Source organism: Panthera onca, chromosome B2 (assembly GCF_046562875.1).
Source record: "Panthera onca isolate mPanOnc1 chromosome B2, mPanOnc1 haplotype 2, whole genome shotgun sequence".
In the NCBI taxonomy this organism is placed as follows: Eukaryota; Metazoa; Chordata; class Mammalia; order Carnivora; family Felidae; genus Panthera; species Panthera onca.
This window is the reverse complement of record NC_138343.1, coordinates 39,103,402-39,387,882: the sequence shown is the minus strand read 5'-3', so window position 1 is coordinate 39,387,882 and position 284,481 is coordinate 39,103,402. Positions and strand designations below refer to the sequence as shown.

The 284,481-nt window shown below is 45.3% G+C and overlaps 9 protein-coding genes and 4 long non-coding RNA genes across 44 annotated transcripts; 8 read left to right on the top strand and 5 right to left on the bottom strand.

The window, feature by feature from the left end:
* The first annotated feature begins 13,617 nt into the window (after nt 1–13,617).
* On the top strand, nt 13,618–17,402 carry LOC132667057 (uncharacterized). Its single transcript, XR_009604963.3, has 3 exons — nt 13,618–14,079; nt 15,521–15,620; nt 16,267–17,402. It is a non-coding gene; the product is annotated as an uncharacterized LOC132667057 (long non-coding RNA).
* A 30,844-nt stretch (nt 17,403–48,246) lies between these two features.
* LOC132667052 (trem-like transcript 2 protein) lies at nt 48,247–95,675 on the top strand. Of its 5 annotated transcripts, none has more exons than XR_013555618.2 (9): nt 48,247–48,366; nt 51,641–51,994; nt 53,596–53,806; nt 65,548–65,663; nt 77,267–77,368; nt 86,489–86,809; nt 90,719–91,102; nt 92,153–92,259; nt 92,564–92,674. XR_013555618.2 is itself a non-coding variant. In XM_078446886.2 (9 exons), the coding sequence occupies exons 1-9, from the start codon at nt 48,318–48,320 to the stop codon at nt 92,656–92,658; spliced, it is 1,773 nt and encodes a 590-aa protein (XP_078303012.2). In that variant the 5' UTR covers nt 48,247–48,317; the 3' UTR covers nt 92,659–95,675. The 5 variants fall into 5 exon arrangements, 4 of the variants coding, with proteins under 4 accessions (XP_078303012.2, XP_078303013.2, XP_060471457.1 ...); XM_078446886.2 differs by having other exon boundaries at nt 90,719–91,136; nt 92,564–95,675; XM_078446887.2 differs by lacking the exon at nt 92,153–92,259 and having other exon boundaries at nt 90,719–91,136; nt 92,564–95,675.
* LOC132667056 (uncharacterized) lies at nt 55,293–57,576 on the bottom strand. Its single transcript, XR_009604962.3, has 2 exons — nt 57,495–57,576; nt 55,293–55,383 (listed from the first exon to the last, which is right to left on the bottom strand). It is a non-coding gene; the product is annotated as an uncharacterized LOC132667056 (long non-coding RNA).
* LOC132667055 (uncharacterized) lies at nt 76,479–85,190 on the bottom strand. Of its 2 annotated transcripts, none has more exons than XR_009604960.3 (4): nt 84,947–85,190; nt 82,093–82,242; nt 77,152–77,224; nt 76,479–76,646 (listed from the first exon to the last, which is right to left on the bottom strand). It is a non-coding gene; the product is annotated as an uncharacterized LOC132667055 (long non-coding RNA). The 2 variants fall into 2 exon arrangements; XR_009604959.3 differs by having other exon boundaries at nt 77,168–77,224.
* A 120-nt stretch (nt 95,676–95,795) lies between the features above and the next one.
* Nucleotides 95,796–105,360, top strand: LOC132667053 (uncharacterized). Of its 3 annotated transcripts, none has more exons than XM_060615467.3 (6): nt 95,796–96,503; nt 96,697–97,029; nt 98,624–98,699; nt 99,995–100,113; nt 102,071–102,168; nt 103,051–105,360. In XM_060615467.3, the coding sequence occupies exons 1-6, from the start codon at nt 96,443–96,445 to the stop codon at nt 103,297–103,299; spliced, it is 936 nt and encodes a 311-aa protein (XP_060471450.1). In that variant the 5' UTR covers nt 95,796–96,442; the 3' UTR covers nt 103,300–105,360. The 3 variants fall into 3 exon arrangements, with proteins under 3 accessions (XP_060471450.1, XP_060471449.1, XP_060471451.1); XM_060615466.3 differs by having other exon boundaries at nt 102,071–102,177; XM_060615468.3 differs by lacking the exons at nt 98,624–98,699; nt 99,995–100,113 and having other exon boundaries at nt 102,071–102,177.
* A 9,573-nt stretch (nt 105,361–114,933) lies between these two features.
* Nucleotides 114,934–119,657, top strand: TREM2 (triggering receptor expressed on myeloid cells 2). Of its 2 annotated transcripts, XM_060615454.3 has the most exons (5): nt 114,934–115,115; nt 116,540–116,890; nt 118,285–118,375; nt 119,078–119,271; nt 119,368–119,470. In XM_060615454.3, exons 1-5 carry the CDS (start codon nt 115,076–115,078, stop codon nt 119,382–119,384), a joined length of 693 nt encoding a protein of 230 aa, XP_060471437.3. In that variant the 5' UTR covers nt 114,934–115,075; the 3' UTR covers nt 119,385–119,470. The 2 variants fall into 2 exon arrangements, with proteins under 2 accessions (XP_060471437.3, XP_060471438.3); XM_060615455.3 differs by lacking the exon at nt 119,078–119,271 and having other exon boundaries at nt 119,368–119,657.
* A 3,600-nt stretch (nt 119,658–123,257) lies between these two features.
* Nucleotides 123,258–128,675, top strand: TREML1 (triggering receptor expressed on myeloid cells like 1). The gene is made up of 6 exons (XM_060615452.3): nt 123,258–123,779; nt 123,979–124,308; nt 126,586–126,700; nt 127,116–127,201; nt 127,683–127,735; nt 128,093–128,675. The coding sequence occupies exons 1-6, from the start codon at nt 123,737–123,739 to the stop codon at nt 128,405–128,407; spliced, it is 942 nt and encodes a 313-aa protein (XP_060471435.1). The 5' UTR covers nt 123,258–123,736; the 3' UTR covers nt 128,408–128,675.
* An 8,865-nt stretch (nt 128,676–137,540) lies between these two features.
* On the bottom strand, nt 137,541–194,409 carry LOC132667045 (adenylate cyclase type 10-like). 13 transcript variants are annotated; one of them, XM_060615429.2, is made up of 32 exons: nt 193,791–194,400; nt 192,896–193,000; nt 189,556–189,594; nt 188,642–188,785; nt 171,772–171,977; nt 171,427–171,517; nt 171,248–171,336; nt 170,453–170,644; nt 169,652–169,773; nt 165,277–165,353; nt 164,988–165,177; nt 164,434–164,489; nt 163,283–163,436; nt 162,935–163,124; nt 161,677–161,763; nt 159,954–160,225; nt 159,300–159,433; nt 158,558–158,683; nt 156,033–156,305; nt 154,883–155,212; nt 149,659–149,722; nt 148,233–148,452; nt 147,749–147,874; nt 144,293–144,465; nt 143,237–143,393; nt 141,068–141,272; nt 140,882–140,978; nt 140,003–140,121; nt 139,626–139,743; nt 139,011–139,209; nt 138,283–138,496; nt 137,541–137,770 (listed from the first exon to the last, which is right to left on the bottom strand). In XM_060615429.2, exons 1-32 carry the CDS (start codon nt 194,167–194,169, stop codon nt 137,703–137,705), a joined length of 5,016 nt encoding a protein of 1,671 aa, XP_060471412.2. In that variant the 5' UTR covers nt 194,170–194,400; the 3' UTR covers nt 137,541–137,702. The 13 variants fall into 13 exon arrangements, 10 of the variants coding, with proteins under 10 accessions (XP_060471412.2, XP_060471416.2, XP_060471417.2 ...); XM_060615433.3 differs by lacking the exon at nt 193,791–194,400 and adding an exon at nt 193,620–193,780; XM_060615434.3 differs by lacking the exon at nt 193,791–194,400 and adding an exon at nt 193,638–193,780.
* Nucleotides 194,410–195,142: 733 nt separating this feature from the next.
* Nucleotides 195,143–228,878, bottom strand: NFYA (nuclear transcription factor Y subunit alpha). 9 transcript variants are annotated; one of them, XM_060615448.2, is made up of 10 exons: nt 228,726–228,878; nt 222,381–222,513; nt 220,738–220,824; nt 217,767–217,913; nt 204,914–205,045; nt 204,622–204,727; nt 203,104–203,252; nt 201,864–202,037; nt 200,778–200,879; nt 195,143–197,759 (listed from the first exon to the last, which is right to left on the bottom strand). In XM_060615448.2, exons 2-10 carry the CDS (start codon nt 222,453–222,455, stop codon nt 197,706–197,708), a joined length of 1,026 nt encoding a protein of 341 aa, XP_060471431.1. In that variant the 5' UTR covers nt 222,456–222,513; nt 228,726–228,878; the 3' UTR covers nt 195,143–197,705. The 9 variants fall into 9 exon arrangements, with proteins under 9 accessions (XP_060471431.1, XP_060471429.1, XP_060471430.1 ...); XM_060615446.2 differs by having other exon boundaries at nt 203,104–203,270; nt 220,741–220,824; nt 228,726–228,876; XM_060615447.2 differs by having other exon boundaries at nt 203,104–203,270; nt 220,741–220,821; nt 228,726–228,876.
* A 181-nt stretch (nt 228,879–229,059) lies between these two features.
* On the top strand, nt 229,060–235,037 carry OARD1 (O-acyl-ADP-ribose deacylase 1). 4 transcript variants are annotated; one of them, XM_060615457.3, is made up of 6 exons: nt 229,060–229,350; nt 230,129–230,208; nt 230,735–230,879; nt 231,809–231,867; nt 232,894–233,006; nt 234,376–235,037. In XM_060615457.3, exons 2-6 carry the CDS (start codon nt 230,170–230,172, stop codon nt 234,476–234,478), a joined length of 459 nt encoding a protein of 152 aa, XP_060471440.1. In that variant the 5' UTR covers nt 229,060–229,350; nt 230,129–230,169; the 3' UTR covers nt 234,479–235,037. The 4 variants fall into 4 exon arrangements, with proteins under 4 accessions (XP_060471440.1, XP_060471439.1, XP_060471443.1 ...); XM_060615456.2 differs by lacking the exon at nt 229,060–229,350 and adding an exon at nt 229,357–229,498; XM_060615458.2 differs by lacking the exon at nt 229,060–229,350 and adding an exon at nt 229,601–230,036.
* Nucleotides 235,038–237,387: 2,350 nt separating this feature from the next.
* On the bottom strand, nt 237,388–248,890 carry APOBEC2 (apolipoprotein B mRNA editing enzyme catalytic subunit 2). Its single transcript, XM_060615453.3, has 3 exons — nt 248,565–248,890; nt 240,293–240,857; nt 237,388–237,641 (listed from the first exon to the last, which is right to left on the bottom strand). Exons 1-2 carry the CDS (start codon nt 248,729–248,731, stop codon nt 240,314–240,316), a joined length of 711 nt encoding a protein of 236 aa, XP_060471436.1. The 5' UTR covers nt 248,732–248,890; the 3' UTR covers nt 237,388–237,641; nt 240,293–240,313.
* A 4,732-nt stretch (nt 248,891–253,622) lies between these two features.
* On the top strand, nt 253,623–257,455 carry LOC132667044 (uncharacterized). Its single transcript, XR_009604954.2, has 3 exons — nt 253,623–253,956; nt 254,284–254,439; nt 255,934–257,455. It is a non-coding gene; the product is annotated as an uncharacterized LOC132667044 (long non-coding RNA).
* A 1,185-nt stretch (nt 257,456–258,640) lies between these two features.
* Nucleotides 258,641–274,147, top strand: UNC5CL (unc-5 family C-terminal like). Its single transcript, XM_060615423.3, has 10 exons — nt 258,641–259,008; nt 263,082–263,140; nt 266,781–267,226; nt 267,749–268,049; nt 268,776–269,038; nt 269,669–269,770; nt 270,024–270,091; nt 270,925–271,025; nt 271,173–271,286; nt 272,404–274,147. Exons 1-10 carry the CDS (start codon nt 258,886–258,888, stop codon nt 272,606–272,608), a joined length of 1,782 nt encoding a protein of 593 aa, XP_060471406.3. The 5' UTR covers nt 258,641–258,885; the 3' UTR covers nt 272,609–274,147.
* Nucleotides 274,148–284,481: the final 10,334 nt, after the last annotated feature.

Sequence of the window (284,481 nt, the reverse complement as noted above, 5' to 3'; positions counted from 1 at the left end):
AGACTGATACAGCTTGCAGTCATGCAGCCTATATTCAGAGAAGGGTGTTTAGCAGGATGGGGAAGGCAGAAAAGAGAGAAGAAATTAACATACAAGTAAACAAATAATAATAAAGTCATAGTTAAGAGTAAGCACTATGCCAAAAATCATAATACAGTCAATACTGAATTAAACATTTAAAATAAATAATAATCTATTATGACAACAGGAACTATTTCAGACATAGAAAAATTTGATAGAATTTGCCAGTGAGAGCCTCTGGGCCTCTAGCTCCAAGAGAGGCTGAGGAATTAGTTATTTAGCAAGACAAAATGCCACAAATCTTTAAGACACACTATGAAATTTAAACTCTTTAAGGAAATAGACAACACGTCCCAACTTATTTTATAAGGCCAGAATTACGCCGATAAGAGAAAGGAATTAGAGGATGGGGAAATGGCCGACCAATATCTCTCATGATCACGCATATCCTAAGCAAAATATTAGCATACTACATTCGACAATATGTACAAAAGATAACAGACCTGGATCAGAGGGGATTTTTCCTATGCAGCGGCCTGGTGGAGTCCTGTGGCTGGGTGAGGCCAGTGACAGCCGGTGGTGACAGTGCTGGCCCCCGGAGCCCGGACCAGAGGGGACCTCACACCCTAGCAGATGGCAGTATGAGGAGGGAAAAAGAGGAAGAAAAGAGGAGAAAGCCTGACCTGGTACGAAGCTAACCACACCAAAAGACAGGCCCTTATTCTCTCTGCCCCAGACCTGTCTTAACAGTTTCACTGACAAGAAAGTTGTGTGCTTGCTCAGATCAAAGTAAGGGCAGGCTCATTTCTTTAAATGACTGCTCAGAGTGCCTCACACACATGTTTTAAGACCATTCTCATGATGGGGCACCTGGGTGGCTCAGTAGGTTAAGCGTCCGACTTCAGCTCAGGTCATGATCTCACGGTTCGTGAGTTCGAGGCTTGAACTCACAGAGTCAGGCTCTGTGCTGACAGCTCAGACCCTGGAGCCTGCTTCCGATTCTGTGTCTCCTTCTCTCTCTGTCCCTTCTCCGCTCGTGCTCTTGTCTCTCTCAAAAATAAATAAAACCTTAAACAAAATAAAAACAAACCGTTATCATGGTCAAGATGGAAAAAAAATGGAAAAATTCTATAATTAAGAAAAACCCCTCAAAGAACTTGCGTTTTCCTCTATTGTACGATATTGTAAAACTTGGATAAATATCACATTTGAATCAATGGTGCTAGAGTTTCATATCTGTCCCAAGTTTGTGTCAAACTGGAAAGTTATAAGGGCTTTCAAATATATGATATCCTTTGTCACCAAACCCAGCAGACCTTTTTCAGTGTCTGGAATCCTTGCCTCCTCCTTCTACCTACAAGATAACAAGAGCCACCCACCAGACTCCCACCATGCAGGGTCTTACCTGCAAGTCCTGTACCTGGCCCTGGAGGACACAGAATTAAAGCTGAGCTTTCGGAAGTATGGGAGGATTGATCAGCCTGACCGTGTGTGTGTGTGTGTGTGTGTGTGTGTGTGTGTGTGTGTGTTTGGGGGGCTGGGAGTGGTGGGAGGGGTTGGGAAACAAGAAACTCAGACCCGCTCAACTCAGACATTTGGCCCTGAACATTCTTCTGGACTGCTAGAAACCTCTGTAGGGACCCCAGACCAGAGGGGCCCCAGGCAGGAAAACCCAGGAAAAAGCACCCAGGGAAAGGCTTTAGAAGTTTACCAGAGCTATTGACCTCATGGACTTGATGGGACAGAAGGTGCAATTTTCTTGTTTTATAGCCAGGGAAACTGAGTCCCTGTAGAGAGACAGGGCCTAAGGGTGCGGTGACGAGAGAATCACAGAGCAGGGGGCTAAGACTCTCCAGGAGTCTCCTGGCTCAAGCCTTTTTTATTTTTGCCATTTGTCTGATAACAGCAAGCACATACAATGTAGTATTTGGCATCTTGACAGGCCGTGCACCTGCAGGGTATTCCATACTGGGTCTTGAGTACGTCTGGCACCAGACAAAACATTCTTATCCCAGGCCTGGTGCCCGTATGATGTCCTTCTGGAGAGAACGAGCAGTCTGGCGGCCTTCTGTCCTGGGAATGAAAGTGCTTTCAGTTCCTTGCTGCTCCGTCCCTTCCCTTCAGGACATTCTTATGGTGCCTCCGGCTTCTTGTTCTCCAACGTCTCCTTTTTGTTTGTATACAATGACTGTAGCAGGACATTGTATAACCTGAGCTGTCAGTTGGTCCGTTGACAAGCTCGTTGTCCCCGGCACCAGACTGCACATGCATGGATAAATACACTGCCTATTAATACAAACAGACTAGCAATAGAGACTAAAAATCTTAATATGCTCTACAGGGTTTAATTTTCTCAATCCATCTGATATACTTTCTAAGATCCAAGAATTGGATAACATGTCCAGATTTGTTTTGAAAGTCTCATATATCTCTGCTTGCAGATGTTGAGTGTCCCTGGACACATTAGATTGCCCGAGCAAGTGCCTCGTAACATCATTCCATGGAAATTCAGTGTTATTAAGTGGTAATGGGGTTACACATATTGATGTAATGTCCCAATCACATTTTAATGATTTTTGTGTCTGTAGGCTCACTAATTGATCCCCCAGCAATATCACAGCCTGTTGTAGGCCTGCAATCTCACTGGACAGTCTACTGTCAATATCCCACTGTGTCTTCCAAAATCGGCGTGATTTCTCATGCCATTGTTGTGCAATCGTAACTGTCTGCACAGATTGGTGCAACGAGACAGCCTCAGTAGCTGTGGCGGCAGTCACAGCAATAATGTTTATAATAGCTGCAACAAGCATTCCAGCAAGCCATCGGGATCGATGAAGAGCCGTAGAGCGTGGTCCATCAGATGCATTTCTGGAGAATGTTGCCGTGGTCGAGACATGTGAACCGGCAGACACAGGCCAGTTTGTACTGTAAGTAAATATAAGCTGTCGGATGACATATTGAAGGGTATAGAATTGTTAAGACAGGTGTATAATGAGCAATTAATATAAGTTATAAGGGACTCAGAATCATTCCAAACTATCTGTCCTGTCAGTAGGGTGAATGGCAAACGGACACAAGCCTATATGTACTGGGTACTATGGACCATGAAGGGCAAAGTAGAAATATTGCTGGAGCTGTTGTTATAATATGTGTCCTTCCAGGAATGTAAAGGGTGGAGGGCAGCAGTTAATTTCCATATATGCTTTTGTAATGGTCCTTGTTGTAAATGAGGACTGGGCGCAGAAAATCCCCCACCGTGCCAAACGATTGAGTCATTGGCAGTGGTGCTGACAGTATGATTATGAATACACCATCGTAGATTTTGTAACGAATTTTTAAGGCAGCTGAGCCCATAGGGCTCCAATCAATGACTGGGATCCCATCCATCCCATTCTGACAATGTACGAGTAGCACAAGATGGAAGCATTGGAGGAGTGTCATTAATTGTAAGATTGGAGCCAATGAGAGAATGGGCTGATAGCAAGAAAATATGTTTGTGGTGGGTCCCATTTTTAATAATAGATAGCCATACTTGAGGCTTACTTTTGAGGCAGTGTTTCCCATAACCAAAACATATAGGAGGACCTTCAATCCCTATAGGAAAATTATCCATAACAGTACCTTCTTCGTTTGGTCTATGTGGTCCTCTGCTGTCAAATGGCCCAGATGTCCATTCAATGTCATTTGTATATATTGGCATGGAGGAGTCATACCAATTTACACCCTGACTGAGAGGTGGATGAGGGATATAAGCCCAGTAAGCATAGTTAGCAGCACTTACCGTAGTAGTGATGGCCGCGAGTGATGACTTGCGGGCTGCGAGTCTGCATCAATATTTTTTCAGAATCATGCGTCAGCCTCTTAACTTGTCCCCAAGTAGGAGGTTGAGCAGTCCTAGTGCACCTTGGGAGAGGGCGTGGTGCATTGGGCACATCCAATTCTGGATGGACATTCTGCGAAACTCTTCGACTGGTGGGGTCATGTCGAACTGAGGTTGCTTGGATTGGCTCATGCCTGGGTTTCAAGCCATGACTGGGTAACCGCTGGTAGCCTTGATTTGTAGAGACATAAGCACACCCTCTGCCCCACACAACAACCTGTCCCTTTTCTCAATGTCCCTTCTCATCTTTCCAATATACCGGCTGATGAACAAGGGTGACACTTTGCCTGTGGCAGTGTACTTCAGCAGCACAACATGTATGGGGTCCTCATATGTCCAAGAAATTTAAAGTATATAAGGCACGATGTAATTGTTCCTGTGGTGTAGGTCTAAGCCCTTCTTCTTCTCCCCCTTTTTGTTTAATTAACACGTTTCTAAGCACCTGATGAGTCAGTTCTATGATCCCTTGACCTTGAAAGTTATAGGGCCAACTAATCTTTGACAAAGCAGGAAAGAACATCCAATGGAAAAAAGTCTCTTTAACAAATGGTGCTGGGAGAACTGGACAACAATATGCAGAAGGTTGAAACTAGACCACTTTCTCACACCATTCACAAAAATAAATTCAAAATGGATAAAGGACCTGAATGTGAGACAGGAAACCATCAAAACCCTAGAGGAGAAAGCAGGAAAAGACCTCTCTGACCTCAGCCGTAGCAATCTTTTACTCGACACATCCCCAAAGGCAAGGGAATTAAAAGCAAAAATGAATTACTGGGACCTTATGAAGATAAAAAGCTTCTGCACAGCCAAGGAAACAACCAACAAAACTAAAAGACAACCAATGGAATGGGCAAAGATATTTGCAAATGACATATCGGACAAAGGGCTAGTATCCAAAATCTATAAAGAACTCACCAAACTCTGCACCCGAAAAACAAATAACCCAGTGAAGAAATGGGCAGAAAACATGAATAGACACTTCTCTAAAGAAGACATCCGGATGGCCAACAGGCACATGAAAAGATGTTCAACGTCGCTCCTTATCAGGGAAATACAAATCAAAACCACACTCAGATATCACCTCACACCAGTCAGAGTGGCCAAAATGAACAAATCAAGAGACAATAGATGCTGGAGAGGATGTGGAGAAACGGGAACCCTCTTGCACTGTTGGTGGGAATGCAAATTGGTGCAGCCGCTCTGGAAAGCAGTGTGGAGGTTCCTCAGAAAATTAAAAATAGACCTACCCTATGACCCAGCAATAGCACCGCTAGGAATTTACCCAAGGGATACAGGAGTACTGATGCATAGGGGCACTTGTACCCCAATGTTTATAGCAGCACTCTCAACAATAGCCAAATTATGGAAAGAGCCTAAATGTCCATCAACTGATGAATGGATAAAGAAATTGTGGTTTATATGCACAATGGAATACTATGTGGCAATGAGAAAGAATGAAATATGGCCTTTTGTAGCAACGTGGATGGAACTGGAGAGTATGATGCTAAGTGAAATAAGCCATACAGAGAAAGACAGATACCATATGGTTTCACTCTTATGTGGATCCTGAGAAACTTAACAGAAACCCATGGGGGAGGGGAAGGAAAAAAAAAAAAAGAGGTTAGAGTGGGAGAGAGCCAAAGCATAAGAGACTGTTAAAAACTGAGAACAAACTGAGGGTTGATGGGGGGTGGGAGGGAGGGGAGGGTGGGTGATGGGTATTGAGGAGGGCACCTTTTGGGATGAGCACTGGGTGCTGTATGGAAACCAATTTGACAATATATTTCATATATTGAAAAAAAAATAAAAAGAAAATCCAGGAAAAAAAAAAAGAAGGTTATAGGGATTGCCAGTAAGATGAGTAATTTGTTGGGCTGCAAAGAAGCGGGGTACCTTATGAGATATATACACAGGGCCATTATCAGTTTTAATGCGTTGTGGGATACCTAGAATTGCAAAGGTTTTAAGGAAATGAGCAATAACGTGTATAACCTTTTCTCTGGTACCTGTTGTGGCCCACATATATCTGGAGAAGGTATCCACAGTAACATGCACTTAAGAGAGCTTACCAAATGCAGGAATATGGGTAACATCAGATTGCCAAAGTTCATTTGCCTGTAGTCCACAAGGATTCAGTCTGGAGGTGTATGGAGCCACAGTGAGGGGCTCGCAAGAAGGACACTAACGATGTCTTTTGACTGAGCATGTGTTACAGCGTGTCTATGGGCAAGTCCTCGAGCATTAGTATGGTGAAGCATACGCTCCTGTTGTGTCATCTGTAAGGTGCCTTGTAATAAGTCATCCGCAATGGAATTTTCAAAGGCTAATGGGCCAGGAAGGTTAGAATGACTGCAAATATAAGTGATACATAAAGGGTGTTGCCTATGTCATATTAATTCTTGTAAATGCAAAAACAGATGATGTGATTCATTTCGTGGAACAACATGTGCAGTTTCAATATTTAGGACTGTGAGCCACACATATTGTGAATCTGTCACAACATTGAGGGAGGCAGGTACAAGATGCAACGATTCTATAACAGCTGCTAATTCAGCCTTTTGGGTAGATGTATAGGGTGTCTGCCAGGCCTTAGAGATAGGACTGTGTATAGAAGCTCTACCATGACCATTTCCATCTGTAAAATATGTGTCAGCCTCTGCTCAAGGCCGGTCTCGAATTATCTTTGGCCAAATCCACGATGTAACCTTGAGAAATGACAAAATTTTGTCCCTTGGATAGTGACTGTCTAATTTCCCTATGTAATCGGATAAAGCTATTTGCCATTGTATATTAGTTTGGTAAGCCATATCAATTTGTTGATACGATAAGGGAATAACTATAGAGGAAGGATCACCACCATTAATCACACGTAATTGGGATTGGCCTCTCCAAATTATATTCCCAATTTTATCCAGCTATATGGTAAGAATTTTAGTGTCCTTATTTGGTAAAAACCGCCATTCGATGATTCCCCCATCCTGCCATAAGACTGCAGTTGGAGAATGTGGAGCAAGAAAAATCAATAATTGAAGAGGAACATTAAGTCGAATACAGTGAGCTGTATATGATTTTCAATCCATTATAATTCAGCTTCTGCCTCTGTGAGGCCCCTAGGGCTGTTAAGGTTGGGATCACTGGCTAATGTTAGGAAAAGATGATAAGGTATAAGTCGAGATTCCCAAAGCAGGTCGCAACCAATTTGTATTTCCTAGTAACGTCTGGAAAGCATTTAAAGTTTTCAAAGTATCTCGGCAAATCTGTACTTTTTGGGGAATGGTGGTTGCCTTATGAATTTTTGCACCAAGATAAAGGAAGGGATCTTGGGGTTGCACCTTTTCCTCTGCTATTATTAGGCCATATTTGGGTAACAATAATCTAGCAGCCTGATAAAGATCTACCTGTGTAGGCATTTCTGCGGCAAAAAGAATATCATCCATGTAATGGATAATCAACACCTGTGGAAACCAAATGTGTAATTGTGAAAGCGGCGGATTAACAAGATCCTGACACATAGTAGGGCTATTAAGCATACCTTGCGGAAGTACTTTCCATTGATGGCGTTTCACAGGAGCCATATGATTGTATGAAGGTATAGAAAAAGCAAATTTTTCCTATCATCTGGCTGTGGTAGAACTGTGAAAAAACAATCTTCTAAATCTACTATAATTAATGACCAGTTCTGAGGAATCATAGTAGGAGATGGGAGCCCAGGTTGCAAAGATCCCATAGGTTGTATGATCTCGTTTACCTTCCTTAAGTCAGTCAACATTCTCCATTTCCCAGATTTTTTCTTTATCACAAACACAGGAGAATTCTGTGGACTGGTCGACATTTCTCTATGGCCTGCATCCAATTGTTCTTGCACTAATTGCTCTAAAGCCTCTAATTTCTCTTTTGGAAAAGGCCACTGTACCACCCACATGGGGGTGGTTGTTAACCATTTTAATGGTGAGACATAACGTAGTTCAGGAACAATGGCCTTTACTCTAAATTTGAATTCTGTACAGGATATCCCAGCCCTATATAAGGAGACTGCATTTCGGCAATAATTGGCTCCATATGCCCATTTTCTTGTTGTCCAAGCCCTTTTAATGGATTATAATTCATTTTGGACATAATATTGGTTGCAGCAGGAGAAACATAAGGTGTAGTAATATATGCTCCCCATTGACTTAATAGGTCTCTTCCCCACAGATTAGAAGCTATTTCAGTAACATAAGGCTGGATAGTAGCAGCCTGGCCTTCAGGCCCTTTACATAGAAAATTTTCAACACTGTTGGATATCAATAGCTTTTCCTATACCCATAAAGACTGTGGATACAGGTTGAAGTTGCCAATTCTTAGGCCAAAACTCAAACATCAGCTCCTGAATCTAGCAGGCCAGTAAGTGATTTTCCGTTAATTTGTAAGCTCATCTCAGGCCTTCTGTCCTTTAGAAATGTTTGCCAAGATACCTGTTTGCCGGGAGATCCAAACCCTCCCTGCTGTTCTATGGGCATGGAATTTAAAGCAATGTAAGGCAAAAACAATAGTTGAGTAATGCGATCTCCTGCCATGACACAATAAGGAACAGAAGTACTAATCATTACTAAAATTTCATCCTTAAAACCAGCATCTATAATTCCTAAGTGGACATGAACTCCCTTGGACGTAAGACTACTTCGTCCAATAAGAAGGCCAAGGAACCCTGAAGGAAGAGGGCCATAAATCCCAGTTTTAACCTTGTAAGTTCCCATGGAAGGTTCAAGGACCAGAGAATCTGGGGCTGGGATATCTAATGCAGCGCTCCCTCCTGTGGCCTGGAGGAGGTCATGGATTTGCCTGATAAGTCCCGATGCTCACAGGATAACAATGTGGAATCTGATTCCCCACATTGTTTACATTTGGGCCCTAGGTGGGGGTGGGGGGGCGTTATCCTGTTTCCCGACCCAGACTGGCTGGGGACCTCCATTCTTATGGAATTTAGATCTACATTGATTTGCAAAATGATAGCCTTTATTGCAGGGGCAGGGGGCTTGGGGAGGGGGCGCATAACCCAGGAGGTTTAGTATTTTGTTCTGGTGGCCAAGGTGGATCACCGGAATTGTTAAGACTAGGCTGTTGACAATCCCTTTTGTAATGTCCCAATTTGCCACAGCGAAAACACTTGGACTGTTTGTAAGGTCCAGTGCCTTGAATAGCCGCTGCCAGTAGCCCCATTTTATAGACCTCTGAGCTGGTATCTTGACAGGCCTTTAAATCATCAGTTAAATCACCTCCTTGAGCCTTCACTGGGTGTAAAGCTTGTTGGCATTCCTTATTAGCATTATCAAAAGCCAGCAGCTGTTAAGAGATCAGGTAAACCCGTCTGATAACATCCTTTAGTCCAGGGATGAAATCTACATAGGGCTCCTTAGGACTCTGTTTAACTTGAACAAAAAAAGGATGTAGCTTGTCCCAGGGTAGCTATTTTCTCCCAGGCACCAAGGAAGCACAATCTAACTTGTATCACGGCCTGATCATCGTACTGAAGCTGAACCTGTATGCCAAAACCATTGTCCAGCCTGGCAAGTTGTTCCCGGGTAATGGGCACAGGAGCATTGATGGTGGCATCACGCCGGGCCTGTGTCTGTGCTTCTTCATCCCACCAAGTTCTAAATTGCAAAAATTCAGAAGCACGTAGGACAGTGCAACCTAGGACCTCCCAGTCCCGTGGAAAGAGTCGCTTTGAATTCGCTAAACCAGACACCAATCCCAACGTATAAGGGGAATTAACACCGAATTGTGTGCAAGCCTGTTTTAAATCCTAGATTACCTTAAAACTTAAAGGAACCTGATCAAATTGTTGCCCTCTGTGCGGATATTGATTAGGAGGAATTTGGGTAATGTTAACGGGATAAACTGCAGGCATACTAGCCATTAATTCAGTGTCCCCCGCAGCCTTAGCTTGTTGAAGCATCTGCATCATGGGGGAAACAGGAACTGTGATGCTCCAAGCAGAGGTATCAACAAATGGGTTTTCTGAATAAGCAGAACATTTAGTTTCCTCAAAAGGATTGACCTGCTCAGGACCGTGGGGCAGTGCGGGAGGCAGGGGTGCGGAAGCTTGAGCTGCAGCTATCTCTGGGCCATTAACCCGGGACCCCCGAAAGTTTCTGTCCCTCTGGTGGTGGGCCTAGGGGCTGGGCTCCCAGTCCTCATTATCCACAAGCTCATGATCACTTTCAGCCAGTGAGGGGTTGCGAGGACCAACGCCCCCATCTTCCTCCGATTCTGACTGCAAGGGCTGTAAAGTCAGGGAAATTAAATTACATAAAGACCATACGGGAAGAGAGAGAGGGATGGCTTCTCCTTGTTGATAAGTGCAGTGCAAAGCACAGAAAACCAAATTCCATTGTTTCTGATTCAGAGCATTTTTGCCAGAGGGCGTAAACCAATAACAATGATTCTTTACCAAATAAAACAAATCCTCAAACGCAGAACGGTTCATTCTTACCCTTGAGCTCTTTAATAAAGTCTGCAAGAGCTGAATATATGAGTCCTAACTAGGTGAGGTAGAATTCCCCATATTTACCCTGCAGAAATCCCGAAGGATGAGCTTCCCCGCTCCAAAGTTCCCTTCGGTTCCCGTGGCACTTCTTCAGCCGTGTGGCAAACGGCCACCTTCAGGTCCCTGTTCTGGAGCCAGCTGTAGAGAGACAGGGCCTGAAGGTGTGGTGAGGTGAGAATTGCAAAGCAGGGGGCTAAGACTCTTCCAGGAGCCAAAGCCTGGGTCCCCTGGCTCAAGCCTCTTTTATTTTTTGCAAATTGTTTGATAACAGCAAGCACATACAACATAGTATTTGGCATCTTGACAGGCCGTGCACCTGCAGGGTATTCCATACTGGGTCATGAGTACATCTGGCACCAGACAAAACATTCTTATCCCAGGCCTGGTGCCCGTATGATGTCCTTCTGGAGAGAACGAGCAGTCCGGCGGCCTTCTGTCCTGGGAATGAAAGTGCTTTCAGTTCTTTGCTGCTCCGTCCCTTCCCTTCAGGACATTCTTATGGTGCCTCTGGCTTCTTGTTCTCGACAAGTCCCTGTGTCCCTGCAGCCATGCTGGGAGGGAGGACTAGGCAGGCGGAGTTGCCTTTCCTTACCTCTCCTGGGACTATTGTGGTTCTCCCAGTTTCTTCTCATGTCCTGAATCTTGGGTTTGGAGGAAGAAGGCAGGTTCTCCCTAGATGGTCAACAGAGTGGGATTCCAGAGGTAACCGGGGCCACCCAAGGCTATTTCCTCTACCAGGGCCACCGACAGCACCATTCACTGACAGCGAACCCTAGTCCCACACTTCCTGGCCACCTCCCAGAGCCCAGTTCCCACACAGCCCTGTGGCCCAGGCTCCTCCCGGGAGAGAGAGAGCTGCACCTCTGAAGAGGTGACCTTTCCAGAATTGGGGGCCAGAGATTGATTTGGGGTCCTGTCTCTGCTGTTTTCATCCCTGGGGATCCCACTGCGCTCCGGCCGGGCCAGGTCTGAAGGCCCAGATGCTGTGCACTGTCTGCACCCTCGGGGAATCTAAGACCCCCGACTGAGACACTGGTGCGGAGCCCCCAGCTCAGAGAAATGGTGACGCCACCCTCCAAGTGCTCCCTGTCTGCTGCGAAGGGGGGATCTCCTTGTCTCACAGCAAAGAGCAGGTTAGAAGGGCTGAGGGCCACGGGGAAGGCAGTGTAAGAGGAAGGTGACCTTGGGACAGTGCAGGGAGGGGGAAAGGGAAGACTCTAGAATGTCATATGTGGTAATGGCCCTCTCCAGCCAGCAGGGGGCAGGGCAGCCCATCTGTCTCCGCCAAGCTCTCTCCTGACTTCGGTGGCGCTGCAGGATAGCCCAACTCCTAATGTGCTCCCTGTCTTGGGGTGGGGGGGGGGTGAGGGGAGGAGGGGGAAGTGAGGGGGGCCAGGGTAGGTGGCCCTGGCTGCAGAAGGAGCTCTGCGATGCCAATTCACCAGGGAACCTTAAGGAAATCACCAAGATTCCTCGGGACTCAATTTCCCTATGGTGAAATGGGGTAGCGACTGCTTCCCAAGGATTTTGTGGAAATTAAATTAGATCCCTGGTTCCCAGACTTGTCTACACACTGAGGTCACGCGGGCAGCCTCACCAACACTGATGCCTGGGCGCATCCCCACTGGGCTAGGTTCCTTGGTCTGGTGGTGGCTTGGACCTTGAGAGTTTTTTCAGGAGCCCCCGGTGATTCTAAGGTGCAGACAAGTTTGGGAACTCCAGAGTTAAATACTCTCGTGACCAGGCTTTGGAAACTCGACGTCGCAAATCTGTTTTTGCTCTTTTTCCTCAAGTCCCTTTTCCCCTTGCTTTGATTCCATAAAACTGAAATCCCATCCCCTCTCTCCTTGTACCTGCTGGGTAACGCCTCAGAATGGAAAACGCAGATTTCCCTCACGATCTGGACTCCCACTACTCAGACATTCCCTCCTAGCACCTGTGCAAAGTTTGTCCAAAGGGCACTGATTAAAAACTCGGATCTGACAAGCCTCCTGCACCAAGGGAGACAGGGTGCTGTGAGTCCAGGAGGGAGTCGGAGGTCCGCCGCCCGGTGTCTCGACTGTTGTCCCCCTGGGATCACGGTCAGAGGTGGATGGTTCAGGTGCCTGGGGGCGTACCCAGCCCAGGTCCAACTTATATAAAATCTTAGTAGCTCTAGCTGATTGCTTCACGCTTATTTCCACCACAGCAGTCACTGTTTATGACAGTGTAGAAGGGAAATGTGCTTTGTATCCAATATCATGTGGAGTCCGGTGATCTTCCTACAAACCTGCTCACCAAAGAGACCACTAAACGCGACATCATGTGGGATTTGGCATATGGGCGTTTAATACGGTGCCATAGTTGTTGGAGCTGACCTTTAGGGTGTGTGAGAAGGGTGCGTGATAGTCGGGGGAGTTGCCTTGGGGTTGGACTGCCTGGGGACCTCTTCCTATGGCTCCTATTTGTCACGATGGATCTCAGGGGCTGTGAAGAGTCTACCTGTAGGTGTGCCTGGGTCGTTTCAACCATGCCCTGCAGGCCAGGCAGGGCCTCTCTGCTCTCCCTGGAGACCACAGTTACTTAAGGGCTGGTTCGGCCTCTAATAGTCCCTACCTGCCTTCGGCCAGTTCTTCCCTGGCTTGTGGGAGGTGGGTGGATAAAGTCAGGTGTTTCAAAGGATGAAGGGAAAGGAACAGAGATTGTAAGAAGTGGGATGGTCTCTTATTTACCTAGCTTCCCCTGTAAGTGCTAGGTGGGGTGTGGGGTGGGCAGGGGGAGCCAGCAACAGCCACAGTGTCTGGGCCATCCGGCTGAGCTGAGCGAGGCTGAAGCAGGGATCCCCCCTCCCTCAGCGGCTGGAGGTTCCCCCACGAGGCCCCCACCTTCTCACTGCCCACAGAACCCACCCTGCAGGCCTCATACTTACCCAATCAAGACCTTTCCTTTCTCAATCTTGTATTCAATATGCTGGGACATCTGGGCACGGTCAGACCTGGCTCCTGGGTCTCTCCATCCCGTAGCCACCATGCACACCCCTTCTTCCATACACCCTAGCACAGGGAGAGGGTGGTATGACCTGGGAGGCCCTACACCTGCGGCTCGTCCTGCTGCTGCTGGCCTCAGGTAAGGGACAGGGGGAGGAGGTGGCTCCAGGGGGACAGGGTGAGGGAGGGAGGGAGGGAGGGAGGGAGGAAGGAAGGGAGGTTGGTGAGGAGAGGTGTGCAGTGGACTGTGGGATGGCGGGACAGGGTGGCAGTGTGGTGCTGGGGCTGGAGGGCCATCTGGGCTCTTGCTCTGAGTGTGGCTGTGTCCCATTCCCTAGCCTCACCTGAGGACTTGTTTCCTAGTCTCCTGGGTGCAGAGCCAGAAGGATGAGACCAGGTACTCTCTGTGAAATGCCCATCCGCCCCCCTGCTAGGTGAGCATCAGAACAAAACCTGGTCGAAACCCGGTTATTGCTTGAAGTTAGTCACCAGCACCAGTCCCCAGGTAATGGCCCAAAGCCCTCCACATTTCATCTGGGACAACTCTGCTGCTGGCTTCTTCCGTGTCATCGTAACAGAGATCACGAAGAAAAGTTCAGGAGCGTACTGGTGTGGAATAGACAGAAGTCCTATGAAAAGCATCACTATCCTCAAAAACATCAGCCTGGTGGTGACTTCAAGTGAGCTTTTTGCAGAGAGGGGAGGGGCCTGCCTGGGGTGTCTGGTGGGGGAAATGAAACCGTTCACCTCCTTCCCTCACTTCCTTCCCCAGATCCCACCAGCTCCCTCCTCCCTTCCATACTGACTACGGGCAGTTAAGTCCCTAGTCCCCATATTCAGGCCATTGCCTCCATCCTTGGGTGTCCTGTCTCAGCAGGTATAAGATAATTTGGGTCCCACTGGGCACAGAGCCCTTGTCCACACAATGGCTCAGACCCAACCTCAGCCACCGACCCCCAGAACTGGCCACCCTGTATAGGCACGGGGTGTCTGTGTGGGGTCCTGTGGCCTAGGTCTCTCCCAGGCCAGACACGCTGGTTGCTCAGGACCTTGGTTCAGACCAGAAGTGTCTTGAGACTCTGATGGTGAAAGGGCCATACCTTTGGGACAAGTGGCTTGTGCCTTTTCCACAGGAGGGCTCCTGACTCTCCCTGCTCTTGGGGGTTTGGGGACCCAGTATTAGGCTTCTCTCTCAGCCCAGGCCTCCCCTAGCCCCTGCTTGTCTCTTTCTACTAGCTCTGGGAAGCTCCCTAGCTTGGACCCCAGTCAGCCCTGGCCTGAGGGACCCTGGGGGCTGGATCTGGCCCCTCCCCCTCTTCCTCTCAGGCTTTGGGGGCTGACCCCTCTCCCTCTGGGGACTCTAGGCTGCTGCTGCCTTCTCTGTGGTCATCAATCACACTTACTTTTCTAGTGACAACCATTTCAACCTTCATCAATGGCTCTGAGGACTGGTAGATCTGGGGTCCCACCTGAAGGGAGGGGGCTGGGAAGCTGGTGACTCGTACGGGCTCTGATTCAGGAGACCAGGGGGACCTAGACATCTGAAAGGGGTCCCAAGGTCTCAGGTCTCACCCCAAGGGTGAAGGAATGACTCTAAACTTCCCCCATGATGGAGCAGAAATAGCTACATATCAGAATGCAACATTTTCCATTAGTGCTGATTCACAGGCAAGAAGAATGAGGCCTGTCCAGAGTTACTCAGCTACTTCAGGCCCAAAGCAGAACTAAGATCCAGGCCTTCTGTCTCCTGGTCCAGTGCTCCTTTGGGGCTTAGAGATTCTCCATGGGCACCTCTGGGTGCCGGTTATAGTTGTGGGCGCTTTCTCCCTCTGCTTTTCCTTCGGGACCAATGGCCTTCTCCCTGTTCATTGGAGATGTGGCATGCCCTGATAGCATCACCCAGAGAAATGAGAACTTTGATCATTGCTTACTTCCTGGCTAACCTCTCCCTGCACCCAAGGTTCCTGCGTTCTCAGGATTCTGTTCCAGGCAGTCCCTGTGGCTCACCCCAGTGAGCTGGGGGTGGGTCTGGCCCATAAACAGGCTCCAGCCCCATGCTGAGTTCAGGGGCTGCTCTCCCCAGCCTGGATCCTCCCCTCCTCCTTCTCCCTTCTCCCACAGCCTGCCTAACAGCACTTTCGTGGTGCTGTTGTGTGGACTCCTTGTGACCAAGATCATGGCTTTGACAGCCCTCCTCCTGTTTCTGACCTACAGAGCCCAGGTGAGTGGGGCCAGTGGGGCAGGGGGAAGCTTGTCTCCTGGGAGAGAGGTGCTGTAGGACAGAAGTAGCCAGGAGTCACACAGGTGGCATTGTTATCAATTGTAACATATCAATTTAAATGTTTCTTTCAAATGTTTCTTTCACCTCGTCTGTCTCTGTGAACTCATTTGGTTGTTATAAGCCACCGTCTTCTCTGACATTCAAACTCATGCCCTTGGGGTCATGTCTACCCACAGCAGCTGGGTTGCCCAGTTTTGAGGCTGGTCTCAGGCATCCTCCCCTAACCATGCTGATGTACCAGACACACGCACATGCGCGCGCGCACACACACACACACACACACACACACACACACACACACAGGTATTCATCACCTCCATCAGAGACAAGACCTACACACCCCGAAGTCCCTTCTAAGGGTCATCCTAACCCTTGAGCCCTTAGCTCATGCTCTAGAACTCCCACCCCAGGACTTTGTATCATTCTGTCCTGAAGGGAAAAGCGTGGGCAGGGAGAAGAAGATGAGGGCCTGGTGACAAGGGGAGACTTCAGGAATGGACAGGGGATGGGGCCGGAAGCAGGACAGATGAAGGAGGCACGGAATAGACGGTGAGTGTGTTTCTGAACCCCCTTCCCTGCTTCTCAGGTCTCCGCCGGCATTGTGGGAGTAGCAGAAGTGGCTGCCCCTGGCCCCACCAAGACCCCAGGGCCCTTGAGCACTCCCCACTGAGCCTACAGTCCCCCCACCTCCTCCTGATCCTCCATGACCACTGAGACCTGGGGCCTCCAAGAAAAGTCCATTCCTGTGTTTCCGGAAGATACCTCCCAGCACCTGAATCTACCACTGTGGCGGCACCTCTCACCCCAGAGCTGAGGACCCCCCCATTGCCTTCTCCAACACCATGTCCACAAAGCAAGAACCCACCACCTGTGAGACTCTTCCTGGGCATCCAGGCTGCCCCTCTCCCACCCAGTGGACCAAACCCAACTGGTAGGCACCCTCCCCCTAACTCGTGCCTCTCCCTCCTCTCCTGGGTTACCTGTTTCTCTGCCAGCTCATGGTTCAGCTGGTCTCCCGGTCACCAATGCCCACTGCAGTCAGCTTCGGTTCCTGTTCTTCCCGATATGGGAAATATCCTTCGTTCATACCACATACAAATGTAATATTTGCTATTTCCAAAAATGACGCAAAATTTAAAAGTATACAACCATGAATGAAAAGTGTTTCCATCCTATATGTCAGATGAAAGGGTCAATAGCTTTCGTGCCCGAACATCTTCTCTCTCTTAAATAAATAAGAATCAGGCAAATGTTTCCATTTTAAAAGGGCTAAGGCTACGAACACATCATTCATTACAGAATAAGGAACGAATGAATGATATGTATGAACATGTGTCCAAAATGGCTGATAATCAAAGAAATGAGAAATGAAGCAAGACCCCATGCTTTGCCTGTTAGTTCAAAGAAGATTAAAATAAATATAATCATATTCCAGGCTGGAGATGTGTAGGGAAAAGGGAAGGACATAATTGATAGCGTCTTCCTGGAGGGGCAGTATGGCAATGAATTAAAAGGCAGAACGAGTAATTTATTCATCCATTCCACTGTTCATGGATATTTGGGTTCTTTCGCATTTGGGGCTGTTGTGAATAAAGCTGCTATGAACAATAAAAAAAAAGAGGCACCTGGTTGTGAAGAAACAGTTTTAAACACTTTTCTAAGTAATTTGACATGTGTCATGATTGCTGTTGTTTAAAAAGCAAAATAATGGTATGTCCCCTAGATGTCAGTTTTAAAAAGTATGCCAACTATACTTGAGTAAAAAAAGTAAATAAAAAAATGAAAAGGCAAATAATTGTACAAGACTTGAAGATCCAAAGCAGTCTCACACTGTACCCCTGTGTGCCCAGGTCCCATTCCTCTGAAGGAACATCTCTTATCTGTTTATTCTGATATTTACGTCTCTGCTTGTGGAAGATAAGAAACAAATCTTAAACTGTTATTTGCTCATTTTCCAGGTTTTGATATTATCTACTAATTTATTTATTTTGAGAGAGAGAGAGCATGCATTGGAAGGGGCAGAGAGAGGAGAGAGAATCCCAAGCAGGCTCTGCACGGTCAGCGCAGAGCCCAACGCGGGGCTCGACCCCATGAACGGTGAGGTCATGACCTGAGCTGAAGTCGGACACTTAACCAACTGCGCTATCCAGGCGCCCTTTCAGTATAATTTTTGATTATACCCCAACTTGCCTTATTTTCATTTATTTTATTTTCTGCATATTCACCATGGATTAATTTCTAAACTCTCTACCAAAAGTGTAAAATTCATTTTGGAGTTTCAAACACATGAAGTCATCCATTGGATCATTCCCTTGAGACACCCCAGAACTGCCAGGCATCTTCCTGCTGTGCTGGTTTCCCTGTAAGCCCGATGCACAACCTTCTGTGATTTCTCCTCGCCATCTTCTTGGGCATGCCCTTGGCTTCCACTTGGTGTTGGACGTGCTCTCTCCTGAATTTCCTTTCTCTTTCTGAGTTTATCCTTTTTATTGGAACGTTCCTTCCAACATCTTCCCTTACTTTTGAGAAGCCTGATGCCATTTATATTTCCAATCCACTGATGATGAGTTTTGTTTTTTTTCTCTTGCTCTTGGGCTTTTACGATTGTCCCCCCTCCCCCATTCTCCTCCAGTGCTCTGAAATTCCATGCTGATGTGTATTGATGTGGATTTTTTTTTTTTTTTTTGCCATTTATTGTGCTGAGTGCCCAGTGGGCCTCTTCAGTCTGGAAAATCATATCCTTAATTCTGAGGTGTATTTTCTTTAATTCTTTTATAATCTTTCTTCCATTTTCTGTTTTTTTCTCTTTCTATGAAATTTCTATTACACAAACGTTAGGCTTTATGGACATATCCTCCAAGTCTCTCATTTTTTCCTTTTCCTTTTCATTGTTTTTGTTTACGATTTTATTGAGGTTGACATTTTTAATTACTATCTTACATACAGTGAAACAAACAGATCTGAAATGTATAATTTGATGAGCTTTGGCAAATGCACAGAACCTGCTCCCATATCAATATATAGAACAGATTTGCTGCCAGAGGCAACCACATTACTCTGATTTCTTCCACATGATTATTACCTTTGTCTCTTCTAGAACTTCTTAGAAGCACAATAATAGAGTACATGATCTTTTGTGTGGCATTTGCATTCACCACAGTGTTTCTGAGTTTCGTCTCTGTTGCTACATGCGTTCATTTCTTTATGTTCCTAAGTCATATTCCACCATATGAATATACCTCATTTGTTTATCCCTTTAGCTGTTGACATTTGAGTGATGTGGCTAAAATGAAATCATGTTTCTGTGATCATTCTCAAATAAGTCTTTGTATGGGCATACATTGTAACAGTTTCCCAGGGCTGCCAGAATGAAATGCCACAGACCGGATGGCTTACATGACAGAAATTAATTTTCTCGCAGTTCTGGAAGCTAGGAGTCTGAGGTCAAGGTATGAACAGGACTGGTGTCTTGAGGACTCTCTCCTTGGCTTGTAGATGACAGTCTTCTCCCTGTGTCTTCACGTGGTTATTCCTCTGTACTTATCTGTGTCCTCCTCTCTTCTCATAAAGACACCAATTTTGTTAAATTTTGGTCCACCCTAATCTACTGACCTCATCTTGGCTTAACTCTTTAAATACCCTAACTCCAAATACAGTCACACTCTGAAGTACAAGGGGTTAGAACTTAAACATATGAATCTGGAGGTATTCAGTTTAGCTTATCACATGCATTTTCTCCCCTTTGGTTAAATACCATGGAGATGGAATTGCTGGGTTGTAGAGTAAGAGTATGTTTAACTTTATGAGAACGCTGCTAGGAGAATTTCCAAGTTATTGTACTATTTTCATACTCTCTCATCCCCCAACCAAACAATATATGAGAGTTTCTGGTTCCTTTACATCCTTGTCAACTTTTGGTATTGACAGTGTTTTTAATTTTGGCTATTCTGGTAGATGCATAGAGAAATCTCACTGTAGTTTCTCTTTGCGTTTCCCTGATAAGTAATGATGATGAACATTTTTCCTGTGCTTACTAGCCACTATCATATCCTCTCTTAGGAAGTCCCTGTTCCAGCTTTTGCCCATTTTTCATTGGATCTTTTTCTTTCTAGTATTGGGTTCTAGGAATCCTTTAGATATTCTGGATATAAATCTTTTTTCCAATCTTTGAATTGCACATATTTTTTCTTGGCCTGTGACTGGCCTATTCATTTTCTTAATAGTGTCTCTGGAGGAACAAACAATTTTAATTTTGATAAAGTCCAATTTCTTTCTTTAATGTTTTCTAAGTCCTAAGAATCTTTGGCCACCCCAAATGTTATAGCAGCATTTTAAAATGTTTTTCTTCTAGAAGCTTTAGAGCTTTAGCTTTTATGTTTACATCTAAAATCAACATCTAGTTAGTTTTTGTGTGTTGACGTTCATTTATTTTCATTTGGATATCCAGTTGTTTCAGATTTTCCTCCTCCATTGAGTTGCTTTGATGCCTTTATAAAGATCAGTTAAACACACAAAATCGATCTGTGTCTGAAATCTCAATTCTTTTCCATAGATATATTTATCTTTTAGCTAATACGACACTCTTTTAATTACTATTGCTTTATAGTAAGTCTTAAAATCAGCTAGTGCAAGTCCTCCAAGTTCTTTTTCCACCACTTCTTGCTGGTTTTTCTAAGCCCTTTGCTTTTCCATAACATTTTAGAATCATCTTATCAATTTCTACAAGAAAATTCTTTATGGGGCATTATGTTGAACTTCTAGAACAATGGGCACCTTAACAGTGTTGAGTCTTCCAATCCGTGAATATAGGATGTCTCTTCATTTATTTGGTTTCTTGGGTTGGTGGTTCATATTTCTCATATTTTCTCTGTTAATTTTCACCTCTTTTTGCTTTATTCTTCCCCAAACATTTTGCCAGTGTTATCTTCCAATTATTCTATTGAATTATCTTATTGTCATTGTATGTTTAACTGCAAAAGGTACTATTTTTATTCTCAGAAGAGCCTCTTTGTCTAGTATTCTGTCCTGGTTTCATGGATGTCTTCTCTTTTCTTTCTAAAGATATGATGTATAAGGCTTTCAAATTGCTTAATTCAGGTCCCTGCATTATTTATTTTCCTCATGTTCCTTTATATATGTTAAAGTCTTTGTGCTATATATTAGAGGCTTTCTTAAGATGTATTGTTACACATATTCATTATTATTTATATTTTGATGTATATTTGTAAATTTTTAAAGATGAAAAGTTAGAGAAGAAAGACTGCAGCATAAAAGTGATAGGGAATTTGCATGTGTGGGTTGCTGAATGTTGCTGCAGAGTTTCTCAGCTTTGGCACTATTGACATTTTGGGACAGATAATTCTTTGCTCTGGAGGCTGTCCTATGCTTTGTAGATGTTTAGGAGCACCCCTGGCTTCTACCCACTAGATGCAAGTAGCACCCACCCCCTCAGTTACGACAACCAAACTTGGCTAAACATAGACAAATTTCCCATTGGAAGGCAAAATCACCCCCAGTGGGAACCACTGATCTAGATTAATCAGGCTAAACTGCTTTTCTTTTTGAAGGACACCCCACTCTCAGTATCTGTAGTACTTTTCTCATGAACTGGCCATTCCCCTTTAAAAATGAATCCCTGTAACATTCCTACGTGGGGTGGGGAGAGTGTGTGAGCCTAGCTGCCAATATTCTTGAATCACAGTTGCTCCTTTGGTTAAGTCATCATGATATAAAATACAGATATTCGTTGACTTACGGTGGGATTATGCTCCCATAAACACATTGTAAGTAAAAAATGAATTTAATACACCTAATCTACAGCATATCATAGCTTAGCTTAGCCTATCTTAAAAGTGCTCAGAAGACTAACATTAGCTTATACTTGGACAAAATCACCTAAGATGTTGTAAAAGAAATTTGAAGTGAAGCAAACAAACTGCATGTATTGATCAAAAGGAAAAATCAACTTAAAGAGATCTGTATCTTATGGTTAGGATAGGCTCCTTCATGCTGGAGCAAAAAAAACAACCGCTAACTTTTAGTGGCTTCCCAATGCCAAAGATTATTTCTCTCCTGTGCAATGTCTCCTGAAGGTCTAGGCACACGATCAAGGTATTATCCTCCAAGGTTAGCTCTGTGTTCCAGGCTGCTTCAATCGTACCATCCCGCCAAGTCAACAAGTGCTTCAACAGCAGGGGAAAACTGCCAGAAAGATCAGCAATTCTGCACTCTCATCTGGAAGTGCATTTCATCTACATTTCTTTGAGTAAAACAAGCAATATTGCCTTGTCCAATTCCACGGAGGCTGAGAAATATGATCCTCCCAAGTGTCTAGAAATAAAAGTAAACAGAATACTGCTGAATATTAGTAGTGCCAACCATATTCTTCTAGGAATATCTAGCAAAAATTTTTTTCTATGATAACTAAGAAAAATCTATGAGCATTAACGTGGGGAGGGGAAGAAAGGGTTACTTCTAAAGGACTTAATAGCAATCTTGGTTTCAGAGTTTTCTGCCGCTGCACTAAATGCTAGAAGACAACAAATTATCCTTTCTTGAGAAGAGGGGAAAATATTGTGAGCCAGTAATTTTATGCCTCATTAAATTGTCCTAATTTTATAAAGACAACCCAAAGAGTTTTCATATGAAAGAACCTAGGGTAACTTTCTTTGAAAGCATAGATTGGAGACTTGCTTCTGTTTACTGAGGTAAAAAGAAAAAAATGAGATGAAAGATGAGGCAGCTGTAGTTAAAAATACGGAATAAATCAGAAGGCAGTCAGACTATAAAGACAAGCTTACATAGCTGCTGTAATTCTGTGTTAAAGATAAACACAACTTACACTCGTAATCGTTACTGGTGAATGGAAACATAATTGAGTTTTGTATTTCTATTTTATATTTGTTGACTTGATACTTTCTCTTATTATTTTGGATGATTTATTGTGTATGTTTTTGGAATTTCTACGTAGATAATCATATCACCTGCAAACAATGTTGAGTTTTAACACCTGCTTCTGATCCCTATGCCTTCTGTTTTTCTTGTCTTAAGTCATTGTCTTGGCTTTTCAGCACAAAGATGGCTGGAGGAAAGGAGAATGAGGATGCTTGTCTGGTCCCTGAATTGAAAGGAATAATCTCACATTTCAGGAAGTACTCCCACTTCCATTCCTCTGTGAATTTCAACCACAAGTTATTTTGAAATGTGGTTTTAATTTTTCAAATATCTACTTTCAGCCATATTTTTGTTACTTATTTTTAATCTAATTTCATCATGGTTGCAAAATGGGGGCAATATTCTGGGGGTGTGCTGTGCCCAGATTCCCTTGTGGGTAGAGGAGGTTATTTTACTGAGGTTCTACCAGGGTGCTAGAGGTCCAAGTGTTCAGTGTGAATTCCAGGCAATCTCAAGAAAAAAATTTGTCTTTCTCTTCATGCACTTTTGTCCCATGCAGTAAGCCATTACTATTTCCTTTTCTGTATGACAATTTGTCTTAACTGGAATTTAAATAATTGCCTATTAAAATTTTTATTTTTTTATGTTATGATATAATTCAGCCCCCCAATTCTTGGCCACGTGTCTGAATCTCCTCTCAAGACATGTCAACTATTCTACTGATTCTCCTCTAAAAAATGTCATTCCATGGGGTGCCTGGGTGGCTCAGTTCTTTGAGCGTCCAACTTCGGCTAAGTCCATGATCTCATGTCTCATGAGTTTGAGCCCCATGTTGGGCTCTGTGCTGACAGCTCAGAGCCTGGAGCCTGCTTTGGATTCTGTGTCTCCCTCTCTCTTTGTCCTTCCCCTGCTCATACTGTCTCTCTCTGTCTCTCAAAAAACGAACAAATGTTTAAAAAAAACTTTAAAAATGTCATTCCTGCTTCTGTGGCCCCAGTGTGGACACCCTGCCCTCGGCACCTGGTGCACAGCCATCATTCAGGGTCTCTCTCCCTCATGACCCCGGGGGCTTCTCTTTTTCTTTCCTGTGCTATATTTTTTTGTTTCCAGTACCTCTGTTTATTTCTTTGTACTGGTGGGACACAGCTGTTGACAACGGAGAAAGAAGAAATGGAAAATACATTTTGAGACCATTTAGATCTAAAAATGTCCTTTTCCACCCTGACATTAGTAGTTTGACTGACCTAATATTTTGAGTTGGAAATCATTTGTCCTCAGAATTCTGAAGGCTTTGCTCTACTACCTTCTAGTTTCCACCATTGTTAAAAAGGCTGAGGCCATCATGAGAACTCTGACCAGTGATCTATCGTTTCCACTTTGCTATACTCGTCTTTGCTCCCAGCGCCCTCCAGTGCCACAGCGAGGAGACTCAGAGCAGGTCTACTTCCATCCGTTTGTTTCGCACAGCGGGTGGCCTTTGCAATCTAGAAATTTCCTGAGTTTGATGAGGGATGGTTTCCTCCTCTGTTTTCTCTGTTTGTCTTTCTAGAACTTTCATCTATCATCTATCTATCTATGTATCCTTTTTACATTTTTTATTAAAAAACACTAGTATAGATAACATACAGCGTCATATATAGTTTCAGGTGTACAACACAGTCTAGAACTTCTTTTATTCAAATAGTAGCCTTTTGGATGAGCTGTCTTCTTTTTTCTCTGCCATTTCTCTGCCTTTCTCATTCCCTCTCCCATTCCCACTCTCCTTCTCCCTTACTTCTACTTTCGGGGAGATTTCCTCAACTTACTATTCCAGTCCTTTCGTGGGTATTTTAATTCTTGCTGGCATCTTTATTTTTTAATTTCCAAGGGCTGTTCTGTGATATCACAACCTGTCAGTCTGGTAGTAAAACAAATATGTGCCCTTGTGGTTTTAATTTGCATTTCTTTGATCACTAAGGTATGTTGAACAATTTCACATTGGCTTTTTGTCTGTTTGTATTTCTTCTCCAGTGAATTCCTCACTGATGTCTTAGATCCCTCTTCCATTCATGTTTATATCTTTCTAGTTGATTTCAAAGACATTACATATTACATGTAACAATGCTTTGGATATTACATGTTCACATATAGACTTTTTTCTTAGTTTGTCCTTTTACTTTGTGTTGTAACTTTATTTTATGTTATAACTTCTTTTTAATGTTTATTTCTTGTTTAGAGATAGAGAGAGCACAAGAGGGGGAGGGGCAGAGAGAGAGAGGGAGACACAGAATCTGAAACAGGCTCCAGGCTCTGAGCTGTCAGTGCAGAGCCCCATGTGGGGCTCGAACTCACGAAATTGGAAGCTTAACCGGTTGAGCCACCCAGGTGCCCCTATGTCATAATTTTTTAAACGTTTATTTATTTATTTTGAGAGAGAAAATGCGAGAGCAAGCACGCATGAGTAGGGGAGGGGCGGGGAAAGAGAGAGAGAGAGAGAGAGAGAGGCTCCAAGATATCAGCATAGAGCCCAATGCAGGGATCAATCCCACGAACCATGAGATCATGACCTGAGCCGAAATCCAGAGTCAGACGCTTAACCGACTGAGCCATCCAGGTGCCCCTGTTATAACTTTTTCATACCATCAGATTTTCCAATCTTTCTTGTATGGTTTCTGCCATTGGGTCATGCTAAGAAAGTTCTATTACCAGATTCAGCACATGTTTCATGTAATTTTCTTCTAGAACTTTTCTAACTAGTGTCCTTCTAGGAAAAAAGAAAATAGTTAAAAACCAAGCCAATAACTGGGGCTACACTGTACTCCACCCTCTTTCTCTCATGGCCTATATCGAGTCCCTGAGGAAACCTTATTGTTTATCTGGTCACCTGCCACCACCTCTACCGGGCCATCATCATTTCTCACCTAGATTTTTGCAATAGCTTCCCAGCTGATTTCTCTGTTTCTACCCTTATTTCCCTACAGTGCATTGTCCCTACAATAGAAATAATCCTTTTAAACTGTTGATCAGCTCCAAACCATTCAATGGCTTCCCTTTTCAGAGTAAAAGACAAAATTCATAAAATGGCCCACAAGGTCCCCTGGGATCCAGCCCCTCCCTATCCATGACCCCTCTCCAAACACTCTTCCTTTCCAGTTTGGCTCAGACTACTCACCTCTTTGCTGTTTATTGAACACACTCCCATCCCCAGGTCTTTGTACTTTTCATCCCTCTGCCTGAATGCTCTTCCTCTAGAACAGTAGATGCCTTGTTCCTTCCTTTCTTTCTTTGCTTAGATGTCTCCCTATCAGTGAAGGCCTCTCTGTCCCCTGTATGAAATAGCAGCTTCCCACTTCCAGATGGCACCCTCTGATCAGTCAGGCCATGTTTGGGGAAGTGGAAGCATCTCGAATCATTTGGGATTATGGAAATTATACGGCACAGAACTTACACAATGGTGAGATCTGGGGAACAAGTCTGTGAGGTGAACTTGGCAGCTGGAGTTTGGCCTAACGTCACTGTGTGTCAGCAGTGCTGACAACTGAAAGAAAAGTTGGACTTGAAGGAAGGGAGAGTGAGGACAGTTGGAGACCCAGAAAGACGAAGTAGGGCCGGCCATTGCCTTTCACTGCCTTCCAACCTCAGCGGCGAGGGTGGCCTGCCAGAGGAGCTGTGGCTCCAGGCCCAGGACTCTGGAGGCTGAGTCACAGGAGCTATGGACCAGGAGCTGCCCCACATTGACCAGGTGAGTGTAGTAACACCAGTGTCAGTGTAGCCCCGACACCAGCCTTCAGGGCACCATGTCTGCCGTTTCACTTCTTCCAAATCTCATGCAGGTTGCTCTTGTGACAAACCCTAACCTGGATCCACAGAGGGAACCGAGTTTTGAGAACTGCAATTCCAGCTGATCGGAGTTAATAACAGTATAAAACCAGGACACCTTCCCTTTCCCCACTTTCTCTTTTTTCTCCCTAACACTTGTCAGCACATTATATTCCATTCCCCTCCACTGGAAAGTAAACTCTCTGAGGACAGGGACTTTGTTCATCTTGTTTATTCTGGTATCCCCAGCCCAAGAACAGTGCTTGACCTATAGCGGTAGGTAGTAAATATTTACTATTTCCGGATCTGGAATTTATTGAATAGTATGTACCAGACTCTGTTCTAAGTCCTTTCAAATTTTTTTTTTAATTTTTAGAAAATTTATTTGAGAGAGAGAGAGAGAGAGAACATGAGTAGAGGAGAGACAGGAGAGAGAGAGAAGGAGACACAGAATCTGAAGCAGGCTCCAGGCTCTGAGCTGTCAACACAGAGCCCAATGTGGGGCTCAAACTCACAAACCATGAGATCATGACCTGAGCCAAAGTCAGATGCCCAACCAACTGAGCCACCCAGGCACCCCTGCTCTCAGTCCTTTCAGAAGATTAATTCATATAATCCTTAGAAACACCAGTGAGGGAACCATCAACTGATGTTAAACATTTTGGAGATGAAAAATCAAACACTTATAGAGGTTTTGCAACTTAATTCAGATGGCTCATAAAAGGTGGACTGGTAGAACTATAAACCTAAATGGTGGGGCTCTAGAGGAATAAGGCTTTGTGATTTAAGTGCCATGAGAACTAAAATTCAGCAGAAGTGTATGGGACTCTATATGACTCTTCTCCCATTTCATTCATTTATTTCTAAGACAGACATATCATACAGAAAATGACTTTCTAATCTGGGAAAAGGGGCTAGAGCACTCACAAGGGTTGAGTTTGATAATTTGCATATGATATACTGAAAACTGGATAAACACTCAGTATAAGTAAGAAAATAGTAAAAACTAATGGAACAAAATTTACTTCAGAGCTACTCAAAGTTTTACCCAACAGAGGCAGGACCCAAGCATTTGCAAAAATCTTCAAAAGAGCTACACCCATAATACTGTGAAGGAAACCACTACTCCGTTTGATAAACATGTTTCTCAGGAACAGTTCTCAATAAGCAAATTGATCCTCAAGGGAGTAGGAGGTCAACTTTAAACTGCTCTGCTCTTGGGAACCTGTGGTGGGGGTGGAGGGCTTTTCTGGAAGTCATGTGACCCCAAGTTTTCACTATACCTTTCTTGGGACTGGAGGCACCTGGGGAAAGCAATGCCCAAGAATATTCAAACATGGCTTGGGACACTGACACTTCATCCTGTGAGGGTGGCCTGACCCTGTAGGACACTCACCAAACTGGAGGCCAAGCCTGGAAAATGGTGGTGGTCCTCTCAAGGGTTCATCTTCCCAGTGACCAGAGAGCATGGTACAGATCCCAGGAGAGCTCCTGATCACTGGTAGCTCCTCTGTCAGCTTTCCCTGTCCATCAGCCAGACTCCTAAGGGTTACCATCCTGACCCAAGACAAAAGGCATGTTCTCCCACAGCTCACATATATCCTGCTGTCATCTGGAATGTTTTCATTTCCTCAGTTTTACCAAAAAAACCCTCACACTCAACCCACTCCCCATGGGCTTCAAGCAATGTTATGTTCAAGGCTCTGAGAGTAAGGATATACAAACACCCTCACACATATACTACACACCCACTCATGTATGCACACACACACACACACACTTTACACAGATGCACACACATACTTATGGGCTAAACACAAACACATTCATGTGTACACATCCACATGACTTTTTCCAGGCACACATATCACTACTATATTCTGTGCTTTTCCTATGTTATATTCTCTTCTATTCCCATTTCTGCATGTGGGGTTGAATCACACAATGGGAAAAACACTCATGGCTGACCTTTGCATGTTGACATTACAAGGCCAGAATGGATGGGGCATTCTCCAAAATCTTTACAGCTTTCTACTCCTTTGTGGATCATATATTAATTTCTTAGAACAAAAGGTGATCAAGTTGAATAGTGGTTGAGTCACTTCACAGATAAAGCCATGCCAAAGAGATAGAAACTTCTTTTAGTAGCAGTGAGGCATTATGAGAACTTATTTACATTAAATGCCCTTAAAAAAATAAGACTTCTGGTATCCAGTCTGGCATATAAGGAGGGTGAAGTTGTCATTCTTCTTAACAGCAATCTTGAACAAACTAAAAAAATCAGCAATTCTTTGTAGATCTGTCAGAGAAGCGAGGTCCCAGAGTGAATGCTGTCCCCAAATCAGAGAGGCATACAGGTGGATACAAAATACAAAAAATCACAACTTACAGAGTAAAACCCCAAGGGCAGAAACCTTTGTTGGGACCAGTACTAGGGTAGGAAAATCTGAACAATCATTGATGAATTGCCGGAGGCAATTTGTGGACAAATCTGAGAGATAAAGGCTCCAGGGGGCCACTACTAGGGAGGTCTCACAATTTAGTGAGTTTTACTTTCAGGATCTATACCAGGTTCTTGCAGGGAATATTGGAGAAAAATTCCCTTGTGCTCTAGTAGGGGGAGGGAAAAAGGAATCATTTTGAAACATACCAGAGCATTCTGTTCTTCCTTGAGATCTATTCTCAAGAGAAACCATTTTACCAGAGCCTAAACTGCTGGGATTTTATCAGAGTCCAATTACGCTGAGGGAAGGAAAATACTCAACTCCAGTGTCAGGATGCTTTAGCCTTCTCAACTGTAGCTGCCTTTAGCTATCCTGTCCCCGCTAAGGAGGGGAGCAAAAACGGAGAACCAGGTGTGAAGTTCACAGTCTAAGGGCATGAGCTCACTAAAAGACTGAGTTCTAATCAGTCTTGCCCTCCTCCTACAATTTACCACCACATTACTAAAGCCCTCTTTACCGGGATACTTTTACTCAGTACATTATATCTATCTATCAGGAAAAAATTACAAGGCATACTAAAAGGCAAAAATGCACAGCTTGAGGAGACTGAGCAAGCACCAGAACCAGACTTACATATGGCAAGAATAGTGGAATTATCAGATCAGGAATTTTAAAAACTGTGATGAATATGCTAAGGGCTGTAATGAAAAAAGCAGAAAACATACGAGAACAGTGGGAAATATAAGGAGAGAAATGGACATCCTATGAAAAAATAAAAAAGAATTGCTAGAAGTAAAAAACATTGTAACAAAAATGAAGAATATTTTCAGGGCGCCTGGGTGGCTCAGTCGGTTGAGCGTCCGACTTCAGCTCAGGTCATGATCTCGTGGTCCGTGAGTTCAAGCCCCGCGTCGGGCTCTGTGCTGACAGCTCAGAGCCTGGAGCCTGTTTCAGATTCTGTGTCTCCCTCTGTCTCTGACCCTCCCCCGTTCATGCTCTCTCTCTGTCTCAAAAATAAATAAATGTTAAAAAAAAATGAAGAATATTTTCAATGGACTTCTTGGTAGACTGGACATGGTTGAGGAAAGAATATCTGAGTTTGAGGATATATCAAATAGAAACTTCCTAAACTGAAAAACAAAGAGAAAAAGGAAAGACTGAAGCAAACAAACAAAACCAGAGCCAATATCCAAGAACTGTGGGACAGCTACAAAATGTGTAATGTGTGTAAAAGAAATACCTGAAGAAGAAGAAAGAAATGAAAAATAGATTTGAAGCAAGCAGGACTACCCATACTAATTTCAGATAACGCAGGCTTCAGAGCAAGGAAAATCATTAGGGATAAAGAAGGAACTTATATTATGATAGAGGGGTCAATTCTCCAAGAAGACACAATAATCCTTACCATCTATGCACCTAACAACAGTGTCAAGTTACATGAGGCAAAAACTGATAGAACTGCAAGGAGAAATCGATACATCCACTATTATAGTTGGAGAATTCAACACCCCTCTATCAGAAATGGACAGATCCAGTATGGACATAGTTGAACTCAACAACACCATCTATCAACTGAATATAATTGACATCTATACACTACTTCATCCACCAACAGCAGATACACATCCTTCTCAAGCTTACACGAAACATTTACCAAGATAGACCACATTCTGGGCCATAAAACCTTACCCAATTAAAAGAATACATAAATTATACAATGTCTATTCTCAGACCACAGTAGAATTAAACTAGAAACCAATAACAGAAAGATAACTGGAAAATCCCAAAATACATGAGCTCAAACAACATACTTCTAAGTAACACATGGGTCAAAGAAGAAATCTCAAGATAATTAAAAAACTATTTTGAACTAAATGAAAACACAACTTATCAAAAGTTGTAGGATACAGTGAAAGCAGTGCTGATAGGGAAATTTATAGCATTTTTTATTTAAAATTTTTTTTTACATTTATTTATTTATTTTTGAGAGACAGAGAGAGACAGAGCACAAGTGGGGGAGGGGCAGAGAGAGAAGGAGACACAGAATCCGAAGCAAGCTCCAGGCTCTGAGCTGTCAGCACAGAGCCTGACGCGGGCTCGAACCCACAAACCGTGAGATCATGACCTGAGCTGAAGTCGGACGCTCAACCGACTGAGCCACCCAGGCACCCTAAGAAATTTATAGCATTAATTGCATATATTAAAAAAAAAGAAAGACCTAAAATCAATAATCTAGGTTCTACCTTAGGACGTTAGAAAAAGAAGAGCAAAGAAGCAAATTTTGTCTACGTAAGCAGATGAAAAGAAATAATAAGAACTAGAGCAGAAATGAACGAAATTGAAAAGAAATCAATAGAGAAAAGCAGCAAAACCAAAAGCTGATTCTTTGAAAAGATTAATAAAATTGACTAGCTTTTAGCCAGGCTTACTAAGAAAAAAAGAGAAAACACAAATCACTAATAGCAGATATGAATGATGGGAATCACTACAGATTTCATGGACATCAAAAAGATAATAAAAGAATGCTATGAACAATTCCATGCCTATAAATCTGATAACCTAGATGAAATGGATGAATTACTTAAAAGACCCAATCTGCCCACACTCACACAAGAAGAAATAGACAATATGGATAAGCCTATATCTATTACAGCAATCAAATCAATAATAACCTTCTAAAACAGAAAGCACCTGTTTAAACCATTTGTTTAAACCCCAAATGGGTTTAATGGTGAATTCTACCAAACTTTTAAGGATGAAATTATGCCAATTCTCTACAATCTCTTCTGGAAGACAGACTCGGAGACCCTACTTCCTACTCATTCTATGAGGTTAAAATTACTCTCATCCTCAAACCAGACAAAGAGATCACAAGAAAACTACAGACCAATATCTCTCATGAACATGAACATGAATGAAGATTTTACCTTCAATAAAATCTTACCAAATTATATTCAACAATATATGAAAATAATTCTATACCATAACCAAATAGATTTACTGCAGGAATATAAGGCTGGTTTCAACATTTTAAAATCATTTAATGTAATTTATTACATCAATAGGCTAAAGAAGAAAAATCACATTATCAGATCAATAAATGGAGAAAAAGCATTTGACAAAACTCAACACCCATTTATGAAAACTTTCAGCAAAGTAGGAATAGAAAGGAACTTCTTTAACTTGATTAAAAAAAACGTTAAAAACACTGGCTTTCATCATACTTAACAGTGAGGAGTGAATATTTTTCTCACTAATATTAGAAAAGGGCAAAGATGTCCCCTCCAACTACTGCTTTTCAAATCGTACTGGAAGTCTTTGTTTATGCAATAAGACAAAAAAAGGAAGCAAAAGGTATATAGATTGAGAGGGAAGAAAAAAACTATTTCCAGATGATATGATCATCTATGTAGAATATCTGAATCAATAACAACAATGAAATTCTCCTGGTACTAGTAAGCAGTTACAACAAGGTTGCAGGTTGTAAAGTTAACATACAAAAGTCAATTGCTTTTCTATGTATCAGTGATGAGTGAGTGGAATTTTAAACTAAAAATACAATACCATTTATATTATCACCACCAAAAACGGATACTTAGATATAATATAACAAAGTTATGTATACAATCCTTATGAGAAATACTACAAAACTCCGATTTAAAAAAAATCAAAGCAGAGCTAAATAAATGGAGAAATATTCCATGTCCGTGTATATATCAAGATTCAATATTGTCAAAATATCAGTTCTTTCCAGCTGGTCTATAGATAGATTCAATGCAGTCTGAATCAAAATCCCAGCAAGTTATTCTGCGGATATTGGCAAAATGATTCTAAAATTTATATGGAGAGGGAAAAGATTCAAAATAGCCGATACATATTGGAGAAGAAGAACAAAATTGGAGAACCGCCACTACCCAACATCAAGACTTGCTATAAAAGGCTACAGTAATGAAGACAGTGTGGTATTGGTGAAAGAACAGACAAGTAGGTCAATGGAGCAGAATAGAGAGTTCAGAAGTAAATCCAGGTGAATATAGTCAACTGATTTTTAACAAAGGAGCAAAGGCAATATAATGAAGGAAAGATACTCTTTTCATCAAATGGTGCTAGACAATCACATGGAAAAGATGAATTGAGAAACAGACATTACACCTTTCACAAAAATGAACTCAAAATGGATCATACACCTACATGTAAAACATAAAATTATAAAACTCTTAGAAGATAGCCTTGGGTATTATGATGACTTTTTAGGTACAATGTTAAAGACATGATCCATGAAAGAATAATTAATAAGCTGGACTTTATTAAAATTAAAAGCTTAGGGGCACCTGTCTGGCCCAGCCAATAGAGCATGAGACTCTTGATCTTGGGGCTGTGAGTTCAAGCCTCACACTGGATATAGAGCTGACTTAAAAAAAAAGAAACCTTATGCTCTGTGAAAGACACTGTCAAGAGAATGAAAAGACAAGTCACAAACTGTAAGAAAGTATCTGCAAAAGATATATCTGATAAAGAACTATCATATAAAACATACAAATAATTCTCAAAAACCAACAATAACAAATAACTCAAAAATGAGCAAACGACCTAGGGGCGCCTGGGTGGCACAGTTGGTTAAGCGTCCGACTTTGGCTCAGGTCATGATCTTGTGGTTTGTGGGTTCAAGCCCCGTGTTGGGCTCTGTGCTGACAGCTCAGGGCCTGGAGCCTGTTTCAGATTCTGTGTCTCCCTCTCTCTCTGCCCCTCCCCCACTCGTGCTCTGTCTCCCTGTATCAAAAATAAACACTGAAAAAATTTTTTTTAAAAAAATGAGTAAAAGACCTGATGGACATCTTCTCAAAGAATATGTACTGATGGCAAATAAACATACACAAAGATGTTGACATCATATGTCATTAAGGAAATGCAAATTAATAATATTAATAATTACTTAATATTTAATAATATTAAAATTAATAAAATTCACTACACATCTATTAGAATGGCTCAAATCCAAAACACTGCCAATACCAAATGCTGGAAGAAGGTGGAACAGGAACTCTCATTCATTGTTGGTGGGAATGCAAAATGGTACAGCCACTTTAGAAAACTGGTGGCTTCTTACAAAACTAAACATATGTTTACCATAGAATTTAGTAGTCATACTCCTTGGTATTTACCCAAAGGAGTTGAAAACGTATGTCCACACAAAAAGCTGCATATGAATGTTGATAGCAGTTTTATGTATAATTGCCAAAACTTGGAAGCAAACAAGGCATCCTTCAGTAGGTAAACGGATAAACTGTGGTACATCCAGACAATGAAATATTATTCAGCACTAAAAAGAAATGAGCTATGAAGCCATGAAAAGACACGTAGGAAAATACATATTGCTAAGTGAAAGACGCCAATGCGAAAATGCTACATACCGTGTGATTCCAACTACATAACGTTCTGGAAAAGGTAAAACTATGGGGACAGCAAAAAAGATCAGAGATTGCCAGGGGTTAGGTGGGGAAAGAGGGATCACAGAGATCCTTCACAGAGATCCCACAGAAGACAGTAAAACTATTCTGTGTGATACTGTAATAGTAGATACATGTCATTACACATTTGTCCAAATCTATAGAATATAAAACCCTAAGAGTGAACCCTAATGTAATGTATGGACTTTGGGTGGTACTGATGTATCAGTGGAGGTTCATTGATTGCAACAAATGTACCACTCTGGTGGGGGATGGTCATAATGGGGGACTCTGTGGGGTGGGCAAGAGGTATATGGGAATTCTCTGTGCCTTCTGCTCAATTTTGTTGTGAACCTAAAGATTAAAGGCTATTAAAAAAATTCATGCACATGGTGACAAAAATTTCCAAACAGTTTAGAAGTGTACAATGAAAAGTAAAGATCTTTCTTGTCCTTCCCTAAAACTTCTAGATTTCCTCCTCAAAGGAAACCTCTGTTAACTGATTTTTATGTACTCTTTCAGAAAATGGCATATCTTCCTAAGAGCATATACTCCTACCTTTTTTCACATTTTTTACACTAAACACACCACGCAATATAGTCCTGCATTTTTATTTTATTTATTTATTTATTTATTTATTTATTTATTTATTTATTATTGGGCCTCGATCTTGGAGATTGCTCTTTATCTACACGTGGCAGTTAGACTCATTCTTTCTATCAGCAGCAGGGCATTTTGTTGCAATTCCATCAAGCACTTCCCTAATGATTGTGCAAGTTTTAAAAGGCTCTTACCAACAGTGATGCAACAAACTTCTTTGCAATTTTGCGGCACGTCTATAGGCAGATTTCTAGCTGGGTTGGTGGGTATGTGCATTTCTTTCGATGTTGCCAGAATTGTTCTCTTCGGGGGTTACACCAGCTTGTACTTCTAACAACCAAAGGTGCACGAGGGTGCCCCCCCCCCTTGCTAATGCTAAATGGTATCACCTTTCCAGTTGTTTGCTAATCTAATAGGTCCAGATCATATTGTGGCGTTGTTTTGTTTTGCATCTTTTCAGTCGTAAGGAAGGGTGATCCTCTTTCTGATGTCGACAGACTGTTTACATTGCTTTTTTTCTGTGATCTGCTTGTTCATGTCCTTTGCACATCTTTCAGTAGGCTAGTAGCCTTTTTATTATTGACTTCTTTGAACCGTAGATAGTTTCAAATAACTAGGTAGAGATATGCTTCAGGAACATTGGTCTGAGAACTGTGAGCAGCCTGAATTGAAGCAGACAGAATGTGAAGCAAGACCAGCTTCTGGAGGCTCCAGTGGTGGCCTGGGGAGAGGTGACAAGGGAGTAGATGGGAGATGGGACCAGGGAAGTGGCAGGAGGAGGCAAGAGCATTAGGTTGAGATAGAATTGACTGGCCATGGCAGTCAATGAGGGAGAGAACAGGAACTGTAGGTGACTCCAGCAGTAGCTGTGGTGACTGGCAGATTTATGGAGCCAGAGATAATAGAGGGAAACCCTGCAGGAGGGGGTCCTCCAGCCTAAGGCGGAGGTCTGAGATTCCTTGGTCTGGGGGAGGAATGCATCACAGGTGCTAGAGGCACACAAGGTCTGGGACTTTGCCTTCATGGGAGCTGTGTGGCTTATTGGTCAGGGGCTGCCCAGTAGAAATGCATGGGAGGGGAGCGAGTATGCATCCTGAATGTCCAGGCTTGGCTGGAAATGCTCATGGATCCCGTGGTCCAGACTGAACTAGAGGCAGCGCCACTGATGTTCTCCTTTCATTTCTGCATGACCTGAAGAGAAAGGAGGAGGAAAAGTTCAGAATATGGAATGAATCCATTCCCTGACCTGGTCCCCTGAGCCCCACAAACCTGCCCTTCCTCACCAAGCCTGCACCTTTCCTCGGTCCCTGTCCCTATTTCCTGATTTTTCCTTCCCATTCTGCCTCTGTCCCCTTCTTTTGGCCCAGGGATCCAGGAGCAAAGATGAGAGGAAATCTATCTTTCTGTGACCAGCCCCTGCATCACCCTCCCAGTACTCTGGTCTGTGTTCTCAGGGCACTTGCCCATAGTCCAGAGATCCTCCCTAGAATGCCAGTCATGACCATGTCTAAGAGCATTCCTGACCTTTACCTCAGAGTTGGTCTGGTGGTGGGAGGTTCTGGAAAGCCCTGAGCAGCCAGCAGCCAGTGCTAAGAGTAGTAGGTGTCCCTTTGGCCTCTGATTATGACTTGCCTGGGCAACTGTCAAATATAAAGCGGACTAATTAGGAGCATGTAGAGAGGAATGCCCTGTGGATTTTAGGAGGATAGAAATGACTGATGACAGTTCAGATAGTGTCTCCAAGTCTAGGAAGACTAGCAGACAATAATTGCTATAGATAATTTTCAGATGCTCTACAGTCTCAAGAGAAAGAGAGGAGAGGACCTGGTCTGATTCTCACCATGGCCAGGATGTAAATTAGGGCTAGATAATTCCTCCAGACTCTGAACCATATGTCCCAGAAGTGTGGATTCCTCAGACCAACAGCACATCATAAAATACGTTGCACGCTGACATAAGGGCAAATTTTTATTTTATAAAAAATCACTTCCATAGTCTTTGATCATCATTTTCTGTAAAGAACAGGCATTTTGAAATGGTGACTGTTGCCTTAGATCATGAACATAAGAACCACATCTGGGGATGGCAGCACACTGAGCTGGAGGAAACACGAGGCCTGAAAAGTTTGGGGAGCACAATCCCCATCCATCTCTGAGACAGCATAGCTGTCTCATTACCTGAGATGGGAATAAATCTCTAAGTTGGGTTAAACACTGTTATTTGGAGGGTTTTTTTTTTTAAGTTTATTTATGTATTTTGAGAGAGAGAGAGAGAACACATGCACAGGGGAGGGGCAGAGAGAAAGTCCCAAGCAAGCTCTGCACTGTCAGCACAGAGTCCGACACAGGGCTTAATCTCACAAACTGAACCATAAGATCGAAATCAAGACTTGGACGCTTAACCGACTGAGCCACCCAGGTGCCCCGAGTTTCTCTATTCTTATAGCTGAACCCAATCTTAACAAAAACAGCTGTCACTCTTGAGAGTTTTGTTAGGTATACAATTTTAGTTTAAGTTATTTTTCCCAACATTTTGGTGATTTTATTCCATTGCCTTCTGGCTTGCATTATTGCAGCTGAGAAGTCTGCCATTTAATGTTCTTCATAAGTGGTGGCTGCTTCGTCTCTGTTCTGGGCTCTTTAATTTCTCAGCAATATGCTAAGATGTTGGTTTCTTTTTGTTTATGTTGCCTGGTTGATGATAGCCAGTGTCTGTGGCTTACCGACTTTTCATAGCTCTAGAAAATTGTCAGCCAGTACATCTTCACATATTGCCTTTCAAGTTGTTTATGCCTAGGATATGGAGAGCTCAAAGGGGTGGGTAAGAACAATTCAGCTAAGAATTGCTTCCCCTAGTGGTGACTTCAGCTTTATACCAGGCTGTGATCTGAGGGGATTTGTTTTGTTTTTGGATCTCTACCCCAACCTCTGCAAAAAAATCTGAGTTTGGAAATTTTTAACCTAATTTTTAAAACTTTATTCCTTTTGGGGTGCCTGGGTGCCTCAGTCCGTGAAGCGTCCAACTTTGGCTCAGGTCATGACCTCACGGTTCGTGGGTTCGTCCAACTTCGGCTCAGATGGGTTCGTGGGTTCGAGCCCTGTGTTGGGCTCTGTGCTGACGGCTCGGAGCCTGGAGCCTGCTTCGGATTCTGTGTCTCCTTCTCTGTCCCTCCCCCACTCGCATTCTGTCTCAAAAAAAAATTAAAAAAAAACCCTTTATTCCTTTAAAACAAGTGAGCTTGTGTTCCTTTTATTTGATAATAGTGTAGTTACTGTGGAATGAATGACATTTTTTTCCCCCACTAAAACTTACACGGCTGAGGGTTTCTGACATATTTTATAAAAAAAGTTTAAAGTTGCCATTGTCAGACTGGTAACTGTATAAATAACTAGTGTCCGTATAAATTGTTTCTTATCATCTATGTAAAATTAAGAATTGTGTAGCACAGTGCTATCATTCTACTTGGACCTTTTAGTAAAGTTTTAAAAACATAGTATTTCTATAATAATTCTTCATATAATTGAATTGTTAATAATAATTTAGTCATATTTTATGAACTTATTTAAAAAATTTTTTTAATGTTTATTTATTTTTGACAGAGAGAGAGACAGAGCATGAGCGGGGGAGGGGCAGAGGGAGAGGGAGACACAGAATCTGAATGCTGACAGCTCAGAGCCCGACGTGGGGCTCAAACTCACAAACCACGAGATCATGACCTGAGCTGAAGTCGGACACTTAACCGACTGAGCCACCCAGGCGCCTCCAATTATTAATAAAGTTTGGACTAATGCAATACTGGGAAAGTGAATACTTCTATCTAAAAATTTTTTAAGCTTATTTATTTATTTTGAGGGGTGGGAAAGGGCAGAGAGAGAGGGAGAGAGAATCCCAAGCAGGCTCCACACTTCCAGCACAGAGCTCAATGTGGGACTGAACCCACGAACTGTGAGATCATTACCTGAGCTGAAATCAAGAGTTGTATGCTCAACCAACTGAGCCACCCAGACACCCCTATCTAAATATTTTTAAGGAAACTAAAGTTCAAAATTAAAATGGATTGTGGTCAAAGAAAATAATACTAGTATATATTAGGGACTGAATCCAAATTAAAGATCTAATATATATTATATATGTAATGCACATATACAAAGACATATACGCATATGTACTTTTGACCAATGGAATAAAGAATAGAGAAGATTTTAATTTTTAAAATTATTATTATTTAATAACGTTTATTTATTTTGAAAGAGAGAGTGCACATACACATGAGTGGGGGAGGGGTAGAGAGAGAGAGGGAGAGAGAGAATCTGAAGCAGGTTCCATGCTCCATGCAGAGCCTGATGCAGGGTTTGATCTCAAGACTGTGAGATCATGACTTGAGCCGAAATCAAGAGTCAGACACTTAACCAACTGAGCCACCCAGGCACACCAAGAACTGAGAAAATTTTAGATAAAGCTTCCAAAACTTGTTCTTGTCTGTTTTTTCTCTTTCATTTATCATATGAAATTATCCCTAAAGTGATTAGATGCTCTCCCTAATCCATTCCTGAAGGTAGACTAGAAGTGTTTCTTTACAGTTTACTGGTACTGTGCGAAGGTCATACTAAAAGGGAATATACTCTGGACAAATACCATTGAAGTAAATGTCCAGATATTTGGGCCAAGAATTAGGAAGAATAACTACAGTCTTTGTACCATTCCCACAAGTTCTATACTTATGTATACTTGTCAAAATATAAACATGCTGCTTCTTCCTAAAATGCAAGATGGAAAAGTAAGGAAATAAATCTATAGTGGACATTATCCACAGTAGAGAGTTGGTGGATAGAAGCTTCTACAACCACTTTAGAGGAAAAGGAAATGTGGTGAATTCTGTGCTGACTCTTAAAGCCTCATTCCAACTGAGATGTGTGGTTTTTGCTCATAATTCATTGACCAAAGCAAATCACATGCCATACTTGCTTCAAAGGGCACAGGGCACTGCAATCCCACAATGTGCCAGGAAAGAAGAGAGACCAAGAATTTGTGAAGCATCCTAATGTTACCTTATGTTTGGCACAAGTATAATTCAAACATGGGATGGCAGGACAATATGTGACGTTTTAAGATTAAGAAAATGTTTTTTAAAAGCAAGAAAAAGAGATCATGAAAGACAGAAATCTAATTAATGTGATTTTATATCAAGATTCAATAGAAAATGACAGTCAAGTTCAAGTGGATTTGGATACATCTAAAAGTGCATTTCAGGATTATATATTCTATTTTCTGTTGGGTTTGGCTTGGTATTTGCCATTAATCTTTTTTTTTAATGTTTTATTTATTTTTGACAGAGAGAGAGAAAGAGAGAGAGAGACAGAGTGCAAGCAGGGGAAGGTCAGAGAGAGGAGACACAGAATCCGAAACAGGCTCCAGGTTCTGAGCTGTCAGCACAGAGCCCGACGCGGGACTCGAACTCACAGGCCACAAGATCATGTTCGATCCCATGGACCATGAGATCATGACCTGAGCCAAAATCCAGTCAGATGCTTAACCGACTGAGCCACCCAGGTGCCTCTATTCCTTTGTTTTCTTCGAAAGTTTTATAACTTTAGCTCTCACATTTACATCTTTGATTCATTTTGAGTTAAGTTTTGTATATGGTGTGAAGAAGGGGTTCAAATTTGCACTTTTGCAAACCAACTGAAAGACTACCCTTTCCCTATTGAATTGTCTTATCACTCTTGTTGAAAATCAACTGATCACAGATGTCTGGGCTTACTGCTACACCATCAATTCTAACCTATTGATTTATGTGTACATATTTATATACTTGCTGTCAATTTCTGCAAAAAGAAAGTTAGAATTTTGACAGGGATTTCATTTAATCTGTAGATAAATTGGGGGAATATTGTCATTTAAATTATGTGAAGTCTTCCAATCTATGAATAAGGATGTCTTTCCATTTATTCTGATGAAAATTTTTTTCAACAGTTTTGAAGTTTTCAGTGTACAAGTCTTGACTTTCTTTTGTTAAATTTATTCCTAAATATTTATACTCCTAGATGCTATCATAAAGGAATTGTTTTCTTAAGTTCAATTTCAGATTGTTCATTGCTAGTGTGTAGAAATACTAGTGAATTTTGTATAATGATCTTGTATCCTGCAGCTTTGCTGAAATTGTTTACTAGTGCTTCTTTCTTTCCTTTTTTTTCTTTTTTTTGATTCCTTGGAATTTTCTATGTAGAAGATCCAGTCATTTGTGAATAGATATAGTTTTACCTCATTTTTTTCTAATATGAATGTCTTTTATTTCATTTTCTTGCCTAATTGCCCTGGCTACAATCTCTAGTACAGTATTGGATAGAATTAGCAAGAGAAGCATCCTTGTCTTATTCCTGATCTTAAGAAGAAAGCTTTAGTCTTTCACCATTAAATATGGTATCTATCAGTCATGGGTTTTTCATAGATGCCCTTTAGTAACTTGAGGAAATATCCTTCTTTAAAAAATTTTTTTTAAGTTTATACATGTATTTTGAGAGAGAGAGAGAGAGAGAGAGAGAGAGAGAGAGAGAGAGAGAGAACATGCATCAGCAGAGGAGGGGCAGAGAGAGAATCTCAAGCAGGCTTTGTACTGTCATTTCAGAGCCCAATGTGGAGCTCAAACTCACGAACTGTGAGATCATGACTTAGCTGAAACCAAGAGTCAGACACTTAACTGACTGAGCCACCTAGGCACCCCTAGGAAATTCCTTTTTTATTCTAATTTATTGAGGGTTTCTTATTTTATCCTGAAAAGGTGCTCGATTTTATCAAATGCTTTTTCTTCATCTGTTAAGATGACCAAGTGGGTTTTTTTCTCCTTTATTCTATTACATGGTGTATTACATTAGCTGATTTTCGTATGTTAAACCAATCTTGCATTCCTGGAATACATTCTGCTTGGTCATGTTGTATAATTCTCTTTTATATGTTGTTGCATTCAATTTGGTTGTGTTTTGTTGAGGACTTTTATGTCTATATTTATAAGAGATATTGGTCTATAGTTTTCTTGTAACGTCTTTGTCTGGTTTTGGTATCAGGGTAGTACTGGCCTCATAGAATTAATTGAGAAGAGGGGTGCGTGGGTGGCTCAGTTGGTTAGGCATCCTACTTTGGCTCAGGTCATGATCTAATGGTTTTGGGTTTGAGTCCTGTGTCCGGCTATGTGCTGACAGCTCAGAGCCTGGAGCCTGCTTCAGATTCTGTGTCTCCCTCTCTCTCTGCCCATTCCCTGCTCATGCTCTGTCTCTCAAAAATAAAGAAATGTGGAAATGCATTTAAAAAAAAAAGATTAGTTGAGAAGTGTTCCCGCTTGTCTATATTTTGGAAGAGTTTGTGAAAGATTGGTGTTAACTCTTCTTTAAATCGTTGGTAGAATTCACCAGGGAAGTCATCTGGTCTTGGGATTTTCTTTACGGGAAGTTTAAAAATTATTAATCCTTTTTTTTTTTTTTTAAAGTATTCTGGCTCTTCCTCTGAAGTGGCTTAAAGCAAGATTGCATCAGGGGCACCTGGGTGGCTCAATCAGTTAAGTGTCTGACTCTTGGTTTTGGCTCAGGTCATGATCTCATGGTGTGTGAGTTTGAGCCCTTCATTGGGCTTCAAGCTAACAGTGTGGAGCCTGTTTGTGATTCTCTCTCTCCCTCTCTCTTTCTGCCCCTCTCTCGCTCATTCTCTCTGTCTCTCTCTCAAAATAAATAAATAAAAACCTGAAAAAATATTAAAAAATAAATAAAGCAGGATTGCATCAGTAATAATAATACTCATGAGAGACAACTAATAGTTTTTACTTGGTCCCAGACATTGGTTCCTAATATTGTTCTCCTCTTAAAGCCTTCTCAGCTTTTTGGAGGGTGGTTGACTCCATGTTTGGGAAGAGAGAACTCCAGATTGGCTTGTGCCACCTTGGTGTTGTCAAGTGAGGACGTATTTGACATCCTGTGTGGTGGTAAAAGGCACAAAAGCCAGCTTAAAGCATCCCCCCCCCCCACACACACAAGTGGTCAAACTGTCACTATGTGAGCATCAAAAATGAAATAGTTTATTAAGACAAATTGAGTCTCAAAAAGCTGAGTATCTTATTGTATTCAGGAAGAACTAGAATGGATTTTCTTTACAAAATAATGAGTGCTACCTAGAGGTTGATTTTTTTTCACCCAGAGTTAAAAAAATGTTCACATTTAATTGTATGTGTGTTTTCAGAGCGGGCAGAAGAGTTTTCACGTCCAAGGCTGTTCTCCGCTCAAAGTCACTGTCAGCAAGTCTCATGAAAGATTCCCATGCCATGACCCGGGGGAGGCTTGTTTGTTCATTGTGAGCAAGCTGGCTATTCAACAATCGTCTCCCAGATTAAATCTCTCGCTATTCTGGTCTGAGCTGAGATTCTGAAAGTAGACTTCTTTAGCTGCTGGTTCCCTGTTGTGCTCTGTCAGTAGAGAGGCTGGAGGGAGACTGGGGGACTGAAGGAGGGGGACAGGATGTTTGCATCCTACTCCTCTGAGTGTCGCACAGCAATGCATTTCATCAGGGCAAGGGCCGTGGTTCCAGTGGCCACAATTGGTCCCAGTGTGCAGATTTTTCCACTCCCAGTAAAAGACTCATTGAGCCTTAGAGACACCAGCACCAGATCTGAGAGATCTGTGTCCTAGACCCCGTGGAGCCCTCTTTTGAGCCAGAAAAGAAAATAAGCATCATTTCATTGTTTAAAAATGTCACACATACATTCCAGCTAGGTTAGAACAGATATGCACTTAACCAATCCATATGAAGAAAGAAACTGCTACCTTACCCCATCATGACGATTGGGACATATTGACTTTGGCCACTTGGTGAAGAAAAAAAAAAAAACAGAATAATATTTGTACAGGCTTTCATGATAGTGTTGAAAATAATGTTTGACAAGGAAATAGAAAAAGGCTCATGGTACCTTAAAAATAAACCTTCCTGGTGCTCTGGCTGCCAAAGGATTAAGTGTGAAAGCAAACTTTTGACTCAGCTTCAATGAAATGAAAAGAAACCCCAGGTCACAAGTCCCAAGATGATTAAATGAGAGAAGCCTTAAGAGATAGCAGCCTGATGGGAAAGCTAGTTTGAGAATTAAAAATTCTCCATGTTGGGGCGCCTGGGTGGCTCAGTTGATTGAACATCCGACTTTGGCTCAGGTCATGATCTCACAGTCCATGAGTTTGAGCCCAGTGTCAGGTTCTGTGCTGACAGCTCAGAGTCTGGAACCTGCTTCAGATTCTGTGTCTCCCTCTCTCTCTATCCCTCCCCTGCTCATGCTCTGTCTCTTTCTGTCTCTCAAAAATGAATAAATGTTAAAATTTTTTTTTTAATTGTTTAAAAAATACTTTGGGTCATCCAACCATTCAGAAAACTTGGGGATAGAGGGGTAGAGGATATTTACATTATGTGTACCTCAAATGCACAAAACGAACAGACAGGACAGGCAGAGAAAGATTTTATTCTCATTAAGTGCTCTTGGGTGCTACCTTCAGTTAGGATGGTGTAAAGGAGCAAACTGCTTCTTGTGATAGTCAGGGCTAGTTAGAAATCCTCCTCGGGCTGTTTACAGAGAGGTTCCCCCACGGAAAACAGACGAATGAGAACCAACAGGAAAGAAATAGAAAGCAAGTCCTAAAGAGTAACATATCAATAATTACCTTAAATTTATTTATTTATTTTTTTTGTTTTATTTATTTATTTTGAGAGAGACAGAGACAGCACCAGCGAGGGAGGGACAGAGAGAGGGAGAGAGAATTCCAAGCAGGCTCCACATTGTCAGAGCAGAGCCTGATGTGGGGCTCTAACTCATGAGCCGAGAGACCATGACCTGAGCTGGAACCAAGAGTCAGACGCTCAACAGACTGAGCCACCCAGGTACCCCAATTACCTTAAATTTAAACTGTTGAAATATGCCCATCAAAAGACAGAGATCGACAGAGTGGAGAGATCACAATTACCGGATACTGCTTATAAGAAACTCCCTTCAAAGTCAACAATCAAGTAAGTTGAAAGAAAAAGAATGGAAAAACTATACCATGCCAACATGAAGTTAAAAAAAATTTTTTTAACGTTTATTCATTTTTGAGAGACCCAGTGCGAGCAGGGAAGGTGCAGACAGAGAGGAAGACACAGAATCCGAAGCAGGCTCCGGGCTCTGAGCACAGAGCCCAACGTGGGGCTCGAACCCACGAACTGTGAGATCATGACCTCAGCCAAAGTTGGATGCCCAACCTACTGAGCCACCCAGGTGCCTCAACATGAAGTTTTTAAAAAGCAGGAGAGGCTATATTTATATCTGATTAAAGTAGACTTCAGAGAAAAGAGAATATCTACAGATAGATGCTGTATAATGATAAAAGCATCAATCCACCCAGAAGATTTAATGATCTGAAATGTACGCACAGCAAATAACAAAGCCTCAAAGTACACGAAGCAAAAACTAATACCACTGAAAAAAAATTCTCTCTTCATCTCGTAGGAAATTGACTCACAAAACAAAGTATGTAAAGACACAAAAAATTAGAAAGTGTTGTGTTATTTATTTAAGTGTGGAATTTGTTGTAAGAAAAGGGATTCGTTAAATGAACTGTACTAATCTGACTCAACCCTGTAAAAAATCACGTAGGCTCCTCTCTGAGTCAGAAAATTTCAAAACCTCCATCCACTTTTCCTCCTTGTGGTCAGAAGGAGTAAAACAAACAGTGGGTCTGGCAGATTTCAATCCAAGCACAGTCTGAAGACTGGATCCTGATATTATTTATAGAACAAGAAATAGAAGGAACTTTAGTAAAACCTTAAGTACAATAATCTTTGCAGGGTGTCATAATGTGATTTCAGTGTCTCTATTACTATGCATATTTTATAAATTGCTACATTAAGCAGTTTTAGTTTAAAAAGTCAAAGTTGGGGCACCTGGGTGGCTCAGTTGGTTAAGCCTCTGACTTCGGCTCAGATCATGGTCTCACAGATTGTGAGTTTGAGCCCCATGTCGGGCTCCATGCTGACAGCTCAGAGCCTGGAGCCTGCTTCAGATTCTGTGTCTCCCTCTCTCTCTGCCCTGCTTGCACTCTCTCTCTCTTTCTTTCTCTGTCTCTCTCAAAAATAAATAAACATTAAAAAAAAGTCAAAGTTAACCTTGGATTTTTTTCTTAATTTGCAGACATAACCGTACCTCTTAGTTGTTTTTATACTCGAATAGCAATCAGTGTGGGCATAAAATTCTAGTCCTAATGTTCTTTATACATCATCCCACTGCCTCTTAGCATTTGTTGCTTAGAAAAGAAGTCTGAGTCCTGTTCATTTCAGTTCTTTTGAAGGAATCAAGGTGTTTTCTCCCCTCTTTGTTTAGCCGCAGGAATCTTTTTGTTTTTCAAGTTTTTATTTAAATTCCAGTTAGTTCACATACAGTGTATTATTAGTTTCAGGTGTACAAGATAGGGATTCCACCCTTCGACACCACACCTGGTGCTCATCACAAGTGTATGCCTTACTCCCCATCACCCATTTAACCCACCCCCCTGCCCACCTCACGTCCAGCAGCACTCTGTTTTCTATAGTTGACAGTCTGTTTTCTGCCTCTCTCTTTCTCCCCCCGCTACGTTCATCCGTTTGGTTTCTTACATTCCATATATGAGTGAAATCATATGGCATTTGTCTTTCTCTGACTGACTTATTTTGCTTAGCATTATACTCTCTAGGTCCATCCATGGAGTTGCAAATGACAAGATTTCGTTCTTTTTGATTGCCAAGTAGTATTCCATCGCGTATGTATACACAATGCACATCTTTATCCATTCATTAGTCGATGGACATCTGGGCTCTTTCTATAGTTTGGCTATTGTCGATAGTGCTGCTAAATATTGGCGTGCATGTGCCCCCTCGAATTTGTATTTTTGTATCCTTTGGGTACAATACCCAAAGGTATTATTTGGGTAAGTACCTAGTAGATATGCAATTGCGGAGTCTTAGGGTAGTTCTATTTTTAACTTTCTGAGGAAGTTCCCTACTGTATTTCAGAGTTCCCAGAGTTCCATGTTGCAAAAAACCTTTTTATTGAAATTAAAAGTTTTCACCTGAAAGCTTCCTTGGTCTCCCTTCATGAATTTTTTCCTTGCCTTTGTTGGACTTTCAATCTCCAATTCCAGATTTCTTTTCAGATCTAGCAAGTGTTTTTTTTTTTTAATTGAGGTATCATCGACATATAACATTATATTAGTTTCAAGCATACAATATAATAATTCAATATTTGTATTATTGCAAAATGATCAGCATGGTAAGTCTAGTTAACATATGTCACCATACACAGTTACAGAATCTTTTGTGTGTGATGAGAATTTTCAGATCTCTTTTCTTAGCAACTTCTGAATATGCAATATGGCATCTTGAGTGTGGTTGCTATACTGTGCTGAAGGTATTTATATACATCCTCATTTATGACTCACTGTCCCATATTATAATTCAGGAGCACCTCTTATTTGTAGACAATTTATTGGATTTCTAGGACTCTCCCTGTAACGTATTTCTGAGCTCTTCAAAATGTCTATATTCATTTCACATTTGGGTGTATTTCTGAAGTGACTCTTTTCTGTTATTGATTGGATTTTCCACAACATGAAATTTGCCTTTTATTGTTTCTAGTATGACAACTGTTGAATTTTTCCTTCTTCCATCCCTGTCCTGTCCTATATCCTTGTTTCCGTTAAAAAAAAAAAAAATCTGAGTCTATTCTTGTTTAATAGCGGCCATGTCCTCTCCAATCATATCTGGGGTTTCCTACACTTATGTGAGCTCCGAGGCCACGTCTGTGACAGGGGGCTGAGGGCAAGTGCAGGGTGTGGGACAACTAGGAGGAGAGGGGGTGAGCCTCCAGTCAGAAAAAGCCAAGGGAATCAGGGTGGGGGTGAGTAAGGACAGGATATAGAAAAACATGTGCATTAGGTACACTATTGGGCACTTTTCACAGGGACCCCATTTCATCCTCATAATAGCACTAAAAGTGAGGCATTATTATCCCAAACCCACCCCTCCATGTACCTGGTGCACTTATCTACACTGAACTGGATGGAATGGAGACCCGGTCTCGAGAGAGCAAGGTGGCCCTCTAGTTCCCTGATAATAGTGACACATTACTTTTGCTTACAGCAAGTATTGTTCTCACTAAAATTTTGTGAGATTGGCTGAAAAGGTAATTGTCAATATCTCCCGAGAACAGGAAGCTGGGATTCAGAGAAGCCTGAGACTTGAGCCCTGTCTCTGGATTCCTGTGTTGTCCTTGACATTTGGAACCAAGGCAACCAGTGACGGAAACAGAGCATCAACCTCAGTACCTCCCAGTAATGGCTTCATATCCTGTTGTGCAACTTTCTGGAGCCTCTAGGTCAGAATGTCCCAGGCACCACCGTGGCTGTTGGGGTTGGTGCACATGAAGGATGAAGAAGGCTGGGCTCCGGGGGCTGCTGTGGATGGTCTTCATCTCAGGTAAGGTGAAGAACCCAGTAAGGCTTCTGCCCAGAACCTTGGGGATCCCACCACAGGAAAAGCTTCCCTTTTCTTTGGAAGCTCCAGGGGAAGTGGCCACCCAGGATAGAGTCAACCGGTAGACATGCCAGACTGGGTTTCTCTGCCCAAACTTAACAGAATCGGGAGAATATAGAGGGCCTGAGAACAGAAATAAAAGGGGTTGAATTAGGGAAACGGGCTATCTGTGTGTTTTGATGTTGTCAGAGATATGCAAAACCCTGGATGGGAAAATGATAGAGCAAACCTAAATTTGACATGATCCGAGATAATGTTTGAGTTTGAAACTTTTGTTTTTTATAGTCCCTCATGATGCTTTTGATGTTGACCATCTATTTTTTTTAAGTTTTATTTACTTTGAAAGAGAGAGAGAGAGAGACCATGAGCAGGGGAGGGGCAGAGACAGAGGGGGAGAGAGAGTCCCAAGCAGGCTCTGCACTGGCAGAGCTCATGGGGTTCAAGCCCATGAATCGCGAGATCATGACCCAAACTGAAACCAAGAGTTGGTCACTTAACTGACTGAGCCACCCAGGTGCCCCTGATGTTGACCATCTATTAACCCTAAAAGACATAATTAATTAAACAAATATTTCCCAGGGGCCACCTATGGGCTGGGAAATGTGCTATTGCTGAGGCATAGCAGAACAGAAGTGAAGAGAAGGGGCCTGGTGCCCATTTTCATGGGAGCTGTAACCACAGGTGGCTGCTGTCTACTGGTGTTGGAGGGTATTGTTGCCCTAACTTGGTGGGTTTGCCCCATCACCACACCCTCACTTCTCTTGTGGTACAGCTCATGCTTTCACTAAAGATGAAAGCATTTGGGACTTTAGTTGCCCTCCACCCCAATCCTTATGAATAAATTGGGATAAAACCAGAGAGAGGGAAAACGTCAACAGCAAGGAAAAGAAGGCTTTGCCTTGGAAAGATTATAAGGAAAGGGTGTTTTTCGGGAACCAACTACTTTGAGCAAGGTCACAGACACTCACCATGCAGAGCCTGCACACACACGGCATGCTGCATCTGCTCGGAGCTGGGGTGATAACTTAGATGGGCAGACAAGAGCTTGGTTCTCATTCCCTTGTGTCATATTCATGTTTCTCCAAAGGAGAACTGGGAGGAGATGGAGGGTTGACGCTTGTGTATTTGTGTGGGAGAAAACCAGCCCTGTATATGTCATTGTGTCCTATGGGGGTGGGTTGGGGGTGACTTAAAAACTCCATCTAGCTCCAGTATCCTAAAGAACAGAATTGCTAGGTACCTATTCAGGCATTGGCTGAGACTGCTCTCATCCCAACCAGACAGCTTCCTTGGCCAACCTATCTCCGAGGTTTGGACCTAAGTCTAGGGTCAGACTATTCAGGCTTGAATCCTGACTCTACCACTTTCTACTGTGGAACTTTGGGTGAATCACTTAATAACCTCTGGGTTATGAAATCACCTTTCTGTGCCTCAATTTTCTTATCTATGAAATAGGAATAATGACAGGTATCAACCTTATCTGTTTTGAAGCTTCAGTGATGAAGCCAGGGAGATGAAACAAGATAGTACTTTTAAACACTTAGCAATAAAAGGTATTTGTTCTTTGTTATTTGTTCTTTGTTACTAACATCAGGTATTCCTTTCTCACAGTGGTGTAAGACATGGTGCACACATAGCACTCCAGCACTGATTCCTTACTGTCTCCTCTCACAAAGGACAGGCAAATTTGTGCATAATCTCAGACTCCTGTAACTCCCACTCTCTTCGTCTGTTTGAGCTACTCTAACAAAATACCACAGATTGGGTGGCTTATAAGCAACAGGTACTTATTTCTCACAGTCTGAAGACTGGAAGTTCAAGATCATGCTACCTGTCTGGTTGGGTTTTGGTGACGGCCTTCTTCTGGGTGGTAGACTTTGGACTTCTCACTATGTCCTCACAGGGTGGAGGGGATGAGGGAGCTCTCTGGAGCCTCTTTGATAAGGGCACTAATCCCGTTCATGGGATTAATCATGACCTAATCATCTTCTAACACCATCACCTTGGGGGCTTGGATTTCAACATATGAATTTGGGGAGGTGGGAGACACACACATTCAGAGCATAGCATCCACCTTGTCCAGGCAGTTGGCAAATAATTTATCTATAACCTCTTACATTAATGTTACAGAGGGTGGACAGAGGAGGTGTGTATCTTCCTCAGAGCCCAGCACAGTGCCTGGCACACAGCAGGCTCTCAGCCACACATTGATGAATGAGTTAACCAGCCCCCTTGCCTGTCTCTTGGAGGAACATTTCTGACCAGAGTTCATGGGACTTTCCAGGGAGCTTGCTTTTGAGGTTTCCTTAGGAACTGCAGTCTGGTCCCAGAAGAATTGGCCTGGTTTCATTTTCAAAATCCCCAGGAGTCTCTGAGTTGAGACTTCTTAAGGTAAGGCGGAGGGCCCGCTGGAACTCTTGGCCCACGCTGGGATGAACATACAGGTGGGCTGTGATGATAGCCCAGGCGCTCCATCAAAGGGGCAGCTGTTGGCATTTTCCAATGGGCATTCTCAGAGCTATTGCCTGAGGATATGAGTGTGTGTGCGTGCGGTAGTATTAGTAAAAGCAGTAGTAGTTGTAGGTAGTGGTAGCCTGACCCACAGCGTGACCCAACATTACTGTCCAGCCCATTACTTGGTGTTCTAAAGAAGAAAGGAACCCAGGCTTGAGTGGATAAACCGTAGACCCCCAGTAAAGTTACAGAACCCTGTTGTGTCCAGCCGAAAACATAGATCTGCATCTTCCTACTTCCACTCAACTTGGCCCTCCTGTTGGCAAAGCTTCCTTAGACCAGACCAGAATTGATCTCTGTCCCCTACTTAGATGCAGTTCCCCTAGTTGTTTGGAGGAATCACTCTCGGCTAGTATCATGCCTTCATGTCCACTCATCACTGTGTATGCCCTTCTCTATGATCTTCCCTTCTGTCATACCCCTGTCGTGCATGGTCTTGGCACATGTCTCATGTTCCGTCTCCAATCAGGCATTTTTTTCCTCTCAAAACCAATCATTTATGAAAGTTTGCACAACACCATGCAGTCTATCTCTTGGAGTAAAAGAAAAATTACTCACAGTAAAAAGATCTGGAGTCTAATGTGGCTCGCAGGGAAGGTTGCATGTTCTCTGTAGGCCTTGAGGATCTTATCTGAAAAATGAGTAGTTGAACCCGAAAAAAAAGGATTCCTCACAGGGTCTAACTCTGCTTCCCTGCTTACAGAACTCCAAGCTGAAAATGAATCAACAGAAGAAAAATTTATAAAAGAGGGAGAGACCCTGAATGTAAATTGTCCCTTCTCCACCGAGAAGTACTCCTACAGCCAGAAAGCTTGGCAGAAGCTGATAGATGGAAGGAAGCCTGTGACGCTGGCCTTAACAAAGAGTACTTCAGGCGATCCTAGTCAAGTCCGGGAGGGCAGGTACTTCCTAGAAGACATCCCCAGTGAGGCCATCCTGCACGTCCAAATGACCAATCTTCAAGTGGAGGATTCAGGATTGTATCGGTGTGTGATCTACTACCTTTCCAAAGAGCCGGATGTCCTGTCCCCCCTTTTCCACCTGGTGGTGATCAAGGGTAAGTGACCTGGAGAGAGGTAAGAGGATGGGGAAAGCCAGGGCAGGTGGGGGTATGGGTGGTGGTGGTGGCACCAACAGGGTCGTGGCTTAGGATTTCTAGCATCTTGGTTTCTCCCAGAAGTTCCTCGTCTCTCATCTGAGGTCTCTGAAAGGCATTTGGTCCAATAGTAAGAAGGGCCTTCTATGTATGATTCCTCTTGGGGTAGCAGAGCTTTATTTGGGCTGCTATTGTAGGAAGTGGGGTACAGTGAAAGATGAGTGGTAGACTTGGATAACTTAGTCTCATTCCGTAGGTCCCCATGTGGAAGTAATTTCTTTGGAAAGCCTCTGTGATCTGCTATTTCCTTCCCAAGGGTGCATCTGATGGCCTTCCTGTGTGCTTCCAAAGCAGTGCTTCTCAAACTTTACTGTGTGCACAAACCACCTGGGGATTTTATTTCAAAAGAGTAGTCTCTGACACCATAGGTCTAGGGAAGGACCTAGATTGAGCATTTCTTTTTTTTTTAATTTTTTTAAATGTTTTTATTTATTTTTGAGGCAGAGAGAGACAGAGCATGAACGGGGGAGGGTCACAGAGAGAGGGAGACACAGAATCTGAAACAGGCTCCAGGCTCTGAGCTGTCAGCACAGAGCCTGATGCGGGGCTCGAACTCACGGACTGTGAGATCATGACCTGAGCCGAAGTTGGACACTCAACCGACCGAGCCACCCAGGCGCCCCTAGATTGAGCATTTCTGATCTGCTCACTGGTGATGCTGCCACTAAGGCTGCCTATGGCTCCCATTTTGGGTAGCAAAGCTCCAGAGCTCACCTTGGGTCCCCTCTCATAGGTGATGCAGTCTCACTGGATAGTAGTGGCCAGTTTACTTATCTGCCTCCCATGCTCATCTCTGAGCACCCTGAGAAAATGGCCTGTGCCTTTCTCAGCTCTGTATCCCTAGCAACTAATGTAGCGTCTGGCACACAGTAGGGCCTCGGTAGATGTTAACTGGAGAAATTAAGGAAGGAGAGGAAAGGGAGGAAGGTTCTAGGTCCTAACACCTGGGGAATCCTAAGCCTAAGGAATGCAAAGTTCATATGCAATCTATTAATAAAAGATAATTTGAAAAGCAATATGCTACAGGTTCTGGTGATTGCAAGGCAGAGAATGGTATAAGGTCAAGTAATTGGGGAATTATTCTTGAAGAAGGTGGCGGCAGATGGACTGGTGAAGGCAGACAAGTGCAATTGCAATGACAGGAGTAGCTTGACAGTTCCCTTTGTTCCCTCTCTCTCCCTCCTTACCCTGCTCCCTCCCTCCTCTCCTCTCCCTCTTTCTTTTCGTCTCTTTCTTCCTTCCTTCTTTCCTTTTTCCTGTCTCTGACCCACGCTGACCTCACACTAATTCTTTAATCTTAGCAAAAGCAAAACTTGCTTCATGAATGGCCATGTTCATTTCCCTCCTCAGTTTCATTTACCCTGCCATCTCTCCCTCCTTCCTTACGTCCTTCCTTCCTTCCATCCTTCCTTCGTTCCTTCTTTCCTTCCTTCCACCCACCCACTTCCTGACAATTCATTCATCAATTTATCCATCTGTTTATCCAATGTGCCTTCTTGCAGATCCTTTAAGCACCGCTGCCTCGGATAAGAATCATACCTGGAAACTGCAGATTTCCACCTTTCCTCCTACCACCACCAGAGCCCAGGGCACTCTCGTTGACAGACCCAGGACTGTGACCAAACTCCCGCCCAAATCAACTGCTGACCTCTCCTCTCCTGGCTTTGGAGTCAACATCACAAATGTGACAGATGTCACCAGCTATGTTTTCAGGTCTCTGGGCCCCTGGTTTGATTCCGAGTCCGTGTGCTTGAGAAGATGTGGAGAGTGATGGATGGGGGACAGGGGAGGGCAGGCACAGACCTGAGTCCCCTAAGTCTGGTGAAACTTCCTCGAGGAGGAAGCAAGTGGTGCTAGAGTGGGCCGGAGGCTGTTGGAGCGGCTGCCACTCTCCCCAGTTCACCTGTTTCCTTGCACACTAGAGGAGTAAGAAGAGGGAAAGGGTGTCTTTGCTCAATTCCCATGGGTCTCAGCCAACTCCATGGGCCTAATGGTGTAGTGGAGAAAGCACTCAGAGTGAGGGCCCCTGGATTCCAGTGCCAGCCAGATTGATTGGCTGTGTGACTTTGGGTGAGTCACAAACCCTCTCTGGCTTGTTTCCTTGTCTAATCAGAAGTAGGGAGGCTAGAAAATGTGGAGCTGGAAGCCAGAATCTAGCCCAACTGCTCTCAGCAGCTGCTATGTGTTAGGATTACCTGGAGTGTTTACTTTTGCTTTGATTTGTGTTTAATACCGATGCATGTGCCCTCCTGTAGGCCGATAGACCAGAATTTCTGGAGATGGGGCTGGTCTCAGTATTTTTATGAGACCTTCAGGAGATTTCTTAATATGCAGGCAAAGCTAAGAACCATTAGCTTTGTATGCATGCCCCTCTTTACAGTTTATTATTCAATGTAGATTTATCTTTGAATGTGTTTATCATTAAGTATTGAATTAACAGAGAAATATTCCCACTGATCTAACACGTCCGAACTCCACATTCTCTTTCTAGTCTTTCTTCATGTTCATACATATTTAACATGGCAGTAATTCTAATTACAAACTTGCCATTATTTTTCCATGCTAAAACTGTTCTTTGATGTTGCTAGACTTTGTTATCGTCATCTCAACAAATGCATCTTTTTCTATCAGTGGAAAAGCCAGAACTTATGTCGTCACTTGTCTGTCTATAGACACTGAGATTGTTTTTATTTTTTTAACATTTATTTATTTATTTATTTATTTATTTATTTATGTATTTATTTTTGAGAGATAGAAAGAGAGCGTGAGTGAGGGAGGAGCAGAGAGTGAGAGAGACACAGAATCTGAAGCAGGCTCCAGGCTCTGAGCTGTCAGCACAGAACCAGGCGTGGGACTTGAACTCACAAACTGCGAGATCATGACCTGAGCTGTAGTCGCATGCTCAACTGACTAAACCACCCAGGCACCCCATCTTTTTTTTTTTTTTTTGATGTTTATTTTTAAGAGAGAGAGACACAGTGTGAGCAGGTGAGGGGCAGAGAGAAAGAGACAGAGACAGAGTCCGAAGCAGGCTCCGGGCTCTGAGTGTCAGCACAGAGCCCAATGGGGGGCTCAAACTCACGGACCGTGAGATCGTGACCTGAGCCGAAGTCAGTCGCTTAACTGACTGAGCCACCCAGGTACCTCATCATTTTTGAAAGTATTGATAACTCTGAGATAAACATTTTTGCAGACATCCTTTTTCTTCTTTTAAATGATTTATTCAAAAGAAATTCCCTTCAGAGAATGTGAACGTTTATATCACTCTGTATCCATATTGCCAAATGGTCCTCCAAAGATTGGAAGCACTTTGTGTTGCGATCCACACTGTATAAGTGAAGCAGTTATCACTGTGGGGATCCTTTGCCTATAAGGATTTAGTATGTGGAAAATATTCCTGCTAAATTGGATGTGAACTGACACCTGCTTTCACCTCTCTCCTACCATGCACGAGGAGCTCCAGGAGGGTACAGGCACTGCCTTCCTCCCCACACCCCTAATGGTTGTTTTGCTGGTACCAGCCTAAGTGCTTGGTACACAGTAGGTGCTTATTAAACCTTTGGGGGCTAAATACACGATCTAGTGAGAATGAATATTTTTCTTTTCTTTTCTTTTTAAGTTTATTTATTTATTTTTGAGAGAGAGAGAGACAGAGAGAGAAAGCACTAGCAGGGGCGGGGTAGAGAGAGAGGGAGAGAGAGAATCCCAAGCAGGCTCCATGCTGTCAGCACAGAGCCCGATGAGGGGCTGGAACTCACAAACCTTGAGATCGTGACCTGAGCCCAGATCAAGAGTTGGATGCTTCACCAACTGAGCCACCCAACAGTTTTCTTTTTATATTAGTTTGATTTTCCAGCATGGAAATTGAGAGTGCATACTTTTTGCCCACTTTGTTACCAGAAGCTGCGTCTCTTCTATTAACTTTATTAACTAATGTGAACAATTCTATCAGTCAGGATCCAGCCAGGGAAGCAGGAGCCCTTGGACTGTTTGAAAAAAGAGATGATTTAGTACAGGAGGCTGTTTGCCCAGGTGATGGGAGAAGTGAGCTTCCAATCTGGGGCCAGATGGGGGAGCATCTCAGGGGAAGACACTGTCCCCCTGCCTTAGGGTGCGTTCCCCAGAAGCAGACAAAGAGAAAGGTCTTGTACAAATATAGGAAGCACAAAAAAAAGGGCAAAAAGAAGGAAGCCTAGCAAGGGTGTCATTACCACGCCCTGTCCCACAGTGGGGAACTCTGGGACTCAGTCCCGCAGGGGGTTTCTGGTGGAACCCATGGGCCTTGAGTACATCAGGGGTTGTAGGAGCTGAAGAATTTATACTCCTGAATTCCCAGTCTTCCCTCAGGCATGGCCCAGGGGCACACGAATTCCCAGGCACTGGGTGGGGGGGGGGGACAGTGGTCGGGCAGTCTGTGTGCAGCCTCAGAAAGGGGTGCGGTGGGCGCTGGCCTTCAAGAGTGGATGCCCTCCAGGCGCTCCGGGCATGAGAGTGTGATAAGGCTGGGAGGGTAGAGGAGACTTGAACACCCAGTTAGCCCAGCTGAGCAGCCGGCTGTGCCCGCTCCAAGTAGGGCGATATTGTAACCGCCAGCCACAGAGCCCCACAGAGCACCAGGGACTGAACCTGACCATTCTCTGGGAGGTGTAGCTCCAGGTGAAGGAGGAAGGCTCCCAGTCCCCTGGCAGCGTAAAGGGGCCTCTGCCTCTTTCCACGGCCATTCTCTCATTTCTCCCTTTGCCAGCAAGTTCGCGCATTCGATTTTAAGTTTTGTGTGGGCAGATGTGTTGATGTTTAAACGATTGCTTTGTTTTATTCCTTGATGTGCTCGATGCTATTTCCTTGATGCTATTTTTTTCCCCATTTTATTTAAATCTTTAGTCCCTCTTGGGGGGGGGGGGAGGGATGTATTTTGCTGTATGTTATAAATTGTATAAAAGATGACTTTTTCTTCATATTGCGATCCAGATGCCCCAAGATTAGTTCCTAAACAATCCTTGACTTCCTCCTGGGCTGCCAATTTCCTTAGATGTTAAATTTGTACATCACATTAGGTCCACAGCTGGGCTTCTGTTTGTTTCACTGCCGCCTATTTCTTTTGACCCTGTGCGTTATCATGCAGATTAGCTGTGCTGTAATCTGTTTCCATATCACTGTCTGTCTAGACAGGTCAAGTTTCCTCACTCATGGGCATCTCTTTCTTATGGTATCCACTAATGCTTTTCCAGGACTTTTATTTATGTATTTATTTTAATGTTTATTTTTATTTTTTGAGAGAGAGAGAGAGAGTGAGCGCGAGTGGGAGAGGGGCAGAGAGAGAGAGACAGAGAGGGAGACACAGAATTCGAATCAGGTTCCAGGCTCTGAGATGTCAGCACAGAGCCTGATGCGGGGCTCGAACTCACAAACCATGAGATCATGACCTGAGCTGAAGTTGCTTAATAGACTGAGGCACCCAGGCGCCCCTCCCAGGCCTTTTAGAATCATTATGCAAAAATCTGTAAAAAATCATGGTGGGATTTTGGTGAGGATTGGCTTATGTTTACAGATGGGGAAACAGAGGCCAGAGCAGTGAGGCCCTCCAAGGAACTAGGCTCTGCTGCTGAGACTAGAAACCAGGTTTCCTTTCTGGAACTTGGCTCTCTGCTGCATCTCAGTGAGGAAGAGGAGCCCAAGCTGGCAGCCCTCCCCTCCCCTCCCTCCATCCCACCCCAAGCCTCTTCTGCACGTGCCCTATGCTCTTTACTAGATATATTTTTAGTCAGCAGTTTTAGGCAATGGGACACACTAAAGGCACAGGGCTGGTCAGTATGGGGACAGGTGCTGGGAGGACCTAAGCAGCTAAGAGAAGGGGCGTGAAGGACTTTTGTAAACACTCAAGTGTGAGGCGTGCATCAGTGGTAGCAGCTTCATTGTCTCTTTTTCCCCCAGGGTCTCTGTGACCAGCATCATCATTATCGTGTTGTGTGGAGTCCTGAGCAAGAGCCTGGTCTTCACGGTCCTGTTGGCTGTGACAAAGAGGTCATTTGGACCCTAGGCCTGCGAACCCATGAGAGTAACCTCTGACCTCAATTTTGCCTGAGGAGGGGTGTGAGGAGGAAGGGAAGGAGGGACAGTGACAGGAGTTGAATCTGTGACACAGGTTTTCTCTAAGGCTCAGGTCCCACCTTCCCAGCTCGGTTAATTCACTAATAACCTTGGATGTGTGAGTTCGTCCCCTCAGAAGAGAAGATTCAATTGCAAACATGCCCATTCTACCAGCGGCTCCAGATTTGCCTTAAATAAAGACAGAGTCCAATGCTCTTCAGTGTCGCTATCTTGTGGGGGTTGTGCGGTGTATGCAGAGGGCACTGCTGCTAATTCTGCCCTTGTTCTTGCCCTGGGCCATAACATTTAGGCCTGACCTGGAAGGAGCTCTCACTACAGAAGCATCCTGTTCTCCCTGCCCCTGGGCCTTCCTGTCCTCTAGAATCAGGTGCATGAATTTCTCTTTTCATCTGTGGCCCTTTCCCATACTTCCAGAGAGGGGGGTTGAAAACCATGGAATGAGGAGAAGACAAGACACCATGGTGAGAATTCCTTATTTGGGATAGAGAAACCAAGTCAACCAAAAGGTTGTATCCTGGGAAGGTATGGGATGAGATAAGATCCAAAGCATAGGACTTATAGAGAATCTCATTTGTCGATTGGGTGCATTGTTAGAGGAACATTTGATCTCTGGATCCTTAGAACATACCCATGAAGGCCAAAACGTAAGTGCGTAGAAATATACCTCAACGTAATAAGGCCTTACATAAACACCCCAGAGCTAACAATATACTCAACGGGGGAAAACTGAGAGCTTTCTCCCTAAGGTCAGGAACAAGAGAAGGATGTCTACTCTCACTGTTTTTATTTGACATAGTACTGGAAGTCCTAGCCACAGCAATTAGACAACAAAAAGAAATAAAAGGCATCCAAGATGGTAAGAAAGAAGTAAAACTTTCACTATATGTAGATGACGTGATACGCTCTATAAAAAGACCCTAAAGAGTCCAACAACAAAAAACTGTAGGAACTGATAAATGAATCTAGTAAGGTCCCAGGATACAAAATCAATGCACAGCAATCCATTGTCTTCCTATACACTAATAATGAAGCAGTAGAAGGAGAAATTAAGAAAATAATCCCGTTTACAATTGCACCAAAAATAATGATACCTATGAATAAATGTAACCAGGGGTGAAAAACCTATACTCTAAAAACTATAAAACATTGATGAAAGAATTTGAAGATGGCATAAAGAAATGGAAAGATATTCCATACTTGTGGTTTGGGAGAACAAATATTGTTAAAGTGTCCATATTACTCAAAGCAAGCTACAGATTTAAAGTAACCCCTATCTAAACACCAACAGCCTTTTTCATAGAACTAGAACAAACAATCCTAAAATTGTACAGAGACACAAAAGACCCTGAACAGCCAAAGCAATCTTGAAAAAACAAAACAAAACAAAACACATCACAATTCCTGACTTCTATATTACAAAGCTGTAGTAATCAAAACAGTATGGTACTGGCACAAAAGTAGATACATACGTTAATGGAACAAAATAGAAAGCCCAGAAATAAACCCATAATTATATGGTAAATTAATCTTTGACAAAAGAGGCAAGAATATGCAATGTGAAAAAGATAGTCTCTTCGACAAATGGTACTGGGAAAACTGGACAGCTCCATGCAAAAGAATGAAACTGGGCCACTCTCTTATACCATTCACAAAAATACAAAATTGATTAAAGACCTAAATGTGAGACCTGAAACCATAAAAACCCTAGAAGAAAACACGGGCAATAATTTCTCTGACATCAGCCAAGGGAGGGGAGCAAAAAAGCAACTATTAAACTATTGAGACTATATCACAATAAAAACCTTCTTCACAACAAAGGAAACAACCAACAAAACTAAAAGGCCATCTACTGAATGTCATTATTTGCAAATGACATATCTGATAAAAGGTTAGTCTCCAAAATATACAAAGAACTTACATGACTCAACACCAAAAAACCCATAAATAATCCAATGAAAAAATGGGCAGGGGCGCCTGGGTGGCTCAGTTGGTTAAGCGTCTGACTTTGGCTCACGTCATGATCTCACAGTTCATGGTTTCAAGACCCGCGTCAGGCTCTGTGCTGACAGCTCAGAGCCTGGAGCCTGGTTTGGATTCTGTGTCTCCCTCTCTCTCTTTCTGTCCCTCCCCTGCTCACTCTCTGTCTCTCAAAAATAGATAAAAACATAAAAAATTTAAGAAAAAAAACGGGCAGAAGATGTGAACAGATATTTCTCCAAAGAAGACATACAGATGGTCAACAGACACATGAAAAGATGCTCAACATCACTCATCATCAGGGAAATGCAAATCAAAACCAGAATGAGATATTACCTCACACCTGTCAGAATGGCTAAAATCAACAACACAAGAAACAACAGGTGTTGGTGAGGATGTAGAAAAAAGGGGAACTCTCTTGAACTGTCAGTGGGAATGCAAACTGGTGCAGCCACTGTGGAAAACAATATGGAGGTTCCTCAAAAAATTAAAAATAGAATTACCCTATGATCCAGGAATCACACTATTAGATATTTGTCCAAAGAATACAGAACACTAATTTGAATGGATACATGCACCCCTAAGTTCATTGCAGCATTATTTACAATATTCAATCTATGGAAGCAGCCCAAGTGTTCATCCATAGATGAATGGATAAAGAAGATGTGGTGTAGATACACAATAGATATTACTCAGCCATAAAAAAGAATGAAATCTTGGCATTTGCATCAACAAGGATGGACCTAGAGAGTATAATGCTAAGTGAAATAAGCCAGTCAGAGAAAGGCAAATACCATATGATTTCACTCATATGTGGAGTTTACGAAACAAATGAGCCAAAAAAAAAAAAAAAAAAAAAAGAAAGAAAGAAAGAAAGAAAGAAAAGAAAAAAAAGAGAAAAAGAAAAAGAAAGAGCCAAACCAAAGAATAGACTCTTAACTATAGAGACCAAACTGATGGTTACCAGAAGGGAGGTGGGTGAGGGGATGGAGGAAATAGGTGATGGGGATTAAGAGTACACTTATCTTGATGAACACTGAGTAATGTATGGAACTGTTGAATCATTATACACCTGGAACTAATATAACACTGTATGTTATCTACATTGGAATTAAAATAGAATAAGCTAAGATAAAATAAAATAAAATGTTAAGTGAAAAAAATAGAAGTATGTGACTAGAATGAGGCCACATGAGTAGTAAGTCACTACTTACTAGCAAGAACAAAGGCTAGAGTTCCTTTGCTGAAGACCAAGGGCCTCGAAGCCATAGAGAATGGACCATGGTGGAATTCTGCCTATGTCTAAATGCCCCTTGTCCTTGTGTCACACGAGGGGTAGGGATGGTGGCCCACAAATAGGCCCCTCTCCCTTTCAGAACAGAAGAAGTAGAAAATCAGAAAATACTGATTTAAATCTGTTAGAGTTTGCAAGACATGGCTGGGCCTGAACATCTATTTCATGGGTGAGCATGGGAGCTACAGGGGAGTTATAGAGCAGACAGAGGAGGAAGGCAGAGTGAGAATAAAAGTGCACACAGGGACAGACTGCAGAAGTCTACCTAGGGAAACCAAGAGGCAATGGACTGCAGAGGCCACAGTTAAGGTCATAGCATGAGACAAAGGGTTGGATCACCGATTAGAATTCTGCACCAAATTCCAATGTGTGTGTGTGAATGTTCCGGGAGGGGGTGGTTTCCCCACATCAACAGGCAATTCTGGGACACCAGCTGGGTGTCCTGAAATTCAACTCAATTCTGATACTATCGACCCAGAGATAGCATCAGATTCCACAGATTGAGGGCTCAGTCCCACAAAACTCTCCCTCCCCATCTTTAGATGCCATTGACAAGTGCAGGCTATTACTTGTGCTTCTGATCTACCTGCTCTGGGAGGTTCCAGTGATCCCCTCCTTGGATTCCATCAATTTGTTAGAGCAACTCACAGAACTGAGAAACATTTTACCTACTAGATTACTGGTGTTTTATAAAAGACTATTAAAGGGTATGAATCAACAGCCAGAAAAATAAATAAGGCAAGGTCCTGAACAAAGGGGTTTCTGTCTCCATGGAATTTGGAGCCCAGCACAGTTGCACATGGAAACATTCTGGTTTCCCAGCCTGGAAGCACTCCAAACCCCCTCCTTTTTTTTTTTTTTTTTTTCATGGAGGCTCCATTACACAGGAATGATTGATGAACTCATTGGTCATTTGTGAGTGATTCAAGCCCTTCTGCCTTCCCCAGAAATCAGGGGGTGGAACTGAAAGTTTCAACCCTTGTCACAAGGTTAGTTCCCCAGGAAACAGCCCCATTCCTTCCAGGATTTCCAAAAGTCACCACATTGACAAACTCAGAGGTAGCAGCAAGGGGCTTGTTACGAACAACAGGACATCCATGACACCTTTATGGCTCTGAAGTGTTTCCAGGAAGTGAGAACAAGAGACCAAATATGACAAAAGATGCTCCCACTGTTCTAATGGCTCATGAAATTTCAAGGACTTTGGGAGCTATGATCCAGACGATGTGGATGAAGTCCAAATATATATGAGAAATATATTTCGATGATCTGAATGACCAAACACATATTTCTTATAATTCACAATGTCACACAATCTAGTGATGCTGCCATTGGTGCCCCTGCCCTTGCACTCTTGAAGTCACCCCGTCTTTGGCACCATGTTTTTCCTGGGCCCTCAGTGCTTAAACTTCTTCTGTGACAGCCATCTCCAACTGGCTCTGCATCTTGTATCACACCTTCGGGATCCAGAATCCTGGACAGGATATTGCGTCTGGCCAAACTTAGGTCAAGTCACATGCGTGGCACATAGATGTTGGGGAGAGGGGCGGGAGAAATCTCTGCCTCCACCCTCAATAGTAGAGGAAGTAGAGCTCTGTGCCCTAGTGAGAGTCGTGCACTGAAGCATGTCCCCCAGGTGGAGAAGGTATTGGGTGCTGGAGAACCAAAAGATGACAAATATCTGATCTGTCGTGGTTACTGCTAGCACTGTCATGTTTGTGGGCTTCATGCCTCTGCCTGGGCTGGGAGCTTAGGGATGCGCACAACTTGCACACAGGACGGGTACCTGACGAACGCCTCAGGGCCCATCTGACCTCAAACGTAGCTTTTGCAGGCATTGTCTATTTGGACCACTTGCCTCAGAAACCCTTGGGCTGCTGGTTAAAATGCAGATTCCAGGGCTTTCCCAGACCGAGCAAATTGGAATCTCTGGGGGTTGGTGCTCAGGCATGTGTATGTTTGCCAGCCTCCTGAGTGATTTAGCCACGTGCCCATACTTAAGAACCGTGGTGTGGAGTAAGATTAAAGAAGGCAGATCATCAGAAAGGTTTGAGCTCCGTCTTGGAGGACAAGCCAAATTTGGATGCATGCTGTCATTCCAGACAGGGGGAACTGGTAGGGGGGGTGCAGGATGTAGTGGTCAGTGGCCAGGGATGGAATGTCCTGGCAACCTGAGGAAGTGAGTGGAATGGAGGGGTGGGTCCAGACTTGGCATGGTGGAGAACAGGACGCTATTGAGTGTTGACTAATGGGCAGTGACGTAATAGCAGCAGGAAGGAAGATGTCACAAGGGCAGTGTTTGCTCTTTTCTCTTCTTCTGCATTTTCCTGAGCTGCTCTCTCTTCACACTTCCCTTCTCAACTGCAAAGTAATAGTCAAGCCTCTCCGGGAACATGGAAGACATCCCTGAGGGGCAACATCCTCCAACAATGGGAAGAGCCCTGGGACAGCCAGTACCCAGTGGATCCTGGGATAGGATGGAGGGGACAGGGCTCTGGGGTGGCCATGGCTACTGCTGCTGCTGCTGCTGCTGCTGCTCTGAGCCTCGGGTAAGGAGATGCAGGGGGAGGGATGGAGATGGCCAAAGGGGTACTGCTAAGAGGGGTTTCTCTCACTTCTTTAGGAGAGACTGAATGGGATCAGGGTGTGGGCTAGACACAGGAAAGGGAAGAGAAGGTAATGGATGAAGACTGTTGGTTAACCCTGTCCCAGCAGGAACTGGGTGATGAAACAGAATCTGGAGCTTTCTACAGTATACCGTGAAGTTAAGAAAACTACGTGAAGTGAACTGAACAGTCTCTTATCGCTGTCCTGGGAGGTGGAAAGTGTAAGATACAGTCTCTCCTTAAAGGAATCAGGCACTGAGGTAGACGAGGCATTAGTAGAAGGCAAAGGTAAATAACAAAAGGGCAAAGCCACAGCATGAACACAAAAATATGGTGGAAGTTCCTCTAGCAAGGCACAGGGAGGCAGTGTGGAAAAGAGGGTTCAGGAATCAGACAGAGCTGGGTTCAAATCCTATCTCTGCCACTTTCTACATTTGGGCTCTCAGGAAGTCCTCCAAACCCTCTGAACCTCAGGGTCCTCAATATTTATTTGTAAATGGTACCTAAGTGTTGTCCTAAGGGGGTTGTTCCTAAGAGTTAAACAGCAGACTGATGTACAATTCTAATGATCAGTATTTAGAGCATAGTCAGTGCTTAACAAAAGTTATGGTGGGTGATGATGGTGGTGGGGGTGGTAGTGGAAACAGGGGCAGGGTGATCAAAGGTATTGAGGGTTGAAAAGGGAAGGAGATGAGCGCAGGTGGAACTGTCCAGGTAGACTCCCTCTAGGACCAGAAGGGGTGGATGTGGGTGGAGAAGAGTGGGGGAGAGCACTCAGCCTGGGGACGGCAGGGGCTGGGATGAAGTACTGGGTGCTGGAAAGCCAGGGCTGTGTCTGGGGAAGCACAGGTAGAATAGAACATGGGTTGTAAAACGGGTCAAGTTCTCTTTCACTTTTTTTTTTTAACCATTTTATTATTAAAATTTTTCAGTCTACAAAATACGGAGACAATAGCCACCGTAAACTTGTTACCTAGATCAAAACATTCAACCATAATTGATATTTTGCATTATTTGCTCCATATGTGTGTACATTGCTGAGATACATATTTATAAATATGTTAATTGTAAATATAAATGTGTTTATTAATTCATTACATATATTAACACATATTATGTATATTTATAAATATGTATGTTTATATTATATCATGATATATAACTATACAATTGCATATCATATGTATGTATATATAAAATTGCTGAACCATTTCAAAATAATTTACAGAAATCCTAAATTATTTATTTAAATAATTTTATTTATTTAATATTTAATATTATAATTATAAATATTAATATTTAATACTATTTATAATTATAATATTAAATATTAATATTTAAATGTTTAAGTGCTTGATGGAGCTGCTAATACTTTTGATCTGCGACCTTGTATCTGTGGTGGGGTCTGTGGATGTAGGGATGGTGGAAGGAACATTTGCTCAGTGCAACACTTTGACTTCTCATTCTAGGATACCAAGCTGTAGGCGAAGAGGAGAAACAAAAGTGACTGCTAGATGGAGAGACCTTGACCACAGCCTGCTCTTAAAGTGTCATGCTCTACTCCAGCCTGAAGGCCTGGCAGCGGGTGAGGAGCCAGCGCCCCCCAGAGACAGTGGTGTGCTCTTACACTTAGAAACAAAGACCCAGGGGCGCCCGGGGGTGGGGCTCAGTCAGTTAAGCTTTGGTCTTGGCTCAGGTCATGATCTCGCGGTTTGTGAGTTGGAGCCTTACATTGGGCTCTGTGCTAACAGCTCAGAGCCTGGAGCCTGCTTCGTCTATCTGTCTGTCTGTCTGTCTGTCTCTCTCCAAAAAAAAAATATTAAAAAAAAAAAAAAGGAAAGAGAAGAAAAGAAAGAAACAAAGACCTAAACTGGCCCAGACCAGGGATACCTGTTGAAGGTTGTCCCACGGAACCCATATTCAAGGTCACAATGGCAGGGCTCCAGTGGCAAGACTTAGGGCTGCACTGGTGTGTGGTTGACCTCAGAACCCCCATGTCCTGTCCAAATGGATTTGGCTGATACAGTGCAAAGGCGAGAAGCAGCGAGACCCTGGACAGGAAAGGAATGGCTTTTTCGGAGGCTGGCCTCAGCCACAGGCTGAGAGGGCTGCTTTGGATGCCAGGTGGCACAGAGAGAGCAACTGGAAAAGCTCCAGACCTGAAAGCAGTGCACCGGGTTCTTCCACGCCCACTCTGTCAGTTTGCGAAAGTCCTACCTAGCTCCTCTCTCGGCCTCAGCTTTCCCACCTGTCAAGACAAGAAAGTTGGGCTAGGTGATCTCAAAAATCCTCTTACTCTATGTCAGAGAACCTGCTAGAGGAACTAGACACCTGAGCAACGACTTTGTGCCAAGTGCTTGGTTCATCCATCTCCCTTCTATGAAATAGGTGCTGCTGCCCCCATGGTACAAGGGAGGGAGGCTCCAAGAAGTCAGGTTACTTGCTGTATCTTTCAGCGGGTGCTTGGTGCAGCTGGGATCCTACAGAAACCCGCCTTGACTGGATGGTTCTTGGTAAATCCTGGAAATGGGTCCAGTTTGCCAATAGAAAGCTGCCCCCTTTCTCAAGGGATTTAAAAAGTAGTAGATGAGGGATAGATTCTAGAGAGCAAAATGAAGGGCCTTTCACTGACCTTGAGTTGCTTCTTATTGGTGGGGGCACCGCCAGTTTATTGGAAAGCCCACCTCCCCACGTGGGGAGACAGAGCTGGGAAGGTGAGGCCGACAATTTTGCCTCAAGCTTCTTGAGAAACACTCCCCTTTGGAGCCGGTGGGCTGGAGGGGCCTCCACCCCACAGGACACTGCTGGCCCATGCCCTGCTAACCCCAATATGTGACTATCACGAGAGGGCTGGGCTTAAATAGGACTGCAAAGTATCTGGAAATAAAGAGTTGACCATGCAAACTGATGGGGCTGTAGGCAGGACGGAGGGAAGCTATTGAGCCCACGTCATAGAATATAGTCATTCCCCAGGACTTTAGAAACATCCAGTGACACCCAGTAATTAACCGGCTGGTTGCAAAGGATTTATGCGGTCAGTTAAGGGGTTTCATTGCCCTCTACTCAGGGACATTTTATTTTATTATTATTATTTTTTAAAGTTTATTTTTATTTATTTGTTTAGAGAGCTAGAGAGAGAGCAAGCAGGGGAGGGGCAGAGCGAGAGGGAGACAGAATCCCCAGCAGACTTTGCACCGTCAGTGCAGAGCCTGACACAGGGCTTACACTCATGAACCATGAAATCATGACCTGAGCCGAAATCAAGAGTCGGACGCTTAACCGACTGAGCCACCCAGGTGCCCCAGGGACATTTTATTAATTTGGTCTTGGTGTCTGGACGCTGGGGAAGCACTAACACCTTGCTCTTCACCCAGAGAGGTGGGGGCTGTAACAGGACAAGGGGAGGTGTGCTGGCCCAATTCCCATTCTCCCTGTGCCCTGAACATCCTCAGTGACCTTGAGTAAGTCTCTCACCCCTTTCTGGCTTCCTCCACAGTGATACTCAATGGCTCCATTTCTCTGGGTTCTTCTGTATTTATTGAGTTCAGAGAAACAAAGGCCTTATATTTTACACTTGGCAGAATTCACCCACCCCAGATACCAGCAGATGGCATGGGCCCACCAGGTCCGAATCCATCCTTCCGCCTGGTTCCTTTACTCAAATCTTAATAAAGACAACAAGAAAAATAATCAAGAGTGGCTGAGCCCAGAATCTTGCATGAGAAGTGTATCAAGTTTAGTACAGGATAAATGTAAACATAATTACTTTCATCAAGCCACAAAAGATGCTGTGGAGGACTAATAAATAGTAGCTTCATCCAGTAATTACAGAGAACTTCAGGCTAATGTGGCGAAGGAAACCGAGTCTAGTACAGATTGCTCCTGCCTGAAGGAATTATTAGTCTCACAAGGGAAACAAAATATAATCTTCTAAAAAGGTTTCTTTCTGGGGAGGGGTTGGTGTGCCCGGAGATAGACTTTCCCTCAGTGGATTGTGGGGGGGTCCTTCTTTATTCTTCTTGACTTTTTCTTCAGTTTACCAGGTGAGGGAGGGCATGGCAGTTGCCAACCACAGAAAGAAACTTAATATATTGGGGAGGGGGGGAATATTTAGAGGCGATAACATTGTCCACCCAATCCCACTGTAGGAAGGGAGGCCTGAAATGGGAATTTGAGAGGACAGAAGGTGGGCCCTGGAGGGCAGGAGGGAGGTTCTTGGTCTCATGGGCAAGTTCCATGTTGGGACAGAAGCTAGGGCGGAAGGACTATTGTGGCAGATGAGCAATCACGTGACTGTGATGGTCTGGGAGGGCGTGGGTGCTGAGAGCCGAAAGACCCTGAAGGCTGAGACCAGCTGTATGTCACAGGATATATAGGAATGGAGTCAGGAAATGAGGGTCCCAGTGCTGGTTTTGTCTGTTGAGTGACCTTGGGCACTCCCTGTTACCTTGTTCCTTGGGGGGTTGGAGTGGATGCAATTGAATGCCCCTACCTTTGACCTGCTAGGACCGTGTGAATGTTTCCCTCCCAAACAGAGTCTAGTCCCATGGCAACGAACTTGGGAGAAGGCCACTCAGCATGTAGGAGAAGAAGGGCCATCTCTGGCTCAGACTGAGTCGGCTGGATTGCGCAGATAGGCTGGCAAACTCAGGATATGTTGACCCATCCTCCTCAAGCATTATCTGGGCGCCCAGTAGGAACCTAGTGTCAGTCAAGGCTCAGAAAGGCTTTTTATCTCTTCTAGAAAATGGCACTAGCCAAGAGAACCAACAAAGGCAATCTGGTCCAGGGTAAGTTGTGTCTGAATGAGGGTTGTTACATGGAGGCCAGAGTAAAGCAGTGTAAGGGCTTAGTTGGGGCCCTCAGCTCAGGCTCCACATGTGGACACCGGAGAGCCAGGCTGGACCACACGGAGGACTTTCTCCTGCTCCAGGTGGGCCAAGGGAGTCCTGAACCCTAGCAGGAAGAATGACCTTTGCTTCTATTTCTATCCTGAAGCCCCAGTGCAAGCCTTGAATGTCATCACCTCAAGGCAGCAAAAGTCCCATCCACCAGCCCCAAAGGAGAGGAGCTGGGGGTTGGGGAGCTAAGGACATACACCACCTGGAAAAAGTGGCCCAGGTGCAGTGGAATCTGAGTAATCAAGAGCCTCTTCCTTCCTTGGAGTCAAAGGAATGGGATCAACAGAAGTTCATCCCTACCCAGACTTGCTGGGGAGTGGGGGCCAGAGGTGGGGGTCAGAAAACACTACCTGGAGGAGGAGAAACACTGAAGGCACAAAGGGAGTGGTGTTCCATGCCAGGGGCAAGTTGTGGGAACGCATGCACAGAGTGTGCTGCCTACAGAGGTAGACAGTTGGGCTGAGTGGCGAGAAGAGGGTAAGGTTAACACAGGACCATAAATTCAAATGGTGGAGAGCTTTGAAGGCCATGTAGTTACATGCCCTTTGTCCTATAAGCAATGGGGCACACAAAGGGCTTTTCCTAGGTCCCCTGAGGGGAGGAGTGAGGGTCTGGGTGCAGAGTGACCCAGCAGCTGTGCAGGAAGTCTGGAGAAGGGAGGTGTTAGGGGCAGGAGACCAGGTAGATTCCTTTGGGGTGAGAGTCAGGGTTAAGATCCTGGGAAAAGTAGAGGCCTCATCTTCAAAGGGTGCGAACCCCTGTGTGGCTGCTCTCATGGCCAGGAGCAGGCAGATCCCCACCCTTTTGGACTCTGGGGGGTCAAACCTAGGATTCCAGTGCTCGCCCTTTCCCAGGACCTGCCGGTGTTGGCGACTGTTCTGACATGTGGATTCATCTTGTTCTCAGTCCTGTTTGCCTCTGTCCAGAAAGCCCGGGGCTCGCTCAGGCGAGTGAGGGCCAGGGACAGGCTTGGGTGGAAATGAATGAGATGAATGAATGGACACAGGCAACAGCTGCAGATGTGGGTTTAGAGGTTCCCAGGTGTTCCCCAGAACCCATCCCCTGACTTTCCTCACTTCTGTGCTCAGAAGTCTTTGGAGAGGAGGCAGGGCCCGCCCCTGGGGGTGACGTGAATGGGGTTGGGCTGGCTCCCTGGAAGGGTGGAAGGGGCAGGGTGAGGATTTTTGCTACTGGCAATCCAGCCTTCCTTCAGAGGAGGGAGGAAGATGCAGGCTGGGGCTGACATGGACGCATCATTTTCAAATACTGTTCATTTCTGTCCCTCCTCAGGCAAGGCAGCCTCCTGGAGTGTCCCCAGGACACAGCACACCCAGGGAAGCAGACTTAACCTTCCAGGAGCTGACAGGCATGCCTTCCTCCCCTAACAAATACCACACTCCACTCTGTTCAGTGGTAAATAAGAGGCTTCCTGAACTTCTCTTGTGAGATCTCTGCCCAGCCCCTCTCTTACCCAGAGGGAGAAAAGCAGTACCAGGTGGGGGAGCGTGGAGGGCTGGGTGCAAAGAAACCCAGGGGGAGTCATCAAGACCAAGGGCATGGCAATTGATTTCTGTGTTAAGTACAACTGGGACTCACAAAGTGTAATTCAGATGACACTTATATTTGTCCTCTTACTGCCGTCCAGCCTTGCTTGGCTAGAGACCTCATTGGCCCCCTGCTAAAGCCTATGGCAAGACCATCACTCTTCTGGGCATTAAAAAAAATAGACTTTATTTTTGAGAGCAGTTTTAGGTTCCCAGAAAAACTGAGTAGACGGTACAGTGTTCCGCTCTAACCCCTGCCCACCCCTCCATACACCGCTTCCCCCGCCATGGACATCGTGTCCCTGAGTGGTAGAATCAATGAATCTACATGGACACATCAGTGCCACCCAAAGCCCATAGATCACCTTAGGGCTCACGCTTGGTGTTGTCCATGCTATGGGTTTGGACAAATGTGCACTGACATGTACCCACAGCTGGAGTACCACACAGAGTAGTTCCACTCCCTTCAAACCCCTCTGTGCTCTGTCTATTCATCCACACCCTTCTGGGCATTTCTAAACAATATAAAGTTTATTCCCAAGCTAGCTTCAGTTCAGTCAACCGACTGACTTACCCAGGCACCCGATACACATTTCATTCTATTATATAATAGAATATAATGTGCACATACAGAAAACTGCATTGTCTCTAGCACACTCTCCCTTGGGTTCTCTGTTTCTGATTCTGTGGGAGCTATTTTATAGTTATGTAAGTTGTAGGTAAGTGACAGACATGCAGATTCTGTCCTTTTCTTCCTTCCCCTGCTGTGGATGGAGGTGGGGGAGGGGCGGGAATAAACACCAAACTGGTTTGTTTCCCCTTGCAATTCAACATTGCTTTCCTCCATATAAATATATGCTTCTTGACTTCCTTTTCTAACCAGATCTAACATCTGCCTGGTTCACTCACTGAATATGAGTTTAAAAGAATCTTTAATGCATGTTTATTTTTATTTATATTTTAAAATATTTATGTATTTATGTATTTATTTATTTATTTATTTATTTTGAGAGAGAAAGTGCATGTGTGCATATGTGCATGAGCGGGGGAGGGGCAGAGAGAGAGGGAGAGAGGGAATCTCTCTGTGATGTCAGCACAGAGTCCCACGGGCTGAATCTCATGAAGTGTGAGGTCATGACCTGAGCTGATCCAGGTTGGACCCTTAACTGACTGAGCCACCCAGGTGCCCCAACGCATGTTTGTTTTTAACTGTAGTTTTGAAAGCTATAACTGTTTATAAATTTCACTCAATCTTGCTTCTGACCCTGTCCTTGTTACTCTATGTAAATCTAAATCTTTGATTTTTTAAAATTTTTATTGCTATGTATGATTCCATTGTGTTGAAACACACCCATATATGTTGTCGCCTGATTACCGCACAGGTGCCTCTGATTCAGTGGCAAAGGTTGGTCTTCCCAATAGATGGTGATGGTTTATGGGATAGTCACCTGGGGCGGGCGGTGGGGGGGGGGGGGGAAGGCTTTTACCTTTCTCTCACACCATACACAAAATTAACTAAAATGGATCATAGACATAAAAATGAAAGGTATAAACAATAAAGCTTCTAAAAGAAAACAGAAAATATGACCTTAGAGTGGGCAAATATTTCCTAAACAGGACACAAACAATAGTAACCACGATAGAGTATGCATTCAGGAGTTGGACACTGAATGTAGGATAGTCACACATTTATTCCACGTGGAAGTTCCAGAACTTTCTCACATTTTCATCAATACTGAATCTTACTCAACTTCCTAGTTCCTGCCAGTCTGCTGAGTACAAAGTGAAAGCTCAATGTTTTCACTTGAGTGTTTCTCTGATAACTCTGATACTAATGAGGTCAAACATCTATCCGTGGGCTTCTTAGGCATTTGGATTTTTACTGTTTTACAACACTTTCTTCTGATCATTTTGCTGTTGAACTTCCTTTCTCCTGCTTGCTGATTCTTTAAAAAAAAATTTTTTTTAATGTTTATTTATTTTTGAGACAGCACGAGCAGGGAAGGGGCAGAGAAGGAGACACAGAATCCAAAGCAGGTGCCAGGCTCCGGGCTGTCAGCACAGAACCCGATGCCCGGCTCGAAATCAACAGACCTCGAGATCATGACCTGAGTTGAAGCTCAACCAACTGAGCCACCCAGATGCCCCATGTTCTGCTTGCTGAGTCTTAATAACCTCTTGGCTCATTTAGATATTCATTCATAGTCAGTTGTAGACACTGCAAATAGCTTCCCTCAGGCTCTCATCTGTTACCTGGCAACACACATCAAGCCAAGCCCAGGCCCAAGCCTCAGTGATTTGGTGCAGAAGATACAATGAGTCGTGGGGTGCCTGGGTAGCTCAGTTGGTTAGCCATCTGACTTCGGCTCAGATCATGATCTTGCAGTCTGTGAGTTTGAGTCCCGCATCGGGTTCTGTGCTGACAGCCCCGGAGTCTGGAGCCTGCTTCAGATTCTGGGTCTCCTCCTTTCTCTGCCCCTCCCATGCTCATGCTCTGTCTCTCCATAATAAAGAAATGTTAAAAAAAAATTAAAAAAAAAAAGAAGATAGATACAATGAGTTGTGGGGTCCTTGTCCCATACACCAAAACAAAAGGGGTCAAAGAACTGCCTCGAGCCGTGTGATACCCCGCTGCTGAGGAACCCATTGGCGACTGCCACTCAGGGGTGTTATGGCCTGCAGCTCTGTTCTGAGGGGTCAGCAGAATGCCTCTTCCCTTATCACATTACGGGAGGTGATGAGAAACTGTCTCCCAGGGGCATCAGGCGGTGGTGAGTGGCCTGTGTTCACCGACATTCTCTCTCATTCTAGGAAGAGACAAGTGTGTCCGTCCCGACTCTGAGTAGCTGTAGACCTTTACCCGCATGGCTCCTGTGGCTGCAGGCAGGAGGCCAGGGTCCACATGGAGCTGTTCGCCGACATTGCTTTTGTCCACGATAGCCTTCGCTTGGAAAATGAATGTTTATGCTGTGAGCGTAAAGTGCTTGTAACTACAAGCCACATCTTCGCCACATCTCACCGTCTATATTAACGCGCCTTTGCTATTCCACTGTTCTGGTTAGTATTACTTTACTTTTCCAGTCATTTTCTCGCCCAGGCAAATGGTTTCATTGTTCATTATAGATACTTCCTGGAAGATCCAGTGACTCTTCAATGTGGCGAGCATCAAGAGGTCGTTTGCAACCAATCCTGGAGTGTTGTATTGCCATCTGTCCCCAGTCCTGGTGCAGCCCCTGCTATGCAAAGCCTGCCTTGAACTGAACTTCTCAATAAATTCTGACCTTGCCTTCCTCTAAGATGCTGCCCGCAGCTCTGCCGAGGCGATGTTCTCCCTGACCGCCACCAGCAATAAACTCAGCTTTCTCTTCTCTGAAGGTCATGTTGCTGATATTTGGGAAGCCAGCGGGTGACCATGTAATTAAATCCACCTGTTTTCCCTTTATGACTTGGGTTTGATGATCTTATTTAAGATGTACTTCCCAATCTGCAGCACGATAATATTTTGAATATAGTCTCTTAGAAAATGTGCAAAGAGGGGCGCCAGGGTGGCTCAGTTGGTTGAGTGTCAGATCTTGGTGTCAGCTCAGGTCATGATCTCCAGTTTGTGAGTTTAAGCCCCACAATGGGCTTTGCGCTGACAGCTCGAATCCTGCTTGGGATTCTTTCTCTGTCTCTCTGTCTTTCTCTCTCTCTCTGTCTCTCTCTCTCTTGGAAATAAACAACAACAAAATTTAAAAAAAAGAAAATGTGCAAAGATATTCTCATACGTGATCTTCTATTAGCTTTATAGTTTCAACTTTCACAAACAGCACACGACAAAGAAGTCTGCCCGTCATTAGCAGGGCAGAGTGTTGTTAAAATTGACCTCAGTTATTCAAAGCTGTGCTAACACTCTAGCCACCAACCACACGTGGCTATTTCACATTTAAGTCAATTAAATTAAATGAAAAATAAAAATTCAGTTCCTCAGTGGCACCTGCTACATGTCAGACGCTCAATTGCTCAATGACCACATGTGGCTATTGGCTATGGGGCTGTGCCGGAAGATTTGGGACATTTCCACCGCAGCAGGAAATTCTGTCAGACAACCCTGCTTTTAAGCTTTTTCCTTCAACAGAACCAGTGGGTTAACAAAGCTTTCAGTTCCTTGTTATAAATTTAGCTTCTTATTAAAATGGATTAAAACTTTTATAGCACGTGGTACTTTTACACCTGGGTAGTTTGGTTTATAGTTTCCATTCAATTAAAGCAGTAAAAAGAGACTCACACTTTTTCTCAAAGAAAGGGCGCATAAGCTCATATTATTTTGGTGCCTCGATCCTTTCCCCTCTTTCCCCACCGAGTGTTCCCCAATGCTGCCTTGTCCTTGGGTCTGCAAGGGCAAATAGAGCCCATTTGGAGGAGGGATGACAGGGACACGCTGCCAGAAGCCAGGGTGGATGAGGGCCGCTTATCAGTGAGCAAAGCACTGGGTGTGTGTTGGGGGCTAGGGTTCAAATGCACCCTAGCTCAGCTGGGACATCTCCATGAGACCTTGGACAAGTCACTGACCTGCTTTGCAGCTCAGTCTCCGCAAGAGGCTGGAGATGTGCTCCATGGTCCCTTCCCCATCAGATCAAGGGGCATGTCTGGACGATGCCACAGCATTGAGCAAATCAAGGCTCATGCAGTAAATGAAAAAAGCTGCCTGGCCTTCAGGGGACTCACAGTCTGCCTGGAGAGGAACGAAGAGTGTCCACAGTAGGGCAGTGACAGAACACAGCACAGGGTCAGGTACCGTTGTAAGCAGCCAGACACTGCATACAGGGAGTGGGGTGGTGGCTGCAGGCCAGAGTCCTCTGAACCAACTTCTTGCAAGAGGACCCCCTTGGGGCCTGACGCCTGTGAGGCTAGTTAGGGAGCAGCTTTGGGAGGCATTCAGCACGGTTTTAGGCAGGACCAGCATGGCGGTCAGGACTAGGGCTATGGGGGGACCAGACACACTGGGGGCTAGAGACACGGGTGGGCACAGACTGTGGGGTCTTAATGCAAGCTGAGGCCTCTAACAGAGTCTAGAAGTCCAATTAATGAAGGGTAGCTGAGCGCTCACATTAGCTCCGTGGTGAGAGCATGTGGTCACAGACAGGAAGTGGCTGTAGACATCTCCTCCATCTTGTCCCCTCTGATCTGGGCCAGTGAGAGCTTGGGCTCCAGGCCTCCTTCTCATTTTCTTCAGAGATTCCAACTTCCCACCTCCTGCCTCTGCTGTTACTCTTTTCCTGGGGGCTCTCTGGGGCCTAGTTCCACAGCAGGACCAGGGCAGAGAGGTCCAGGAACATGTGCGGTCTTGAGCAGACCAGGGTGTCCACTCGTTTCAGGGAGGTGAGACAATCCTGTTTTACCAGAACAGGACTCTCTGAAGACTGAACATACCTAGGAAGAGCTAGGTTATAACCAACTGGGAAAGCCAGCCATGTGAGTTCAGCACACCCTGGGCCCCACACATGGTCGGTGTGCTGACCTTAGATAAACTCGTCCCTTACATGGCCGCGTTTGCTGTCCTTTGTGCCTCAATCAAACCAAGTTCTTAAGAAATACCTGTTGTTCATTTGAGACTTGTTTGATATTTTCTCTCATGGGGCTAGGGGTTTGGGAGGATACCACAGAGGGAAATGCCATTCTCATCAGATCACGGTGGCAGTACCTACGACCCACGTGATTATCACGGTTGGTCTTAATCTCGATCATGGGGCTGAGATGGTGCTTGCCAGGTTTGTCCACTGTGAAGTTATTCTTTCCCTCTTTCCACGCTGTTCTTTTTGGAAGGAAGGCACCACAGACAGCCCACACTCAAAGGGTGGGGGTTACGCCCTCGCCCCCCCACCCCCCCGCCAGCTTTGAGGACAGAGTATCTATATAAATTATTTGGAAGTCTTCTTTGGAATTCACTTATCTGTAAATTTATTCAGTCATTCATTTATATCAATATGGACTCACGGATAGTTATTTTACACTTTACCACTTTATTTATCTCGTTGCTCAGTTCATTCCAACGTTGGCTGTCTTTTCTTCTGCATGTTTTACACACACATTTTTCATCTTTCACCCACTCAAGTTTTGTTCCAAACAATGTTGGTGGAGCACCTAGAGGGAACGAGAAGTGATGGAGCTGGTGCTGAGCTCCCCTCCTTGGATCCATCCCTTCCGCCTTCCCCTCTGATACCCATGCTCAGTGCTTCTCCTGCCCTGGCCCCCACCTTTCCCAGGGACCGTCCTAATGATGAAACCCCAGGATGAAAACACATCATTGACTCCATGCCTGGGTATGGAGTCCCTGTCTTGCTCTGGGTACCAGGGGGATGCCATGGCCCCCTGACCACCTACAAGCAGTGCATGGAGAGAAAGAATAGAGGAATGGCCTCTTCATTCACTATGGTTCTCTTCTTGGGCATTCTCAGAGCGTTTTGCAGCAACAGTGGAGGAATGTGATGGGGTGGAAGGTGTGGCATGACAGACATGGGGAGAAGCTGGGCAAAAGACAGCCACTGAGACAGGACTGAGGTCTCTAGGCCCAGAGACAGACCCTGCAGGTGGTGGCCCCCTACTCAGGCCTGGTTGCTCCTCCCTCCCCTTTCCCCGCAAAGCCTACCTGTCAGGGTACTCACTTCTCCAATCAAGGTGTTGGTCTTTCTCGGTTCTTCTGGCTCAGAGATGCTGGGAAGCTGGGGCAGAATCAGGCTTATGTTATGCTTCCTTCTCCCCAGAGGCGCCCCTTCTCTCATCTTCAGAAACAGACTGGAGTAGCATGGCTTGGGGAGCCCTACACCTGCTCCTGCCCACCTGTCCTGTTGTACTCCTGGCCTCAGGTGAGATGCAGGGCATGAAGGTCAGGGTTGGGGCCAGGAACAGGGTGGCTCTGTGACCAGAGGGCTGGCTGGGTGTGCTAGGAGGCAAGTCTATCCAGGAAGACCCTATACCGTCGTGTTCTAGCCCTATCCCCTTGTTTCCCACCAGCTCAGGGGAGAAACTGCTCCCTTTTGAGCCCAGTGCCAGTCTGGACTTCAGCTGATTACAAAGATCCTAGGCATCAGTTACCCTTGGCCTGAGGGACCCTAAAGAGCTAGCTGTGTCCCCTTTCCATTTCCTCTCAAGGTTTTTGAAGGCCAATAGTATTCTCTATTCTGGTTCCCTGAGCATTAATTACCTTCTTTGTGTCCTCCTTAGTTCTGATCACTTCTCCAGAGGGAACCTCTTACTCACCCTCTCTCAATGGCTCTGAGCTCAGATAGGCAAGGGTCTCACCAACACCAGAAGGGAGGGTCCTGGGAAGGGATGGCTAGATAGCTCATGCACATGTGTCAGAGTCAGGAAAAGGGGACCCAAGTATTCTTTCCAAGGTGGTTGAAGCACAGGGTGCTACAGAGGAGTCCCCAAAGCTCAGATTCAAAGTTGGGGAGAGAGGAATAAGGAGGAGGATACAGGTCATTAACTCTGAAAGCACTGTAGAAAATTCAGTTAGACATGGGATTTTTGGAATGAGATCAGTGGAACCCACATAATGTGGAAGCCAGAGGCTGTACTGGCATGCAAATGGTAGGTGTAGAAAGTGACCACAGATGGGCAGATGGTAGCCAGAAACAGCAAAAAAACAGGTGAGAAGAAATTTTTGATTTCTGCTCTTGACTCTTGCAGTCATGAGTTTTGAGACCATCATAACCTCCCCTTCATTGTAGAAGCAGGCTGAAAAAGCCTAGGTCACAAGTGCTCTAGGGGATCAAGTGGCCAGCAAAAGCAGTGGAGTATTGATGAAGATAGATGATCAACTGCCTATGGGCATTTGATCCCTAACCCCTTCATTCTCCAAACTCCAAGACAGGTGGGCTAGAAACTAAAGAGGATCTCCCAAAGTGTTTGAAGGTGAAACCCTGGACAGAGGATGGGAATGGCAGCAATGTGGGTATATAAGGGGTACCCTTGTGCTCTAGGGCTTACCTATCTCACCTTTTTAAAATGTTTATTTTTGAGAGAATGAGAGAGAGAGAGAAAGAGAGAGAGAGAGAGAGAGAGAGAGAGAGAGAGCACAAGCAGCAGAGGGGCAAAGAGAAAGAGGGACAGAGGATCCAAAGCAGGCTCTGTGCTGACAGCACAAAGCCCGACTCGGGGCTCCAACTCACGAACCGTGAGATCATGACCTGAGCTGAAGTCAGAGGCTCAACTGACTGAGCCACCCAGGCCCCCCCTCCCACTTTTAAAGTTTACTAGGTAGAAGGATTTAGCCTTCCATTCTTCTACTATCACCAGACTGGGCATATGATCACCCCAGAGGAATCTGAATTCAAAAGTCAAAACAACTTGGTGTCTTAGGAGAACTACTACCTTGAAGAGTGACACCATACTAAACAAGAGAGACCATCTGAAGGAGAACTATGACAATTGACAGCACAATAATTCTAGGTAAATATTAGTGGTATGCCTAAAAGGGTAAGGGAAGACATAAATTACATGAATCAAGAGCAAGAACTATTAACACTGCTAAATTAAAATAATAGTTGTGAAAAATATTATGATTGAAATAAAGACCACAATATATGTGATATATAAAGAGCAGGAGCACCTGGGTGGCTGAGTCAGTTGAGCATCTGACTCTTGATTTGGGCTCAGGACATGATCCCAGGGTCGTGGGAGCGATCCTGTGTCAGGCTCTGTCCTGAGCATGGAGTCTGCTTAAGAGTCTATCTTTCTTGGGGCGCCTGGGTGGCTCAGTCAGTTAAGCATCCGACTTTAGCTCAGGTCATGATCTGACAGTCTGTGACTTCAAGCCCCGCGTCAGGCTCTGTGCTGACAGCTCAGTACCTGGAGCCTGCTTCCAATTCTGTGTCTCTCTCTCTCTGTCCCTCTCCTGCTCATGCTCTGTCTCTCTCTGTCTCAAAAATAAATAAAAAATATTAAAACAAAAAGAATCTATCTTTTTCTTCCTTTGCCCTTTTCCCCTGCTTGTGCTCTCTCTCTCTCTCTAAAATAAAAAATTTTTAAAAAATTAAAAATTAAAAAAAAAAGCAGATGTGGCTGGAGCATGAGCTGGAAGAAAAGTCGAGGAATTCTCCCAGAAAGCTCCTGTAAAGCATTAAGAGATTAAAGAATCAAAGAGAATCAAAGAGGAGTGAAGAGACATGAAACATCCAACATATGGTTACTAATAATCCCTGCGAAAGAAAAAGGATGGAAAGGAAGAAATATTTGAAGAAAAAGTCAATATAAATCTCTCAGAATTATAGAAAAAAGAAAGATCTCAGACCAAAAGGACTCAAAATTTGCCAAGAGGGGCAAATAGGAAACACATGCACACACACACAGCCCTAAACCCATCAAAGAACATCCCATCTTGTGTAAGAACATCAAAGACAAAGAGTAAATTATAAAGAATTTCAGATCACTGACAAAAGAGTGAGAATTAGATCTACATTAGACTTCTTAAGAGGAGCACTGGATGCCAGAAGACAGTTGAGTAAAATTATTAAAGGACTGAAGAAAAGAAGTTTATACCTAGAATTTTATATCAAGCCAAACTGTCACTCAAATATGTGACCATAATACTTTGGGACTTTGACAGTATAATACTTTGGGCCTCAGAAAGTTTGCCACATGTGGGGAGCCTGGCTGGCTCAGTTGGTTGAGTGTCTGATTCTTTTTTTTTTATGTTTATTTATTTGGGGGGTGGGAAGGGCAGAGAGAGGATCCGAAGCAGGCTCCAAGCTGTCAGCACAAAGCCTGACATGGGGCTCAAACCCACGAACTGTGAGATTGTGACTTGAGCTAAAGTCAGATGCTCAACCGACTGAGCCATGCAGGTGCCCCGAGTGTCTGATTCTTGATTTCAGCTCAGGTCATGATCCCAGGGTTGTGGGATTGAGCCCTGTGTTGGGCTCTGCACTGAGCGTGGAGCCTGCTTCAGATCCTCTCTCCCTCTCTCTGCCCTTCCCTCTCTCTCTCTCTTTATCAAAAACAAATTAATAAACATTTACAAAAAAAGAAAGAACTTTTAAAAAAAGAAACATTTGATTCATATTTTATACAAGATGCTTGCAAAAAATAAAAAAGCAGCAAAAGCTACCCCATTCATTTCAAGAAGCTAATGTCATCTTATCTTGAAACCAGTAAAAGGTAAAACAAGAAAATCAAATTATAGGCTTATATCTCTGATGAACATAGAGTAAAAACCAAAATAAATATTAGCTAACTGAAGTCAACAGTGTGGTAAAAAAAAAAAAATGAATGCTATGATCATGTGGGGTTTATCTCGGAACCAAAAGGACTGTTTAACTTCAGGAAATCTAAATGAACTAAATCAATAAACTACAAGAAGAAAGCAAACTGATGCAGAAAAAGCATTCGGAATAGTTCAACACATTTGTTATTATTAAAAAAAACCTTAATAAACTAGAAATAGGAAGAAATAATTTGGTCAAGACTGTATAGCAATGACTACAGTAAATATAACTAGGTAAAGAAAGTATACATTCAAATCAAGGATTTCCACAGCTACCACCAATGCCTCATGTAGTATTAGAGGTCTTGGCCAAAGCCATAAGGAAGGCTGAAGCCAGGAAGAGGGACACCTGTCATGATTTGAGATGCTGGCATCATCTACTTAGAAAAAATAAGTAGAATCCAAAAGCTATTCAATCTCATGAGCGAGCTTAGCAAGGTTTCCCGGATATAGGATCAACTGACAAAAATCAAAAGTGTTTATCTACACTAGAAATAATCAGCTAGAACACCTAATCAAAATAAGATACAATTCATTGTAGCAACAGAATCTATGACGTATTAAGGAAGAATTAATTTAACTTTGATCTGAATAAATACAAATGATCTATGATCTTGAAAGAGACAATAATATTATAAGATGTCAAATTCCCCCAAATTATAAGTCTCTAACTGTAATCTGAAACACACTTTCAGTTTAATATTTTATTTTATTTTATTTTATTTTATTTTATTTTATTTTTTATTTTTTCAAAGAAAGGCAGACTGACACATGCACCTCATTTGGATGTGTCTGGAGTCTTGGAAGCTTGACCACCCTACATTCTCCTTCAAATAGACCTTGAGAGTTTGTTTGGAGCCTCTAGCAGGGGAGCATAGCTACTCTATGCCCTTGAGGGAAGAACAGGCCTCCGTCCTCCTCTTTTGGTGAAAGTCATCCTCTTTGACCAAGCAAGCAGCTTCAGGAGGGACTGCTCACAGAGCAGTCAGGGAGGAAGGGAACACCCGCCTAGCCAGCCAGATCAACCGAATCAAACCTGGTGATCGGTGGGGTGACATATTGCAGCCAGATCGCCCCACATCCCAGTTTAATTTTTAGAGAACTTGATAAACTTACTGTAAAATTATATGGAAAAATAAAGACGCATAAATAGCTATGTCCATTGTGGAAAAAAAAAAAAAAGATAGGACTCATCCTACCAAATATTAAGACCTACTACTAAGTAATACAATTGACATTAGGTGCTGGAACAGCAAGAAATGACAAATGGACAATGGCACAGGCTAGACTTCCAGACAGCTCCATATATACACGGGAACATACCTTATAAGGAAGCACCATGAATCGATGGGGCGAAGGGCCCATTATTTGGTAGACATCCTTGAGAAAACTGGCCGAGTCCATGCAGCCCAAAGCACTGGATCCCTGCCTAACACTAAATACAAAGATGGACTCCAGGCAGATTCAAGACATCTATGTGAAAAAATAAAATCACTAAGTTAATGGATTCTGTGATTAACCACTGTGATTAAGTTAATAGAAAAAAAAACCCCTGCAGATGAATATCACTGTGATTCCAGGCAACACGTCCCCGCGAGAGATAACTAGGACCCCCCTACTCCTGAAACCACTTCGTGCTGAGCTGGAGGGAAGGAAGGAAGGAAGACACCATGTGCTGGAAGGGCAGATAGCCTTTGAACGCCGGGATCTGAGGACTGAGAAGAAGTATTAAAAAGGAAGGGCGAATAAGGAAAGTGTAACACGTCTAGTGCGAGCTGAGAGGTCTGGAGTGACAAGTGTACTCATTCCTATACCCCAAATGCCAGGCGCCTTGCGTGGCGTGTAAGATTGTAGAGACGAACGAACGAATGAATGAACGGAGAGTAAGTGAAGAGACTTAAAGTTTGGAGTCAGCAAAAATCAAACGTCCTTGGTCTGGGATTTGGGAGTTCAAGCTCAGTTTAAGACGTGTTACTGAGTCCCGTCCAAGGAGAAGAAAGTTGGCATGGGTGAGTAGGGGGAGCACACACTATCGTGTAGGTCCCCTCACCCCCAAAGCAGCGGATGACACAGCTCCTGGATGTCAGAAGGCTGTCCTCCTGATTCTTAGCGCTCGGGACTGAGTGAAGGGTGGGGTCCTGGGCCAAATGCTGGGTCATTTCGGCTGCAGCCTGGCGGCTGTCTGGGCCAGATAGGGTTGAGGGAGAGGAAGTCGAGTGGGCATGCGCGTGTCTGCGGGGGGCCCGGGCAGAACCCAGGGTCTGGGGGCGTGGTTTCTGGAGAGGCGGGGGAGGGGAGCCTGCGGGAGGGAGGGGGCTTCGGGAAAGCTGGTGGGCGGTTAGACCGGATGGTAGGAGAGCTGGAGAAAGGGATAAAGGTTAGGAGACATGCGTGTAGTCAAAAGGAGAGACAGCTTGTGTGTGTGTGTGTGTGTGTGTGTGTGTGTGTGTGCGCGCGCGCCCCCACCTGTGACAGCACAGAAGCGCCTCCCTGAGTCCAAACTGCACTGTACAATTTGCATCTTTTCCCCCTGTCACTCTAACCGTGACAGAAGTAAGATCGCCTGTGAGCACGTAAGGGGTTCTTCGCAAGTGTGAGCGAGAAGGACTGTTCTGACCAGCCAGGAACCTGGAAGAGAGGGGGAGGGGCAGGGCACCGCCAGAAACGCTTTATGAGAGGGCTTGCGTGAATGAGTGTGAGTTTACACGAATCTCCTTGTGAATGTGTTTTGGAGAAAACTGTGTGTGTGTGTGTGTGTGTGTGTGTGTGTGTGTGTGTGTGTGTGTGTGTTTAGGAACCAAGGTGCCCTGCCCTAGCCCCAAGCCCCTGCCCCTGGGTCTCTAAGCCCAGGGAATCCCAGGGAGTCTGTAGCTCAGGGTCCAGAAAACTCACCCCAGCCCCCTCGACGGATCCCCTGCTTCAGACTAGGGGGCACCCCCGTCAGCCAGTTTCCGGGAGGGGGTTGGAGACGGTGGGGAGCCTTCTGACCCCGAGAGCCGTCCCGGGCTGGGGGGATGGGGTGGGCCCAGACTGGGTGGAGCAGCCACACCTGCCCGAAGTTTCGGAGAAGAGGGCGTAAACAGCAACCAGCGCCGCCCTCGCCCTCAGTAGACCCTGCGGGGCCCCACGGTCTGCCGATCACAGTGGGTCCTACAACTTCCTCACTTCCCTAAATGGGCAACTGCGCTTTCAGAACGCCAGGTCCTTCCCTGGCAGACCTAAGTGGCACGTCCTGCAGCGGCCTGGGGCCCTAACCCTGGAGCGGGGGGTGTCCCTGGCCCCCTATTGGCCTGTGACTGTCCCCAACTGGATGGAGCCATGGCTCCCGCATTCCTGCTGCTGCTGCTGCTGCTACTGTGGCTCCAGGGCCCTGTCTCAGGTGAGAGAACCAGAGGGCAGGAGAGCTGGCTTGGGGGTGGGGGTGGGGGTGGGGGTGGGGGCGGGGCGGGGAGAGAGTGGCCTTTTCCTAGACCCTCCCTGCTTTCATGCTTTGTGGGGTTGGAGGAGGAGAAGGATGGGGCTGGCCTAGAGGCTCCTGACCAGAGAACAGTGAGAAGGTTGCATCCCTATATTTGGCCCCAGGCAAAGCTACCACAGGCCTCACAAACTAAGATAAAGCTCCAGACCCTCTCTGGTTGGGCCCCTTCATCTGCCAGGCCTGCTCAGGACCTCTGACTGTGGACACTCAGTTTCCTCACACAGAAAGCCTCCCTCCCTTGTTGGGAAAGGGCTGTTTGGTTCTTACAAGAATCATTGCACCACGTGTGTGTACTTTAACTCCCTCAGTTGTTTGTGCCACTACCCCCTGTCCCCATCCCCCTGTCCTGAGCGGAAGCGATTTCTGAAGGCCTCGCCCACCCCACAAAATGCTCCTTGAGGGGGCCTCACCCATTCCTGCCTCCCTTATTGCCATGGCAACCAAGTTACCATTTCCTGTTCAGTTCTGGTGACTGCCTGTGGGAGGGGTGGAAGGTGGGCTCAAATGGGCTCCAGCACCTTGGAGACCCGTTCCAAGGGCACCCCACCCATGCACCTCCCCTAGGGAGCCTCCTCCTTCTGCTCCTGTGCGGAGCAATCTTGGGGTCCCCCAAACCTCCCTCTCCCCAAATAATTTAGTTTGGTCCTTCCTTTCACTTTGTGCAGGGCAAAGTGATGCTTAGAGAGGGTGTTACCTTACCCTGAGCCTCAGCTCTCCTGTAGCTGGGTTGGAAACAGGCAGATGTCTCAAATCCTGTGCCGGGTCCTTGGCTGTCACAGCTCTGGGCTCTACTGGAGAAGTCTGGAGAGACCTGCATTTTAGAAACGGAAGCACGTGATGCACTGGCTACGTTCCAGGCACTATCAATGGTAGAACCAGGGTTTTAACCCATATTTTTTTATTCTTATATTTTATTATTATTATTTTATTTTAAGAGAGAGAGAGAGAGAGGGAAGGGGCAGAGAGAGAGGGAGAGAGAGGATCCCAAGCAGGCTCCACGCTGTCCGCACAGAGCCCCACAAGGGGTTCGATCCCACGAACCCTGAGATCATGACCTGAGCTGAAATCTAGAGTCGGACGCTTAACCTACTGAGCCGCCCAAGCGCCCACCCATATATTTTTAGACTCTAAAATGTGTGCTCTCTACTCTGTCCTGCTGGGGAGAGACGTGTGTATGTGTGCAAAAGGCTCTGGGGGTGTGAAAGGAGTAAGTACTGAGCTTACCTTAGGCAGAGGGGTGGAGGGAGCGCACCACAGCTTTCTCTCTCTCCCTGTCCCCTGATTGCCCACCCCCACTTCTAGTTCCACTCTCTTCCTGCCAGGCTGTGGATTGTGAAATGCACGGACCACATCTTGTTTCTAGGCCGAGACTGTAACATGCTGTAGACGAACAGTGAATTCTTTGGTTTACACCCCACTGAGAATTGAGATGCATGTTTGGGCATTTGTAATCTATGGATTTTATGCAACTAGAACGTTTTAAAATGAAATACCACGTGAAAGGAACTAAGACAACTTGCTATTTAGAGGATAACTAAAACGAACTTCTTGGTGAATCATTTTTACTCTGAATTTTTTCAAATGCAGGACTTTCTTATCTACTTGAGTTGCTTGTGTTCTGGAATTTTATAACTTAGTGACTTCTGTTTGCATCTGTGCATCTGTCTCGCTGTGCACCTGTGTCAGTGCCTCTGTCTCAAAGACGTGGGTCTTTCCCACAAGACCCTGCAAATGGGGTTGTTACCTTCCCTTTGGGCTAGAAAATACCATGAAGAAAGGGGCTGTGTCAGTTGGAGCTCCCTGAGTGTAAGGGCTGAGTTTCTTCCATTAGTCTGGGGCTCCCTGAGGGCTTTGCCTGTGTCCCCACCATCAGACTGGGACTTCCCTGAGGGCTAGTCCTATATCTTTTGCACCATTCTAGGACTCCCCAGGGGCCCACGACTATTGTCTTCCTCCTCAGTTTGGGAACTCCCAGAGGGCAGGGCTAATGTCTACTCCAACTGACTGGAAGCTCCGTGAGGGAGTGGCTTGTGTCTCCCCTCTCAGACTGGGAGCTAGCTGTTGGCCATACCCGTGCATCTCCCCTTTCTGACTGGGGGAGCTCTTTCAGCGTAGGACTGTGTCTCTCCCCACAACTGTGAGTTCCAGGCAATATCCACCTCCTCTCCCTTCACCTCGACCTTCAAGAGGCCTCCTTCCCCGCCTCTGGCCAGACCTCGCTCACCAGTAGTGTTTCCCCAGGTGTCCCCGCCGAGAACGTGTACACTAAAGTGCAGCACCTTGAAGGGGAGACTCTGTCTGTGCAGTGCTCCTACAAGAGCCGCAAAAACCACGTGGAGGGCAAGGTATGGTGCAAAATCAGGAGGAAGAAGTGCGAGCCTGGATTCACCAGGGTCTGGACGCAGGGGCCACGCTACCTGCTGCAGGATGACGCGAAGGCCAAGGTAGTCAAGATCACCATGGCGGCCCTCAAGCGCCAGGACTCGGGCCGGTACTGGTGCATGCGCAACAGCTCGGGGACCCTGTACCCTCTGACGGGCTTCCTTCTGGAGGTGTCTCCAGGTGAGCTGGCCCGCCAGGGCACGGGAGGGGAGAGGGTGTCCTCCCTGCCCCAGTCTCCATTCGCAGCAGATATAGTAAGAATAATAATCCATCTGTGGTCCTGGGGTGCCGCAGGGTTTTCGCAATTTTTACTGACATCTTCATGGGCGTTATTGTCCCCATTTTACCGATGAAGAAAATGAGATCTAAAAAGCCCTCTGTGGGGGTGCCTGGGTGGCTCAGTCGGTTGAGTGTCCGACTTCAGCTCAGGTCACGATCTCACAGTCCATGAGTTCGAGCCCCGCGTCGGGCTCTGGGCTGATGGCCCAGAGCCTGGAGCCTGCTTCCGATTCTGTGTCTCCCTCTCTCTCTGCTCCTCCCCCGTTCATGCTCTGTCTCTGTCTGTCTCAAAAATAAATAAACGTTAAAAAAAAAATTAAAAAAATAAATAAATAAAAAACCCGCTGTGGATCTCACCTTGTCCAGGGTCACAGAGCTAGCAGGTGACAGAGACAGGATTCATACTTAGGGTGCTGTGTGCTTTGTTTTTATTCCATCTTCTGTTAAATATATATTCACTGCGTCCCTAGCTATGTGCCAGGGACTGTTCTAGGCTCTGAGGATAGAGGGGTGAGCAAAAGCAGACACAGCCCTGCCCTAGGAGAGATGACAGGCAGTCGCACATCATCAGACAAATAATTGTAGGTAACCATAAACGTTCTTAAGAAAATAAAGCAGGTCAGTGTTTTATTCAGTAATTCAGTGGCGGAGGGAGCCATTGAGGTGCTGGAGACCAGAGAGGACTCTCCTGAGCAGATGACATCAAGCAGAGCCCAGCGTGATGAGAGCTTTTTAGCCCTGTTGAAATATGGGTCCTTCAGAGGGTATTCTAGGTGCATGTGCAAAGGCCCTGAGGTGACAAGGAGCTGGGCCTGTATAAGGCAGGCCTGTGTGGCTGGTCCATATTGAGTGTGGGGCAGAGTGGCAGGAGATGAGGCTGGAGAGTCAAACAGCAGCTCTAAAGTCTCTGATGTGGAGTTTGAGTTTTATTCCAAGTACAATAGGAAGCTATTGGAGAATTTAGAGGGGTGTGTTGTGGCTTGTCTTTAAGAGCCTAATGGCTGTTTTGTGGAGGATGGATTGTGGAAGAGGGTAAGAGATGGGCACAGAGACCGCTGTTGGGTGTTCTGGCTGAGAATGACAGTGTCTTAGAGTAGGACGTGGGCCCTGGAGGCGGGGAGAAGTGGAGGGGCTCAAATCTATGATGTTCAGACCTCCTGCCCCCCGCCCTGTACACTCTGGAGGCAAGACGGGATCTGCTCGTGTGGGAGGTGAGCGAAAGGGACGAATCAGGAGTGACCCTAAGGCTTTCTGTTCCATCAGCGAGGTGCATGACGGTACCATTTATTGAGTAGGACGAATCTGGAGAGGAGCTGGTTTGGAGGAGAAATACCAAGAGCTGTATTTTGTCCTGTTAAGTTTGAGATGCCTCCTGGAGCCCCAAGTGGGCAGTAGATGTGCAGCCCGGAGCTCAGGTGAGAGGTCAGAGCTGGGGATATACTCGGAAGTATCTCCGTGAAGATAAAGTCTAGGGGATTCGAGAAATCCATACAGACAGAAAGCAGATTGGTGGTTGTTTAGGGCGGGGGGGGGGGGGGGACAAAAGGAGGAGGTAGAGGAGTCACAGCTAAAGGGTGAGAAGATGATGCAAATATTCTAACACTGGCTGTGGTGGTGGTTGCGGGACTCTGAATATACTAAAGACCATTGAATTTGGTGCTGTAAATGGGCACAGTATGTGGGATGTGACTGGTGTCACAATGAAGCTGTAAAAAAAATCAAGGGAATGTAGGGGCCCCCCGGGTGGCTCGGTCAGTTGAGCGTCCAACTTCGGCTCAGGTCATGATTTTGCAGTTCGTGAGTTCGAGCCCCACGTCGGGCTCTGTGCTGACAGCTCAGAGCCTGGAGGCTGCTTCGGATTCTGTGTCTCCCTCTCTCTCTGCCCCTTCCCCACTCATGCCCTGTCTCTCTCTGTCTCTCAAAAATGAATAAACGTTAAAAAAAATTAAAAAAAATCAAGGGAATGTAAAAGCTCTCCCTTGAGTGTGGAAAAGGAGAGTTAGGGCCAAGCCCCGAGGTAGCCCCCCCCCCCCCGAAATTTATACGATAGGAAACGGCGAGGAACCAGCAAGAAAATCTGAAAAAAAAGCAGCCAGTGATGACGAAATTTGTTATCCACCCTTCCGCATTCTCCTGATCCCTCTGTATCTCCCTTTTCTGTGGGACTGAGCCCGGGCAACTACTGTCTCTGAGATGTGGAGCCAAATCTCGATCCCCCCTCTCCAGTTCTGCTTCAGACCCAGGGAAGAGTGGAAACCAGTGTAGTGAAGTCTGCCTTTGTAGGGATACAAACACGGAATGGTTTCACTTTTCTCTTTGCGCACCCCCTCCCCTTGTCAGATCTCACGTTCCACCTCTTAAAGGCCATTTGGGGAGATTCCGACTTTGCAGACCTTTTCAGTTATCAGGAAAACAGAAAAATCCACAGCCCGTTTAAAAACTCTAATCTTCTAGCAATATATGCCCCTCCACTCCTTCCTGAAGACCAAGCCACCTGGAGTGGGGAAGGGGGTAGCCTGCTGCCTAACTCCCTCTCCTTCGTCTCGGCAGGTAGGGAAGGTGGGGTTCTTGGCAGTCCGCTCTCCCTGCCATCCCCTGCTAACCCCCTGGTGCACCGAGGCAGGGGCGGAGGCAGGGGAGTGGTAGTGTGTCTTCACTGCCTGCTGTAGGAGTTCTCTCTCCGTGTCGGATGTCACTCTTTTGTACCCAGCCCTTTGGGATCCTCTGTGAGGTGGGTGTCCAGATGCTGGCCCTCCCAAGGCACCTATGCATGAGTTCTCTGGAGGGTCTTTGGGGGTGTCCCCACTGCTGCGTAGGGTGATGGTGGAGATCTGGCTCCAGGTCAGCCTCTTCCCCTATCCCCACTCTCACCAATGTTGCTTGTTCGGGGGTCCCTTGCCCAGAAAGATGGGCACCTTCCATGGTGGCCATTTGGCCCTTTGGAATGTGTCCGTGTGATGCACAGTCATGTCATGTGACAGCCCATGGCAGCCCTCTCTCTCCCCCACTGTTTCTCTCCAGTTCCCTTGTTCTCTGAGGATATAGTTTCCACATTGCCCCAGATGGGACCTGGAGCCTCCTGCAACCCCCTCCTCTTCCACCATCCAATCGCCACCCTTCTCGAAAATGGGATGTAAAAGGCTAAGGTGATGGGTGAGGGTAGCAGGTGTCTCTTCGTAAGCCCCTGAGAAGGGCATCTGACTCTGCTGCTTGAGGTGTTCTGTGGAATTTGGGCCTTTAGTGCTTCCCTGTGTTTTGTTTTTTAAGTTTGTTTGCTTATTTTGAGAGAGACAGAGACTGTGCCAGTGGGGGAGGGGCAGAGAGAGAGAGAGAGAGAGAGGGAGAGAGAGAATTCCAAGTAGGTTCCACTTTGCCAGCGCAGAGCCCGACACGGGGCTTGAACTCACAAATCTGTGAGATCATGACCTGAGCCAAAATCAAGAATCTGACGCCGAACTGATGCCCAGTTGCTTCCCTGTCTTCAGTCCCTGGGCCCTACTTGCCAACTATGGAGCACCTGGAAAAGTCCCTGTTCAACATCATAGTGAAGAAGTCTCTTTGGCCCACAGGAATGAGGAGGGTCTGGAAGTGACTGGAGAGATGGGGGCGGGGAGGAGAGTGTCCTCTGGGCCCAGGTGGCCCGACAGGGCAGGCTAAAGAAACAGAAAGTCTCTTCCTTCTCCCTGACCAACAGCTGGTCACTCAGCAGAGCAGAGCCCTGGGTACAAGACCCAGGAGGGGAGACAGGGATCCACTCCCATCAGCGAGACCCACTCCTGATCTAACGTTCCTCCCTCTCTGTCCCCTTAGCCTCCACCATCAAGAGAAGCACTCCTCTTCCACAGCTGGCCAGTATCCTCCAGAGTGGAATTGTCGTCACCGAGGGCCCAGCCCCCACCTCAGGCCCCAATGCCCCTTTCACCACCAGTGTGACAGTGCTCACACCTGGTCTCTTCACCATGACCAGACTCGTGCCCTCCGCTGCCTCAGGGTCCATCAGACTGCCCTCCATGACAGGCTACAGCTTCACCAGCGCTGGCTCCTCTACCATGGGGCCTGGGAGGACCGTGGGGTCCCAGACTGTGACTGTGCCCCCCAGTGATGCCGGAGCCTCCTCTGCCGGCCCAGTGTCTGTGTCTACCAGGGCTGGGCCCCCGCGTGCCAGATCACCCACCACGGGAATGTGCCATACCAGTGGGTCTCTCATCAACAAATTATCCCCTGACAGGTACCCGGGGGTCGTGGGGCTGAATGACGTTTGACCGGATATGGCGGCCATTCTTGGGGCCTCCACTTAGAGCCGACCTTCCCTTTCAGGAGGCCCGTCTGGCCTGCTGCTGAATGGCGGGTGGGTAGGACGCCAGAAGCTGGGAAGGAGTGGTGCCATCCATACGGGCTGGCAGTGGGAAGTGAGGGTGAGGAGGGGTCAGCCTAAGAGTCTGTGGTTGAAGAGGAGAAGGTAGGGGCAGGACAAGGATGGGCCTCGGGAGTAGGAAGTGGGAAATGGGGGATGCTTTAAATTGGGTTCCCCCGGAAGCCACCTCTGGGACCAGGAATGCTGGAAAGAGCACGGGGAAATGAGACAGGGAGCCAGTAGAGAACCTAATCAAGCCACCACCACTGTGGGCAACGGAGCTCAGCCCATGGGGTGGGCTCTGGGGCCCTGTGTCAGACGCCCACCTGAAGGGCAAGAGAGCTGTGGTATTAATACACCTACTCCCACTGGCCATTGGTAGAGGGCTGCCTGTCCTGGGTGGCAGAGAGGGCTCCAGTAACAAGAGAAAGTCCTCAGGCCAAAAAATATTTGAATGGAGGTGCCGAGGGCTGGTGTACACGGAGTGATACAGGCAAGGGGTTACAGGCTGTGCCCCTCCCGCATCAGCTGCAGAGGACAGAAGAAGGAAGGGCCACCACGAGAGGCTCCCACTGTGAGGACAGCAAGACTCTCAGTCTCCTCTGTCACAAATGGGGGTCCCTTAAGAGTCCTCGTCCTCAGCAGTGAGCGGGTTTGGGGAAACAGTGGAGGAGATGCTCCCCTCCACCTGGGACTCTTCCCCTGACCCCCAAGCTCCTCACTTCCTCCTGCCACAGCTGGGTTCCCAAGGAAGGGAGGCCATCACCCCGGCCAAGACCTGTCAGGATTTCTCCAGGTCTGGCTCCTCTCCTGCCGCACGCAGGAAGACATGGGTCTGGGAGGAGGGAGCCGGGTGCTCACCTCCTCCCCGCTCCGTCCTGTCCCTTCAGGCACCAGGATTCGTATCCCATTGTGCTCCTGGGGGTACTGACCTTCCTCCCAGTGCCTGTGATGTTGATCGTGGTCTATGGGTTCTGGAAGAAGAGACACATGGGGAGTGAGTACAGCCCACCCTCCCAGCCTCCTGAGGGCAGAGCACTGGGGCTTGACACGCTTTCCAAAGCGCCCGCCTGCACTCCATTCCCAGGCGGTGTGTCCTCACCTTTGTCGGCCAGAAGGACTGCTTGGCGCCCAGGGGAGGGAGGAGGGTGGGTGAACAGGAAGGGTGCCACATGACCCTCCCGGGGCCGACCCAGCAGAAAGTGGAGGGCAGAGCCAGAAGGAGGGATGGACTGGCCCAGGAGGGTGGGGGGAGGGGAGCACCGGAGCCCTGCCCTTCATCTCTGTCCTTGTCCTCCCAGGCTACAGGGTGTGCAACAATCCTGCTAGAGCCTGGAGGGACCCACTTGGAAGCCCGGAGCCTCCGTGGAAGCCTGCTTGGTCCGAGGCCACTTAACTGTGGAGTAGGAAAGCTGTTCCTGGAGGGGCCCAAGAGGCCAGGGGAGGATTAAGATGGGGACCTGTGTGAACTGGAGCCAGACCGATGCTGGACTCAGGCCCCCCACCCTGCCCCCCGCAGAACCAGAGGCTGCTCTTGGCCCGCTCAGACCCCTTGGGCTGCCAAGAACCTGAGAACGCTCAGAATGGAGGGCACCAGGCCGAAAACCGCAGGGCAAGCCACCGAGGGGACCCTGAGTCCCAGGCCCCCACTGGGTGGCAGAGAAGCCTTGTAGAGAGCTCAGGAGCCCCTTGTATGCAGCAGAGGGGAGCAGACGGGTGGGCCGCTGCTCTCTCCCCATCCCGAACCCTGTGCCTTCAACCGCCTTCTGCTCCCCTCAAGCTTCCCCACGTGCTTGGGGAGGAGAGAGTCTCAGAGGCAGCCGGTGTCTCAGGGGCCCCGCCCTGGAGGAGAAGAAGGAACAGTGACCAAGAGTTGGAGATCCACAGGGGTTTGGCAGCAGGGGACCCCAGAGCGGCCTAAGCCCCCCACCCTTGGGGCCCCGCGCCCTCTGATGGGCCTCTGGATGTGCCCTGCCTTGACCGCAGTGCCTGTCCCTGAAGTCCTGGGAGCCAGCCAGCAGAGGCCACCAACCCACTGCGGCCTGTCACCCATTGGCAGGCCCTCTAGGGACAGTTGTGACCAGGCCGCCAGAGCCCCTTGGCTGCAGGACCAGCCTGTCCCCGGACGGGGGCTGTACTCAGGGCTCTTCCCCTCGGTTCCCAGCTGCGTGCCTGAGCTCTCGCAGAAGGCAGAGGGCCCTCCAAAGTCCACCGCAGGGGAGGCCATGGCTCAGAAAAGGGTGGATCGCCCACCCGCCCCAAGGACTCATTGTCCCCTGGGAAGAGAGGAGCCACGTGGGACCCAGCAAAGACAGCTCGGAGCTGAGCACAGCCTGGAGGAACGCCTGGGGCTGGAGGAGGGCAGGGAGTCTGGCCTCTGCTTCACTGGCCTCCGCTCAGACTTGGCCTCGCCTGCCGTGAAGGCTGGAGAGTATGGGCTGGATTCCTCCCCTGGAGCAGGGGCCCTACTAGTCTGGAGCAACTGGAATAAGCACCTAGGGATCAATGTGGCATTTCCACTCTCCCCCTGGAGCAGGGCCCTCCCAGGAAGGACAGCAGATGTCATTGTCAGGAGAGTGACACAGCCAGGGCCTCGATGGGTGGCTGGGGGGGCCACTCCAGAATGGAGGTGGGGAGACAGGAAGGGACAGAAGGTAATCCTGGAGGACCGCAAGGAAGAGGCATCTCTTTCCTGCGTCCAGAAGGGGGCACTAGAGGAGGGACTCAGATTGACGAACCCACAAGCCCGGTGTCAGGACATACACACAAGCGCGCACCCAGAGTGATATCGGTCCTCTCTACCAGGAGGGCGTGCCCACGACCTTGGTGTGCAACTAGGAGGGGGTTCATTTCCCTGGGGAACACAGCTCCCCCAGAGCCCCACTCCATTCAAGATCCTGCAACAGCACACTTACAGCCCTGCCTGTGGGAGAGCCGCAGAGGGCTCAGGACGGGGACTGAGGGATGCTCCCTGTCACTGTGTGACCCTGTGCAAGTAACTAACCCTATCGGACCTCATTGTCCTCTGTTGTGAAAGAGGACACTAACTCTACCTCCCAAGACTGCTTTCAAGGATCAAGTAGAGTGACAGGAACCTCTTACCACCGAGTAAATGCCTCCTGATTGCTCGTCCCCAAGCTCTTCTCCAGCTCTAGAGTATGGTTTGTCCACACGAAAGCCCTCTGGGCCCTATTTCTCTGTTGTGCCCTAAATTGAAAGGGGCTAGGGAGGGCAGAGGGACACACAGGCAGGCCTCAGGCGGTGGGTGCTGGACCTAGGCAGAGGCCTTCGGCTGTGCCCTGATGTCAGGGTAGCTGTTAGGGGACCCCCCCATCCCTGTTTGCCGAGGATGAGGGGCTCCCAGAATTGGGTGAGCCTGTACCAGGTGCCCACCCTTGGAGCCTGCTCCCACGTGAACTCCCCAGGAAGGATACAGGGTACTGGGAAAGGAATACAGAGCCCCCGCCCCGGGTCTCCAGCCCCGCTGGGGCCTGGGTGGCCTCTTTGGACCTTCAGTGCTCTGGGACATTTTCCTGAAAGCCCCAGCCTTTCATTTTTCTCCTTGTCCTTACCCTTTTTCCCCTGGAGCTGCAGGAGGATCCAGATCCTCAGGACATCCTGGGCAGGGGGTGCATGGTGGGGGTGGGGGGGTGGGGGTGGGTATCACACAGGCTGCTGCTGCTGCTGTTAGTGGCTAAGGCAACAAAGCTTCCTGAGCAATCGACTGTGATGACAGGACACGCCCGTGGAGGGCTTCTTGCCGTGACCAAGGGCCGGGACACGTAAAGAAAACCCAGCTTGGGGGGATGTCTGCTCTGCGGAACATAGAAGACACATCTGTCACTGTGGGACACACGCTCTCCCGCTGGAAGTCCAGCAAGCTAGCCTCAAGTTCACGGTCCTCCCAGATGGCTGCAAAAGGTTTCTCAGTCTGCATCAAACTGAGTCAGTGTATCGTCCTCCTTCAGGCTGATGGACTTGTTACCCCAGGGCTGGGAATAGGGAGAGCGGAAGGCCTCCTCTGCCCGCCCCTCCCCCCAGGGGGCTGCCTCAGCTGCAGTGAGAGGCCTCACCAAGGGCAGTCCCCCTCCCAGGGTGGCCCGTCACCCCTGACCGGCTGTCGCAGGCTCCAAAGCCCTGGCATCTCCTTGCCACCCTGGAGAGCATCCGGTCTTCAGATCCCTGCAGGCCTGAGCTTCCTGTTGACCTGTCCTTCTCTTCCCGGCTTGGTCCCCGGGCATGTTAGGCCTCCCGTGCTAACCTCCACCTCAGAATCTGTGCCCCCACAAACCCGACCTGCCACACTGCATTTTTACAAGGTGTCCTCCTTTCTTCGTTGTTTATTAACTATACACAGCCTGTGGTGATTGTTTTTCTGTGGCTCTTCTAATGACAATTATTCTTAAAAACGTGCTTGATTACTGTGGTCTTTGGACAAATGCTTGGGGAGTGATTATGGCAGGCTGGGAGCTGGGGACATGGGGTGACTGGGGTGGGGAGACTCCCCTCCAACCTCCCTGATCCTCTTCCCCCACCCCCCCTGCCAGTTATGCTCCCCCGCTTCATTCTTTCCCACCCTTGCCAGAATATTCCCTGATTCCCTGCACCTCTTCCTGGAAATGACTCTCCCTCTCTCTTCTCCTCTGCCCCTCCAGTCCCCACACAACCCCCCCCAGCTCCCAGGCAGGCCTGGAGAAGAAGGCTCAGACCACTGGGCACCTCCAAAGTGTCCCCTAACTGGGTCACTCCCCGTCAGCCACTGCTTTACCGGGTGGGGAGGAGGTAGCTGAGGGCTGGGAGGAAGTGGTCAGCTAGAGGAGAGAAAGAAAGGAGAAATAGGTTCTGCTTTCACCAGAGTTTCTTCCTGGGCTTCCACAGCTTTCTACATCCCAACCCCAGTGCGACAAGGAGGAAGAGGCTGAGCACGAGACAGCCACAGCAGTAGCCGCAGAGTCCCCTGGAGCCTCAGTCCAGTCTCGGGGTTGACGCCTTTCAGGGCTCACGTGTAGCACCTGCAGCGGGAAGGTCCCCTCCTCCCAGGCCTCCTACTGCCCCGTTGGAGCACGCTTCTTCCCCCGGACCAGCGAGGGTGGCTGTGCTGAATCCCCACCCCTGTCCCCCAGCCAGAAGCTCCCTGTCCTCGGGACTTCCTCTCCCACCCCGGCTCAAGAAGAGGGCCCATGGCCGGGGGGGGCACACACCTGCTGCTATCTGTCCTTCTGATGCTCCTGGCATCACCAGGTGATGAGGACTGAGGGAGGGAACAGGGCAAGAGGAGGGGGAGGTGGCCGGGTGAGGCAGGCCAGAAGGGGACAGGGGCAGGGTGGGGCTGTGGCCTGAGGCTGCCTCTGGGGCCCTTTCTGCGGAGGAAGGCACCTATCTCCTGGCCCCGCAGTGGCAGATGAACTGCTCCCTGACCCGAGTTTCTTTTCAGGCTCCTGGGAACAGAAGTCACTGTTGCTGCGCAAACTGGAAGGGGAGACGGTCTCCGTGAAGTGCCTGTACCCGCCCTGGACAGGTTCAAACATGATGAGAGTCTTGTGCAGGGACATTTCAGCAGATACTTGTATCGTGTTAGCCTCCAACACCAGGCTCCCGAGAGTGTCCGGGGAACCTCGAAACTCTATTCAGGATTATTCCAGTTTAGGCTACTTCATCGTCACCATGACTGAGCTCAGGGTGAAGGACTCCGGATTTTATTCATGTGGACTCTACAAATCCTCAGAGATCTCTGTTCTCAGAAAATTCCATCTGGTGGTATCTCGGGGTGAGTTCTTGCCCTTCTTCGTGTGGTCCTCAGCCTTCCTAAACCACAGGTGTTAGAGCTAGAGAAGACTCTAAAAGCATTTTCTTCTTGGCTCTCACAGACGAAAACCAGTGCCCTTTGCCCAAGGTCACCGTGAATTAAAGGCAGAACCAGCAGAACTCAGACCTGCTGGCTCACTTGGTTCTTCCTTTCCCATCACATGTGTCTCTGAACAGTTTTGTTGCTACTAACAAGACTCGTCCGTTGATTTCTAATGACTGTAAGACTCCCTCAAGTTTGACGAGACTGGCTGGTGACTGGGCCGCTCCTGGGCATCCCCACCCCTGACCCTAACCCCTAACCTTCTCTCAAAGGGTTGTGCTTGAGTCCCAGGAAGCCAGTTGGGTTAACAAATGGCAGACAGGCAGGAGGCAGCCAGTCAGTGAGGCAGACGTGGGGCTTCGAGGGTGAGGTTGGGAGGTGCAGCGGCCGAGGGCTCAGAAGACATGGGTCCTCACCCTGCACCTGCCCCTTATAGTCGAGAGACCATAAGCCTCAGATGGGGAGCTTGGCGGTGCTCCCCATCTGAGGCCCCGGGTGTATTTCTTGAAAACCTCCGAGTGGTTGGGGCACCTGGGTGGCTCATTCGGTTGAGCGTCCGACTTCGGCTCAGGTCATGATCTCACGGTTTGTGGGTTCGAGCCCCGCGTCGGGCTCTGTGCTGTCGGCTCGGAGCCTGGAGCCTGCTTCAATTCTGTGTCTCCCTCTCTCTCTGCCCCTTCCCCGCTCATGATCTGTCTCTCTCTGTCTCTCAAAAATGAATAAACGTTTAAAAAAATTAAAAAAAAAACAACCTCCAAGTGGCAAACCTGCCCCCCACCCACCGAGTTTCTCTGTGATGGTTGGAGCCTGAATGGCATCTTCCCAGACCCCTGCCCTCCTTCCAAGCCTGCTCAGCCATTCCGTGAGCTGGGCACCCAGAGGACGCAGGTCAGCTGCTTGGCCGGTCACCATCTAAGCTGTGGCTCACCGCCCTCCCCCATGTAGGGCAGGGGCTGTGCTCTAGAAGGGGAATCAGAAACCTTGAGACCCACTCCTGTGCTGGAGGAGCCCACAGCGCCCTCCCACCCCAGGAAGGCAGATACATAGGTAAAGGGTTAGGAGGGTGAGTGGTGGGCGGCATAATGGAAGCATGTTGGGTGGCGGCCCAGTGGAAGGGAGAGACCAGGTTGGTGGAGAAAGCAGTGGTGTGGATTCTCCTGGAGGACTCCCCAGAGGAGGTGATACCGCCTGGGCCTTACTGAAGGAGCAGGACCCCCAGACAAAAGTGGGGGCAGGTGGGAGGGATGCATTATGGGTGGAAAGTACATGATATGTTCAAAGAACACAGAAAAGACTGTGGAATATAGCCAAGTGATGGTGTAGTCCTAATCTAAAGCCACTTGCACGGTGGCACTTCACTGTGAGGGAAACCCAACATCACTCAGAGTAACACCCCCACTTGGCCCAGGGCCCTGTGTGGGCCCATCCTCCCCAGGGCCACGGGCTAGAAGTGGGGAGCCCGCAATGCGGAGCAAACACATGGGAGTGCTCCTCTCGTGGTCGTGTCTTTCAGCTACAACCACGCCCTCCACCACGAGCACCAGGAGCACTACAGCCTGGACCTCCGCCGCCAGCTCTGTCACCGACAGGTACTGTCACCTGCCTCCCGGTCCTCTCCGTCCTCCACTTCCTCCCCACCCCCCGCCATGGCCAACTGTGCCAAATGCCTCCAGCTACCACAGACGCCTGGCTCTCAGGGGGGCAGAATGCTTCCGGTCACTTGCCTCAGGCCTCTTGGAGCCTCAGTTTTGTCATCTGCAAAATGGGGCCAGTGGACATTCTCACCTTACAGCAGGGTTGCTTACCTTGGGCAAGGCTGACATTTGTTGCAAGGGGTGTCCCGGGCGGCAGCGTCCCTGGCCTCTGCCCATGGGACAGCAACAGCACAAACCTCCCTGAGACCACCCAGGTGTGGCAACCAAACCAAAATGTCTCCGACACTGCCAAGTTTGCCTCGGGGCAGAACCACCGTCTTACGGAGTTGCTGTGAGGATTAAGTGGGATTGTGTCTGGCCCAGCGCCAGGCATGTGCCCAGAGCTTCTTCCTTGGCCTCTCCCCTCTTCCAGCCACAGGCGTCCGGGGGAAGGGGGCACTCTGTCGTTACTACAACCCGCGGCCTGATTTCTTCTCTACCCCTGCCTGATGGGTTCTAGGCCCCGACCCCCCGGGACTGACCTGATAGCCACTCTTATTCCAGACTCCATCCTCCCTGCCGTCTCTCCACCCACCATCACTGCGATGGGAACCCGGGGCTCTCACAAACCATGGTTCCTTGCTTCAAGGCAATATGTCCAGAAACCAGGTGGAGATGGTCATGGAGCTGAGAGGTGTCCCTAAAGTGGCTGCCTCCGGGGCTTAGGGCTTCGACGCTTGCCACCCTGGGGAGCCTGCTGTGGTGTGAGAAAGCCTGTCTTTGTGTTCTGCCTTCGACTTAAGACAGGCCCTATCCAGATGTGTTTATCATGTGGCAGAACTGTGGGTCACAGGAAACCAGTGTTCTCTGAGAGCTGGGCGCCTCTCACAGGCAGGCTGAGGTGACAGAGCCGGGACCAAGAATAGTTTAGGGGAGCAGGTTGGAGGGGTGAGTGCAGACCCTGCAACAGGGGCCGGGGGGCAAGTCAGGGGACAGCAGCCAGAAAAAGGAAAAGGAGCAAAGACAGCAGGCATTGGTACCATTCCCCTTTCACAGAGGAGGAAACATAGCCCAGACGTGGCTAGACGTGCATGGCTTACGGGGCAGAGGCCTTGACCATGGGACTGCCTCCTGGCCAGCTCAGCGGGAGGGGCTGTCATGATCACCACACGCGTGGGGAGAGGGATGGCTTCCCCGCAGAAGTTTGGCTCCCACTTTCCTCACCCTGCTGGCTGTTCCTTATTCCCAAGCTCCGAAAGCAATTGGCATCTCATCATTCCCACCTCGACGGTGGCCGTCCTGCTGCTGCTGGTGCTCATGGTCCTCATGATCCTGTACTTCAAGAAAGCCCGAGGAAGTGCCGGGAAAGGTAAAGCCCAGAGCTGGTTCAGAGCAGACCACTGAGGGCGTGGCCATGATGTCCTCGTGCCCATGAGCCGTGAGGACCAGGCTTATTGTGCCCATTCTACCACCAAGGAAATTGAGGCCCGCAAGACAAGGTGGCCAGGATCCCCTGGGTGCTCTTGCTTTGCAGAACAGCAGGCAGGATCATTCTCTTCAGAGGCTCAAGGTCAGCTTCTTCTAAGCCTAATTTGCCTAAAATTGGGCATTCTGCTATCATTTTGGGATCGTATAATTTGCCATATTTTTATAGGTAAGGATTTACTTTTTTTATTTTTTAAAAAAGCTCTATTTCTGTTGAGAGAGGGAAAGTGCAAGCAGGGGAAGGGGCAGAGACAGAGAGGGAGACAGAGAGAATCTGCACTGACAGTGTGCAGCCTGACACAGGGCTCCGTCCCACAAACCGTGAGATTAAGACTTGAGCCAAAGTCAAGGGTTGAATGTTTGACTGACTGAGCCACCTATCGTTAAAGATTTTTAAGCAAATTTATCTAAAAACCTTTCTGGTCAACGGTATTGGTTTTTAATTGTCACTATTGTTTGTATTTATGTTTTCTTAATTTTCTTAATGTTTTATTTATTTTTGAGAGAGAGAGAAGGGGGAGGGGCAGAGAGAGAGGGAGACACAGAATCCGAAGCAGGATCCAGGCTCTGAGCTGCCAGCACAGAGCCCGATTCAGGGCTCGAATCCGCGAGCCAGGAGATATGACCTGAGCCGAAGTCGGATGCTTAACCGACTGAGACACCCAGGCGCCCCTGGTTGCCACAGTTGTTTTTAAATTTTGTCTCCCTAAAAGCACAAGAAGGACTTTTTAATCTTCTGAGTTGTAAGTTTTTAGCATTAACATTTGCACAAGGCTTATCAGTTTAGTGCCTTTCAATGATTCCTGCCTTAGTTTTTGTTGTTTGGTTTGTTTAGCATGTATGTGCTGTGTATTTATTAACCATATAATCCAGTGTTGTGTCTGTTGACAAGATTGAAATGTGGAAGCAAGTCAGGGTTATGCTGGGCCGTATTGATTTTAATTTTTCAAGCTATAAAAATCCTAACGTAGTAATGGATTGTAAAATTTAAAAAAAGTTTTTTTATGTTTGTTTTATTTTTGACAGAGAGAGAGAGACAGAGGGGGGCAGGGGCAGAGAGAGAGGGAAACACAGGATCCGAAGCAGGTTCCAGGCTCTGAGCTGTCAGCACAGAGCCCGACACGGGGCTCAAACTCACAGACTGTGAGATCATGACCTGAGCTGAAGTCGGACGCTTAACCGACTGAGCCACCCAGGTGCCCGGGATTGTAAAATTTTCTATCCGTACTTTTCAAACTGTGCAAAGCCAATTTAGTGGGTCGCAATACTATTTCCATAAAACAAAATAAAAAGGTAAAATGTCACAGTGGTTTGTACACTCTGGAAGGACAAATATTTTTTCATTGGACTTTTAGGGGTGTGGGGGGGTGGCGCACGTATATGTAGGAGTGTGAGTGTGTGAGTGTGTGTATTTGTATGTGCCGGAATAAGATAAAATGTTTCTCATTGTGGCTCCTGGTCCAAAAATTTGAAAGATGTTATAGATAACTTCCCCAGCAAATAGATTATACTTAAATTGATGTTTCAGTTTGGAACTTTCAGTGACTTGAGTTGATTAAGCTTACCAGTTTTATGCAAATGAGCCACAGGCCGCCAGCTTGATTTGCTCCTTATCACTAACCTCTGCTCTCTGGACACTCCTCTGCACTGGCCAAGGCCTGCGACCCTACTGTGACCTCCCTGCAATGTCCTGGGCAGGGTGGGATTTCTGGGCCGGGGCCCCAGCCCCTCCCCTGCCAGGGTCCCCTCTGCCCAGAGGGGGCCTCCATCACCTCTGCCTTCGCAGGAGACTGGAGCCTAGGGAGCGGTCCCTGCCCCAAACTGGACTCTTTTCTTCACAGGTGAGGACAAACTCCACGTCTATGACAACATTTCAGTCCAGAGGGAAAAGACCACTGAACACCGGAAAGACTCCTCGTCAGGGCAGAGGCGATCTCAGGTTTCCTGGGTATCTGTGTTGTCAGTGTTTACTGTCTTTTTTAGCTCCCCAGCTTGTGTTTACTTGTAGTTTCTGTTCAGTCTGGACCTGGAATCACGTGTGACTCCTCATGTTGCCTCATCTGCACGTACCCATTGCCCCATATTTCCCAATTCAAACCTCTTCAAGAGAGAGAAGTTGACTGCTTCAGCTTTTGACCTTCACCCCCACAGGAGACAGCTATTAATGGGGGTCCATCCCATGGGTCCAGAGCCAGCCTATGGCGTGGCTTCCATCAGTCCAGTTGGCTAGGGGGAAGAGGGCCTCACGGCACAAGCTTGGCTCCCTAAGTGCTCTCTTTTCGGGAGCTGAGGGCCGAGCTGTTGCCCTTGGGTAGGTGTGTCTTGTCTAAAGATCTGAGACTCTTAAAACCACAGAATCGCAGGATTGGGAGGATCTAAAGCCATCTGGTTCAACCCTCTGTAATGCTGGAATCAACTCTACAAATGGCACCCCTACCAAGTGCTGTTCTAGCTCAGCACTACTCAAACTTGAGTGTGCATAAAAGTCACCTGGAAAACGTGTTCAAACAGAATTTCTTGGGCCCCTCCCCCAGAGACCGATTTAATAGATCTTGGGTGGAACCTGAGATTTTAACAAGCTGCCAGGCAATGCCGGTCCATGGATCATACCCAACGTAGCCTTCCTTAGCCTATTCTTAAACATCGTCAGTGATGGCAACTCTGCTGGCTTCAGCTATTCCCAGAGGCTCTGCAAGGTCCATACTCTGTCCCACACCTTATCCCTGTCTCTGTTCTCTACCCAGCTCTGGGCAGCCTGGGGGCCACTGACCATTCCCAGCTATGATCTGTACAATGAACATCTATCTTCTTTGATTCCCAGGGCTCCAATCAACAGATGGGCTCTGACGAGGACTCTGGGGCCATTTGCTATGCTTCACTTACCCACCTGAACAACTTTGACCTTGAGGACTCCATCTATGTCAACACCCACCCCAACCTGAGGCCCACGCCTGACCCCCTTCTGACTGTGGAATATGCCAGCATCTCTGGAAGCAGACCCCAGCCCTCCAACTTGACTGCCCTGGAGGGGGAAACTCAGGAGCTGAAGGCAGACTTCACTGGGCAGTGAGCACTTAACAAGTACCTGTGAGGCGTGGGGTTGCCCTACCAGTGATACGGGGACTTTGGTGGGACAAAGATGGTCCCAAACCAGCAAAAGGTCATCCCTTCCTACAAAGGAGGTGAGGAAGGGGGAGGAGAAGAAAGTCCTTATCACTCCAGAGGAGAGAAGCTTTTAGTCTAAAGGCTGTGCTGGACAGGCTCTGGGGCCCATAGAAGGGGTTTCTAGACACCTGCCTGCTCCCTTCCCCAGGGTCTAGGAGGAAGGCTATTAGAGCAAAGTCCAATTAGATAGGGTCTGGATCCCAGTGCCTCCGAGTGACCCAATGTTCTCCCCGCTCTGTGACCCTCACTTCCTTCCTGACCAGGGGCTGTGAAACCCTGACACACTGTGCAAGTTCCTCTTTGGTGACTCTCCTCATGAAACCCCCCCCATCCACCCCCAACTACCTCTCAGGGCTGCTAAGCCAGGCTGGAAAGTTCTTTTCCTCCACCAGAGCTCCTTCCTGACCTCCTGATTTTGATTCTCACAAATGACCCTGCCAGTATGTGGGCAGTGTCCTCCACTCAAGAGTCCCTCCTAACACTTGGCCTTGCTGGGCAGGGGTGGGAGGCATGGGAGCTTCCTTCCCTATAGTGGCCCCCGCAGCCACTGTAGGGAACTGACCTGGGCTCCCTCCCCTTCCATGGAAACCATCAACTACCTTGCTAGCTTCATCTCCAACAGAGCAGGCTGAGGGCCACCTCCTGCTTTGCCCAAGTACACTTCCACAGGGCTCTTACGGAGACATGGGCCCTCTTTTATTCTGCACCTCCAAGGAGTGACTCTGGATCGTGGGAATTCTAAGCCATGGGGACAGAGGGTGCTGTCCTACCATGTCATGGGAAAGATTGCTTGAATTGCCGATTCATTACTTCTTAAGGGTGACATTTAAAGATCATCAAATCCAACTGCCAGTGGGAGGCCAGATCCCTTCTGCAAAATTCCAGTGAGTCATACAGTGTCTGTCCCAGTCTCTTGGAGGACAGGGGATTCACTGCTTATTGGTCAGTGTGAATGGTTTTGTCAGACAGGAACTTGTTTGCCATCAGTCACAGTGAGACATCAGCTTTGCTTCCAGGATGGGACCTGAGGGTGTGGCTGCTTCAGGGCCAGGAAGGGAGAGGGGTTGGAGAGGAAAAGGGTGGGTGGTCTGAGGTCTGGCAGGCTGGGGTGTGATGATGAGGTCTTCTTCAGGGAGGAAGGCAAAGTAATTCCTTGTCACTTGTGACATCCCAGGTTCCCAGTGTTAAGGATGTGGTTCTGTCCCGAGTCTGTGGCTGTTGGGGACATCTAGGAACAACCCCGAGTTGAAAGAGGTGGAGAACAGGATGCTCTGAGCATCACCTTGGCTCCTCAGGTCTCTTCCCTGCCCCTCCAGTGCTCCAGATTTGACTACCAGAGGCTGGGCACCTGCTGTATCCTGACCTCTCACCCTACCCGGCCTTGCTCTGAGAGGGCCATCAGCACTGACCTATGGCCTCATTAGACCTCTGGTCCTCTGTTGTGCTAGGCTCCTGACAGTGCCTCTTGGTCTATATTTTAGTCTACATACCCACTGGGGGAGCCCATCTTCACCATGGTCTTCTCAACTCGGGTTTCCTGGCTATAACACCACGAGCCATCCCAGGGGTCAGGTTCCTCCCGCCACTGTCCAAAACCAAAGGATTTACTCAGACTAGAACCCCTGGAGTTATAGGCATTACACATTATTTATAGGGGCCTGCTGACCTCCAGCCACTGCTCAGGGGCGGTGATTAAGTCTAGTAAGCCAACAGTTATGGAGTGTTTCTTATAGCCACATTCCTCTACATACCTTAATGGCTTAAACAACCTCATAAGGTAAGTGCTTTCCCTTCATTTTAAAGATGGGGAAATTGAGACGCAGACAGTTTAGTAATTTCCCAAAGTCTTATAGCTAATAAATGGTGGATCCTAGACCTGAAATTTTAGCCACAGTGCTTTTGGGTCCCTGTTCCCATTGCATGTACGCATGCGTGCACATGCACAGGGGGTAGATGTATGACAAAATAGTAACACCAAGCAATCATGGCAAGAGCTGAAGAATGCTAACGGTGCTAGGAGAGGATGGGAAGTGTGACCTTTTCTGATAGAACTCCAGGAGCCAAGAGGGGATGGTAGGGCTGTGGCTGATGTAGCTGGGGAGTTTGAGGAGAGGGATTCTTGATTAACCAGTGTCCCCAGATAAAAAGGCCTGGGTCCCTCCTGCCCACAGTGCCCCAGGGAGGGGACCACCCCTTCTGCCACCCAAGGCTCAGGCCCCACAGGAGAGAGATGCTCTTCGACCTTTGGGACACCAGCAGGCTTTAGGCACCATCCTCAGAGGGCCTGCCACCCACTGCCAGTTGGACCCTCCCTTCACCTTGCCCCCCACTATGCTCTTTATGCACGCCCCACAGTATGTCAACGTTTTGTTCATCGACTTGTCTGTTTTCTGTTTTGGTCAGTGTTTCAAGCCACTAAGGTTTGGGATAGTTTGTTACCAATAAACAATAAATAATCAAACTGAAGAACCAAGACAAAGTTGAAGAACAAATGGAAAAGGAGATGGTCTTACCTGACCGGAAACCAAGACTTAGTGTGATGTTCTCACAACCACAGTGTGATCCTAGACTAGAAAATCGACCAGGGCAACAGAATTGGGGGGTGAGAAGTGGGATATGAAACAGGGGCAGAGGAGAGGAATATGCCATGGTCCAGGAGCAACCATCTATCCATATGGGGAAAATAGAAAATTAGATTCCCGCCTATGTCTTACAGAAGAATGAATTCCAGGTGGGTTACAAATCTCCATGTCAATAGCTGAGCAATAAAATGTTTAGACAAAAATGTAAGTGTTTTCATGACTTCAGGGTACAGGAATATTTCTTGAGCAAGATATCAAAAGTGCAAACCATAAAGGGGAAATGTGGTGTTTGACTATATTAAAATGAAAAACTCGAGTACAAAAAGAAGACACCAGAAATAAAGTGGGAGGAGAAGCCGCCGACAGGGAAATGGAATTTGCAATGCATATAACTGATAAAAGATTAGCATCCAGGATTTATAAATCAGTAAAAGGACACACCGTTTTTAGTGGACAAATTATAGGTGAGAAGAAAATCACACCCAAGAAAATGAAAAACATAAGTAATGGTTAACCTCATGAGCAATCAAATAAATTCAAATCTCAACTAAAAACATTTCTACCCAGTATATTGGTTGGGGACTTCAAATATGTCTGTAATGCTTCATATGTAGATACAGAAATATAGGAACAGATATAGGTATAGATTTAGATATAGATATAGATACAGATATAGACATAGATATATAGATACATACCTCATATTTTTTAATTCTGAGAGTTCATGATAATAATCACAGTCAAAAATCTAGTTCTGTGAATGAATTTAGGCACCCCAAATGGCATTTTCTCTGTAACAATAAAACCACCAGGCAGGTGCTGTTATCAGGTTCCTATTACATCAGGAGGTTATGCAACATACAACAACAGAAAAAAATGTAAGCATGGCAGGATATGTAAATTTTGGTGCTAAGTAAGTCTACTGTAAATTTTTTTTGATGTTTATTTTTGAGTGAGAGAGACAGAGTGTGAGCGGGGGGAGGGGCAGACACAGAATCAGAAGCAGGCTCCAGGCTCTGAGCTGTCAGCACAGAGCCCCACGTGGGGCTCGAACTCACGAACCGCGAGATCACGACCTGAGCTGAAGTGGGATGCTTAACTGAGCCACCCAGGTGCCCCAGTGAAATAAGTTCTTAACGTAAATTCTAAATCCCAGCACAGCTTCCCGAAGGTCAGAAACTTGGCTGGCCTTCTTTTTCTTTACCACTACTATCTCTTCTGCCTGAGCTTCTTTCTCCCTGGAATCTTTACAGATTTCTCAAAACAAGCCCCTTCTCCCACCCACTGCGGCGGTCATGCATGTAACAAATCCACAAGCTAGATTTGGTGAGGGTCCTTTCAAGGAGCTTCGTTCAAGGAACCCCAGGCTAACACCAACAAAAAGTCATCACAACAATCTGAAGCTTTTCTCTGTCCTTCAAGGAAATGCACGAGTCCTTACCTTGCTGTCAATGGCTGGCAGCTACAGGCTGGCTCACCCCCAAACCCTCAGCCAATCTCTCCTCAACTTAGTTTTCCTGGCCCTCCCCCTGGTGGTCATTAGTGTCTTCACTGAAGGAGTATGTCTCCTCAGCCAAAGACTCAGAAGTCGAGAAGCCGAGCCTGAGTCGGAGGAAAGAATGGATCCTCCAAATCTCTCTGGTCCCTGCTGTTTTAGGTCTTGTCTTCCAGGCTGAGATATTTGAGTTTGTGGGGAGGGTCTGGCGATGTGGGGTGAAAGGGTGACTAATGGCGGGTTCTGCTACATGACTTGGAACGCAGAAGGAGTGGATCGCAACCCGAAGCTTCCTGCAGCTATAGAAGTGTTGAGATTCACCTCCCAATGCACCACAAAACATTAGCGTTTTAAGAGACATTAATAAGTGTCATGTGAAAATAACCCATGCTAGGAACACATTTTCTTCAAACATTTTAACGTAAGGAAAAGGAAGTTGTGCTTATCACAATTTGCAAAAGTTGGCTCTTAGAAACTCTTTTAATATCCATTAATGGGAGGTTGATTAAGAAGTTATGATACATTCATACCAAGGAATATTATGTAGACATCCGTTGATATGGAGAGATATTCCAGATAGATTAAGTGAAAATGCCACAAAATAATATGTCTAGCATGAACTCCCTTGTGTTTGTGTCTTTGTATGACCATAGCAAAAAGGCTAGATGAACAAACACTAAAATATCAGTAGAAATTATCTCCAGGGAGTGGTATTAGAGTGGAGGAAAATTCCACTCAGTAAGATTAGGCGGACTGGCTCTGGAGCCAGACTGCTCGGATCTAAACCTAACTTCCACCTGTATGAGCTGTGTGGCCTCAGGAAAGTTATTTAACTTCTCTGGATCTTGGTTACCTGGAACAATAATATTACCTACCTCACAGGTAATGGCGAAACACATTTAAGGTGTTTAGAACAATGCCCCGCACATAGTAAGCACTCAATACATTCTTGTCTGTTTTTTCTTCTTTTTTTCTATTCTTTAGTTTTTGTTTTGAGAGAGAGAGAGAGAGAGAGACAGACAGACAGAGAGAGAGAGACTGCAAGTGGGGGAGAGGAGCAGAGGAAGAGGGAGAGAGTCCCACACAGGCTCCATGCTGTCAGCACAGAGCCCCATGCCAGGCTTGAACTCACGAACCGTGAGATCATGACCTGAGCTGAAATCAAGATCAGACTCTTAACCAACTGAGCCACCCAGGTGCCCCAACTCATGTATTTTGAGTGTGGAATTATGGACAACTTTTACCTTTTTAAAGTTAATTTTTATATTTTTTCATATAAAAATTAATTGACTACAGTTTTCAAAAGATTTTTAAAACGCTAAGCACATTTTATATAGTTACTATGATAGAAATAAGCTCCCTCTGAAACTGCGCGCTACATGACTGTGGCAGGTGATCCTGGGGCAAATTGCCTGTGGCTTGTGGGTACGATATTTCAACTGCACAAGGAGTATTTACCAAGGAATCATGGACATCACCGATGTATTTAACAACCCTATTTAATAAGCGTTTTATCTTGCTGTGATTTCAGTACTAGGTCTTTAAAAATTACCTGATTTTTCTAAATTGTGATTTTAAAAATTCTGCTTAAAAGTTGTTTTGAAAATTATCAAATTTTGCAGCAACGAATTTATCTTTAGGACTGTCATTGCTTTCTACTCTAATCCAGGCATAAATGTAACTCTGGCGCTCCTGTGGAATGTCTGAAAATTTAGAGTACTTTTAGAAGGGTTTTGTGGTCAGATACTGTTAGGAAGGGCTGGTCTAGATGCACATTGGTCTCAGGATTTACTTCCTTGTTGATCCCAGACTGCCCAACGTGCTCCGGGTGTAGAGGGAAGGACTTGTGGACTGACTCAGTCCGGGGCATTACAAGGACACAGCACCACCAGGTGGGGTCCACTCAGTGCTGGGGGTGGGAATCCGCCCCACTCGGGAGGAACTGTTTTCTTTCTTTTAAGAAAGGCTGCAATTCTTGGGGCGCCTGGGTGGCTCAGTCGGTTAAGCGTCTGACTTGGGCTCGGGTCATGGTCTCACGGTTCGTGAGTTCAAGCCCCACATCAGGCTGTGTGCTAACAGCTCAGAGCCTGGAGCCTGTTTCGGATTCTGTGTCTCCCCCTCTGTCTCTGCCCCTCCCTGGCTCTCACTGTTTGTCTCTCTCTCTCAAAAATAAATAAACATTAAAAAAAAAATCTAAAGAAAGGCTGCAATTCTCTAATAATTCTCTTTTATTTTTAAGGCATTTTGTTTCTGGCTATGGCAAGACCCATCTTCAGTTGGCAGATCCCTGTGGTCCAAGCCTGGACCCTCACTTCCACCTTAACAGGCGTCCTGACTTCTCAACTCACACTCAGAACAGAGGCCCAGATGTGCCTTTCTGCCTGAGATGACCAGAAATGTCCCCAAGCTCTCTCTGATGACTCATTTGAGGGTCTCCCTTCACTCCCTGAACCCAGGGTATTGTCTTAAAATCCTGCCAATACAGATCTGCAATATCAACATCACTTCCACATCTAGCAACAAAGGGGCAGTGACTCCTGTGCTCACTGCACCTTCCTAGCACCTAGCATGGAGCCTGGCATATGGTAGGAGCTTGGAAAATAGGTGGAATAAATGAATGTGCCCCTGGGAAGAGGGCTCCAGTCTCTCCCACTTCCTGGGTAAGAAGGAAAGGAATGCCCGGGAGGGGATAGTTGTAGGGCAAGTTCCCTTCCAGGACCAGGCAGCAAGCACAAGAGAGTTCAACTGCCGATCATTTTTTTTTTTAATTTTTTTTTTTAACGTTTATTTATTTTTGAGACAGAGAGAGACACAACATGAATGGGAGAGGGGCAGAGAGAGAGGGAAACACAGAATCGGAAGCAGGCTCCAGGCTCTGAGCCATCAGCCCAGAGCTCGACGCGGGGCTCGAACTTGCGGACCGCGAGATCGTGACCTGAGCCGAAGTCGGACGCTTAACCGACTGAGCCACCCAGGCGCCCCTATTGCCGATCATTTTAACAGGGTTCCTACAGAGGAGTGGACAAGGATGAGCGGGCCACCAAGGGATGGCGATGCATCCAAAGACAGGGAGTGTTAACACCCCAACTTGAAAGAGCAAGGAGAGAGAACTGTGTTCTTGGAGCCAAGTGAGAGCGGGAGCCGTGGAGGAGGGACCACCAATCAGAGTTATGGCTACAGAGGAAGGCAGCCACTGTGTGAGCCATGGCAGACATGGAGGGAGTAGGGGAAAGTAAGTACTCCAACTTATCTCTCCTCCTAACTGCCAACCCCTGCCTGTAGCTCCCTTCTGCTAGACCCAGCAGTAGTAAGCCAGGGGGCCAGGCGCTGGGGTGATGGAGTCCAGAGGGAAAGCCTCCCAGGGGCAGAACAGGACTGAGCAGGGATAGCATGGGGCAGGGGTGGGGACAGGAGTGGAGCACGGTCAGCAGGGGTCAAAGGCAGCAGAAAAGTCAGTCCAGGAGGGCTGCGAGGAGGCTATTCATGTCTTCTGGTGATCAGACTCAAATGGGCAGTTGAAGAGCGTGAATAACAAAGCTGTCCCTAAGAAATAAAAAAGCTTCTGCACAGTGAAGGAAACAATCAGCAAAACTAAAAGGCAACTGACAGAATGGGACATATTTGCAAAAGACATATCAGATAATGTATAAATCCAAAATCTATAAAGAACTTATCAAACTCAACACCCAAAACACAAATAATCCAGTGAAGAAATGGGCAAAAGACATAAATAGAAATTTCTCCAAAGAAAACATCCAGATGGCCAACCGACACATGAAAAAACGCTCAACATCACTTATCATCAGGGCAATATAAATCAAATCCACAATGAGATACCACCTCACACCTATCAGAATGGCTAACATTAACAACTCAGCAACAACAGATGTTGGTGAGGATGCGGAGAAAGAGGATATCTTTTGCACTGCTGTTGGGAATGCAAACCGGTGCAGCCACCCTGGAAAACAGTATGGAGTTTCCTCAAAAAATTAAAAATAGAACTACCCTATGGCCCCACAATTGCACTGCTAGGGATACAGGTATGCTGTTGCAAAGCAGCACATGCACACCAATGTTTATAGCAGCACTATCAACAATAGCCAAAGTATGGAAAGAGCCCAAATGTCCATCGATGGATGAATGGATAAAGAAGATGTGAGGACAGGTGAGTCTGTGGCAAGGTAAGCACGGAGGAAAAGGTGTGTGTGTGGTGGTGGTGGTGGGGGCGGTGGGGAGTAGGACCTGAAGACACGGGGGGAGACGGGACGGGTGAGAAAGTAGCTCCTGGGGATCATCCAGGGGAGATACACAGACAGACAGACAGACAGCTAGACAAGATATAGGGAAAGCTGCCATCTTGAAAATGGAAGATGAAATTCTGGGATGGAGATAGACAGGAAGAAGGAAGATTTTAGAGAGAAATATAGGGAAGAGGAAGGAAAATAATTCTAGCCCTTTTCTTTCTTTCTTTTTCTTCCTTCCTTCCTTCCTTCCTTCCTTCCTTCCTTCCTTCCTTCTTTTCTTTCTTCTTTCTTTTTCTTTCTTTCTTTCTTTCTTTCTTTCTTTCTTTCTTTCTTTCTTTTTTTTTCTTTCTTTCTTCTTTCTTTCTTTTTTGAGCACTTAACATGCCCTACCTTTACATACCCAGATAGTGAAGCCGGCCCAGAGAGTTAGGAACTTGCCCAAGGCCACACAGCCAGTAAATAACAGAGCTGGGATTAAGCATGGGTCTGTAAGAAGCCCAAACCTGTGTGCTCAATCCCCACTTTGCATCTGTCCCATCCAGCCTTCTAATCCCCACACTTGGCCCCCAAAGGCAGGCTAGGTACCCTCCCCAATCCTGGCAGGATCTGGACCAGTCCTGATCCAGCCGCATGGTAGATGAGGTTCCCTGCATTTCTGTCTCAGTCCTGTGATGTCTGTGATGACCTGAGGCAGGTTCAGTGCCTGGATCCCTGCCTCCTAGCACCTGTGCTGTCGTCCAGATCTTCCCTTTGGGCCTGCCATCCCCTAGCCTACTGGCTGCTGCTTGCCCATGACCTAAAGCAATCCCGGCACATGCACTTGAGCGAGTACACACACCCTCACTCTCCGGGAGGTGTCTGCCCTGAAGAGAGGAGGTACTGGTTCTAGACAGGGGCCAAGATCCCCGTCTGAGAAAATATGAGATGCTAAGGATGGGAGAACTGCCTCAGCTAGAAGTGTCAGAGAACAATGGTCCAAATACAAAGAAAGAAGGTCAAGTCTGAGAGGAGTCAGAGGTGAGAGAGAGGTGGGGGCTAGAGAGCAAGGGTTTGAATCCCAGAAGCCTCAGTCAGTTGAGTGTCCGATTCTTGATTTTGGCTCAGGTCATGATCTCACAGTTGGGACACCGAGCCCCGCATTGGGCTCCAAGCTGAGCATAGAGCCTGCTTAAGATTCTCTTTCTCCCTCTCCCTCTGCCCCTCTCCCCACACACGTGCACTGCCTCTCCCTCCCTCTCTCTCTCTCTCAAAAAAAGCAGGCAATGATAAGATGTTCAACATCATTAGTTATTATGAAAATAGAATTAAAACCATAATGAGATATAGCCACAAAATTATTAGAATGGCTTTTCCAAACCCTGACAATATCAAGTCTTGACAAGGATACAAAAATAGTATAGCCATTTTGCAATACAGTGTGGCAGCATTTATAAAGTTAGACACACACTTAACACGTGACCCCTCTTAGGGTTTTAGCCAAGGGAAATGACACATATAACCACACAAAATATAGGTGCATGAATGTCTATGGTGGCTTTTTTCATAATCGCCCCCAACTTGAAACCACTCAAATGTTCATCAGCTGGTGAGTGGATAGACAAGGTATGCATCAGCCATACAATGAAACACTGTTCAGCAATAAAAAGTAAATGAATTACTGAGGAGCACAACTTCATGTGTGTTGAATACATTATCATAAGTGAAAGAAGCCAAACTCAGAGCTATACACCAAATAATTCCAGGTATAGAACATTCTAGAAAGGGCAGGAAGCCGTAGGAACAGAAGTCAGATCAGTGGTTGCCAGGACCTGAGCTGGAAAGGAGATTGGCTAGCAGGAGCACGAGGGAGCTTTTTGGGGGGCTGATAGAGGTGTTCTGTATTTTGATTGTGGCGGTTGTTACACAGATGTATGAATTTGTCAAAATTCATAGAGGTAAACACCTAACGGGGTGAATTCTTGTGTATGTAAATGATATGCCAATAATCCTGACTTTATAAAAAGACCATAGAAGGGGACCTATCCAGTGATTTTCAGGTGGCCTCAGACCCTTCTATTCCCCAAGCCATTAAGTCAAGACTGGGGAGCTGGTTTCCCGAGTGAAGGACTAAATTATGTTCATCATTAACCCCCATCTCTAGGCGCATTCCCTGTAAATACCGTAGATGCACAGTAAAGAAATAAATAAAAACAAATCAGTGAGTGCTTGCAGGAAACCAGAGTAGACTCTGACGATCTTTGGGTGCCTGTGGACCCTTCCTGGCCTCTCTGCTACCTCCCCCTGCAGGACTCACCTTCCCGCCCCTGGGAATTACCACTCCTCCCTCACCCCATCCCAGGACTGACTGCCAAGAGCCATTTCACACTTTGGTGGCTTTGTACCTGCAAATCCCTGTGCCTGGATCACCCTTCAAGTACCCCCACCCCACTCCTGCACCTGTGGAGAAAGCACACCTCCAGCCCTGGAAACTCCAGCAAATGTCACATCCTGTGTTGTCCCATAGGTGTGTGCATGCACAAAATAATGCCCTCGTGCACTGGTGCACACAGGAGGTGCCCAAATGTGCAAAGGATACGCTTGGGCAGGAGACGGCAGGTGGAAGAGAAATTCTCCCCCTCGTGCAAAGCCCATCTCCCCCTTTCCCCCCCCCCACACCCTAACTGGGATAATAGTACTAATTAGTATTTGCTGAGTGCTTATTGTGTGTCAGGCCCTATTCTAAAGCACTTTGCCGGTAGAAATCTATGTTATCCTCCCAATAACCCTACACACTATTCTTATTCCCACTATACAGATGTAAGGACTGAGATACACTTGAAGTGTACCTACACTACAGGGATGAGGTACACTTGAAGTGTACCTACACTACAGGGATGCTGGCCTGGAGGGAAGGACTAGGAGGCCCCAGATGAGGGTCCAGCTGGCCCCTGGTCCTTGCAAGGCTGCAGCAAGAGTGTGATAGGCACTGAAGCTGGAGCAGGGTCTGGACACAGCAGTGGGGACTGTGATCCCTGGGCTGGGCTCCACAGCCTTGGACACTGTCCAGCCCCTGCCATGTGGGGTCCCCCTGGCTGGGACGGGCAGTGGGGCAGGCTGGCCTCTCAGAGGTCTGGGATCCTCAGCCTCCCACTGCCTCCTGGGCAGCAGTGACTGGCCCCTCCTCTCCCTTCCTCCCCCACCCCACACCCCCTCCCTGAATCATAAAACCAGACCCCAGTCCTGACTATTTCTCAATCCCTAAAAGCCCAGTTCCTGTGGGCAGCACTCGATGCGCCTGCCCCTCTCCTTTCCACACTTCAAGGGAAAGACGAGATCTTGCACAAGGTCCCCTGTGTCTGCCTTCCACCAGGGAAGCCTGACATGGAGCCTCTCCGCCTGCTCATCCTGGTTGCCGTCACAGGTAGGAGCCCGTCTTGCCGCTGGCCAGGCCTTCTCTCCTTCCCCTTCTTGAGTATCCAGTGGGTGGGTGGGCGGGCAGCCTTGGGCCCAACTATAAAGGCGGCTGACGTCCTCGGCATGGTCTGCACCCCGCTTTTCCCCACTCTCCCCGCATTCTTCATACTCTCCCTCCCTCCCTGGGAGGAGAACCCACTGTCTGACTCTTCATGCACGTGGGAGTCTGAGGGGCTGCTGGATTCTGGCCACAAAGAAAAGGAAGGAATTCTGATGGTGGTACCTCAGGCACTAGGTAGCAGTTGGGAGAAGTTTGGGGGGGCACCGGTAAGAGCCCTGAAGATGAGGCACCACTGGCCCCGGAGGAATGGCAGGGTGGGAGGGAAGAAAGAGAGGAGGAAAACAACCCGTAGCTGAGGATGTACATCTTGTGCTGACGTGAAGGTCCTCTTGTCCTCAGGCCTGGAAGGGAGATGGGGGGCTGACACCCCAGGTTCTTGCACACAACTACCTCTTTTCATTGGGGTAAGGTGCCTCTTGCTCCCCTAGGGCAACAGGCAAACATGGTGAGCAGAGGGGCTGTCCCAGTCGAGCCCTGCTCCTGAGGCTTCTTAGTGGGGAGTGGTGTGGGGGACGATGGGGGGCTGCCTGGAGGCAGAGGGATGCCCCCTCCCTCTTCCCTCAAGTCTCTCTGCTTCAAAAGGCAGGCCACCTGCCCCCTAATCTTGTCTTCCAAGTCTCTTTTGCCATATGGTTGCAGATGGGGTAAGGGAGGACCAAGAGAGGGGAAGTCGAGGCAGAGGTCTCCGGACGATACCCCCTGCAGCCCCTGCCCTGGCAATAGACCACGCTTTAAGCCTGTCTCCCCCACCCCAAGACGGGTCTCCAAAATAGCAGCCTCATGTCTCCCCCCAAAATAGCTCTGAGATGAGTCTCTCCTGAAAGGGGAACAAAGCCACAGAAATAGGGAAGCTGGGAACTGAAGGTCAGAAGGAGGAGATGGCAGAGCCAGGGCCCGCGTGGGCCACTGCAGAGTGAGCACAAATGGCCAGGGCAGGGAGGTGGGTATCCAGCCCAGACCCGAGGGGGCCACTGGCCCCGCTCCCTTGAGACGGAGAGCCTGGAGGAGAGGTCTTGGTCCCATGTGATAGGGAAAATGGGCGGAAGAGAAACGGAGGGAACTTCAAGGCCAACGTCTCTGGAAATAGGTCCAGAGAGGGACAGTTCTTTAAAAATGCCCAGCAAGTCCAACGGTGTTAAAGCCGGACTGGGGACCTGGGTTTCATGGTGGACTGTGCGCCTTCTCCCAACTTATACAGGAAGCTGAGCTCCTTAAGGGCAAGACTTCTGTCTCCTTGTTCACTGCGCACAGTAGGTGTTCAATAAACGTTTGGTGAATGAGCGAAGAGTGAGTGAATGTCTCCTCCCCAGAGCTGTCCCGAGCCCACAACACCACCGTATTCCAGGGCATGGCAGGCCGGTCCCTGCAGGTCTCCTGCCCCTACAACTCCCTGAAGCACTGGGGCAGACGCAAAGCCTGGTGCCGCCAGCTGGATGAAGAGGGCACGTGCCAGCGGGTCGTCAGCACCCACCGCTCGTGGCTGCTGTCTTTCCTGAAGAGGTGGAATGGGAGCACGGCCATTGTGGATGATGCCCTGGGGGGCACACTCACCATTACGCTGCGGAATCTTCAAGCCCACGACGCCGGCCTCTACCAGTGCCAGAGTCTCTATGGTGATGAGGCCGACACCCTCAGGAAGGTCCTGGTGGAGGTGCTGGCCGGTGAGTGGGTGGCTGACTGCACCTCTAGGCCACCCCTGGGCTGGGACTGTGTCTCCAAGGTCTGGGCACAGGACCGCCCTCTCGACCACCCTGGGGAAACCCACGGTGCAGATCTTGCCCTCCCACTTGAGGGCCCCTGTGGATGGTCGTGCAGGTTACTCACTGCGCAAGGGGACCGCACTCTAGCCCTGGCGCCCCGCTCCAGGCTGCACTCCCTGCATCGCTTACAGGAAGGATTCTGGGCTCTAATTTGCACAAGGCACCCAGTGAGCTGCTTGCACTCCTGCCTCTCCCCATAGCTTTATCCATTCGGCATCCAGTTGGGATGTGAGCACTGTATAGTGGTCCTTAAGGAGTGAGTGGTGGGAGGTTCATTTACTCCCTCACCCAATTATCCAAAGGACCTGAAAACATAAATCAAGCACTGACCTGGTACAGAAAACAAGCCCTACGAAGGGACACTGCCTGTGACCCCGGGTGATGTGCTTCGTCTCTCCAGGCCTCCATTTCCTTATCTTTAAATGGAGATGATGATGTTTGTCCCGCTGCCCCCACAGGGCTCCCAGGGAGTATCAGTGAGGCGACAGAGTTAAAAATGCTTGGGGGTAAGTGACAGCCCACACCCCAGCCTCCTGCTGCTGACTTCCACCCTGCAGACCTGGGATCCTCATGCCAGGTGACACAGGGTGGCAGTGGAGGTCCCCCCCCCGCCCCAGGCTTTGCACACGATGCCCTCCAGGAAAGCCTTCTGCCTGGGTCTCCAGAACACTATGTATCCCAAAGGAGAACAAATCTGGGGGTTCGTGTCCCCTTTCTGACTCTTTCTCTTCTCAAATCCTCCCCTACCACATGGCCCCTTATGATGGAAATGAGCCATTCATCGAAGGTCTAAGGTGGGGAGGGGAGGGGAGACGGTTTGCCCTAGACCCAAACCCCATGGCCACCACTTTTTTACATGCAGAGGTGGCGGTAGGGGCCAAGGAGACACAGATTTTCAGCCCTATTAGGGCCTAAGCCTCAGCCAACTCCCAAGAGGGTGGCAGGAAAATAACATTATTATAATAATACTCCATGGCTGGTGTAGACAGCTTGACAGTTCACACAGAACTTTCAAATACATCCATTCATCCATTTGACCTTCCCAAAGACCCTGTGTGCTGGGGGGGTGGGAGTTGTAGTTTCGGCACTTAGCCATACAGGATGATCTCACTGAATCCTGCAACACTATCACCCCACTTAACAGGTGAGGAGACCGAGGCTCAGAGAGGTTAATGACCTGATCTGCTCCAGGCCAGAGCCTAGGGGGCCTCGTGGCATCCAGATGGGTGCTCCCCACTGTGACTGGCTGCCTCAAGGAGGAGGGGCTAGAAGCTCATAGGCTCTGTCTCCCACAGACCCCCTTGATCACCTGGACCCTGGAGGTCTCTGGATCCCTGAAGAGTCCAAGAGCTTCGAGGATGCCCAGGTGGAACGCAGCATGTCCAGGTACAGAGGTGGGGCAGACTTCCACCCTGCAGAGCCCAGGCATGGGATGGGGGCTGGGGCCCTAGAGCTACAAATCCCAAGGCAATTAGAGCATGAAAATGGGCCTGGAGATGATCTGTCTGAACACCCCTCCGACCAGCCATTACGTGTTGGTGTGGCCCTGCCCGTTGTTAACATGCTGAAATTCTTTTTTTATACATAGCTGCTGCTCCAAGACTCCTGAATGGTCAGCCTCCCATCCCTTCCCTGGCCACCCTTGGACATCCCCACAATTCAGCAATAATAAGGGTTTTAGGACAAAACTGGGACCCCACTCCCATACCTGCTCCTTTGGTAGGATCAGCTCTGGTTGGTTCATTCCCGTGTACTGGTGTTAAAATACTGTTAGTATAACCATGGAGTGCACATGTGCGCGCACACACACACACACACACACCCCAGACTATACTATTATGCACAGCAGGAAACTGCCCAGCAAGGGAAGGTGATGTGTTTAAACGCACTCAGCAGGTAGATCCGTACCTAGAACTCAGGTCTCCTGACTACAGGCTCCCTCAAGCCTCATCCCAGGGATGGTGCTGGGTGGGGAGCTATTCTAAGGCCCCTGAAAGCACCTGGTATCTCCCCGGTCCTTCTCGGTGGGCAGACTCCAGTGTGTAGGCCACCCCAAGGTCTCCCTCATGTCCTCCTTGTGTCTTCAAGGGGTCTCTCAGAAGAGGATATCCCCTTTCCACCCACTCCCATCCTTTTCCTCCTGGCCTGCATGTTTCTGGGCAAGCTTTTAGCAGCCAGTGCTCTCTGGGCTGTGGCCTGGCATGGGCAGAAACTGGGGACGCCCCGGGCCGGTGGGCTGGACTGCAGCCGTGACCCAGGTTACCAGCTCCAGACCCTAACAGGTGAGCTTCCAGAGCGCAGTGGTGGATGGGGGTGGACTGGGCAGGGGTGGCGAGGTGGGGCTCAGAGGGGCTGTGTGAGCACGCGGTCGGTTGCAGGGCAGAGAGACACGTGAGAGAAGACCTGGCATGGGAAGAGAGGCCCCGGGAGAGGTCTGCTGGGACCACCCCGGCCTGCACACCTGCCCCTCAGCCATCAAGACTCATGGTTCTGCTTTGGCGAAAGGTCACCCTGCCCATACCCTGCTTCCCCTGGCCCCTGGAAACAAAGGTGTGTGTGTGTGTGTGTGTGTGTGTGTGTGTGTGTGTGCGGGCACACCTGGGAAGTGGGAAGGACATTCACCAACTTGTAGGCATTGGTTATTAAACACTCTCACAAATAAATCCAAGACTTCTCTTTGGCTACCAGGCTAGGAGAATGAATCTGGACGAGGAAAAGTCAAGAGGTCTGCCTCCTTGGGGCCTTGGGTCTTAGGCTACCTCGTCTCTCTGTTCTCCCCGCCTCCAAACTGCCCATCTTTTGCTTTTCCTCGCTCCCTTCCCTAGATCTAATTGCTGGATCCTGCCTCCTCGTCTGGGATTTCTCTAGCATCCAGGCTGCTGCCCCTCTCCTCCATTTGCCTCCCACCTGTCAGTTCCCGAGGATTATTGCCGCCCACCTCCCCCACCCATCAGTCCATATAACACCCAGCTGACTCATCGACTCGCTTCCCCAGACCTCTGCTTTCAGCGTGTTACTTCCCCTCCAGGGGAACACCCACGGCTGGCCTCATGGAGTGCAGCATACCAGAGCCGGGAACTACTGCTCTGAGCCCCTCACTGCACAGAAGGGAAACTGAGGCTTTCAAGGGAAAGATGTCACCCCAAGTCCCCAGTAGAACCTGGAAGTGCAAATTTCACTTCGTGTTCACGTTGCCCTTCCCTCTAGCTCCATCCTACTCATTTATTTCATGAGAAAATGGATATGTTCTGCGCCAGGTACCATTCTGAGCGCTGGAGACAAGCGAGAACCAAACAGGCAAAGATTCCTGCTCACACAAGGTCCCCGGACCTGGGGGAGGGGAGGGAGACAGACACAAGTCAGTCAGCCAGATGGTATGCTGAAGGGCAAAAGTGCCCAGGAGGAAACGACCAGTGAAGCCGGGCTAGGAGCACTGGGGGTGCACAAGGGACAGGGATGATGTAATTTAGAGGGCAACAGAAGGAACCTGTGCAGGAGAACCACATCAGGGGGAGAGGACCAGGCCAGAGGGACTCATCTCTCCCCGGGCACACACACACCACTGTGGCCCAAGTGAGGGGAGTGGGGACGCAGACTTGCCCAGGGAGGGCTGTGGGGGGAGGAGCCCATCCTCAGGCTTTCTGTCCTGGGCCTCTGGGAGGTGGAAGCCTGGGACCCTCTGTGGCCATGGCCACAAGTGGCAGCTTTGCCCCCCACCGTGGGCTTTCGGATCGTTGGGAAGGACCCCCGATGCAGCCCTCGTGCCCAGCCTCATGTGCACACATCACTCCCCAGAGCCAGTCTTGTCCAGCCCTGCTTGGCTCACTCCCTGCAGATGCTGGGCCGGGCTGTGTGTCCCAGGCCCTTAGACTCAGCCGCATGTGAAGCTTTCTCATCGTGTCCCAGGCACCAGTCTCCTTCCCGCAGACCCGAGGCACTGTCTAGCGGCCAAGATGCGCGGCTCCCCCAACCCTGGCACGAGAACGTGTCTGCAGTTCCCCTGTTCTTGGGAGCTTGGCCTTTTCTCTTTCTTCCTCCCCCACATTGGAGACGTCCCCCTGGGGACTTGGATCACCACTGGGATCCCCTGCCTTGGACTCTCTGGGGTGCACACTGGACTGAAGGGGGGATCAGGTACTTTGCCTCCTACTAAGAAACCCCTCTGAGCCTCAGGGTCCTCACCTAATAAAAACACAGAACAGGGGCACCTGGGTGGCTCGGTCAGTGAAGTGCCTGGCTCTTGATTTCGGCTCAGGTCATGATCTCACGGTCATGACATTGAGGCCCGCATTGGGCTCTGTGCTGGGCATGGAGCCTGCTTAAGATTCTCCGTCTCCCTCTCTCTTTACCCCTTCCCCCTCCTCGGAAATCAATCAATCAAACAAACAAAAAACAAACAAACGAGCAACACTGCTTTGCTGAAGTTTTGTGAGGTTGAAAGAAATACCATTAGTGAAAGTCCCAGGGCCGATGTCTGGTGCAGAATAGGTCCCGAATAAACACTGGCTTCCTCCCTCTTCTCTAATGCCCACCTCCCTGAGGCCAGCATCCTGCCTGGTCTCCTCTGTCCTTTGTGCCCAGCGGTGGACCATTTTAGACACTCAGTCAAATACTGAGGACAGGTCTCGCTTCACAATACTTCTGTGGACTGTTAGTGTCATGACTTACCCGCAAGGAAATCAAAGAAAGCCTGATACGTACTGGCAGGACAGATATAAGCATTTCCACATCACCCACGAGGCTGACCCACCCGTCTGGTTTGCCCAAGACTTTGCTAGTGTATCACCAAAGACCCATGTCTCCCAGGAAAACTCCTAAGTCTGGGCAGACGGGACAACTGGTCACCCTCTCACCACTTCCAGCTTAACGCACTGTCTGGCTTTCTCAGGCTCCTGTTCCCAGTTCCCACTGGCAACTTCCTTGTTCCTGAAGGAAGGAGAGAGCAGAGAGAGGGAAGGAGCAGAGAAGGGAGGGGAGAGGAAGGAGGGAGGGTAGTTTCTTTAGCCCCTTTCTAGGTGTGATGTCTAGGTCAGGCGCTGGCTGCCCCTTCCAGACATCCTCACCTTACCTGCCTTTGTCTCTCTGAGCACCAGTGCTCCCCCTGGAGTCCCAGGTCAGGAGGTGTATCGTCCACGTTCTGTGCAGGGTCCCCACACCCCAGTTCTGCACAGGGGGACATGAATGGGGGCCAGATGTTTCCTGTGCGGGCAGTGGGTTCCTGTCACGGCAAAGGAACCCCAAATTATGAGGCTTGGAGTTTACACATGGCATCTGGCACATCGGCCCATCTTCCTCTCTGGAGAGACAGATAGTAGATAGATACATAGAGAGACTGATAGACAGACTGATAGCTAGGTAGATAGACAGATAGATAGATAGATAGACTAATAGATAGATAGACTAATAGATAGATAGATAGATAGATAGATAGATAGATAGATAGACAGATAGATAGACAGACAGGTAGATAGACTGGTAGATAGATAGATAGATAGATAGATAGATAGATAGACAGATAGATAGATAGATAGACTGATAGATAGATACATAGATAGACAGATAGACTGGTAGGTAGATAGATAGATAGATAGATAGATAGATAGATAGATAGATAGAAAGAAAGATAGATAGATAGATAGATAGATAGATAGATAGATAGATAGATAGATGTTAGGTACTTTTACTCTGGAAGGTAAAGAGATCTTCTCTAGGGAAGGGGGTGGGGGTATAAGCAAATCCCTCAGGAGCTGGTACCCTCTCTGTAGCTTCCAAAGCACACTTGCTATTTGATAACCGTCGAACAAAGCTTGATCAGTGCCCAGACCACACAGAAACGTGAAAATATCCATGGAGAATGATCTCCCCACAGAGAGGATAGTGCATTCGTGAAACAAAAATAATATGCTGTAAAAAAAGTTTGGAGAATAAGAAATCTTGTAAAGTGAAAATGCCAAGGCATAAAAATGTAAAAGGGATGAGAGAAAAAGATGAGGGTACCTTCTGGAAATCAGAACGCAATGGACGAAATGATGGGAAAGGAGAGAGAAAAGTTGTGCAAAGGGGATGAATACATGAGGTTCAATATCCAACTCATTAAGGGGTTCCAGAAAACAGGGGGAAAGAAGAAAATGGAGCATAATTATCAAAGGGTTGATGCAGTTGCCAGAGCTGGAGAGCGTGGGTCCACACCGGCAGGGGCTGGAGGGCACCCAGCACAGTAAATGAAGGCCGGTCCCATCCAGGGCACCACCAGGGTGGGGTCTCTGGGTGTGAGGTCGTGTGGCAGGACTGGACAGTCCCCTGAGGGCTTGGCCGGTGCATTCCTTACAGAATTTAGAACCCAAATGGCCCTTCACCTTCCTCCTTCACAGCTCTGCATTCTCAGATTCTATTTCTGGAAGACCCTGAGGATCATCTGCCTCCCCTGCTTCCCAGTTTCCACCATCCTCCTGTCACCTCATCCTTTAGCTGGGCCCCAGGATCCCAGGTCCCGCCTGTCCTTGGGCTTCTTCTCACCCTGCCTCACCCACCCCTGCCTCCTCTCAGGGTCTCTTCCCAAGCCCGGAAGCAGCCAGGCTTTGGAAAGGCGCCTTATCCCCACCGGTGGAGGGGCCCCCAGTGTCCGCCTCCCACCCCATGGCGGCTGAGAGCCCCACGTGACTGTCCAAGGCAGATGTTTCCTGCTCCCTGGGGAATGCTGCGTCAGTGGCCAGGCCAGCCGCAGAGCTGACATCTCCCTGACCCACCATGGGCCCCAACCTGCTCATGCTGTTGCTGGTGGGACTGGCAGGTAAGGTGACGCGGGTGGGCTCTGGGCCCCATGGGCTCCGCTTGGTGCCCAGGAATAATTGACATCATGGTGGCACCAGCAGCATATATGTAGGGCCCTGAAGGGGGACCTCTAGGCCCCTGTGCCCCTGTGGCAAGTGGGTGGGCTGGAAAGTTCCCCGGGCTCCTGCCCCGCATAACCACATCCCTTCCTTCCCCAGGCCAGGCCTCCACCAGCTTCCCGGAAGTGCTGCAGGCCCCCGTGGGGGGCTCCATTCTGGTGCAGTGCCACTACCGGCTCCAGGACGTCAAGGCTCGGAAGGTGTGGTGCCGGTTCCTGCCCGATGGGTGCCAGCCCCTGGTGTCCTCGGCTGTGGATCGCGGAGCCCCGGCGGGCAGGCGCATGTTTCTCACGGACCTGGGGGGCGGCCTGCTCCAGGTGGAGATGATTACCCTGCGGGAGGAGGACACCGGCGAGTACGGCTGCGTGGTGGAGGGGGCGGCGGGGACCCAGACGTTGCACAGGGTGGCCCTGGTTGTGCTCCCTCCAGGTGAGTCATTCTAGGCTGGCCATTGCCCCTCCCCGCCCCCACCTGCTGCTCTCCGTCCTTGGGAAATGGGGACCCTTGGGGGCGGGGGAGGGGGGAAGGGGGCGGGGCTGGGAATTGGAAGGAGAGAGTTTTGACAGCACCCCGGGGAGCGGAAGCAGAACTGGGTGAGCAGTCAGAGATAAAGGAGCCAGACGGTGGGTCCCTTCCCCCTCCTGCTCTAGCGGGGGTTTCCCGGCTGAAAGATGGCCTTGGCCCGCCTCATCCCGCATTTTCAACATACTTGATGGTTTTTTTTTTTTTTTTCTTAGAAAGGTTTTAAACAAAGTTTTTTTTTTTTTTAATTTTTAAAATGTTTATTTATTTTTGAGAGAGAGAGAGAGAGAGAGAGTGACAGAGCGTGAACAGGGTCGAGAGGCAGAGAGAGAGGGAGACACGGAATCGGAAGCAGGCTCCGGGATCCGAGCTATCAGCGCAGAGCCGGACGCGAGGCTCAAACCCACAAACTGTGAGATCATGCTATGAGCCTAAGGCGGGCGCTTAACTGACTGAGCCACCCAGGCACCCCTTAAGCAAAGTTTTAATTTGGGCATTTATCAACTGGAATTTGTTCTTTAAACCTCCCAGTTTATTACTCCTGCTCTAATGGGTTTGATGGCTTAAAATGACTGAATTCGGATTTTATTGAATTTTATGTCTTCACAGAGCATCTAGGATGCGCCTCACCTACATGCAGGCACATTCGGTACCTGGATTACTTCAACTCCTTTAGTTTTACCCATGAGAAAAGTGTCACTCCTGGTCCCTCCAGGGTTGTCAACCCCTATCCTCGGGAGAGAAAGTACTTTTATATAGGCTGTGGTTTTCTCTCCCAGCCGACAACTTTCTAACGTCTGAGCATTTATTAAAAGAAAATTTTAAAGTAGGAGAAAGAATTTTCCAGAGAAATTGGATGTCGTAAAACAAAAACAATGTTTTGGAGGGAAAACGGCCAGCTTCCTGCTGAAATGGAGCCTGCTCTACCTTTCTCTTAGGAATGATGATGTTTTTTTTGCCTTCACGGCTTCCTTTCTCAAGTAATTTGTGCCCAAGCCCCAAATAAGGAAATGAAGAAAGGCACTTTCCCTGCTCGTGGTTTTTTTCCCCACTTGTTACTTATGAGGACGGACTAAGGTGTCCTTAGAATCCCTCTCATCTCCGGTCCATGATTATTACTTTACATTGTAAAGTGTACATTGTAAAGGACTGTTGGTCCTAGTCTTCTCCTGTCCTCCTCCTTCCTTGGCACCGTAAGGTCTGGTAACTCAAGCCTGTAGGACAAGATGCACTGGGGAGAGGGGCAGGTGCTGGGGACCCGACAGCTGTAGCGTGTGGATGCTCAGGGCTGGCTGGTGGAGCATGGCTTTCAGGGAGGGTGTGGGTGGCTTAAACGGCACTAGGTGGGCAGGACACATGCAGGAAGATGGGAGACACAGCATCTCCAGATCCTGGTTTGGCTTGGTGGGGGGGGGGGGGGGGTGGGGATGGTGAGCCTCTGAGAAGAAGGAAGACCACACCTGCTGAGAGTCTAGAAGGACTGGCCAGGTTCCCAAGACAGATCATCCGGCCCAGAGAAACCAGGCCTGAGTCTGACAGCCAGAGAGGTTGAGCACAGTGGTGTAGGGACAGTAGAAGCCTTGTCACAAAACTGAGTCTGGGGGTCTGAGCAAGGGTCTGAGCAAGGGTCCCTTGGCATTGTTTCACATTAGGGGTGACCCTAGAGTTCTTTAGATCCTGAGGGCAGAGCTTGGGTTGCCCCCCGCCCCCCGCCCGGCTTGCAGGGGGTCACATGGTTGCAGGTAGGTAGAGAAGTCTAGCGGGCTATGCCCCTTTAGAGACCTGTGGATGAGCGACAGGAGCAGGGTTGTCACTGCGGGATAGAGTGGAGAGCCTATGCTGCGGTGGGGTGGGGAGGTGGGCGCAGATTACCCAGTGTGTGGTTCCGCATAGGCTGAGCAGCCCGAGAGGCCAGGGAGAGGCCAGCAGGTGAAGAAGGAAAGCAGGGGCAACAGTTGGTGGTGGAGGGGCAAGAGGGCCCCATCACAACTGGGTAAAGACAGAAAGAATCCACCTCTGATCTCCAGAATGAGGGCCCCTAAGGAATATGCCAAGCCCCCATTTGTGTTTCTTGCTTGGAACCTCTCCTTCCTCGGCCCCCCTCCCCCAGTCCCTTGGACCTCAACAGGCCCGTGACCCTATCCACACTGGGTATGTGCTCATGACTGTTTCCTTCTGACTCAGCTCCTACCCCGAAAGAGGAGGAAGAGAACTATAAGGTTGGGAGTCTGGCTGACGGCCCCTTCTCAGACATCGTGGGCAGTGCCAGCCCTTTGGAACCCAGCCAGGATGAGAAGAGGTACTGACTGAGAAGAGCTGTATTCAGGGTCCGGGAAAAGGCTGGTGGTGGGAAAGGGTGGGAAAGGCTTATTCAGAGCCCCAGGCTAACTCAAAGGGAAACCTCACAGTTCCTTCCACCTCTGGAGAACTTCTGATCAGGCAGGAGGTCAGGCAGACCCTCCTGTCCCATCTCCCCCCCACCCCCAGTTCAGCAATGGCCCCTTTATGCCCGCGGGTCTCCAGCCAGGATAACCTGAAAATGTGTTTCTCTTCTGCCCTGCCTATGCCTGCCCTCCTAATTCCACCCCCAAATCCTCTTCTCCCAACCATGGCTCACCGAGAATTGCACCTTTCTGCTACCGCTCCGGGGCTCCTGGTGAGCAGCTTCCTGCCAAGTTCAGGCTTAAGCTCCCCTATCCCTTTGTATCCTTCAGCATCCCCTTGATCTGGGGCGCTGCGCTCCTGCTGGGCTTGCTGGTGGCAGCAGCCGTGCTATTCGCTGTGATGGCCAAAAGGAAAGGTAGGTAGCAGTCTACCTGCACACCCCAGCACAGCCCCTGCTGGTCCTGAACCAGCCAGTCTTGTAGACAATGTCGGGAGTCTAGTTCTGCTTCCCCTATAGATGGGCTTGTCTGGGCTTTAGGGGGGCCCCCAGGCCCTAGAAGTCCCCAGTTGAGGGGTGGATGGGAGGAAGGAGACTCAGTGAGAGCCAGCCTGGGGACAGACAGGAATTGGACAGGGTGGACCAGTGGAATAGAGACAGGTGACTGGAGATGGTGGGGGAAGGGTCTCAGGAGACTGGCTGAATGTTGAGGTGGGTTGGAGGAAGCTGGAAGCAGTAAGTGGGTGGGTGGGGTCTCCTGGCAGGCGGGGGTGTAGCTGGTGTCCCGTGGGAGTAGACTGGAGAGTCTGGACTAGGAAAGAGGCTTCTGAAGGGAGTGAGGAATGGGCACTGAGCCAATACAGGAAGGAGACTGTGCTGCCGTCCTCTGTCCTCCCAGGGACCAGGCTTGGTGTCTGTGGCCAATCTCAGAGCAGCAGAGTTTCAGGCAAGGTAAGAGGCATCTGTGGGCCCCCAGCCAAATTCCGCAGACCTTCCGTCTGCGCGGCTCGCTGAGAGGTCCCAGGATGAGGGGGTGGTGAAAGACTGGGACCCAGTCAGAGTCCAAACCCTCTTCCTTAATGCTGTGAACTTGGTGCCAGTGGTCTTCTGCCTTCCTACCTTGGTATTTCACCCTCCCAGATTTGGGGAGAAACTTGGGGCTTGAAAATCTTCAAAGTGAAGCCTTCTTGCCCACGGACATCCTCAGGATTTGAGAGACAGATCCAGTGTGGTCCTGGACTTCCCCGCAGAGGGAACTGGGGCAGAAGAAGGCATACTCTCTGCCTCATTTGTCTGCTTTTGTTACAGGCCTCCTCCTCAGTGGTCCACCACATCAGTGACTCTGGCCTTGGAGTTGATTTTCCATCGGACATACCGTATGCTAGGCTCGACTCGCCACCTTCCTTTGACAATACCACCTATAGCAGCCTACCTTTTGATCCCCCATCAGAGGACTCTCCATCCCCAGCCCAATCCTCATCGCCTCCTCTGCCTCCTAAAGTCCTGATGTACTCTAAGCCTGTGACATATGCCACAGTTATCTTTCCTGGAAGGGACAAGGGTGGAGGGGCCACCTGTGAGCCAACCCAAGATCCACTGACTAGCCAAACGGCACCCAGCTAAGCTGTTCATCATACTATTACCACAGAGACCATCCCCAGAGTTCTATGCATCCAGCCAGCCAGCCCATACCCTAGATCCTTAGTATATCAGAACAGCTAGGGACTTTAGGATCTAATCTAACATCTTGACTTTTCTGATGTGGAAAGTGATACTTATATGTGATTGAGATATGCTAGGAATGAACCCCCCATGCTGGTTCCTCTGCCCTTAAACCACTGAGGTAAATAAACTCTGAATGATAATATATGAGCTCTTGATAGTTGACGGGGAAAGAAAGGGCCTGAGTTTGACTATTCACATGGCCTGGGAACTCTAAAGATTCTAGTCCAGAGTTTGTGCTATGATTTCCTGCCTGTCCTGCCAGTGAGGGCATGGTTTCATTCCTGGTCAGAATTCCGGGATGCAGTCTGATTCAAGGGGCACCAAGAAGGCATCTTCGAATGTATTTCCTGCCTTTCTCAAGATACCTGAAAGTACAGATCCATTAGCTTGAGTCTAGAAATCTCTTCTGCCTTCTGCTCTGCACCTTGTAAACAAGTGGTACCTTATGACGTGATGACATAAGATGGGAGGAAGGGGATAATGATAAATTAAGACTCAGGACAGATGGGGTGGGAAAGATGGAGCTGAGGAGTAAGATCAGAAACTGAAATAAATCCCAAGTCTGTTCCTTGACAGCACAAAGGATTTCCAAGCACCAGGAGATAAGAGACCTTTGCAGACATGTTTTATCAGAGCTGGCTCTCTCTCAGCTGGGTGGACATCTGGTAGCACTGTTCCCTTTGGCCTGAAATTTGGGGCCTGGGAAGAGCCTGGTGGAGAAAAAGCATGGCATGGGAAGAAGGGGAATGAGTGGTAAAGGTGTGGCCGTTGTTAAGTGTACATGAAAACTAGTCCAGGCTGGGGGTGGAAGGGCCTTTAAGGTCTCTGCCAGGATTTCTTCTGAAACTGTTCAATTTGGAAATATTTGCCCATATTGAGATGAGAGACAGGTGGGGAGGATGAGGTGCTTGGGAACCAAATCTTCTTATAATCATGGAGAGTTAGGCATAAAGAGGTTGTCACCATCGGAGGGGCCCGGAATTCGGTATAGGTACCTGAGGAGAGGGGACAGGCAGGGCCTGGCTCCAGCTGAGGAAGTCTAGTGATGCTATTTTCAGGGAGCTCTGGCAGGATATTTGGAGCTTCCCCTGATAGTCTCAACCTGTGACAGAACCTAAATTTACTTCCATCCCATGTGGAGGCAGCAGCTGCCCACCAATCAACTAAGCCCTCACTTTCCCTGGATAAGATGCTGGTGGGGGGGGGGGAGGGGTTGCCTGCTGTGGAGGAGGGGTGGTCAGGGTGGGGAGAGAATACAGGGGAAGGTCAGGATAAAGTCTAAAAAGAAGGCCTGTGGGAAAAACCCTGGTCTGAACATAGTGTGAACTTTTTGGAGCCTGACAGAAGTAAATGTATATTTAACAACACAAAGGAAAATACTAAGATCCATTGGCTGGTAGAGAAAACAGAGGAGAAGGGGAAATATATGAATTCCATCATTGCTTATGGTAGAAGTCTATGAATACCAACCCAAATCTCCTTTATAAAAGTAACTTCTGAGATGAAAATACGGATCTTCTATATTTTATCATAAGAAACACATGAAAACAAAGAAAATGCAGGTGACATGACCAGCCCATTGCTTCATATCAGAAACCTTTGGAGTGCAGCTAAAGGAGTTCTCAGAGGAAAAGTCATAGCCTCAACAATAAGAACTAAGCATCTTACTCAAATTGCTAGTTCATTTTAAAGGAGAAAAGTTATATAACTAATACACAAATAAAAGAGCTTATTCTTTGAAATGAAATATAAAAGACACTGTTAGCTAACTTACTCAAAAAGGATGAAATATGAAATGACAAGGGGGAAATAATCACAGATATAAAGACAAAGAAAAAAAATAATGAGAATATTTTGTGCTGCTGGTGGTGGTTAGGGTGGGAGGAATGAATATAGAGAAAGCCTGAAATAATTTTTTCGGGTGATTGAAATGTTCTCTGTTACGACTGTGGTAGTGGTAACATGGGTGTATATATTTGTCAAAAGCTACCATTAAAATAGGTGCAGTTTCTTTTATATAAATTATGTTTTGATGAGGTTAATTAAAAAAAATACTTGAAAGACCACTGGGGAATAGTTAAAATAATCTTAGAGAAGAAAACGCTCTTTATTACACAAAACTCAGAAGCCATAAAAAAATTCATAGATACTTTAAAACTGACACATTAAAATAAATTAAGAAAAGACTGATATCTTTTTCTTCATGACACAAGCACAATACACAAAGACAAAACACAAAATGAAGAAAAATTCTGCAACTCATACAAAGGCAGAAATCTCATTTCTCGAACACTTATAAATCAATTAAAATAATAGGTTATGGTCACAGGATATATACATATAGCTCACTAAAAAAAGGAAATATAAACAATAAAGATGTTTAACTTCATCGAAGGGAAATGCAATTTAAAAGTAAAAAAAAATCATTGAGAATGATTTAAAAGAAAATGGTTTAAGAACTCAGAAAATTCTCTCTTCCATAAAAGCAACAAGAAAACTGGCAAAAATAGTCAGAATCAACCTTGTTAGAGCTCTGGAAACCAATGCCTGCACCAACCCAAGGAGTCTATCCTTATGAAAATTGGCTTTTTCCACATTGTATCTGATTCAAAACACAACTTCATAATGCAATACTTACACATCTGTGTTGATAGGCACACCATTTATTAAGATGTAACTTTTATAACACTTATAATTTGTAAGAGTGGGGAGGGAATGGGGCTATATAGGAGCAAAGTCTTGTATATTGTTGAAATTAAGCTGGTATACACGTAAACTAGATTGTTTTAAATTAAAATGCTAATTGTAATCCCTAGAGCAAGGAAAAAAAAAACTCAAAAACATAGTAAAAGAATGACAAGGGAATTAAAATGAAATTAAACTTATGTATTTCATATAACAGAAGACAGCAGAGGAAGAGAGGGGCAACAAGATATAAGACAGGTAGAAAACAAATAACAAGATGGAAGACATAAATCCTATCTTATCAGTAGTTACATGGAATGTAAATAGATTAAACACTCCAATTAAAAGCCAGAGATTGACAGAATGTATTTAAAAACACATGATCCAATTATATGCTTCCTAAGAGACAAACTTTGGATTCAAAAACATAAGTAGGTTCAAAGTAAAAGGATGGAAAAACATGTACCATGCAAACTAGCTAAAGAGAGGTGGAGTGACTATATTAATGAAGATAAAAGAACATTTTATAATGATAAAAAAGTCAACCCATCAAGAAGATATAACAATTATAAATACATATGTACCTAATAATAGCATTTCAAAAGACATAAAGAGGGGTGCCTGGGTGGCTCAGTCGGTTAAGTGTCCGACTTCGGCTCAGGTCACGATCTCGCGGTCCGTGGTTTCGAGCCCCGCATCGGGCTCTGTGCTGCAGCTCAGAGCCTGGAGCCTGTTTCCGATTCTGTGTCTCCTTCTCTCTGACCCTCCCTCGTTCATGCTCTGTCTCTCTCTGTCTCAAAAATAAATAAACGTTAAAAAAAAAAAAAAAGACATAAAGCAAAACTGACAGAACTAAAAGTAATAAGTTGTAGATTAAATAGTAATAGTTGTAGATTTCAGTATCACACTTTCAACCACCGATAGAACAAGGTAGGTAGGTGAAGATTGGCAAGGAAATAGACATGAACAATACTATAAAAAACTAGACTTAACAGACATCTGTAGAACACTCCACCTAACTCCTGGAAAATACAATACATATTCTTCCAAGTATACATACAACATTCTCCAGTATAGACCATATATCTGACAATAAACAAATTCTCAATACATTTAAAATGATTGAAATCATACAAAGTATGCTTTCAGACTACAATGGAATGAAATTAGAAATAAATTACAGAAGTAAATTTTGGAAACTCACAAATATGTGGAAATTAACACACTTCTAAATGGCAAATGGGTCAAAGAAGAAATCACAAGAGAAATGATAAATTCTTTAAGATGAATGAATACAAAACATGATGTAGCAAAACTTAGGGGAGTCAGCAAAACCAGTTCTTAGAGGAAAATTTATGGCTGTAGGTTAACCCCTATTTTAAAAAAGAAGAAAGATCTCGAATCAACAACCTAACTTTCTACCTGAAGAAACTAGAAACAGAAGAGAAAATTAAGCCCAAAATGAGCAGAAGGAAGGAAATAATAAAGATCAGGGCAGAAATGAATGAAATGGAGAACAGAAAAAGAAAAAAATCAACAAAATCAGGTGTTGTTTCTCTAAAAAGATCAAAATTGACAAATCTTAGCTAAAGTTACTTACTTAGCCAAAAAAACAAAAAACAAAACCAAAAACAAAGAGAAGCCTCAAATTACTAAATAAGGAATGAAACTGGAGGGAGAACTACTGACTTTATGAGCTTAGAAGGATTATAAAAGGAAAACTGTGGACAATTGTATATTATCAAAATAGATAACCTAGACAAAATGGACAAATTCTTAGAAAGACACAAACCACTGAAAATGACTCAAGATTAAGTCTCAATATATCTATAACAAATAAAGAGGTTTAAATCATAGTCAAAAAGCTTCCCATGAAGAGAAGCCCAGGCCCAGATGGTTTCACTGGTGAACTCTACCAAACATTGAATGCGTTTTAAAACCAATCCTTCACAAACCCTTCCAAAAAATAGAAGGAACACTTCTTAACTCATTTTATGAGTAAAATCACCAATTTTACCTTGATGCAAAAGCCAAACAAAGAGATCATAAGAGAACTACTGGCCAACATCTCCTATGAATGTAGATGCAAAAATCCTCAACAAAATACTAGTAAACAGGCCCAGCAACAAAGAAAGGATTGTAACACTGTGACAAGATGGGATTTACATCAGGAATGCAAGATTGGTTCCATACATGAAAATCAATGATATACCATATTAATAGAAAAAAAGGACCAAAACCACAGGATCCTTTCAACAGATGACAGAAAAAGCATTTGACAAAATCCAACACCCTATCATGATACAAATATTCAACAAACTAGGAAGAGCAGAGAATTTCTTCAATCTGGTAAAGGGCATCTCCAAACAAACAAACAAACAAACAAACAAACAAAACCCAAAAAACTCACAGCTAACATCATACTTAAAGGTAAAAAACTGAAAGCTTTGCCCCTAGGATTGAGAAGAAGACAAAGATGTCCACTCTTGCCCCTTTCACTCAATACTATACTTTGGTTCTAAGGAGTATAATTAGGCAAGAGAAAGAAATAAAAAGGAAAGGGAGAAATACTGGAAAGGAAGAAGTAAAATGATTTCTATTTGCAGATGATATGATCTTATATATACAAAATCCTAAGGAATCCACACAAAAAAACAATAGATCTAATAGATGAGTTCAGCAGTTTCAGGATACAAAATCAATAAACAAAACTCAGTTTTATTTCTATGCACTAGCAATGAAAAATTCAAAAATGAAATTAAGAAATCAATTCCATTAGAATAGAACCAAGAGTAAAATATTTAAGCATAAATTTAACAAAAGAGTTTAAGACCTATACATTGTAAACTATAAGACATTATTGAAAGAAATTTAAGAAAACCTAAATATGTGGAAAAGATATGACATCTTGATGGATCAGAAAATTTAATATTGTTAAATTAGCAATTCTCCTCCAATTTATTTACAGATTCAACTCGATCCCTATCAAAATTACAGTTGTCCTTTTTGTAGAAATTGACAAGCTGATCCTAAGTCATATGGAAATGGAAGGGACCCTGGACAGCTAAAACAGTCTTAAAAAATAATAAAGTTGGAGGACTCACATTTCCTGATTTTAAAACTTACTACAAAGCTACAACAATCAAGGTTGTGTGTACTGGCATTAAGGATAGACACAGAGAGCAATGGGACAGAACTGAGAGTTCAGAAGTAGACCCATACATTTAACAAAATCATACATCACCAAGAGTATCATTTAAATGGGGAAAAGAGTAGTCTTGTTAACAACAAGTGTTGAGATGAGTAGATATCCACAGGCAAAGGATGATTTGAAAAATTTCTTCACACTATATGCAAAAAAAAAAAAAAAAAAAAAAAAAAATGAAATCAAAATGAATCAAAAACCTAAAAGAGCTAAAACTATATAAAACTCTTAGGAAAAAAACAGAGGAGTAAACCTTTGTGATTTCTAAGAGAGAACACTTAAAGCATGAGCAACCAAAACCAAAAAAATAACCCACATAAATTGGACTTCATCAAAACTTAACACTTTTGCACTGCAAAACGATAGTGTCATGAAAGTGAAGAGACAATTCACAGAATGAGAGAAAATATGTGTAAATCAAATCTGATAAGGGTCTAGTATGAGAATATATATTTAAAACTCTGAGCTCAACAATAAAAAGGCATTATAACCCAATAAAAAATGGGCAGAAGATTCTAAAAGACATTTCTCCAAGAAGATCAACAAGTGGCCGGTAAGCTTGTAAAAATGATCCACAACAAGGAAGGCCTGGATGGCTCAGTCAGTTGAACGTCTGACACTTGATTTTGGTTCAGGTCATGATCTCACGGGTTTGTGAGTTCAAGCCCCGTGGAGGGGTCCACACTGACAGTGCGGGGCCTGCTTGGAATTCCGTTTCTCCCTTTCTCTCTTCTGCTCCCCCTCTCATCCTCTCTCTCTCAAAATAAATAAACTTTTAAAAAGGACATGAGTGGTCCTAAAGGAAATGCGAATCAACACCACAACAAGATACCGCTTCATACCCACTAGAATATGCCTTTATTAAGAGAAGCAAGAACAAGTGTTGGTGAAGCAAGAATGTGGAAAACTGGAACCTTCACACATTGCTGGTGGGAATGTAAAATGGTACAGCGTTTTGGAAAACAGTTTGACAGTTCCTTAAAAAGTTAAACACAGAGTTTCTGCATAACCCAACAATTCCATTCCTAGGCATATACCCAAAGAGAAATGAAAATGTATGTTCATACAAAAACTTGCACATAAATGCTTATAGTGGTGTGATTCACAATGGCCAAAAAGTGGAAACAACCCAGGTATCCATTAGCTGGTGAATGGGTAAACAAAGTGTGGCATATCCATACAATGGAATGCTATCCAAGCATGAAAACGAATGCTAAACATGGATGAGCCTTGGAAAGACAATGCTAAGTGGAAGAAGTCTGACACAAAAGGCCATATACTATGATTCCATTTATACACAATGTCCAGAAAAGGCAAATTCACTGAGACAGAAAGATGGTTACTAGGGGTTGGGGGAAGAGGGACTGGGTAGTGAATGGTAATGGCACAGAGTTCCTTTTTGGGGTGATGAAAATGTTCTGGAATTACATAGTGGTGATGGTAGCAGAGCTTTGTGATATTCTAAGAGCCACCGGATGGTATATCTTTCAAAATGGTGAATTCTATCTCCATTTTAAGAATTGCCAAAAGGGCAACAAATGGCAAGAGAAAAAAAGACAAGGCAAAAAGGAAGGAGCATCACAGTATGCCTAGTTTGTACCATTTGTGGGAAAGAAGGGTGCAGCAAAAAATATATGCTATTGCTTGCATGTGCACAGAATAATTTTTTAAGGATACACAAGGAAGTGGTGACACAGATCCTGGAGGACAAGAATGGGAAAGACTTTCACTGTTAGACACTTTTGTTCCTTTTGAATTCTGGGCCACGTAAATGTATAATCTATATTTACATATAAAAATTAAACTGATAATAATTGCTGACACTGAGCGCTTACTTTGTGGCCAGGTACCATTCTAAGCACTTTGTATTTATTTTGTCTTCATAATGATGCTCTTTTGTTCTATTTTTATCCTCATTTACAGAAAGGGAAAAGGAAGCGTAAAGAAGATACATTTTATGCCCAAAGTAACACAGCTAATAAGTATCCGAGCTAGAATCTGAACACAGGCTGTGTGGCTCTAGGGCCTCTTTACTGCCGCTCTATGCTGCCTCTCAGAAATTTAAAGGAGTGGAAGAGAGGAGAACAGGGGGAAAGTGGGTGACAAGGAGAAAGGAAGGAGGGGTCAGAGAGAGGAAAGGAAGGAGGAGTAGGGTGGGAGTAGAGGGAGAGGAGGAAGAGCAACAAGAATAAGGAGAAAAGGGGGAGTAGGGGAGAGGGGCCAGGGAAGGTACAGACAAGACAGCAGGATTTAAATGGCAAGTTCAGGGCTCCTTTCCCCAGACATTGACCTGTCCTTACAATTCTGATCATGGTCATTTGAACAGAATATTGAAGATTGGGTACAGGATAGCCTACCATAGGCTAGGTCCCATGGAAGCCTCTATAGCCTAGTGTGAAACTCTGGAATCACATTGGAGTTAGAATCCCAGCTTCACCATTTTGTGGCTGTTTCCTGTAGTATGGCCTTCTTAAGCTTCGGTTTCATCGGTAATATGGGGATAATAAAAATACTCGCTTCACAGAGGTGCTAAAAAGATTTAAAGAATGTATTTCAAGCATTTAGTATAATGCTTGTCACAGAGTAAGTGAACAATAAATGGTAGCTATCATAACGTTAATTAACAGGCTGTCTGAACACTAGATGATTGAGTTATAAAGTGTAAAAATCAGTGAGAAGGCAATGCTCTGTGTAAGAAAGGCCATCAAACAGATAAAGGTCAAAAGTCAAAGGCAGCAGCTCTAGAAAGGGAGAATAAAACAGAGGAGGGCTAGAGTCATATGCATTTTGGCAATTTCATTTTCACACGAGAATCCCCAAGTCACACAGTGCAAAAGAGAAATGGGTTTCTCTGTTGGTACACAGCCATATGGGCCTCTCCAAAGATTCCTTGACTTTTTAGGAACTCATTACCACGTCTGCACCAAGGGGGTAACATCAAAGCACTAGTATTGCCGGCCTTAAGTATCCACAACCTCTCTATCAGGGCTGAGTTTTCCATCTGCTAATGGATCTCGCCTTACATGAGAAGCAATCAGTTCATCCCAGAGCCTCCCAGATGTCCAGTCGACTGCTGGTTCTAATTTCTGCCTCAGTTGTGCCAGTAACTGCTAAGAGTTAAGAAAGATCTACATTTCATGCTTCAGAAACATAGGCTTTTATTTTGACAAAGATATAGACAGTGGTGAGTGTAAACGGCTAGTGTATTTAATACATATACTGTCCAGTATCTTAAAAAGGAGAACTTGGATCATTTCTTTGTGTTATATACAAGAGAACAATGGTCCCTTCAAATGAGTTTTTTTAACATATACATTCTTGAATTTCTTCTTCATCTTTATTCTCCCTGACATCAGCCACTCTGTCAAATCCTGAAAGCAGGAACATAAAGAATATCACAAACCCAAAGAAAGTCCTCAGTGCTTACAAATCTAACTCATTGCCCTAGAAAAGGAGGAGATTTGCTGGGCCCTGAGGCAAGGAACTATATTCCTTCCTCTCTTTTCCTTGCCCACATCTTACCATTTACCTTCATAGATATTACATTGTGAATTCTAAGGCTTCCTTCTCCCTTAGTGACCATCCAGCTCCTCCACAGAAACAACCCAGTGGTTTAAGCTGAGATCAAGGAGGAACTTCCAATGCTTGAGGGTACAGATGTGGAAACAAAGGGCTGAGAGAGGCTCTCCTATTATTTAACAATATACGGAACCCCCTCTGTCTGGGCTGGGTCCAGCACTAATGAGAGGATAATTACCCGTGGAGCAAGGACTAACTCCTTACAGTTACGTTTCCCTTCTTACTTTGGAGCAGACTTTGACTGCCTGTGAGAATCTGAGACTGTAACGTCTCTCAGACAAGGGTTCCAGGAAGGAATGCTTACTCTGTATTCCTAAATTTCCTCCAAAGGAGTTGTTTTCCTCCAGGAATTCTCCCTCTATCCAAATCCTGGTCAAGCAGGTGTCAAAAGGTCTGATGATGTCAGTCAAGGACATGGATTCTCCTTTTCCAGATCTCATTACAGAGGCTTTAAGCTCAGAGACCCACTGGTGATAGACGGGGCAGGTCACACATCTAGAGAAGAACTCCTTGAAGTACTGAAAGGAGAGGGAAGTCCGTGAGTTCAAGGATGAGCAGTGTCTTCCTCCAGTCTGCTCCACCAGGAATTCTGACAGTGCACACTCACTCAGGGCTCGGGGGACAGGGAGGAGTTACTCAGGGCACAGCACGCCCAGAAAGTTGGTTTTGAGATACAGGGGAACTGGAATGGCTTAGACACAGAAGGCAGGGCGGAAGAGAGACATGTCAAACTGAGCCAGAGTGGGTCCACGGAGAAGGGCTAAACGTTAACATCTTAACGGTACTGGGTAGTAGCTGTGCAAAGGCAGAAAGTCAGGGAGTCCGGTCCTGACCTATATGCAAGAATATCTGGGAGGGTACATGAGGCATGTGGAAAGACTTCCTAGGTGGAGGAAGAAAAGGGTTTGAGGAGGAAAAAGAGACAGAAGCAGCAAGGAGAAGAGGAAGTGGGAGATGTAGGCATCAGAAAGAGCATCACAGGATCAAACTAGAACTTAGGTGTCAGGGGAAGGACAGTAGAGAAACAGGTACCTTGAGGGCTTGGCTGCGAGTCTCTGGGAGAGTATGCATGAAGACATCTTCTGGCATTTTTTGTAACATCAGCACATGGCACTCTAGGAATCGGACAAAGCCATGTGAACCAAACAGTGAGGCATTGGTTCTTTTCACCAACTGGTGAGCTTTGGAGAAGTGCTGCTCAAACAGATTCCACTGAGAGTTCTGGGCAAACCTGGAGGGAAAGAGGCACAGCTCGCAGCTCGATCCCCTGCTTACCGAACTTGGCTCTTTCACAGAACCATCACTTCTTTCAGGCCGTAAGACCCCCTGCGTGCTCAGCGCTGTGATGCTGGCAAGTGGCCAAGGCTGCTGACTCACATGAAGGAGACTTAAAAGGAGACTGTGGGTTACCCAGCACTTAAATGTAACCTTCAACTTAGCTCTCAACCTATAGGCCCGAACCTGCTAAGGGACGAGAAGAACCCCTCTATAAGATGGGAGGGATGAGAGGGAAAGGTCTTTAGGAGTAGTTTAGAGATGCAGAATAGCCCTGCCTGGAGGGGTAAAAGGCAGTAGCTTAAATGACCCCCATGATGTCCTTAATTTTCTAGCTTGTCCCACCGAGTAAGACTTTGGTACCCACATTACCACATGGCCAGAGACGAGTGGACCCCCAGCATGACATTACTCTGAGAGTTCAGAATGCAGCTGTGCTCATAGCGTTGAACGAAACACAGACACTCGCTGAAGGGCCGACATAGCAATCCTGTGGACAGAGAAGGTAACCAGGTGAGGATCAGTTATCTACCGTAGGAACTGGTATAGGTGTATGTACAGGGGAGCGGATAACACCTGAAATGCAGACATCCTGAATCACAATGTGATTCCTAGACGTTAAGGAACCAGGGGTTGGAGCAGGGGCCATGCCCAAGGGACAGGCTCATGACTACCTGTGTTCCAAACACAGAGCCATATCCAAGGTCTGAATCCTTCAGGAGTATAGCAGAGCCCTACACAAGATTTACCTTTTCCATAGAGCAGCAGATCTAAGCAAGCAGAATAGAAGCAGGCCAGGCCAAGGACATCATGACCCTGGGAAATGAGCACCCACTGGCTCTCCAGCACATGGACACACAGGTCAAATCTGCCAAGAGACAGAGCTATTGGGACCAGCTAGAGAGTAGGGAGGATGGTACAGGAGAGAAGGGGATCTTACATCTTCAAAGAAGCCTAACATCTCTAGATTTCCCCACCTGGGCTCTATTTATATATAAAGTGTCTGTGCCTGAGATCAGACCTGCCTCTAAGCAAAGGAAGTGGGGGAAAATGCCTGAGACAGTTTCCAGGTTCTTTCCTGAACTACTGCAATTACCTACCTCTCTGTAGAGAAATGGAGGAGGAGGAGGAGGAGGAGGGGGGGGAGGAGGAGGGGGGAGGGGGAGAAAGGGGAGGATGAGGGGGAGGAGGAGGAGAAGAGAAAGTGGGAAAAAGGAGGGGAAGGGGGAAAAGGAAGGAGAAGAAGGGTGAGGAAGGAGGGGGAAGGGGAGAGGGGAGGAGAGGGGAGGGGAGGGGAGGGGAGGGGAGGGGAGAAGAGGAGAGGAGAGAGGAGAGGAGAGGAGAGGAGAGGGGAGGAGGGAGGAGAGGAGAGCGGAGGAGGGAGGAGAGGGGAGGAGAGGAGAGGAGAGGAGAGGAGAGGAGGGAGGAGAGGAGAGGAGAAGAGAAGAATATGTTGCAGCTCAGATTCTGCCTTTCCATTCCTGAACCCCACACTTAAGACAATGCTTCCTGGAATGACTAGAGAAGAGACAGCCTGGCTGTAAGAATGGAACAGCATCTCCCTCTCCATTTCAGATACCCTCCCTTCTTAGGCAACAAATACAAATGGCAGAAAATGATCTTAATACTTTTTCTTCAGAAATGCAGATCTGAAGAGAACTGAGAGAACCAGAGTCTCCAGAGCTGGTTTCTTGAGGTGTCTGCATATCTCACGAGCTTGAAAACCTAAGGAGGTTAAAGAGCATCGTGTGAGGTCTAGCTGTGAACCTGGCCTCTCTAAAAGCCCTAGGACCGCCAGCCCCAAGCCCCATTACCCAGCTTGATGGAGAAGTCGAGATGGCCGAGGCAGAGCTTGGTATAGGCCAAGGCCTGCATGAGCTGGGCCGTGGCCAACAGTCCCTCCCTGGAGAACCAACATAGGCTGCTCTTCTGAATGGCCACCTGCTCACAGTGCAGCCACCTGTCCCTGTCACCCATATTCTGGGAGAATTGGGACAGGGCCACATAGGTAGAGACAACCTGCGGGTGAAACAAACATGGGCCAAAATATTCTGACTGTGCATTCATGCCACACCTCCACCTTGTCCCTTTCCTGCAGAAGAGCCCTCTGTGGTGCCTTGCTGCCCACTTGCTTGGGACCTGCCGATCATTCCCACCACCTGATCTTCAAACAAACCACTTTCTCTACTGCCCCTCTTTTTGTTTTCTGAGCCCAGACTTCCCCTTTAAAACACTGGCCAAGCTGTACTTCTGTGTTTTCTCTAATGAAGGCTTCTGATGCTTGCTCCTTAGCACTCTTCAGAACTGCTGCCTGCCTAGATGTCTAGTATAAGTATGTGCACATTTGACGTCATTGATGACTCTCTTCTTAAAACACCGTCTTCGCTAGGTTTTTGAGGACATGAGATTCTCTTTGAAACTGCTCAGTTTCTTTTGCCAATTTCTGCCTATGACCCTGAACTCCTAACATTGGAACAACCATTATGTGCCAGGCACTAATCTTGATTCCAGGAAAACAGACAATAGATCAGTGAAATATACAGAATGTTAGGTGATAATAAATGCAATGGAGAAAAATTACCTAGTTTCATGGCTTTTAGTACCATTTACACACTGATGACCCATGAATTTCTATTTCCCAGCCCAGACCTCTCAAATATACCCCACATTCATATATTTAATTGCCTACTTAACATCTCCATCTACATGTCTAATAGGTATCTCAAATTAAACATGTCTAAAACCTGGTTCCAGTCTTCCCCCCCCCCCCCAACCGCCCCATCTGCTCCTTCTGCACAGTGCCCCATCCCAATTAAGAGCACTTCTATCCCACTAGAAGTCCAACCAATCTTGGGATTATCCTGGACTCTTTTCTCTCTCCCATCCCAGAACTGATCCAAGAGTGAATCCTGTTGGTTCTCTCTGGACAGAAGACCACCTCTCCCCACTTCCTCTGCCACCACAATCCAAGCCAACTATCTCTTGCCTGTATCATTTACCATAGCCTCCTAACTTGCCTTCCTGCTTCCTCTCTTGCCTCCTTCAGTTGATTCTCAACACAGCAGACAGAACGATCTTATTAAAATAGAAGTAGACTCTGTCACTCCTCTTCTCAGAACCTGCCCCCGGCTTCCTGTCTTCTTTAAAGTCCAAACCCCAACTGTTGCCCCAGAGGCCGGCACCATCGGCCATCAACCCCCTCCCTGGCTCTCTGACTCATCTCCTGGTTCAGTCTCCTCCCCTCTAGTCGCACCGGCCTCCTTACCGTTCCTCAAATGCAGAGAGCATGCCTTGTGCATTCACTGTGCCTTCTGCCTGTCCACTCTTCTCCCTCATAGCCAAGTGGCTTACTTTCTCATCTCTTCAGAGATTTGCCCAAATGTCACCTGCCCAGTGAGGCTTTCCCTAGCACCTTGTTTAAAACTGCACCCCACCCCCAGCTCCCAGAACCCCATGGCCCCCTGTCTCCCCTTAATTTTTCTCCATCAAGTTTATTACCACCTAGCATTCTATGTATTTCACTGATCTGTTGTCTGTTTTCCTAGAATCAAGATTAGTGCCTGGCACATAATGGGTGTTCATCAAATATTTATGGAACATATGGATAAAAAAGAGAGACAGACAGATGGACACTAAAATTAGGAAGATGTTTCCCTTCCTTCTTTTTTCCTAAGTCAGCAATTCTAATCCTTTTTTAGCTCATGGACTTCTTTGAGAACCTGATGAAAGCTGTGACTCCTTCCCTACCTCCCACCACTTCTGAACATACACACAAAAGCCGACATTCAGTTCAGGGAACTCACAGATAGCCAAACCTGGAAACCCACCTAAAAACTGCAATATGAGAGATGCTGCTCAAGCATATGATCGGTATGTCCCATTAATTCTGGGTTATTGTGGAACTGTGTTAAACCCAGGAATTTCTCTCCCTAGCATTTTAGGTTTCTGAGTGAGGTCCAGCGGTAAAGCAAGGACGTGCTCACCGGGGCTCCGCTTGCCAACTCCTCAGCAGAGTTCTTCTGCATAAGAGTGGCAAGGCCGGCGAACCTGCGGCTGCTGGTCGTGGTCTCCAGGTTGTAGAGCTGCCAGAGCATGGAGAGACAGCGCACCCGCTGCTGCAGGACTGCCAGCTTCTTCTTACTGTGAGGAAGCGCAGAGTGATTAGCGTGCCCTCAGCCTGCACCGGTGCCCAACTGTCCCTCCCCACAAAAATCCAAATCTACTCATCAGGGGACCTTCTACAGACTTTCAAACTCAGAAATGCTCCCAGGATCCCATTACTTCTAACCCCATAAGCCTTTTGAAATCATCTTTTTTTTAAGTAGGCTCCACACCCAGCATAGGGTGTGATTAATAATCATGTGCTGTACTGACTGAGCCAGCTTAGGTGGTCCAAGCTGACTGGAAAAATTCAGAGAAGTATTTTTAAAAAGTTCATTCTTTGAATTGCTATTTTGAATATATTTCCTATTATTACAGCTCAATAACTGGGTAGCAATTTAATATTTTTATATAGAACAGAAATAATATTAAATTGCTACATATATGTATATATGCCTATGTGTGTGTTTGTATACAAACATACATATGTGTATCTTGATTTGAAACAGACAGGGTAACATGTATCTTTGTTTGAAAAATACAGTGTAACACCATGCTTCAAAAAGAAAAGAAGTCCTGGGACACCTGGATGGCTCAGCTGGTTAAGCGTCTGACTCTTGATTTTGGCTCAGGTCACGATCTCACAGTTCTGTGAGTTCGAGCCTTACACTGGGCTCTGCACTGACAGTGCAGAGCCTGCTTGGGATTCTCTCTCCCTCTTTCTCTGTCCCTCCCCCACTCATACTCTCTCTTTCTCAAAAAAAAAAGTCCTCATTCTGCTACATTTCATTGGCTCAGAGAGTAAGGTAGAGAAACTAGGACTGTTATATGCTTGAAAAGCAGAGTCTTAGGTCAATATGGGCAACACTCCAAGTTGGGTCCTAGTTTAGTTCTCTGTGATCATAAAGGGACCGCGATAACTTGGCCAGACTCCTCACTTCTCACTAGGGTTGTCTGGAGATCGGCTGAGGCAACAGGAACGCCAGTATTTTTCCAGGAATGTTTGTAAAAGAACACCAAACCAGGTCCAAGGGAAACTCCTTTTCAGCAGTTGAAGGCCTTGCCTGGCCAATTTTTTGGCTAGGGTGATCTGTCCCATGTTGAAACATACCTGGAGACAGGGAAAATGAGAAATGGTAATGTAAACATGGGAAGAGTACTATGGATGAGGCTCTGGACTTAACACACTGGCTCCTTCATTTGGGGCCATTTGGGTACTTGGGCTGCTGAGGTGCTGGAGTGAGTGAGCCACAGCAGGGTCTGGCTGCACTAAGGAGCACCAGGAGGACTGTGCACGCGGAAAGGAGAAAACAGGATTGTGGAGAAAACACACTCCTTTCTCATGTCCCACATGTTTGTCAGTGAATAGAGGAAGGCTGTGATTTAGAAAGTGATACTGCCAGACTGAGACAGGACTGTCATTTGAGTAGAGACTCAGATGCTTCAGATGCTATTGAATGGATCTGAAATATCACCAAATTCTTTCTCTGTCTTACTAAATAGTGCACCCACCACTGTGTATTGGGGGCGGGTGTAGGAACTGAAGAACCTTGAGGTTATCATAGCCTTCACATTTTAAGACTAAACACTCCAAGAAGGTGAGAGAGCCTATGGTGATTCCAGAACAATCTTGGGAAGACTGCACAATAACTTCTTCTTGTAAAGGGAAAGAAATAATTATTTAACATTGCTTCAAAGACATCTGGATTGAAACACAAATAATGTGGAAATCTCTAATAATTCTTTTTGGCATTCACAGGCATTACACATGTCAGGTAAGGTTTATACTGAAATTAGTTTTTATTTAGTTTTCTTTTTTAATTTTAAAGCTCAGCTCTCTAAGAAAACACCCCCCATGGTTTTATGAAGCTATTATGTATAAACTGATAATTATGCCAACACCTTTTGCTCTGTTATTTAATAGTAGTGAGGCTGAGAAAAGTTGCTGAGCTGTCCTGAGTTATTCTTACACAATAAATAAATTTACTACTATAGGTCTTTCGTAAATAGAATGTCTTATGGCATGCTTTCCCCAGAGTTTCTATTTGTTATACAAATCTCATTCCCTGGGGAAATCTGATATGATACAGAATGATCTATGAAGTATATATATTTCTTTAAGTAAGATGTAGAATGGGACATAGAGAGTTCCCATTTGTATGTAACAAAGGAAAGAGACCATTTACATTTATGTGTGCCAAGGTAGAGTACATAAAGATACATAATCTGGGGAGGGGACACAGTAGCTGAGTGATGGGGTTGAGGGGGTACTTTCAAATATATGTTCTTTTTTCCCCCCTAGATTTATTGAGATGTAGTTGACCATAATATTGTGTAAGTTTAAGGTGTACAACATGATGATTTTTTATTGAGATAGAACATATAATGTATTAGTTTTAGGTATTCAACATAAACTTTTTTTCTCGATGAGGACTTTTAATATCTATTAGCAATTTTCAAAAACATAATAAAGTATTGTTAACTATAGTCACTATGCTGTATGTTACATCCCTAGGGCTTATTTGTCTTACAACTTGAAGTTTGTACCTTTTGACCACTTTAACCCAAATTTTGTCCACCCCCCCAAACTGTCCTAAAATTAGTTTACATATACTCCATTGAGCAAAGGGCATGAATAAGCAATTCACAGAAAAATAAGTGACTGATAAACCGATAAAAATAATGTACCTTATTAAGAAATACATATTAAAGTACAATCTAACTTTCATCTACGGATTAGCAAGTTAAAAAATTTTTTTTAACGTTTATTCATTGTTGAGAGATAGAAACTGAGCATGAGCAGGGGAGGGGCAGAGAGAGGGGGAGACACAGAATCTGAAGCGGGCTCCAGGCTCTGAGTCGTCAGCACAGAGCCCAACGCGGGGCTCGAACTCACAAACCATGAGATCATGACCTGAGCCAAAGTCGGACGCTCAACTGACTGAGCCACCCAGGTCCCCGGATTAGCAAGTTTAAAACAGACTGATAACATCTGGTGTTAGTAAGGATGTGAAGAAATGGGGAAAATTGGATTTGATAATCAGACAGTTCCCATCTTACAATGGTTTGACTTGATTTTTTGACTTTACAATGGTGTGAAAGTGACATGAATTCAAAGAAACTATACTTTGAATTTTGATCTTTTTATGGGTAGCAACATATGATGGTATGACACTCTTGTATGCTGGGTGGCAGCAGTGGGAGCACTCCCAGTCAGCCCCAGGATCATAAGGGTGAACAATCAATGCATTTACACTTCTGTTTTTCACTTTCAGTACACTACCCAATAAGTTACATGAGATATTCAACACTTTATTATAAAACAGGCTTTGTGTTAGATGATTTTGCCTGACTGTAGGCTAATGTAACTATTCTCACCCAGTAATGTTTAAGGTAAGCCAGGCTAAACTACAATGTTTGGTAGGTTAGGTGTATTAATTAAATGCATTTTCAATTTGTGATGGATTGGGTTTGGCTAAATGATATTTTCAACTTATCATGGGTTTATTGAGATGTAACCCCATCATAAGTTGAGGAAAATGTGTCATTTTGATGGACAATTTGGCAATATATTTATTAAATGTAAAATCATTTATCTTCCACCTTAGCACTCCTACCTCTGGAAATTTCTCTTCTAGGAACATTCTTACAAGGGAAAAAAAGAGCTATTTACAAGAATATTCACTGTAGCAATGTTTATAGTAAGTAACCTCAAATTAGAGACAACCCAAATGCATATGAAGAAGGGACTGATTAAATAAAGTTTGATACATGCATACAATGGATTACTTGGCAACTGTAACTGGATGTGTACCAACATGCAAAAATGTTCATTCAGTCTGTACTGTTGGGAATATAAATCAACTGCAGACGAAAGAGAATGTAGGATATGATTCTGTTTAAAAAATAAGAGGGGCGCCTGGGTGGCTCAGTCAGTTAAGCGTCCAACATCGGCTCAGGTCACGATCTTCCAGTTTGTGAGTTCGAGCCCCATGTCAGGCTCTGTGCTGACAGCTCAGAGCCCGGAACCTATTTTGGATGCTGTGTCTCCCTCTCCCTGTCTCTCCCCCACTCATGCTGTCTCTCTCTCTCAAAAATAAATAAAACATTAAAAAAATAATAAAAAATAAAAAATAACAAAATAATAATGATATGACCATGTGTATATATTTGGTGGAATTTGCACCACATTATTAACCATGCTGGGGATAACATGGAGGTCTTTTCACTTTCTACAAATTGTGTATTGCTAGGTTTCAAATTTGTTAAATCTATTATCACATTATCACACTGTTATTGCATACAAAAAACCCCAGAGAGATCTTTAAAAAGAAATAATAGCGGAACCCTCAAGGAGAAATAACTCAAACTTCAGGGTCACCCCCTGCCCTCACCTCTGACCGAAGACAGCAGAAAGTGGCCTCCTCAAACTGACAGATCTTCACCTTGTGCTTTTTCAAAAACGAGAAGGCTGAAGGCTGGCCCAGAAGACTGCTTGCCTTCCTCAAATAAAAGAAGGCCTCCAAACAAGACAAGGGATGGAGAAACAGAATTAGGATTTGGGTGGCGCTAGTGGTGCGATTAGGATGAAGGCTGGAGTAAGGTTGTGCTGAGGTCAAGATGTGAATTGGAATCAGGGTTGGGTTCAGAGTTATGGGGAGTGGACGGCACGTGCAAGTCAGGGGCAGGGCCGGCAGCAGTTGGCACTCTTGGACTGGCACCTTCCCACTTCCTGTTTTCTCCTAACTCCCTTCCAGCTCCTTTCTCTCTCCACTTTTCTCCATTTTTCACCCAAGTTCACTCTGACAGTAAGAAAGCCCACCCAAACTCCCCAGGTGCAAGGGATCGGCTGAGGGGCAGGGAGCAGAGCTTGCTCACCATGTAATTATCTGACAGGTCCAAGGAGGCAGCAGCGGCCTCCAGCAGGTAATAAAACGCACATGTGGCTTCTCCGATGACCAGGCAATGCCGGGTGAGGGGTGAGAGCACTAACTTCAGGATTTCCTCACAGTGACAGGGCTTTGTGGTCAACATGTCTTTCTCGGGGCTGGTCTGAGCCAGCTTCCTGTTCACCCGATCCAGGAACTCTTCCTCTGTTCTTTGTGGAGAGAAGATAAACTGAGAGTGGCCGCAAAGCAGCCACTCTTCTCGGGGCATCCCCAGGTCTCCGAACCACTTTTTCCAGAAAGCTTTCCTTTATAACTCATTAATTCTATGTTTAGCCTTCCCCTCCATCACTCCATGAGTTTTTGAAAATCAGGGACTTGATCTATTATGTCAAAGCCCTATTAGGGATTTTTTAAAAAAACCTAAAGTCAATTTAAGTACCTCACAAACTAAGTGGGGAAACAATCGCATTGAAGAGTAAACTAACAACGTATGAAATAAACACATGAAAATGACACAAGGCAACAAGCAATAATACATTTGTCTATTAGCATATCTGAACTTTGTCATAGCACATTTGAACATTATTTTACACAACACCATCTTATCCTACGATGACCCTTTCAGACAGGCAAAAACCACCTTCCTTTTACCGATGAGGAAACTGAGGCTTGGAGAGCCTGAGTGCCTTCTGAACGACCTCACAGCTACTGAATGGAACCAAGACTAGAGCTCACTTCTCTGACTCCTAGTGCAGTGAACTTTTCACAGGCATGAGTTCAAAAGAGTTTAGATCTCTCTGAGATGGACATATGGGAACTGAGGAGGGCTTTGAAGAATGGTGAACACTCTGATAAGTAGGAGGATGTGGAAGCCACTTAGTATTTCAGAAAGGGGGGACTGTGTGAGTAAAGATATACAGGTTGAGTGTGGGAAGGATTCATGTGGAATACAGATTTTTGTTTGAAAACCGTAAGAAATCAGGTTGGATAAAAGGACAGAAAACTCCAGCATGGCTGGTGAATTCAAGGTAGGGATATTTAAAATTGATGGGCCAGGCATTAGAATGCCAGGAGGCACGTGATTAGGAAATGTAAATTCATTTTAATATCATCCAGAGCCAAACATAATTGAGAAGGCAAATTTTTAGTGGAGAAAACAATCTGCTATGTGTACAATGCATTTGAAAGCTATTAAATGAAGCTTTTTCTAAACATTAAGAAATAATTTCCCCACAAAGAATCAAAAATTGCCTTTCCAATTCTGTTAACTTGAACTCTGGGCTGAGTACAAGGCTCACTACTCCTGGGTGGTCAGAAGCCTTCCTGGTCTGCAGTTGAGGTGAGTGCCCCAGGTTAATAGTCACCTGTGTCTCACTTCCCGGCCCCCCACACCCACTGTCAGCATCTCCCTTTACCTGTAGTGTTCACTTGTGAAGGCCTCCTGACTTCTGCATTCTTTTGTCTGGAACTGAAAACTATCTGCAGGGAAAAAAAAGATTATCATCTTTAATTATCCATCTTTGTATTAACTGAGACATTTTGAATTCCTGACTACCTCTCCTCTGCAGCTTAGTTCATGAGCTAATTGCCTCCCCCATTGTTCAAATGGTAAGTTAAGGTTTAGTATCAGCCTGCACACAAAATAGGAGGGTAGATTACAAATTCCTTAATCCTTCCAGTAGTAACTCCTCTCAAACCTCCCAAACCAGTCCCTAATTCTATTTGCTAGAGAGATGAATAAAGAATATGTCCATCTGGTTTGACGGCTACTGCTATTTTTTTTTTAATATTTATTTATTTTTGAGAGAGAGTAAGTGAGCAGGGGACGGGCAGAGAGAGGGGGGTAGAGAGGATCTGAAGCAGGGTCCGTGCTGACAGGAGAGCCCGACGCCGGGCTTGAACTCACAAACTGTGAGATCTGAGCCAAAGTCAGACATTTAACCTACTGAACCACTCAGGCTCCCCGATGGCTACTTCTAACAGAAGAAATCCCTGAATACATGTGTATCAAGTTTATGACCAGATGGCAGTGGGCCACAGAGCGAGGCCTAGTGAGGAAAATCATGAGGGCACAAGATGCCGTAGTCCACTGGAGTCTCAGTGGCCAGTAGGGGTTTTCAGCTTTACCTATCTGGCCTTAAACAGCCTTTATCCCTCAGATTTTGACTCTTCCTCTGCAGCTGCTTTCTCACAGATCAAAAAGCAAAAACTGGGATTGATGTGGAGATATTACCATTAGGGCTCAGAAGCACTGCTGGTGGGTTTGAAAGGGCACCTCAGAGAATTGTTATAGGGAGGACTTGTGTAAAGTAAAAGGACCAGTTGTCTGATTACTGAATGATGTCAAAAAGGTAGGGTAAAGTAAGGCTAAGGAAACCAAGGAACCTGGGGTTTGGCAGCATTACCACAATACACAGTTTCCAGGGGCACCATCACATCCTAGCATGATTAGCACCCTCTAGATTTGTGCAGTACCTGGTCTTCACAGCCATGCACAGAGGCCCTGAGTGTAGGAAGCATCCTCAGGGTTTGGTTGTGCTGGGAAGGTCCTGAGCCTCTCTCATACAGATGGACCAGGCTGTGTAACCTAAAGCTGACACTGACCTCTCAAAAGGAAAGAGTCATATAGGAAATATGAATAGAGTAATTTCTTCACAATCCTAGACCAGGACATTCACTGTTACTTTCCTCTTTTGTCCTTGGAAAGCACAAAAGTGCAAATGCCCAAAGAGCTCATCAGCCAATGACCAATTTTTCCAAGTCACCAGTTTACCTTCACAGAGTCATCAGAATGTATAGCTAGGACAGACATTAGGATAACAGATTAACTCCTGATTTTAGTCCTTTACTACCAACAATTCACCATCTCTTCCCTACCCCTCTCCCCTGTCAACACCAGCTTCTATCAAAGTAGAAAAAGATAAGATCTGGTTGGGGCTTGACGGCTGTCTTCAATTATGGAAGAAGGCATGACTCGATTTGCATTTCCTTGATGATCAGCGATGTTGAGCATCCTTTCATGTGTCTGTTGGCCAGCTGTATTTCTTTGGAGGAATGTCTACTTATGCCTTCTGCCCATTTTTTAATTGGATTTTTTGCATTTTGGGTGTTGAGTTTTCTAAGTTCCTTATATATTTTGGATACTAACCCTTTATCAGATAATGCCATTTGCAAATAACTTTTCCCATTCCGTAAGTTGCCTTTTAGTTTTGTTGATTGTTTCCTTCACTGTGTGGGAGTTTTTTATTTTGATGTAGTCCGAATAGTTTATTTTTGCTTTTGTTTCCCTTGCCTCAGGAGACATATCTAGAAAGAAGATGCTATGGCTGATGTCAAAGAGGTTACTGCCTGTGTTCTCTTCTAGGATTTTTATGGTATCAGGTCTTCACATTTAAGTCTTTAACCCATTTTGTTTATTTTTTATTTATTTATATAATTTATTGTCAAATTGGTTTCCATACAACACCCAGTTCTCATCCTCAATGCCCATCACCCACTTTCCCCTCTCCCCCACGCCCTCATCAACCCTCTGTTCTCTGTATTTAAGAGTCTTTTATGGTTTGCCTCCTTCCCTCTCTGTAACTTTTTTTCCCCCTTCCCCTCCCCCATGGTCTTCTGTTAAGTTTCTCAGCATCTGCATATGAGTGAAAACATATGGTATCTGTCTCTCTGCCTGACTTATGTCACTTAGCATAATACTCTCCAGTTCCATCCACGTTGCTACAAGTGGCCAGATTTCATTCTTTCTCATTGCCAAGTATTATTCCATTGTATGTAAAAACCACAACCTCTTTATCCATTCATCAGTTGATAGACATTTAAGCTCTTTCCATAATTTGGCTATTGTTGAAAGTGCTGCTGTAAACATTGGGGTACAAGTGTCCCTACGCATCAGCACTCCTGTATCCTGTATCTTGGGTAAATTCCTAGCAGTGCTATTGTTGGATCATAGGGTAGATCTATTTTTAAGTTTTTGAGGAACATCCACACTGTTTTCCAGAGCAGCTGCACCAGTTTGCATTCCCACCAACAGTGCAAGAGGGTTCCCATTTCTCCACATCCTCTCCAGCATCTTAGTCTACTGATTTGTTCATTTTAGCCACTCTGATCAGCATGAGATGGTATCTCAGTGTGGTTTTGATTTGTATTTCCCTGATGAGGAGTGACGTTGAGCATCTTTTCATGTGCCTGTTGGCCATCTGGATGTCTTCTTTAGAAAAGTGTCTATTCATGGCTTCTGCCCATTTCTTCACTGGATTATTTGTTTTTCAGGTGTGGAATTTGGTGAGTTCTTTATAGATTTTGGATACTAGCCCTTTATCCGATATGTCATTTGCAAATATCTTTTCCCACTCCGTCGGTTGCCTTTTAGTTTTGTTGATTGTTTCCTTTGCAGTGCAGAAGCTTTTTATCTTGATGAGGTCCCAATAATTCATTTTTGCCTTTAATTCCCTTGCCTTTGGAGATGTGTTGAGTAAGAAATTGCTGCAGCTGAGGTCAGAGAGTCTTTAGTCCATTTTGAATTTATTTTTGTGTATGGGGTAAGAAAGTAGTCCAGTTTCATTCTTTTGCATGTTTGCTGTCCAGTTTTTCCAAAACCATTTGTTGAAGAGACGGTCTTTTTCCCAATGGATATTCTTTGCTGCTTTGCCGAAGATTAATTGACCATGTAAGTGTGGGTTCATTTCTGAGTTTTCTATTCTGTTCTATTGATATATGTGTCTATTTTTGCGCCAGTAACAGTTTTGAGGACTACAGCTTTGTAATATAACTTGAGGTCCGGAATTGCAATGCTTCCAGCTTTGTTTTTCTTTTTCAAAGTTGCTTTGGCTATTCGGTATCTTTTGTGGTTCCATACAAATTTTAGGATGGTTTGTTCTAGCTCTGTGAAAAATGCTGCTGGTATTTTAATAGGGATTGCATTAAATGTGTAGATTGCTTTTGGCAGTATAGACATTTTAACAATATTTGTTCTTCCAAGCCATGAGCATGGAAGGTCTTTCCATTTCTTTGCATTATCTTCACTTACAATCAGGAAAATGCAAAGCAAAACTACAATGAGATATCACCTCACACCTGTCAGAACGGCTAAAATCAACAACACGAGAAACAACAGGTGTTGGTGAGGATGTGGAGAAGGGGGAACCCTCTTACACTGTTGGTGAGAATATAAAATGGTGCAGCCACTGTGGAGAACAGTATGGAGGTTCCTCCTCAAAAAGTTAAAAATAAAACTACCCCACGATCCAGCAATCACACTACTAGGTATTTACCAAAAGAGTACAAAAATAATAATTCAAAGGAATACATACATCCTGATGTTTATAGCAGCATTGTCTATAACAGCCAAATTATGGAAACAGCCCATGTATACATGGTATATGTATACAATGGAATATTAGTCAGCCATAAAAAATGTGAAACCTTGTCATTTGCCATGACATGGATGGAGTTAGAGAGTATTATGCTAAGGGGATAAGTCAGTCAGAGAAAGATACATAGTTTATGATTTCTCTCATATGTGGAATTTAAGAAACAAACAAATGAGCAAAGGGGAAAAGAGAGAGAGAGAGAGAGAGATAAACCAAGAAACAGACTCTTAACTATAGAAAACAAACTGATGGTTACTAGAGGCAAGGTGGGTGGAGGAATGGGGGAAATAGGTGATGGGCACTTGTGATGAGCACCAGGTGTCAGATGGAAGTGTTCAATCACTATATTGTACATTTGAGGCTAATATCACACTGTACATTAACTGGAATTTACATAAAAACTTCAAGAAAAAGGAAGGCACAACTCTGAAAAATTGGTGAAGTTTCAAGAAGGTAGATTTCACCTTGATGTAAGAAGCTTTCTAACAGCTGTTGGCAATGAAATAGGCTGTCCAATAACTGAAAATGTTAAAACAAAAAGGATGAACGCTAATTTAGGATGTGGGAGAAGGGCTTTGGGAAACACCCATTCACTAATCCAAACTTCTTCAACTAACTCCTATTTATCCCTGAATTCTCACTTCTGGCATTATTTCCCTCACGGGAGAGTTCTCTCCTACTCACTTTTCAGACTGGGAGAAGGGCCCCTTCTCTATGTACCTCAATGCCTAGGTATGCTATTTTCATTGCCTTTACCATGCCATATTAGAATTCTCTATTTATATATCAACCCCAAAACTGGTAACTTCAGGGACCCAGGCTTATTCATTTTGTATTCTTAATTTTAGATGAAGCATCTGATACATACAAGGGCCCCATATATGTGTACATCGTTGAATAATTATAATAATAAAAAAAACCAGTAACTAAAATGTATTGAGCACTAACCATGTGCCTGGCACTATTCAAAGCACATTATATATATTTTAACTTATTTCATTCTCATAGCAACTCTATGAAATTGGTAATTTTCCCCAATTAATTGAGGTTAAGTAACTTGCCCAAGACTGCCACCCAAAACAAGCGTGATCTCTAAAGTTCTTTTTAACTCTGGGCTTACATTTTTATTTCTGGTGCTTCAGGGATAAATGGATCTTTCTGCCTATTTTTCTCCCTAATCTGATTCCACCTTTTGGATAAAGAGCTCCAAGTACATGAATAAAGAGAAGTGCTGCCCACATGTCCTCTTTCTGTCTCCTGGGTTTACCTTGGGGAGAAGGCAGCTGCAGTCTGTCTGTGATCACCTGTGTTAGTACTGAGCCAGTATCTTTGTAACTACAGAACCGGGAGGTCCCACTGCAGCTCTTAGTAGAACAGATGGCGAAACGGTGGAAGGGGACAAAGTCCCCGCCATGACAGCTCCCGCAGCGGCAGGCCAAGTCTCGGAGAAAGCAGGCACATTCGAGGTGCAGGGCTATCTGCTGTGCCCGGGGCCACAGCTCCCACGCGGCTTCCCGTAAGAGCGGCACTCCAAATTCTAGCACCTCTGTCTGAGGTAGGGATAGTTCCTCTTGTGGACTGAGAGGAGAGTCAGCATCTGAAATACAGGAAAATCCAAGTCTCCCTTAAAGGCCTGTTATGCTATCAGTAGAAAGCACATGCTGCTAGTTTATAAGAAAATTTTATATGTAATTCCTCTGTACAAAGTATATTACACCAATCTGACAGTGGCATATCTAGTACCCAGTACCACAGAGAAGAAAGGATCAGTGGTATGGAAGTACACAGAATAGATTTCTTAACTGTTCTTCCTAAACTGAGTTTTACTACAAATTACTATAAGCATCAAGTCATCAGAAATGCTCTATTCAAATATAAGGCCCAAACTATTTCAAACGCAAAGGGAAATTGTGTGTGGAGTATATGTGCTTTGGATAGTCTATGCCACAATTTTATTCTTTCATGTGGAGAATTCAAGATTGCAAGCCATTTAATGTATATCTGGCTTTGTTCATGACTGTTTTGGTCCCAGATGTGTTTATTTCTAAAATTCAGAACAGTTTATCTTTTTTTTGTAAATTTCTAAAATTAGGAATAGTTGATCCTTTTTCTTATTTATATCTAGAAGGCAATAAAGGGTTATAATAAGATTTTCTGAACTAAAACACAGATACTTAAGACGGGCTTAACAAGGAGCTAGAATTCTTGGAATTAAGACAATTTGGAAAAATACAGGTTATTCACTCACTATAATCATGGCTCCTTTGTGATTAAAATGACCACCTTCCCCCATTTCTTAGCCATAGTTTTAAGACACTGAGGCCCGTGATATAGGATACTGATGTTGTTGCTGAACACAGATATTCCCTCTCAAGGCTCTGTGCTCAGGTGAGAAAAAGGGAGCAGCTCTTCCTCACCGGACTTTTTCTTCTTCTCTTTGGTTTGTTCAATAATCTTGATAGAGGAAGGCACTAATATTGACTCGGCAGGAAGCTCTTGACTCTTGTTGAACCAGAGGAACACATGAATATCCACAAGAACCTTCAGCACCTGAAGCAGCTTATTTTTATCCCAGCCAGGCAGGAGGTGCTGCAATAGATCTATTTGAAAGCAGTGACCAATGACTGCAGCACACTTAACCAGCAACTGCTCCTCTGGGCTTAATTGATCCAGCTGGTTTACTGCTATTTCTGGAGGGAAAAAGAGCAATGAATGAGCTTTCTACAAACATAGGATACGTTGTGTTGATAATCTGTTCACTTAAAAAAAAGGGCTTGCTTTTTGTCCTCCCCCTTCCACACTCAGTCTAACCTCTTAAAAGAGTCTTCTCTCCAAGTCCTTATTTGCCCTCATTACCCATTCATTGTTCAGCCAACAACAACAATCAGGTTTTCGCCACACCACTGAAACTGTACTCTCCGTGGTCACCAAAACCTTTTGTTGGTAGACCCAAAGCTGTGCTCTGAATCATTCAGCTATGTTAACAATTCTTCCCATTTTCATGACTAGTAAGTACCCACCCAGACCCTTTTTTATTACTGCCCGCTAAAAGTGGGGGCCAGGCTTTCTGATCCCAGAACTCACATAAGAGTAAAGATCTTAACTAACTCCAAGCATAATAGCAAATCTCTCCATATTCTGACCCATACATAAGAGCAGTAGGTATTGAACCAGTAAGTCACCAAACCCCAAATCTTGGAGTAATTCGAAACCTTTTCTTTTCCCTAACAACCAATTTGTCACCCACTTATCTTCCTTCTAAATGTTCTTCTATGTTTCCTCCTAAGCAACTGTAGTGTAAGTAGTCATTTCCACCTGGATCACTAGGATACCCTGTTTGGAACATCTCCAATTTCCTCTCACTCTTATCCCAATAATATATTAACTAGCAGTAGAATCATGTATATAAAGTACAGATACAATTATGTCAGGGCCCCTTTTTAATACTTTTATAACTTATGTGGCCTTTTACAATCTAGCCTTGGCATTTCATTTATGCCAAGGCTTTGCTGAATGAGCTATTTGTTTTGGCTTACAAGTTAACAAATCTTTTTAACAAATCCCGTGGACAATACTGACCTTGGGTTAACTTTTCGGCTGTTTCCCAGGATCCTGATTAAATGAGAATGCCAGCTAAGTTATCAGGTAACACTGCTTATGCTAACAATGATCTCTGATTGGAAACTGAATTTGGACTAGGACAACTGTGAATAAGCTATAAATAACTGGTGGTAAGCCACAGTTCTAGGCTTGTGTGTATTAATTCTTGTCATAGGTCATGTCCCTTGCAGATCCTGGAGTCTATGCCTGTGGGGCTGTTATAAGAGATACTAGTTCCTAGTTGGGACATGGGGCTTCTAAGCACCCATCCATCGTGGCCTCATTCCATTACACCTAAGCTATTCCTTGAGGCTCCAGAGAATAGCAGTAGAAACTGCTGTGAGGACTTCTACTAAAGAAAACCACCTGATGCTGTTTTCTGACCTGTATGCTTCTAAGTTAGTAAAGTCAATGCCAAGTAAGGCCTGTTGTAGTTGTAGGAATGTAAACTATCGAGATGGACCTACAGACACCAGAGTGCTAGCTTATAACATTCACTGAATAGCTATTATGTATGATGACTAATCCCCTTAAGGTAGGGGCTATCATTATCCTCACTGGAGTGATGAGAAGACTGAGGCTTAGACAAGTTTATCTGAGCATTCATAGCCAGTAAGTGGAGGAGTCAGTAGTACGCAGGTTTTTCTGATACCAGAACCTTGGCTCCTAACTAACTAGCAAGGTGTTCTGTATTGCTGTTTCGTATGCATGCCTTATATTCTCAATAAGATCATACTGGACTTGAAGGCAGCCTTATTCACCATAATATTCCCAAAGAGTGCTTAATATGGTACCCTGGCCACCAGACACTTGAACAGAGCGTGAAATAAACCCAACTTCCTCATTTCTAAGAAGAACGTCCCTTGTCTGACTATGCCTACTCAGATCTGATGGTTTCTTCATTCTTTATCTCAGCAGTCATTATAAACTTACTTTCCACTTTTGATTAAACTCCTGCTATGTGTATAACACTGTCTCTTCAGTAGCACCATAGATTTTCTTAAATCTTGGCCACATTATCTCCCTTGCTTACTGCCTCTTCCAGCACAGGAAGGAAGGGAAACACAGGACATAATTTTTATTAAATAACGAGGAGACTGTCCTCGGTCATTAGCCCCAGGGAACAACAGGCTCACTCAAGTAAAATACGGTTCAAGTAGCATTACAAGTCTCTCAGGGGCTCTTTGGGCAGTGCCTAAACTTATTTCTAGAAGGCAGGTTTCTTTTTTCTGAAGAAAAGGAAGCTCACATGACAATGAGAGACCTATATTCAATCAACCACCAAATTACTAAGTGCAATGACATCTGTCATTGACTCACTTGAGGTTTTCAAGTGACCTGCCTTTTAATAATGGTGGGAGAAGCACGGTATCCAAGTTCACATCATCCTTGACTGTGCAGATATAAAGTTCCTGGTCTTCAGAGCCAGCAGGAGGAATGTTGTACATTGTGGATTTCACGGCATTGGCTGCAGGAAAAGAAGACTATAACTGAGACAACACCATGCTCAGTGACTGTAGTTTTAAAAGCACAAAAATACAAGAATTTAGTCAAGAAACTAACAGGATGAAGATAAAAGAGCATTATGTTTAAAGTGGCTTACCCCTCCCATCCTGTTTTCTGATTTTCTCTTACAAACTGACAGCACTTTCCGTACAGTATGGTATCCAGCATTCTCACTCTTCCTGTTTACTTTCTAGTAGCTCTCTCTTCTATTACATCACAGCCCTAGGATGCCTTTCCAGATCTGTACATGCTTCACCCCTTCCTCCTTTCTCACCCTCCTCCTTTCTCCCATCCCCCATCCATCCTTCTCATCAGTAATGTGCAATTCTCTATTGAACTCTCCTGCTTATAAATCCTCTTCTCCTATCCCACCTCCTGGGCTGCTCAAAAAGGAACTATAATATAGTAGATTGATTGACTCCATTAAGCTCTCTGAGGCAGGCCAAGAAGGCTTAATCTTGCTTATAATGTTAGCAGGGAATAGAATAGGCACATGTCTCATAAAGGTCTGGTGATGCCATGTCAAAGAATAAACTCCAGCAGTTGGACCAGGGTAGAACCCTGGAAACTAAGCTCACCTGAGAGGGTCTCCCACTTGTTATTCTCCTCCTCCTTTTGGAGATCATGAAAGACCAATATGTCTTTAGAGAGAAGGTCCTGGCATAAGACCTCACAGTAGAGGGGGTTTCCAAAGCACCTGTAAAGAAGGTAGCTGTGGAGAGGTAAGTAGGGGATTGCTGACTAAAGATGCCCACTTGAAGAGAGCCAAGCACAAGGGTATTTCATACTGAGGAATATTTCTTCTTTTTTTAAGTCAGTTCTTGATGATATACACTAACAGAGGTAAGCAGCAGCACAGAAATGTAAAAAGAAAAATTGATTGTTTTGAAATGTATTTTAGCAGTAACTTTTCTATTTTGTTTCTATCGCTGTTAAAAAGAACTAACATCCCCTTACCAAAGAGCCCCAGAAAGTGGCCTGACCACATATAAATGACACGTTAAGAAAGCCATCCAAGTCCTAGCTGTCTTGTGAAAACCTGGATGGATAGCTCAGGGAGGTAGCCCTTTATTGGTTTACTAGGAGATAGTCTATCTTTAAATCTGGCCTCATTACGGTTATTAATGCCATTCTCTCCCCCAACTCTGGTAAGTGAGACGTGAGCCTTCTCACTTACATTATGGCACTGACTCTGCCCTTAATGAAATGCCCAGCTAGTCCTAGCCACTCACATCTGCAGCTCTTGGGGGATGCTCACCACCCCCAGTTCCCAACATGCCATTCTCAACAGTGAGGTCGCTGCCAACTTCAAAATGGGCACAAGGACAGCTTGAGAGCTCTGCAGGAAGTGCTGGGCACAGTCACACAGGGTGATGGTAGGGGTCAATGTCATCACCATGATGATGGGCACAGAGGAGAGCAATGTTTCCAAAAACTCCCAGGAAGCTGCATCCATATATTGGGCTTCGTCAATGAGGAAAATCAGCGGTGTTTCCCTCACTGCCTGAAAATAATAGCAAAGAAACAATGACAACCTCTGATTAGAATGAAGTCACCTGATTTTCAAATTTCACCATGAATTTCCCAACAGCAGTTTAAATAAAATGTTAATACAGGCTGGGGTTTTCAGAATAAAATGTGTCCTAAGTCCAGGTAATATTTTACTTCACAAATATAAAATATAACCATTGTATCTAATTTCTAAAGCAATGTACTGAGTTTCTTTGGACAAGAAAATACTCTTACTGAAAAACAAAATAAGCATCAAAATATTCTCCAAATCAGGGGCGCCTGGGTGGCGCAGTCGGTTAAGCGTCCGACTTCAGCCAGGTCACGATCTCGCGGTCTGTGAGTTCGAGCCCCACGTCAGGCTCTGGGCTGATGGCTCGGAGCCTGGAGCCTGTTTCCGATTCTGTGTCTCCCTCTCTCTCTGCCCCTCCCCCGTTCATGCTCTGTCTCTCTCTGTCCCAAAAATAAATAAAAAACGTTGAAAAAAAAAAAAAAATTTAAAAAAAAAAAAAAAATATTCTCCAAATCAAATTTGAAGCTTTCAAATATTTAATTTTGGCAAAGGCTTCAAACTGTGTGGGAATGAATTCATAAGACTTTATATCCACAATTTCCAAACCAGGCTGCACATCAGAATTACCTGACTGCTTGTTAAAACTACCAACCACCAGGCCCCACTTTAAAAAAACATACTCATTTTTATCCACATTCCCCACTCCCCTGCTGCAGCAGGTACGGTGTTTACTGTAATACTTTTGTTTGTATTGTGTTCTTATAAAATGTGCGTCATTGTTTTGTCAAGCAAACTGTTTTTATGTAAATGCTACTGTATTACAGATCTCATTATTTCTCTCCTTTTATTCAGGATTATTTTTAAGACCACTCTGTGTTGCAACGTTTTCATCTATTCCCTTACTTCTAAACTTCTGTATTACACTCCCCAGTGTTCATCCATGAGTTCATGCCAATACCTCCCTCGCCTCCACAATCACTGCAGTGAGCAGACTCCCTGGGACACAGATCTAGGAGGGGAAGCGCTAGGTCTAGAGGATGCATGTTATTAAAGTTTGACTAGTTACTTCTAGGCTGATTTCCAGAATGATGGTATCAGTTTCTGCTCATAGATATTTTTGACTCTGTAACCTGGGTTAAGGCTTCTTGAGTGTATCTGTAATTAATAGGAGGTAAAACAGCTATCCACTTGTGTTTAGAAACTACTGTTTTAAAATTAACTAAAATTTCATTAAGAAACAAGGATCAGGGAAGAGCAAAGCATTTTTCTTGTATGCTGCACAACAGGATTGATTCAAGGTTAAAGATAGATACAAACAATGAAGATATCAACAAATAGGCAGGCCTAAGTCAAGGTGTGCTATGGACAGATTAAAGTAAGTACAAACCATCTCCACATAGTAAGAGTTAAGGGTATGTAGCAAAAGTACCCACCTCCTGGAGCACTTGAAAAAAACATGCCTTAACCTTCTTTTGTCTGGTCAGGTCATCCATGTGTGAAACTTTGAAGGATAAGGGAAACTAACCAAGAAAATTATTCATATATTAGCTTTTGCAGTGACAATCTAATAAAAATATACAGGTTCTCCAAAGGGAACAGAAAATGATTCTATCTTGAGTGAGAATGCGTTTCTTCTATTGGACTGGGCATAGGGACACAAATCCCAATCCAACATCAATATTTAGTTCAAAGAGTAAGATGGAAAATCCACTGGCAGTTTTGGAGAGATAGCTCCTCTCCATACCCAGACTCTGGCAAGCCCTTAAAGGGTCATGACTAAGAAGTAAAGGGACAGGTTGGACTTAGTGATGTCACTTTGGACAGCTCCAGTACCCCAGTTATTCCAAGCATACCAGAATGAATGAGCACATGAGACTTGTCAGAAAGAACTGCAACGAGTATCTCCTAACATTGTGCTAGGCCTAGGCACATGAGTTACCATGGACCTGAGAGTCAAAGTTAGGTTATTCCTCCACCACTTTGGCAAGGGTGAGTGAGGGCCTCGGGCAAGGCCTAAGACAGGGCTATGCTACGGAATTGGAGAAATTTTCATTTTCTCTATTTTCCTTTAGATAGAATGCCCTGTAGGTTTGGCAGATGAGGAGAAGTGATGGAGGATGAATAAGAATTATAGACCAGGGAATTCTTAGCCTGCTTACTCTTGGGTACCACATAAATCCTAGACCACTGGAAGCTTCTGAGATTCAGATGCTGGTTCAAGTGACATACTCCATGGTCAAGGTTAAAGGACAAAATATTGCAACCGGCTTGAGAACACATGGATACAATTGCTGGGGATGCTCAACTGGCCAGTATCACCTAGACAGATTTAGCATTCTCACATTTATACTGTGATCTCTTATACTACTTCCTTTAAAATGTATGTGCAAATCACATAAAGTACTATAATTATCATTTCACGGGCAAAAAAATTTAGGCTCAGACTAAGAGATCTGTGCCATGACATATGATTAGTATTGGAGTCAGTCCTAGAATCTATTTTCAAAAAAGAGAAAGTCTGGGTTTTGGTGTCGAAGGGATTTCAAATCTCAATCCTGCCACTGCTAACTAAATGTTCTTAAGCTATACAGATATGGCCTAAGGGCATTAGATTAGAAAACAATTCTGAGTCCAACTATTCATCAAAAATAACATCAGTAATCCAATTCAGAAAGCCACGGCTTTCATTACCTTCACAAAGAAGAGGTCATTAAAAAGACAGTGAAGAGGTTCCTCCACCATCCCACAGAGCTGTTTGTGTAGGCACTCCTGGCGGTAATAGGCTGGACATGTGTCAATCTCAAAGAAGATGGCCATGAGGGTCTGGATGGCATAGAAGCACTGCTTGAAATCTGTTTCCTTCAGCTTCAATGGCAACACCCTGGTGAATGTCACTATGGTCACTGGGAGTCCCTTGACCCACAGAGAGGTTACTCACTCCACCAGCCCAAGGATGCTGAGTCTAATGACAAAAGAGTCTTACCAACAAGAGAAAGGAGCCTCAAGAGAAGCATTCAACCAGAAAGCAGGAGTCTTTACCTGTGTCCTTCTTTCTGGGCCAGGAAGTTTATTTCAGCCAACAGCTGACTTTTGCCATAGCCTTTTCCACCTTCATACAAAACTGCGTGCCCCTCCTTCTGGTGCAAACACCCCTGCTGTGCCATTCGAAAGGCTTCCAGTTCTTTTTCCCGATCTGTAGAGAGACAGGGAGTACCTAATACTCCTGTGCTTTTTGGTAGACACTCTATTATTTATTTTGCAAAGGTAATTCCCAGAATGGCTTCTCCCCTAGAACCCTGGGTAGAATCCCATTCTTTGATGAGGCTTCACATCTCTTTCCATAAAATCAACTCTGGACTATACAGAAGTGTGCTGGGCTTGGGGGTTCAATCCGGAATTTAAGTAACAACATTAAGAATAATTAGACATTGGGGCGCCTGGGTGGCGCAGTCGGTTAAGCGTCCGACTTCAGCCAGGTCACGATCTCGCGCTCCGTGAGTTCGAGCCCCGCGTCAGGCTCTGGGCTGATGGCTCAGAGCCTGGAGCCTGTTTCCGATTCTGTGTCTCCCTCTCTCTCTGCCCCTTCCCCGTTCATGCTATGTCTCTCTCTGTCCCAAAAATAAATAAAAAACGTTGAAAAAAAAATATTAAAAAAAAAAAAAAAAAAAAGAATAATTAGACATCACATAGACATGGGAGCTACTGTATCTTCTTAGCTTTTTGTAAAAATTTACATTGTAACAATTTAGTCCTCAAAGTTGGTCACTGCTATGTAAAGATAATAACCTAAGAGATACAAATTAAGACAAATATAAAGACAGGGAATACACAGTGTGGGACTTAACAGTCTTGCTGTTCTCTTTCCTGTCTCATGATGAGGAATTTCCCTCTAAAGATGATCCACAACAAGCTGAGCAGACCTCAACAGCCGAACTCTGACTTACAAAGATTCTTACTAAATGTTGGTACTTCTCAGGCACAGTGAGAAGACTCCATCTGAAGTGTAAACATTCAGCAAGGAAAAGAAATGGCAAGACTGCTTCAAAATGAACATAAATTCACTAAGAAGGCTGCTCTCTATTTTTTTAAATACAGGCTTAGAAGCATTTTGGTCTTGCATTTTTTTTTAAATCACATTTAACCGTCAATAGCTGAAAAAAATACGAATTAAGGTAGGAAAGAAAACTCACCTAACAAAGGGTGATTTTTATTTCTCTCTCTGGCCAAATGTCTCTTCCCAAACATTCTGGGGAAAAAGGACAAAGGGAAATGTGTCTATTAAAAATAGATTGGGATAGACAGAATATATATCTCTAAGTAGATAGAGAACAATTTGTGCTCATCAGCAAGTACCTTCAGATAACTAAAAAGGCCCAGAATTCTATATAAAAGAGTTTTAAAAAATTAAGCATCTTTGGGAGGAGGTAGGGGGGAGTTATTGATTGTTCCAGGCTCAGAGAAGTAAATAAATTGTGAAGTACCCAAAGGAAAAGAAGAACATCCAGATTAGTGACCTACTGAATTCTCTTCCTGTTGGATAGCACTATAAAAGTTCACTGAGGAACTAGCTAAGAGCTAAACAAAAAAGCTAAAGATCTCAGACACCAAACCCTCCTCTTATGTCTCTTATTCCAGCAAGCCAGGACTAGAAGCATCTTCCTTTCTAGTTTCATACAAACACTGGTTATTCCTATACCCTGACTGTGTAAGAGAGGAGAACAAACTATCACATAATGACACTCACATACATCTTCTATGGCCAAGGTATTCATACATCTTCCCCGGGTTGGAGATGTTTTTCATCATTTTCTCTGGGAGCTTCTTGAAGTTGTAAGCAGGTAGCATGGATCTTAGATATGTTACCTCATCACAGGACACCAAACCTGGATAAGCAGTTATCATTCTGGCCACAAGGCTCACCTTTGGGCCAATAACTGTGTCAGGGAGACAGTAAAGGATAGAGAATTTTTGGACCACCTCCTCTACAATCATCCCCTAAGTCACAGAGGTAACAGGCCAATGTCCTATTCTACCTGTATATTCGTGTCTTGCTACTGCCCCAATCACACCGCAGAATACTGGTCCATTGGTGATACTGATGGAAACAAGCCTGGGGATCGGAAAAGCGACAGTGGGTAAGTACAGTTAGAAGCCTCCAAGTCAGGCACTCGATCTGTCACTCCTCAGATCAAGATGTCTAGTTTTAGAGCTCAGAATAGAAAAGGTCAGAGACTGCTGTCCGTCTACATCATATGATGCATACAAAGTACAAAGAAACAAAATAGTCCCCGTACTCAAGGAGTTTTAGTCGGGGAGCTATTATCAGTAGAAAAACTAAATAAAAGTACCTTAGATCTGTTAGATCGTTTATATATGTTTTATATGTTTTTTGAAGTACTTTCAAATTGATTACCTCATCTGATCCTTTGAGGGGTAATTAACAACAAATACGTGAGGTATGCAGGGCAAATACTTTAACCCCATTTGACAAACAAAAACAAAAGCAAAACCCACAACTGAAGGAGCTAATTAACTTTCTTAGAGTTACATAGCAGGAGTCAATACTAGAGTCAGAATGAGAACTCAGGCCTCCTGACTCCTAGACCAATGTTATTTCCTCTATACAATGGTGCCTCAAATAAAACTCCAAAATTAAAAGTAGATCAAAAGGTATCAGTACAGGGTTAATGGATCAAATAATGCTAGAATGTCAGAGTAAAGGAATAATCAGAAGGTCAGGCTGTTGATGGAAGCCTTCCAGAAGCAAACTAGTCTTTGGAATGTATTTTAAAAATGAGTAATATTTTCTTATTCATTCATTCATGCATGCATGCATAGGTTCGTTCATTTAACAAGCACTGACAAGTATGTATAGTACCAAGAACTGGCCTAGGTGTTTAAAATACCTTGCTCTGGAAAAGTTTAGTGTTGGGCAGAGGGAGGGTGGTAGAAATTGAGGGAGGTAAAGAGACAAATTTATAAGTTAGCAAGACAAATACTACATATTAGAGCTCAGTACAGCAAATTAACAGCAAACAGAATGGATGCATTAACTCACACTAGAAAGTTAGAAAAAGCACTCAGAAAGGAGAGGACATGACTGGACGTTTAAACTGAAGTACTGCCAAAGTGGGGCAACAGCATTGCATCCAATGGGGAAAGGCAGAGACTCTGAAAAGCTTGCTGTGTTTGTGCAAAACGAAGCAGTTCAAGATGGCTACAGCACAGACAGTGTGTTGGGAGTAGGGAAAAGTGAAGGGAAAGTGGTCCTCCCTATGCCAGGGATGGGGAAGCACTAGACATATGAATTATTTAAAAGGGGGACATACACTGTTTCAGGTGAAGCAAAGGCTCAAAGGTGGCAAATTCATACAGCAGCAAGGGAATAATCAGATTTTCTTGATGTGAAAATTTCATGTGACAGATAAGATAGGCAGATGGACAAAGGAGGGTACAATGAGGCATAAATTAGTTTCAAGTTCAATCCACATATAAGCCATTTTCGCAGAGGCGTGAAAAGTGGCAACAATGCTAACATTATTGTCTCCTATTCCATCAAAACTCTCCTGCCTTGCTCTAAGGCAGGATTGAAGGCAGGATTGAAGACTCTTACCTGGGCCCATTGCTCAGGGTGGATAAGAGACACCCAAGACAAGAACCAGGCAGCTGACTCTGCTGCCACAGCAAGAATAAGACTAAACATCTGATGTTTCACCATGCTTCCTTGGTCTGCAATGCCCTTTCTTGCTTTCTCCAACTGTTGAACTCCTTCCCTTCTCAAAAGTTGCCTGTATAGTCAAGATTTCTCTGAGACCTCTAGGGAAAACTAACTCTTTCTTCCCAGAGCACTTTGCTGCAGCTCCTATAGCATTTTATTCCTGCACTTACGTTTCAGGTTATTAAAGTTAGTTGTTTACTTAGTGAAGGGGGTAGTGTCTTATTTTTCTCTACCTCCATCACAACTAGCACAGTGCCTGGCTCAAGAGTAGTGTTCAATGAATGCTTGTTGAATGAATGAGTTTATGAATGAGGTAAACTCAGCTAATTAACAAGGCTGTGGGAACAAAGCAAGTAATACTTTTCTCACTTGGTCATTTCTTGTATCTTTCTACTGCACTTTAGAATCCCCCCTTGTTCTTCCTGGCAGTCCATATTCCTTCTTCCTTTTTAAAAAGAGATTCTTCACTGATGAAAAATACACTCTTTATTCAACATATATAGAGATGAATAAAGAGGTGCTGAAAAACTATAATGATGAGATTCTGAGACTCACTCCCTGAATCTCAAAAATACCCTGGAGAAATAGTCACAAGCCAGAAAACAGAAAAGCCTGATCAATCATAGGACTCAGAGAATCCTCTTTCTTCTGTAAACGAACTGAAAACTGAAGGTGTTTCCTCGGTTAGAAAGGGGAATTTAGAAGATGACCCGAGGTGAACAGGGTCATTGAAAAAGGAGACATGGAATGTGGTTCTGGGTCTGGGTGAGGCTGATGTGATGCAGAGAGGCATGAGCAATAGTATTCGCTACTGACGACATCACACAGGCAACCCTGAGGCTACATCTCTACACTTGAATTTCAGGAGAAGGCGGCAAGCTTTAGCATCTTGTTAGTGCAGCATTTCCCAAAATACGCTCCTCAGAACATTCATTCTTCTGGATGTTTATAGGTCTTTCTGGAGAAAAGTGGCCATCAGGTAAATTTGGGAAATGTTGATTAAAACAAAATATAACAAATTTCTTTAAGTCTACCCAGAACCTTTGACGTTAATTTATATTGTGAACCTTTAAGAAGGAAATATACTTTGCGTATCTTCCCAAACATATTTGGCCATGAAAATCTTCTTTTCATGATTTACTAAGGAACTAATGTTACTAAATTAGTAATTATCTTCAAGGAAAAAAACACTGACCTAGGAACCAGCTTTCAGGCTCTGGTATTGTCAAGCTATGTGGCTTACCAACATAACCTCTGGATCTTAGTTTCTGGATTCTTAGTTAAGAAGAGATCATCATCACATGAAATGAACTCTCAGATTCTATCTAGCTCTTAAAATCTACTATATTCTAAAATAAATAAGACTGAAAGCATAAACTAGGCCTAAGAAATGACTATCTCATTCAGGAGTAAGGGCCAAGGGCAGGACTCTTAAAGGCCACAAGCCAATGTAAAATTCAAGAGCACACAAGGACCAGCACTAGAAGCGATGGCCCAGCACACCCATACTATAGAGATAAGTGGGAAGAGGGCCGTAGGAGTATCTGCAGATCCCATCAAGTTTAAAAGAAGTGCCAACACATATCTACCTTGGGCTAAGAGTTTGACTATCTGTGAAGCAACCTATGTATCTTTCTTATTTGTAAAATAAAAAGTTGGGTCAGATAATTTCTAAGTTACTGCTCAGTACTAATATTCTATAAGAATATCATAGATATTATAATGCCTCTACAATGGTATCACATTAGTAATATATACTATGCCTTTTGGAGAGTATTTGCCTTTTATAAGAGGCAGCTGTGAGGTAATGAAAATGACACAAGATTTGAGGACAGAAGGTCTGGGTTTCATTACATGCTCTGCTATATGCTAGAAACTCCTCTTCTGTGGCCTTAGTTTCCTCATGTGTGAAAGAGGGATAAAAAACATTCACACTGGTAGCATATACTAAAGTATCCTACAAATGTTGGAGCACTATACAATTTTTATGCATTTTTGACTCGATGTTAATATTAAAAATAACTTTTCAAATCTATGTATATACCTTCCTCAGAGCTTTCTATTGAAAAAAAAAGTCATCTGAAAAATTCTAATCCACATTGTTATAGTGTGACTAGTGGAAAAATGGAATTTTCTTTACCTTCACTGGGACAAGGCTTTTGTAGAAGGTGGGAGGGGGGTGGATATGGAGGTGGGAGATCAGCTCAGTGAGAATTCCAGAAAATTCAGTGGGACTAATAAGATTGAAAGCCAAGAAGGAGAGCATTAACCAGTAGTGGTCCCTTCCTATCTTGGTAATTGCCCCACAACTTCTCTTCCCACATCCCTCCTCCCTGTAGATAGGCAGCCTTTGTTCTACATTCCCACCACATACAGATATGTTATTTGTATTACACTAATTTGTACATTTGCTTCTTCCTTTGCAGTGTTCTTGAACCTTGCTAGGTATATTCAGTTCCTCCCCCTTTTCCACCCACCCCATTAGATGGCAACTTATCTTCATTTTCCTTGAGTATCTAGTACATAATTCTGTACCTAATGATTTCTTAAGAGATCTTATTTTCTGACTTCCCTTAGCATGCTCCCTCCCTTTTAGGCAGATTCTGGACACTCTCAACTCCTGCTACTTGGTACTCCCTTCTACCCTGGCTGAAGAGCCCCCTGGGGCCCTGCGCCACCTTCCTCCTCACTTGGTCTCAGCAAGCTTCTCCCAGCAGAAGCTGAAGATGCTGAAGGAGCTCTCCAGGGCATGTGCGCACTCATCTGGCTTCTTATCCCCAGGAAGGCCAAAAACACAGAGGAACATGCAGCCCTGGGACAGACGACGAAGAAGGAAAAGAAAAGTTTACCTGGGGAAAGACTACGGCTTGCCACAACTGCACCAACTCCCCGGAATGAAGCCAGAGCCTTTCCCCACTGGTATCTGCTAGGAATGGTGAATTCTACAGGATTCATGAAATGGACACTCAGGGCCACATCAACATGGAGATTAAAAAAAGAAGAAATAAAATCTTGATTTAACTAACTATTCAAAGGACTGAAACTTAAAACACAAGAAAAACTGATGCCCAGAACTTTTCAAAAATTCCATTTCTACTGTATGCCTTGAGCTAAGTCTACCTGCCCATGTTTTATTCACCTATAATGTCCTACATTATGATACTGCTCTTTTCAAGCTCCTTAATTATCAGAAATATCTGATTACATTTACTTTACTAATAGAGGCAGAAAAATATTCTTTTGCTCTGACAAAGATTTTTCAACTAGAGTTGAATGAAAAAGGATATGGAAAGTAATTCTCAGGTACCCTGAAAATGAAATTAACTAGAACTTCCCATTCCTAAACTATTATTAGTTGAACTTTCAATGTCATATAGCTTGTCACAAAAGAAAAAGCAGGGAATCTGACTTACATGTGTGTTATGCGAGATACAAGACTATTATTCCTCCCTCACTTCTAATGCTGATGGGTCAAGTTTCCTTGTACTTACTTTCTCAAACATAAAGATCCGGCTCAGCTGGCCACCCCCTTTCTCTATGACTGTGGAGATGTACAGGGCAGCCTCCTGGATAAGATGACACAAATGCAACACCCATGCTGACTTGTGGAACTCTATGCTGACCAAAACCATAGTCACGGTACGGAATTCGGATACATACTCCGTAGGCTGCCCTTCATCAATCTGCAAAGACAAAGTGAGTTATCGGGCCTGTATCTTCAACTCTCAGTACCATGTTTAGGCATTTAAATCCTATATTCCACGGTGAGTATGAGAAAAAAAACTTACAGACAAAAAACTTAAAATTCAGGTTTGAGAGGTATAGAAGATGTACCAACCAGTGCACTTGGAATTAAAACTGACTTTAAACCTAATTTACTGATGAAATCTGCCAGGATTTTATGTTTTCTTTACATGAGTTAGTTTGATATGTCCATTCCATTAGTCATTGTATCACTTACTACGGGATTCACATAAATTCTATATACACAGTCAATCAATGCATATTTACCAAGCATATACTCTCTACCCTGTTAATAATGTACTAGCTTCTAGAGGGACAAACTGAAAAACAAATATGGCTTCCACTTTCCAGAACTGAGAAATCTGAAGTGGTAGGACATGTTTTCATAGTAACTGGTACAGACAGGGAAATCTGCTGGCATTACCATGGAGAGCAGGAGATGAACTGGATCAACATGAGAAGGTCATCACATATAAATATACACTTGTTGACATAAACACACACACACAGTCTACACGATGACTTAAGAACTAGAAAATAACCTTTTTCAAAAGGTTTTTCATTATGTGCTTCCGCAGGGTTTGTTCAAGTGCAGAGTCTGGATCCAAATCCAGGGCAGTCCTTAAAGTATCTGAGAAAAGGAAAACAAAATGTCTCCAACCACATGGAAAATTTAACTTTAAACATTTTGGGCTTGGGTAAAAAGGACCAAGTAACTTACCAGCACTTGTCTGGTAATGTGGCAGGTAATCGAGGCACTTGTCAAAATGCTCATCAAAATCAAATGGGTCAATGATCCGCATATCTCTTAACTACAGAAAGGAAACTGCTCAATTATGTGCCCAACCACCAAATGGATCACTGATGCCATTTCCCTTTTTTATCATTTATCTTTCCAACCTTATTGTTCTGCTCTATCTTCCTGGGAGCATATCCCCCACCTCCCTCCAAAACAGTTCCAATGGTCATTGGTTTGGTCAAGCCATATTTGACCACCACCAGAGCACTTCCCTGTGCAGTAGAAGGGCCTTTTCAGGATGTGCAATGGATGGGACCAGCCTCCTACCTTCACAGCTTCATCCTCCCTCATGATTTCCACTTCAAACATGTACTGCTCACAGAGCTTCCAGCAGTTCCAGGACAGGACAATCTCATTTGCCTGAGCCAAACGCTGAGCTAACTGGACATCATCTACATCCTGCCCAACCACCAAGAGGTACTGTCGTTGCTCATCTCCAACAATAACCTGGGAGATCTGACCTGCAGACAGACCTATCCAGAAAAAAAGAGACAAGTGGTGAACAGCCAAACTTAATTGGAAAATCATGAAAAGGATGGGTCTGGAATCCTCACATTGCTCTATGCATCAAGCCAATCTTGTTATTGCAGAAATATTGGGTGAGCTTACCTTCAAAAATATTACCTTGCCCCAGATTTCCTTCTGTCTTAAGCACACTTAGAGATATTCAAACAAGTCCAGGTTGGATGGGGGAAGAAGCAAGAGATCCTAGGTCTCTCAGAGTCTTCTCTTTAAATTGCTTTTGTAATAATCAGTTAGGTCCTGATGGCAGAGACCATATGGTTATGCTCAGAAACTGCTGCCATGGTGACCATACCATCCCTCCTCAATGTGTAATCAGGACTAAGTTAGAAGACAATCAGTATTTTACCAGACTTGGGCTTTGCCATACACTTTTATTCTACCTTCTGTTTTTCTTACCCTAAGGCATTTCTTACTTGCTAATATAGCTGAAAAACTGGTTTGCTTGCCAGGGAAAAAAAGGACTATATCCAAGTTAAGTCTGCTCTTAGCTAAGTTATCCAATCTTTTTACTTTCCTTCTTTTCAAAATTTTATTTAAATTCTATAGTTAACATACAGTGAAATATTACCCAGTCTAGGCTAAAATCAAAGGGAAAATAGTTTTAAAATAATAGCAGAGACATATACTTTTGGCCAACATGGCTTAACAGGTCATGAATTTAGCATAATGTCTGGAACAACTAAGAAACTAGAAAAAACACACAAAGCAACACTTTTCAAGATAATGAAGGACAATGATGCCTGAGAGATGGGGAATAAACAAGGTGAGCTTGTTTACCTTACTGCAGCTTACTGCATGGAAGAGTTTCCAGGACATCTCAGGGTGGGGAATCCCAGGTATAACCCAGAAGACTCAAGTTAGGGAAACAGAGCTAAGAGTCTGAGGGCCAAGGTGGCTAGAGTTCACAGGGCATTGTGAGTACTGGAGAGAAGTGTACAGAGAGAGAATTCCAGAGACCTTTACCAGGTCCCCCACAAGTCTTGAGCTGAGTACTAATGAGTGCATCAATGTGAGGAAACTACCTGAAACCAGGGAAAGAACCACCTGAAAAGATTAGAAGGAACAATCCCCAGTATCGCACAGGGCTTGCCTAGTCTCACTGGCCATATTGTCAAACTTAGTAATTCACAGGAGATTAGGTGTAGTACTCAGAGGGGTTTGCCTCAGCAATGGGGCAAAACCAGCCCTAGACTAAACACTGCTCTGGTCCCATTCAACAAAGTTTAAAAACAAAAGAAAAAAAAAAAATCAAGCTAACCACATCCCAGAATAATGCTCAAGAATATTTATAGAAATATAAAAAAAAAAAAACCCAGCACCCAACAAGGTTAAATTCGCAATGTCTGGCACCCACCCAAAATAACCAGGCATGCAAAGAAAAGGAAAATATGATCCACAATGAGGAGAAAAATCAATCAATCAAGCCCAACCCAGAATAACACAGATGAAAGAATTAGTAAATAAGAAAAGTAAAAGTTATAACTATATTCCATATATTCAGGAATCTAGAAAAAAGACTAAACATGTCTACTAGAGACACTGCAAAAAAAAAAAAAAAAAAAGTCTATACACTTGAAAATACAGCAATAGAAACTATCCAAAATGAAACACAGGGAGAAAAACGAGAGAAACAATGAATACAAAATCAGTGAGTTGTAGGACAATTTCAAGCAATCAAATATGTGTGTAACTGGACAGAGGAGGAAGAAGAGAGAACAAATTATTTGGAGAAATAATTGTAGAATATTTTCTAAATTTGATAAAAACCAAAACTGTATACATCCAAAAATCTCAATGAGCCACAAGCACAAGAAAAATGAAGAAAACTATACCAAGGGACATCATAACCATATTACTTAAAACCAACTGTAAAGAAAAAAAAAATCGTAAGAGAAACCAGAGGGGAGAAAAAGACATTATATACAAAGAAACAAAGATAAAGATGAAAGCATATTTCTTATTGGAAATGCTGCAAGCTAGAAGATAGTAGAACAACAATTTTAACATAATAGAAAAAAATACCCAGCAACCTAGAATTCCATACCCACTTTCAAAAACCGAGGTGAAATAAAGATTTTTTTTTTTTAGACATACAAGAGCTGACCCATCTCTTGCAAACCCATACTATGAGAAATGTTAAAAGTGTTCTTCAAACAGACAATAAGTGTTAACAAAGACATGGACAAATTGGGACTCTCATACATTGCTGGTGAGAAAGTAAAACGGTGCAATCACTTTGGAAAAAAGATTAGCAATTTCTTAAAAACTTAGACCTATATCTACCATATGACCTAGCCCTTTCACTTCTACATAGTATATTTACCCAAGAGAAATAAATGCATATGTCTACTCAAAGACTTGTACACAAATGTTCATAGTAGCTTTATTTGTAATTGCCAAAAACTGAAAACCCAATTGTCCATCAAAAAGTGAATGGAGAGATTTCAGGAAGATGGCGGCTTAGGAGGACACTGGGCTCACCGTGCATCCTGCTGATCACTTAGATTCCACCTACACCTGCCTGACTAACCCAGAAAACCACCAGAAGACTAGCAGAATGGAGTCTCCAGAGCCAAGCGCAGACGAGAGGCCCACGGAAGAGGGTAGGAAGGGCGGTGAGACGGTGCGCGCTGCACGGACTGGCGGGAGGGAGCCGGGGCGGCCCCCCGGCCAAGCAGAGTCCCCGAGTCTGGCTGGCAAAAGCGGAGGGGCCGGACGGAGTGTGTTCCGACAGCAAGCGCGACTTAGCATCTGGGAGGTCATAAGTGAACAGCTCTGCTCGGAAAGCGGGAAGGCTGGAGGACAAAGGGAGGGAGAGTTGCTGAGCCCCAGGAGGACAGAGCTCAGTTTGGGGGGGAACAAAGGCACTTGCCAGCGCCATCTCCCTCGCCCATCCCCCAGCCAAAATCCCAAAGGGAACCAGTCTCTGCCAGGGAACTTGCTTGCTCCGCGCAAACACCCAACGCTGTGCTGCGGAGCCAACCCTCCGGCAGCCGGTCTGACTCCCTCCCGCTGCCACAGGGCCCCTCCTGAAGTGGATCACCTAAGGAGAAACGAGCTAAGCCTGCCCCTCCTGCCCCCGTGCACCTTGCCTACCCACCCCAGCTAATACGCCAGATCCCCAGCACCACAAGCCCAGCAGTGTGCAAGTAGCCCAGACGGGCCACGCCACCCCACAGTGAATCCCGCCCCTAGGAGAGGGGAAGAGAAGGCACACACCAGTCTGACTGTGGCCCCAGCGGTGGGCTGGGGGCAGACATCAGGACTGACTGCGGCCCTGCCCACCAACTCCAGTTATACACCACAGCACAGGGGAAGTGCCCTGCAGGTCCGCACCACTCCAGGGACTATCCAAAATGACCAAACGGAAGAATTCCCCTCAAAAGAAACTACAGGAAATAACAACAGCCAATGAGCTGATCAAAAAGGATTTAAATAATATAACAGAAAGTGAATTTAGAATAATAGTCATAAAATTAATCGCTGGGCTTCAAAACAGTATAGAGGACAGCAGAGAATCTCTTGCTACAGAGATCAAGGGACTCAGGAACAGTCACGAGGAGCTGAAAAGCGCTTTAAACAAAATGCAAAATAAAATGGAAATGACGACGGCTCGGACTGAAGAGGCAGAGGAGAGAATAGGTGAACTAGAAGATAAAGTTATGGAAAAAGAGGAAGCTGAGAAAAAAAGATAAAAAAATCCAGGAGTATGAGGGGAAAATTAGAGAACTAAGTGATACACTAAAAAGAAATAATATACGCATAATTGGTATCCCAGAGGAAGAGAGAGGGAAAGGTGCTGAAGGTGTACTTGAAGAAATAATAGCTGAGAACTTCCCTGAACTGGGGAAGGAAAAAGGCATTGAAATCCAAGAGGCACAGAGAACTCCCTTCAGACGTAACTTGAATCGATCTTCTGCAGGATATATCATAGTGAAACTGGCAAAATACAAGGATAAAGAGAAAATTCTGAAAGCAGCAAGGGATAAACGTGCCCTAACTTATAAAGGGAGACCTATAAGACCCGTGAATGATCTCTCTTTTGAAACTTGGCAGGCCAGAAAGGATTGGCACGAGATCTTCAATGTATTGAACAGAAAAAATATGCAGCCGAGAATCCTTTATCCAGCAAGTCTGTCATTTAGAATAGAAGGAGAGATAAAGGTCTTCCCAAACAAACAAAAACTGAAAGAATTTGTCACCACTAAACCAGCCCTACAAGAGATCCTAAGGGGGATCCTGTGAGACAAAGTACCAGAGACATCGCTACAAGCATAAAACATACAGACCTCACAATGACTCTAAACCCGTATCTTTCTATAATAACACTGAATGTAAATGGATTAAATGCGCCAACCAAAAGACATAGGGTATCAGAATGGATAAAAAAACAAGACCCATCTATTTGCTGTCTACAAGAGACTCATTTTAGATCTGAGGACACCTTTAGGTTGAGAGTGAGGGGATGGAGAACTATTTATCATGCTACTGGAAGCCAAAAGAAAGCTGGAGTAGCCATACTTATATCAGACAAACTAGACTTTAAATTAAAGGCTGTAACAAGAGGGGCGCCCGGGTGGCTTGGTCGGTTAAGCGTCCGACTTCGGCTCAGGTCATGATCTCACCGTCCGTGAGTTCGAGCCTCGCGTCGGGCTCTGTGCTGACAGCTCAGAGCCTGGAGCCTGTTTCAGATTCTGTGTCTCCCTCTCTCTCTGCCCCTCCCCTGTTCATGCTCTGTCTCTCTCTGTCTCAAAAAAAAAAAAAATAAAAAATAAAAAATAAAAAAAAAAGGCTGTAACAAGAGATGAAGAAGGGCATTATATAATAATTACAGGGTCTATCCATCAGGAAGAGCTAACAATTACAAATGTCTATGCGCCGAACACCGGAGCCCCCAAATATATAAAACAATTACTCACAAACATAAGCAACCTTATTGATAAGAATGTGGTAATTGCAGGGGACTTTAACACTCCACTTACAGAAATGGATAGATCATCTAGACACACGGTCAATAAAGAAACAAGGGCCCTGAATGATACATTGGATCGGAAGGACTTGACAGATATATTTAGAACTCTGCATCCCAAAGCAACAGAATATACTTTCTTCTCGAGTGCACATGGAACATTCTCCAAGATAGGTCATATACTGGGTCACAAAACAGCCCTTCATAAGTATACAAGAATTGAAATTATACCATGCATACTTTCAGACCACAAGGCTATGAAGCTTGAAATCAACCACAGGGAAAAGTCTGGAAAACCTCCCAAAGCTTGGAGGTTAAAGAACACCCTACTAAAGAATGAGTGGGTCAACCAGGCAATTAGAGAAGAAATTAAAAAATATATGGAAACAAATGAAAATGAAAATGAAAATACAACAATCCAAACGCTTTGGGACGCAGCGAAGGCAGTCCTGAGAGGAAAATACATTGCAATCCAGGCCTATCTCAAGAAACAAGAAAAATCCCAAATACAAAATCTAACAGCACACCTAAAGGAAATAGAAGCAGAACAGCAAAGGCAGCCTAAACCCAGCAGAAGAAGAGAAATAATAAAGATCAGAGCAGAAATAAACAATATAGAATCTAAAAAAACTGTAGAGCAGATCAATGAAACCAAGAGTTGGTTTTTTGAAAAAATAAACAAAATTGACAAACCTCTAGCCAGGCTTCTCAAAAAGAAAAGGGAGATGACCCAAATAGATAAAATCATGAATGAAAATGTAATTATTACAACCAATCCCTCAGAGATACAAACAATTATCAGGGAATACTATGAAAAATTATATGCCAACAAATTGGACAACCTGGAAGAAATGGATAAATTCCTAAACACCACACTCTTCCAAAACTCAATCAGGAGGAAATAGAAAGCTTGAACAGACCCATAACCAGCGAAGAAATTGAATCGGTTATCAAAAATCTCCCAACAAATAAGAGTCCAGGACCAGATGGCTTCCCAGGGGAGTTCTACCAGACGTTTAAAGCAGAGATAATACCTATCCTTCTCAAGCTATTCCAAGAAATAGAAAGGGAAGGAAAACTTCCAGACTCATTCTATGAAGCCAGTATTACTTTGATTCCTAAACCAGACCGAGACCCAGTAAAAAAAGAGAACTACAGGCCAATATCCCTGATGAATATGGATGCAAAAATTCTCAATAAGATACTAGCAAATCGAATTCAACAGCATATAAAAAGAATTATTCACCATGATCAAGTGGGATTCATTCCTGGGATGCAGGGCTGGTTCAACATTCACAAATCAATCAACGTGATACACCACATTAATAAAAGAAAAGAAAAGAACCATATGATCCTGTCAATCGATGCAGAAAAGGCCTTTGACAAAATCCAGCACCCTTTCTTAATAAAAACGCTTGAGAAAGTCGGGATAGAAGGAACATACTTAAAGATCATAAAAGCCATTTATGAAAAGCCCACAGCTAATATCCTCCTCAATGGGGAAAAACTGAGAGCTTTTTCCCTGAGATCAGGAACACGACAGGGATGCCCATTCTCACCGTTGTTGTTTAACATAGTGTTGGAAGTTCTAGCATCAGCAATCAGACAACAAAAGGAAATCAAAGGCATCCAAATTGGCAAAGATGAAGTCAAGCTTTCGCTTTTTGCAGATGACATGATATTATACATGGAAAATCTGATAGACTCCACCAAAAGTCTGCTAGAACTGATACATGAATTCAGCAAAATTGCAGGATACAAAATCAATGTACAGAAATCAGTTGCATTCTTATACACTAACAATGAAGCAACAAAAAGACAAAGAAACTGATCCCATTCACAATTGCACCAAGAAGCATAAAATACCCAGGAATAAATCTAACCAAAGATGTAAAAGATCTGTATGCTGAAAACTATAGAAAGCTTATGAAGGTAATTGAAGAAGATATAAAGAAATGGAAAGACATTCCCTGCTCATGGATTGGAAGAATAAATATTGTCAAAATGTCAATACTACCCAAAGCTATCTACACATTCAATGCAATCCCAATCAAAATTGCACCAGCATTCTTCTCGAAACTAGAACAAGCAATTCTAAAATTCATATGGAACCACAAAAGGCCCCGAATAGCCAAAGTAATTTTGAAGAAGAAGACCAAAGCAGGAGGCATCACAATCCCAGACTTTAGCCTCTACTACAAAGCTGTCATCATCAAGACAGCATGGTATTGGCACAAAAACAGACACATAGACCAATGGAATAGAATAGAAGCCCCAGAACTAGACCCACAAACATATGGCCAACTAATCTTTGACAAAGCAGGAAAGAACATCCAATGGAAAAAAGACAGTCTCTTTAACAAATGTTGCTGGGAGAACTGGACAACAACATGCAGAAGGTTGAAACTAGACCACTTTCTCACACCATTCACAAAAATAAACTCAAAATGGATAAAGGACCTGAATGTGAGACAGGAAACCATCAAAACCCTAGAGGAGAAAGCAGGAAAAGACCTCTCTGACCTTAGCCGTAGCAATCTCTTACTCGACACATCCCCAAAGGCAAGGGAATTAAAAGCAAAAATGAATTACTGGGACCTTATGAAGATAAAAAGCTTCTGCACAGCAAAGGAAACAACCAACAAAACTAAAAGGCAACCAATGGAATGGGAAAAGATATTTGCAAATGACATATCGGACAAAGGGCTAGTATCCAAAATCTATAAAGAGCTCACCAAACTCCACACCCGAAAAACAAATAACCCAGTGAAGAAATGGGCAGAAAACATGAATAGACACTTCTCTAAAGAAGACATCCGGATGGCCAACAGGCACATGAAAAGATGCTCAACGTCGCTCCTTATCAGGGAAATACAAATCAAAACCCACTCAGACATCATCTCACGCCAGTCAGAGTGGCCAAAATGAACAAATCAGGAGACTATAGATGCTAGAGAGGATGTGGAGAAACGGGAACCCTCTTGCACTGTTGGTAGGAATGCAAACTGGTGCAGCCACTCTGGAAAAGTGTGGAGGTTCCTCAGAAAATTAAAAATAGACCTACCCTATGACCCAGCAATAGCACTGCTAGGAATTTACCCAAGGGATACAGTACTGATGCATAGGGGCACTTGTACCCCAATGTTTATAGCAGCACTCTCAACAATAGCCAAATTATGGAAAGAGCCTAAATGTCCATCAACTGATGAATGGATAAAGAAATTGTGGTTTATATACACAATGGAGTACTACATGGCAATGAGAAAGAACGAAATATGGCCCTTTGTAGCAACATGGATGGAACTGGAGAGTGTGATGCTAAGTGAAATAAGCCATACAGAGAAAGACAGATACCATATGTTTTCACTCTTATGTGGATCCTGAGAAACTTAACAGAGACCCATGGGGGAGGGGAAGGAAAAAAAAAAGTGAGGTTAGAGTGGGAGAGAGCCAAAGCATAAGAGACTCTTAAAAACTGAGAACAAACTGAGGGTTGATGGGGGGGGGGGGGTGGGAGGAGGGAGGGAAGGGTAGGTGATGGGCGTTGAAGAGGACATCTTTTGGAATGAGCACTGGGTGTTGTATGGAAACCAATTTGACAATAAATTTCATATATTAAAAAAAAAGGGGAAAAGAAATTTTAGTGAGTGATGGATATGTACATTATCTTGATTGCAGTGCTGGCTTCAAAAGTGTACAAATGTTATTTATGTACAGTTTCAATTATGAGTTATCCATCAACAAAACAAAAAAACAACAAAAAAATGCTACAACAGGAAAGATGCCATATAATTCAGAATAGAATTCTTCAGACTCCTCCTCAAATTGTAAATGAATAGGTCAAAGCAACTTTTGCCCTTCATTCAGAAACCCCTTAATGTTTCTGGACTTCTGTGAAGGAGCATTGTGTATAGAGCTCCCCCTCCAGTCCTGGCTCTGTCATTGATGAAATTTTTGTCTCTGTGTGCAGCTTTTTAATCTTTATCGTATTATAGTTTTGATTATGTAATACAATAACATAGTTCAAAAATCAGACTATGGAAACAATATACCTTAAAAATTCTTGATTCTGACTTCTGGGGAAGATGGTGGAGTAGGAGGATCCTAAACTCAACTTATCCCAAACATACAACTAGATAATACTCGCATCAGGGCAAACAACCCAGGAAAGGACCCAAAGAGTGGCCAAAACAAACCCCACAAGTAAATGTACAGAAGATGCCACATTGAAAAGGGTAGTCAGGGTGGAGACCTGATGGGAACCTAAACCCATGGGCGTGACCATTGGAGGGAGGGAGCTGTGGGCAAGAAGAGGGGCAAGAAGCACACTGGGGAGGAGCCTACAGGGGGAAGAAAAATCCCTACAGCATTCGGCTTTGAAAATCAGAGGGGCTGAATTTCATGAGTGCTTATAACGGGTGGGACTTTAAAAATAAGTGGGCGTGGCTCTGAGAGAGCTCAGCTAGTGATAGGAAACTGAGCCCCTGCCCTGAAAGAGACAGCACAGCAAATAACGTGTGGAGATACAGCTTGGAAGCAGCAGTTTGAAAGGCACCTGGGGCTTATGGGAGGGAGAGTTAGTTATTAATCTCAGAGTTTGCTGAGGGACTTCTCCAGAAACAAAGGAGCTGGCAGGAGCCATTTCCCTTCTGAACCCTTCATCATAAATACACAGCCAGCTGTGAGAACCAGTGTAGTGACAGCACTTACTACCTAACATGCTTACACTGCACCCCACCCCCTCTAGCCAGACAGACCTGCCTCAGTCCTGGTGCTGTGGATCCGCTTGCCCAGAAAACCCAGGCAATCCTCGCCAACAATGCATCTCCTGACCTCCCATGGAGGATGCACACACCCTGTTAAAACTGCATACCCTGCCTTTGTGTGCTGTCCAGAGGACCCAGACCAACTGGCCTCCGCAGAAGCTGTGTGCGCCCTGTAGAGGAGAACCAGTGCCACCTAGTTAAAAGTGCACATCCTGCCCGCTACTTTCAAGAGCAAGAGATGTAGCTGACTTTCCTAACCCACAGAAACAGACACAGATAGGCAAAATGAGGGGACAGAGGAATATGTCACAAATGAAAGAACAGGACAAAATCACAGCAAGAGACCTAAATGAAATGGATATAAGTAACATGGCTGACAGAGAATTTAAAGTAATGGTCATAAAGACACTGACTGGACTCAAGAAAAGAGTGGAGAACATCAGTGAGACCCTAAGGAAGAAGTAACAAACAAAAAAGAACCAATCAGAGATGAAAAACACAACAGATGAAATTAAAAATAAACTTGATAGAAGAGCAGGCTGGAAGAAGCAGGGGAGCAAATCAGTTAACTAGAAGACAGAGGAATAGAAAGTAATCAAGCTGAAAAAATGAGAGAACAAAGAATTATGCAAACTGAGAATAGACATAAGGGAACTCAGTGATGCCATCAGGTGTAATAACATCAAGTGTAATAGGGATTCCAGGAAAAGAGACAGAAAAGGGAGAAGAAAATTTATTTGAAGAAACAGTAGCTGAAAACTTCCCTAATCTGGGTAAGGAAACAGATACCTAGATCCAGGAGGTACAGATCCCCCAACAAAATCAGCCAAAGTTATTTAGACAGTTAGATAGGAATCACAATGCCAGGAGGCACAGAGATCCCCCAACAAAATCAACCAAAGTTAGACAGTAATCAAAATGCCAAAAAGTAATGATAAAGAAAAAAAATTAAGCAGCAAGAGGAAAGAAGACACTTACATACAAGGGAAATTTCCCCCATAAGACTATCAGTGGTTTTTTTCAGCAGAAACTTTGCAAGTCAAAAGGGAACGGCATGATATATTCAAAGTGCTGAAAGGGAAAAATCTAAAGTTAAGAATACTCTATCCAGCAAGGCTAGCATTGAGAATAGGAGAGATAAACCGTTTATCAGACAAACAAGAACTAAAGGAGTTCTGACCACTAAATCAGCCCTACAAGAAATATTAAAGGGGACTCTTTGAGTGGAAAGACCATAAGTGAGAGTATGAAAAAGACGAAACACAAAAGTGGTAAACATAAGTATTTCTTTTTTTTTTTTTTAAATGTTTATTTTTGAGACAGAGAGAGACAGAGCATGAACGGGGGAGGGTCAGAGAGAGAGGGAGACACAGAATCCGAAGCAGGTTCCAGGCTCCAAGCTGTCAGCACAGAGCCTGACGCGGGGCTCGAACTCACGGACTGCAAGATCATGACCTGAGCCGAAGTTGGCCGCTTAACCGACTGAGCCACCCAGGCGCCCCAAACATAAGTATTTCTGTAAAAACAAAACAAAACGTTCACAAAATAAAAGGATGTAAAATATGATACCATATACCTAAAACATGGAGGGGAGAGGAGTAAAGAATAGGTTCGAGCTTAAGTGACCATCAACTTAATATAGACTGCTGTATGAAGAGGTTATATACAAACCTGATGGTAGCCATAAATCAAAAACCACAAATAGATATGCAAAGAATAAAGAGACAGGAATCCAAGTATATCACTAAAGAAAACCAGCAAAGTATGAAAGAGAGACAGACAGGAAAGGACCAGAGAAAAACTACAAAAATGACAACAAGTAACAAAATGGCAATAACTACATATCTAACAATAATTACTTTAAATGCAATCATTTACAATCAGAAGACATAGGATGACAGAGTGGATAAAAAACCAAGACACTCATTTCAGACCAAAAGATACCTGCAGATTGAAAGTGAGGGGATGGAGAAATATATATCATGTAAATGCATGACAAAAGAAAGCTGGAGTAGCAATACTTGTATCACACAAAATAGACATAAAACAAAGACTGTAACATGAGACAAAGAAGGACACTATATAATAATAAAGGGACAATCCAATCAGAAGATACAACAATTGTAAATATTTATGCACATAACATGAAAGCACCCAAATACATAAAATAATTAGTAACAAAAAGAAAAGAACTAATCAATAATAATACAATAGTAGGAGACTTTAACACTGCACTTATATCAATGGACAGATCGTTTAAACAGATCAACAAGGAAACAATGGCTTTGAATGACACACTAGACTAAATAGACTTAACATATATTCAAAACATTCCATCCTAAAACAGCAAAATACACATTCTTTTCAAGTGCACATGAACATTCTCCAGAATGGATCACATATTAGGCCACAAAACAGGCCTCAACAACTTCAAGAACACTGAAGTCATACCAAGCACCTTTTCTGACCACAATGCTGTGAAACTACAAGTCAACCACAAGAAAAAAATCTGTAAAGACCACAAATACACGTAGGTTAAATCACATGCTACTGAGCACTGAATGGGTCAACCAAAAAATCAAAGAAGAAATCAAAAAGTACATGGAAACAAATGAAAATGAAAACACAACAGTCCCAAACCTTTGGGATGCAGTAAAAGCAGTTCTAAGAGGAAAGTTTATGGCAATACAGGCCTGGCTCAAGAAGCAAGGAAAATCTCAAATAAACAACATAACTTTACATGTTAAGGAGCTAGAACAACAAACAAAAACCAAAACCAGCAGAAGGAAGGAAATCATGAAGATTAGAGATGAAATAAATGATACACAAACTAAAAAACAATAGATCAATGAAACTAGATGGTTCTTTGAAAAGATCAACAAAATTAATAAATCTCTAGCCAAAGTCATAAAAAAAAAAGAGCACTCAAATAAACTCACAAATGAAAGAGGAAAAATAACTAACACTACAGAATTACAACTATAAGAGAGTATTATGAAAACTATATGCAAAAAATTTGGAAAACCTAGAAGAAATGAATAAATTCCTAGAAATATATAACCTACCAAAATTGAAGCAGGAAGGAATAGAAAATTTGAACAGACCCATAACCAGCAAAGAAATTGAATCAATAAGCAAAAAACTCCCAACAAACAAAAGTCCAGGGCCAGATGTCTTCACAGAGGAATTCTACCAAACATTTAAAGAAGAGTTAATACCTATTCTTCTTAAACTATTCCAAAAAATAGGACATGGAAAACTTCCAAATTCATTCTATGAGGCCAGTATCACTGTGATACCAAAACCAGATAAAGACAGCACACAAAAAAGAGAACTACAGGCCAATGTCTCCGATGAACATAGATGCAAAAATCCTCAACAAAATACAGTACCAGCAAACCAAAGTCAACAATACATCTGAAAAATCACTCACCACAATCAAGTGGGATTTATTCTCAGGATGCAAGCGTGGTTTAATATTTGAAAATCGATCAATGTGATACATCACATTGGTAAGAGAAAGGATAAAAACCATATGATCATTTCAACAGATGAAGAAAAAGCATTTGACAAAGTACAACATCCATTCATAACAAAAGCCCTCAACAATGTAGGTTTAAAGGGAACATACCTTAACATAATAAAGGCCATATAAAAAAACCTCACAGCTAACACCATCCTTCATGGGGAAAAGCTGAGAGCTTTTCCCCTAAGGTCAGGAACAAGTCAAAGATGTCCACTCTCACCACTTTTATTCAACATAGGACTGGAAGTCCTATCAGACAACAAAAGGAATAAAAGGCATCCAAATTAGTATGGAAGAAGTAAAATTCTCACTATTTGCAATGACATAATACTATAAACACTCCACCAAAAAACTATGAGAACTGATAAATGAATTCAGTAAAATTGCAGGACACAAAATCTACGTGCAGAAATCTGTTGCATTTCTATACACTAATAATGAAGCAGTTGAAGGAGAAATTAAGAAAACAATCCCATTTACAACTGTACCAAAAGTAGTAAGATACCTAGGAATAAACCTAACCAAAAAGGTGAAAGACCTATACTCTGAAAACTATAAAACACTGATGAAAGAAATTGAAGGTTACACAAAGAAATGGAAAGACCTTCCATGCTCATGGAATGGAAGAACAAACATTGTTAAAATGTTTACACTACCCAAAGCAATCTACAGATTTAATGCAATCCCTATCAAAATACCAACATCATTTTTCACAGAGCTAGAACAAACAATTCTAAAATTTGTATAGAACCACAAAAGACCCCAAATAACCAAAGCAATTTTGAAAAAGCAAAGCAAAGCTAGAGGGATCATGATTCCAGGTTTCAAGTTATATCACAAAGCTGTAGTAATTAACAGTACGGTACTGACACACAAACAGACAGATCAATGGAACAGAACAGAAAACCCAGAAATAAACCCACACTTACACAGTCAATTAATCTCTGACAAAGCATGGAAAAATATCCAGTGGGAAAGACAGTCTCTTCAACAATGGTGCTGGAAAACTGGTCAGTTACATAAAAGAATGAAATTGGACCACTTTCTTACACCATACACAAAAATAAACTAAAAATGGATTAAAGACTTAAATGTGAGAACTGAAACCATAAAAATCCTAGAAGAAAGCACAGCCAGTAATGTTTCAGACATTGGCCATAGTAACATTTTTCTAGATATGTCTCTTGAGGCAAGGAAAACAAAAGCAAAAATAAACTATTGGGACTACATCAAAATAAAAATCTGCACAGTGAAGGAAACAATCCACAAAACTAAAGGCAATCTACTAAATGGGAGAAGATATTTGCAAATGACATATCTGCTAAAAGGGTTAGTACCTAAAATATATAAATAATTTACACAACTCAACAACAAAAAGACCCAAATAATCCAACTAAAAAATGTGCAAAAGACATGAACAGACATTTCTCCAAAGCGGACATATACAGATGGCCAACAGACACATGAAAAGATGCTTAATACCACTCACCATCAGGGAAATACCAATCAAAATTCCAATAAGATATCACTTTGTCCCTGTCAGAACAGCTGAAATTAAAAACACAAGAAACAAGTGTTGGAAAGGACAGGGATAAAAAGGAACCAACTCTCTTGCACTGTTGGTGGGAATGAATGCAAACTGGTGCAGCCACTGTGGAAAACAGTACAGAGGTTCCTCAAAAAGTTAAAAATAAAACTACCCTACTATCCAGTAATCACACTACTGGGTATGTATCCAAATAATACAAAAACACTAATTCAAAGGGATACTTGCATGCCTATGTTTATAGCAGCATTATCTACAATAGCCAGATTATGGAAGCAGCCCAAGTATCCATCAATAGATGAATGGATAAAGAAGATATGGTGTATATATACACAATGGAATATTATGCAGCCATTAAAAGAATGAAATCTTGCCATTTGCGATGACATGGATAGAGCTAAGAGTATAATGCTAAGCAAAGTAAGTCAGAGAAAGACAAATATCATATAATTTCACTCCTATGTGGAATTTAAAACAAAACAAATAGGCAAAAGAAAAAAGAGAGAGAGAGACAAACCAAGGAACAGACTATAGAGAACAGTCTGATGGTTATCAGAGGGAGGTTGGGGTAGGGGGATGGGTTAAATAGGTGATGAGGATTAAGGAGTGCACTTGTGATGAGCACTGGGTGATGTATGGAATTACTGAATCACTATATTGTACACCTGAAACAAATATAACACTGTATGTTAATTATGCTGGAATTAAAATTAAATTCTTGATTTCATCTATGTGCCTATCTACACTATTTTCCTCCAATAGTTAACTTTTATTCATTTCTTATATATCTTGCCAGTGTTTCCTTATACAAATATGAACAAACAAGAAAAATTCCTACTTTTCGCCTTTATAAAAAAGGTAGCATACCAAACACAGTGCTTTGCATCTTGCTTTTTCTCAACTATATTTTTAAGATATTGTTATATCAGAATATCTTTTTTTAAGGTTTCAGAAAAGCTGAGTAGACAAATTGTTGTTTATTTAACCAGTCTCCTGCAGATCATTTTCAATCTTTTATTACAAAACATATTGCAATGAATAATATCGTACATATAACATTTCATACATACTCAGGTATATCTATAGGATAAATATTCAGAAGTGGGACTGCTGGGTTGAAGAATAATGCATTTGTAATCTTGACAGAGATTACTGAATTATTCTTTAGAAGTTGTGCTGCTGTTGACTCTCACCAGCAATGTATGAAATGTTTATTCTTTTTTTTTTTTTTTTAAATTTTTTTTTTCAACGTTTTTTATTTATTTTTGGGACAGAGAGAGACAGAGCATGAACGGGGGAGGGGCAGAGAGAGAGGGAGACACAGAATCGGAAACAGGCTCCAGGCTCGAAGCCATCAGCCCAGAGCCTGACGCGGGGCTCGAACTCACGGACCGCGAGATCGTGACCTGGCTGAAGTCGGACGCTTAACCGACTGCGCCACCCAGGCGCCCCTGAAATGTTTATTCTTATTGCCTTATCAACACTGTGATCAGCATCTGAGTTTTTGTGTATCTATAGGTGAGAAATAGTCTCAATGTACTTTCAATTGGCATTTTTATTGAAATTGAACATCTTTTCACATTTTAAAAGATGTATTTGTCTATGTAGTATCAATTCATGTGCTTTGCTATTTTTCCCTTAAAATGTTAGTCTTCTGTTGATTTCGAGGTATTCTATTTCTAATATTCACCCTTTGTGTACATGATACAAGGTGCAAATATTTTTTTTGCCAGGTTGTCATTTATAATTAGAATTTTTTATAGTTTTTTGTTTGTCTTAATGAGCACTCTTTTAGTAGCTACTACCTATCTTTAGCTGCAGGTCCTGGCCTTCTTTGGTATGGTAGATCCCAAATTTCTCCTGTATCTCCAGACTGCATTTTGCCACCAGGGTAATGATGTCACTCAGTTGATTGTGTTTCACCGTCCAGAGTGCTAGGAGCACATTCCCTACAGAGACAGAAGACAGGCTAACAGGGATTGAATGTCTGGGTTCACCTGATCTGGGCAGAGCCCCCAGTTATGCAGAAGGTATCATACAAGGTGTTAGGTGAGGTTTCTTGGACCTGTACATTATGCTTGGTTAAAATACTGCCTTAGAACCTCAAAACGACTCATCATACAAAACCATGATGAGGCAGAAGCTGAAATGTTCCTAATGTTTAAGAATACTTTTCTTAAATATTAGAAATATTAGAGGGAAGAATCTTCCCTCCACCAGTATACTAATAGAAAGGGAAGGGTACTAAGAGGTTCATAAAATATAGGTTCATGTTCAAATCTAATTTCAAGGGTGGTTTAATTAAGTTTAACTTAAAAAAAGAGGCCAACTCTTTGGCATATACTGTTAATGTTAATGATCCTAAGAGTTCTCCAGATAGGAGATTTTGACTCCTCCCTATCTTACATATAGCCTCTGCTCTTGAGGACAAAGTTTCTCATTAATTTTCTCATGAATGCTTTATAGGCACTTATTTTTCTGTCGCTCAATCTAAGCAAATTGTTAGGCACATATGAACTTAATACAGGCAAGGCTTTTCCACTAGATTGAGAAAACTTTTGAGGTACAGAGTGTGTCTTCTTCATCTTTGTTTCCCCAGGGCCTAGTACATATTAAATAATCAAACAATGCTGATTAATAAACAAATATGCCAAATTCCACCTAAATGCAGTCTTCCTCACTTACAGTCCTTTAACTATTCAGAAAAACTGAAAAATACCTGTGATATTTAGGATATCTCCTCCAAAACACAGCACATCTGAAATCAAGGAGAGAGAGGGAAATGCATCAAAATCAGATATACTAGGGGCACTTGGTCTTGGTTTTGGCTCAGGTCATGATCTCCTGGTTTGTGAGTTTGAGGCCCAAGTCAGGCTCCACAGCTGGCAGTACAGAGCCTGTTTGGGATTCTCTCTCTCCTTATGTTCCTCCCCCACTCACACTGTCTCTGTCTCAAAATAAATAAATAAACTTAAAAAAAAAATCAGATATACTAGAGCATGGCAGAATCATACATGATCGAAAAATTGACCTATTCTGAGTTTTTCCTCATATCTTCTCTGGTCTATTTATTCACTCCAAGGTTCAGACTCTTTCCTTTCGTTTCTCCCCAAATCTGTTTCTATCTCCATATTCTTTTTTTTTTAACATTTTTTTATTATTGAGAGACACAGAGTGTGAGCAGGGGAGGGGCAGAGAGAGGGGGAGACACAGAATCCGAAGCAGGCTCCAGGCTCTGAGCTGTCAGCACAGAACCCGACACGAGGCTCCAACTCACAAACCATGAGATCAGGACCTGAGCCGAAGTCGGACGCCCAACCAACTGAGCCACCCAGGAGCCCCTCTATATCCATCTTCTTGAAAATGAAAAAACTACTACTGTTCTCTTTAAAGCCCCCCCCCCCCCATTTGTGTTCTGGATCCTAGCCCCTCCCATCCTTTCAAGAACTTCACTCCTTATCTCCTCTACTGGATCATTCCCATTAGTATCTTAAAAAACAAAACCAAAAAACAATAAAATTAACCCACCTATCCTTGATTTTACTTTCTTATTAGCTCCATTTTCCTGCTATACTCCCAACAACAAAAATTCTCAGAGTTGGCCATATACCATTTGTTCGTCACATCCTTTTCACTCTGAAATGTTTTCTCTACCATTCTCAGCATTCTCTAATCTGACTTCCAACTCCATCACGTCACTAAAATTCTCAAGATCATCAACAGCATTCATCTTGCAAAATTCAATATTTTTCTCACATCACACTATACTTTATACCTTTCATTTCCAGCCCAGCCAGCCATAGCCCTCTTCTCCTAGAGACACTACTTCTTTGGCTTCAGGGACACCACAGTATCCTAACTGGGTGCTTTACAGTTTCTTTGGTAGGTTCTTTCTCTCCAATCATAATCTATCCTGGTCAAGTCCCTCAAGCCTCAGTCTTAGGCTCTTTCTCTTTACTTACATTCTCCTCATGTGGACTCAAACAGTTTTTAACTTTAAGTAACATCTTTATGCCATCGACTCACTTTTTGTCTCTAACAGAGATCTATTCTCTGAGCTCCAGTCTCAATCATAGCTACCGACCTTCATTTCTCCATTTGAATGACTTACTGACATCTCAGATTCAATATATTCAAAACATAACCCTTGATTTTCTTTCTCAAAGCCCAGTCTTGCCCATCTTGGTTAAGTGACACCACCATCAATTCATTATGAAAGCCAAAAACCGTAGTCATTTTCCTCTCCACTTCCTGCTGATCATCAATATATCAGCAAATCCTGTCTGTAGAACCTGCAAAACACATTTCAAATCAATTCATCTCTTTACAGCTCTGCTGACTTATCTCTAGACAGATGGTTTCAACCTTGGCTTCAACACTGGAATAGCCTGTAAAACTGAAAAAAAAAAAAAAAAATCCTTATTCCTGGGCCTACCTACCCCCCAGGTATTCTGATTTAATTGGACTGGGGTGAAGCCTAGACATCAGGACTTTTAAAAGCTCCCCAAGTGGTTATCTAATATGCTGCCAAGGTTGAGAACCACCATCCTAGACCAAATTGCCATCATCTCTCCACAGTTGCTACAACTGCCTCTTCCTGCTTCTGTTCTTACCACCTACCCCCCCATCAGCTCCCTATAATCCAGTCTCCATGAGGTAGTTAAAATAAGCTTTAAAAAAACGTATATCGGATCACAACACAACCCTGCCAGAACCAGCAGTTTCCCTTTGTACAAAAATAATATAATCCAAACTCCTTGTAGCCTACAGAGCTCAATGATCTCCAATCTTACCTCAAATCACTCTCCTCCCTGTGAGCCATGCTCTAGCCACACTGGCCTTTCGTTCCTAGAACACGCCAAGCTTCCTCCCATCTCAGAAGCTTTGCACTTGGCCTTCTTCTGCCTGAAGTGGTTTACCCCTTGTTCTTCACAAGGTGTCCCTCTCATCCTTTATGTCTCAGCTTAAACACCTTCTCAGAGGAGCCACCCTACCTAACAGAAAATCTCTCACTGTACAATTCTTTTTTTACCATTACACTCTTATTTCCTTTGCATAATACATAACCTATAACTATCTTGTTTACTTATTATTTGTCTCTTCCGCTGACATGGACAATCCAAGAGGGCAGGTACCATATCTTATTTTCCCCTGTATTTCTAGTACCCAGCAATTCCTGGTGTTATAATACATACATAATATATAATTTCTATCTCTCTCTTTCATCTAAACTTGATGAGAAAAATTTAAAGATCTTTCATAAACGTTCCTCAGGGGTAAGGGGTGAGTGAAATTGACAAGTTCCTAAAGAAGATGCTACAAAGTAAGTATTCTGGTGCATCTCAGAATTATGGACATGACTGTATTGGTACTGACAGTAAAGGAAGGGAACGTTACGTAAGTACTAAAGGACTAGAGTAATTTCTGTTGGGCAGAAGTTTGGCCAAGATCTTTGGCCCAGGGCATTATCTGTTGGGCAGATTTCAGATTAAGACTGAAATCTCCTCAAGGGCAGGTTTTTGCAAACCCTGCACGTTTCACAGTGCATATTACAGAATATGTACTCAATGTTTACTGCACACGTAAGGAGCTGTTTTTTTTTTTTTTTTTCCTCCCAGATCAGGCAATTTTCCACAAACTTAATGGCAGAAAATGAAGAAGACACTCATTCCTACTTCACAGGATCAGAATGCAATAAAATGGGAAGGTGTTTTGTAAATTACATCTGATATAAACATAGGGGCACATTGCATTATTGTTAGAAGAGACAACCAAAGGAATACTTTATTTAGAAACAAAATATAAGCAGCAAAGTAAAAACTCAAATTAGTATTTTCCTCCCTTTCTGAACATCAAGTCAACAGGATGTGAGACTAGGTAGAATGGCAGATACAGGCAAAAATCTAGCTTGTTAGTGGCAAGAAGAAGAAATAAAAAAGATGGTTAACACTGAAGGAATGACCCTGTAGTATTTTTTAAAGTAGCCCAGCCCCCCTTTTGTTACAAACCCTCGGGAGCCCAGGACCACAACTCCTCGCTTCCCTCCAATAGTCACTCACGCTCCACGATGTCACTAATGTAATAACTGAAGATGTGGGCCAGTTTGTCCATGTCATGTTCCGACTTGCAGGTCAGGCTGAACCTGTCCATTAATGCTGTAAACCCTAGCCGACAAAACAAAAATTACGTTAGCCGAACTTTCGGGCTCTATTCCCTCTACGCCGCAGGCCCAAAGGAAGCAGATCTCCTGCAGGTGAGTAATTTCATTATCCTTGGAACAAGTGTTACTCAACGCAGTCAGGGCCACGCTGGCTGCTATTGCCTCTGAGAATCTGGAGAGCCACCCCCTCTGCGTTTCCAGGAGTTGCAGATGAAGATTCGCCCACAAGCACCCCTTTCATCTCTAGCCAGCTACCACTTCTGCCATACCCTCTTACGCTCCCTGGCCAAGGGAAAAATGGGAATGACATGGGGGGATGGATAAAAGCTTTATGGAGAGCCCAGATGCTGAGCTCCTTGAGGTCAGGCACCTTAATCACTCATCTTCAGATCCAAGACACAAACTCCATAAATATTTAAATGAGCAACTCTCAAAGTAGCTGCTGGATCTCTAATTCCTAGAGCGGTGGCGGGCACACACTTAAGGACGGACTCAAAGGAGGAATTTACTGAGCGAATAAAAGAACTGGCTGAAGCAGTATGCCTACTGGGAGAAGTCGTGGATTCAAAGCCTCCCATATTGCCCTGTAAAAGTCCTTCCCCTTTTCTGGGTCTTTCATTAACTTAAGGGTTCCACCAGACCATCCCGAAAGACGTCTCCCCGCTCTTAAAAAGACCGTCCAGGTTTCCCGAGGAAGCAGCAGCGACAGCAGTCAGGGTGCGCCTATGCTCTCCTGAGGCCAAGCCTGTAACCGCCCCTCTGGCAGGGCGGGAGAGCGACGCTCCACCCCTCACCCGTCACGTGGACGCCAAGGAGGACGCCCTGGGCCGTGGCGAGCTCGGGTTCCGGTCCTCGGGGCTTCCTGAACACCAGCAGGTCGGGAAGCAGCGCCGCCAACCGGGCCTCTACGGGCCACAAAGAGGGAACCGCCGCCCGCTCGCCAGTCGCCATGGCGGCGGCGCGGTTCCCCGCCAACTTACCGGAACCGGGAGAGGGGGTCCACGTAGCAGCCAATCCGCAACGACAGCCCTGGCGAGTTCCTCCCACCAACCAATAAGTGCAGGCTTCCTCGGGGCCCCGCCCCACCTGCTTCTCGCGCCTGCGCTCTAGCTCCTGCCTCCCAGGCAACAGGCCTGAGGAGTGCAAGTGCTTTAAAAGGAGTCGGGGTGACATTTATAAGTCTTGAAATATGGAGCCTCTGACTTTGGTCCAGGGCATGATCTCCCGGTTCGTGGGCTTGAGCCCCGCGTTGGGCTCTATGTGGGCAGCTAGCTCAGAGCCTGGAGCCTGTCTACAGATTCTGTGCCTCCCGCTCTGTCCCCCAGCCCCACTCACACGCTCTCTCAAAAATAAAAAGCAAACAAACAAAAAAAATCTTGAAACGCGAAGATGCTTCTACAATAAAACATCATCGCAGATAGTGTCAATGGGGGGGGGGTGTCTTTTCCTATCACCTCTGAATATATAAGGACAATGTTCGATTGGCATCTGACTAACGCAAACTCAGTGTGTGTGTGTGTGTGTGTGTGTGTGTGTTTTAATACCCTTAGGCTAAGGTTATTTAAGTCAGTCCTTTCACCCTGGTTAGGTAGTGTCTCCTATTTCTTTTATCTGCCAGGACGGGTCTATTGGGTGTCTCTAGCTCCTTGCTCCCTGCATGTTAATAGCGTATCCGAGGTTGCCCTTCAGTTGCTCAGATTCTTGGGAGAACTCACATTACTAATAGGGTGAGTGTGTTGTGAATTTTTAACAGGAAAGCATCCTTGTTTTTCTGCAGAAATAAAAGCAAAATCTAAAAATGCATCTTCATTATCTTTAGTTCTACAATACCTAATCAACACCTATCACTGTTTCGGTGATAACTTAAAAGGGTTCATTTTGTGCCTGTAATTACTTCATCAAATTCTGGTTAACACTTTCAGTAGTAAAGCCAAGTATAGATCTGCACACAGGTGACAGGAAAATACCTCCTTAGCAGGGTGGAGGGCCAAAAGGGAAGAAAAAGGGATTAAGGGGAGACACACAACTAAGAGGCCTGCACACCAGAAGTTTAACACTGTTCACAGAGCTCCTGTGTCTGTCTACAAAAAGCACAATTTCAACATTACAAACACAGACCAGAACCCAAGGAATGTCAAAATTCAAATCAGTTTTTAGTATTTTTACAAATTTATTTTAAAAAATAACAATTGCAATGACATCAATGATTGATCATCTGTACTCCCCCCTACTGCTGGGAGAAAAACCTTTATAGTTGAGTCCCAAAGGAAAATCAAGACATTATTATCAGGCACCCAACAGCCAGAAAAAGTTCTGTTGGTCCAGTGGTATAGACACTGACATGTTCAATGTACCAGTGCAATTAAAATATATACATTTACAATTATCTTGCCAAAAAAAAAAAAGCACTCAAGAAGTGAAATAACTATGCATTAAACCAATTATTCACTCATCCATTCACTCTTTCTGCATCTATGAAGTCATCACTACAGTTACAAGGACAAGTAAATGAACTTTTAGTAACAAAGAAAAAAATCCAAACCTCAACCCACCACTTTGCGGGTTATTATGGTGTGCTAAAATGGCCACAATAAAAGGGCCATGAGCTATCTGAGCAGTGACAAAATGACAACTGAAGCATTTTGTTTCAAAGAAAGCAAAACTCAAACTCATGGAAAAAAAAAACTGCAACAATATGAGGTTGATATTACTATGTACAAACTTACAGACACAAATAAATAGCATTTTAGAACTGCTGTTGGCTTAGGTCTGATGACTTTCTTTCTGAACTCTGCATCTTAAAGACTCCTGAACAAAACAAGGGATTGAAATTCCTCATTGCTTTTAGTAAACTAGCATCTGAAAAACTTGGGGCTTACTGAATGAAGTCAATGTCTGAAACCTAAGTCAAGAGCCAGAAGTTTCTAGTGAGCCTACCAAAGGGTGGGCCTCTCCTTATCTCTGGAAGCCAGGGCAGATGACTTAGATTCCAGGGACTAGAGAGATTCTTTCTTTCTTTGCATAGCTCTGTACCTCTATTTCTACCATTACAATTATTTCCCTTTGTGATATTTTCTTCAGAGGTTTAACTTCTTTTCCTTCTTAATACAATTAGGGTGAAATCAAAGAAAGTGCCAATCTTTGTTCTTGGTTATTTAAACCAAACCCAAATGTTCTTCAAAAGAATTCGGTCTTCCTTGTTATAGAGAAAGCAGCGACTTTTTTTCTGAAATCCTATCAGAGTTCCCCAAGGTTCAGCATCTAGTAAAGAAAATCGATTTCTGAGGCACAGTCCATTCTGGGAACTGTGGCCCTATTCCTGACCCTGCGGGCCATCACTACCACCAGTCTGTAGCTTATCCCCAGAAGGTGGATGCAATGTAAAAACCTTTCTGCTGGACAAGCCTATGTAGAAAAAGGGAAACATGGAAACTGGCACCAAAGAATCAGCTGCCAGGGGAATAAAGAGAATGTTTGCTCTCTGGGGCCAGCACAAAACAAAGTGCTGCAGGAGTGAAGCCAACATTCACCTTAAACTCGAGCAGGTAACCTGGAGTATGTCCAGGAGAATGTGACTGAACAGTGCTTTCCAGACAGAAATTGTCAAAGACCAGTTCTTGGACTTCTCCCTTTCCATGCGTTATAGTTGAACTGTAAGTTATTCTTTTCATAATCCATCCCATGCATCCATCCACTGGAGAATCATGCTATGTGACAACACATGGGTATATATACTACCCTCTCTTCTTCGCTAGACTGAAACACATATGAACCCTTCTATTCCCCAAATGCCGTCACAAAGCCTATGATTGAAAATCTCTAGTTTGGCTCTCTGTTTAGGAGTTACTACAAATGTTCTCAGCTCTCAGCACAGAAGTTGTTTTATGGTTTTGTTCTCTACTTAGGAAAGGCAGTTTCAAGGTCCAATGCCCTCTACGTTGTCTTAAAAGCAGCGGAAGCAAGAAATACAGTCCAGATGATCTGTCAACAGACCACAACTTTAAAGTCAAGGCTTTAAAAAAAAGAGAGATTCAGCAATTTATAGATTTAGTGCTTGAGTCTTGTCATTCTATCCCCAGAGTTAGCTTTTTCTTGGCTGGAGTCCAAAAATACCAACCTACCATCTGGGTAGAAAGAGATTCCTATTATTACCACAGATTAGATGAATGTATCTCAGAGAATTTATTGTTTCCATATCACGAGATGGAACTTCCTTGCCTGGAGGCCACCTCTGAATACAGAGTGTCCGTTCAGTTAGTCAGCCTGTGATCCCCCGTCAGAGGGATGGATGCTGCTTAGATTCCATGGAAGGAGCAGGCTTTGGCTTCCCTGATTGCAGTCCTGGTGGAGAAGGTTGTTCTCTGCTAAGATGGCTGGCTGGCTTCACTAGCCAACATAAGTGCTGTGTGTGTGCACTTATGTGCATGGGTCCCTTGCATCATCCTAATCCATGAAATGTCAATGTCATCAACAGTCTGAAATAGGCCCTGACTGAAAGGGCGAGACAAAGGCCTGCAACTTCAATTTGCCAGACATCGCTGCAATTATAATACTGAGCCACTTATTAAAAATTAAGTGGTTTCTGTCCTGTAGAAAAGGGCAGAACGTAATCGTCAGTGTCCCATCGGAAGAGGTGATCAATTTCCTGGAACAGTGGGAAACAGTGGCGAGGAACATAACCTTGATCTGCTCCCTCACGTGGCCTGGGGTTAGGACACTCGGATGATCTGTGTCATTGCTTCTTCATCTGCTTGGTTTGGATCCTAGAGACAAAACATAATAGTGATTAAAGTCCTTTGTGAAAGCAGCAGGGAACTCATGGCTCTCACTCCCGACCATCATGGGAATACATACAACTTTGCTAAGTAAACCAAAGGCCTCTAATGCATCTAAGTCTACATATATGGATTAAAATGCAGCACCGTTAGGAAAGAAGAGACAATAAACATTTGTGTGAAAGGACTGTTAAGTGTGGCCTGGCAATCTATTTCCAAGCACTCCAGAGTTGACAGTGTATCTCTTTCTTAAGAGAATGTATGTTGTACTTACCCTTCAGGTTTAAGGGTCCTTATGTGGTCAAGAGGAAACCATGTCATGCTGTATTTTTATGCCTTGATTTTCTGATCACTGTATTTAGAGACTGAGCACTTAGCAGGGCTGGAAAGGACACTGGAATTTATTTATTTTAGCACACTCATTTTGTAGCTAAACCTGAAGCTGGATGGATAGTGATTTGCCTGGACTAGAGTGAGAAAGTCAGCTGCCCAGCTACAACTGATACCCCAATCTATTGGCTCCCATTTAACCCTTTTTCCACTAAATTCTGCCTGCCGTCTCCCACTTAAAACCTCCAGTGTTAAGACAAGGGTCAGTCCTTGGAAGCTTTCTGCAACACTCCACAATAACCACTTTCAGTTCTTGCACACCAAGGCTCTGAAGCTTCAACTGCCACAATCAAAGAAAAACCTGAAAGATTTCTGGAGGTAGTAGGACTGCAAGCGGGGTCTTGAACAATGAGTAAGAACAATAACCAGCATTTACGGAGCCCTCACCATGCACTACATAACGTGCTAAGTAGGCACCCAATATAGCTTACTGCCTGGACTCTCCACCACAGCCCTGTTAAGTATCAACAGCATCCTACTTTACAGGTGAAGGAACTCAGGCCAAAAGTGGCTAAGTAAGGAACTTGACCAAGGTCCCATCGCTAGTACACAGAATTGGGAGAGTCCCTGGCATAATGCCCATAGATGGCACTCTACAGGCACTCTACATCTGTACACCGCATGAACCAAAGAGGAAGAAGGAAGAGCTCTCAGACTACAGGTAGGAATTAACAGCACTGAAGGAAGAGTCTGTGCTCATGTGTGGATATACTGAGGACTCCTAGTCTGACACTGAAAGGGGTTGCTTGGAAGATATACAGAAACAGTTTGGGATCTGATGCAGTAAAAAATGAAAGCCAGCATGCATCCTTGAGCAGGGGACGAACATGATTAATTAACAAAGCACTAATTTAGGAAGACTGATTTGGCAATACTGCAGGTAGGCTGTAATGGTCACACAGAATAAAGTATCTGGAAATGGGGCGGGGCGGGGTGGGGGGTGGGGGGAGGAAATCCATTTATTCAACAAACATTTACCAAGTGTTTGTTCTGGACTGGGCATTATACTAAGTCCAATCAATACAATGGAGGACAAGCCTCACCTTGAGTCTCTACGTGGCTTACAGTCTAGTGAAGGAGACAATTACAAAAATAAAACAAGTCGGTTATTATGATGCTCAAAAGAAAAGGAAGATGTGAAAAAATAATGGGGTAGAAGAAACCTACTCTGGCTCCAGTCTCAGATTTAAATCAAGACCTAAAAGGTAAGAAAGAGATGGTCACACAAGAAGACGGCAGTGAAGGGGTGCCTGGGTGGCTCACTTGGTTAGGTGGCTGACTCTTGGGTTTTGGCCCAGGTCACGATCTCACGGTTTGTGAGGCTGAGCCCTGCATTGGGCTCTGTGTTGATGGCATGGACCCTGCTTGGGATTCTGTCTCATTTTCTCTCTGCCCCACCCCTGCTTGGTCTCTACTTCCCTCTCTGAAAAATAAATAAACATTAAAAAACAACAACAAAAAAGATGGGAATGAAAAGCTTTACAGATTAGCTATTTCCAAGACAAAGGTCCAACAGCAGAAGACAGACCAATGAACAGTATAGCGAGAGCATAAAGATGAAGAGTAGAAAGAATGAAGCTGGAGGTAGGGAGGAGCTGGATCACACAAGCGCCTTTTTGGCCGTGGTAATAAGCACTTTGGATTTTAGTCTAAGTGCAAACGGGAAATGGCAGAGGGTGGAACGGGTTTAAGCAGGGCAGTGATGGGAGATGACACCCATTTTAAGAAGACCACACAAAGATGTAAAGAATGGACCAGAGGGGCACAAGGATGGAAGAAGGGAGGAGACCAGCAGGCTGCTGTTACATTAACTGAAGCAAAAGAAGAAAGGATTTCTCAAAACTGACAGCAGTTGGAAGGGGAAAAAAAAAGGTAACTGATTCAGGTAATATTTTAGAGGTAAAACCAAGAAGACTTTTTGAAGAATTGGACAATTCAAGCTTTAGCAACTGGGTGCATGGACATGTCACAGGGATTGAGTAACTGCTTTAGGGATAAAAAAATAAAAATCAAGAGTTCTATTTCACATATACTGATTCAGAAATGCCGGTAAGATACAATCAGTGGAATCAGATGCAATACAACAGTTGCAAATTAAATTCTGGAGTTATACTGCCTTTGAATTTCAGGTGCATCATTTTATTAAGCATTTTACCTTGGGCAAACGACTTAACCTCTCTAAGCCTCAGATTTAACTGTAAAATGGAAATAAGAATTCTCACCTCATGGGGCTTGAGGTTGCTCCAAAGATTCAATGAAATAAAAAATGCTTATAGAAGTGCTTAATGTAATGGCAGGCACATAGCAGTTAAGTGTTGGCTACTGGTGGCTGTGCTACTACACTAAGAGACAATAAAACTTATTCTTTTAAAATCAACAAAGATGAGAATTTCAAGAAGGAATTAATAGTAATAATCTGCAAAGATGGTGAGGAAAAAAGGCCACTGGATTAAATACCTTCAGTGCTTTAGGGCAAAAGAGAATCTAAGAGATACAATGTTGCATTCAACATAGAACAGGTAATTAGTCCCTGGTGTGAAAGTTACGAGAGGACACTGAATGGTCCTGAGAAAATACAAGGTAAAAAGAGAAGAATGAAATGTATACTCTACTTACCTGCATATGGGGACTATCCTTTTCCTTTGGAGAGAAAAACCGTCCACCTTCACCCCGCTTCCGAGCCATGGCGTGACGGTGCCGAGACTCATGCAGGTATTTCTAAAACGAAAGAAATAAAGGTACTAGTTGGAAAGAGCATGGTTACCTAATGCCCAAATTCTATGCTCTGAAGTTCAGGAGGGCTGCCATCAGAGCCACCAGGGGTAATCATGACCTTGAATTATGGAGGAAGCTTTGGAGGAAACACTAGGCAGCGGCTAACTATATATTAACTATCATAAAAATGTGAATGCTAATGAATGACAAATAAAAACGATTCCCCAAAGGTAAAGCAACGATCACTACCTACACCTCCCCATATACACTTCAGTAATAGACCAAATGGCTGTTCAGTAGAAAGACTGCATTTCCTGACCTTATTCGCAGTTAAGTGTGGCCATGTAATTAAGTTTTGGTTAATGAGACGTAAGGAACTTCTTCAAAATTTCCTTTAAAAAGAGTGCCTTTCCACAGGACTCCGGGGTGGCTCAGTCAGTTGAGCGTCTGACTCTTGGTTTCAGCCCAAGTCATGATCTCATGGTCATGGGATCGAGCCCTGCATCAGGTTCCATGCTAGGTGTGGAACCTGCTTAAGATCCCCCCTCTCCTTCTTTTTCTCAACATAAATAAACTTAAAAAAAAAAAAAAAGAGAGTACCTTTCTTGTTCCCCTTGTTCCTAGGCGGGAGCCCAAGCAGTCATCTTAGACTAGGACTAGCACACTAAGTTTATCAGAACAGTGGGACAGGAAGAGAGAGCATCATGAGGACGGACTCTGGAAATTTGCTATAGGCTCAGGATAATTTCTCTCTGGACTGAATTTATGTAAGAAAATAATTAACTCTTATTTAACCCACTGTTACTGTTTTGTTATTCTAGTTGCAGCCACAGAGAGCAATATCAAATGCTAACTTTTTACAAAAGATCACAGCTCTTTACTTTCAATTATTTGGAAAGTACTCAAGGAAACAAACCATATGAAAGGGAATTTCAAAAGTAGAACCCTGCCCTTTCTCTTCCTTCTCCTTCCCAATGGTATACACACCCTTCTTTCCTTTGGAATTTTCCCTTCGGCCTCTAGTTTAGCCCGGGCTTGCCTCCTCTTCAGTATACGGTGGTACTGTTTGGCATTCACATAGAGAGGCTCTTCTTCCAGCATCTCTGCCCCAGGGAGAGGGATTCTTTGGATAGCAGGCACAGAGCCAGCACCAGGCACCATCTGTGTGAAGAGAAAACCACAGCTTATTAAATAGTGACACAGGAAACATTTTCTTGGTCTCTGTTAAACTTTTTTTTCTAAATGCTATAAAAAGTAGCTTTCATACAGCACTTAAATGCAGATTCCTGGAAAACATTTACACTAAAAGGTCTTCATTTTAAACAAACATTCCAGATGATTCCATCATAGGGAGCCCAGAAGCCACACTGACAAGGACACCAGCACGTCCAAATTCTTGTCCACCTATGACTCCATTTTCTAGAAATGTCTGCTGCCATCTAATGGTCAGGAACAGTAATCACAGAGAATGAAACGGTACAAAGGTAGGTAGGTAGGCAGGCAGAGGTTGACCAAGTGCTACCAAATGCCTACAGTTACAGAAACAACTTAATTAACAACTTAGCTTAGTATATAATTAAATTCTAATTTTTCTAAGCAAATTAAAACTAAAAACACTGTATAAACGTCTGAGGAAACCAGGAACAGGTTCCCATGCCCCAATCCCTTCTCAACCTTTAACAACTTTGGATGGGTGTGTTGATTCTTCTGGTAGCTTCCTCCACCTCTCTGCAGGATTCTACTACTTGTTCTTAATTTACCCATTTTAGGGACCGTGTACTACTCATCTTTCCCCTTCCCTATCTTCCTCATGTATTTGTAGCACACATTTCTTGGTTTCTTTAAGAGTTACAATCTAATTTTGAGTTTACTTCTTGTTTCCCTCACTGGGGGCAATGTATTTTCCACTTTCCAAAGGTCAGTAGTCTATGCCTTCATTATTTGAATTCTGAAGATTACACAAAAGCAGGTATTTCTGTTTATCCTCTGCTGTATCTCCAGCACCTAGAAGGTGCTCAGGATGAATTATAGTTCATTGTAATGTTTCCTGTAAAAGTAGATCTCTTTAAGTGCCTTAAGGATCAATTCAATCCTAAGCGGTCAGCAGCATCAACAAGCTTTATGAGAGACATCAAAGTGCAAGGTCAAAAAAACCTTCAATGACAAAAGAGACATATGGAAAGATAAATGACAAAAGAACAGTGAGGTGAAGAATCAGTTTCCTTACCATGACCATCCCTCCTGAATTGACCACATTGCCTGCCACCGGTAGTGTCACAGTGACAGTCCCCTGTCCACTGCTGGTGGTGTTGGTGTTGGCTCCTGTCTGAACAATCTGTGCTCCTGCCAAACTGGCTGCTGGGATGGTGATCATGCCTGAAACAGGGACTGTGACTTTAAGAAAATAAAACACAAAACAAACAAAAAACAGGTACACAGAAAGAAGGGAACACAGTTAGTCCCTCTTCTACCTGGCACACACTTCCTTACCCTGGAAAAATATACTACACAGCACAAGGGGAGAAGCAGCACTCTCCTACTCTGCCTGGTTTGCTGCATGTAACCCAAGTAATCATGATCCTTCATATTCTATTAAGTGTCTGGATTCCAGTTCTGATAAAACTTATCCTTGAAATGGATACCTCCCTGGGTATTCCAGTAATAGTTCTCAACAGCTGGTGAGAAAGTCTGGAGGCCTCCCCTTCTGCGAGTCGGTCTGCCTTGTGCTACACTATTTTTGTATATATGAATGATCTGCCTCAGGACAGAGATTCTTTAAAGTTGTAATTTGTTTATCCTCAACTGACAATAGCTCAACCTGTCGCAGAACTAAAACTTAAAATTAAACCAAGCACTCCAGGCTCCCCAACTATCACCAGCACCACTTAAGGATTTGGCTCAGCATTTTCTATTCGAGCTCCTGCCTGGGCTCAGTCCAGTTCTTCAATCTCAGGTCTTCTCCTGAGTCACAGGAGAGCACACTTCCTGCCCTCACTGGATCTTGTATACTGCTACATTTTAATTACAAGTCAAACGTTTAGTCCTAGACTCTGGGATGTCCCTTCCAGATTTAATGATCTGACAGATGCTTCCCAAAGCTCTCAAGTTCAGTTTGAGCCATCTCCTCTTGTCTGAAGTCCATTCTCCTCCCAAGCCACACAGATTTCATGGCTCTGTATTTATGCATTATCTAGTCCTAGAACCTACCTCTATAAAAGCTCCGCGCTGCGTTTATTTGGTCACATGTATGTCTCCCATGATAGATTTAGAAGCTCTTCGGGAAGAAAATTTGTTTCTTAGTAAAGTAAGCATAGTGGGCATGTAAGTCTTTTGGACAGAAACTAATAATCAAGTTGACCGGAGAGAAAAGAAAAAGACCATAAGCAGCAAAAACACTAAATGCCAACTTGACTTCTGATCTACTTCTTCCACTACCAACTATGAAACTCCCTATTTCCAATCTTCCATTTAGAAACATTTTTTCCCAGAAAGGCTCAAAAGCTTATATCATCCCCAGGACCAGTCTTTAAACAACCACAGTAGGAACTCCTACAAATGTTACTATCACTGGTCACATATTAATGACAGGAAAACAACAACCAATGGAGACTTAGAAAAGATTTTTGTTGTTGTTCACAAATATGTTGGGCGGAGGTCACCACAAAATTTCTGAGGTAGTCATTTGCCCCAAGGATGAAAAAGACATGCTCTCCCAAGTCCTCTGGAAATGCAGATGCACACTTACCTTGCTGCAGAATGGTGCCATCTGCATTAACTGGCTGATAGACAATGGTCTGCCCTTCAGCAGTCTGAGCCACTTGCTGGCCCTGGACCGCAATCTGCTGCTGGGTCTGAAGGAAATAAATCAGGACAATTTAACAAAGGACCCCTTCTTTTAAAAAAAAAAAAAGAGAAAATACAACATTTGTGATGGTTTTCTTCCCCATTTTTACTTACTACTTATGAAATATTTGCCTCAGCTGTCTGACCCTTTCAAATCAGCTGTGCTCTTCTGTTGACAGAGAGAATGGAATTACCTGGGTCTGGCCAGCAGTGACTGCCGTCTGGGGCTGCTGGATGATGATCTGCTGGGTCTGGCCCTGCTGGCCCTGCACCTGCACAGCCTGCCCACCCTGGATCTGGATCTGTCCAGGTGGCACCAACTGTATCTGTGCAAGAGAACACAAAGAAAGGTTAGTACCCTGCTGGCGTTGGTCTCTTTTTGTCCTGGAGTATTAGTTATCCAAATTCCTCCAGAAAGCAAGAAAGGCTTGGAAGAAGGTAAAAGAATCTTGTTCTGCTCTCTGTTATAAATTAGACATAAGTTGTTTGCCATTGATGAAACAATGGAGGAATTTTGGCTGCTGTCTAGATACAGGATTATTTTTAAGGAATCAGAGCCAGTTGTAAAAAAGAGGATATAGAACCATGCCGGCATGGTTATATGTACTGTTAAAGCATGTTCATTTAAAAATACATTCTGAAGTATTTTTTAAAGATGAAATAATATATATATGTTCAAAAGAATCCTTGAGAGAGTAAGGGATACAGATGCAACCAGAAGACTGATTATGTGTTGATGACTGTTGAAGCTGCAAAATAGGGATTTAGCACATGGTCCTCTTTGGTTTTGTCTGTTTAATGCCTTCTATAATAGAATGTTAAAAAACAATCAAGTTATTCCCAATTTTTCAAGTGGGGGTCTATGAATATGTATATACAAAAGCTTTAAACACACAGAGGAATCAAGACTATCATCTTAGAAACCCATGCAGACATCACTCAGATTTAACAAGTTGCTTCATTTAACATTCCCTTCCCATCTAAAAGTTATTCACCGCATTAAAATGTGGTCATCCTTATAGAACATTTCACACACGTATATCCATAAAAACACATGGTACTCTTCTGCGTTTGTTAAGTTTCACATAAATAGTAACATACTGTATCTCTCTACAATTTGCTTTGATCAGTCATCATTTTCAAAATTTAGCCAGTTAACAACTAGTTCACTCATTGTTTAAAGTATGTATGTATTTTTAAGTAATCTCTACACCCACCATGGGGCTCGAACTCACGACTGAGATCAAGGGTCACATGCTCTTCTGACTGCGCCAGTCAGGCGCCCCAGAACTAGTTCACTCATTTTAATTGTCAAATATCACAATAAATGATTATGCTGTAATCTATTCATACGTTCCCCTTAATTTGGGATTTTCTCCAACAATCTTAATTTATAAATTTTATCTTACGAAAAAAAATCAATAAATGCATATCCTTGTGCAAATATTGAGTTTCTGAAGTATTAAAAGTAGGATTCCTGTGTTGAAGGAGACAGGTGTGTGGTAGGCAGCCTCTAAAATGGGTTTCCAGCTGCCTTCTGGTAATCACTTCTTTATGTGATCTTCCCCATGAGTGTGCTGCACCTACTGACTCACTTCTAACAAACAGAACATGGCAAAAGTAGTGGGACATCACTTTCGAGATTAGGTTACAAAGACGGTGACTTCCATCTTGCTGTTTCTTGCTCTCCCTCACTCAGAGGGATGATAGCTGTTGTGTCACATGCTACCCTACGGAGAGGCTCACATGGCAGGAACCGGTGTCAGTGGCCAAAGTTGGGAAGGACCTGATACCCACAAAGAGCCACGGAAGTGGAGTTTTAAAGTGGATTCATCCCTGGTTGAATCTCCCTCGGACTGCAGCCCACAGTGCATCAAGAGAGACACTGAGTCAGAGGACCCAGACAAGCTGTGCCAGAATTTGTGACCCACAGAAACTGTGAGATGATAATTTGTTTTAAATCACTAACATTTAGGATAATTTATCTGCAGCCAAAGATAATTAATACACGTGTCCGATTATATTCCTCCTACATCTATTTTCCAACACCCTAACACCCAGTACTGTCTAGTGTTCGCTAGTTTTGATTTAATTTGCATTTCTAATTTGATTCCTGGGTTTGGACAGCTAAACCTCAGCTAACGATTTTGGACAGAGAGGGAACCTGTGCTTTTCAAATCTGTTTTCTTTCATTTCTCTTTTTAATGGCTATGGTTAATTTATTAGAAGTGTCATCATAAATGTGACAAGAAATCTGAAAAATATTTAAGTTTTTTATAATTAAAAAAACTAGTAACATTTTGACTGTTGGGTGCACAGAATCCTGTTTTCATGTAACAGCAAATGTACACATTTCTTTAAGAACAAGAGAATGCATTTAGGAAGGCCCCACAACTCAAAATTTCCAGCATTTTATATACAAATTCACACCTAAGCAACAGCCAAGGGTATAGAGCAAAAGTTTCTCCTAACAACTCCTTCATCTCCCTTCTCATTAATTCATTCATTCCATCACCAGACATTTTTGATCTGGGTGTTATTTCAACAGAGTAGGGATTTTTCCCCTTCATTCTGTTACTAGTATATATCACACTGATCAATTTTCTATGTTGAAGCACTCTTATCTCTAGGAATAAATCCCACTTGGTCATGGTGTGTAACTTTTAATATGCTCTGGATTTGGTCTGTTAGTATTTTGAGAAGATGTTTGATCAATGTTCACAATGAATATTTTTTGGTAATGTCTTTGTTTGGTTTTAGAATCAGAATAAATGCTGGCCTCATAGAATGAATTACAAGTGCTCTTTTCTAACTTCAGGAAAAAGTCTGAGAAACTGTATTTGTTTTTCAAATTTTTGGTAAAATACACCAGGGAAGCCATTAGTGCTTTTATTTATTGAGAGATTTTTGAGTACTGATTCAAGCTCCTTAGTAATTATAGCTCTATATTCTGGTTTCTCTTCAGATCGCAAAAATCTTTCACCTTTTACTAACTGTGGGTCCATTTAGATCTTTTCAGGTTTCCTATTTCTTTGTAATTGAGTCTTGGTAGAGTAGGTTTTGATTCTAGGAATTTGTCTATTCTTTCAGTTATTCAATTTGTTGCATTTGGTTGCTCATAATACTTTTTTTCAAGATTTTATTTCAATTCTAGTTAGTTAACATAATGGTAAAATTAGTTTCAGGTGTAGAATTTAGTGATTTGTCATTTACATGTAACACTCACTCAGTGCTCATCCCAAGTGCCCTCCTTAATCCCCATCACCCATTTAGCCCATCCCCCTACCCATCTCCTTCTATCGACTCTCAGTTCTCTGTAATTAAGAGTCTCTTACGGTTTGCTTCCTTTTTTTCTTTTCCCTACATTCATGTTTCCTTAAATTCCACATGAATGAAATCACATAGTATTTGCACTCTAGCTCCATCTACATTTTTGCAAATGCAAGATTTCGTTCTTTTTTTAAAGTTTATTTATTTTGAGAGAGCACAAGTGAGGGAGGGGCAGAGAGAGAAAGAGAAAGAGAAAGAGAAAGAGAAAGAGAAAGAGAAAGAGAAAGAGAATGAATGAATCCCAAGCAGACTCTGAGCTAACAGCAGGGCTCAATCCCATTAATTTTGGGATCATGACATGAGCCAAAACCAAGAGTCAGGCTCAACCAACTGAGCCACCCAGGGACCCCAAGATTTCATTCTTTTTGATGGCTGAGTAACAGCATTCCATTGTGTATACATACCACATCTTTATCCATTCATCAGTTGATGGACATTTGGGCTCTTTCCAAAGTTTGGCTACAGTTGATAATGCTGCTGCTATAAACATTGGGGTGCATGTGCCCCTTCAAATCTGTATTTTTGTATCCTTTGGGTGTATACCTAATAGTGTAATTGCTGGGATGCAGGGTAGTTCTATTTTTAACGTTCTGAGGAACCTCGATACTGTTTTCCAGAGTGGCGGCACCAGTTTGCATTCATTCCCATCAACAGTGCAAGAGGGTTCTTTTTTCTCCACATCCTTGCCAACACCTGTTGTTTTTGATTTTAGCCACTCTGACAGGTTATCTCATTGTAGTTTTGCATTTCCCTGATGATGAGTGATGTTGAGCATCTTTTTATGTGTCTTTGCCATCTGGATGTATTCTTTGGAAAAATATCTATTCATGTCTTCTGCCCATTTCTTAACTTGATTATCTATTTTTGGGGTGTCAAGTTCTTTATAGATTTTGGATACTAACCCTTTATCTCATACATCATTTGCAAATATCTTCTCCCATTCTGTCAGCTGCGGTTCAGTTTTGTTGGTTTCCTTAGCTGTGCAGAAGCTTTTTATCTTCATGAAGTTCTGATCATTTTTGCTTTTGTTTCCCTTTCCTTCAGAGATGTCTTAAAAAGCTCTATGGCTGGGGCAACTGTGTGGCTCAGTTGGTTAAACGACTGACTTCCGCTCAGGTCATGATCTTACAGTTTGTGAGTTTGAGCCCCGCGTGGGGCTCTATGCTGACAGCTCAGAGCCTGGAGCCTACTTCAGATTCTGTGTCTCCCCCTCCTCACACTGTGTGTCTGTCTCTCAATAATAAATAAACATTAAAAAAAAAAAAAAAAAAAAGTTCTTATGGCTGAGGTCAGAGATTGCTGCCTGTGTTCTCCTGTAGGATTTTGATGGTTTTCTTACAATTAGATCTTTCATCCATTTTTAATTTGTTTTTGTGTATCATGTGAGAAAGTGGTCCAGTTTCATTCTTCTGCATGTTGCTGTCCAGTTTTTCCAATACCATTTGTTGAAAAGACTGTCCCTTTTCCACTGGATAGTCTTCCCTGCTTTGTCAAAGATGGCAGGTGACCATATTGTTGTGGGTCCATTTCTGGGTTTTCTTTTCTGTTCCATTGATCTCTGTTTTTGTGCCAGTTCCGCACTGTCTTGATGGCTACAGCCTTGTGATATAGCTTAAAAGTCCGAAATTGTGATGCTTTCAGCTTTGCTTTTATTTTTCAAAATTGCTTTGGCTATCTGGTTTTCTTGTTTGTGTGTGTGGTTCCACACAAATTTTAGGATTGTTTGTTCTAGCTCTGTGAAAAATGGTGGTGGTATTTTGATAGGGATTGTATTACATGTGTAGATTGCTTTGGGTAGTATACAAATTTCTACAAGATCTGTTCTTCCAATCCATGAGCATGAAATGTTTTTCCATTTCTTTGTGTCCTCTTCAATTTCTTTCATAAGTGTTCTATAGTTTTCAGAGTACAGGTCTTTTACCACTTTGGTTAGGTTTATTCCTCGGTGTCTTATGGTTTTCGGTGCAATTGTAAATGGAGTCAATTTCTTGATTTCTCTACATTGATTTTGTATCTTGCTGAGTTTGTAATTGCTGAGTTCTAGCATTTTTTTGATGGAGTCTTTTGAATTTTCTACATAGAGTACCATGTCATCTGTGAATAGTGGAAGATGGACTTCTTCCTTGATGATCTGGATGCCTTTTATTTCTTTTTGTTGTCTGATGGCTGAGGCTAGGACTTCCACTACTATTAAATAACAATGGTGAGAGTGGACATCCCTGTCTTGTTCTTGACCATAGAAGAAAAGTTCCTAGTTTTTCCATATAGAGGATATTAGCTGTGGGTCTTTTGTATGTGGCCTTTATGATGTTGAGCTACCTTCCCTCTATTCCTACTTTGTTGACGGTTTTTAATCGAGAAAGGATGCTGTATACTGTTAAATGCTTTTTTTGCATCTATTGAAATAATCATATGGTTCTTATCCCTTCTTTTATTAATATGGTGTATCACGTTGATTGATTTGCGAATATTGAACCACCCTGCAGCCCGTGAATAAATCTCACTTGATCGTGGTCAATAATTATTTTAATGTACTGTTGGATTCAATTTGCTAGTATCTTGGTTGAGAATTTTAGTGTCCATGTTCATCAATGATATTGACCTGCAATTCTCCTTTTTAATGGGGTCTTTGTCTGGTTTTGGAATCAAGGTAATACTGGCCTTGTAAGAGTTTGGAAGTTTTCCTTCCACTTCTATTTTCTGGAACAATTTCAGAAGAATAGGTATTGACTCTTCTTTATTTTATTTATTAAATTTTTTTAATTTTTTTTTTTTAACGTTTATTTATTTTTGAGACAGAGAGAGAGGGAGACACAGAATCTGAAACAGGCTCCAGGCTCTGAGCTGTCAGCACAGAGCCCGACGCGGGGCTCGAACCCACGGACCGTGAGATCATGACCTGAGCCGAAGTCGGATGCTTAACCGACCGAGCCACCCAGGCGCCCCTATTGACTCTTCTTTAAATGTCTGGTAGAATTCCTCTAGGAAGCTACCTGGCCCTGGACTTTGGTTTGTTAGGAGATTTTTGATTATTGATTCAATTTCTTCGCTGGTTATGGGTGTGTCCAAGTTTTCTATTTCTTCTTGTTTCAGTTTTGCTAGTTTTATGTTTCCAGGACTTTATCCATTTCTTCCAGTTCACCCAGTTTGTTGGCATAATTTTTCATAATATTCTTATAACTGTTTATATTTCTGTTGTGTTGGCTATGATCTCTCCTCTTTCCTTCATGATTTAATTTATTTGGGTACTTTGTCTTTTCTTTTTTGAGAAGTCTGGCAGGGGTTTATCAATTTCATTAATTGTTCTCAAAGAACCAGCTCTTAGTTTCACTGATCTGTTCTACTGGGCTTGTTTCTATAGCATTCACTTCTGCTCTAATTTTTATTTCCCTTCTTCTGCTGGCTTTAGGCTTTATTTGCTGTTCCTTAGGTGTAAGGTTAGGCTGATATATACATGAGACTTTTCTTGCTTCTTGAGGTAGGCCTGTATTGCTACATACTTCCCTGTTATAACTGCCTTTGCTGCATCCCAAAGGTTTTGGACTGTTGTGTTTTCATTTCCATTTGCTTCCATGTCTTTTTTTTTTTTTTTTTTTTTTAATTTCTTCTTTAACTTCCTGGTTAACTCATTTATTCTTTAGTAAGATGTTCTTTAACCTGTAAATATTTATGGTCTTTCCAAAATTTTTTGTGGTTGACTTTCAAGCTCCGTAGCATTGTGGTCTGAAAATATGCATGGTATGATCTTAATCTTTTTGTACTTCTTGAGGTCTGACTTGTGACCCAGTATGTGATCTATTCTGGAGAACGTTCTGAGTGCACTGGGAAAAACGTGTATTCTGCTGCTTTAGGATGAAATGTTCTGTAGGTATCTGTTAAGTCCATCTGGTCCAGTAAGTCATTCAAAGCCATTGTTTCCTTGTTGATTTTCTGCTTAAATGGTCCATTGCTGTATGGGGCGCCTGGGTGGCTCAGTCGGTTAAGCGTCCGACTTCGGCTCAGGTCATGATCTCGCGGTTCATGAGTTCGAGCCCCGCGTCGGGCTCTGTGCTGACGGCTCAGAGCCTGGAGCCTGTTTCGGATTCTGCGTCTCCCTCTCTCTCTGCCCCTTCCCCGCTCATGCTCTGTCTCTCTGTCTCAAAAATAAACGTTAAAAAAAAAAAAAAAAAAAAAATGATCTGTCCATTGCTGTAAAAGGGGGGGGGGTGTTAAAGTCCTCTACTGTTATTATCAATGAGTTTACGTTTGTTAATTGATTATATATATATATACACATATATACATATATATATATATGTATATACGTGTGTATATATATATATGTATATATGTGTGTATATATATATATACATACACACACACACACACACACACACACACACACACACACACATATATTTTTGGGTGTTCTCAATTTTTACCTCAGGTGTGTAGCTGGATTTCAAAACTCCAAACTTTAGGGGCACAGTGCAGACCCATGCTGATCCTCTGGGGGAGGGTCTCACCGTGTGGTAGCTGGTGCTGGTTTGTTCTACACAGGATTACATGATGCTAGGAGTTTATGGTAAAGCGCAGCTAAAAGCTGGCTTCCAGGTTAGCTGCTTTCAGCAGGAGCCTCTGCTGCTATGCTAATTAATGCGGCCGCTCAGTGGCACCCACCTTCTCTTCTGTCCCAAGAAGCAGTGCCACCTCTCCTAAATGCACTCCAAAAAGCGGAACTGTTGCTCCCTGTGCAACCCAGGAGATCTTCAGAGCATGCTGTCTGCTCACAGGCCTCTGCCCTCTTCCCCCACGGGAGAACCACTAAGCCAGCCAGGCAGGATTCTAACAATGGTGTGGACTTTCAAAACTTTAGACTCTTAGCTCCACTGCTTGCAAAAACTTGCAATAACCAGCCCTTCTTCCTTTCCCAGTCAATGGTTTTGGGGAAGAGCTTTTCTTGTGCATTCCCCTGCACGCTGCTCTCTTGCTCTCTCTCTCCATGATCAGTGCTCCCTCCCCTCTGCAGCACCCACAGTTCTTTTTTCCCCCAAATCAACTCTCTGCAGTTTCTACCTTCCACTATGTGGCCATTTTTCTCCCTTTGCATGTGCAGTTCTCTCAGGCCTCAAGATTTCTTAAGTGTTCAGAATGGTTTGATATTTATCTGGCTGTTTTTGAGGGAGGATGCAAGCACAGGGTGCCCCTACTACTCTGCCATCTTAACTCCTCCCTCACTCATAATATTCCTATGATCTTTTCATTTCTGTAGAATTGGTAGTAACATCCTCACTTTCATTTCTTTTTTTTTATTAATTTTTTTTAAGTTTATTTATTTTGAAAGAAAGAGAAAACACAAGCTGGGGAGGGGCATAGAGAAGGAGAGACAGAATCCCAAGCAGGCTCTGTGCTGACAGCACAGAGCCCATCATGGGGCTCGAACTCACATCCTGTGAGATCATGACTTGAGCTGAGATCAAGAGCCAGACACTTAACCGACGGAGCCACCCAGGCACCCCTGCCTCCACCACTTTCATTTCTGATTTTAGTTACTGAGACTTTTTCTTTAGTCTATCTAGCTAAAGATTTTGCCAAGTTTGTTGATTATTTTCAAAGAACCAACTTTTGGTCTCATTTGTTTTCTCTATTGTTTTTCTATTTCATTTATCTCTGTTCTTTCTTTCTTTTGGCCAGCCTTAGGTTTAATTCATTCTTTTTCTCATTCCTTAAGTTATAAGGTTAGGTTGTGGATTGTCAATCTTTCTTATTTTTTTTTTTAATTAAAAAAAAAAACTTTTTTTTAATGTTTTATTTATTTTTGAGACAGAGACATAGCATGAATGGGGGAGGGGCAGAGAGAGAGGGAGACACAGAATCGGAAGCAGGCTCCAGACTCTGAGCCATCCGCCCAGAGCCCGACGCGGGGCTCGAACTCACGGACCGTGAGATCGTGACCTGAGCCGAAGTCGGACGCTTAACCGACTGAGCCACCCAGGCGCCCCAATCTTTCTTATTTTTTAATGTAGGCATTTATAGCCATAAATTTCCCCCTGAACACTGTTTTTGCCATGTCCTGTGAATTTTAGTATGTTGTGCCTTTGTTTTCATTCACCTGTACTTTCTAATTTCTCATGTAATTTCTCCTTTGATCCATTGTTTATTTAAGAGTATACTGTTTGATTTCCACAATTTGTGACTTTTCCACTTTTATTTCTGTTGTTAATTTCTAACTTCATCCCACTGTGGTCAGAGAAGATACTTTATATGCAATCTATCTAAGACTTAATTTGTGACCTGACATATGGTCTTTCCTGGAAAGTGTCCCAGATGCACTTGAGGAAAATGTTTATGCTATTGTTGATTATTCTGTATATGCTTGTCTTATCTAGTCGGCCTATTGTTTTATGTAGTTTATTCCTTTACTTATCTTCTATCTGGTTGTTCTGCCTATTGTTAAGAGGAGGAGGGTACTGATGTCTCCAACTATTATTGTAGAATTGTCTATTTCTCCCCTCAAATCTGTCAGTTTCTGCTCCATGTATCTTGCTGGTCTTTGCATCTCTGTGATCAGAAACAGCAATCAGTGATCTCTGATTTTAGAGGACAAGGTCCACTTTGCTCACCTTGGCTCCTATAAACTGCTCATAAGCTCCTCTAAGACACATGTGCAGCTGCCTGCTAGGGTACTGGGTAGCTGGTACTGGGCTAAAAGCAGAAACTTACTGAAATTAACTTCAATAGAAGTCTATGCCTTCCCCTGGAAGTAAAAAAGTTTTCAATAAACTCCAGAGTTCCAAAATAGTTTATATCAAATTCTGCCAATGCAATTGTTGTATAGGTGGGGACACAGATTCCTGGTATGTCCTGCTCTGCCATCTTCCCAGAATCTGCTACCTAGGTCTTCTTAACTACTTTTCCCAAATACTCAGCTCATAGTTAGCACTTAGGAAGTAGTAGCAAATAAATAAGTAAACAATTTAGTTATCTGAATCTATTTCCTGAGTTTCAAATAGCAAGGAATACTTATTTTAGTCATTAGGTTTCTTTTTCCATCTATTCATATTCTATGCCCATTTTCCTACTGGACTGTTATTTTCGTATCAATACATAAACATTCTTTATGTATTTTGGGTACAAACCCAGCTTTATGTGTTAATATCTTCTGCACACCTGCACCCTTTTATTTACATTTTGATGTATATACGTTTTTAAAGTAGGCAAATCAATTTGGTTTTTATGTCTTTAAAAAAATTCTTCTCTACCCCCCCCAATATAAAGAAAATTCTCCAGGAAATAAAGTCTAATAGTTTCCAAGTATGCTTTTTTACATTTAGACCTGTGAATCTACCAAGTATATAGTATGAAGTAGACATCGATTCTCTTTTTCTATGTCATTCTTAAACTACTTCTTCACTGATATTTTATACTATTTTTGTTAGATATCAACATCCAATATTCTTGCCTTTTTTTTTTCCTCTTTCTACTTTGGTTCTACTGTCTTTATCAAGCCAAGGATCTTAACCCAAAATTACACTCAAAGTTAGCATGTATCTGGACATCTGCACCTTTTCTAAGGGGATATAGGTTTCACTGGAATTCTAAAATACAGCATATAATCAAAAAAAAAAAAAAGGTTAAAAAAAAAAAGGTTAAAAAAAAACACACAACAAAACAAACAAAGGCTAAAAAATACTCTTCTATAGAATTGTACCTAGAGCTTTATACAGGTTAACAGAAAAGAATTTCTCCAGGATGGTGTGACTATAGTCCTACTTGGGAGGGAAGGCAATGAAATAAATAACCTCTCAAAGTCACTTAAAGGCCAAAAAACCCCCTCATAAAATCACAGAATTTAGAGCTGGAATGAACCCTAAGAATCACCTGATATAAACTCCATTTTTGGATGAGAGTAAGGACAATCAAATGACTTGGCCAAGATCAGAAATCCTGTTTAATGGCAGACTTGGGAATGAAAGTCAGGTCACTGCACTCACAGTACACTATTCCTGGTGTTCTATCACACTGTTTCTATTTGACAGTGGAGAGGAAGGTGTGACAAAGAGGGCTAAGAGGAGGCCATGAGAGGAAGGACAGAAATGAAACAGCAGTATGAAGCTGCGGCAAGCACACTCACAAAACACATTTAAAGCCTCATACATTCATGCATGTAGCAATGTGGAAACTATTTTTAATCCTAACTACAACTCTATCTTGGCAAAAATATGCCAATAGCCTTAAAAATGATCTTACCCTTTGCTCAAGCAATCCTCCCACTCCAAAGAAATTACCTTAAGAATTCAACTGAAAAATGAAGCAATCGCATTCAAACACATTTACAGTAACCTTACTCATAAAAGCAAAAAACCAAAAATAAAGCAAAAAAAAAAAAATTCTCTGAATACACTTTGCAAATTATAAATTCTGATTCATCAAATTGACCAATCATCATAAAGGGATTAAAGGCGGTAAGAAAAACTAAATTATTAATGCGATCATTTTAACTGTTAAAATGAAACAGATATACACAAACCTATACACCCACGGGTGTTTGGCTATTCATTACAGAAATCACTTAGTATGTATTTCTCTGCAAATTATTTTTTACTAAAAATACTTCAATATTGACTACCTCCCCAGCCAACAATTCATCCTTTTCAATAAGGACAAAATATTCCATATATGGAGTATGATGTATTCAGCCATTTCTTTATCCTTATTGATGAAATGAACATTCAGGTCACAAATTTTTTTTTTTTTTTTTTTTTTGCTAGTACAGTGTTGCAATAAATGTCTTTGTACATTTCCCCACACACAGATGCTCTTCTTCTTACACAAAAGATTCTCAGAAGTGGGGCAGAAAGAGCAACAGTTTATGCTTATGTACTTAACAGCGAGATGCCTTCAGAATTTTAAATTATCTATAATGATGAGTGTTTCCTTTTCCCTGCATACATTCTAACATGGATATAAACTCTTTTTAATTTTTACCTACTTGATAAAAATTACTCTAGTTTTTAAAAACTTGATGCCACAGAGGTGCATGTCTTGTTTTTTACCTGTTTTCGGTTTTGGAATCAGTCTCTCCTGTGGCTTTACCTAACTACTTTACTGATCTGTTTAAAGAATCCGCTTCTATTTACCCTTCCGACATTTTTGGTATTTTTCTTCTTTAATTTTAATCTACTGTCTTGCTCATTTTATTCTTTTCCTAACTTTATGAAAGAAATCCCAGCTTTCAGTTCTTTTAAAATAAAAGTATTTAAGGGTTATAAATTTTGCTCTAACTATAGCTTTACGGGTGTGCAATGGGATTGGACTGAAATTCTTTTTCATCACCTACTAGGTAATTCAAACTATAAATTACTTGGAACGAAATGAAAGGATGACATCCCTGACCAAAAACTACAATTTCCAAAGCACACTGTGAATTCCCTCCCTCAGTTCCCAGAAGCTCTGACAAAGATCAAACCAATGAATTACTTCTATTAAACTAGACTCTCATCCTTTTGTATTCTTAATGGGCTCAAGATCATGTCTCATATGTTAGTCCTTCCCAGAAATGCCCAATTTCTATACAGCTCTGCTTTATATCAAGGATACCACAAAAGTAGAAAAGTGACTGTGAATGTAGGCTGGCAAACACTTAAACGTAACATCAATTGTCTAACAGTTTCTAACAACCTCTTCTTTAAGACCTCTATTCTGATACTCTGTTCAAACATTTTTTGCATCACTCACCTGCTGCAAACCCTGTGTCCCAGACACAGGTACTTGCATGATGGTTTGACCTTGTCCACCAGGGACAGCTTGGACCATGATGGGTTGGCCAGTTGATGTGATTAACTGGCCTCCACTGACCTGTACCATTAATGGCTGCCCCTGGACCTAGAATGAAATAAAATAAGAAACAATGAAGTAACATGAGACACAAAATGGTTTTCACCAAAAGATAATCACTGGAATTATTCTGTGGCCTTGGTGGAGGGGGAAAAGGTAGGAGAGACACCAAGGAAGTAAGTCTCAAGTCCTTGTCCTTAAGTTACCTTCTTCAAAAATACTCTGTCTTTGACTAAACGCCAAGTTGAAGACTTTAAGGTCAGATATAATGAAGTATATTCAGGGTCGTCAGGAAGTCTCCACAGATATAAGACATTTATCAGCAAGTACAGGCTAAATCCACACAAACTACTTATCAAAATATTCAGACTATGTATCTTTTGAGACCAATATTCAGGAATAGTTTCTAGGGAAGGCTGGAGAGGAAGCAATGACGGGGGGGGGGGGGGGGGGGGGGGAGTTGATGGTGGTGACGGTGGCTGAGTGTAAATTCTAAATGACCTGGAAGGAATAAATCAAACTACCCAGCAGAGACTGCAGGAGGCTGGGTAGCAAGCAGCTCTGGAAGCTTATGGAGAAGACCCTTTTTCTCCACAGTCTCTCAGGCATAAATGAAATATACAACTTCTACCCTCTTCATCTCACTCTGGGACTTCTAGTCCTATGGTTGTTTCAAGAGCCCACTAGGAAAAGGCCCAGAAATAGCTTCTGGTCAGTTTTCAATCTCTGTGGGAGAATTCCTCACACTGGACTCTGTGATATCTGCATAGCTGTTTCAGTTTTAACAGAAGCAGTGATAAATATGGGAATTACACACTCAAGTGTACCAAAAATCTCCCAACTTTCAAGCTCTTCGAGTAAATGGACTACTCTAGAAGTCAAGGCATTATACATGCTCTGTAACATCCTGAGTCCCAATATAAAAATACCTAACTGAATGCATTCTGGAAACCAAAAAACAAGCCATGTTAGAAGTAAAATGGAATGTTCAAAAGAACAGCTAGAAGTCCAAAACTTTCATTTACAGATGCTATCTTTGTTTTGAGGAATTATTCGTAGCAGAACACAAGACTTTTCACATGACTAAAAGATTCATTCTTAATGCCATTGCAAGTATGTTTAAATAACAGTAATTGGTGAAACGATTAATCTGCCCTAGACGAACCAATTAGATATTAAGGCCCCCTCCTCACCACCACCACTGCCAACACCAAATGCGTCAGAAGCTTCAGGAACGCTGAAATCCTAAGTTTTATAAACTGTTCAGAGAAATTCCACTTTACTTTTTAAAGGACTTTACAATCCGATTCTCTCATGTTTTCTCCTTTCCTTATCAAATTAAATTCCCTTTGCCACAGTCATGCTTGCATATACTCCATCAGAAAGGACTGTTCTGAATATTTATTACATGAATAACTGAGAGAAGTATTTAAAGTTCTTCAAAATAATGAGACCCCTAGAGGAAAGGTCTTCATCATCTCCATAAGGTGTCGCCATTTCTAAGAAAATCTACTAAGTGAGAAACCCACGTTTTAAGGCACAACTGTTCATAATTTTCTGACTACCCATCATCTTAAACTTCTCCCCTTACTGACATGCTAAACGTGTAACTGATAAACTGTTGGAAGACTCCAAGGAGCCCACTGTGTTTACGACATATGAGTGATTACAACGACACATGCATCAGACAAGAAGCCATACAGTTAAGAGCATGTTACATTCCCATTCCACAAGTGGTTAATGACAATACTGTTTTATATATCAAAAAGATGAAGCAAGCATGAGAAGCACGAACAACAAGCTGTTGAAGTCAGAGGTTCGAACATAGTTTGGGAGCACCTACAAGCTTAGCCTTTTGTGGCCTAATTTATGTTCCGAATGGACTGCAGGGCATCATCAGACACAGTGGCAGGTGTGGGGCTGGGGCTGAAAGGTTAACGTAAAAGGATCGCAGCAAGGGGCATGTAACTGCAGGACGTTGAGCAGCACTAATGAGATGCCAGTTCTGCATTCTAGGTCCTACTTTGAATCATTTCCATTCACTGGAGGAAAAAAGGCAGGGCACTCAAATTTTGCCAATTTCTCAAAAATACAGTCATTTTAATCAAAGTAACGGGCAGACACAGAGAAGACTTATGCTTCTACTCTCGTTTTTACATAGGAACTGGCCAAAACATACCTCCAATTTCGGACATTTAACTTGGCCATATATATATAACGTTAGGGGAACTGCACTGGTTAAGTAAGAGTTCTTATAGTGGCTATAAGACTTGAGACCTCTAGAAAGCATATGCCACCTCTGTCCAACCAAGAGGTATAGGATAGTCTTTGCAAATCTAATAATAAAATAGGTCATGGTTTCCCCAGGAAAGGTAGTGAAAAGGCAACAGTTAAGAGATTAACAAGATTCACTGATTAGATAAACCTTGCCAAGTACAATGATTATTTTGAGCTGAGTTGCCCTTTTAATGAAAATAAAACGCCCTCTAACTCTAGGTATTTTCTGTTCCACTATCACACAAATTCACAAAAGTTTACTATGCAATCTGATTACAGAGCTTGAGCTCCAAACAGATTCTAATGCCACTTGTAAGAATTTCTTCGTGTCACTTACACCATTTCCTTGCCAGGTATCCCCAAAGACACACAGCAGCCAAATTCAATTTTCAGGAAATGGACACTGAGGTCACTACATGACTAGGCATGAAACATGAGGAAACTGGAATCTTATAAGCCTCAAAGACAAGTTAACAGCATCAAAGACATGCAATTGACTTTGCCATTCCTGCTTGAGACCCTACCACAAATAGCACCAGACGTGAGGACAGGAGAAGTTCATGCAGTGCTTACAGAGAATCAGAGAGGGCACCACTACCTGGAGGGTCTGGACTTGCTGGCCTGAGGCGGATGCCACCTGGGCCTCAGTCTGCAACTGGACAGCAGTGACACCACCCTGCTGCTGAGAACAGGAACAGGAAGAGCTTGAAATGTATCAGGAAGGAAATGTATAGGTCAAGACATGAGAACACACCTTACCTCTTACGGGAGAGGGAGGGAGTCTTCTTTGAACAGTCCCACCCAGCGGAGGACTTTCAAACTGCACAGACTCCCTATACTGAAGCTCTTTTGTTGTGGGTAGCAAGCAGGATTAAAGATATTAGCCCTTGTCCCCCGAGTGAAACTCAAAACACACTTCCATGACTCAATCATCAAAATAGTTGTCATCATTAACACAAAAATTTTTAATGCAACCCTTCCCCCCAGAAATAAGCATTTGATCCTTCTGCTTATCGTGATTTTAATGCTCCTTTTATTTCCTCAAATGAGTTCACAACCACAAAGTTATCAGGTTTCTACAGCTTTGAAGCTACAATGAAGAATTTCTGGGACTTAAATACAATCACCAGATAGAAAGAATGAAGCAATCACTGTGAACCAAAATCATCTTCATGCTGGTCAATGCTCTCATGTCCCCAAACTAAGATTACTTCTACTCAGCTGGATTACCTGGGAAACACTGTTTTCAGTGATTTAACCTAATATTTATAACCTCTAATGGTTAAGTTCTAACAGAATAAGAATTTGTCCATCAGGGCACTGGTGTGAATAGAGGGCCCTTTGTGGAATCCCCTTTCCTAAGAAGGCGGTTGAAGGAAGCTGCCAGAGCCACAGCAGCTGTGTGGAAGGAAAGCCAGTGAAGGAATTTAAATAATTACTCTTTTAATCAAGAGTCAGTTCTTTCCTTTGATCATTAGATGGTAGATGTCCTACCATCTACTTTTCTCTATTCTCCAAGTTCCCTTTTGGAAACAAAACATTCCCAATCTTGGCCTCAGGTCCAGTCAATGAATGACAAATTTCTTTTCTTCGAGGGAGAAAAACAAGTAAACTTTTTACTAAAAGGAAGCCAGGAATAGAGAGTCAGAAAATGTCATCTCTGTATAAATTCAAGAAAGGAATCTATCTTAATCAGGAATAAACCGGCAGGGAATTCCTTTCTAATATGAGCTTACCCATAAGAGTGGTTGTCTAAATATTAACCTCATGTTGATCTAGAGCTTTTCAAAATAAGCATCGTGGCGGATCGAATCGAAAACCAGTGGATTTCTTGGAAGTGGGCTATCTTGGTTTATCTACTGTGGCCAAAGCGTTACAAGATCACAGGCTAGCTTCATCAAGAAAAGAAACAACAAAACTGAATCCAGAAAAAACGCAAAGTTCCAAATTTCCATCTGAGAACAGACTATTTTGACTTTTCATAAAATAAAATGGGCAATTTCATATTAAACCAGGTTCCTGTAAAGAGCAAGTTCTATGTGGTTACAGACTGACTACAGACTACAGAGCTCTGAACACATGATGAGAGAAAGCGCAACAAATCCAATCTTCAAAAAGCACTTCAGCACAAGTCACCAGACCTATTATTCCTAAGATCTGGTACCTCTAAATCCCCACTTAAGCAGTGCCAGTATCGGCCCCATCGCTGTGCTGTTTAAAGCAGTTTTACGTCCATACCTGCTGCTGAATCTGTCCAGCCTGCACAACAATCTGCTCTGTCGAACTATTGCTGTTTGCTGTATACTGCTCCATGATCCCTCCAAGTTAGAATCCTGGCCACAGTGAGTTTCACTCTGGAGGTCCTAGAAGACTGCAAAACGCACTCCTATTAGAAAGGTTGGGAAAGAAACTAAGTGAGATTGTTAACAAAAGCCTCGCCAGACGATTAACATCGATAACTTACTGCTGTGCTTCATTTGTAAGAAAACTGGGGAAGAGAATAGGAAATGTTCATTTTGATATCATTTGTATCTACGATTACAGGGCACACTCACGCCAACAACATCATAATGCCATTTCACATGCCTTAAAAGTGCTTTTAGTCATTTCTTACTGGCAGCCTTACCTTTCAATACTACCAGTAGTGCAACACTTCCATCTTAGAAAAATACTCCTTAAACTACAGTGTCACTTTGTTGCAAGACCCATTTAACACTAGTTCCCAGGTCTGCACATGACTTCAGAGGAGAAACAGTTTCTTCAATTTATAACATACATTTGCTGCCTGCCAATACTATACCAAAGGGGTTACTCCAGTTCTCTACATATGGTCTGCAATTTAAAACTTCAGGGTTTATTGCTTAGTAAGTCAATTACCCAGACCTGAAATCAACCATTTTGCTTATCAAAATCTTCATTAAGTAGATAGCTCGAACAAAGGCTTAGCGTTTTGCATTTTAATTCAGAGGAAGGAATAAGAAGTTATAGTAATGGCAAAAATGATGTTTACAGATTAAATAGAAGGAAAGTTTTATACAACATATTGAGGCTATGAGTTCCTCTAAAAAGAACTTAAGTTTCCTTCACTCCTGCATTTGAATGCCTAGTAATAGCCTACCCTTTATTATATAATTTTAATTCTCTTTATGGCAGTTTCCAAACCTATACAAGAGTAGCGAGATCATTAATGAACCCCACACAGCCATCTCCAACTCTTACCCATGCTCAATCCTGTCTCACACAACTCGTCCACTTTCCACTCACCCCTGAGTTACTTTGAAATAAATCCCAGACGCTGTATTATTCCAAAATTCTGTGAACACTTCAGCATCTATCTCTAAAGAGTAAAGGCTCTTCTTTTGTCTTTACCAGGTTATCACAATATTGTCTCTACAGTATGATTTCAAACATTACAAAATTACTAAGTCTTTAATTAGTATTGATATTGAATATCCAGGCCTTGCTCAAATTTATCCTTTTCACAACCCTTATCAGTTACAGACTCTTCTGAAATAAGGACATGATTAGATAAATGGAAATATTTGAGAACCTTGGATAGACTTGATTCGAAATTTAAAATTATACCAACTGCCAAAGACTAATTCACCTTGGAAGTATGGGGAAGGTACAGGCATATATATATATAAGCAAAATGTAGATAAATCTTTGCCCCAATTTTTCTCTAGGCCTTCATATGTTCCAAAATTTGAATGATAAACTTATGTCAGCCAAAATGAACTGCAGGTTACATAAGCAAAGTGATGCACTACTATCCATACATCCACACATGCTAGATGAGATTAATTACTTGCAAAATGTCTCAATATGGTGTGAAAGAAATAAAATATATTCAAGTGCATGTGCAAGTATTTAGGAAGAAGTATACTGAGGTCTAACGTTCACTTTGAAATGCATCAAAAAATAGGATGGATTGATAGATGAATGGATAGAAATACCCGGTAAGTCAAGTATGGTACGACGTGAACAGCTGACTCTAGGGAATGGGTATGCTGGTGTTCATTGTAAAATTCTTTCAACTTCACTACATGTTTGGAAAACGTTTGTACTAAAATGTGTGCATAGCCTATTACTCATAACCAAAAGGGTAGGCAGAGTAAGAGAGCCATAAATAAGGACAGGATGACTATGCTGCCACAGCATGATGTTCTGTAGCCATATGGGAGCCAACTCACTCCCCTTGCTCTGATAGAATGCTCACCAAGCAACTATCTAATTTGGATTTACATACAGATATAGCAACAGAGAGCAAATGTGATCAGCAACACAAGTAAACTTGATGGTTATTTCTCACTGCATACGAACAAACTGACTTTCTGATTTTTATACCGGTTCACTCCCTGAGCTAGTTGACGAAGTCAGCTCCTGAGAGATTCTGGGAACAGTACAGAAAATTGGGTTTTCAGCAAGACTAAGTAAGTGCCCCTGCCAGGGAAGTTAATGGTCTTCCCTGAACTATCTTGTCTTTAACTGCAGTACAATAGATTTATGTTTGTAAACTAATGACCCTTAGGTCATGATACAAAAGAGCAAAGGATTCCACTTATATGAAACCCTAAAAAGACCACAATAGCCTAGAGACAGAAAACAGGTCAGTGGTTTCCTGGGATTGGAAAGGGGGGAAGCGGTGAGGGTGGGAAGTTGATTGGGATATAGCATCTGAACTTTTTGGGGTGATGAAAATGTTTTATATATTTTTATTGTTGTGGTGGTTGCATAGGTGTATAAACTTGTCGAAGTTCATCAAAATGTACACTTAAAAAGATTACGCTTTGTGTCTAAACTATACCTTAATAGTTGATTTAAAAATTTAGGATCATGAAGGAATGTCCTATTTCAATACCTCCCCCACCCAAATCCCATTCCTGTAGATTTTTTTCCTTGATCACTAATTTCCAGAAATTTATCAAGTACATGAGCAATAAATAGAACGTTGTACAGATTTCCTTCTTACCTAGTTTATCCTGGCAATACAAACACTCTAATTTAAAGACTTTTCAATCCATTATGCCTTGACGGGTGAAAAAGGAAGCAGTTCTCAGTCTAATTCTGTCTCACATTAATGAGAGATTCAGATTGCCGCATGATACTGAGACTGTTAATGGGGAGAACGTACCCAACCGGCTTCACTGAAGCCACGTGCTCCTATCACCACAAGCTTCAGTTAGCAAAACTGCAATATAATGTGACACTGTCTTTCCTGGAGTGCTTTTCTGCCCAAGCTTTGAACAAAATTAAGTCAGCCAGATTTCCTCGGTCCAGCTCTTGATCCTAACAGTTTCTCCCTCAAAAGAGCGAGTGTGTCTCTATTTTGGCGAGCACGAAAATCCCCTTCTTTCCCAATTCAAGGTGCAGAACTCTAAATGTAGCTAACTACTAGGAATCCATTCTATGTGGCTCTATACACATTTTAAAATGAAAATTTCCCAAAACTCAACCATAAGCATGTGAAAAGCCCCTCAAAATTACCATACTTAATAATCACTACCAGGTAAAGGCTGTAACAGTGCTTCCAAACTTCTTTGACCACAATTCACAGGAAGAAACACATTTTCTATCACGAATCACCACATATATCACCGCATACAGAGGAAAAAAAGTAACTGAAACAAGTTCTGTGAATACTTAGATTTGTGTAACCTAAGGTGCACATTAATATTTCCTATTGCATTATAAAAAATTAGCAGCACTACTCAGCAAATTGACTTCACAACTCAGCAAATGAGTCCTGATCTGTTTGTGAAAAGGCCGGAGAAAAAAATAACCGTCCCTTCCCTACTGTCCAAGAGATTTCTGGATTGGAGTTCCTAACTCGCTCCTTGTCTCTACTAACGACGCACCACCTGCGAGACACCACCCTCAAGGTTTCAGAAATAAAAAGAAAACCCCGACGAAGATCCTAACTTCAAAGAATCTTTAAGTTTGGTAAAGTAAAAATCTTTACTGGAACCCTAAGAGAGAAACAGGTAATATGGAGAACAGACATTTCTTCCACTTGGGGACAGTTAAGTCAAGGAAGTCCCTAGGAAAATGTGGCATCTGATCTGGTCCGAAGTGTGAGAAGGATTTATAAATGTGATGATGTGGGAAGGGGTGGAGTACTCTAAATGAAGAGACAGCATAAAAGCAAGGACAGAGTAACTGCAGGATATGAACAGCGGACTAAAAGCCCCATGTCAAGAGAAGAAAGCTAGATGCTAGAATATAGTCTCTTAAAATTCCAGGCAAAGAAGTTCTTCTGCAGACGGTGGAGGCTCTAGAGATGCGTAACACAACAGAGACCAGACTCTATAAACTGCCTTTTGGAAAGAAGTCTAGTGAAAGTGCTTGGTGGTTTTGAAGTGACTAGACGTATCTGTTTTTACATGCCAAGGTTAAAACAATATTCAAAAAGCAAACATAAATGTTTTAAAAAATGCCTTAGACATGGTGCCCACCTAGTAATGTGGACAATGTCCAAGGATTAAATGAAGTTAAGATGACTTAAACATCTTTCATGGTAGAGATAAATAGTAAATAACCTTATTTACTACTTATCATCATCTTTAAAGATGATTTTAAAAAATGAAAACAAAAAAACCTGTCTCTGAAGTTTTCATAGTGGAGAGAGCGCTGGATCAGGAGTTTTCTGAAACCTACCAGTTGTATGGCCTTAAATATGATTATAAAAATGGGCACCATATACTTAAGACCTCCTCTATGTGCCAGGGACTGTAGTAGGTGCTTGAGTAAAAATTTCTAAAGTCCTAGGAGAAAAATCTCCCTTTCTGCCCCAAAACTCAGCTGCTGTTATGGAGCAGAAGCTCACAGGTCAGAAACTTGTTTTTCCAACCCTGGGAAAAAAAAACACATACTTTCAGATTTCTTCCATCTGAACCTCCAAAAAATTAACTGCTTCTGAAAATTCTTATCAAGATATACAGGCACTTTTACCAACTGGGCTTTCCAGCCTAAATTCTCATCAGAACTGCCCAGTGTCCTAGCCCATCCCACCGGGTCCCCCACTTCCAATAGCACAGTTTGGTGCCTCTGCACATGTTCTTTTCTGTGAGTAGTGCTCTTCCATTCCTTCCTGTCTGCAGAAATCCCATTGTCCTCCAAGGCCAATGAAAAGTGTGGTAACACTGAGTCTTCCACTGAGGCTGTGGGTAGCTCACACATCAGTACTTTACAGAATTGAACTTGGCCTCATTGTACCGTTAGGATTAATTAGTCATTCGCTTGTCAATCTCCAGCAGGGAAGTAAGGTTATTTACTATTTACCTCTACCTAATTCCTCCCCAGCACACAGATCGCTGCTTGGTACAAATTAACTGCTAGTGACATGGCTGTCAGCATTCTTCTTCTCACCCTAACGAAAATCCCACAACACTGTGAAGTTTCTACAAATATCCGCTTACAAAACGTTAACGTGAAGTTAGAAAGTATACAAAAGTAAATAAATCAAAAGATGCCCATGGACTGAGCTAATGGGTCAAGCCTGACACATTCAAAGGGTCACAAAAAGGTGAAAGGAAAACAACAACAACAAAAGAATTCTACATTCCCAAAGAAAAGAGAGTTCACAGGATGAGCAATGGAGAAGACTACTGATGTGAGAAACAAGAGTTGCTCCGGGAAAAGGAATGAGCAGGGCTGGCAATCTTCTAAGAGTGACGCTCCAGGCACCGAAGGGGCTGGCCAGCTGTACAGCCAGGACAAGAAAGGGAGACCGCTTGGTCGGACTCCAAGACGGAGGTGTGCGGTTCTGCCCCGGCGAGCGGGGCGGGGAGGAGAGGAAATGACGAGCCAAAAGGGGGTGGTAACGGCGGCGGGCCGGAGACCCAGGCCGAGCGTGCACAGAGGAGGGGCGCGTCGGGGCAGGAGGGTGGGCGCACTAACCGACCCCCTCCCCCGACCCGGGAGACGGCGGGGGCGGGCCTGCAGGGCGCCGAGGCGGGGGCGGGCCGGCTCCCTCTCCCCGCCGCTCTCCGGGCCCCGTGGCCGCGGCGCGTACCTTCCCCAGGCCTCACTCGCGACCCAGGTGGGCTGCAGACAGGCAGACCCAGCTCTCGGAAGGCTGGGGATCGCGGGCCCTAACGGGAGATTTCCTGTCCCGAGGGCCGCAGCGTGGAGGGTGCAAGGGAGGGCTTCAGTATGAAGCCCGAACGACCTGAAGGAGATCGCCAAGGCCCCGAGCGTGTGTGCACCTGCGTGTATGGGCGTTCGTGGCAGGCAGGCCCACCAACCCCGAGCCTGTGGCCTAACAAATTGGGCCTAAGGGCCGGGAGAATGCGGACGCATCCCCAACTGGCACAGCCACCCAGCAAGGGTCTGGACCCAGAGGTGCTCGCTCCCGAGAGCGCCATCCCCGCGCGGGGCGGCCCCCTGCAGGCCTCGGCCGGGAGTGGCCCGGGGCGCTCACAGGCCCTCGGCCGGGGCCGCCGGCCGCCCCGCTCGGCTAGGCTCAGCTAGACTCCCGGGGCTCGACGGGCGCCTGGGCCTCTCCTGAGTGGTCAGCGAGACCCGCCAATCGGGGCGCTGGGGCCGGCTCTGGGCCGCTGGATATTGGCTCCTCACACTCACCGTGCCTCGCTCCCCCGGTTCGCTGCCCGCGCTGATTGGCTCCAGTACCGGACCCCGAAACCCAATCAGAGGCTCCAGCCGCCGCTGCCGCCGCCACTGCCGCTGCCTCGCAAAATGGCGAACCCGAACAAAGGGGAATCGGGCCTCCCTCCAACCGCCTCCGCGCAGGCGCCCCTGAGACCACGCCCCCTAACCCCAGCATCTGGTTCGCCCCACCCCCAGTTGAGGGAGCATCGCGCAGGCGTTCCCTGGAGCCACGCCCACTTTCCTGATTCGACACCATCTCCAGCAGAAGGAATACGCAGGCGCCTTCTGGACGCGCCAGATCCTTGAACTCAAACACCGCCCTAAACATAGTACTACGCAGGCGCTAACTATCTTCTTTGCCAACTGCCCACCCCCTTCTCTGCGGTGGCTGGAGACACACCCCTGGGGCTAAGGCGCAAGCGCCGTTCTTCCCCACTCGCGGCGGGCTATCTCGTTACGCATGCCCGGGCGGCGGCGGGACTTTCCACGGATTTTACCGCCGGAAGTTCGGCGGCCATTACCAAAGAGTGCGAGTTCGGCTGGCTTGCTAGAGAGGCTTGTTTCCGCCCCGCTCCCGGGTGGTGGGCGGCCATTTTAGGTGCGTGCAATTAAGGGCTGTGGCTGGATTGGTTCTGTGTCTGGGTTCGTCCGCTGCTTCCCACCTACCAGGGCTGGATCCGGAGCCCTTCCCCGCGGGGCGGGACTTCGCAACGGCCGACTCCTTTCCAGGTGGAAGGGTAACCCCGGTATGTTGGGGCTTTGAGGGAGCCTTCTCTCTCCTTCCCACGGGACCCTAGGACAGGCCCTGTTCCTTCGCTGACCTGCCCTAGGGTGGGAGACAGAACAGGAGGCCTCTCTAGACTCCTTCCCCGTCCCCCCCCACGAGCAGATGGGGGCGAGCCTTCCTTGAGAGGCCTCCTTCCCTCTCCACGCCTGCGGTTCGGCGGTACAACTCCCCTGGTCCAGACACTCCTCGGTTGCTCAGCGGGACTGTGGCCAAGTCCCTCCTTTTGTCTCGTGTGCCAGACCCACTGGGGAAGTACTTTTGGTTTTGCAGAGAAGAGACAGTCCTGAATCCGCCTTGCCCGGGCGCGGAAAAAGGAGGAGACGAGTCGTAGGGACCGCCTTTACTTCCCCTGGCCGAGCGGGGCGCCCCCAAGGAAAGCGCGAAATGCGAGCGGGGCCCGGCCGCCTCCAGACCTAGCCATCCTTCCTCATTCTTGCCCCAGAAGAATTTTGTATTACTTTCTAGAGCCTGAACGAACTCCCATTGAGCGATAAATGGTGGGGGAAGAAGACTACCAAGTGGGTGGTCAGGGAATTTGAATATAATATGTTCAGGCTGCCTAAGCGTTTTTCCTTTTCCCTTCTCGTAGCTGAAGAAACACCTAAGTTCTGGAAATAGCGACTCAGTATCATGGCCGGCAGCCCTAATGAAGATCCAGAAGGAAGCAGAGTGCGTAACAACTATTAACTTATTGGTGAACTGAAATTCAGAATAATTAAGGTCAAAAGCATAAACACTTTAATTAAAGCCATAATTGAATTGTCTTCCTCCCTCCCCAGCTGATTTGCTTCAGAAAGGCTGATACAGTACGAGGCAGAGATCATGATCACTTTTCTCTTACACATGCTTTAATTTGTTGTAGTTAACTCCTTAAATTCTGCAGCTTTGGTTTTATTTATTTTTTAATGTTTATTTATTTGTTTTGAGAGAGAGCGCGTGCGCACGGGTGCGCATCCCAAGCAGGCTCCACGCTGTTTTTGCAGAGTGGGGCTCAGTGTCAAATCATGAGGTCATGACCTGAGCCGAAATCAGGAGTCGGTCTCTCAACTGACTGAGCCACCCAGGTGCCACAGCAGATTTGGTTTTAAATCAAGGAGGGGCAGTGGTGGGAAACACAATAAAGGAAAATGAAAGAAATATCTTAGTGTTTTTCTGTATCAAATAAAACCTTTCTTTCCCCTTCTTCACATTTTAGATCACTTATGTGAAAGGAGACCTTTTTGCATGCCCCAAAACAGACTCTTTAGCCCACTGTATCAGTGAGGATTGTCGAATGGGTGCTGGGATAGCTGTCCTCTTCAAGAAGAAATTTGGAGGGGTGCAGGAGCTGTTAAATCAACGTGAGTTTTGAAAAACAGCTTTACTCGTCCGCCTTGGCTAGATGGTCTTGATCACCTGTTACATTTTAATTATTAGACAGGATATACATGCAGTGGTTCCCAACCACTGAGAACTTGAACTCTTCAGATTAAGGTTTTTCTCTACAAAAATGGCCTACAGTTTGGGTCTTCATCACACCAAACTTGAATTCTCATAAACGTTTCTAATCTCTTCCTCTGTCATAAAACTTTGTTGATATTACTTCAGTTTTCTGAAACTTTTAATAACGGAAGTGCTTAACAAAGTCCATAGGTGTTAACTAGGCATTCAAGATTCTGTCTACCCATATTTTACTTACTCCTCAAAGAGGAGTTTAAAACCTCTTCCTTACGGATCGTTCCCATCACTTTACCAGTGATTTTAAACCAGAGACAGGAGTTAGAATCACATGCAGAACTTTGGCAATAGTTGCTCAGATCACGGTCCAGGCTTATCGGGTCAGAGACTCCACTGGTGATTCCATTAAAAGTTTATACTGCTTTTTATTGTAGTTCTTTGTAAACGGGACACCTTCCCTTCATTGAAAGCTCTTCACCAATTAGGAACTTTTACACATCTCTGTGCTCCATAATGCTTAACACAGTAACTCTTTATATGTAAAAGAAAAAGTTATTAAAAGTTTTTTAAGTGAATAAGTAAGGGTTTATTTGAAAATATGGGCAGGACGGGATAAGAGGAAAACAAGACTGAGAAAATGGATAAGAAAGCTGGAAGTTAAGGAAGGCTGATAAGAAACAAAGTGTTAACAGAGACCCTAGGTTTCTTCAGAGTTGAAATTATTGTTTAGTAAAGTCAACTCAAATCTGTAAAGATTTTATTTTAAATTGAAGAATGCAAATCGGTGTTGTTTTTTTAAATACCTTTCTACTATTAAATAACTTTTTTGTAGAAAAGAAATCTGGAGAAGTGGCTGTTCTGAAGAGAGATGGGCGATATATATATTACTTGGTAAGATGAGGGTCAGTTCTTACGGTGTTCTAAGGACTGGATGTGGGCTGCTGCATTTGTGTTGCTCGTGATGTTCCGTTCTAGACAGACAAAGATGGCCACAACTTCTGATCCATGCCAGCTCAGATCCAGTGGTGGTGGCTATTGGGAGCACTGCGTTAGAAAGGAGCACGAGGCTGCCTCCCAGCTCCACTGTGACAACTACCAAAAGCCTGTGTTCTAAGACTTGGAAAAATTAGGGATGTCCCCGTGCCTTAATTCTTTCCTAATTATGGTGAGATAGAAACATATCTCAAAAGATGGATATCCCAAAGGAGTTTTTCTTTTGTTCTTCCCTCTCAAATGCAGTGCCTAGTATTACTTAGCTCTTTTCCTGCCTTCTGCCTCAATGTGGGATTCTTCCACTGTCCATATGTCCTTTAGGCCCTGGAAGGAGTGTGGCTGCTTGGTGATGGTGCTGAGCGACTTAGAGCAGCCAACCCACTACAAGTCTGATCTGGATAGCACACTGAACAGGGACATGCCTTAAGCCCTTGGGATGCTGTCCTTAAGGTCGATGTGACTTCCAGTCTTGTTTGGAACACTACCAGTTTCTTTTTGTTCTTTATACAGAAATGAAAAGCAAACAACTGTGGTTTCTAAATAAATAGACTTAACAGGAAGTTTTTAGGTGGTATGGGTTCTTTCTTGTTACAGATACATTGCTTATCTCTTGGAAGTGGCACAGAGACTTTGACCTACCTTGTTTAAAAACAATAGACAATAGGCACGGCCTGCTAATCTCCTGGGCTTCTTGGGAAAAGGAAAAGTTATTACATGGTGCTCTCTGGGTTTCTCAGGCCCTGTTTAGTGGATTTTCCTGAGGGCCTCCCATAACTGGAAGGGACAATATGAGATTTGTCCTGCTCTAATGAATTCTGAAAGTATATAGTTTTTTAATGATCAGGATGTTGTGAGAATGTGATAGCTTTTCTTTGGCTATCATTTTGGACTAATGGAAGTTTTAAATTCATTCTTTGTACTCAGATTACAAAGAAAAGGGCTTCACATAAGCCAACTTATGAAAACTTACAGAAGAGTTTAGAGGCCATGAAGTCCCACTGTCTGAAGAATGGAGTCACCGACCTCTCTATGCCCAGGCAAGGAAATCCAGGGCCCCGAATGAATACTTGTAATCGAGTGGTGACATTTGCTGTCTTACCGGGAGACAAATGACTTGAAACCCTAACTCAAAATACAGGCTTAAAAGTGGACAAATTTAAAAGCTTTTTAACATCACCAGTGAACCAGTTGTCAGACCTCAGGCCACGTTTTACCCATTTCTTAGCCTGTGTTGAATGAATCAGAATAATTAAAACACACAGCCTGCTTAGTCGGGAGGACATGTTGTTGAGTCCTCTCTGTTGAATCTGGACATCTTCTGTCTAAGGCTGAGACTCTGTTCTTGAAGGAGTAAAAGCTTAAGAGCCAAATCTGAGCAATTGTGATTTTCTTCTGGGCCACTTCAGGTATCCCAAGCCCGTTAATCTGGTACAGAAAAAGTTGTAAATTATCACTGCCTTCTAATCTGCATGCTTGTTTTGTAGTCCATGTGGGTAGTAGCCAGAGGATACGTCACTTATGTAATGTCTTAGACCCTAGCTATTGGGAACTTAAGGGAATGACATTGGGGGTTCAACATGCTCTTTACTTTCATTTTAGGAAATAGGCTTGGGGTCATTTCTCTTCCTGTCAGTCTAGTTTTTAGTCAGTGCTGACCATGCATGCAGGTTTGTTCCAAGCTCCACGTTAACTATAAATGTGGCTACAAGGTCCCTCATCTTACCTTGGGCTTTAATGTATTCATGTCTTATGTATCAGAAATTGTTGGGTGTTTTTATCACAGTTTTTTCAGGGATTTAATTATGTGAAATTAGCAATGTTAAGTCTTCTTTTTTTTTCCTGTAGGGATATTGAGGATCAATAAGGTAACATCTTAGAAGAAAGGTGCCAGGTAGTAGTAGAGTTTTATGGGCTGATTGATGTTTCACCAGGGTGTTGCAAAGACTGAAATGCAATCAGCTCAGGACTTCCCGACATTTTGTTTTGATTTTCTTTTTGCAGAGATCCTGTCCTTTGTCCTTCTTTTTACCTTCCTTCACCTTCCATTCCTTTATCATAAGCGTATTTTAAAAATACCAGCTAGTTTTTATCAATAGATCTAGAACGATAGTGAGGTTCCCATATCACCGCAGTTATACATTTTCTAAATGTAGCCTCAAACAATTGAGAAGTGATACCTTATTAGGCAAAAGAGAAGTGACAGCTATTGGATGTTGGGGCTGTCTAGGAACAGCCTTAGGTGACTCACAACAGGAATTAACTTGCGGACTCCCGCCATAGCTGCCTAGGTGTGAGGCCAGATCATTTGTCTTTTTGCTTTCAGTGGGTACAGCCTAAGGGAAGTGGAAAGAAGTGACTTCTCAGATAGCTTCACCACAACCAGCGGAAATGTTTTGTCTTTTTCAGGATTGGATGTGGTCTTGATCGTCTGCAATGGGAAAACGTATCTGCAATGATTGAGGAGGTGTTTGAAGCAACAGACATCAGAATTACTGTGTACACACTCTGAACAGACGGGCGCTTTGGATGTGTCCACATTCTCCTGTTTTAACCCCTACTGGACCATAGCACTGGGTGAACTGGCCTATTTAAGTCCTCGGTCAGGGGAAGTTTCATGTGAAGTAGTCTGTGTCACAGGCCAGACTTGGGTTGCTGTATTCTCATGATTGGACTGGAACTGTGGAGGAGGGATTGCTTGGGAAATGTTGCTGTGATGTTTTTTGCAAGAAGGTAAGGAGTAGATGGCCTGATAGGAGGCAAGGAAACCGGATGTTGGGCCTCTGACCCGTTTTCTCCGGGATGCTTCCTGACTTGTTTGGCTTGCCACTGGGTGGCAGCATTGATTATACTTCTCTGCTGTTTAAGAGAAATTTCAGGAAGGATGAACATTTCAGTTAATTTTCCATCTTTTGTCATTTGTGAGTTTGCTTAGTGTTAATCTAATGTCATGTTCATCCTAGGAGAGAGTGATGGGTTTTGTTTTGTTTAAATTACAAAGATGAGTGTTATGTTGTTAACAAGATATTTGTGGTGACAGAAATGGAAGAATAAATATCTTTTCTTTTGGGGTCTAGTGAGGTTCTGTACACACATCTGTTGTTCTGGACCTGGTTAATGGAAGATTCGCCTGAAAATTAATTGGGAGAAATCAGACAAAGGGTCCAGGGGGAAGAGCAGCAAGGTGAGAAGAAATCAGAATGGACAAGAACTGTGGGTCAGTATTTCTGGAAAGGAGGGTTTAGAATCCCTTCCTGGTGAACTCTTTCTTCTTCCACCACAAAGCTTCTGTGACTGAACGTGTATGAATTCAGCCATGAAACAAATGAGGTAACATATAGTAAATGCCTGCTGAATTGCTCAGGGCAGAGTAATGACTCAACAAATCAGCGGCTCTCAACAAAATCCTTATGAATCTTTTTAAGAAAAAGGCCCACTTCCTTCAGAAATTCTAGTTTGGTAGTTTGGGGTGGGGTGGAGGGCTGGCTATATTTCTTTGTGCTTTTAAGCAGCAGAAGGTTATGGTGTGCAGCCAGCTGGGATGGAGAATAGTAAATATTAGTCCCCTTTTCTTTCTAAGCTAAGAGAGCACCACTTTATCCACTCCTGTGCTCATGGTGAAAGAGTATGTCCCCGGATTCAGTATCAAAGATGTTGGGAAAACTCGTGGAATTTTCTGTTTTACCGTTACTATGGTATTAAAAAAAGGGCACCTGGCTGGTTCAGTCAGTAGAGCATGCAGCTCTTAATGGCAGGGCCTTGCATTCAAGCCCCACATTGGGCGTACAGCCTACTTGAAATAAAAAAAATTAAAGTTAGGGGTCCCAGGGTGACTCAGTCAGTAGAATGTCCCGACTCTTGGTTTTGGCTCAGGTCATGATCTCATGGTTCTTGGGTCTGAGCCCCACATCACCACGGAGTCCGCTTGGGATTCTCTCGTTCCCTCTCTCTCTGCCCCTCCCCCGCTTGCATGCTGGCTCTCTCGCTCTCTCAAAATAAATCAGCTTTTTTTAAAAAGTTAAAATAGCGAGACCAACTATTGATTTTCTCCCTAGAGTGAATTCTGGGTCTGTCCTGGGACTTGCTGCTTACTCAAGATAAAAGAACTGGTTTTCAGAAGGGAGTTGCTGAAACACTATGGAAACACCAGTTAAATATAATCTTTGTACTTTAGACTCGTGTTCTTATCACACTGCAGCCTGATAGGAGGCAGCAGTTTCAAAAAGTACTTCACTTTTGTATCTCTGGAACAGACAAGTTCATGTTGTTGGGTAGGGGTAGTGCAGGGCCAAGTTCATTGTTAGGCTTTCTTGAAGCTTCACTTCTGTCCACATATGGTAAAACCGAAGGGGGAAAAAGAAATGTCTAAATACACAACACAGAGAATGAGAGTGGGATGGTAAGAGCAAACTTAGAATGAAAGTATTTTGTTTATGCAAATAAATCTTTGCTTTTGGCTCAAAACATTGATTTTGTAGGCTTCTACATTTAAAGGAATTAGGGTTAATTTTTTTCATGGAGTATGAGCCTTGATGATTCTTTGAACAAAGACTAGTCTTGTGGAGGACTGGCTGTAAGTGGAATTCTGGGACTCAGCAGGGATACGATAAAGTGCTTTGTCATTTGCATATAGTCTTGGGGTCAAATTCTGATGATTTATCACACTTGAAGCTTGGGAAGAAGAGGCATGGTCTGATAGAATGAGCACATTATTCCTGGAAACCTAGTTAGAGTTTGGCAAACACCCAGAAATTCACATGTGAAATTTTGCTTCTCCATAAGACTCAAGCCTTTTAAGAAACGAGACTTGACACCATCCTGCCATCACCATCGAGTACCACATACCAACTAGTCCTACAGTATGTGTGTCTGAACATTGAAATCCTACTTATCCTCTCCTTAAGACGCTAATTGCTTATTAGTTGGCAGTCGGAACATGGATATCTTGTAAACAGATTTCCCCTGCCTTTGTTTCACCCTCTGCCATATTCCTTGTCTTCAGAGAAGGGAAAAGGCACTCAATTACAAGTAATCACAGAAGAAAATACTGGATAAAGGTCAAGACTGGGGTGGGAAGTCCGCCTAGGAGAGTTAGTATCCTGTGTTGCCTGGACAAGCCCTGGATTAAGCCTCCCTTCCACTTTCTAATATCCTGGCTTGGCTCATAGCCTGGGAACGTCCCTATTCCTAGGACTTGTTCACTGTACATAGTAACTTCTAAATGTCCAAGTTCCCTAAAAAACCTGGTCACAGAAAAACCACACCACTTCTTTTATTAATGTTGCTATCTTTCTTTAAAAAAAAAAAAAAAAACAAATACACATCCGGACATATTTCAAAGATCTGCACAAACCTTGGGTCTGAGCCTCTTTGCCTCAAAGCAACCCATTTGGGGGAATAATTAGGCCCCTCAGCCCCACAGATGCCTGCGGCCCATATACAGTTGTCATTTTCCTTGCAACTCACTTTTCCCAAGAGCAGCCTTAGAGCAGCCTTAGAGAGAGCCATGGCTTAAATGATTTACAGCATGAGCAGTATATTTAGAGTCCTTGGAGGGCCTGTGCAGAAGGATTGGTTGGTGTCCAATGTTGTCCAGCTCAAGTGGTATTAGGAAGTCAGACATGTCCCAGATGGCCATACATGTCACTGCTGTCTCCTGGTGGCAGCAGGCAGACCTTAGAAAACAAGAAAGCATGTTACTGAGAGCTCTGCTGGCCCCAATGAAGAGTTTCTTTTGAGCTGAGGTCTCTGTGTGCCCTCCCCAGCAATCTGAATTTCTCCCCCAGTTGCCTGTGATTTCCACTGTTCCCAGTGTTAGGTTTGCTCTATTCATGTTTTGGTGTGGTTCACACAGGGAAAACCCCAGAAGATCTCTACTTTAATTCTATTCTCTTGAGTTAGATACATGGTTAAGTTCTATTCTGTCATTTTTTTTTAAAAGATGGAATAAGAAACGTAGGGCAAATTTTCTTTAACAAATGCCCATTTCTTAGTATTCTAATTAAGCGGAGTTGTTCTTTAGGGCTTTTAGATTACAACTGGATTTCATGCCTTTTTTTTTTGTTTGTTTGTTTGTTTGTTTAACTGGGTACATTTTAACCTTTCCCTTCATGAACATGAATAACTCAAATACAGTACAGAGAAGCATGTTAATGGGTCCAGATAATACGGTCATGTACACTAATGGAAAGAGGCTTATAATGTGGAACATGTCCAATAATATTTTATTTTAAAATAATTTGACTTGGAAATGGACTTTCCCCTCAAACTGATTTATCTATTTTACTTCCGTTTAGATTAGCGTAAGATACAACCCTCAATTATCCAAAATTAAAAGCTCCTTTTAATCCTCCTTGAAATGCTTACTTTTTATAGCAGATTTAGCTATCTAATTATTTAACTTAATGGAAAAAACAACGTGCGCGCACAGGTGCGCGCGCGTGCACGCACACACACACGCATCTCTGAAGACTTGCTGGTTAGGCAGCTGGAAGAAGTGGCCTGTGACTCAGAAAGGCATTTAAGAAGAAAGTATACTATAGTTAAAATTAAGCTACCACTCATCATTCTGGAGTCTGAGTAGGGTTTATAATTACAGTGATAGCACCTACACTAATATAATCCTCAAGGTATTTAAAAGTTTGGTATTTTCAGAAGTCACCCTTAGAAATCTATTTTTATCACTCGCCACCACTAGAGCGGTGTCATATTTTATGTGAACAGAATACCATGTGGCATTATGTGACCATATTCTCACTGAATTCAATGGGCCCTGCTTTTTGTAAAAAATGGCCAAAAATCATGTCCTCTCGGATTGGCAAATGCTCAGCTGGAGAATTATCAGGCACCCTGTGTGTATGTCTAGTAGCAGACGTCTGGCAACATCGAGCTCCAGTACATTGATATTTCCAAAAACGTGTCTGTGAAGCCACATGTTCTCTTAAGAATATTAAGGGTGAGAGACACCAAGAGTGAATTAAATAGCTTCATAGAAGCTTCATAGCTTCATAGAAGCATGCTGCATTCACATTTTGTTAATATGTGAATTGTTCCAGAATTTAAGTTGGAGAAGAGGGTGGTAAAGACCCTTTCTTCGTTTCTGGAGGATCTTGATTAGTAACTCAGGCCTTGCGAAGGGACTTGGTTATAGCATTTCTGCGGGAGCAAACTAGATCAGACCGAACTCAAAAAAAGTTAGCAAAGGATCTTTTACCCTCTTTCCTGAGGGTAATCGGCCTGTTTCTGTGAGAGTCTAATTTACCCTCAGCAAGAGGCCAAGTTGGCCTTAATTGTGTCCTAATTATTTGCCTAAATAGCTAATCTTTACTTCCAGTTCTATCACATCTTGATGTCTGTAGGAGGCTACTTCTGAGCTGCTGTCTCATTTACAAACATCTTTTTAACCCTTTCTATATTCCTGCATAGAGGAACTTGTTGCTGTGGTATCCCCATTCCTGAATACAGCATTTTTCTATGAGTTCCGCTGAGGTCTTCTCAAAGTAAGAAAAATGTTCTTGTGTTGTATATTCACACCGAAATTATTGGTCTCCTTCAAGGCCAAACCATTTATTTGAAAACATGAAAGCCTCTCTGGCAAAATTAATAATAAGTTGAATACAAATCCGTTTGGGGACTTTCAAAAGTACCCCAAATGAAAAAATTACATTTGAAGGAATGAAAAGCCTACATTACAGGACAATGGAATGGTAAGGTTGCAATTGGGGGTGGGAACAGGGCCTCCAGAAGATGTCCAGAGTCAGTAAGTCTGGACTCAACGCCAGTGGGGGCATGCTTCTTGAGGGACAGTCTGACCATGGCAGGTCATTCGGTCTCACCAAAGCTTGAAGATTCCTGTCAACCTTTGAGTATTACAAAGTTCTGGGGAAAGTTTGTTTGATACAACAGGGTAGGAACGAAAAGGGTTTAGGGAGACGAATTTGCAGTTAAGAGAAAAGGAAAACTTGGGATCTTCTAAAATGTGTTTACGGGGCGCCTGGGTGGCTCGGTCGGTTGAGTGTCCGACTTCAGCTCAGGCCATGATCTCACGATTTGTGGGTTCGAGCCCCGCATCGGGCTCTGTGCTGACAGCTCAGAGCCTGGAGCCTGCTTCGGATTCTGGGTCTCCTCCTCTCTCTGCCACTCCACCACTCGGGCACTAACTCTGTCTCTCAAAAATCAATAGATGTAAAATGTGTTTACAACCACCCCAGAGCAGAGAAGGGAAATTCGTTCCTGGCCAGGCCAAACCTCCCGCACTCTGCCACCTGCCCGCCAGCCTTCGACCCAAGTTCAAGGCTAACAAGACCACAGGGGCGCCGTGACTCACGCAAGGCTGGGCCCGGTGGGCCTACTTCAGGATGTCCGCCAGCTTCTCTTCGTAGTACAGGAAGTTTTCCTGAATGTCCTCCCAGGGCTCAAAGGCCTTGGACTCGCCCTCTTCCTGCTCCACAAAATTCTGCCAGACGTACTCGAAGTCCTGGGGCTTCATGATGCGCAGCCGGCAGCCGGCCTCCTTCAGCCTCCGCAGCGCGGCCTGGACGTCGGGCTCCTCCCACATGAAGAGGCGCCCAACCAGGATGAGCAGGCGCAGGTTCTTGGTCTTGCCGAGGGTCCGCACGATGCGGTCGGCGCAGGCGGCGCAGGGGCTGGACGACACGTACCAGGTGACGTTGTAGCGCACGGCCGGGTCGCAGGCCGGCAGGATGGTGTTGAAGAACGCCTCCTCGGCGTGGGCGGCGGCGTGCTCGTCCTCCAGGTACCCGCGGGAGGCCTGCACCTGACCCCCCTTGCCCTGCGCTTCCACCACGTAGCAGAGGAAGGTCTTGTTCCGCCCGGAGCTGTACTCCACGTTCCGGAACTGAAACTTAAAGAAGTTGACGGGCAGCCGCTCCCTGTGGGGCGAGAGGGCAGAGGGGACAGGGGAGAAGAAAGAAGGATGAGCGCTTATGTCTAAGAGCAGGTGGCTCTCCAGCCTCCGTGCCTCAGAGACACGTCGGCTCTCCCGGGCAAAGCCGGCCTTGCCCTGGCTAGCATCAGCGACCACACGGCGTGAAAGAATTCAGAAAGGTGTTATCTGGAGCAGGGGAGAGAATTTGGAGGTGTGCATTCAGGTCACCCCAATAGTGAGGGTCTCCAAACGCCCCACCATCCCTCCAACACACAGCACGCGCCTGCATTTCTAAAGCAGTCACTCTCTCGCGGGGGGCTACATAGCCGAATCACCCAGAGGACTCTACAAATGTCAGTGCCTGGGCCCCATGCCAAGGCAATGAAATCAGAAGGTCTGGAGGGAACCCAGGCACCAGCATTAAAAAAACAAACAAACACACCCTCCAGATGATTCTAATAGGTGGCAACGTTGGAAAAGCAGTGTTCAAATAGCAATCTTACAAAGTAGCAAGCATGTAAAATTTCTCATGATAGAGCAAGAGGAAGATTTTGCGGAACATTTCCTGCTTCCATTTCTGGAAGATTTTGCGGAACATTTCCTGCTTCCATTTCTCCTCCTTGTCGCTCATGGCTGTTTCATCTCGGGCCTGGGCTGGCCCACAATGCACAGTGCCCGCCTCTCCAGGTGACTTTCTCAAGTCTGTTTTTTCCCTCAGGTGAAGGAGGGTTGTCACACAATAAGTGTCCAAGAAGCTTTTATCTTTGAGGTCAAGCTATCCAAGAGTACGTTGATAGAGTTTAGGTTACATGTAGTATTGAGTCGTGTCAAAGTCAAAAAAGACTTGGGGGGTGCCTGGGTGGCTCAGTCGGTGAGGCGTCCGACTTCAGCTCAGGTCATGATACCATGGTTGGTGAGTTCAAGCCCTGTGTCAGGCTCTGTGCTGACAGCTCAGAGCCTGGAGCCTGCTTCGGATTCTGTGTCTCCCTCTCTCTCTGTCCTTCCCCCACTCACACTGTTTCTCAAAAAAGGAATAAATGTCAAAATAAATAAATAAATAAATAAATAAATAAATAAATAAAGACTTGGCCTCTACCCTCCAGATGCTTATAAGCTAGCAGCTCCACTCTGGCTAAGACAGCTGAGAGCATTTTAATTTTAAATGCACAGGGAGCCATGGAGGACAAGGCACCAAGGTTCTTGAATGTTTAGCCCTGATTTAGGCGGCAGCAGAAAATTGTTACAGCCTCTTGAGTAAAGAAGGACGTAATAAAAGTGACGAGAGGAGGGGATTGAGTACTGGCTTGGAGAGGCTGAATGTTTTCTTTTTTTTTTTCTTAAGTAATCTCTGCAGTTGCCCCAAAAGATACCCTGTGGCAACCATGAACTCTGCTGTTACTGCCCTACATGTCTTCCGTTTCTAACTCCCAGGGCTACAGGGAAATCCCGGATGTCCCAGGGCCTTGTCTTCTTAGGGCTAAGCAGCCAGGTGCCAAAGAGCTGAAAAAACATGAGCTGTTTCCCTGCTGTATTCCCCACCCCCATCGCAAAATTTGCTCCACCCAAGTTCCCATATCTCTTACTGTCAAGTTCAGTTTCCACTGTGGAGATGGATGTGTTTGAGGACCTGGCCCCAGGATTCTTTTGGGTACTATACTTAGCTCTCTAAACCCCTCTGTCCCCAGTCAAATGTGTTTATTATTTACTTAACATTTGGGGAGAATGGATGGCCTAATGGTTCTCCTCTCCTATTTCAATCCCTGTTGGGAATTCATTTATAATGAGCTCTCCCCAATGAAAGTCACCCTTCAAGACCACGCCTAGATTTTACTGGCTGCTAAATGGTACCTTCACTTTCCAGAGTGGATTTTTTTTTTTTTTCTCCTGAGAAACACAGAGCCTACCTTCCTTGTCCAAACACTTGATGCTCTTCAAGGCCATTTGCCAGACACTCTCCTGCCCCCAAATCTATCCAGAGCCAACCGTATGGTGGATTCTCAAAACCCTTGGAAGTATTCACAACTGTGTGGCTGGTTGGGGGCTTCACCAATAGCTGCCTGTGTGGCCCCTTGGGTTTCCTTCTGGAGCCCCCAAAAGTGTTGCTCCAACTTGGCCAAATGCAGCGCAGTGAGAGTATGAACTTGGCCCAGCATATAGTTACGAGTTGGCTGGCTAGTGTGAGGCTGCTATTTCTCCCAGCCTCTCTTAAGCTCTGATGCTTTCCCCTCCTCCTCTTCCCTTCACAGGAGGAGAAGACCCAGAGAAACCTGAAACCCAAGGGAGAGGAAGAAAGTTCACCTCTCTATAAATATCAGTTTCCCACCCCTCTGGCCAGCAGCCCAATAGCCTACTCTGTGCTTCAGCAGGGCCTTCTGGACTAGGTGCCTAAGGAAGGGAAATGCTTTCAAGGGGCAAAGGAAAGTCAATATTGAAATAAAAGTGGGAGTGTGCGGGGGGAGCTCCTGGGTGGCTCATAGGTTAAGCGTCCAGCTTCAGCTCGGGTCATGATCTCACAGTTCATGGGTTGAAGCCTTGTGTTGGGCTCTGTGCTGACAGCTCAGAGCCTGGTACCTGCTTTGGATTCTGTGTCTCCCTCTCTCTCTCTCTGCTCCTCCCCTGCTTGCACTCTCTCTCTCTCAAAAATAAATAAACATTAAAAAAAAAAAAAAAAAAAAAGGAAAGTCAGGGAAGGTCTTGGTTCCCAGTCTTTCCTTTCAGCTTGTTCAAAAACTGGGCTTGCTTGGCTTCTCAATGGGCTTCTTGGTTTTCCAGAAGGAGCATAAGGGGCAAATGAGGTCCTTTGGGCCTCCCACAGGCTGAAACAGCAGGCCCTGAAGGGGAACAGAGGTGGGAGAGGGCTGAAATCTCTCCAGGGAGCTAGACAATATGGTCATCTTGGGTGATTTTATAGAATCACAAAATAAGTCAACACTGTTATGCCTGCTAGTGGAAGGAAGGAAATAGTGACACTAATTTCTTAGATAATCATAAACATCTTTTTTTTCCTAGTAGCATGATGCCTGAGTACCATATTTACTTATAGCCCTTGCTGTCGCCCCCCAGCGGGTGTTTAACTGCTGAAGTGGTGTGTGTGTGTGTGTGTGTGTGTGTGTGTGTGTGTGCGTGCACACGCACGGGTTTATTGGCATGGTGGTCAGGAGAAACATGTGGGTAGCAGATTTCTTCACCTGGGCTCAGTCACTGCTTCAGGTACAGAAACCAACAGTGTTATTCCTTCCCTCCCATTCCCCCTTCTTTAAGCACCACGTCCTCATACTTCCTGCACACAAGTCAATCACACTTCATTTGCAGAGACCCAGGCTACTGGGCATTGCAGTTCTCTAGGCAGGAAACCAAGAATCCTAATATCTGGGAGAGAACATTTGGAGCATGGTCGACTTGATGGAGGGAGCAAGGATGTGAACACATGCAATATATTTATACCGTATTTTTCTCACGTTCACGTTTAAAAATATTTGCGTTCCCTAAGCAGAAATCTATACGGTGAAAGAAAGCAACCCGGAAGGCAGCAGAGACTGGTCTGAGATTAAACATTTGCTCCAAAATAATCCATGGAGTGGAAAATCTACTCACAGGTCATTGAGTGTTGACTTGTCTCAGCTTTCCTCGCCAGACCTTTTGTGCCCTGCTCAAAAGAGGCAAGAGTTGCTGGTTTCAGTTTCCTTCTCCCTTTTCCAGACCACTTTCAAAGTGGATGCTGAGGAGTGGGCACGGTCAGAAGGAGACTAGAAGCAGAGAGTTCTAACAGCCTGACTTCCTAGAGCCCAGATGGGGTTTGCTGGGCTGCTGGCTCCTGATTTGCAATTCTGGATGGGATTCTGCCCTTGGTGAGCCCTGAGCAGCTCACTGCCTTTTTCCTGGGAGGCACTGTCTTCATGCTGGAGCTTTGACCTTCCCCCAGCCTCGGTGGAAGCCAGGGAGGCCAGAATCAGTGGCTGTCTTCTATTCTTTCTGGGACAAGCCTTCCCAACATGCTCTGGAAACCAGGGCGAGGCGTGAGAGGCTTGTGGCATTCACAGCGGAGTCGAAGGCCCTCACTCCTTACCCTCCCTTCTCCTCTGAACCCTGCATGTCCTCTCTGTGTTCCCCATGTGGCCAGAGCCAACCTCTGGTAGCTAAAGAAGTGGTTGAAAGGAGTCACTGTCTGTGCCATTTATGTCTGTTCCATGCAAATCCCTTTGATAGCAGGTTCAGCTTTATGCAAAATCATATACAACACAACTAGAGACCAACAAAGACAAACACACAGCCAGGGGGCCTGCTAGGTAGAGCCACAGTTGCTCATCACGGGGATGGAGAGATGAGGGGACAACTAGCTCTGATGCCCCAGAGCTTCCCTCAAGCATGCCGAGTTCAGAGAGAGGCACGAACCCGTGGAATTCTCCTCTACACCGAGCGCTGCTGGGTCTTCATGTATCCTGAACTTCTCTCCTCTCAGAAGCCCTCCCTACAATTAGTGCCTTATCCCGATGCCTCGCAGGGAGCCGAACATACAATAGGTGCTTGTTCATCAGTTCAGTTATTTACTTACTCAACAAATACCTATTGAGTGTCTATGAGGAGGTAGGCACTGTTTTTTGTGCTGGGGATAAAGCAGTTAAAAGGCAAAGTCCCTGGCCTCATGGAAGTTAAATACTAGTGGGGGAAATGGGCAGTAAATAAATGATTCCTATTCAGTAAATATTTGTTGAATATAAAAAGCCTCCCATTTATGGCTTTTTAAGATGCAGTGTGGTGATTTGGAGTCAGACACCCCTGGGGTTACACCCTACTCCATCCATTAACTTTGGGCAAATTACTCATCCCTTTGAGGCTTGGTTTTCCCATCTGAAAGATAGGTCGAGTGATCCACCCTCTTAGGGTTTGGACAATGGTCAACACGCAAGAAATTAAACCTGGTACTGATGGATGGTGACTTCCCTGGGCCTCAAATCTTACCCCTCAGAGCTCAATCTTAAGCATAACCAAATCTGAGCCCTTTCTACTCTTCCTTTTGTGTTTAGAGGGTTCTTTCTTTCCTTGGTGTGCTGGTTCAACACCCAGTTCTATGAGAGAAAGAAAGAGAGAAAGGGGGGAAGAGGGAAAGGAAAAGAAAAGGAAAGGAAAGGAAAGACAAAGAAAGAAAGAAAGAAAGAGAAAGAAGAAGAAAAGGAAGAGAGAAAAAAAGAAAGGAAGGAAGAGAGAAAGAAAGGAAGGAAGTCAGTCGTGATTTCTAACATTTGTTGATTTCTGCAAATACTCCCACTATAGAGATTTCAAGAAACCAACATGAAGTCACTGAATGCAAAATTGGAAAGAGATGCATACAGGCCGTTCTCATCGTGAGTTGGCTTTGGCACACCACGACAGTTTTTGACCTTTTTCTAGCACTTCCTACCATGTTATTTTGTTAATGTTCTTAGGTCTGCTTTCTATCTTGAGTGCCGTATTCAAGCCAGAATCGTGACAAATGGGGCATATCTCCTTATTCCTACCTGGTACGCCTTCCTCACCTCACCTCACCTCTGTCTGCTCCCTCTTCTGCTAGTTTGTGGCCCAAATCTAAGGAGCCGTGTAGACAGACCCATCCCCTCTGGGAGTCTAGGCTAGGAGAGGAGCTGCTTTGCTGACCTCCTTGATGCCAGGGTATCTGGAGAGGAAAAGAGGGGAAAGTTGTTCCCTCATCCTGTCCTTGCACAGACACACCCGCACCTCTGGGCTATTTTAAGCCATCTGTTTACCCAGAGGGGCCCAGGAGACAGATCTCCACAGCTGTTACTTATGGCCAGGAAACTCTCAGGGCTCCACCTCCGTCCTGAACTGCTTTCAGAGCACCCAGAAGACTACCTTGCTGCACCTCTTTTTCTGCGCCTTGGGTCAGAGAAGGCTCTGCGTAGACCTCACAGATGGAGGCAGGTGGAGCCCTGTTTGGGAAATCTGGGACTCAGAATGAATAAGAGGCCTTGGAAAGAACACTTGGCTGGGGTCAGAAGAAGACTGCTACGTACTGGTTCTGTGGTCTTGAACAAATTACTGAGGCTCCCTGACTCAGTTTCCCTATCTGTAGAGTGGCAATAATATAACCCCCTCTCCCAGCCCTGTGCTGAGGGTTGAATGGGCTCATGCCAGTGCGAGTATATGTAAACTGGATGAATGTAAACTGGATGAACGTAAACTGCACCAGAGGATTTAACCCTTAGGACCAACCACCCTGGGGCCGCAAAGCATGTTCAACTGAACACACATGGTCTAATTCTGTTCTGGACCTATCCAGCCCCTGCGCTGGGGAGATCATAACACTGCATAGAGTGGGTGTGCACGTGCTGGTGTGTGACCAAGGGCAGCACAGACCAGCAGCCTTAGAGGTTAGAAAATGGATCTCTTCCATAGGGAGCCACTGGATTGCGGCCTCCTGGCCTGGTAGCCCTAGGCCCTCCCTAGGTCTATATTAGTCTGTGCTCCTCTGTTCCTTTAATCCTAGGGGGAGGGTGACATTGGTCGGTTGGGCACGGGTGAATGCAAGTTCCAGGCTCTCACCTGAATTCTTCCTTTAGGAACTAGGATGCATTTTCCCCTCAGGTTCTCGTAGAGATCAGAAAATATCTGAGCTGGAAGGGACCTTAGGGATCAACTTAGTGTAACTTTCTCATGTCACAAATGAAAAAACTAAGGCCAGGACTGGAAAATCACTTGCCAAGCTTCAAACAGCAAGTCCAAATGGCCACCCAGGCTCCTCTGCCCCCTGAGGACATCATGCCTCCATTTTTCCTGAAATTTCTCCTAGTGTGGACCCTCCTCTGTTTGTGGTCATTGTTGGGACTCCCATGAAGGAAGCCCGGGAGCTGAGGGAGGGAATATGGCTCTATGTATCCCCTTTTTCTTTGCCTATGATCTTTGCAGGGTCTTCTGCAAAAGGAACAGAGAGGAAAGAGGAGGAAGGACCACTTGGTGCTATTCCTGGAGATGTCATAATCTGGACAAAACAGAGGGACCCTGTATGTAGGCCTCTCTTTGGGGCCTGGAGACCGTTTGCTCAGGGTCCTTGTTCCTCTGGGCTGTGGCTGAGGGTGGAATGCCTCTTCTGCCCAGAAGCTTCTGGCCCTGGACTGTTACCTGTGCTGTAACTATTGTTTCCCTGGGGGTGGATGTGAAGAACCCGTGGGCAGATTCAATTCTATAAGGGGGAAAGAAAAATGCTTCTCACTCAGGCTTGGGAAAGGGTGGGTCTGTTTTCCCTGTCTCAGGATCTTTCACTCCAGAGAGAAGCTCTAAAGAAAGAGTGAGAGCTATACAGATAGAGGAGAGGCCCTCTCAGCAACAGAGAGAAGTCGAGGGAGGAGGTACTTTGGGGCCATCTTTAAATATGCCTGTGTCATCCCCTGTCCTTACCACACTCCCTAGGACTCGACAGCCTGTATCTGGAGAGGCAGGAGGCATCCTGGTACCAGGAGGCCCAAGCGGTGGTTTCATTCTCTGGGCCCTTGCCTCTAAGGAGCTGCCCTCCCTCCCCCTGGTTAGAGGGTCCAAAGTGTCACCCCGGGAGGCCAAGCGAAATTTGCAGCTGTGTCCCCCGCAGCCCCTACCATGCATGGTAGGCTCGTGGCTGCAGGTCTGTGACCCTGACCCCTACTATTCCCATCCTAAATTCCCCCAGCCTGCCCCAGCCCACACTCTTCTAGGGAGAGGGACCCGGCCCACACCCAGGTCTCACCCTGTGACGATCTCAAAGGGAGGCAGTTCAATCAGCTCCTTCAGCTTCTCAGGGTCGTCCAGATCTTCCAGATCCTCACCGTTCTGGGAGGCGGGTGCAGCGGGTGCGGCGGGCGCAGCAGCCGCAGCGGCCGCAGCAGCCGCAGCGGCCTCTTCTTTCTGGGCCATGGAGGGGCTGTGGCTCCGCAGTCACTGAGAAAGGGGAGAGGTGGTGAGTTTCCCGGGCCAGGGCCTGGCGGCAGAGGCCCAAGCAGCTGTCAGCAGCTAAATCTGCCTGGGGACGACGGGAAGAGCACTGGGCAGACCAGGCTTAGTGTTCTCACCTCCTGGCCACAGGCTTTATAACCAGAGCCCTCTGCCCCTCCCCCAGGCCCTCGCCCTCTATCTTTTTTTAATTGAGTGACAGCGGGTGCCGGGATGGGGGGAATGGAAACTCTGGCCATTAGTATCCCCTATTTATCAGGAGGCAAAGACAGGAAGCTGGCAGGTGGGGATGGCGAGGCCTGCTCTCCCTTCCCCCACTAGCTCACACATGTATTCATCCTCTTCCCCTCCACCTTACATCCTTCCCTCTGTTTCCCATGCAACCTTTCCAGCTTCACTGGCGGGGGTGGGTGGCGTGGAAAAAGGGGCCTACAGGTGAGCATCCTGAGATTTGGGGAGATGCTCTCAGAAGTGTAAGCAGGATGAGGCTTGTGTTGAACGGGGTGCTTGTAGAGACCCACCCCCTCCCCCACTGGCGGGTTCAGGAAAGGAGCATCCTGAGACGGGGTGGGATAAGAGCTGCCAATTTGGAAAGAAACTGTGAGCTGTTACTTAAAGGGAACAGACGCCGATTTGCCTGTTATGAACCCATAATGCAGTGTCGGTTTGGGAGCCTCCAGTAGTTAGCGATATTGCTGTTTACGAGCTCCAAGGGTTTTGAAAGAAGACAGGCAGTGAGTTTCGTGGTTTATGTGTGAAATCAGACTGTCAACAGCCGTGGGAGGCAATCTGTATCATCCTGTGTTTCACATAGGGAAACTTGGACTCCCAGAAGGGCTGGTTAAGGGCCTTGCCTAAGGCCATGCAGCCCCGAAAGTGGCAAGTCAGAATTCCAACCCAGGCCTTTGTATCCCAGAGGCCAAACATTTGACCTCCATGGTATGTTCCCTCTCGGTCAGTCCTTTATTCCTTTAACAAATATTTGTTGAGTACCTACTATATGCCAGGTGCCAGTTCTGGTATTGGGACTATGGCACAGAACAAAACAGATGAAAACCCTTGCCCCCACAGAGCTTGAGGGGGCTGGACAATCAGTAAGATAAGTGATATACATATAGGCTATTTGCAGGTGCGAAGTGCCAGGGAGAAAAGGCAGGTAAGGTGAGGGGGACGGAAGTGACAAGAGGTGATGTTATATTTTTATAGAGTGGCCAGGCAAGCACTTTGAAAAGGAAACAACTAAGAGCTGAAGGTTGTGAGGGGAATAATCTTATGGATATCTAAGGGGAAAGTGTTCCAAGGGGAGGAAGAGCCGGTGTAAAGGCCTTGGGGAGGCAGCGTTCCTTGTGTGTTTGCGGAACAAGCAAGGACACCTGGGCGACTGGAGAGTCCTGGGAGATGAGGCCAGAGACATAAGTGTGGGCGAGATAGGTGCGACCTTATGGGCTACTCTAAGGGCCTTGACTTTTTCTCTGAGTGATATGGGAAGCCCCTGTCTTTGAACACATGAGAACATGCTCTGACTTATATTTTTACAGGATCAGCCAGGCTGCTTGGTTGAAGATAGACCAAAGAGCAGAAGCAGAGGGACCAGTTCTAAGCCTATTGAAAGTAATGAGAGACCTGGGGCCCCTAGAAAAATCCCTGAGCTGAAATAGCATTGGAAGATGGACAGATACCTTTTTGCAGATTCATATCATGGATGCTTAGCAGGGGCCACAGGCATTCATGTTTGGGGTACTGCAAATACTCTAGGACATTCTCAGGGCAGTGGAAGGGTGGGGTCACGGTCACTAGAGGTTGAAAGTGAGGAAACTGAGAACACTGGGCACTGGTCAGAACCATGCTCCAAGTGGGACTGGGTGGTGGTGGTGGAAAGGGAGCATACCTTTCCACAGTCTGACCAGACAATAGGAGTCAGGTCAGTTTGGAGTATTGGGGGTTCTCTTCCCAGAGAATCCTGAGCAGCACAGTGCCCTGTATGATGCCCAAGCATTGTGGTTTGCTTGGATGGTCATAATTTCTACCTGCTGTCCAGGTATAGTTACTACTCATGCCCCATCCACTCCCCATAGCGCTCTGGTATCGACAATCAACCCTATGGTCACCCGACCTGATTGGCTGATTACTGAAGGCACTTGTGCAGAGATTATTTTTCTCAGGCGTTTTTCCGGGGGTGTAAAACAGGGTGGTAGTGGTAGTGCCTGAGTCCACAAAGAAAAGGCAGTGATCGCAGGTACAAGGCAAACACACGTTATTACGATTCTGGTCATCACACACACACACACACATACCATTTAAATGCGAAGGGTTCACTTCCTTCGCTTATTTGACCAATACTTATCAAGGGCTCCTGCGTGCCACGCACTGTAGGAAATACCAAGAACACAGAGACGCAGGAGGTACAGCCTCACCGGGAGCTCACAGGACTTGTTGCAAGGGGGGCACTCAAGCATGCATCATTTCATTCCGTTCTCACGCCAGTCTCACACAGGCGGGTAATACTGGCCTCGTTTTGCAAGTAGGGACCTGCCGCTCCGGGAGGTGAAGTGATTTGCACAAGATCACACAGGGATTTAAGTCTGGGTCCTCTGAGCATACTTCTTATCCCCAGGACCGCACCCAGCCAGCTCTGATGAATATATGTCTTTTTTTTTTTTTTTTAACATTTTATTCATTTTCTGAGAGACAGAGCATGAGTGCGAAAGGGGCAGAGAGAGGGAGACACAGAATCCGAAGCAGGCCTCAGGCCCTGAGCACAGAGCCCAATGCGGGGCTCAAACTCACGAACTGTGAGATCATGACCTGAGCCGAAGTCAGACGCTCAACCGACTGAGCCACCCAGGCGCCCCTCTGATGAATACATGTCTTAATCAACATCTTCGTGTGTCCCTCTCCACTTCCAGGTCACGGCTACAGCAAGGGGCTTGGAGTAACCAAGGAGAGGTCAAAGGTCTGGGGGGAGGGAAGCGAGGAGGAGGGATTTTTTTTCCAGCGCCTTATTCCCCCTGTGGGGAAGACTTCCCCCTTGAGGACAGGGTCTCCTACTTTGGCTGTCGTGTATCAGGATTGGGAGAGGGTACAAAGTTCATATCCATGCCCCCATCTCAGCTTTGATTCACTGTGTGATCTTGGCCAAGCCACTAAGCATCTCTGGGCCTCAGTGATGCCAGCTAAGTTACTGTTCTCTATTCCAGGAGGGTCAAACAGATGCAAATGAGAAGAGACAGGGCTGGCTCCCAAAGACCTGTGGGGTGAAAATAACAGTGTGGTGCAAATTCCCTGACTGAGTGATGGTAGAGCTGATGCAGGGGTGGACCCAGGCTGGTCCCTTTCTGAAGAGGGGACCCCTTGCTCCCACCACACCCACATACAGTTTTTCCTTTGACACTTGGGAGAGCACCCCGGGCCTTCCCCTGGACTGATAACTGACAGCTTCCTTTTCCACTGCTCCATTCTGGCCCCTGCCCCACCCGCCATCCTTAGAAGCCCTCTGAGCTAGTCTGGCTATATATGGCACCTCCTGGGGGCCTGGTTCCTGGCTGGTCCCTGGCTCTCCTTTCCAAGTCGGACCAGTTTCCCCTGAAGGCCCCAGAAGGCAGCCACTAATCTGGAGATCAGGTGCCAGGAGCTTGGCTCCACGTCCTGCAGCTGCCAGGATATTCTTTAGGGCAGGCGGTCCCCAACCCCCCTGTTAACACTCTTCAATTCAGTGGGTTTCTATCCATTTGCCCCTCCTGCAGGGGAGGAGACTGGGAAATAGGTTATTTAGTTCAAGATCACAGTAGAGGCCTGTGTGTGGGGTGCTGGAATTTGAACCCAGCCTCCAAGTTCTAGGCTTTTCCCAGTGTGTTATGCTGCCTGGGATTCAGTAACAGTGAGAGCTCACACTAGCATGGCCCTTTCCTGGGGGCCTGACACCGGTCTAAGTAGGTCATGTCATTACCCCATTTATTCCTCACCAGGATGTTAGGGTAGGTGCTATTGTTATCTTCATTTTACGGGTGAGGAAATTGAGAACAGAGAGCTTAAGTGACTTGGCCAAGGTCACGCAGCTAGTGGTAGCTGAGCTACGTGCTGCCAGAGTCACATTGTTGCTCCTTAGACATTCAGTCCCTACTGATACCAGGACCCCTGAGGTCAGGCTCTGAGGAAGGCGGGGCAAGAAGCGGACTAGAGTGGAAGAAAGTGTTCTTCAGGGAGATTGGGCTCTGGAAGCAGTTGGTATAGGAGGGATACACGTGCACGTGTGTGTCTATGTGGGGGGTGTGTCTGTGTGTGCGTGTGTGTGTGTGTGTGTGTGTGTGTGTAGGGGGTATAGGTGCAGAGACAAAGCAGCTGGTGAATGGGGATGGAAACCAAAAAAGGAATTCTTGTGATCTGTCCCTGCAGGCCTCAGCCCCCTTCACTCCGGGTGGCAGTGACTGGAAGGAGCCGGATTTGGCCCAAGGTGAGCCGCAGGCTGTCTCTCCCTGTCCCTTTTCCCAGGGTCATTTCAGAAAAAAAATTCAGGGTCTCTGGAGGTGGCTGAGGAGTAGGGGACAGGACCAGGCACAGCTCTTCCTTGGGTCTCAGTCTGCTGCCTCGCTGCCCTCGCTGGGAAGGGAGTAGAGGCCAGGAGGGGGCTAGTGGAAAATAGAAGCCTCACCAGGGGAAGGTTTAAATTCTCACTTTGTGAAAGAAGACACCTTGGGAGCGCATTGATGGAGTGGGTGCTTTATGTGCAGGGACAGCTGGGACCCCAACAGCGCGTTGCCCCAGAGACCCAGCCCGGGCGTGCCCGTCTCTCGGTCACTACCGAGACGAGGTACACAAACAACGGGCTGCCGGCACCAGACACCCCCCTGGCGGGCAGAAGCCTGCATCCTCCAGCAACCGCTCTGTTGACATAAACACGGGGTGTCTGGAGCTCCGGCCAGGTGGGGGGAGGGGGCCCAAGGGTCTCCCAGAGGTCTAAGGCTGAGAGCAGAGAAGACACTAGAATCACCGGGCAGGGCAGGGGTTTCAGTATCCTCCTGTTGCAGGACACAACGCTTGGCTCGCCTTGCAGAACACGCTGCTCCTGGGGACTTTAGTCCTGGTCACCGTGGTCCTCCATTCCAGCAGCCACTCCCGGCACCGCCCGGCTCCTGCGGCCGGCGCTTTGAGTCTTTGAGGAAAGTGATCTGATAACAACCACGCATATTAAGGTGACTAATAGTGTTCCTCTTTGAAGGGGTGTTTGCAGGGCCAAAGAACCTACTAGGGGGAAGCAATAAACTTAATCAGTGTTTGAGAGGAGAATTTCAGCGCTTCCAATGCTCAACGGGTGAAGCAGGTGCAGCTTAAGGGGACAGGGGAGTTTTTGGTTGTCCTGTGGGCAGATAATTTCTGGGTGCGCTGGGGGATCTTGGAAAGAAAGACAGTGGAGGGATGAACGAGGCGCCTGGTGGGACAAAGAGGGCTTCTCCTGGCCCTGTACTTATTGATCAACAATAAGTACTTAAAACAATCAGGGTCTTGTGCCTGTTTTCCAGAACTACAAGAAAGAGGCCTCTGAAGCTCGGCTTGGGGTGCAGGGGATAGGATTGATGTGGCCACCACAAAGGAAGACTTTGGAGCCCTTGCCCAAGCCTGACAACACTCAGGGGGCCTTACGCTGCCACCAGGGCATCGCCTTTGCCTGCCCATAGGTAAGAGGGGCCAGAGACGCACAGAGCAAACACTTCCTGCACTCCGCTCCTTCCAAACCAGGCTGACCAAACTTTTGTCCACTGGACAGACATACACCTATTGGTCTCCCTGCCTCACCTCGCCTCTGGGTGTCTCCATTCTGCAGACTTGGCAAAGGGAGGAAGAACGTGGCATTCCGGGGAGCGAAGGAGGGATGGAGATAGAGTAGAAAGAGACGTACCTCCTCCTGGGGTTGCTGTTTTACCTGGTGCAGCTCCCCACCTCTCCAGATACTGGGGGGAAGGGCGGGATCTGCACAGCCCTAGAGGAGCTCATCTCCCCCTCCCCCCCGCCCCCCACCCCGCCACTCATACTCACATACCATGTGCCCACTCAGAGGCAAATGGAAAAACACCACTCAGGGACAGAGATGCACACACACATGTTTGGGATGGTGGGATCCCAGGACACGTCTAGCAGAGACATGAGGAAACTCTGACCCTGTTCAGGCACAACTCTAGGTAACTCTGGTGGTCTAGGAGGGGCCAAGGGCAGTGTGTGCTCAGAACCGGGAGGTGGGTTAGGGTGAGGTCGAGGGGTCCAGACAGATTAGGAGAGTGAGGGATTAAATGCACCCACCCAGGAGCCAAGGAGCAGTGCAGAAGGGAATTTTAAGGGTGACATCGAGGACAGAGGATGAGAGTTTGATGTTGGAGTCCTGCTCTTTCTGGCTGTTTCTGCTCAAAGCCAGGAAGCCTCTGAGACTGGCTCATTCTATCGGGCAGTCTTGTTACTCCAGGGCTTGGGACGCCACCCAAATCCAGCTTTCTTCTAGAGCGGAGTGTCCAAAACTGGAGGTATCTGGACGCCTGGGTTTGTGGGTCGACTTGCACTGGGGAGGGGGAGGTCATGCAGTCGGCTTGGATGGACTCTCCTCTTCTTGGAGGATCAGTTAAACTTCTAGAAGTAGCTGGCAACACAAATAAAATTCCTAGCTGATATTTGTACTGTCTATATGAGATGATGACAATGAGAAATAATTCTGGGGCGTTCACTCGTCTAAGGTCACACGGCGATAACAGAGCGGGGATGAGAACCCAGGCGGTGTTCTCAATCGGTATTTATAGGTTATGTTTCTATGTCTCCAACAGTTCCACGTATAAATGAAGTTATACGTTCAACTAAAAGCAGCTTTAGGAAATTTGACGGAGGTGAAGATAAAATCCACCTGAATGTGTGACCTAAAAAGGCAGTCATTTTGTGCGTGTGACACTGGTCAGGCTAGCCCACAGGCCCGAGGAGGAGGTCACTCGCTCTCCTGGCTCTGGGGAAGTTTGGGAAATATTGCCAGGGTTTAGGAGCAAGATAGGTCTCCAACTGTGGTGGAAATCAGAACCATGTGTGCTTGGTAAACATGTGACCCCTGGGGTCCCCACCTAAAAAGCTAACATTTCTGAAGCACTTCCTCTGTGTCAGACGACTTTGTACGCATTATCGCCTCTCTTCTTCCCGAGGGTTCTATGAGGGCCCCATCGCACAGCTGAGAAAAACGAAGCACAGACAGTGAGGTAAGTTGCGCAGGTTACCGGTTCATAAATGACGGTCAGTATCCACACCCAGGCTGGCCTGTCTCCGCGGCCAGAACTGCAAACCACGTCACCCTCTGCCTTCGTTCCCCAAGATGATCTGATTCCGGTGGGTCTGGAGCCGGCCTTCTACAACCGCCTCCGGAGGTCACTGGGCCACACTTTGAGAACCACTCTGGCTTCCGTTTCAGTCAGGCTGAACATTAGAGCCACCTGAGAAACTTCAGAAACTATGAATACCGTTCCCTTCCCCAAACACAGGCTTTTTCAATGGGTCCAGAGTCGCCTCGCAGGTGTGGGTGACGTTCTGGTCAGCATTTTCTTTTAAGGGGACAGACAGAGTGTATATTTATCCAACCAATAACACATATGAAGACCTGCTCCGTGCCCTGTGCTGCACGGGGGCTGGGGACACAAAGGGGGGTGGGACACTGTGTGTGCCTTCCAGGAGCACAGGTGCCTGACACTTCTGGTGGGGCACAGCATGCCCTTTCTGGGGGGAGGAGGAAGGATGCAGCTTCCTTCTTGCTTGTTCTCCTCTGGTGAGCTCCAGAAAGAGCCAGTCTCCTCGAATGTGAAGTCCTTCTGGCTTCTCCCCGATGTGGTCCTTCGCCCTCGCCTGACAGGTCACGGCTGGTTCTCCACCCAGAACTCAGCTTCCAGAAACACAGCCCTGAGAGACCACCTATATGTGGAGCTCTCACATTTTAGAGGGAGCAGACAGCAGGCAGGAGACCCTGGAGAGTTTGAAAAACACTGATGCCCAGGTCCATCCCTGGAGAGACTGGTCAATACTTTCAGAAGTTCCTATGCAAGGCGTCTGGGCCTTCCAGCTGACCTTGTTTGGAATTTGGAGAGACAACCCCAGGGACGCTCACTCCTTGCTGCCACCAGGGCCTTGAAATAAGAGGAGAAAGGGCACCTGGGTGGTTCAGTTGGTTAAGAGCCTGACTCTTGATTTCAGCACAGGTCATGATCTCATGGTTTGTGAGTTCGAGCCCTGCATTGGGCTCCGTGCTGACAGTGCAGAGCCTGCTTTGGGATTCTCTGTCTCCCTCTCCCTGCCCCTCCCCTGCTCACTCTCTATCGCTCTCTCTCTCTCAAAATAAATAAATAAACATTAAAAAAATAAAGTTCAAAGGTCTTCATCAATTAAAAAAAAAGAAACAAGAGGAGAAGAAAACAATAGGAGGGAAGAGACGAAAAATAAAAAAGGAATAGATGAAAATAAAGAAGCCAATGAGAAGATGTGGGACGAGAGAAGTCTGGACAAGAAGTCCCTGCTGAAATCACTCATTAACTCTGAGGCATTCATCTCTTTTTCTTAATGTTTTTTCTTATTACAATAGTCATTAATTGATTTTGAAAATTAACAGTAAAAATATATGAAAACAAAAGTGAAAAATGATCTATAATCCATCTGAACAGAGATGATCACATAAGGTCTTAATATGACATATAGAATGTATAATATAATATATTATATAATATTATAATAACCATAATGTAATATGGTATATGTTATACATACTATAATATTATTATTAATATATATTAATTAAAATACAATGAAATAGGTGCGCCTGGGTGGCTCAGTCAGTTAAGCCACTGACTTCGGCTCAGGTCATGATCTGGCGGTTTGTGAGTTCGAGCCCTGCGTCGGGCTCTGTGCTGACACCTCAGAGCCTGGAGCCTGCTTTAGATTCTTTGTCTCTCTTTCTGTCCCTACCCTGCTGGCACTCTCTCTCTCTCAAAAATAAAGAAAGATTAAAAAAATAAAATAAAATAAAATAAAATTAAACTATTCTATAATAAGATGTATTATATAAACCTGGCACTTACAATTGGTATTCTTTTTTCGACTTTATTTACTTTTCTGTTTTGCTTTTATAGAACTTATCATAAAGATTTTGTGTTCCCAGCAGCTGAAAATCTAAGTCCTAAAAGACTCAGCTTGATGCAGGAGGGTGTGTGAGCGGAGCCGTGACTGGGTACCCACTTTTCCCTCCCCGTGCGCACACTCCTGCGTTCATTCCCGGAGAGGTGCGGATGATGCGACCCCTGCCCTACGACCCTAGACATCGTGTACCCAGATATGCACTTCACATCATACCCTCAAAGTTAGTAAAGGATCTTATTAATTGATATCACTAAATTAATTTATTAGTGCAGGATTAATTAATTCATATTAAGTGTAAAATAAGTTTCTTCCCTTTCTTCCCATTTCTGAAATCGGAATGAAAATTGGCACCAGGGGACCTGGGACGGTGACCACCCTGGGCCGAGTCGTCTCTAGGGATTCATCGCTCCCTGGCCCCCCACCTTCCCTTTCTCCAGAATAGCTCCACAGCCCTCCTTGCCATTCTCTTCTACCCCTACCCTGGCCATCCTCCCTCCTCTCCTGTCCCTGGTGCCTCAGTCGCTCTTCTCCCCACTGGGCTGAGCCTGCTGGCTTGGACAGAGGCTGTCCCTCCACAGGCGGTAGGCGATGGAAGCAGTCACGGTGAGCCAGGCCAGGTAAGGCAGCAGGAGCACGGCAGCCAGCTTGTTGACGGGATGCCAGATCAACGCTGTGCTCACCACCAGCCCATAGAGCAGCAGCAGGTGCAGCAGGGCCTGGAGGGGGGGTGGGAGTGAGCAGTGGGGTCAGGGAAGTCAGGCAGGCTGCCCTGAGAACTGAGCCCTCAACCTTTCTGCACCCCAGACCCAGTGAGCCAAGTTCCTGAGGTCTGGGCACTCGGCTGGAGCTCAGAGAAGTGTGCCCACCCATTACCTGCCTGTCCTGCATTGGTCTCTTGGGCTGTCTGCTCTGGGGGCCCCAGTAGTCTCACCCGCTCCTATGCTACTTCCACTGACAAACACGGTGTGCCTTACCAGACCATGGGTGCGGGCTACGAAAAAGAGAATCAGGACAGTCCAGCTGATGGCAAGCTGCACAGCATAGAGGCCAAGAGGCAGGACCAGGGGCCTCCCAAAGCCCCCTCCCAGGTCCTTCCACACCAGGTAGGAGGCATAGCTGCAGAGAGATGGTGGCAGGACACTCAGAGGGAGGGTGTTCCATGGCAAAGGAAGGGAGCCCTCGGGCATAAGGTCTCTTGGTTTCCCAAAGGAAACCCTGTGGGCTGCTATGGGTACAAGAGTGTCAATGCATCACTTGAGGGCCAGCGAGGAGGTGGTGGGGGGAGCCGGGCATGGTGAGGTGGGGGAGGCAATGGGGAAACTTGGAGAGGGGGAAGAAGAAGGCTGGCTGGAATCCTAGGCAGGTGCAGAGGGGACCCCCTCCCCCCACCCCACTTAAGCGTTAAGATGGCGCGTGCTATCCCTTTGGAGACCAGGATACAGCAGTAGCTCGGGTACAGGGCCCATGGTATGCGAAATGGGTGCTCACCCTATGACGAAGTAGATGGTTATCCACCCTGCCATCAAGACCTTGTGAGGTGGGCACCAGGGTGGCTTCTTTGGGCTGTCGTACCAACCAGACGTTCGACGGGTGAGCAACCAGACCAGGATGGGCCCCAGGTGGGGAAGAGCCACAAAGATGGTTCCTTGAGGCCGCATTCTCCTCACGGAGACCAAATCTAGGACGGCAGATGACACACTGGTGATGGGCCTCCCCCTCAGTCCTTTCCCTGTGTCTGCTTGCCTGTCTCCACCTCCTACCCCATGCTATTTCCTGGCCAGAGCCCCCTCACAGGACGTCTAGTCACAGAGGCCATTCTCCCCACCTTGGGCCAGCTCCCGTCGGCTCCTGTGAGCCCACACCGGGTCCTTTCTCTGGCTTCAGTGGACTTGTTTTTTCCACACCACTCATCTGGCACACAGAGGATACCGTCCCGTATTGATAACCGCTTCTGAGTGAAAGGCTCCCTTCCCCCAGCACGTATCTGACTCCTAGAGTTCAGGTCCATGTATGACCGTCCCTCCTGCCTCCCATAGTGGGTGGCACTCGGTCAGGTACATAGCAGGCCCTTGACAGGGATGGTGCCTTAATACTGAACTCAGTCAAGCTGATATAACCAACTATGTTCAGAAAGGCAGGAGCCAGGGATCCCTGGGGGTCTTTACTAGTCAAGAACCGGCCAGCCCATCCGCCCCCAGGCTTATCTCGATATACCAGACTGGCAGACTTGGGGAGGCCCACCCAGCCTGAGCTGCTGCCCGAATTCACACTCAGCCGAGTGACACCGGGCTCCTTTCTCTGAAGGTTTCCGTCTCGCCTGCCCTTCAGGGGCTGGGACGGTCCCTCCTCCACCTCTCCCCTTCCAGAGGGACGGGAGCCACAAACATAAGCGCCCAGCTTTCCTGTGGCCTGACATCTCAAGGAAGCAATGGCCTGGTCTTTGATTGAAAAGCTGCCATACTCATTTGAATGTGGAGTTGTGCACAGACCCTCCTCCAGCCAAGACCCCCATCCATATCATTCTCAGTGTCCTGGAGTGACTGCCTACTCCATCTTTTCCTGTCAAGGGCCCCTGTCCATGTCCTGGAAGTTCCGGACACAGGGCTGACTAGCCCGCCCACCTGTGCATCTCTATTTATATTCCTCTGGTCCTCACTGTCCATTTGTTCATCTTCTGCCTTCCTGTCTCTTGCTGTCTCCCTCTTTCTGTTTTTCTGTTCAGCACTGGAGGTGCCTCCCGCACCCTCCCCCATCAGGAGAAATCCTGTTCTCCACCCTCCCGATGCCTCCTCATTCCCAGGCCTGTGTTCCCCTTACCTCAGGCAGCACACTTCTCAGGCCAAGTGCTCGATGCTATATGTTGTGTGCAAGGCAGAGGAGGGTGGGGTATGGGAGAAGGGCGGAGTGAGGCTCCCATCTGGTCTGCCTTTCTCCAATGACAGGGTGGTGGCATTGGCTGGGGTGTATGGAAGGCTGGCTGCCTGCATGGTCCTGAAGGGCTTCATTTAGCAGAGCCCCCCCCCCCCCCCCCCCGCCTCCGGTCTACTAGACTTGGCCTCTGGAGTGGGCCCCTTGATAGAAGGGTTGAGGCTTTGGTTCTGTGACACCCAGACTTCTGGGCAGGCTCAGCCTCAGGCTACAAGACTTCTGAAACCTGTGGTGTGCACATTCCATGAGCTGGCTTTGTGTCCACGGGTGGTGCAGACCCTCAGATTTCCCCAGGACTTTCCTGTAACTGGGATTATCCCCAAGGGGGGCAAGCATCAGCTTTGGAAAGGAGTTCATGATATATGGACACAGGTTATAGCCTAGTTGGCATGGGCCTTCCCCTCTCAGAACTCGAGCTTGACGGATTTTCACAAATCCCTACAACTTCATGACTCAGAGGAGAAAGCAGCCTCCTGTGTGACTCAGACAGAGCTTTGTCCAGCAAAGACTAACACCTACCCATTTCATACCTATAAAATTCCAAGCACCTCTCCTTTGCTAGTCCTTTACTCATGAGGTCCCCTTCCCAGATTGGCTGCTCGCCATTGCTCCTTTGCCCCATCTCTCCACTCTGGGGACCTGGGCACCCCTGGGAGGAGTTTACCCCATCCTCCCTCTTCTACCTTGGGGAAGGTGGTGGAGGGGAGGGGGTTGCAGTAGGGGACAGGAGGCTGGAGAATCATTAACTGAGATGAAATCAGTGGTGGTTACTTATTTTCTATGAGATAATTGGGGCGGGGGTGTGCTGGGGAGCTCACCATGGTCCCCAATTGCAGGAGGCCAGCCCTCGGTGACAAGAGTTGCCGCTCATGGAGCACCCATTTTGGGGCAAGCATTTTACAGTTATTAGCTCAATAATGACCATGCTTATCCCTCACAAGGTAGATATTATTGCCTGTATTTGACAAACAAGGGAAGGGAGGCTCAGAGGGGTTGGGAACTTGCCTAAGATTATACAGTGGACAAGTGAGTCACCTGTGTTCAGTGTCAGTAGACTGGCCCCAAAACACATTCTCTTTGATCTGGTCTGCACATTCATTCCACAAGTCTGCCTTTGTTTTCTTTCTTTCTTTCTTTCTTTCTTTCTTTCTTTCTTGTTCATTTATTTATTTTGAGAGAGATTGAGAGAGAGACAGAGCACACGAGCAGGGGAGGGGCAGAGAGAGAATCCCAAGCAGGGGCTGCACTTACCAGCGCAGAGCCCGATACAGGGTTCGAACTCATGAACCATGAGATCATGAGCTGAGCTGAAGTCAAGAGCCAGAGGCTTAACTGAGCCACCCAGGAGCCCCTCAACAAGTCTTTCTTAAATACCTGCTATGGACCAGGCTGTACCAGGAGCTAAGAGTACAAGAGCAAACAGCTGAAAACAACAACAACAACAACAACAACAACAACAACAACAACAACAACAAAAATCCATCCATCTTCACAGGGATCCTTCATTCCAGTGGCACTATCTTTCCCAGGCAGAATTTCTATGAAAGGACTCAGGTTGGCAAATAGCCCAAAGACAGCTCTCCCCCAAGTGCAGTGTCCCTGCCAACTCTGAGTGTGGGCAGGGAGCAGATAGGGGAACACCCAGTGCTGCCAGCACCTTGTGAGTCGTTAACCCTCTCAGTGCCTCCTCTGTCATCTCTGTGCAGGAAAGGGTGGAACTAGACAAGGTCTAAGCTCCTGGACCAGCAGCACTGGCATCACCCGGGAGCTTTTTAGAGATGCAGAATCTCGGGCTCTGGCTCAGACCTATGGGATTGGGACCCACGTTTTAACCCAATGCCTCATGTGGTTTGTGTGCACACTATAGTTTGAGAAGCTCCTGTTAGGGGTCCCTCCTCTTACCTTCTGCCGGCTGTCGGTTCAATAGCCTCTGGCTGGGGCAGCCACTCACCAGCAGAGGGCATTGTAGGGAGGGGTTCACCTGTCCCCAGGTTTTCTCTTTCTCTGTCTCCTCCCTCCCAGACCCAGACTATTAAGACCTCTGACTTCCGGGATCCTCAGCTACTCCACTCCCCTGTCTTGGCTGGACTTTGCCAATAGACAAGGACAGATTCCCCCACCCCTCTTTAGGTCACTGGGAGGGAGGACTTTGCTGGGAAGCTCTGGGCCACTCCTGCCCGGATTCCCCGCCCACCTCCACTTGTCTGCTGGCCCGGTGACAGATTCTGACTGACTGCTCTGTTTCCAGACAAGGAACTGCTATTCCTGGATGAGCAGGGGGGCCTCTGGGAGCACCCACACAGTAAGGTGAGCACCCCCTGGGTCAGATAGACATGGGGTGGGCATTGCAATGGAGCCATCTGGGGTACGGGGGAGGAGTCAGGCCAGCTGAGCCAGCCTTGCCAGAGTGTGGAGAGCCTCCACTGGAGGAGGAGAGGGGAGAGGGCAAGTGTCCAGTGGGCGTGAGGACCCGAGAGGTAGTTGTATGCACTATGGAAATGTATACTACGCTGAAAGAATGTTGCCCATGACAGGTTTGGACTCATCCATCCTGGTACTTTTTACATGCTTCAATAACGAGATCTATCAGGGCTTGAGTGGGCATGGTAAAAGCCAGTGATGTGGGAGAAGGGTTGAGAATTTCCTCGAAGGACGTGAGAAAAGCTTTGCAGCAGGAGCCCAGATCTTCGTGCTGGAGGAGGCAACTCCCTAGAGAAGGTGAGGGCAGCATTCTAAAGGACCCTTATCTTGGGGACCTGCTACCTGGGATGAGCTGGGGGCAGGAGCAAGACAAACTGGAGACACGGGTACTAAGGAGTCAGGGGGTCGGGAAGGTCCAGGCTACATCTAGCTGGTTATCCTGCTGTAGATTCAGGCCTACCTCCTCTTGGGGTTAGGGGGCCAATGGAGTGAGGGCCTAGCAGCTTGGAGAGCTATGAGCCTGGGGGAAAGGTGGCTGAGCTGGGGGAGAGTCAATGAGTGGGCTTCCCATGAGAGGCCCCTCTAGGCTTTAGGGAGGAATATGCCAACTCTTCCAGGTTGGCAGGCTGGACAAGGAGATTCTGCTGAGTCACCCAATGGGGTGGAGGGGGTTTGGACTCTGGTCCTTGGAGGCCCCAGGAAGGTTGTTGCTACAGAAACAAAGCAGAGTCCCTCTTTTCTTTCCTACTAGCTAGCCCATCACCTGCCACGGGTGCCTTTGTGGGCAGGGGGCAGTAGGGATATCACTCCCTATGGAGCCGAGGTTATACTGTTCGGTGTTTTTATTTATTTTTACTTTATTTGTGTTTCTTGCTCTTGCAACTTCCTGTCATCTCGAAGTGCAAAGGAAGAGAGACCCTGGGGAAAAAGAAGGGGCCTGGAGAGAGAAGTAGTGTTTCTGGAATACCGCTGTCATCCCTGTTCATCCTTCCCTCTGCCTTCGCTTGTAGCTTAATAACCCCTCATACATCCTCACCGTGGGGAGAAAACTTGGCTTCCTTATCTATGACATGGAGATAAAAATAACACCTAGCTCACAGACCACTGTGAGGATCAAATGAGTTAGGCCCCACAGAGCGCTCTAACACGGTGGCGTAGAGCAAAGCTCCATAAAAGTTAGCTGTTACTAGCGCAGTTATAATTCCAATTATCTTTAATGTCAAAGAACCAAAAGGAACAGATGCACCATAAAGGGAGACTGACTGCTCCAACCCCCCTTTCCCACCAGATGGGGGGGTCCTGCCAGCTCGTCCACTTGACTTGTGTGCCCTGCAAGAGGCTTGGCTGGGGCACTTTCTCTGCAGGGTTGAGTTTTAAGGCAAAAGGAACAACGTCACACCTTCCTCCCTGGCTACGTTTTCAAAGAGGACATGGGTGTGGGGCGGCGGGGAATAGATCCCACCCCAGTCCTTAAGCCTGAGGACACAGATGAATTTCTTCCCCTGTCTGGGAGAACCTAAGGAAAGGGGCTTGGGTTTCGTGGGCCCTGAGGAAGGAAGGAAGAAGGAGGGCAAGGGAGGAGCTGGTGGTGTCTTGGGGCAAGGCCTCAGCGCCGGGTCCGGGTGTGAGTGAAGGGGCTGGAGATGAATGGATGCCAGAAGGCTTTCTAGCGCAGACCCTAGTGAATCAACCCCGGGGATCCCGAGGACTTTGAAAGAGGCCATATATCTCACAGAACTCAGCGACAGAGTGAATGAGTCACATTCCCTCAGAAGCTCCGCGTAAGACGTCATCTTTGTCACGACTGAACTTCCCGCAGTGTGTGCTCCACGTGTTCTGAGCACCAGCCCAGAGGGGGTGGGAAAACCACGCGTGACAGCATATAGTCAAGGGTTGCTCAATAAGGTGGGATGACAGCAGGGAGAAAATTCCGAGGGGTGAGACTGTCAAGGGTGGGTGAGCCGGGGGGAGGTGCTCTGGAGCAGGAGGGAGGTCCAGGTGGGTGGAAGAGGCAGGTGGGGAGAAGAGCGGGAGGGAGCAAGGGCCAAGAGGTTGGAACTAGACAGGTGGGAGGCGCACAGCCTGGCAGGAGTGCAGGGTGCTGGAAATCAAGGGAGGAAGCGGGAAAGTATGAGCGAGAGGTGGTAGACCCTGGAGGGCTCCCCGAAGGAAGGTGTGGCATCCTTGTGGGGGAGGCTGCTGGAAGGGCCAGGTTCCAGTCTGAGGCCCCCCGCTGGTAACCAGGTGAGCAGGCAGTGTGTGCTTTGGCCTGGCCTCAGTCCAGCCTCACTGGAGTCTCCCACTTGTGTTTTTCTTTCTCTTTTTGCTTCCACTTTTGACTTTGTTACCCCTATCATATTTCACATATCCCTGTGAGCCGCCTTCAGACCTTTCTGGTAGCAGGTGGGGGCGGGGGGGAGGGTGGAGGCATGAAGAAAGAAACCTATTTGGGCCAGTGCTTTGTCATCTACAAATGCTTTTCACGTGACCTCGTGCTATCCTCACAATCGCTCTGCTCTCAGAGGTAATTATGTTTTTGCTTTGGATAGCTCTTAAAAAGAACGACAAAGTTAATATAAAAGGCTTGGGGTGGAAAATTCAAATACAGAAGAAAAGAGTTCGAGAAAACGGACGGTCCTACTTTCCACCTTCCACCCTCTCAATTTCCTGTCTCTTTCGGTAGTGATGGGTGGGAATAGTTTGGGGGTGTATCCTCTCAGCCCCGCGTTGCCCAAGACAGGAGTCACCAGCATGTGTGGCTGCTGAGCACATGAACTAGAGTACGTCCCAACTGCGATGTGCTGGAAGTGTAAAATACACAGGGATTTCAGAGACCTAGTATGAAAACAGGATGTAAACTAATGCAATAATTTTGTATTGATTTCCTCTCAAAATGATGATGTTTTGAATATATTGGGTTACATAAAATATATTATTAAAATTTAATTCCTCCTGGTTTTTTCTTTTTGGCCTTTTTAACGTCCCTAGAAAGTTTAAAATTACATTTGTGGCTTACATCGTTTTTACTGCATAGCACTGCCCCAGACCTTTCTCCGTAATTGACATGTATACACCCATAAATATGTATCTATACTTGTATATAGTTCTGTTACCTACATTAACGAGATCGGAGGATGTCTACTTCTCCGTAACTTGCTTTCCCCCTTAAAGATTTTTCTGTAAAGATCAAGATGGATATTCTGACATATGCAGAAACTACGGCACATTAAGCAATATGGCAAAATCTCTCAGCCAGTGACCAAGGCGGCATTTGAATTTACATCATGTAACTCCAAACCCAAGCTCTTTCTGCCTCAGAGGAGTCTAATTTGACATAATAGGCCATGGGGAGCGACGGTAGGCTCTTGAGTAAGACGCAGATAGGTGAGGTCCCGTTAAAGGAATTGATGGAGGAGTCACTACAATGAAGACAATTTGCTCCCTCATCGCAGCCACTTGGGGGCCAAGTCTTGGCCTCCATGATGTTACAAAGGTTTACCTGGCACTGACCTCTTTTGTCCTCCAGGTTCTTGGCCTTGGCTGGCACAGGGGTGCACGGGGGCTGGCAGCATCAAATGACCAGGTGGATGTGCTCCCATGAGTGCTCCTTCCAACCTGCCCAATTCCTACTGCTGGTGGGGGTCCCGGTGGCGAGTGCCCTCCTTCTGGTCCAGTGCCTCCGATGGCACTGTCCTCGTTGGCTGCTGGGGGCCTGCTGGAAGCTGGATAACCAAGAGGAGCCAGTGTCCCATCCCACTCCTCTACCAGAAAATGAGTCCCCAAGGCAGTGCCCGCCAGCCACACTGCCGGAGATGGCTGCCTTCTACCAGGAACTGCATACACCCACTCAAGGCCAGACCGTCGTCCGTCAGCTGATGCACAAGCTGTTGGTGTTTTCGGCCCGAGAGGTGGATCACCGCGGTGGCTGCCTGATGCTCCGGGATATGGGCATCTCTCTGCTCATCCCGCCAGGTAACAGCACCCTCTTCCTTCTCAGCATATAGTTGTTCGTTGCGTGTTGTACAAGGGCATCGCGCCTAAGGGAGCATCATTTGTAGACATCGCCATAATTTTGAAAATTGTTTATATTTTTAGTATGGCTTTATTGACTCCAAAGATGGATAGATTACATATTTTTATGACAGCTTCCTGACAGGTGGAAGTAGAGTGCCTGGTAGTAACGAATGGTGTGTTATGACAATTCTCCATCAAGGAGAGTGTCTGGAGCAAGAGCACCTTTTGCAAATTTGCAAACTCCCACAAGCCCCCACTGGGCTGGCGGCATCCCTGGAAGGAAGGAGGGTGGCTTGCTGAGGCTTACACCGCAAGCCGGCTCACAGTCTTTCTCTCCTTCCACACTGCCTCGCCCAGTGCCCTGCGAGGCACCCTCTCTCTTTGGCTCCTGTCCCACCTCCCCTCCCGCTGTGGCCTGGCCCATTCTGGGGTGGCGGGGTGCCTGCCTGCCAGGACCGTCTCAACGCTTGTTCTCCCCAGGTGCTGTGGCTGTGGGCCGCCAGGAGCGGGTATCGCTGATCCTGGTGTGGGACTTGTTGGATGCCCCGTCGTTGTCCCGAGCCCAGGGGCTGGTGAGCCCTGTGGTGGCATGTGGCCCCCACGGGGCCTCCTTCCTGCAGCCCTGCACCCTCACGTTCAAGCACTGTGCCCAGCAGCCCCGCCATGCACGCACCTACAGCAGCAACACGACCCTGCTCGATGCCAAGGTCTGGAGGCCCCTAGGGCAGCCAGGGGCCCACACGTCCAGGGATGAGTGTCGCATCCGCCTCTCTCACTTCAGGTAGGCCTGTCGGCCCAGTCTTCCTGCCTGTGTTCTCTGTCTGCCTCACCCCCATCTCTCTGTATGAAATTGCCCCTTGATCTGTTCCAGATGCCCCACAAATCCCTTATCGCCCAGTGTCCCTTCCTGGTCCCTCTGTCCTAGTGGGTAGGGCAGCTTGTCTCACTCAAACCCTGTCCAGGATTAGCAACCTGCTGTAGTCTCTCTGCCTGCCTGCAACCACAACCCCAGCCCTCCGTCTGGAAGGGGCCTGACCCATCCCCACCTTTGTCTCTTTAAAACTGTTTCTACCCTGTGCCCCTGTTCAAGACTGTCCCTGAACTGTCCAGGGCCGCCTGTCCTCTCCAGTTTTCGAAGACCCCCTCCCATCGCATGTCTGTCCTCAGCTCTGTCTTTCTAGAACCACCGGCCCTTCTGCCGCTCCTTCCCACCCCTGTGCAGAGCAGGGCCAGCTGTGTGTGTGGGTCCCCTGGGAAGCATAGTGGCCCTGGAGCCCACCTCTCCTCTCTCTCGTGCTGGAGGACGCTTGATGGCTCTTCTCCCCATTCGGTGATGCTCCCCATTAAAAGTGACCTGACTCACTTTTCGTCCCCCCACCTGCCTGACTCCCTGCCACTTCCTCCCTATCCACACCCTGCACTGCTCTCCTTGGATCCTCGCACAGGAGGAGCCTGGCGGCAGGTGCACTGGGGTCCCAGCCTCTCCTGTCACCGTCTTTCTCTGCAGCCTCTACACCTGTGTGCTGGAGGCGCCCGCGGGCCGGGAAGCCCGCAAATGGCTGCAGCTGGCTGTGTTCTGCTCGCCGCTGGTGCCGGGACAGTCCCACCTGCAGCTGCGCATCTACTTTCTCAACAACACGCCCTGCGCCCTTCAGTGGGCCATGGCCAACGAGCAGCCCCACGGTGGTCGCCTGCGCGGGCCCTGCCAGCTCTTTGATTTCACGGGGGCCCGAGGGGATCAGTGCCTGAAGCTCAAGTACATCTCTGAGGGTGAGGGAGGGGGCTTCGGGGGGGGGGGCACTAGAGGGAGGGGTCTGGACCTCCCCCTGGGTAGAAATCTGGGACCCTCAAGGTTCTTTTGGAGACTCCTGGGCAGGCAACAGCTTCCAGGGGACCCCTGGTTTCTGTGGCTGCCTCCAGGAGCCCCAGGCTTTGCCCACTCCCACCCTCTGTGGCCCATTCAGCCCTGGCCCCTCCGTGGGAGGATAGGATGATGCAGGGGTGGGGGAAGGGGAGGGGAGGCTTTTATTGCCCCACCTGGCTGGGGGCCCGGTATCTAAGGAGGAGTCCTAGTCTTCTCTGCCCTCCTTCCTCTGTGGCACCTGCTGGTGCACTTGCTCACGGGGCCTGGGATGTCTGTGTGGTTTGTGGACAGATGCGTGGCTGCTCAGTGGGAGGCGGGAGGCCTGTGCACTGTGTGCGTGTGGGAGGTATGTGGTGCTAGGGAAGGCTGCTCGTAGGGTCCTGGCCAGGCTCTGAGGACTCCCATCCACTTGAGACCCCCTTCTGCTTTCGCTCCCTCCTCATCCCTCCCCACAGCACCCTGCACAGAATAGGACTCCTCCAAACACTTGTGGAAGACCCCACTTTCTGAGGCCCTCCGCTCTGCCTCCTCCCCAGGTTGGGAGAACGTGGATGAGAGCAGTTGCCAGCTGGTTCCCCATCTCCACATCTGGCATGGAAAGTGCCCCTTCCGTTCCTTCTGCTTCCGGAGGAAAGCAGGTAGTTCAGGGGCCCTGTCCCCTCCCCGCCCCTTCCCCTCACCCCTCTGTGGCTCCCCATTTGGTCAGGCCTGCGTGCAGACCTTCTCTAAAAGGCGAGGAGCCACAACTGATCTTTGCGGAGAGAAAGATGGAAGGTCCTGCCCAATGTCTTCAGATTTCCAAAGCCTTACTGTGGAGTCCCTTTCACTTCCCCTGCTGTCTTGCACTGGGCCTTTCCCTCTCATGCCTGCCATGTCCTCTCCTCTTTGTAGCCAATGAGAATGAGGACTGCTCAGCGCTTACCAATGAGATCATTGTCACCATGCATACCTTCCAGGACGTGAGTTGGAGCTGAGGGGCAGAGGGGAAGGGCAGGGCCTGGAGGAGTCCTGGGCAAAGTGGGCGAGGGGTCTGGTGCCCAGTAAGTATGGCCCCAATCACATAATTCAGCAGGTGGTTGGCATTCTTCCAGGGGCTTAGACCACCTGGCCTCCAAGCTACCCTCTATTCCCTGACTCTCTCTTGTCTATCCATGGATGAATCCAGTAGGAGGGTAAAAGAACCAAACCCTGGATGAACCTCTTCTCTTGGCCCAGAGGGACTTGGGCATCCAGGAGAAGTGGTTTCTTTCTAGGCTGACTATATGCATCTGAGAGATGATGTTGTGTATCTTCAGTGAGAAGAGCGACCAGGGAGAGGATCTCGAGTAGGTGGGATGGGAGTTAAATATCTGACTCTCTGAAGGGGGAAGGTTTGAAGAAATCAGGGTTGAGAATCTTTGGGGAACCATGGTGGTATCTTGGTGGAGAGTAAGCGGATAGCTCTCAGGTTGTCCCCTGCAAGGAGGAACCAAGGGCTGGGGGGAAGGAGACACATGTGCCTGAGTTCAGGGTCCCTATTTTTGGAAGACTTTCCCCTGCCCTGTGACCTCACCCAGACTTCTCCTGGTATGTTAGGATGCACCATGTTTGGTCTTCATGTCTCAGCTCCCAAAGAACTCAGTAGGGAAACTTAAAGGTGAAAGTTCTGGGGCCAGGGAAACAGAGGGTAGGGGGTCCTGATGTCTCCTGGTAAAGTAGCTCTGGACATGGGGAATGGAGGCAGGTTCCCTAGTTTCATTCACGGGATGTCTCATGATGCCTAAATGGGTTCCCTGACCCTCTGTTGGATCAGGGCATGGAGACCAAGTACATGGAAATCCTCAGATTCCAGGCATCAGAGGAAGAATCCTGGGCAGTGCCACCCCCTGTCTCTCAGCCACCCCCATGCAACAGGTGAGGTGGGGTGGCCTGGGCTGCTGGCTGGGGGACTTTTGAGATTCCTGCCCCAGTGCCCACAGAGGGCGCATACACAATTCAGGGTGTGTGTGGAACGGACTGGGTTTCTCTGATCCCCCTCTCTGAGGAACCCCTCTGCCCCAGGCTGCCTCCAGAGCTCTTTGAGCAGCTGCAAATGTTGTTGGAGCCAAACAGCATCACGGGCAATGACTGGCGTCGACTGGCCTCCCACTTGGGGCTCTGCGGCATGAAAATCCGGTAAGAGGAGTGGGGTCTGCACATGGGAGAGGAGGGTGAACTGGGGTCGGGGGCTCTCAGGACATCTTGAGGACTGCAGCACAGATAAGGAAGCAACTTAAAAGTCCGAGAATGGCTACTCCCTACCCCGTTCCCCATGATAGAGCAGCTCTATTTATTACTGTATTCTCAGTACCTAGAATGATGCCTTGGCCCATAAGTAGGTGCCCAATAAATATTTAAAAATGAATCAATTAACGCATAAGTCATTGGGTACATACTGAGTGCTTGACATGCTGTGCCCGTAGAATGCACACCGTAAGGTAATGTGTATAAAGCATGTAGTTGAGTGCCTGGCACATGTTAATTCAATACATGTTAGTAGTAATGGGGGCAGGGGACAATGCAACCATGGTCTCTGTCAACAACAATCAGTAGGAGAACAATTCTGAGCTAAGCTCCAGAACCCAGACTGTGAGTGTGGTGGTCAGGAAGGACTTCACCCAGGAGATGGGACTAGGACTGGACCCAGCTGAAAGCAAAGTGGATTTAAAAATCACCTACCTATTAAATGTTTATCAAGTACCCATCTGTGTGGAGGGAAGAGCACAACTGTTTGTGAGTGTGCTGTGTGCAAGGTGGGAAGGGGATGGGCGCACAGAAGGATGGGGGCTGGGAGAAAAGGTCAGAAGAAAAGGGCAACGCCAAGCTATGGATGAGCCCGGGGTCTGGAGTATGGGTTTGGTTGGTACTGGAAAGAGACCCCGAAAGGTTTTTGAGCAGGGGAGGGTCATGGTGAAGCCGTGGTTTCGAGCAGCTGTTTCCTGAGTGGTGGGCAGGATGTGGTGGCCTGGGAGAGAGGGAGGGGGAGGGGAAATGGAGAAGGCAATTACAGAGCATGTGAGCTGGAGGCAATTCTCTTGTCCGAGCCCTCGGTGAAGGAGGAGGAGACTGGGGCCTAGAGAGAAGTAGCCTTTGAGCCAGGACAAGCTCAGATCTCAAGGTCCGGGGCCCTCCCACCACCCAGGTGCCCTGGAAGGCAGGCAAGAGCAGGATGAGGGCCAGAGCTGGAGGGCGGGGTGGGGGGGGGGAGGGGTGGATCTGGCTCCAGTGCATCGCCCATCCCCCATCCCGCCAGGTTCCTGTCCTGCCAGCGCAGCCCAGCCGCAGCCATCCTGGAGCTGTTTGAGGAGCAGAACGGCAGCCTGCAGGAGCTGCACTACCTCATGACCGTCATGGAGCGGCTGGACTGCGCCTCGGCCATCCAGAACTACCTGAGCGGGACTCACGGCGGCGGGGGCGCCCAGGAGAACCAGGGCTTGGAACTGGACGAGAAGCTCTGAGCGCCCCCAGGGGGCAGGGTGGGGACCTCCTCGCAGCACTCGGGGCACCTGGGGGCCTCGACACCGAGGGAGAGCGCGGCAGCTGCTTCTGGCCGCGCCCACCGACCTCATCAGAACCCTCAGACGGTGGCTGTGGCCACCGTGAGACCAAGGGGCGGCGGGAGGGGGGACACTGTCAGCTTCCCTGGCGCGATCCTAGAGACCAGCTTCGTGCTGCGAACGGGTCCCATCCTGGTCGGCAGGGGGCGCAGGAACCCAGGAGATGGCCCTGGCATGGCCAGCCTCCAGGAAGCTGTTGCATAGACCCAGTGGACTGTTAGGCTACCCTGTCGGCACTCCTGGGAGACTGGCCAGTTCACAAGGATTCGCTGCGCACTTAGTGATACTCCGCATCGGACTGGGTATCACGGGGAATCCTGGCATGGAGGAAATGGGGCTTGGAGCTTGACAAACCCGCAGTTCTCTTGTGGGAGTCAAGATGCCCTCATGGACGAGAGGCTATTTCCAAAACAGCAGTGCCCTGGGGTGAGGGGATGTGGGCGTGCTTTAGGAGCTGAGACGGGAGGCAGCGGGGCGTGGGCTGGAGCAGGAGAAGGCTTCATGGAGGATGCTGGAGAAAGGGTTGGGACGAGCATAGAGTGGTTCAGCCGTCTTTGGGTGGGGATAGAGGATGATGGTGGCTGGACTTACAGTAGGAGCCAAGAGTGAGCATGGGTGTGTGGAGAGGGTTCAAGGTCAGTCATGCCCGGCTGTCCACCTGTCTCCTTTGTCTTCCTTTGTCTCTCTCTCTTCCCATCCTTGCCTTGTCCTTTCTTTCTTTCTTTCTTTCTTTCTTTCTTTCTTTCTTTCTTTCTATCTGCCATTATCTCTGTCATAAAACATCGATGCTGACAAGAAACTACAAGATTAACATTTGTGCCCAACCTTTTTACTTCTTTATCTGGAACTGTGTGAGTTTTCAGTGTCTCTGGTTCCATTTTGCTGTCACCATTTTCTGCAGTCTCTGCATCCCTGAATCTGTGTGTTAGTCTCTGTCTTAGCATCTCTTTGCCTCTACCGAGTCACTGGGCCTGCCTTTGAGGGTTTCCTTCACCCTCGGAAACCCTCAGTCATTCCCCTCAGGCAAGTGTCTCTGGGCCAATGTCATGTATCAAAGGCAATGAAAGGACACTGGGCTACCCTAGGAATGAGGGTGGGGGTGTGGATTTTACCCTGTGAATCAAGATCCAATTTAGGGTCAGGAAATAAACAATAGGGATTAAAGAACACGCCATTCAGTCAACAAATATTTATTCCGTGCCTACGATGTGTTAGACACTGTACAGAAAAGAGATCAGTGGGCTGGGTCCTGAAAAGAGAACAAAGGATTTGACTGCATTCTAGCAATGTTTTTGTTTGCAAACAGGTATTGTTAAATTTTTTTTTTAAGGGCAGGCAAGCAATCTCTCTACTAGCAATTTGCTTTTGTATTTAATGAAAAGATATTAAAGCTTTTTCTATGATAAACAATATTGTATAATAATAAAATACGAAAATTTCGTTTCTTTGTTACTAACTGTATTTTGCTCAGATTGATAAATTTGGATGTGGGTATGAATGGTTTTATTTGGTCAGATTATAGCAGTCGGGGCTGCTTAGAGGCAAGCATTTGGTAGATTGTGCTTCTGGTAGGCATATCGTCTGGGTTCAGCATGGTCAATCAGGGAGGGTCACTTCCCTTTCTGTTAGAAGTGAGCCTGCAGGGTGGGGCCCTTTCACCTCTTCCCTCTTGCTTGGTGTTCCACCATTTTGGTTGGTGCCTCGGCCTTCCCCACTTCTTGGCTCAGAAGCAACTGTCTGTCCTGGAATCCGGGTAGGGCTTCCTCCTTTTCTCCCATGTCTCTTCCTTACTCTCCACGTCAGCCCAAGGCATCTTTATCTTGTGTTCCTCCCTACCCTGGAACAAATAATGTTAAGAGTTTCAAGTCTTCTGGTGCATCAAAGTCACGGGGGTTTCTGTGCTGGGACAGGATGCCTCTGGCCCCCGCTCTAATTCCTCAGAATGGGCTGGTACTTGCAGTGCCTGGAAAAAGGAGCTTGGAAATCTACAGGTGGGTGGCAGGCGGCCCCATCCCTGGAGGGTGGATTCTTCCTTTCTTAAATCGGACCTGCTTGGTGTGTTTTTGCCAGCACCCAAAGCTGAGAGCTGGCGTGTTCCGGGGGCGTTAGGAGACTTAGCGCTCAGTCCATGCTTGAGTGCCATTTAGCACAGCTCTCTCCGCTCTGGCTTCAGACTCTTCACCCATGGATGAAGCGACCATGTTTGAGGCTCAGGGCCTCCTTTTGATTCCGAGGGCCTGTGCAGGGATGGCTCACTGGTGACCGAGGGATATCCACTTGGGGAATTTTTCTTTGTGTATGGCCTATAAATAGCGCAGCTGGTCACTGCTTGTGGCCTTACCTCTGGCCCTTTTCCTAGTAGGCCACCTGCCTGGTTCCTAAAACACCAAACTTGTGACTTCTGCTCTCACGCATGTTGTAGGGCCCGTGCCTAAACTTCCTTCTTTTGGGTTTACAGCTGGCAGGGGAATGAGCTGCAAGGATTGGCCAGGTCTGCAGGGTTAGAGGCCCCAGTGCTCGGAGGTAAACTGTGTCCTCGACACCCCATCTGCCTGCTGAGTGACACTGACACCAATGTACAGATTTGTGCTGTCTGACAGAAAACTAATAGAAAGCCACATATTTAATTCTGTATTTTCTAATAGTCACACATGAAAAAATGTAAAAAGAAACAGGTGAAATCAGTGTTAATAATATATTTTGTTTAACCTAACATGTCCAGAATATTATAATTTCCACATGTAATCAATATGAAACTATTAATGGCATATTTTGCATCCTTTTTTTCATAAAGTATTTGGAATCTGGTAGGTAGTTTACAATCACAGCGCATCTCGATATGTATTGAACACGTGCTAAATTTTTGCTGGAAACATTTGATCTATATTTAGCCTTCATAAAATCTAGTGCTGAAAAAGTACTTTTACATAACACGTTCAACAAGCTAAAAGTTTTCCAAAAATGGAATTGGATATAAATTTTAAAATTTAAGTCAACTGAAATAAAATAAAATAAAAGTTCAGTTCCTGAGTTGTACTAGCCACATTTCAAGTGCTCAGTAGCTATGTGCAGCTAGTGGATACTGTCATGAATAGCACAGGTCCGGATTGTGGAACCACCTGGGCATAACTTTATAGTGTGCTTAACCGGTCGTTAAATCATTCCTCAAACATTTACTGAATACCTGCCCGCACAAAGTGTTGTTTATCAAAATTCGATGAAAAAGAGCATGCTTGGGCGGTAGGAGCCCCTGGGATGGGGGGAGTCAGAGAGAAAGGACACTTTTCCCCCGACCCTCTCTGCACGTGACTCAAGAAGAAGATGGGGGACGAGGCCTAGGTAGACACCGTCTGCTGCAGGAAAGGTAGAGAGGCCATGGATTCAGAGTTGGGTGTTCGTGGCTCACCCAGCACAACAGGTCGCTCCACAGTTGCTTACAGCAGCATCCACTCTGGCAGGGGATTATAGACGCGGGATTTTATTCTGAAGGATAAAGTCATTGCAGGGCCGAGAAATAGGACTGAGGTAAGGTTTCTAGGAATGATCCCCTAAACCGTGCTGTAGGACCATCCCACGGGGGGAGACTGGCATTGCTGTGGCTGCTACGACTGAGCACTAGGTAGCAGCCACTTCTACCAGCACCACCGCTGCTTCTGAGCTGGGAGTCAGACCTTATCACCACCCCTGAAGGCTGAGCTTCTGCTGCTGTTCATGTCAGTACATGTGGAAGCTCCACATGCTCCTCGCTTCTTTGCACTACCCTTTTCCACATCAGATCTCAAGTGGGGACATCAAGACTGGCAGAGCTCAGATCATTTGCTGAATCCTAGCTGCAAAGGAGTCTGGAAATTTGAATTCTGACTTTCCTATTGGAGAGATGGGATTCATTACAAGCAAATATTCCCAAATGTGGAAGAAAGCTACCCAAAAGGTGATGGGCAGCCATGAATACAACAGATATCCACTATGGTGTGGTTAATGCTGTGGTTCCAGGCAGCAAACTCTCTTTATGAGAAGAGTCACAGTGCCAGTGTGAGTCTGTTGACCTTAAGGGTCTTCTCAATAAAGCATGACTGCACACATCCCTCAGGATGGCTTTCATGCCCAAATTTGATTCTGTGGTCTAGCATCAGACCTTGACGCGTTTCATGAGTATGCCATCAAAGCTCACCAACAGTGGCAAATTGATTTATTCCATACCTTCTATATCCCCACATGCCGTCCTGTAACTGCAGAGGCTGAAAATTGAACACATGTTTCCCAGACACCTTGGCAGATGGAGATCCAGGGATGTGGTACGTTTAGGTTTTGCCAATTAGCTGAACTCATGCAGGGCTTTGATTTGCCATTGGATAATGTTGGGAGTTGAATAGAACATGGGGATGGTGGTTATACTGAGGCACCGAGGGGCTCCAGGACCCACCTGTTGTGGCAGCTGCTGGTAGATTTGGTAGATTCCTCAGTGGCCTGGTTCTCTGGTGTGGTGTGGGGCATCAATACTGGAAGTCATTCAGCTCTTCCAATGATTCTGTGGACTATCTAGACTCTGTAATACATCATTTTGTGCTTAAACTAGCTAGAGGGAGACTCTATAATGTACAGTTAAGACCCCTATCTAACGTCCCGATGATCCTGTCTCTGGAAAGACTGTCCTTCATTCGGTGATTACACCCTTCCTTCTTTGCTGATGTCAAAGAGTCTATTATCTCATGAGAGAGTAGTAATAGAGATGATAGTTTTCTGAAAATGTCCTTACTTGGAAAAATAAAAAGGTAGCAATCCTTTGTTGATTTTTCCTTTCCCTATTTAAAAAACAAAACAAAAAAAATTTATTGGTCTTTGAAATACAAAAGCTTTGTAATACTCTTTTATGAGAATTGTCATCCTTATTCATCCTTTTTAGAGCCTTACACAGGTACATTTATTCATCTACTTAATACGTATTTGACTAGTTATTATGTGCTTTGAATCATGGTGGTCCCTCATTTATTTTCCTATTTGTAATTAATCTTCCTTATACTGGCCTTATTCTAGCCTATGCTAAGTTCTTGTTGGTAGAAATGTATGGCTCTTGGCCCCAAAAAAGCTAACATCAATACCAGCCAGTTAGTGTCATAGTGTCATAAAGACATTAGCCTGAGGACAGGATTATGCTTTAAATTAGCTATTGGCCAGGTGGGAATAGACTTGTTTTCCTAACAAACCAGGAAAGATGCAATCATAAAATTGAGAAAAATATTTAGGAAATGCTAAGTGGGTAAATATAGGATTGTAGAAAAGTTCCTTAGTGGGATAGAAAGTAAGGATGGAGATAGGAAAGGGCCTAACACCTGATCCAGGGAAGGGCCAGCCATTCTGTCCCTGGGAATCCCACAAAACACGAGGGGAGTGTGTGACGGAGAAAGGGACCGACCCAGTGGTGGCATTGGTTATTTTGGAAATCTGTCAGGAAAACATCTACATTTTGCTTGTGCCCATCATGTACCTACCCATGGGGCTTCCCCAAAGTTGGGATTTTTGAGCTCTGGCTGAAGGAGCCATCTGTGGGTAGGTGGAAGAAGTGGACCACTTTCAGCCACACGACCTGAGCTCTTAGAAGCTTCAATTTCTGGAAGATCTTTTTTTGTGTGTCTGTACTGTCCTTTCTGCCTATGATTACCCCCTTCTTTCTGGGCTAAGCTTCTCAGATATGAGTCAGGTATATTCCCCCTTGAGAAGGCAAACTGGTGCAGTCACTCTGGAAAACAGTGTGGAGTTTCCTCAAAAAATTGAAAATAGAACTACCCTGTGACCCAGCAATAGCACTACTAGGAATTTATCCAAAGGATACGGGGTGCCGATTCATAGGAGCACATGTACCCCAAACTTTATAGCAGTGCTTTCAACAATAGTCCAGTTGTGGAAAGAGCCTAAAGGTCCATCAACTGATGAATGGATAAAGAAGATGTGGTTTATATATACAATGGAATACTGCTTGGCAATGAGAAAGAATGAAATCCTGCCATTTGCAGCAACATGGATGAAACTGGAGGGTATTATGCTAAGTGAAATAAGTCAGTCAGAGAGACAGCATATGTTTTCACTCATATGTGGAACTTGAGAAACTTACCCAAAGACCATGGGAGAAGGGAAGGGGGAAAAAAGTAGTTACAAACAGAAAGGGAGGGAGGCAAACCATAAGAGACTCTTAAATACAGAGAACAAACTGAGGGTTGATGGGGGGCAGTGGGGGAGAGGGAAAAATGGGCGATGGGCATTGAGTAGGCTACTTGTTGGGATGAGTACTGGGTGTTGTATGTAAGTGATAAATCACGGGAATCTACCCCCAAAACCAAGAGCACACTGTATACACTGTATGTTTGCCAACTTGACAATAAATTATATTAAAAAAATAAACAAATTCAATCACAGCAAAAAAAGAAAAAAAAGGATAGTCCCCTTTGAGAACAGATCAGGGAACCCCCCCCCCCCCCAATTCAGCCTTTGTTTCTTTCCTTTAATGAACTCTTTTCAACTTATTTGATGTCATCAAAGCAGAACATGGTTCCATTCTCTGGGACATGATCCATGCCACTATCACTCCAGACATTGAAGCCCAAGAGAGTAGACTGAGGATGTGCTATGAACTGAGTGTTTGTGTCCCCCTGAAATTCATATGTTGAAATCTGAACTCCCAATGTGATGGTATTAGGAGGTGGGATTTAGGGGGTAACTAGGTTATGATGGTGGAGCTCTCATGAATGGATTTAGTGCCCTTAAAAGACACAAGAGATCTTGCTTCCCCTCTCTCTGCTATCCACCATGTGAGGATACCACAAGAAGATGGCCATCTGAAACCAGGAAGAGAACTCTCAGCAGACACCAAATTGTCAGCACCTTGATTTTGGGCTTTCAGCCTCTGGAACTGTGAGAGTCAAATACTTGTTGTTTAATCCCCCTAATCTGTGTTATTCTGTTATATTCTGGTATTCTGTCTGCAGTCTGAACTAAGACCGGATGTGTGGGATGGTTAATGGCTTTTCAGAGCCATGGAACTGTGGCTACCTGGCTCTTCCTTTTTCCAAACCCAGGTTACCAATAGACCCTCCCAGAAAATTCCCTCCTGGCTAACATTTTCCAGAATTGGTTTTTCTTTCTTGGAATCAAGAACTTGGATTACTATCCCTTAACTTTATACTTAAGCCATGAAATAGCATAGACTATTTATCAGTTATCCATTGCTGTGTAAGAAATTACCCCCAAACTTAGTGGCTTAACACAATAATTATTTATTATCTCTCACAGTTTCTATCAGTCAGGGATTCAGGAGCAGCTTTTGGTTCAGGGTCTCTCTTGAGGCTGTGTCATCTGAAGGTTTGACCGGGGGTGGAGGATCCACTTCCACAGTGAACCCATTCATGTGGCTGACTATTCAGGGCTGGTTATTGGCCAGGGTCTCACTTCCTTTCCACAAGGGGCTCTTTACACGTCTTGTTGAGAGTTGTCATAACATGATGGCTGTGTCATTGATTCCTAGATGTTCTGATGAGGTGGTCAGGGGTAAAAACAACTCTGAGCTCTTAGGGCTTGGAACTGTTCTCTGCCAGGAGAGTCAACATCCTTCCTCCAAAATTGTTTATGAGTACAGGAGGCTTATTTTAATCTTGCTACTCCTGACTGTTTTGTTCTCTAAAGTAAAATAATCTTAGCAAAACTTGGAGCAATGCTGGTTAATCCTTTTTCATAAGGCTCTGTAAATTTACAGAACTCTTTGGCAATCCTTTTCAGTGGATCCTTACAACAACACCGTAAGGCAAACAGAGCTGGATGTAGTGGTCCTATTTGACAAATGAGAAGACTGAGGCCTATAGCTAACAAGTGGAAGTCAGCCACAGTGGTTAGGGTACAGTATTGGGAATCAGACAGGCCTGGGTTGCAAACCTGAACCTGCCATTTACTAGCTGTGTGACCTTGAGTGGGTTGCTTAACATCTGTCTGCCTCTGTTTCTGCATCCCTAAAATGGGCTAGCAATAGTGCCACAATAATAGTGCCAGGCTTCAGCGTTGTTAGGATTAAACGAAATAGTGTAGAGAAAACACTTAGCATAGTGCCTGGCACTTAAGAAGCACTCAGATGAGGCCAGATTTCATATCTTAGTAGTTTGCACAATGGGCCGGTTCATTCTCATTGGCAAACACACTCATTGGTGCTTGGAAACAGGAAGAACGGACCAACCTTCCCTCTCCTCCCGCCTGCCTCCCCACAGCCCTTCCATCTCTAGTGTTTGCTCTTCCCTCCCCTTCTTCCTCAGCTATCTTATACTATCCCAATATTTGAAGAATGCGGGGTTATAAAAATTTATAGGGTTCCCATATACCTATATAGCATCCAATTTACTGCAGGCCTTCAGGAAATTGTGTCCAATAAGTACTTGTTAACTCAATCAAAAATCAAGCCATCCATGTGAATAAATGACTAGCCGCCCAGCTGGCTGAAGCAGCCACACATGCACACACAGGGGAGAGATACTGCCAAGCTCTTTCAGGCTCACCTTTGGAGACCTGTTCATCCCAAGCCCAGACTTTGAGAAGGGACACCTCTGGCCTTCCCAAAAAGCAGCTTTGGTGGTAAGATGTGCGGGTCCCCTCAGACTAAAATAATCCTAGGCATGACAGCCCCTCTCAGCTCAGTTGGCCAAGATAATTCATTATCTTCTTGGATCCTCTTCTGCAGAGAACTGAAGGCTGGGAGGTTCAGTAATCTTCTTCCTAAGTGAAGGCCCTGGACAGACTCACATCCAAGTCTCTTTGTTCTAAAACATACACTGTGCTGCCACTTGAAAAGGTCTGTCCCAATCCCCACCCTTGTTAGAGCTATATCTCTGGGTTAAGTCTTGCCTCTCCATTAGATCCTTGTTAATAAAACATGTGAAACACACATTTTATCTGAAAGGGATTCAGCTCTACCTTAATGGCTAAAATTAGTTTTTCAGATCAGATAGCTATTACCTAAGGGTGAGCATTTATCCATCTGAGCATCTTTGGGCGTAAGTGTGAGAGAGAGTAGAGCAGGCTGACAGCTGTCCACCAGAACATATTTCCTTCTTTTTACTCTAAAAGAGTTGTGTTGGGCACCCATTTGTTTCCCAGGATCCCTGGAGTTAGCTGAGGCCGGGTGATGAAGTTCCCACCCGCAGAATGTGGGTGGAGCGATGTAGGGGGCTGACAGGCCCAGGGCCTGAGGGCAATAAGCATGCCACCTCCATGTTCCCATTCTCCTTTTTCCTGGCTGCAAACAGACACAGCAGCGGCTGCCCCCGTAAGGATCAGGACCACGTCTTGGGGAATGGAGGGAGCCCGGGTCACTGACTCTCTGCCTGAAGCAGAGCTGCCTCCCGACCAAAGTGCCTCTCTCCTGTGTTATATGAGAAAGAAAGAGACTTGGAACTTCTTTAAGCCACTGGGTTACTGTCGGGTCTCTTTGTTACAGCAGCCAACCTAGCTGTTAGAATTAAATGAGTCTGCCCACAGGAACTGCTCGGCACAGGTCCTGGCACACAGTAAATGCTCAGTAAATGGTAGTTCCTACTAGGACTGTATTTGTGTCTCAGAACCCTGTATTCTTCTCTGACTCTCTCAGTGGAGAGAAGGGCTCTGCTGGGCATGGGCTGCCCTGTTCTGGTGACCAAGTGTGGCCGGGAGAGGCATCTGCCCTCCTACTTCATGAAATGCTGAGAACCTTCAGGCCAGGGCAGTCTGGAGGAGTTGGTTGGGTTTGCCAATATCAGGAGGTGGCTTCTTGGGTCCACGCCCTGGAGACTTCACACCTGGTGGAGGGGCCCCTGTGAGGCAGACGGGAGGCAGTGAGCAGGACACAGTGGACAACACAAGCAGGCTTGTGCGGGAAGCCTCCAGAGGTCCCCAGGAATCACTCAGTAGGACTTGGGGTTGGGTAGAAGTTCTGTAATAGCAGTGAGGGCAAACACTGGTGAAATATGGATGACACTTGTAGTTGGAAGTCTCTCTATAGACAGGTGAGGCTGAAAAACTTGGGTTTCCTTAAAACAAAATTACACCAAAGTTAAAGGGTCAGCTATGGTATTTCACCCTTCTTAGGTTTGGGAGGAAGGCTACTACTGTGCTATTAATGCTCTTGTGCTGTTCTTTACTGGCTTGGAACTATCTAGAGTCTCCTCACACCCACCCTGGCCCTATATTTTCAACAGGGTATTTCTTTTTTTAAAAGTTTATTTATTTGTTTTGAGAGGGAGCGAGAGAGCAAGAGTGGGCATGAGTGGGGGAGGGGCAGAGAGAGAGAATCCCAAGCAGGCTCTGCACTGTCAGCACAGAGCCCCATGTGGGGCTCAAACTCACGAACTGTGAGATCATGACCTGAGCTGAAATCTAGAGTCAGTCACTTAACCTAGGTGCCCCTCAAGAGGATATTTCTATACATATGTGTGTACGTACATATGTATGTATGTATGAATGCATGCATGCATTTTCAGTTTTTCATTTTGAACAAACTATAATTCAATGATATTTTATCACATGTATAGATTCCTATCCCACCACCACCTCATCTAAATATCTTTTGTTTCATAGTAGGCATGAGAATGTTTAAAACCTACCATGCAGAGAGGAAGAGTGTGAGCCCTGTCATGGGACAGACCTGGTTTGCAAATCCTGGCTTCTGCACTGGGTAGTTACGTGACCCCAGGCAGGAATGATATCTTTATCTTTCTGAGCCAGTTTCTCCATCTGTAGAATGGGGCTGATAAAAATAGTACCTGCTCCCTGGGTTGTCTTGAAGATTAGATGAACTCGTTCCCAGCAGAGTATGTGCACTATGTTCTGCTATGATCAGTGCCCTGGTGTTGGTGCCTTCTGACTTTATAACTCAGCGTTGTTGATTCAGCTTCTGGGATAATTAATAAGAAGTAAAAAAAAAGTAGGGGAGCCTGCATGTGAGATACTCAGCACAGGGAGGCTACACTTCTCAGCTCCCCTCCCTAGGACATTTGCCTGTGATAGCTGCATATCGATGTCCCTGCCTTCAGCCTCGCTGACTCTGTTTCACTGTGCCCCTCAGAGATGCCATGGAAGGGGAGCTCCCCAGAGGCAACTTCCAACTCTTCCTCAACTTCCCTAATCTTTCCAAGGATCTTTGCAAAAACTCTCCCCTGCTTTGTATATCAGCCTTACCACCTTTCACCACTACTTACCCCCACATCCTTATTTTTTAATTATACTCAGTGGATGCAACTCATGTTGTGTGTATAATGAGACCATAATATACGGAAGTACACATGTGCAAACCAGGATTTTATTTAAGAGGAACTTGGTTGGAGAGAGGTAACTGTACCCATATGGATATCTATTTCTCTGTCTCTATTGGTTTGTCTTATCAGACTGTGAGTTCTTTGAAGGCAAAGATTCTTTATTTGAGTTGTTGAGGCACATTTTGGGCACCCACCCATGCTCAGCTCCCAAGTAATAATCCCACACAAATAATGGCACCTTCCATTGACTGAGCATCTCCTGTGTCCTTGTGACAGTGCCTGAAGCCCTAATTCATTTAACATCCTGCTCAGTAAGTGTTAGGATGATCCCCACTTCGTGGATGCAGAAAGTGGGGCTCCACATGATTAAATGACTGACCAGAACCAGTTCTGTGTTCTCCCCAGAACCATGCACTGTCAACTTTGACATGTTGCCTCTCCACTCATGTCTGCTTGATTAAAAACATGAAGCCCCTTATCCTGCCCCCTGGGATAGTGTGAAATAGTGTTATG

Bases quoted from the DNA above. Each gene is read 5' to 3' on its own strand.
- LOC132667052 (XM_078446886.2), top strand. From the start codon at position 48,318: ATGAAGAAGGCTGGGCTCCGGGGGCTGCTGTGGATGGTCTTCATCTCA. The intron at 51,995-53,595 runs GTAAGTGACCTG...GCCTTCTTGCAG, and splicing joins CCACCTGGTGGTGATCAAGG to ATCCTTTAAGCACCGCTGCC. The intron at 77,369-86,488 runs GTGAGATGCAGG...GTGTTTCCCCAG, and splicing joins TGTTGTACTCCTGGCCTCAG to GTGTCCCCGCCGAGAACGTG.
- LOC132667053 (XM_060615466.3), top strand. From the start codon at position 96,443: ATGGCCGGGGGGGGCACACACCTGCTGCTATCTGTCCTTCTGATGCTC. The intron at 98,700-99,994 runs GTACTGTCACCT...CTTATTCCCAAG, and splicing joins GCCAGCTCTGTCACCGACAG to CTCCGAAAGCAATTGGCATC. The intron at 102,178-103,050 runs GTATCTGTGTTG...TTTGATTCCCAG, and splicing joins GGCGATCTCAGGTTTCCTGG to GGCTCCAATCAACAGATGGG.
- TREM2 (XM_060615455.3), top strand. From the start codon at position 115,076: ATGGAGCCTCTCCGCCTGCTCATCCTGGTTGCCGTCACAG. The intron at 115,116-116,539 runs GTAGGAGCCCGT...TCTCCTCCCCAG, and splicing joins CATCCTGGTTGCCGTCACAG to AGCTGTCCCGAGCCCACAAC. The intron at 116,891-118,284 runs GTGAGTGGGTGG...TGTCTCCCACAG, and splicing joins CCTGGTGGAGGTGCTGGCCG to ACCCCCTTGATCACCTGGAC.
- TREML1 (XM_060615452.3), top strand. From the start codon at position 123,737: ATGGGCCCCAACCTGCTCATGCTGTTGCTGGTGGGACTGGCAG. The intron at 126,701-127,115 runs GTACTGACTGAG...TGTATCCTTCAG, and splicing joins CCCAGCCAGGATGAGAAGAG to CATCCCCTTGATCTGGGGCG. The intron at 127,202-127,682 runs GTAGGTAGCAGT...CTGTCCTCCCAG, and splicing joins TGTGATGGCCAAAAGGAAAG to GGACCAGGCTTGGTGTCTGT.
- LOC132667045 (XM_060615429.2), bottom strand. From the start codon at position 194,169: ATGTCACCCCGACTCCTTTTAAAGCACTTGCACTCCTCAGGCCTGTTG. The intron at 171,518-171,771 runs GTAGGAGGCTGG...TCCTTTCTGTAG, and splicing joins GGGAGGATGAAGCTGTGAAG to TTAAGAGATATGCGGATCAT. The intron at 158,684-159,299 runs GTGAGCTTAGTT...CTTTTCCTGCAG, and splicing joins CAAGTGGGAGACCCTCTCAG to CCAATGCCGTGAAATCCACA.
- NFYA (XM_060615443.2), bottom strand. From the start codon at position 222,455: ATGGAGCAGTATACAGCAAACAGCAATAGTTCGACAGAGCAGATTGTT. The intron at 204,728-204,913 runs GTAATTCCATTC...TATTTCCTTCAG, and splicing joins TCACTGCTGGCCAGACCCAG to ACCCAGCAGCAGATTGCGGT. The intron at 202,038-203,103 runs GTAAGGAAACTG...CTCTTCACACAG, and splicing joins ATTCAGGAGGGATGGTCATG to ATGGTGCCTGGTGCTGGCTC.
- OARD1 (XM_060615457.3), top strand. From the start codon at position 230,170: ATGGCCGGCAGCCCTAATGAAGATCCAGAAGGAAGCAGA. The intron at 230,880-231,808 runs GTGAGTTTTGAA...ACTTTTTTGTAG, and splicing joins GCAGGAGCTGTTAAATCAAC to AAAAGAAATCTGGAGAAGTG. The intron at 233,007-234,375 runs GCAAGGAAATCC...TGTCTTTTTCAG, and splicing joins ACCGACCTCTCTATGCCCAG to GATTGGATGTGGTCTTGATC.
- APOBEC2 (XM_060615453.3), bottom strand. From the start codon at position 248,731: ATGGCCCAGAAAGAAGAGGCCGCTGCGGCTGCTGCGGCCGCTGCGGCT. The intron at 240,858-248,564 runs GTGAGACCTGGG...CTCGCCCCACAG, and splicing joins CCCTTTGAGATCGTCACAGG to GGAGCGGCTGCCCGTCAACT.
- UNC5CL (XM_060615423.3), top strand. From the start codon at position 258,886: ATGGGTGCGGGCTACGAAAAAGAGAATCAGGACAGTCCAGCTGATGGC. The intron at 259,009-263,081 runs GTAGGAGGCATA...CTCTGTTTCCAG, and splicing joins CCCAGGTCCTTCCACACCAG to ACAAGGAACTGCTATTCCTG. The intron at 268,050-268,775 runs GTAGGCCTGTCG...CTTTCTCTGCAG, and splicing joins ATCCGCCTCTCTCACTTCAG to CCTCTACACCTGTGTGCTGG.